Below are 243,793 nucleotides of genomic sequence, written 5' to 3'. Positions count from 1 at the left end.
GCTTTATCAAACTCTGTGTGAGAGGAGAGCGTGCTTCGTTCCAGTGAGCGTAATCGGACTTGGATTAGTTCCACTGAATGTTGTAACTGCTGCCTGCAAACTTCTGGCCTTAGTTCTGCCTGGCCTGGCCTCTATTTCCCATGTTCTCTCTCTGCCAGTGCTTCCTATTACGGTTAAAGGTCTGGAGAGGGAAGTATTGTAAGGGAGGTGAAGAGAAATTTCCATTCCTCACACACCCCCCCCCTCTCTCTCACTCCACCCACAAATGAACTTGATAATAATTTAACAGGGAGATCTGATGGAGGGGGGAGAGAGGGAGGAGAGAGGGAGGGATCTTTTTCCCAATCCCCTTTCTCCCAGAGTTGTAGGCACCTTGACTTGCCTGTTCTTGCATATAATGAGTTGCCTGTTGGCCACCCAGTGACTCAGTGGAACAGTACTGTGCTGCCTGCGGAGACTTGAGGTGGATTCAGGTGAGCTGGGTAATTGTTCTGTCCATGTGTCTGTCTGAGTCTATACGTCATGCTGCCTGTGCTGGGGCCATAGGGAACTCCACAGCCCCTTACTGTCGCTTAGGCAGTGACCCTGCAGGCTTCATGAACATTTCAACAGAACTGCTTACTGGAGTCCAGGGGTGCATGGAGTATTTTGATGGGCGGGCAAAGGAGTCTGTGAGAGGGAGAAGCCCCCACTGCTGTTAGGCTAGGAAGAGGGACCTGAAGAAAGTAAAGGAATTCATTTTGAGGGACCAACTGAAGGGAACTTTCCTTATTGATTTCCAGAGGGGGAAATGGGTGTGAGGGGACTTGGCAGCAAGGGATGCTAGAGAGATTGGCAGAGAGGTGGATGGATAGCAAAGGGAATGGGCACCGAGGGATTGCTAGTGGGGTGGAGAGCACAGGGCTGTGGGAGGGACAGGCAATAGGTACCATTATGGTTAGGGAGTGCATGGGCCAGGTAGCAAAAGGGATGGGCAGAGACAGTTACGGGCTGTGAGAAGGACACGCACTGAGGGGAGCAGGCAGTGACTGGTTTGTAAAGCAGGGATGGGTTGAGAGCGTGTATGGGGAGTGGGAGGGAGGACTCAGTGGGACAGCTGCAGGAATTTCATTTGGTGTAAGCAAAGTATAGAAATTCCTTCTCTTCAAACACCATCTGCCCGGGGAGAACAGTGTCCTGACATGTACTTGGGCGCCTGCAGGCTGCTGCTCTGTGAAAAGAACTTTACTGGTTCCTGGGGTGTGTGTTTGCTGGGGAATGTCCTGATCCAAGGATTCTGTGGAGGGGCGGGGGAAGCGCTGTGAATAGGGTAGTGTGAAGAACTGCACTTTTTTTTGGTTTGCTGGTACTGGAAAAAATATTGGTTTTTGTTGACCCGGATCTGAACATTATGAAAAATATCAGTGAGTTGAAGAAGTCTGTGCTGGGTTGAATCAAGGTGGTGGCCCACTTGTAACTTTTAGGCCATGTCTGCAGTAGAGACCTTACTGCAGCACAGTTGTACCGATGCTGGTGCGCTGCTGTAAGATCTCCTGTGTAGCTGCTCTATGCTGATGGAAGAGAGCTCTCCACTTGGCACAATTAAACCACCCCCAACAAGTGGCATTAGGTATGTTGGTGGGAGAATCTCTCCCACCGAAATAGCACTGTCCACGCTGACGCTTCTGTCACTGTAACTTATGTCGGTCAGGGATGTGTCTTTTCACCCCCCTGACTGACAAAAGTTTTATTGACAAAACTGCTGGTGTAGACATAGTCTTAGACCGGTGTTTAGGGCATTACATGTTCATTGGCATGGGGACTTGAAGTTGGATCTGCCACATTCCAGGGGAGTGCCCTAATCTCCAGACTATAGAGTTACTCTCATTGTGTCTCACTCTCCAGCCCAATGACTATTCAAGTATTTTATACAAAGCACAACAATTTCAACAGGAGAGATGGAGAGAGAGCCTCACCCCAGAAGAGCTAAGAGTCCCCTGGTTAGGGCAGAGCTGGGGTGAAATCCCTGTTCCAGAACTTGGGGGACCCATGGGTTTAAGTCCCTGCTCCAGAGCAGGAATTCAGACCTAGATCTCCCACATCCCTGCTGAGTGCACTGGGCTAAAAGCTATAAAGTCCCCAACCTCTGCCTCCTCTGGCTGTTTTGTGAATCTAGCCTGGAAATTTCTCTCTGGCTGAAATTATTCAGCAAATTTGTATTAGGTTCAGGAATAGTTCCAGGTTGACTGAATAGTGTTCATCAGAAAAACTCTTCACCTGAAAAAATGTGCCAAGCTCTAATTGTGAATCCCTTGCTGAGAGTGAGAGAGAATATGTGGCGCTAAGATGTCTTTAGGAAGAAGGAGTTTTGTCTGCACACTGGTGAGAGTGGTCAAGTAACATGCCTATGCACCAACAGGCATATCTGTGGGCCAGATCCTCAGCTGGTCCAACTCCAGAGACTTCACAAGAGTTGCTCCCATTTATAGGTGGCGTGGTCGTGGAGGTCACTGGTCTGTGTGTCTGTGCCTGTATGCTAGTCTGTCTGCAAGTACACATCTACGCACACATGAACATTCGTGTGGATCACTATGTTCGCACAGGGCTGTTGGATGAGTGTACATGCAACAGGTCATATAAAAGTTCATGAAAGATATTCCATATCTCCTTTGAATGAGCAGAGTTTTCAGTGTAGTCCTTGATGGTCACTGCCAATCCCATTGGAAATATCTTTGCTCCAATTCTCCAGTCAGCAGCTGCTGACACCGGATGAGTAAGCTTTGGACTTTAGCATAACCTTGGATGTAACAGCCAGATTTCCCTGAACTGGCAGGGACGCAGTCCGAACCTGATGGTTGGGTGCAGGCTAAAGAGATGATCTGGGGGAAAGCTTGCAAATGAAAGCTGCTGTTGGTTTGTGTGCGTCTGTACTTGGGAAGGGAATTTCAGTGCTTTGTGAGAGTGAATGGAGCTGTAACCTTGGCAGAGCTGAGCACAGCTTCGACAAGTGCCATGCTGGCTTCCCCTATGTAGCTCCGCCAACTGCGACTGTCTGACCCCTTGATATTCCAGTCCTGGGCCACACACATCTCTGCCAATGCTCCTCTGTCGTGGCCTGTAGGACCCTCTTCTGTTCCAGTCGTGGGACCCACAGAGACTGAGAGCACGGCTGCTCTGTTCTCGCAGTATGTCTGTCCTACCTGCCAACAGAAGATGGGACTGTCTGTCAGCAGGGAAGGCAGCTCCTGACAGCGCTGCACCTGACCAGGAGTTCAGGGTCAGTGCACTCGCTGTGGTTAGAGTGACAAGGTTAATGACTTCCTGGAGACAGCAGGCAGTGCTCACTCTGTACTGCTGGATGTATTGCCCGGACTGTCCAGGGACACTGCCTGAGGTGCCAGGAGTCCTGCAGAAGGCCCCTAGAGCACCGTTTCAGCTGTAGAGAGCAGGGGTGACCCTCGGTGGCTGCCAAGTGTGCACTTGCATAGGATAATATATTTGCTAGGTGTAAAGGAATAAGACAGGGACCCAATTCTTCCTCTAGCTGGCAAACCCTTTCCCTGGCTTATGAAAATCTTGCCTAATTCTTCCTTGCCCACACTGCCCCTAACAATCTTTGCACAGGGCCTCACAGGACATAGGGCTGGCTCTGACCATGTGTGTCCTGCTCTGTAGCCTCAGGAGAGATTAGACTCCATAAAGCACAGGCAAGTTTCGGGGGGTTTGGTAGAAACGTGTCTAGAACAGTATGGAACCAGAGGCTCTGGCACCACCTATCAAGCACACCTTTTGGCCCAGATTCAGAGGCGGGCTCCCCCACACCAAGGTGCTATCCCTGTGACCCTATCTTGGAGACTAGGTCTCCCCTGAACCTTGCTAAAAAACTTTAGGAGTCACTGGTCTCATTTTACAGAACTGGAGCACTGGCTCCTTTAGCCACCAGTGACCTCTGAGGCTCTGAGTCTCCCCCCAAAGCAGTGGCCTCACATGTGAGACTTTGGAAGAGGAGATCGGCCTCAGCGGCAAAATTCAGATCCAGATTTCCAATATTCCAAAATGCAGACGTGTTGGGATCTGGGAAATTTTGGTTTGGGCCCATCTCTGTCTTGGCAGGATAGTTCCTCTAATCCCCAGCCAGGCTTTAAGAACCCATTCAACAATGTGTATAGTGGGGGGTGGGGTGCTGAGAGCCATTGAATCAAACTGTAAACATTGTATCTGATGAACACCACTTCAAGCCAGGGGGTGCGGCAGCACCACCATTATGCCTAGTTTAAGCACCTATCTGTGCAGCCCCGTGTTAGATGCTGGCCTGGATCAGTGCAAAGCAGCCAGGTTGTTGTGGTTCCAGGCAGGAGTCCTCTCCCCATTGTCACTCATTGGCCTTCCTCTCCCATCCTGGTATATTTGAGATGGGGTCTGGGATTGAGTGGCTGGTGAGTCACAAGTATATATTTATTCCAGCTCTGGGAGGTAAGGTTCTTGCTATTCACCTTCTTGTTTCTCTTGAAGTCTCCATGTCTACACTAGCAAGCTTACAGCGGCACAGCTGTACTGATACAGCTGTGCTGCTGTAAGATGTCTCATGTGGCTGCTCTATGCCGACAGGAGAGAGCTCTCCCATTGACATAATAAAACCACCTAACAAGCAGCAGTAGCTATGTTGGTGGGAAAGCATCTCCCACTAACATAATGCTGTGCACACAGGCGCTTATGCCAGCGAAATGTATGTTGCTCAGGGGTATTTGTGTGACGTGTATCTGGAAGAATGTGAGCCGGGGTGTTTCTGTGAGGTGCAGCTCCCTGTTACTTTGGAATGTGCTGGGAGCTCTTTGCTCTCTGGTAGCAGGTAGAACCAGCCTGGGAGTTGAGCAGTAATTGTTTCTTTAACTTACTTGGATTAAAGCAGTTACTTTCTTTAATACAAAGGCAGAGGGAGCTGATTCTGCTCTTGCTTATGTAAGCAGAGTCAGGATGAGCTCTACCCTGACATCTGGTGGTGAATTATGGTGAGTGTGGAAAAGAACTCCAGGGGCTGATCTTGTTTGCATAGGCACACCCACTCGCCTGGCATGAAACAACAGCAACTCAAAGTGGTTACTTTGGCTGGTGTGGGATCCCCAGTCTTCTCTGTTATTGGGGCAGGAAGAATAAAGTTTTGTTACCCTGATTCTGTGAATCAAGGGCAGTGAAACTGTTGTATGACAGAAGGACTGAGTGAGTCCTTCACCATTACCTTAGTAGCACTTGCTTGACAAGGGGCATGGGTTACAAAACCCAGTGAATGGAGAGAGGATGGGGATAGGTATTTGTACCTGATGGTATGGGCCTTCTCTGAGGAGTTGAAACACCAATTGCACTACCTTCTCTCTCTACTGTTGAATATCAGCGCTAACTTTGATTCTATTAGAAGTCTAGTTACAGACTACTGAGCTGAATTCACTCTGGGCCAATGGTGCACTAGCACTGGGGCTCCCCTACTATGAGCTGAAATTGCTAAGAGCTGAAATCACAAAAGAGCTGAGATCACTGAGGCTGTGTTAACTAGTGGGGGAGCCTGAAGCTATATTGCTAAGCGGCTGGCGGAGCAGCTAGCAGAGTGGAGCCTTGTGGGACGGTTGGAGTGGAGCTGAGCGACTCACAGGTCGTTGAGTGGAGCGGAGTGGCTGGAGGAGCAGCTAGCAGAGCGGAGCCTTGTGGGAGCGGCCCAAGGGACGGCTGAAGTGGAGCAGAGCTGAGCGGCTCACAGGTCGGTGAGCAGAGTGGAGCAGCTGCCAGAGCAGTTCGTGGGACGGCGGGAGCAGCTCACGGGACAGCTGGTGGAGTGGAGCGGCTCGTGGTAAAGGCTGCAGCGGAACCCCGTCGGCCTCGGATCACGTAAGGTGCCCTTTAACACCCTGCGTGCCCCCCCCCCAAACTCTGGGGCTGCACTGACCAGGGACAGAGACTTTGGGGGGTTGTTGGACTTTTGGGACTTTGGTGATCCTTGGGTTGCTAGTTTCAAGAACCCAAAGGAAAGGACACAGCCCAACTTGCTGGGGTGGGTTTTTTGCTCATGGTTTGTGTTATGAATCCTGTTTGTGGTGTTTTTCCAATTTAATGCTGATGTCGTTTACCTCATGTTATTAAACATTTTCTGTTACACTCAGACTCCGTGCTTGCGAGAGGGGAAGTATTGCCTCTTAGAGGCACCCAGGGGGTGGTATGTAATTGTCCCAGGTCACTGGGTGGGGGCTCGAGCCTGTTTTGCATTGCGTTATTGAAACGGAACCCCTAGATACAGAGCCCGGCCCTTGTTGCTGCCAACTTAGATGGGCAGAAGGGTTACACTTACACCACTGTAATGCTGGTGACTTCACCAGTTCCTCCTGATTTACCCTGGTCTATGTGAGAGCAGAATCTGGCTTTCTCTCTGTACAGTAGATACAATGTGAACCTTGTCTGACCAGTGTGCAATAATGAAGCAAAAGGGGCCGGGCAGAAGAAGTTCCTTTCTGAACTCAGCAGGGTGCTTGTTCCCTGAAGCGTGAGGATCAATAATCCTTGTAATTAAAATCCTAGTTACTGTGTTTGCAGATGCAGAGTCAGATTTTGATCTCACCCACACGTGTGTAAATCCAGAACCACTAAACTGATTTCAGTAGAGTTACTCTGTTTAACACTGGTGACTATGAGAGCAGCATCTGGTCCATTGGTCAACTTCTCATTCCTGCCACTGGCCTCCATGAATCTCACTGAGCACACACCTTGAAAATACCCTGCAGCAGCAAGTATCACGAGTATAAGAGGAGTAAAAGAAAAAAAATTCCCCTTTTCAGTTTCAAATGAGCAGCTCTTTAATTTTGAGTGCTGTCTTGTAGGCCAGGGTAAATAGGTATGTTGAGCGCATGCTCTTCCCTCCTTCCCGCCCCCCATCCCCAGCCTCTTTGCCATTCTCCTTCCTACACTGAGAGCTGGTCTGCACACAGTTTGGTACTGCTCGTAATACATTGCTTTAGGAACAGATATAATTAAGGCAGTACAACCCCCTAATGTGGATGTAGTTATATGGGTACAAAGACACTTCCATTGCTATAGCTTTCCTGTAAATTTACAGGCATAAACAGTACCAGTAGAGGCACTTTTGTACTGCTTTAACTATACCTCTTTCTAAACTAATACAGTACTAGTACAGGTGCAAAATCTGTGTGTCAGCCAGCACTAAATAATCCTGGCTTTTAATATTTCCTTCTATGGATTTCCTTCCCCCAGTATCTCTCCCCATTGTTGTTGCCCTTGTGATGCTGGCCAATCAGGTGCCAGCTTATGCTAAGGACCCCATGCCTCAGTGGAACACTGACAAATCCATAGGTGGAACCAGTCTGGCTAACCTGGGTATTACTATTGGTCGAATTGGTGTTAGATTAATAAAAATGTGCTTTGCGTTTCGGCTGTATTGAATGCTTGTAAATTCCTGCAGGCATCAATCTCACATCTAACATCTCTATCCCATATCGTAAGGTGATAATTGAACATTTGCATTTTAAGCCTAATAATAATACCTAGATTTTATATAGTATTGTTCACCAGCTGATCTCAAAACACTTTACAAAGGAGGTCAGTGTCATTATCTACATTTCACAGATGGGGAAACTGAGGTACAGGGCAGGAAGTGACTTACCCAAGATCACCCAGCAGGTCAATGGCCTGGAGTGGAAACCAGGTCTCCTGGGTCCCAGTCTAGTGCTCTGTCCACTAGGCAGCACTGTTCTATAGAAATGTGGGGCTGGATCCTATATGTTGCTAGGCATATGAGCCCCAATCCAGCATAGCACATAAACCATGGGAACGCTCACAAGCTTAAAGTTAAGCACATGCTTAAGTGCTGCACTCAATACCTTGCAGGATCAAGCCCTTAATAGACGTCTACAGAAATTCTAGATTACTCTAGAATTCAACAGGGAGTGAGAGCCACATGAAGGGTTTTTTTAAGCCATCCTAAAGAATTCTACGGTAGGGTAAAATTCTCTTAAGCTCTTCTACCACCCATGCTTTTACTCTTGTTGCTACAATCTCTCTTAGAAAAGACAGAATCAACTGCTTTACTCAGGCCCCAGTCCTATTTGGATTTAAGTCAATGAGGGTTTTGCATACTGTTGTCAAAGAGAGCAGGTCAGGATGGGGCCTTTTAGCCTCCAGTCCTTGCTTTGCTATGCATGCCCATAGGAGAAAGCACATTGCCCCACAATTTATGCTGTGATTTCTTTATTTGATTGAAATGTAGCGAAAAGATGCATTATCCCAAGTACTGAGAGCTTTGTTATGAAACTTAGATAAAAGTTGCCTTCTCAGCTGTCTGCTCCTTTCTTTGCCCTGGGCCTATTATGTACAGAGAGTTAGGGTTTATCAGATCATTTTATTTGCATTGTGCAACCTGCAGACGCAAACAAGACACAGTGATGATAATGTTCTCTACTGTACAGTACTGTGTCAGCTTCCCCTCTTCCCCTGCCCATTTCCCACCTCCCTTCCCTCTCCAAGCAAAATTCTGTTTCATCTTCACCCTGGGTGTGCATTTCACCATTAAAATGCATGGAGAATGATTGATGTTTGTAGCATACCAGGTTAACACACTATTAAGACGTCACCCGTTAGAGCAGCCAAAAATAAATAAATAATGAAGTTCATAGTTATCCAGTTTCACTGTGCTCTATAATTAGTCTTGCTGGGATAATGAAGACCCTGGGTGAAATTCAGCCTTGCTGTAAGCAAGAACTTACACCGGGGCTTGATCTGGCTCAGAAAGTAGGAACAGAGTAGAGAGGGCCCCTCACCAGAGCCTCTCTTACCTTTGGGGATGTTGGGATCCAGTTGTAGGTCTGAGATTTCTGGCTCAGGCCTGTCTCTAGTGGGCTGAACCATGACACATGTTTTCTAACCCCCCATGATTTTCTCATGAGTCTCATGATATTTGTTGTTTTCTGACTGCCGCTGGAGGCCTTGTGATTGTAAAAAATAAATACATAATTAAGAGAGCGAGAAAGAAAGAGAGAAAGAAAGAGCGAGCTTAATTCTCACATAATTCTCTAATTCTCATAGTTGTGGAGAAAAGCTTGAAAATGTGACCTGAGTGCACCCTAAAGACTCACAAACCAAAAAGTAAATACAAAAAATCCCCAAATGTATTTTTAAAAACTCATGTTTTTTATGCTAATATCACGAGTGTTTGCCTTGGCCGGACTCCTGATTTTTGGGCCCCTGGGGTTGGCAATGGTGGAAACCCCAGAGCTGATTCCTGATCCTCACTTTGCAACTTGGACCCGTCTCTGGTGCTGAGAGACCAGGACTCTGGGCAAAGTCTGTTTCATGGTTCCACAAATGAGCTTTAGCCATGACTAGGATTTCACTGGGATAATTAATTAGCTGACACTTTTCCCATGAGCCAGTTGCAGGTGAATCTCCTTCTAGAAATCTGCACTTAACGTAAATCATGGAAGGATCCCCCTGCCCCTGGGGCCATCCTTAGGATTTATGGGGCCCTATACAGTATTATTAAACTGGTGCCTCTATGCCCGACTTGGGGCACAGCCACCATCCCCGCCCGTGGACCCCCAGAAGAACCCCCCCGCCATTGCTAACACACACCGAAAGGCAACCCAGAGTCGCAGCCCGGGGGGGGGGGGGCGGCAGGGAGGGACAAGGGAGCAAAGAGGCTACTGAGCTGCCCGGCGGAGAGTCACAGTTCCCTGCAAAGACCTGACCCCCGTACCTCCTCCCTCACACACAATGTGCCGCGCCGGCACATTCAGCTCTGTGAATACGGCCCCTGCCTTCTGCCTAGTAAGGAGACTGCAGCACACGCTGGGTGTGCAGGAGCCGACCTGCTCTTAGCTGCTGTCCTGGTCATAGGTCCGGACTCTGTGGGTGAGTGTTCTGGGGCCAGAGCTGCCACAGGGAAAATTTAGTGGGTGCAGAGCACACACGGGCGCCAAGCTCCCCCTCTCCATCCACGCCTCTCTCGCGTGGGTGGCCCCGCGCTTACCAACTCCTCTCCCTCCCTCCCAGTGCTTCCGGAGTACCGTGAAAAGCTGATTTGCAGTGTTCAAGCTCTGGAAGGGAGGGAGAAGAGTGGGGATGGGGCATGCTTGGGGGACGGGGTGGAGCAGGGACAGGAAGAGGCGGGGCGGGTGCTTGAGGGAAGGGGTGGAGTGGGGGCGGGACCTGGAGCAGAAGGGGTGGGTCGAGCACCCCCCTGCAAGATGAGAAGTTGGCGCCTATGGTCTGGCGGTGCCCCAAATGTTCAGGTGCCCTACACAGCTGCATATGCTATGTATGCCTAAGGACAGCCCTGCCCTCCTCCTCCTGGGCATTCTTCTGTGCATAAGTTAAGATGGCACCTTCAGCTGAATCATGGCTTTCTGCCTTAGCCCTGACTTTTCTTTACCACTCTCAAATATCAGCTACCAATGTGAAGGTGTTGATGTTAATGGGGACCCATACATGTGGGTTTCGGCTAGGTTTAAACTCATTAGCCAATCACAAAGACCACGTGTATGCTGAGGAAATGCATCACGTGAGTGTTCTCTAATACTTTTTAATGAATATGATGTTAAATGCAATTTAGGACGTACTGTAGGAAGAGAGAAGTCATGGTTAGCTGGTCATTATTTGTAGAGCTGGATGAAATTTTTTTCAGCAAATAGTAAATTTGCTGAAAAATGCATTTGTGGGGGACACTGAAACTATTCATGAAATTGGGTCAAATCTGGCAAATAGTTTTGGCCAAAAAAAAAGAAATGGAAAATTTTTGAACAAATCAAAACAGTTCTTTTGCCATTTCAAAATGAAACGGTTCAACTTTTTGTTTCAAAATGAAACATTTTGACCATTTTGAAATGTTTTGTATTTGACTTTTCATTTTAAGAGGCTATTTCTTTTAGAAGTTTAGCTAAATAAAAAACACACAAAAAAAGGATAAAGAGCACCTGGAAATCACCTGAAATGAACTCCCTCCTCCAAATAATTTCAAGCTGAAACTCTTTTTTTTTTTCCATTTCAGCAGGGGAAAAAATTGTTTCAGTTGGAACCAAACCAAAGATTTTTGCCTTAGTGGTACCTGTAGTGCTGGCTGTAGTTAGGGTCCCAGTGGGACTTTGCCCCAGGCAGGGCATGCCCTGGTCTCCTGGATTCAAGTCCTGCTCTGATTGCAGGAGGCCTATGCCTGTGAGTGACCCCCACAGCAGCTGCCTTAAGTGCCTGGGGGAGTCACGTGTTAAGGAGCAGTGCTGGATATGCAAAAACTTTCGACCCTGCACCCAGAAGAAGCGGGACGTCCTCCTCAGGGCTCTCCTGATGGAGTCCGCCCTCCACCCAGCTTCCAAGCCATCTGGACAGGTCGCACCAAGTGCCTTGGCCTCTGTGCACAGCACACCACCAGCACCCGACTCCTCTCGGCACCGTTCACCATCGCCGGTGCCGAAGAAGAAGACCAGGAAGTGCTCCCCGGCACCGAGCAAGAAGGCCAGGGGTCATCTATCAAGGGACTCGGACCTGCCCACCAGACTGCTCCAGAGCCACATGATTGTCCCTCCCCGACTGGGGCGCCTAGCCCCCTGAAAGGTCCATCACTGACTCTTGGGAGTGGTATGGGACCCGCACTCCTGCTTGCACCTTGGTCAGCTCAGGCTCCCACGGCATAGAGATCGCCCAGGTCTCCATCTGCTCCGCTGACTACCCTGGTGCTGCAGGACCCGGCTCAGGCTCCCCGAGAGGGCAAACCCACCGTTAAGACCCCTCAGGGAACACGGGACCAAAGTTGGTCGCAGGACAGAAGGTGTCGATCTTCGCTGCTGTGTCAGGAGTCCCGAGGCAGATCCCAATCGTGTCGCTGGTCGCCCAGGCGAGCTTCCAGATCCCCGCGACGCTACTTTCCGGCATGGGGCCGACACTCTCTTTACTTTTCCCACCACCGTTCACTGTCTTGACAGTTGTCCTCTAGGCGTCGATCCTGATCACTGGCATGGTGGGAACGTTCCCCATCCTGGCACCAGTTCCCCTCTCCACGCTGCAGTTACTGTTCAGTTACGCCCACGTAACGGTCACCAGTAGGCACAACCAGCAAACAAACTCAGGCATTGACGGCTCCTCCCTGGTCGCTGGAAGGTGGTTCCTCTGGTACGGAGGGCCAGTTCAGCCCATTGCCACGGTCTCATCAATGTGGCTGGGCACAGGAGCCCGCTCCCTCGTCGGCAGCACCGCAATGGCAGCATGGCCAGTGGCAAGCGCAGTGGCCGTATTGGAGCAGGTGGTGCGTACAGGGCGTGACGATGCCTTCTTCACATCACTCCTCGGTGGCTGCCACAGAACAGTGGGTGGCAGCCCCACTGGCACTGGACCCAGTACCGAAAGGTCGTTCTGAGGTCGGGGCAGATGAACCTGTGCTCACCCCAAAGCCTCTTTCTCAGACGGCGGTTGAGACCCCAGTACCCCCACTGGCAGTCCAGTCTTCTTTATTGTCCCCAGACCAGGTGGTGGTGGGACTTTCTAGAGCTAGCTTGCCAAATGATTTTCGGGAGCATCAATCCCTTCTCCGCCATATGGCCAAGAACTTGAGGCTTGAGATGCAAGAGATGGTGGAACAGGATGACACCCTCTTCTACGTCCTCTTGGCCTCTACGCCCAGCCGAGTCGCACTGCCTGTGCATGAGGGGGTCCTCAAGATAGCCAAGGCTTTGTGGCAGACCCTCTCCTCCATCCTATCCACCTTGAAATGAACCGGGAAAAAATATTTTGTGCTGGCCAAAGGTTTTGAATACCTTTATTCCCCTCCGCCCCTTGGCTCGCTGGTTGTTTTCCAATGAAAAGTACAAGGAGGTCCCCTCCACCCCCCGATTCCCAAAAATAAGGACACTAAAAACTTGATTTATTTGGGAGAAAGATTTATTCTACTGCCAGCCTGCAATTTTGGGTGGCGAATCATCAGGCTGATACAATTTTAATATCTGGGATGGTCTCAAAAAGTTCCAGGAATCCCTCCCTCAGGGGTTGGCCCAAGAATTTGGCACTCTGGTGGAGGAGGGCACCGTGGTGGCCGATGCTCCCTGAAAATGGCCTGGAACGCGGTGGCAAGGGTGGTCGCATCGACAGAGGTCATGTCACGTAGTTCCTGGCTCCAGATGGCAGGCCTCTCCCAGGAGATGCAGGCCGCGATCCAGGACCTCCCCTTTGATGGAGTTGGTCTTTTCTCAGATCAGACAGACACCAGACTGCACAGGTTGAAGGATGCCAGGGCTACCCTTCGCTCGTTGGGCATGCACACACCTCAATTAGCCAGGAAGCCCTCAGACCGCCAGCGCTGCCAAGAACCGGGCAGCCTCCTCAGGGACCTACGAGGAGAAGGGATGCTAGTTTTAGTCATTGTCGCCCTTCATCCTCCCGTGCCCCCCTAGGGCAGCCAAACACGTAGGGAACCAGAAGCGATTGTTTTGGGGGTGTGCACGAGAGCAACACCCCAGTCAATCAGCCAGATACTACCCACCCTTTCCTCAACTGCCTTTCCCCCTACCGTTTGGCCTGGGCACGGGTTACATTGGACCTCTGGGTCCTGGACATAGTTGCTCAGGGCAATACCCTGCAGTTCATGGCCGCCCTCGCTTCCCGCGCTCCCCTCCCCATTTTCTCATCCCTCTTCAGGGACCCTTCTCGTGAGCAGCTCCTCATTCAGGAAGTAGAGAAGCTCCTAGGCTTGGGGGCTGTGGAGGAGTTCCTCGGGACATGGAAGGAAGAGGTTTCTACTTCTGCTACTTCCTAATCCCGAAGGCCAAAGGAGGCCTCAGGCCTATCCTGGATCTGCATGGCCTCAACACGTCTCTCAAGAAGTTGAAGTTCCGTATGGTCTCCCTGGCCTCCATCATCTCCTCCCTGGATCCAGGGGACTGGTACGCTGCTCTCGACTTACTTTCATGTCTCCATATTCCTGGGCCACAGGCACTTCCCATGCGTCACAGTGGCTGGGTGTCACTTCCAGTTCATGGTGTTACCCTTTGGCCTATCCTTAGCCCCCTGGGTGTTCATGAAATGTGTGGTGCCGGTAGCAGCTTACCTGAGACTTCAGGGGGTCCAGATCTTCCTGTATCTCGACAACTGGCTCATCAAGAGCAGGTCTCTGGGGTAGGTCTAACGGAGCCTCAAACTGGTGCAAGCCGTCTGCGATGATCTGGGCTTGTTAATAAACACAGAAAAGTCCACGTTAATGCTAGTCCAACACATATTGTTTATCGGAGCAGTTCTTGACTCCATGCGAGCCCGGGCCTTCTGTCCGTAGGCATGCTTCCGGGCCATATTGGACTTGATTGCCCACGTAAAGAGCCATCTGCTTACCACAGCTCACATGTGCCTGCAACTGATGGGCCACATGGACGTGTGCACATGCATGGTCCACCATGCCTGTCTTCATCTACGACCTCTGCAGGCATGGCTGGCCTCAGTCTATATTTCCAGCACGCACGCCCTGAACCGAGTGATCACGGTGCCGAGCCATGTCCTTTTGTCCTTGGACTGGTGGCTGGATCGGGAGTTGGTGTTGCAGAGGGTTCCCATCTCCGTCGCTTACCTTGGTTTCAGACGCGTCAGACCTGGGCTGGAGAGCCCAACTGGGTGAGCTCAACACCCAGGGCTGCTGGCTTCACAGTGATCTGGCCCTTCATATCAATGTGAGGGAGCTCAAAGTGATTTGCCTGGCCTGCCAGGCATTCTTGCCCCACCTGAAGGGCAGGGTGATGCAGGTCCTGAAGGACAATACAGTCGTGATGTACTACATCAACAGGATGGGTTTTCAGTATACCCCTGAGGGAGCGTGGTCCATGTGTACTGCTGCCCCTTGTAAGAAAAGGCAAACAGATACTGGGAGTCAGGGTGAACCGGTACAGAAAAGAAAGCTGAGCACAAATCAACAACAGTAAAATGAGTTGCACCTGGTGGGATAGAAGCCAGAATCATTGCTGGGTTAGGGACAACAGGAAAGGCGGGTATAACAATGCAATTAATGGCTTGAAAATCCTGAACAAACCGCCATGATTTACCATCAGCTTTTCAAACTGGGAGGATAGGAGTGTTACAGGATCTGGAGCAGGGGACAATAATGCCTTGTTCCCGCAGGGCGGTCATGACCAGAGCAATGCCAGCCTCTGTTTCGGGGTTTAAAAGGTATTGAGACAGGCGAGGCAGGGGTTTGGAGGAGTCAACAGTAATGCAGACGGGGTCAGTATTTAAGCGGCCCACTTCAGATGGGTGAGTTGGCCACAGAGAGGATGGGACCTGTGAAATTAGGTGTTCAAGGGACAGGATCAATGGGTAATGGGACTGGAGTGGAAAGGGGAATTTCAGACAGCAGGGAGGCCACAGAATCACTCAGAGAGGACTGGGGAATTACTGCCCGTTGCTTGCACTCTAGCTTTAAAACTGTCCAGGCTCCCCTCCGAATCCTGCGTACTGGGGGCCAAGAAGGGGGTCCTACTTGGAGCCATAAACCCTGGACTCGCATAGAGCTCCATTCAATTGTAAGAGGCTTTCCAAAGCCCCTGGAAAATCCTACCAAATTCGCAGAGGAATTTTTGTTAGTATGCGATACCTATGAACCCTCTGAGGCAGACCTCCTGCAGCTGTGTAAGCTACTTGTAACCCCTAGCGAACATGAAAAATGGTTCACAGCAGCAAATTGGCCCGTTAGTGAGCGCCACTCTAATTTGCCAGACCCCCTTCTTGCCCCCCAGTACGCAGGATTCGGAGGGGAGCCTGGACAGTTTTAGAGCTAGAGCGCAAGCAACGGGCCCAATCCTTATCCAGGCTATCTTTGCATGTATAAGAAAAAGCAGAGGAGTCAGGCAGACTGGAGAGTTTTGGGGGAACAAGGGATTTTTCTTGACAGGCCTGAGCGGTACCGGAGGAATGGGCCTGGGCGGCATTGGACAGTCCGAACTGGTCTGAACTGGTGACCTCTGAGAATTGTTCCTGAACTGGGGAGGCTGGTGATCATCTATTGTTCCGACACAAGGCTGCCAAGCCAATTAATGCGTCTTCCTCATCGTCGTCCCCAGACTTTAACAAGGGGTTTTCTTCGTCCTCTTCCACTTGAGATGGGAGTATGAAGGGGGTTGGGATTGATCTGAGTCTGCTCGGAGAACAGAGTAAAGGGGAGCACTTGGTCTGGTGGTGGGAGAGGAGGCTTCCAATAAAGCTTTTAACTTATCATTTGAGAGAGACGAGTTTTGATTCTGTCCACCTACAATTTGCTTCTTCCCACCACTGCATGAAACAATCAATCTCTCCTCTGGCCAATTTAGCTTTAGGTTGGCTGAGTTTGTCTTTTAAGACGTCCACTCGGTCTTTGTCCCATGATCCTAATGGTGGCCACTGAGTTATGGGATCCCCCTGAGTTAACCTAGACCATTTTTCCAGAAATTTACAGGAGTCCGGACCCTTCCTAAAATACATAAAATGAGCTGGCGTTCCTTTAGGGAACTGTCCCGACTTAGATGTCTGATTATCCATACAGGAGGACTTTACACACACCAATCACACAAGAAGGAAATTCAGGGTCGTCAGAGTGATGCCCGGTGCAACACACAAAAGGAGCCCACAGGCTACTGCCTCAATCGCCCTTGCTTTCACACCAAGGGTTTTACCCAAGGTGCAGTGCGGCTGCGATTGTGCAGATTTCACTCACTCAGACTGCAGGGACAGGAACCCCTTGGTCGGCCGATCCCTGAACGGAGACGGCACCCAGACTCAAACACTCCACAGGGAGGATGGATAGACACAGAGACAGGACAGTTCTCAGTCTGGACAAAACACAGAAATAATTACCTGATCAGATTCCTGATGTCTGATCCTGGGATCCCTACCAGAACAGAGTGGGAACCAACAGGTTCGATGGCGTAGACTTCACTGTGGTCGTGCGCCTTTCCGTTCAGATGGAGGACCGCCCAGCCCAGATGCCCAGGTGCCGGCTGCCACGGTCGTCCTACAAAAACGGTCAGGAATCACACGGACCCAGTGAAGATGGTTGCCGTCTCGGTGGAACCTCCAAATTGTCAAAGTCAGATTCAGGTCTCACAATTTGTTAGACCACTCTGTTTATTAGCACAGCGCTCTGCTAATACACCCAGATAATGTGAGCACCATGCAAGACCCACACTACCTTATTTTATACAGATAAAAAGGGCGCGAACTTAACAAGAGGACAAAGAAAGCAGAACTGAAACGTTTACCTGAGGCTAGACATACATATTTAATTTCCTTACTAACTTTTACCGATCTCCATTTAATGTTCCACCATTAGCTTAAGTGGACTCATTGTTCATGCCAGGGGTAGGCAACCTTTCAGAAGTGGTGTGCCGAGTCTTCATTTATTCACTCTAATTTAAGGTTTCGCGTGCCAGTAATACAGTTTAACGTTTTTAGAAGGTCTCTTTCTATAAGTCTATATTATATAACTAAACTATTGTATGTAAAGTAAACAAGGTTTTCAAAATGTTTAAGAAGCGTCATTTAAAATTAAATTTAAATGCTGATCTTATGCCACCAGCCTGCTCAGCTCGCTGCCAGCCTGGGGTTCTGTTCACCTAGGCCAGCAGTGGGCTGAGTAGGGCCTATGGCTGGGACCGCAGACCTGGGGGGCGGGGGGTATTTCAGGGGTCAGGGCAGAGGGCTGGGGGTTCAGGGCAGAAGGTTGGTGTGTGTGTGGGCGTTCAGGGATCAGGGCAGAAGGCTGTGGTGTGTGGGGGGTGTAGGGCAGAAGGCTGGATGTGGGGGGGTTTAAGGGTCAGGGCAGTGGGCTGGGGGTGTGGGAGGGGTGCAGGGCAGAAGGCTGTGCGTGGGGGGGGTTCAAGGGTCAGGGTAGAAGGCTGGAGGTGTGTGTGGGATGCAGGACAGAAGGTTGAGGGTGTGGGGGGTTCAAGGGTCAGGCCAGAGGGCTGGGGGCTGTGGGGGTGCAGGGCAGAAGGCTGGGTGTGTGTTGGGGTGTGGGGGGTTCAGATCAGAAGGCTGGGTGTGTGGGGGGTGCAGGGCAGAGGGATGGGGCTGTGGGGGTGCAGGGCAGAAGGATAGGTGTGTGTTGGGGGGTTTAGGGCAGAGGGCTGGGGCTGTGGGGGTGCAGGGCAGAAGGCTAGGTGTGTGTTGGGGGGTTTAGGGCAGAGGGCTGGGGCTGTGGGTGTGCAGGGTAGAGGGCTGGGTGTGTGTGGGGGGTTCAGGGTAGAGGGATGGGGCTGTGGGTGTGCAGGGCAGAGGGCTGAGGGGTGTGGGGGGTGCAGGGCAGAGGGCTGGGTGTGCGTGGGGGGTGCAGGGCAGAGGGCTGGGTGTGCGTGGGGGGTTCAGGGCAGAGGGATGGGGCTCTGGGGGTGCAGAGCAGAAGGCTGGGTGTGTGTTGGGGTGGGGGTGCAGGGCAGAAGGCTGGGGTGCTCGGCTCATGGGGTTGCTCCCAACCCCCTGCCCTGAGCGGCTCATGGCAGGGGGCTGGAAGGGATATGCCTTCCATGAGCCGCTCAGGGCAGGGGGCTGGAAGGGATATGCCCTGTTCCACCCCCTTCCCCCAGGCTCTGTCCCTACCTCTCTCTGCCTCCTCTACAGAGCTGTGTGCACACTGCTGCTCTTCCCCCTCCCCCTCGCTAGGGCCATCAGCTGATTGGCCGGGGAAGGAGAGGAGGAGGGGCAGGAAAGCACCATGCTGGGAGAAGAAGCAGGGGAGGGGGGAAGCTTGGCTGCCGCAGAACCAAGCTTCTGCCTCCTGCCCCCGCAGAGGAGAGCGGTGGGTGGGGCGCTGAGTGGGGCTGGGGGCCGGGACCGCGGTAGGGAGCTGCGTGCCACTCAGAATTGGCTTGCGTGCCATCTTTGGCACGCGTGCCGTAGGTTGCCGACCCCTGGTTTATGCCTTAATGTTTCTTTTCCTGACACCTGTATTTCAACATTCCTTATTTCTGCTTAAAGGTACATACAGCATTTCTTTAATCCATTCTATTTTTACAATATAATTCATTCTAGTTTCACAAGACTAAGGTGGTTATTTTTTAATAAGCCCAATATGAAACAACAGGCTTTCAGCAAAGCCATTGTTAGCAAAAACAGCCTCTGTGATCAGAGATAAGAAGGCCAGACCATAACAAGAAAGCCCTAGGCCTGCTTTTAAAACAAAATTGTACCAAAGACTTGTTAAACTAAACCTTTTCTTTTTGTTATGTAACGAAGGCATCGCTTTGTAAGTAATCTTATTTACAAGGTAAAATAAAAAAAGAAATTACCTTAGGGTTAAAGCCACAGCCGGCTAGTTTATAAAAGCAATTTGTTAACAAATAGAGGTGAAAGTTTTGCAAAGGCCTTGATAAACACTTGAAAAGACAAACCTATATGAAGACACAGCCTTTTATTTAACACTTTTGTATGTGTTGTAAGAAAAAAAAGCATGCAAAAGCACCCCAGGGTTAAACCCTGACTAAGAAAAGGATAAGAGTGGGAGGGATAGCTCGGTGGTTTGAGCATTGGCCTGCTAAACCCAGGGTGGTGAGTTTAATCCTTGAGGGGGCCACTTTGGGATCTGGGGCAGAAATCAGTACTTGGTCCTGCTAGTGAAGGCAGGAGGCTGGACTTGATGACCTTTCAGGGTCCCTTCCAGTTCTATGAGATAGGTATATCTCCATATTTATTTATAAGAAAAAGTTTCCCCCCAAGGTCTTTAGTAAGAACAACTTGAAACAGCCTTTTGAAGGTATCAGGGTAGCAGCCGTGTTAGTCTGTATCCTCAAAAAGAACAGGAGTACTTGTGGCACCTTAGAGACTAACAAATTTATTAGAGCATAAGCTTTCGTGGGCTACAACCCACTTCATATGCATCTGAAGCCCACGAAAGCTTATGCTCTAATAAATTTGTTAGTCTCTAAGGTGCCACAAGTACTCCTGTTCCTTTTGAAGGTAGTGGACTAGAAAAGAAGACCCCTTTGAAAAACAAGACTATCTGAAGACACATTCCTTTATTTAACTCCTTTGGCATAAGTGTTTTAATAAAATGTAAGCCTGAAAAATTAGTTCAGGGTTATAAAAATAATGTATAGTGACAAAGTTTTAGACTAGCACTGGTCATTTTTTAGTAAGCACAATTTAAAACAGCAGCAAAGCCACTGTTAGCAAAAGGAGCTTCTGTGATTAGAGAGAAGAAGGCCAGAACATAACAAGAAAGCCGTAGGCCTGCTTTTAAAACAAAATTGTACCAAAGACTTGTACTAAAAAGAATAGTAACTTTAACTGTAAATAAGCTTACTATATAAAATAAAAACTTTTTACAATAAAAGTTTAAAAAAGCTAAAGTATGTAGCCAGAGGCCCTTCACGTTTTTTTTTTTTCAGGAAAAGGGTCCCTGCTCTTATCTAAACAACCAGGACCCTGTAACAAAAGCTGACCAACACATACTATAAACCATTTTAAAATGTGTTTTTTTAAAATAATGTCTAAACCCCTCTCTTTTTAACTTATTAAATAAACACATGAAAAAACAAACCTATCTGAAGACACATTCCTTTTGCATATATTTTAATGAAAAAGAGCAGGCAGAAGCACCCCAGACCAAAACCCACAAAACCCTTACTAAGAAAAAGTTTTCCCCCAAGGTTTTTAGTGAGAACCATTTGAAACAGCCTTTTGAAGGTAGTGGATTAGAAAAGAAGACCCCTTTGAAAAACAGGCTGCCTGAAGACACTTTTTTTTATTTAGCCCCATTGGCATAAGTGTTTCAATAAAATGCAGAAACAATCCAGGGTTAAAAACACAGAAAACCTGTTTATAAAAGTAATGTTTAGTGATAAAAAAAGTTTTCCTCTAGGTTTTAGGCTCGCACTGGTCATTTTTTTTAGTAAGGACAGTTTGAAACAGCAGGCTTTTGCAGCAAAGCAGCTGTCAGCAAAAACAGCCTCTGTAAACCAGTAGATTAGAGATAAAAAGGCTGCTTCTTTGCCTGCTTTTTAACAAATTAGGGTTACCATACGTCCGGATTTTCCTGGACATGTCCGGCTTTTTGGGCCTCAAATCCCCGTCCGGGGGGAAATCCCCAAAAGCCGAACATGTCCGGGAAAATAGGGAGGGGCCGGCGCCACTGGGTGCTGGGCCGGGGGCTGGGCTGGTGCCGGGGGTGCTTGGCCGGGGGCCGGCGGTGCGGGGCCAGGAGTGCGGGGCCGGGGGTGCTGGGCCGGGGGCCGGGGCCGGGGGTGCTGGGCCGGGGGCTGGGACCGGGCTGGGGGCCGGCAGTGCTGGGCCGGGGGCTGGCCCGGGGGTGCTCGGCCGGGGGCTGGCACGGGGCCGGCACCCCAGGGCCCGAGCCGAGCCAGGCTGGAGACGCTGGGGCTGGGGCCGGCCGCTGGAGGGAGCCGCTCGGTTGGGGGAGCCAGACTGGGCCGCGCCTCCTCCCCCCCCCGCCCCAGCTTACCTGCTGCCTGCTTCAGGCTTCCCGCGAATCAAATGTTCGCAGGAAGCAGGGGAGGGGGCGGAGTTGGAGCGGGGACTTTGGGGAAGGGGTGGAGTTGGGGCGGGGCTGGGGCCCCGTGGAGTGTCCTCTTTTTGGACACTCAAAATATGGTAACCCTAAACAAATACAAGTGAAAATTATTATATTAAGTTTTGTAAAGAAATAAACACTTTAAAAGACAAGCCTATATGAAGACATAGCCCTTTATTTAACATTTTTACAAGTGTGTTTCAATTAAAAAAAATGAGCATGCAGAAAACACCCCAGAGTGAAAACCACAGAACCTTAGTAACAGCTAGTTCATATTCCCCTTATTCTGTAATCCAGTGGATTAGAGAGAAATTTATTTTCCTCCTCACTTTTTAACAAATTCATGTGAAAGTTATAGTAAGCTGTTATTTTCCTAGGGCTTTTAGATTTAAGTATGAATTTTTTTGTTGCATTATCAGAATGTTTTTGTTTTTAAATGTTTGCAGCCTGTGTGCTGAGACACCGGTACAAGCTCCTGTGTTTGTTTTGGGTCCATAGATTTTATTAAAATAATACAACACAGGCTGGAGCTGGAGCTTTCTCTACATTTTAAAAACAGATAAGACTAATTAGGCTAGCCAGTGCTCCATGCGCTATCGGCTGCCTTACCAAGGCTCTAGGGGTCACTCCTTCAGTTTGCTTGGTTTTTTACACAGACTGATTTTCCTTTTTAAATGCTGTTAAAGTTTTAACAAAATGTGAGATTGCATTGAAAGATACTTTATGAAAGTTATAACACATTTTATTCCATTTACTGATGGTAAAAGACAAAAACCACTGCTTTGTGACTGCATGAAGCTTAGAGATAGCCTATCTGAAGAATACCCTCACCCCTTGACTCTTCCCCCCAGACTTTTAACACTTGCTAAACATGCAGTGTTTTATTATATAAAGGTTTTTTAACATTTAACATGAAAATACAGAATTGACTGAGATGCAACAAAGCATGACCTTTTTAGAGGATATTTTGTATGCAGTGAGGGCTATTTGAAGCGTTTAAATAGAGGAGCTCCTCCTTACTTAGGGAGGGAGGGCTCATGGTATTCTTAGCCAATAGTTTAGGGCTGCCATTTTAAGGAGGAGCTCCTCTATTTAAACGGGTCTGCGCCTCGAAGGCCCTGGCCAACACCGGCAGTCAAGCTTCTCATGAAGAGACGTTATACGGTCGCTGCTATGGGACCTGAAGAAACAAACACACCATTGTGGCAAACAGTGTTTGAGACGGGTCATGGGAGCGGGGAGACAGGGATAGCTAACGATGCCAGTACCCGCAGGAACAACACGGTGGAGAAACATGAGGCCAGACCGCTGGGCCATGATTTGTTTGAGACTCCGGCCCCCAGCCAGGAGGAATCAAATGAAGGTCTGTACGGAGACAAGGCACAGGTACGTTGTATGTAAGAACATTCAAAGGGATGGTTTGGCACTGACCGATGCTCAGTTGGCTAGAGCCTTTTGGATCAAGCCTGCATGGAGACATATTTCAGTTGTTGTTTGTTGTTTTTAAAAGCTGCATGCAAAAGGGGTCTCTTGATACATGGTGTAAAAGGGTTTAAAATCATGTTATGAAAAAGTACAAAGATGCCTTACACACATTTCTTACTGTCAATTTTTCAGCTGAGCGATGGTTCTTCAGAGGACTTGGAGGTTTTGGACACTGACAGCTCCGAAGAACCAAGCGGTTTGGGCCCAATCTGTTTTTGCCCAGACACAAAACCAGATGCTCCACAGAATGCCAAAACAGCAGGGGACGCTTATTCTATAGGCCTGTACTATCTAAAGTTGAGGGAGTGCGTGCAATTGTGCGAGCGGCTGTGCACAGAATCATCAAGCACTGCCTGAGAGAAAAACAAAATGAGGATTGTCCTGGATGCGCCATAGATGGCCCAAGTCAGAGGCATCATGCCTACATGTACTGGTCTTTAAATGATGTGAATTGTAAAATTAAAGAAATTAGCGGTAGTTTGTGTATGGAGAGTGTGTTAAATATCATCATCATGCTGGGATACATACTGCAGTGCCTCTGTTTAACCCAGGAACATTTAGCTCTAGGGGCAGAATTGGTGCACAAAGTGACAGAGGCCGAGGACCCAAATAGCGTTTTAGATGAAATCATCAAACTGACAGATAAATATTTAATGCAAAATGTTGAACGTCTTCTTCATTCAGCAAATTACAAAATCTTGCTAAGAAAAAACACTAACAGTTAGAGCATGTTTTGGGAACAAAACGGGGTGTGTTGTAAAATAAAATGTCAGTTAAAAATAACTCCAATAAATATGGAGATATACCTATCTCCTAGAACTGGAAGGGACCCTGAAAGGTCATCGAGTCCAACCCCCTGCCTTCACTAGCAGGACCAAGTACTGATTTCTGCCCCAGATCCCAAAGTGGCCCCTTCAAGGATTAAACTTACCACGCTGGGTTTAGCAGGCCGATGCTCAAACCACCGAGCTATCCCTCCCAATCTTATCCTTTTCTTAGTCAGGGTTTAACCCTGGGTGCTTTTGCATGCTTTTTTTTATTACAACATATACAAAAGTGTTAAATAAAGGTAATTTCTTTTTTTATTTTACCTTGTAAATAAGATTACTTACAAAGCGATGCCTTCGTTACATAACAAAAAGAAAAGGTTTAGTTTAACAAGTCTTTGGTACAATTTTGTTTTAAAAGCAGGCCTAGGGCTTTCTTGTTATGTTCTGGCCTTCTTATCTCTGATCACAGAGGCTGTTTTTGGTAACAATGGCTTTGCTGAAAGCCTGTTGTTTCATATTGGGCTTATTAAAAAATAACTACCTTAGTCTAGAACCTAGGGAAAAACTTTTTTATGACTATACATTACTTTTATAAACAAGCTTTCTGTTTTTAACCCTGGACTGTTTCTGCAAACTCACATGTTATTAAAACACCTATAACAAAGGAATGTGTCTTCAGATAGGCTTGTCTTTCCAAGTGTTTATTCCTTTCCAAAACTTTCAACTCTATTTGTTAAAAAGGGGCGGGGGGAGGGGGGGGACAACGACAAACTTCTTCTCTCTGATCCAGTGTTTTACAAAATAAGGAAAAGATAAACTGTCTGTCACTAAAAACCTGTGGTTTTAAACCTGGGGTGCTTCTGCACGATTTTTTATTGAAACACATGGAAAAAGGATGTGTCTTCGGATAGATTTCTCTTTTCAAGTAATTATACCTTTGCAAAACTTAATGTAACTTTTACTTGTGTTTGTTAAAAAGCAGGTGAAGAAGCAAACTCCTTCTTCTCACTGACTCACAGATACTGTTTTGCTAACAGGAGCTTTGCTGCAGCTTCACATGGTTTTTATTTAAAAAATAACCCCCGTTAGTTTAAAACCTAGGGGAAAACTTTTAAAAATTGTTTGTTACTAAAAGCTTATGGTTTTTACTTTTATAAAAACCCCTATGTAAAAGAGCTACATGGCGAAAAAAATGCTGGGGGTCTGTTTCTTTAGATAAGAATAAGACAGTTACAAGGCAGGGGGAGAAAGGAGGGGAGGGAGGAGAGAAGGGAGTTGGCTCTTGTTTAAAATCTTGGGACTATAGGATTGGTTCAGGAAAATGAATTCTATGACGCTGCTGTAGAAGAAACTCTGATTGGTCCGATACGAAGGCGCTGATAACAAATCTGAAAGTTTCTGAACTGAGTAGTTGCCTTATTCTACAAAAAGACAGGAAAGGTAAAGATTCTGTCTCTCTCTGATTCAACCATGTGCTCTCTATCTTTGCCTTTTGCAAAGGGGGTTTTCTTTTCCCTTTTCTTGCCCTGTTCTTTCTCTTTTTCTCTCTGACCTCTTTTTTTTTTAAACCTACACTGGTATTGAATGCTTTTTTAGCCACTTTTTACCACATGCTTACTAAACAGGTTTTGCCTTAGTACATTCCCTTTTTAACCCTACTTTTCAATATTATTTAACATTTTTCTTAACCCACCCACACCTTTTACATTTATCTCAAAATTTTCTATTCTTTAATAGCATACCAAACTAGGCCTTTACCATCATCTCTCTTTTCTTGAATAACTTACCTCTCTTCTTTTAAATTTCCTTTTTTTCTCTAAACCTTACCCAAACTTTCTTTTTTCATCTTTAAACTCTCTCACTCTAGTCTTTCAACCTTTTTCTCTCAATGTATCCAAGCTCAAACACACACAACACTTCCCGTATTCAAACACACATACAAAATTTTTTCAAAATGGCCAACGGTGCCAAACTTAGGCGCCAATGGAAAAGGGGTGGGAAGGCAGGACAAAAGCCCCAAATGGGGCATGGAAACCTGTCAAAAATGCATGGTGATGAATACTATTGAGGGATATACTACTCCTGTGTGTCCTGTAACAGCTTCTTACTGTCTGTGCTCTATTTCCCCTCCCAGTTTCCCTTGCTGCATTGGACCACAGAGAGTAAAGCAGCTGTGGAGGCTGAGCCCAATGGGGACATGGTGCTGCTCAAAAAGGAGAAGCTGGAAATGGAGCCAAGAGGCCAGTGGAGTAATAAAATGGAGTTTATGCTCTCTGTGGCTGGGGAGATCATCGGCCTGGGCAATGTGTGGAGATTCCCTTATCTTTGTTACAAAAATGGAGGTGGTAAGTCCGTAAAAGCCCAGGCTGTGTGAGATGTTGGCCCAAGAATATGAGCACCAGAGCAGGCACTTTCATCTGTTCATTTATACATGCCCATACATAGAGACCACGCCCACCCCCTGTACCTCCAGTGAAGCAATCACACAGCGAGGTGGATGCTCAGAGTAGCTCTGCCAGATGGAGAGGAGCAATCCAGCTTTCAGTAGGCTCCCCGTTTTAATAATGGATGAACCTTTAGGTTTGCCATTTGTAGAGGCAGCCAACAGGTGAGATGCTTATCTAAAACACAGCTGAATTATCAGAACCTTTGGGGGCTCCATCCACCAGGGAACCCACCCTCTCAGTTCCCCCACCCAACAGTCCCTGGAACCCTTCCTTCCCAGGACCCATGCATTCCCCCTCCTCCCAGCTATTCCCAAGTGCTTTCTGATCATAGCTGATCTTCTGTCGGGGAAAACACTTTTTTGCTTTTATTAACAAGGACAAGTGCAGAGTCCTGCACTTAGGACAGAAGAATCCCATGCATTGCTACATACTAGGGACTGAACAGCTGGGCAGCAGTTCTGCAGAAAAGGACCTAGGGGTTACAGTGGACGAGAAGCTGGATATAAGTCAACTGTGTGCCCTTGTTGCCAAGAAGGCTAATGGCATTTTGGACTGTATAAGTAGGGGCAATGCCAGCAGATCAAGGGACGTGATCATTCCCCTCTATTCGACATTGGTGAGGCCTCATCTGGAGTAGTGTGTCCAGTTTTGGGTCCCACACTACAAGAAGGATGTGAAAAAATTGGAAAGAGTCCAGCGGAGGGCAACAAAAATGATTAGGGGGCTGGAGCACATGACTTATGAGGAGAGACTGAGGGAACTGGGATTATTTAGTGTGCAGAAGAGAAGAATGAGGGGGGATTTGATAGCTGCTTTCAACTACCTGAAAGGGGGTTCCAAAGAGGATGGATCTAGACTTTTCTCAGTGGTACCAGATGACAGAACAAGGAGTAATGGTCTCAAGTTGCAGTGGGGGAGGTTTAGTTGGATAGTAGGAAACACTTTTTCACTAGGAGGGTGGTGAAGCACTGGAATGGGTTACCTAGGGAGGTGGTGGAATCTCCTTCCTTAGAGGTTTTTAAGGTTAGGCTTGACAAAGCCCTGGCTGGGATGATTTAGTTGGGATTCGTCCAGCTTTGAGCAGGGTGTTGGACTAGATGACCTCCTGAGGTCCCTTCCAACCCTGATATTCTATGATTCCATGATCTCCTTCAGGGCCTGGGTTTCTCCTCAAGGGCACCTGGACAACTGCCCCCCTATTCTGTATGTTTTGTGACCCAGGTGATGCTCCTGTCCCCACTAAACTCACCCTTCAGGCCTGACTGGCCCATGATTGTAGCCTTTCTCCCAGTACTTTGGTATTTCTGGTAATCAGGGATCAGGAAAAACACTATCCAAACAGAGGTGTGTTGTGAATGAATTCTAAAGCTGAGTAAGGTCAGCGGATTTTCAAAGCTAAAGGGCAAGGCACTTGTCCTGGGGGTAAAGCTGAATTTGAGGAGCTTCAGGAGGGTGTGCCTGTGAGGATGAGAAAGGAAAGGACACCTCTACCTCTTCCCCAGTAATAGATCTATAAGTAGCCAACCCCTGGCCAGAGGAAACATTCCCACAGAAAAAAGAATGAGGAGTACTTGTGGCACCTTAGAGACTAACACATTTATTTGAGCATAAGATTTCGTGGTCTAAAACCCACTTCATCGGATAAGCTTATGCTCAAATAAATGTGTTAGTCTCTAAGGTGTCACAAGTACGTCTCGTTCTTTTTGCTGATACAGACTAACGCGGTTTCCACTCTGAAACCTATTCCCACAGAAAGAGTCCATTCCCCTTCACTGCTGCTTCTTGTGTGACTTGCTTACTTCCTTATTCCAGTAAAACTGCAGTAAGATCTTTTACATGGTTAAAAATGAGATTTTCTAGTGACCATAAAATGAAACAGAGTGAGGGGGAGATAACTGAACATCACCAGTTTGTTTATAAAAATGGTTGGACTTTGGTTTATAGATCTCTCAAACTGACCACAGCTAGGTCTGGGCAAAACTTGGCTGGGAGACTACCACAGAAAATTTAAGATGCTGCAGAAAGTGGTTTTCATGTTCTAATACAAAGCACTCTTCCCATTGAGAACCAATGGCTCAGAACTGTGTTGGGGGGTCGGCTGACCACTTGTACAGTCATGAAAACTTCCATGTCATTTTTTGCAAAAATAGATGTTAACCCTGGTATCCTGGCTAGCACTTTGGGAACTTCAGAATGGAAAGAAGCTTTATAAATGTAAGGTGGCACTCTTGTAAATGATTATTGATTACATTGATCAGCCACTAGGACGATCAGAATCAGAAAAAAGGGTATGGGATCTCCCTAAGGATTCATCTAATCAAGTACTGGATAATACTGTTGTCTCAGAAGAACTCTGACTGAAGGTCTTTTATGTGGCTGTGAAAGGAGTAGCTGCCTTTAGCTGAATACGTACAGGATCTATGTTTCCTACTTCATGAACTTGGACTGATCCCGTCTAGATGTGAAGGGTCTGCTGGCCCTATGTCCCCTGCAACTATAATACATCCGTGTTTAGGGAACATTTTGATGTTGCTCTTTATTTTAACATTATTGGCATAAGAACAAGGAGAAATGTTCTTTATTTAGACCCAATTGTTAATTATCCTTCATGGGAAGGAATGTGGGTCTGCATGACTGATTCTGGCAAGGGAGAAACAGATCTAAGAAGAACCAGATTTGCTTTTGAGAGAAGGAGCCCAAATCTTTCTTCCAAACATCTGTGTTTTTATCAGAGGACTGGGGCAAAGGATGGGAATATATTCACTTATCATTTGTTCCTTGTGTCTGATGAGGCCCTGAGGGCTGTTGTTTCAACCAGGAGGAGAATGGCATTTGCCTGCCTTATGTCTGCCGTTACACTGGGGTGGGTGGGTTCAGGGCCGGCTCTAGCATTTTTGCCGCCCCAAGCAGCGCAAAAAAAAAAAAAAAAAAAAGCCGCGATCGCAGCGGCAGCTCTACCACTGCTTCATTCTACGGTGGGAATTCGGCGGCAGGTCCTTTGCTCCCAAAGGGAGTGATGGCCCCGCTGCCGAAAGGGCCGGACGTGCCGCCCCCCGCTTCATTGGCCGCCCCAGGCACCTGCTTGCTAGGCTGGTGCCTGGAGCTGGCCCTGGGTGGGTTCTGAAGTGTGGAGTCCAGCTGCTCTCTTTGGAAAGGCAAATTAGGAGATGGGAGAAGGAAAGGCTGGGACTAAACCAAGATCCTGGCAGCAGATTAGAAGCAACTGGAGAGAGCTGTCCTGTGACTGCTGGGTAAGGAGGATCCAGTTTGGATACAATAAGATTTCCTCTGACCTTCCCAAACTTTTGCTCAAACTGGTTTTAAGGGCTGAAAAGTGTAGTCAACGTTTATTTTCTGTGGCTTTTTTTGTCTTCTTGCCATTCTGCTCTTCCAGGTTTTGGCCAGGACCAGATGCAAAAGTGCTGAAATAGCATGAGGACGGGGGGTGCTTGTGGTATTTCCAGGACAAGAAGAAGAAATCCGAGAGGCTGTTCTCTTGCAAGATCTGCACAGTTTTGCAGGCCCACCAGGTCCATTTAGTTCAGATAGGCATTTACATTCAAGGGTGTTTACCTGAGCCTTGATGGTACATCTCGCTTATTCGTGTAACTGGTAATAGGTGATTATGATAATGTCGAGTAGTAAAGATTCCTCCATTTGCTACCCACTCTCTCTCTCTCTCTCTCTCTCTCTCTCTCTCTCTGCAGGTGCTTTCTTTATCCCCTACCTCATCTTCCTCTTCACCTGTGGGATCCCAGTGTTCTTCCTGGAGACAGCGCTAGGACAGTACACCAGCCAGGGAGGGATCACCGCATGGAGGAAGATCTGCCCTCTCTTTGAAGGTGAGTCAATGAATGGGTTTCTCGGGTCCACGATGGAATTTCTGGGTCTCATGGTTTTTGTGTGAAAAATTTGAAAAGGTCTAGTTCTTGTTCCGAAGCAGAACAAAAACAAATGATAAATCCTGGACTTTTTTTGTGAAATGGAATTCTTGTTTTCTGGACAGCTCTACTTTAAAACCACAGAGAATTAACCTCACAACTATCCTGAAGTTTTATGATCCGCATTTTACAGATGAGGAAACTGAGGCACAGAACGATTAAGTGATTTGCTCAGATTGGCATTTGCTGATATTGGCAGAACCAGGATTAGAAGCTCCCGCCTAGAATCATAGAAGATTAGGGTTGGAAGAGACCTCAGGAGGTCATCTAGTCCAACCCCCTGCTCAAAGCAGGACCAACCACAACTAAATCATCCCAGCCAGGGCTTTGTCAAGCTGGGCTTTAATAACCAGTAAGGATGGAGATTCCACCACCTTCCTGAGCCTATGCTTTTGCTCTGGCTCCATTCTTTGGATGTGGGATGTAGTTAGCAGTGAAAACCCTTTTTATTTCTGATTTCTCCACCGTGATGCACCACATCTGGCTCTCCCACCCTCAACCTGAGTCTTACAGGATTCTTTGGTGAACCAAATTGCTCATTAATCTGCCCTGCCCGCAGCTCCAGTGCGATGTGGCCTATGGCACTATTTGAAGCAAAAGTCTGATATATTTGGGGCTTGCCTGGGGGGCCATTTCCTAACCCCTGTCACTTTCCCTCTTAGGAATTGGATACGCCTCACAAGTCATCGAATCCTATCTGAATATCTACTACATCGTCATCCTATCTTGGGCTATCTTCTACCTGTTCAGCTCCTTTACTGCTGTGCTTCCCTGGGCCACCTGTAATAATCCTTGGAACTCAGGTACAACTTCAGCTAGTCTGCTTCTGGAAAGAGGATCTGGGTTTGAAAACTTTCCATCAAAACTGCTTTTTGACAGAAAATTGGGTATTTGATTAAACACATTTTTCTTTGCACTGTTTGCTTTATGTGGAAAATTTTGAATTTTCATTGAAATATTCAGCTGAAAACTAAAATATTTTGATTTCGAAATGCAGTTGTGGGCCAAATGGGTGGTGTTTGGTTTTCTCATGTGCAGGGCTGGATTTTCACCTTGCATACCCCTAGGAAGAGTCCGCACACCTTCCATGGTGTCTGGGCAGCTGCGGGGCCTCCTGGCTCCGAGCTCTGCCCCCTCCCCTACAGGGGCTCGGAGCTCCAAAGTCTCCTGCCACCCGTGACTTGGCGCTCCGGGGCCCCCCACTGCCTATGGAGGCTGGGATCAGTGGGGCTCTCCCCCCACGGCAGCCAGGAGCAGCAGGGTCCCCCCACCATTTGTGGCAGCTTGGAGATCTGGGGCCCCCGTAGCCAGGCAGCATCCGGGAGCTGTGGGGTGATCCCCAGCCACTGGCAGCAGTTGGGAGCTGTGGCAGAGTAGCCACTGGGCTAATGGGGCTGATGCCCAGGGGTCCTAGTCAACTGGGGGTCCCTGGAAAAATGGGCTCTCCGGTGTCCTGACCTATTCTGCTGGTCGCCATGGTGCTCCTGCCCGGGAGCTGGGTCAGGGTGTAGTGGGCTTATCCCACTTACCCCACCCACCCGGCGCTCTTGAGGGGGAGTGAGAGAAGCCCCCCGCACATTGACCCCTCTCCCCAGGGGGAGGGACTGCAGGTGTAAGGGGTGGGGAGTGTCCCCCACTTGCTCTGGCCCAGAGCCCCACAAACCCCTTATCCGCCTCTGGCTGGTAGCTCCAGGGGTCTCCACTGCCTGGCGGCAGACAAAAACTGTGTGGTACCCCCACAATGGCTCGGAGCTCCAAACCATTGTGGGCAGTGTGGGTACTGCCACTTTTACTTTTAGGCATCCCGCCACCCAACCCCCTCCACCACAGACCCCGCACTGCCCCAACACACTCAGACCTCCTGCACCCCTCACTGCCCAGCGCCCCTCCACAAACCCCCCACTACCCAGAGCCTCTCCACAACCCCCCCGAGACCTGCTCTGCCCCCCGTCTGCACTCACCAGCCCCACTGGGAGGTGGCTGTGTCTGCTGGGCTGAGCAAGGAGCGATCCAGGAGGGCTGCATGGGGCCGTCTCTCGCTCAGCCGACTCTGGCCCCACCCCTGCTGGGACCTGGGAGTGACAAAAAATTTTTAGGTGCCCCTAGTCACATGCCTACTGTGCCTAATGGGAAATCCAGCCTTGCTCATGTGCCCATTCTTCTCTATAGCCTGGGCTCCCCAGCTAGACTACTTCTCCCATGATGCACCATGGCCAGGATGCAACAGCCTCCTGACACCATGAGGTGAGACCATGATGCACCATGGGTTAAGTAGTCTGACCAGGGAACTGAGCTCATAGCGGGAGCATGTGACAGCCAAACTACAACTCTATGGCAGCATTTCTAATCAAGATGTTTTGGTTTTCGATTTTTCACGGGAAATTCAAAATTTTCAGCAGCAAAAAAAGCCCATTTTCAGACCAGCTTTAGTCTGGAGTCCTCACCCCACTCTAAGCCATGGAAGGAGCTTTTCACTGGAGCTGGCACTGCCCTGACCTAGTGTGACGGGGTACAGTACAACCCGCTCACTGCACCTTAGACCCTCAAGCATCTGGGCCAGCCTCTGTCACAGCAGAGAACTGTTTGAGTCTTTGGCTCTCTCAGGCCAGGTCTCTGCTAGGAGTGCACTGTCGAGATAGCTGCACCATGTACTGTACAGGCAAAGCACGTCTCATGTGGTTGCAGCTTATACTGGCAAAATTGTGCTTTTTCCAATATAGCTTATTTCAGCCCCCTCCCTCAGTAAAAGAAGCTTTCCTGGCAAAAATCTTATGCCTCAAATCAAGGTTGGATGTTTTTTCTGAAAGAAGAAGAACAGGAGGACTTGTGGCACCTTAGAGACTAACAAATTTATTAGAGCATAAGCTTTCGTGGACTATATATGCATCCGAAGAAGTGGGCTGTAGTCCACGAAAGCTTATGCTCTAATAAATTTGTTAGTCTCTAAGGTGCCACAAGTCCTCCTGTTCTTCTTTTTGCGGATACAGACTAACACGGCTGCTACTCTGAAACTTTTCTGAAAGATTTACTCTGGGGATTATTTTGGGGAAGGTCTATGGCCTGTGTCATCCAGGAAGCCAGACTGGCTGGTCGCAGTGGTCCCTTCTGGCCATGGAATCTGCGGATCTATGAAAGTTCCCCTCTCCATGTTCAGTCGACTCACAGTCCTTCCCTGGCCATACCCCTGACAGGGGTCACTGCCTTCCCCAAAGGGGGATCCAACTCCTCCAGCTCCAGAAGCAGAGCTTTATTTGTGGGGAAAGCCAGGGAAATTCCTCTCTGAGCGATCTCTTAACATTAAGTAACTTCCCAGCCTGGGTAACCATAGTCGCTGCCCTACAGTACCCTGCATTCCACAGCCATCTGGGTTCTATTCAGTATGGAGCCTCCACTTCTCCCATCCTTCTGGCTTTTCCTGGACTAGGATTCTGGCAGGGGTGGGGGGAGAGTGATGTTTTACAGGGCAGCGTGAAGTGTTTGTGTGCAGGTGGAGTGAACAGGTTGGAGGCAGGAGAGAACACAAATGCTCTCATGAGAATTCTCCAGGCTCACCGACTTGCTTTCTGCTTTGTAGATCGCTGCGTGGACTTTCTGAATCACTCTAACGTGGAGAACTGGACAGCGCCTGCTAATGCCACCTCCCCAGTTACTGAGTTCTGGGAGTACGTACCCCGGTTTCACACTCTTCTCTCCTCAAGCGGTCACAGCAGTGTGAATACTCCAAATGGAGTCTCTGTAAAGCCAAAAAAGATGGGCAAGTGCCACATCTCGGAGCCCAGACCTATGGCACATCGCACATCATGGGGCACATGAGCACACTCACCGCACATGCAAACTTGCATACTGACTGGGCACACTGACTGACAGAAAGCCATGGGGCACATGGGCACTCCCAAGACACACGCTGTCTCACCCCATGCACCACACAGCCCCAGAGGTCAGATATTGACCCTTACCGAGAACGCATGCACATACGCACACGGACATATTCTTTCTGACATGGCAGATGCACTCAGCACCCGCAGGTTGTGGATACACAGGGCCTGACCACATGTTGGTAGGGCCGCCCTGACAGACACCCAGCGGGCACGCATGTACGCACACCAAGTGTGATGATCTATCTAGAGTAGGTGACCAGATAGAAAGTGTGAAAAATCGGATCAGGGGATGGGGGGTATTAGGCACCTACATAAGAAAAAGCCCCGAATATCGGGACTGTCCCTATAAAATCAGGACATCTGGTCACCCTTATCTAGAGCAGGAGGCCAGGTGGGAGGGGGCTGGAAGAGATTCTGCAAAGATGCTCTGCGGTGAAGCAGGAAGAGACAATGTAGCTTTCCCCCTTATTCTAATTGAGTTCCTTGTTCAGTGTTAGAGGAAAGCAACTTTTTCTGTGATTCTTTACTGCTGGGTACCTAATGCACCCCGTGAAAACACCCAGAGGGCAAACAGACGTAGCACCCGAGAGGAGTCCTGAAAGGAGAAATGCTGCAGAATACACTGTAGGGAATCATCCAGCACTGGCCCTCAGGGGGTGTGAACAATATGGAAGTTGTAATTCTAAGGACTCACACTCACAACTGTGCCCCCTCCCAATCTAGGGAAGTCACGGGAAGCAAGTGGGAATCAGGGGCTCAATCACAATAGCACGTTTTCATCCATTGCTTTCAAAGTGCTTTGCAAAGGTGATCAGTATCCATTATCCCACTTAGCCTGTCTGGATATGTCTACACAGCAACTAGACACTCACGGCTGGCCTGTGCCAGGCGACTCAGGCTTGCGGGGCTGTTTGATTGCTGTGTAGACGTCCAGGCTTGGGCTGGAGCCTGGGTTCTAGAACCCTGCCGGGTGGGAGGGTCCCTGATTCTGGGCTCCAGCCCGAGCTCAGGAATCTACATTGCAGTGAAACAGCCCCACAGCCCATCCCCCACGAGCCTGGGTCAGCTGGCATGGGCCAGCTGCGGGTTTTTCTTTGCTGTGTCTCAGCTTCCCCATTGGTGAAGTGACTTGTCGAATGCCACAGGATGAGCCAGAGGAAGAGTTGGAACTTCAGTGTCAGGCTCCTGTGCCCTGAGACCATCCACCAATAGCTCCAAAAACCATTGTGATTTCAGTACAACGTTGCCGGCTACAAGGGAGCCCCTAGAGTTTGGGGGTGAGGGGGTGTTTGGCCGGGAGGACATAGAGTTGTCATAGATATTAGGGTAGTGAGAGGCTGCAGGGGAAGTGTCTGGACATGGTGGTCAGTTCTCACATGGTCCCTGTTACGCTATGTCTACACTATGACTGTGTGGTCCCAGCTCTTCTAGATATACTGATGTCAGCACTCATCTGAGCTAGCGTGCGTAAAATAGTAGAAATAGTAGTGTAGCCATGGTAACATGGGGAGAGACAGCACCGTGCTAGATGCCCTGAGTACAACCCTCCTGAACGCCATGGGTACATAGTGGGGGCTGCTAGCACAAGCAACCCCTGCCCATGCTACCACGGCTACACTGCTATTGTCAGTGTGCTAACTCAGGTGAGTGTGAGGGCGAGTATGGCTGGGTGAAGTGGGACTCCCCTCCTCCCCCGGCTCATCAAGTAGACATAGCTTTAGGGACCCTGGGTGCTGAGGGGAACCTGTAGGGATGAATGAGGGCCATAACCATAAGGGTTCCTGGAGAGAGCCATAGAACATGGGATGTTTGGAGGAAACAAAGTAGCCAGCAGGTGATTAGGAGCCATTGATGATACCAGGAGGCTGCAGGGGAGGCTGCTGATGGAGTGTGGCCTGCGAGGCAGCCAAAGGGATGGCAGTGATATGAGATCGGGAGTGACTGTGCTGTGAATGGTTGGGGGCTGAAGTGGGGCTATTGAGGGCTTTGGGAGAGTTGGAGAGCCCAGGCTGACTAAAGGGTGAGGTGGAACTGCAGGGGCCAGGCTGCAAGGGGATCCCAGAGACACCTAAGGCATTGTGGTGACCAAGAATACAGTATTGCTGTCAGGGCTAGGGTGACTGGAAGGAGGAGTGATGGGGGAGATTGGGCAGCTGCGCTATGGGATGTATATGAAAACTCTGGGCGGGAGGCTGCTGGAAGAGTCAAGTCTGGGATGTTAACCTTTCTCTCTCCTCCTGCACTGGCAGGAAGCGAGCCCTGGGGCTCACAGACGGTATTCACAATCTGGGCACTGTGCGCTGGGAGCTGGCTCTCTGCCTCCTGCTCGCCTGGGTCATCTGCTACTTCTGCATCTGGAAAGGAGTCAAGTCCACAGGCAAAGTAAGAGCAAAGTCTGTCCCCTTAGTCCCTAAACCTCCTCCTAGCTGCCATTATATCTCTTTCCCCCCTTCTTAGCCTTCTCCAGGATACCGAGAGAGAAGAAAGGAGGCAGGGAACACACAAGACATAGGGCCATACTCAGATTGGCATGCGTGGGTGCAACTGCATTGAAGTCACAGCTGCTTATGCTGGGTCTGAATTTAGTCCATTATGAGAAGAGCAAAGAAAGTCAGTCAATCAGAGGGGAGACAAGAGAAAGATCTTAGAAGAAATGGTGAAATCCTAGCCCAGCATGGTCCACTGTAACGGGGAAACCTTGTGAAAGACGCTGCTTCACCATTAGCAACACACAATCATCCAGTTGCTGCTGATGCACAGTCCCCACGTGGTCTGGTGGCTTTTGCAACATTAGCCTGTTTTAGTGTCAAATCTCCAGTCACCAATAAGAATTAAACACCAGAGCAGAGTGAATATCCCACTAGAAATAATCTCCTTAGGGGTTCATTGCGGTTACCTCCCACTTTCTCATTATTTGTAATTGCTCAGTTTGGGGGTTTTTCTGTCTTTTTTCTTTAACTCAATGGATTGTTCACAAACAGGGCGCTGCTGTGAGCATTCCACACTTGATCCTGACAATTTGAGCTGGGCTGGCTGGTTGTGATTGCATAAGTCACAGGTTATTGTTTCTATTCCTGGATTGGATGAGCATAACATATTTCACATGGGAGGCTTAAAGAAGCCACTCAGGCTTCAATGGTGCAGGGCTGAAGTATAACCCCCTGAGCAGCGGTGAGGGTGGGTTATACTACTCAGGGTTGGTCTTGCACATTTCTAGAGGACCTGTGACAATCGCTGAGGGGTGAGTGGCCAGTTTCTTCAATCCCCTTCTTCCATAAAAGATGTTTCCCACTATTTGCTCTCTCTCCATCCATGAAGCTCCCATCACTCTCACCTTTTCCTGGTACAGGTATTGGGACGCATCCTTCACAATAGACACATCTCTTTAGTTCTGCGTCAGTGAGCTGCTGAGTCCACAGGGCTGTCTTCATCTCCCATATTTACAACCTTTTTACCACTGTGCTCCTTGGCTCAACTCTCAGATGGGACGGTGTGGAGCCTGCAAGACTCTTTGCCTTTAATGGAAATGTACTGAGTTGCTCTCTCCTGCTTGCTGCATATGTGTGGAGACACAGGGGACTCAATTAATATCCATGTCTCCTCCCCACTCTTCTCTCTTTGCACTTCAGAAAACAATCAAATACTGAAGGGTAAACATGCGGATTTAAAAAGATACTTTAAAATGATGTTGAAAAATTGGAAAGGATTTAGAAGAGCTACAAGAATGATCGGATGCCTGGAAAATCTGTCTTGCAGTTAAAGCCAACCTGGAAACGGTTTTCCTGTCCTGTGGAAACTTTTGAGATTTCAAAAACCGTTTCCCATTCTGAATCAGGACAAAAGGTCAAAATATTAAAAATTTTCACAAACTGAAAATAAAAATAAACAAATAAATAAATAAATAAATTCAATTTGGGTCAATGTTTCATTTCTATTACAAGTTTTCAACTTTGTTTTTTTACTTCCTTTAGTTTAGTTTTCTAAACCTAAAATTGTTTTGAACTGGTAAGCCAGAATTTGTCACGTTGGCAATTTTGAAACTTTATATACAAAACATTTTGAGTACCGATTTGTGGAAACCGAACGTGTTCCATGAAAAGTTTTGGTTTTGACAAATCTGCATATTTTGATGGGCAAAAATAGTTTGATCAAAATTTTTCCAACCATATCTACTGACAGCGAGAGACTAAAGAAAGTTCAATCTATTTATCTTAACAAAGAAAATGTTAAGAGGTGACTTGATCAGTCATAAGTATTTACATGGGCAGAATATTTCTGACAATAGATGGCTCCTTAATCTAGCAAAGTCCCACAGTTGGCAGCTGAAGTTTGACCAATTCAGGCTAGAAATAAGGTGCAAATGTTTAACAGTGAGAGTAATTAACCATAGGAGCAATTTACCTAGGAATGTGGTGGATTCTCCATCATTCCAAGTCTTTAAATCAAGCCTAGATGTTTTTCTACAATAAATGTTCAAGCTCAGTCAGAAGTTATGGGCTTAATGCAGAAATTGCTGTGTGAAATTCTATGGACTGTGCTACCCATGAGGTCAGATTAGATGATCATAATGGTCCTTTCTGCCTTAAAATCTAATAATCTGATAGGATGCTGTCAAGTAATTTAACTGTTCTGCTCTGTTTCTTACCGCCAGAAAAAGTTGTGCTTTGACATATTATGAACAAGCAGTAGAGAGATCACAGAACCTCTTAAGAAGAACATACCTTGGTTTAATATTTGCAGTGGTGTAAGATTATTTTCAGAGATCAACTACAGAACTTTGTAGTCAATGGGAAGTCAACTCTTGACTGAAAGTTAATTTTTAATAGTCGACACTAAAAGGCCTGGTACTAGATCCTAGAGCTGGGAGAATAATTCATATGAAAAGTCTGAATGAGTAGTTTTTTAAAACCAGTTCACTTTGGCCACCTTTGTGTTTTCCTTTTGTGTTTACTTTCCTCATACTTCAAATAAATCTGGTTTACTAGCATAAATGTTCACAAAAAGTGAATTTCAGAGACAAATTTCAGTACCAGCAGTGCTTGTGTGCTCCTCCAATCGGGGAACAGAAACAGTACGATCTGACTTATTTGACCAATCACAGTCAAATAACACAGTTTGATGTTTGAATATTTGCGATCAATCAATAGTGTGAACAAAGATTCAAAAGGATATTATTTGAGTGAATCTGAATAATGAATACATTTAGGGAAATTGCAGCTTGCTCACTGATATTCAATTGCATAAGCAGAAAAATGGGCTTGACGAATGATTCATTCTGCTCAAACCGTTCCCTAAACCAATGCATTTCATTTCCCACACAAAAGAGAGGACAGGAGGGCTTTACAAAACTGTGGTCAAGGCTTTCAAAAAATATGTCAAGATTTTGGGGGCTCTCAAATTCAAGTTGAGATGCCTTAAAGAGGCTGAATTTTTCAGTGTGGTGAACAATCACGCTTTGAAAATCAGGCCTCTGCCGGGTGTCTCAAATTGCTGCCTTGTCCTCCTCAAATTCACTGCTCACTTTTTGGAAATAGAAATATTTTCATGGCCTTTAATTAGAATTCAGTGAAAGCAGAGGCTTTGGGGATTTAAAGACTCAGGTGTTGTTAATAATAGAGTTAGGGGATTTGCTTTGGATGTATGATCTATAGGAGGCCTGCACAACATGCGGCCCGGGGGCTGCATGCGGCCCGCATGGGCTCACTGTGCGGCCCGCAGGGGTTGAGTAGGTGGGCTCACTGTGCAGCCCGCAGTGGGGTGAGTAGGCAAGCGGTGGGTGAAGGGGGGGGGGCTGAGTAGGCGAGCAGGCGGGGAGTGAGTAGGTGAGCCAGGGGAGGGGGGCTGAGGAGACAAGCGGTGAATCAGTGGCTGACCTGTTCTACTGATCTGGTCTGGCTCCCATCCCCTCTCCCAGGGCCAGCTCCAGGCACCAGCAAAACAAGCAGGTGCTTGGGGCGGCATATTTCTAGGGGCCGCATTCTGGCGCCGGCCATCATAGGCGCCAACTCCGAGGCATGGGGAAAAAGTGCCCCCGCCGCCCCAGCTCGCCTCCGCTCGCTCCCCTGAGCGCGCCGCCGCCACTCCGCTTCTCCCCCTTCCCTCCCAGGCTTGCCGCACGCGAAACAGCTGTTTCACGCAGCAAGGCTGGGAGGGAGGACAAGCCGAGCAGCAGGGCGCTCGGGGGAGGCGGCGGTGGTGGAGCGGAGGTGAGCTGGAGCGGGGAGCGGTTCCTCTACCCCCCGTTACTTCCTGCGCCCCCCCACTCTAGCTCACTTCTGCTCCGCTTGCTCCCCTGAACGCGCCGCTGCTCCGCTTCTCTGCCCTCCCTCGTCTGAGAGGGAGGGGGGAGAAGCAGAGTGGCAGCACACCCGTGGGAGCAGGCGGAGCGGAGGTGAGCTAGGGCGGGAGGTCGCGGGGGGCCTGCAGGAAGCAATGGTGGGGGGGAAATGCGGCATGCCGGAGGAGGAGGCGGGGCTGGGGATTTGGAGAAGGGGTTCGGAAGGGGTGGAGTTGGGGCGGGGCCAGGGGCAGAGGGGCACGAAAAAAAGGGGGGGGCGGCCAAAAATTTTTTTGCTTGGGGTGGCAAAAATCCTAGAGCCGGCCCTGCCCTCTCCAAGAGTTGCTGCTGTCTGGAGGTGCCTGCCTTCCATGCCTTCCTCATTCACACCTCATTCATTCAACAGGGCAATTGATTACAAAGTGGGGGGGAAGATCTTCTTCTACTTCTAGCAAAAAGACATTTTTCTTTTACCTTAATTATACTACCTTAGGAGCCCGCTATAACAAATTACCGAGGTTCAATACTGCCTTTTCGGTGGGGTGGCACTGGGGAAGGAGGGTTTGTTTCCGCGGGGCAGGTGGCGCTGGGGGGGTAGTGTTTCGGCAGTGCTGGGGGGGTTGTTTCCGTGTGGTGTGTGGTGCCGGGGGGGTGTTGTGTTTCGGGGGGGGGTGGGCTGGGTGGCGCTGGGGAGGGGGGTTTGGCAGCGCTTGGGGGGTTTCGGCCCTCAGCTGTTTTCTTTGGAGTAATATGGCCATCGCCGCTTTACGAGTTGTGCAGGCCTGATCTATAGGGTGACAACATCCCCTTTTTATCCTTCTCTCTGCTTCCAGGTTGTTTACTTCACTGCCACATTTCCCTACGTGATGCTTTTTGTCTTGCTGATTCGAGGGGTCACCCTGCCTGGTGCTGCTGAGGGGATCATGTTCTACCTGAGACCAGACATTTCCAGGCTTGCAGATGCACAGGTGAGTGAATACAGCCTGATACTGTGAGGTGTGGAGAGACTCCAACAAAGTGGTGATGGGAAAAGCAGGGGTTCAGCACCTCACAGGATCAGGCCTTAATTGGCTGCTATCTAGATCAGGTTGGACTTCCCTCCCCTAAGAGACCGACAAAATGCTGAGGCCTCTTTAAAAGGGTTGATGGGGGAATCTCAGCCCAGCACAAATATCGCCTTTTTGTCAGGGTATTTTAAACATATGGATGTGTTAGGTCATTGCCATTTAGGGGCTTGGCAAATGCAGAAGCATCTATGAAATATTCAGTGTACGACAGGTGGTTTTGTTGAGCCTTAAGTGAAATGATGTTGAACAAAAGGAGAAAAAATCCCTCTCGCTTCATGCTCTCTGGCCCAGCTTGAGCTTTTCTTGGAAGAGGCTGGAGCTTTCTCAGGGAGACGAGCTTCCTAGTATAAGACAAACTGAGTAGGTGTGTAGGTAACTATTGCAGCTACAAATGGTCAGTTTTTATAAACAAGAGCCCCTTTATTCTGAGATTCGGCATTTCTGGCATTTGCTGTGAAATCAGCACCTTCTTGCAGAATTGTGCTCCAGAATCTCGGCTTTAATTTAAAAAACATTATGTTTCTAGCCCTTATCCGTATGGGGGGAAAAAGCTTGAAACTGTGTAACTTGCATTCAGCGTTAGTTCCCTGAGTTTGCAGATCTCCAAACTATTGTTCCCTGCATCCCAATGGAGTGTTAATTCTGAGACCTAACGGAGAGTATCTAAACGTTAATTATTTCACTGCTGATTATTGTAGCAGAAGCAATCAGCTAATGTGCTTTTCCCACAATCTCAAACTGTCTCCCGCATCTTCCCAGATGGCAAAAGGCCCAACTGCTCCCTACCCAGCTGCTAACACCTCCAGCTTCCCCCGATGACTTTCAGATGTAGTTATGTCTTGTCAACACAAAAATCGGTGACATGCTGAAAACATGGAGACAGCTTAAGTTAAATGGAATTTTAATATGAAAATAAACAACACAGGGGCTGAGTGTCTTATTCGTGTTCAGTTAATTCATTAAAAGCCTCCATTTTCTAATCTAAATGAAGTTGATATGGAATTTCTGATCTGCCACGTGGGAGAGCTGCAGGAGCCAGACACCTTGCTGCAGAATTTGAGTCCAGTTTGTTGTGGAGAAGGTTGGACCTTGATTATAATGGTTTGGGGGAGGTTCCTGGGTGAATCTGCAGGTCTGGATCCATGAGGGATCTCAGTTAATTCAAACAGCAGTGGCTGGCTGCGTGTATTTGAAGGCCTGCCACTTTGCAGCCACTTGGAAGCCTGCTGGGCACCGTTTAGGGGACAGCAAGGATACTGGACAAGGTGTTCCTTCCTGACTGTTAACTTGCTGCTAATATCCTTCCCTGGCTGTGTGGAAGATTCTGAGCACTGCAGCCCATCTTTTGTGGCTCTGTATACTAGCATCACACGGTGTGAGAGAAAGTGCTATCAATACAGTGAAGTGGAGGAGGAGCCAGCAGCTGAAGGCTGAAATAAACAACAAACTCTGCTGCTCTGGATGGGTGCCGGGATGAGTTAATGGTGGTGATGAGATACTATGAACCCAACATCTCCTGGCTGCTCCCGTTGTCCTGATCTTCATCCACCCTCATGTGTAGGGAATACCAGGTGGTGTGGTGTCATATAAAGGTTTTATTGGCACTTGTTTGGGATGGCTTTGTGAGATACTCATGGTTTTTTCACTCCCAAGCAGCTAAGTGATCTCCAACTTGTGCTGGCACAGTCTTTATACCATGCCACATCCCCATGCACCCTCTCTGTACATTCTCCGGGCACTTTAGCTTAGAAAAAATGAATGGTATTTGGGATTGATCTAGCCCCCTGAATCACTGCCTTGGAGGAACGATGATGACAGCCCTCTTGGAATATGCCCTCCATCAGGGTAGCTGGTGAAGGACAGATTATGCAACTGACACCCTAGGGCAGGGATAGTCAATTATTTTTTGTCAAGGTCCAAATTTCTTGGTCAAGGTATAGTCCAGGTCCAGACTCCGAGAAATATTTTCACACCTCAATAACAATAATGATGATAATAAGCAAATACAAAGATTTTGTGGTCCGTTCGAAAGTGTCTGGCAGTCCAGATTTGGCCCACAGTCTGCCTATTGACTGCCCCTGTCTGAGGGCTTAAAAATCACTCTCCCTTCCCCACTCAGATCCATTCTTCCTTGGATTATTTGAGAGAAGCCATTGGGGTCCAGAAGGAAAATCCTCCCTTTTCATGGTGGACTCTTCACTCCAGTCCTCCAAGCTGGGACAATCAATCCAGAGACATGTCACACCCTGTATGGATTCTTCCCTTCTCTGCCTGATGTGGATTTCTCCATGTCTGACAGACTGCTGCTCTGAAGTGTGTGTACCCTGACAGGACTTTACCATTTATTTCCTTAGCCGTGGCTGGAAATCACTGTCCTTTTCTGTTCTAGGTGTGGATGGATGCAGGCACTCAGATCTTCTTCTCTTATGCGATCTGCCAGGGGTGCCTGACAGCCTTGGGCAGCTACAACAAATACAATAACAACTGTTACAGGTAGGAGCAGCCTGTGCCTCTCTCTCCCTCTCACATCCGGCTGATGGCCATGTGGGCAGCTGAGCAGAATATAGTTGGAGCTGTGGCACTCACTGCCTCGAAATCACGTGTGGGGCCCATGCCATTTCGTCCTGTGCTCTTGTCAGCTCTTGCAAGCTAAGTAGGGCTCAGCGACTGGGTAGGAGACTGCCCAGGAAAACCCAGGGGCTACAAGAAATGCCTTTGGTGACTCTGCTGGTGGCACTCTTCCATCTGGGCAGGGAGAGGGGGCACGGGAGTCCTGGAGGTGCCATTGTTGAGTTGATATGGGTATTGTAAAATGTTATCTGATGTGGAAATAAGATTTAGTAATGCATGTGGCCAAATTCAGTTCAGTTACCTGGGTCTGATCTCGGGGGAATTACACCAGATTCCCAGTGGTCTAAAGAAGAGGGGAATCTGCCCCATGGCATCAAATGACTTATTAAAATCCCAGCCCCTTTAGTGCACCCTGTGTGTGTTTTAATTCGATCAGAAAGAGCAACAGAAAGGTTTGTCTGGCATGACAGGTTCTTTTTCATCCAGTGCTTATTGCTTCTAGTTCCCTTTTCCTCTCAGGCCTGATCCCCAGCCCATTCGAGTCAATGGGAGTCTTTCTATTGGTTTCAGAGGGCTTTGGATCAGGTCCCTTGTTATTTAAGGATCCTTTTTCTCTCAATATTTGTTCCATTGTTCTACCCGTATATGGTGATTCCTGTTGCCCCTTGTTGTGCCAAGTCCCTAGTGACTTCACTGGGGCATCCTGCTTACAATATATGGCTGCAGCCCTCCGTCATTTTTATTGCCAAGTATAATCAGGTAGTTCTTGTAGTGCCATGGGTCAAGGCTGTAGGCTGCCGAGTTCTGTTTTGGGCTGCTGGCCTCTGGAGGAGTCTCAGGCTAGTGTTAGTGTAAGGAAGTGCATGGATTCATGTCCCATTCAGAAAGCTGAGCACAAAAGCAATTGCCCAAAGTGGTAAATTTGCAGAGGAAAACAATGCCCTCTCTCTCTCTCTCTCTCTCTCTCTCTCCTTGGTTCTGCCCCAACAGGGACTGCTTCATGCTATGTTTCCTGAATAGTGCCACCAGCTTTGTGGCCGGCTTTGCTATCTTCTCTGTGCTGGGCTTCATGGCACAAGAACAGGGCGTGCCCATTTCAGAAGTGGCCGAGTCAGGTAGGTGCTTTCTAAATGTGGCAGGGCCAAAAGGAAAACTTAAAACATGGGTGGACTTTTTAGGAACCAATCCTACATCCTCTGTAATTGCTAGAGTCCCCAGTCCAGTTTTCCCAGAACAGCCTCTGCCTATTCTGCGGACTCAGAGGCCCTGTCATCCAGAACCACTGCTTTATTCTCTGCTATCCTGATGCACTTAGTGCCACTGTCCAGAAGCAGAGCTGCATTCTCTGTTGTTTTGAAATCCCTGATTCTTCTTTCCAAAACCAGCCACTCAGCCCATGTCAGCAATTATTATCCCGTGTGTCAGTGACCATTGCACGATACATTCTGGGGAAGTGAGGTTTTGGCAGGTTAAGTTTTTTAAACAGCACATCAAACTGCTCTCTGTATTGCTGGGTCGTGTTGTTGGGGAAACCTAATCCTTACTCAGCTATCTGATTGGCAGGTCCAGGCCTAGCATTCATTGCGTATCCAAAGGCTGTAACGATGATGCCTGTGTCTCCGCTCTGGTCCTGCCTATTCTTCCTTATGCTGATCTTCCTGGGACTGGACAGCCAGGTACAGTAAATACCTTGGAGTTAGCGGGAAAGAGGAGGGTTGTCTGTTACATGTTTGAGAGCCTCATGTAGATCATAACTCGTGGGTGGGAAATGGTGATGTGTCTCTCAGCCACCTGGAACACCTGTCGCACATCCATGTAACTACTTCAGAATGATAATACTTAGAGCTGGCCAGTACATCCCAGCTGTCAGCTGGTGTTAGGTGTTACTCCTTAACAGTGACCTGCAGCATCTGTACCTTCCAGCATAAGTCTCTGACAATCCAGTGACAACCAGCAGCCACACTTTTGTCCTTCCCACCAAGTCTGCCCTTAGGGGCTAGTAAACATCTCTCAGGAACCAGGCACTTTACTACACATTTTGTGTCAATCTCCTCTAAGTTCACTAGGACTCCCTTTGTATTGTGACAAGCCCCATCTGTAACTGTAGTTTGATGGCAGCTCCAACTGTACTACGAGTGTTCTTGATTCCAGGTGTGACTTGTGACCTGCAGTACCCTCACTGTCTCCTGGCTCCAGAGTAGCTGCTTCCTGGCAGTAACTTTTTTTATACCACAGTGGTTCCTTGTGAAACACAATTTATTTCTTGATAATCCTTTGTGGTGAGGTGCAATTCCCTTATTGTCTCCATGTTCTGTGTGTCATTTCTGTTGTACCTGAACATCTTCCCTACTCCAGGTGGAAGGCTTGTGATAATCTCACTCAGTTCCAGATGTGGTTCCAGTCACTCCTCCAGGGTGCTCAATTCCTGATGTTACACCAGTGCTAACTCCACTTCCTTTGGGACTCAGATGCAGCTATACCTCCTTGTTTCCAAGCAGTTCATGCTTTAGGTGTAGGAAAAAGGAGAGAGACTACCTGAGTGGAAGAATGGAAGTGGGAAAGAGGATGGGTAGTGAAAGAGAGACATTAGGTCCTTGGTTTCTTGACATGAATTCTTCTGCAGTTTGTCTGTGTTGAGAGCCTGGTGACGGCCATTGTCGACATGTACCCAGAAGTTCTCCAGAAGAAAGGGCACCGGGAGCTGCTGATCCTGGCCGTTGCAGTCATATGCTACCTGCTTGGCCTGATGCTAGTCACTGAGGTAAGAAGGGAAGTACATGGTGGGGGAGAGGGATATGGACTTGTTTGGAGCAGTATTATCTGCAGCAAGTTTGTATCTCACACTGTTAGTTATTCTCTCTCTCTTTAGCTTAGTTTATTAGCTGGTGCATATCAGAACCAGTAGTTCTTCTTTCTTATATAGTGCCAGTTGAGATGCTGTCGTACTGTATAGCTGAGCCTTCCTCTGGGGTATGTCTCAGAGATAACCTAGCACAGGGGTCAGCAACCTTTCATAAGTGGTTTGCTGAGTCTTCACTCTGATTTAAGGTTTCGTGTGCCAGTAATACAATTTAACTTTTTTAGAAGGTCTCTTTCTATAAGTCTATAATATATAACTAAACTATTGTTGTATGTAAAGTAAATAAGGTTTTTAAAATGTTTAAGAAGCTTCATTTAAAATTAAATTAAAATGCAGAGCCCCCCAGACCAGAAGCCAGGAACCAGGCAGTGTGAATGCCACTGAAAATCAGCTTGCGTGCCGCCTTTGACACGCGTGCTATAGGTTGCCTATCCCTGAACCTAGCACCAGGGAAGGGCCACCTGAAAGGAACTTTATATCCAAACTCCAGTCCTGATGGCTCTCAGGTCAAAGTAGAGGAGCTACACGTGAGATGTGAATGCTGCCAGTCTTTGTCTGTATGAAATTTTAGTTTGTACTGACTTCACTAGTGCTTTTTATGTAGCCTGTTGTAAAACTAGGCAAATATCGAGATGAGTTGATGTAGCCCCAAGGTATGTGTACCCCTGGTTGAGAACCACTGATTTAGAGGAAAGAAGTCATTGATAGCTGCTCCCCACGCTCTGGAGACAGCAGGATCTTGCTATCTGATACAGCCTCTCTTAGATGGCATTCCTGCAGTCATCTGAAAAGTCAGAGGTCCTTGCTGAGATTTTACTTGGGAGAATTCCCGCAGAAGGCAATAGGAGTTTTGCCTGAGTAAGGACTGGGTGAAAACTGCATCAGGACTTCAGGACGTATCTAACTTCCCTGGGGCTTTTACATATTTCCCATCACTGCGGGATAATCTAAACACTGCACAAAGCTGGCTCAGTGTTTGGTGGGATTAATAGGAAAGCTTTTCTTCTGTCTCTGTGGCCATTCAAGGGGTTGAATAATTTTCCAATGTATCTGCTCCACTTTTTTCTTTTCTTGGAGGTGCTATTTTCTTGTCAAGACCAGTTGTGAGAACACAAGAGAGAGTCAGATTGTACAAATAGCTCTCCTGAGAGTAGAACAAATGCTCAGTCCATTGTACTGTCATTGCACAATAGAGAGCCAAAGGCCGTTGCTTCCATAGGGCTTCCAACTATGCTTGGGACCCTTGCAACATGTAGAGATGGGCTTGAACTAGAAACTCGACATCTAAACATACTGAACTTCAGGGTAGCTCACACCTAGATCTAAACTTTATGGCTTATGCCCAAAGCTCAACATAGCCAAGGACCACATTCAAAAACAGTGCGAGAAACTTGCCAGGGAGAATGATCTATAGCAGCGTTTAAAAAAAACCCAAATCCCTGTTCTCTGTGGATACTGAAGTCATGCTATGAAATTATTGTGAAACATCATCCTGGCCCCATGCCTGACCATCATTTTGGTGCCTGGTGGTACCTAGTATAATTTCCTAGTGTGGACAGGCCTAGAGAGAGATCTCTCCTCCTATGTACCTTTGCTCTATGTGCAGTTCCCCGTCCCTCAGCCTTGTTTTGTATTTGTCCAAATTCCATTTTCTCTTGCACATACCCTTCTGCTGAGCCCTCCACGTCTCCCCTTTCTCTGCTTGACACAGGGTGGAATGTACATCTTCCAGCTGTTTGATTATTATGCTGCCAGCGGTACGTGCCTACTGTTCCTGGCCATTTTTGAAGTCATCTGTGTTGGCTGGGTGTATGGTAAGTGGAACACAAGGACCCAGGCTGCTATGGGAGGGATGGGAATAGCCGTGTCAGCCCCATGGAAAAGCAGGAATGCCTCGTGCTTCCCATTTAATCTGTTCACCCATGGGATTCCTCAGTCCCCATACACTTAGTGTAGGAATGATTCTTATCTCTGCTTTGAAAGGGATTTTCCCAGGAAGAGAAGTGAATTCAGTCTTCCTGCTCATTCAGGCATAGGTTGTGTCTCCCACACACTGTGCCGTTCTGCCAGGGGACCTCTAGCCCTTTCTGGCTGACAGAGACTACACTCATTTAGAGCAGAAGAGGATTCTCCACGTAGGAGTGGCACTGGCTGCCATTTTATGGCTGACCTGTCATGCGATCTCCCTCTGTCTTTCTGTTAATTCAATCCTGACAATTTATTTAACCTGAAATTCCATATACATACACACTGTGAATTAGCATGCATAAAACTCATTTGCATAGTGTCTGGCCACAGTTACAAATGAAATTAAAGGTCTGATCTAGCGCCCAGTGAAATCAATAGAAAACTCCCAATGACTTCAAGAGGAGCAAGGTTGCCAAAAGCTTGTGCCTGCTCCCTCTGTGTGTGCATGTGTCTGTGTGTGAGAGATTTATACAAATACAAAAACCAGAGCATGGATTCATTGCAGGACCACCCAAAATGCTGCCTTAGGGCATCACTTCACCTCGTATCTGCTCTGGTTATCTAAAACAGTCCTCATGGTTTCAATCTCAGCTCTGATGCAGCAAGAGGACTGTATGGGTATGTCTACACTATGAAATTAGGTCGAATTTACAGAAGCCGGTTTTATAGATATCAGTTTTATACAGTCGATTGCATGTGTCCCCACATAAAATGCTCTAAGTGCATTAAGTCGGCAGACTGCGTCCACAGTACCGAGGCTAGCGTCGACTTCTGGAGTGTTGCACTGTGGGTAGCTATCCCACAGTTCCCGCAGTCTCCGCCGCCCATTGGAATTCTGGGTTGAGATCCCAATGCCTGATCATGCAAAACAGTGTCGCTGGGGGTTCTGGGTACATGTCGTCAGGCCCCTCCCCCGCCGTCAGAGCAACGGCAGACAATCGATTCGCGCCTTTTTACCTGGGTTACCTGTGCAGACAACATACCACGGCAAGCATGGAGCCCGCTCAGCTCAGTGTCACCATATGTCATCTGGGTGCCGGCAGACGTGGTACTGCATTGCTACACAGCAGCAGCTAATTGCCTTTTGGCAGTAGACGGTGCAGTATGACTGGTAGCCTTCATCGGCTATCTGGGTGCTGGCAGACGTGGGACTGCATTGCTACACAGCAGCAGTTCCTTGCCTTTTGGTAGTGGATGGTGTATTAAGATTGATATCCGTCATCATCATATTCCAGTTCAATCAGAGGCACCTGGGCAGACATGCTTTGTCTCCTGGAGACTCAGTCCTGCTGGCAGTCCTATTGAACCGTCTTGACGATGATGGCTAGCAATCGTAATACAGTATCTTCTGCCAAGCTCCCAGAAGATGCCGAGGGCTATCAGTCATGCTGCACCATCTGCTGCCAGCTTAAGATGTAAAAAATAGATGTATTCATTTGCTTCCCCCTCCCTCCGTGAAATCAACGGCCTGCGAAACCCAGGGTTTTGAGTTCAACCTTTGGAGGGGCCATTCTGTGTGACAGTTGTTTGTGTTTCTCCCTGATGCACAGCCACCTTTGTTGATTTTAATTCCCTGTACCTGTACGCCATGTCGTCAGTCGCCCCTCCCTCCCTCCGTCAGTTTCGCGCCTTTTTTCAGACCAGACGCCATAGCACTGGGATCATGGAGCCCGCTCAGATCACCACGGCAATTATGAGCACTATGAACACCACGCACATTGTCCTGGAGTATATGCAGAACCAGGACATGCCAAAGCAAAACCAGGACCAGCCGATGAGGCGACTGCAGCGCGGCGACGAGAGTGATGAGGAAATTGACATGGACACAGCCCTCACACAAGGTACGGGCCCCAGTAATGTGCAAATCATGGTGTTATTGGGGCAGGTTCATGGCGTGGAACGCTGATTCTGGGCCTGGGAAACAAGCACAGACTGGTGGGACCGCATCGTGTTGCAGGTGTGGGACGATTCCCTGTGGCTGCGAAACTTTCGCATGTGTAAGGGCACTTTCATGGAACTTTGTGACTTGCTTTCGCCTGCCCTGAAGCTCCAGAATACCAGGATGAGAGCAGCCCTCACAGTTGAGAAGCGAGTGGCGATAGCCCTGTGGAAGCTTGCAACGCCAGACAGCTACCGGTCAGTCCGGAATCAATTTGGAGTGGGCAAATCTACTGTGGGGGCTGCTGTGATCCAAGTTGCCAGCGCAATCAAAGACCTGCTGATATCAAGGGTAGTGACTCGGGGAAATGTGCAGGTCATAGTGGATGGCTTTGCTGCAATGGGATTCCCAAACTGTGGTGGGGCGACAGACGGAACCCATATCCCTATCTTGGCACCGGAGCACCAAGCCACCGAGTACATAAACTGCAAGGGGTACTTTTCAATGCTGCTGCAAGCCCTGGTGGATCACAAGGGACGTTTCACCAACATCAACATGGGATGGCCGGGAAAGATACATGATGCTCGCGTCTTCAGGCACTCTGGTCTGTTTCGAAAGCTGGAGGAAGGGACTTTCTTCCTGGACCAGAAAATAACCGTTGGGGATGTTGAAATGCCTCTAGTTAGCCTTGGGGACCCAGCCTACCCCTTAATGCCATGGCTCATGAAGCCGTACACAGGCAGCCTGGACAGTAGTCAAGATCTGTTCAACTATAGGCTGAGCAAGTGCCGAATGGTGGTGGAATGTGCATTTGGACGTTTAAAAGCGCGCTGGCGCAGCTTACTGACTCAGATAGACCTCAGCGAAAAGAATATCCCCATTGTTATTGCTGCTTGCTGTGCGCTCCACAATATCTGTGAGAGTAAGGGGGAGACATTTATGGCGGGGTGGGAGATTGAGGCAAATTGCCACTGATTACACGCAGCGAGACACCAGGGCGGTTAGAAGAGTACAGCAGGGCATGGTGTGCATCAGAGAAGCTTTGAAAACCAGTTTTGTGACTGGCCAGGCTACGGTGTGAAACTTCTGTTTGTTTCTCCTTGATGAACCCTCCGTCCTGCCCCCCCAGTTCACTCTACTTCCCTGTAAACCAACCACCCCACCCTCCCCTCTCCCCTTCAAGCACCGCTTGCAGAGGCAATAAAGTCATTGTTACTTCTCATTCATGCATTCTTTATTAATTCATCACACAACTAGGGGGATAATTGCCAAGGTAATTGCCGGGATGGGTGGGGGAGGAGGGAAGGAAAAGGACACACTGCAGTTTAAAACTTTAAAACTTTAACACTTATTAAAGGCCAGCCTTCCGATTCTCGGGCAATCATCTGGGGTGAAGTCACTGGGTGGCCGGAGGCCCCCCCACCGTGTTCTTGGGTGTCTGGGTGAGGAGGCAATGGGACTTGGGGAGGAGGGCTGTTGGTTACACAGGGGCTGTAGCGGCGGTCTCTGCTCCTGCTGCCTTTCCTGCAGCTCAACCATACGCTGGAGGATATCAGTTTGATGCTCCAGCAGCCGGAGCATCGACTCTTGCCTTCTGTCTGCAAGCTGACGCCACCTATCATCTTCAGCCCGCCACTTGCTCTGTTCAGCCCGCGACTCATCCCGCCACCTCTCCTCTCCTTCATATTGTGCTTTTTTGCACTCTGAAACTGACTGCCTCCACACATTCTGCTGTGCTCTTTCAGTGTGGGAGGACATCTGGAGCTCTGTGAACATATCATCCCGAGTTCGCCGTTTTCTCCTTCTAATCTTCGCTAGCCTCTGCAAAGGAGAAACATTTGCAGCTGGTGGAGGAGAAGGGAGAGGTGGTTAAAAAAGACACATTTTAGAGAACAATGGGTACACTCTTTCACGTTAAATTTTGCTGTTCACATTACACAGCACATGTGCTTTCGTTACAAGGTCGCATTTTTCCTCTTATATTGAGGGCCTGCCCGTTTGGTGTGTGAGATCACTCACGCAGTGCCAGGCAACAGAATTCAGCTTGCAGGCAGCCACGGTAAGCCACAGTCTTTTGGCTTTTTTAACCTTCATAACATGTGGCAATGGTTTCAAACAGCAGCGCCCTCACTTCCCATACCAAGCACCCATTGGGTTGGCCATTTAAAATGGGTTTGCAATGTAAAAGGAGGGGCTGCGGTTTCCGGGTTAACATGCAGCACAAATCCAACTAACCCCCCTCCCTGCCCCCACACCCAATTATCTGGGATGATCACTTCACCCCTCCCCCCACCACGTGGCTAACAGCAGGGAAAATTTCTGTTCAGCAGAGCAGGAATGGGGACCTCTGAATGTGCCCTTAATAAAATCACCCCATTTCAACCAGGTGACTGTGAATGATATCACTCTCCTGAGGATAACAAACAGAGATAAGGAATGGATGTTGTCTGTATGCCAGCAAACACCGGGACCATAAGCTGCCATGCTTTGTTATGCAATGATTCCAGACTGTGCGCTATTGGCCTGGCATGGTAAAGTGCCCTACCATGGCGGATGGGATAAGGCAGCCCTCCCCAGAAACCTTTTGCAAAGGCTTTGGGAGTACATGAAGGAGAGCTTTCTGGAGATGTCCCTGGAGGATTTCCGCTCCATCCCCATACACGTTAACAGACTTTTCCAGTAGCTGTACTGTTCGCAATTGCCAGGGCAAATTAATCATTAATCATTAAACACGCTTGCTTTTAAACTATGTGTAATATTTACAAAGGTACACTCACCAGAGGGGTCTTGTGTGCCCTCAAGGTCTGGGAGCACGCCTTGGGTGAGTTCGGGGGTTACTGGTTCCAGATCCAGGGTAATAAACATATCCTGGCTGTTGGGGAAACCGGTTTCTCCGCTTCCTTGCTGTGAGCTATCTTCATTGTCTTCATCATCATCATCTTCCGCGTACCCCAAACCCCACTTCTCTGTTGCGTCTTTCTCCATTGATGGAGTCAAAGCACACGGTTGGGGTAGTTGTGGTTGCACCTCCTAGAATGGCATGCAGCTCCGCCTAGAAGCGGCACGTTGCGGCTCTGCCCCAGACCTTCCTTTTGCCTCTCTGGCTTTGTGGTAGGCTTGCCTTAGCTCCTTAATTTTCACGCGGCACTGCTGTGCATCCCTGTTATGGCCTCTGTCCTTCATGGCCTTTGAGACTTTTTCTAATATTTTGCCATTTCGTTTACTGCTACAGAGTTCAGCTAGCACTGATTCGTCTCCCCATATGGCGAGCAGATCCCGTACCTCCCGTTCTGTCCATGCTGGAGCTCTTTTGCGATCCTGGGACTCCATCATGGTTACCTGTGCTGATGAGCTCTGCGTGGTCACCTGTGCTCTCCACACTGGGCAAACAGGAAATGAAATTCAAAAGTTCATGGGGCTTTTCCTGTCTACCTGGTCAGTGCATCTGAGTTGAGAGTGCTGTCCAGAGCGGTCACAATGAAGCACTGTGAGATAGCTCCCGGAGGCCAATAACGTCGAAAAAAAGGGCTTCGTCGTGTGGACATGTCCAGACTTAATTCGATTTAACACTGCTAAAGTCGACCTAAACTCGTAGTGTAGACCAGGCCTATGTGAGCTCTCTTCTGGAACAGTTAATCCCAGTGTGTACACTGTTGTTTGGAGAATGCTCCCTGCAGCATGTTATTGGGGCATCAGCCTTCAAATCCAGAGCTCCAAAAACGTATCAACTTATTCTACGCTCGGTTTTCAGAGCTGGGCAAATGCCATCAGTGGGTTTGACTCAGCCTGCTCTGTTTACAGGACTAAAGCTGTGCACCTGAAATCTCAAATCCTTGTAACAATGCCTTGCTGACAGGAGGAAGCCACCTAGTGGTGGATGGCATCATAATCCCTGGCAATAGGGAAGCTTGGAATGAGTGTTTGTGTTAGCACCACTGCTATAGTACTTTGCAGTGTAGGCCAGAGAATCGGTGCTGCCGACCCATAGGCAGGGAAAACCCATTAACTGGCATTAGTCACTTTTTTTTTAAACCAACTCCCCCATTTTTTTCTGTTGACTCCATTTCAACACTCTTAGAAATGAAGCCAGCAAGTGCAAATTAGAATAAAGCCATTACAATCACAACATGTATTGTCCTGACCTGACCTATGAGGAAATGTTAAAAAAAACAAAACATGGGCATGTTTAGTCTTAAGAAAAGAAGACGGGGCAGGGGTGGGGGGGAGCTGAGAACAGTCTTCAAATATAGTAAGGGCTGTTCTAAGGAAGTTGGGGATCAATTGTTCTCCAGGTCCACTGAAGGTCGGACAAGACGTAATTGGCTTAATGTAAAATAAGGGAGATTTAGGTTAGATATGAGGAAAAACTTTCTAACTATAAACAGTAGTTAAGCACTGGAACAGGCTTCCAAGGGAGGTTGTGGAATCCCCATCATTGGAGGTTTTTAAGAACAGGTTAGACAAACACCTGTCAGGGATGGTCTAGGTTCACTTGGTTCTGCCTCTGAGCAGGGGCTGGACTTGATGCCCTCTTGAGGTCCCTTCCTGCCCCACATATCTATGATTCTGTGAATACGCAGCATGCTAACACTCGGCAGGATAGCGGCTCCCAACAGGTCTGGCTTTCTTCTTCGTTCCCAGCTGCTATGTCCCATTACAGACTGCTAAGAGTGCCCTGACTTCATTGCTAGTAAGGTTGTCACCAGCGTGTTATATGATCACAGCTGGGAAGGGATGTGGCCTGTGCAATTGTGAACAGGGCGGCGTGATGCTCAGGAGGCCGTCTGTCTGTAAATGTGGTCCACGCCCTGGCAGTGTTTGAGAAGCCTTGCAATAGGGGGAATGAAATCTCATTGCCATAGAATGAATGGAATCCCCCCCCCCTAGAATTTAAACACAGCCCAGGTTTTCTTCCACAAGATCACCTGAGGAGCTTCACCTTTAGGATGCATCCCTCAAACAGACCTTCTCCTGGTGGAGATACAGAGTCACACAGGGATTGGGCCCCAGGATCTGTTCCCTTTTTAGTAAGAGGGAGGGAGGAGAGTAGCTCCCTTTATGGGACTCTTTCACTAATTTCTGTAATGTGTGTCCAGCTACGACAGCTCTGGGCTCCTTCCTGCATATAAAGATTTACGAAGAACAAGGGATCCCCCTCGCCATCCTCATGGAGCATTACTCCTCTGGCTAACTGCATGGGTTATCCCTTTCTCTGGAGCACTAGCACTGACCATCAGATACCGGACATAATGATCCACCTGGTCTGATCAATCCTGTGCTCCTAGTCAGATATGATTCTAAGAGGTGCTGACTGCCTGCAGCTCTCACTAAAGTCAAGGAGGGATGTGGGTGCTCAGCACGGCTCAGTATTAGACCCCAGGCCTGGAAATGTCTGATCTCTAAGCAGCAACACTCGAGTTATAACTTGAGTGAAACTTTGCAATGAAGATAAGCCCATAATCAGTTCCTGCAGGAATTAAGCTCTTTTGGACGGGTGGGTGGGGAGGAGAAGAGGTTTCTAGCTCCTATGATTGTGGAGAGAACCTTCCAAAGGGAAGCTGAGGCAGAGCTGTCAGAGTGAGTTTGGAGAGAGAGAAGCCATTGTTTCTCTATTGTGACTGCACCCGGGATACCTTACACTGCTCCTTTGGCAAGCAGTGAAGCCAGCCACTGGAGGATTCCACCTGCATAGGAGAACCTCAGGAGGGGTAGTTGCTGTAGTGACTTTATGCCAACCCCTCTCCCCGTAGTCTGTGCAGGAGATAAGGCCGGAGGAAGGGAGCATAGCCCCAGTGACCCCTGGCTGCCACACAGGGCCGGCTCTAGGTTTTTTGCCGCCCCAAGCAAAAAAAATGTTGGCTGCCCCCCGGCCCAGCCCTGGGCTTCTCGCCGCACCCCCCTGCTGCCCCAGCCCTGGGCTCTCCCCCCCCGACCCACACCCCCCTGCTGCCCCAGCCCTGGGCTCTCACCCCCCCACCCGCACCCCCCCTGCTGCCCCAGCCCTGGGCTCACCTCCCTACCTGCACCCTCCTTCCGCCGCAGCCCTGGGTCACTGGTAACTCGCTCCCAGGGCAGGTCACTCAGCAGGAATTTTAGATGTGCACAGAACACAGACAGGATTGGTTCCCATAAGGTTACAGAACTGCAGTAAAGGGGAACAATTTTCAGCTTCTGTGATTGGAGGATATCTGGATGCATATTATAAGACTGTCCTACATAAATGAGGAAAAGTTGAGGTGCCGTTATTATTCTTTTGTTCCACTCTTTCTTTCTATGGGGAATTTGCCAATGCAATATCACTGTCTTCCTTTTAAACAAACAAACAAAAAGGCAATGGCTGTTGAAAATAGCAATTCCAGTCCTAATAACCACTGGGAAGCATTTCTTGCTCAATTTTATCCTACTTTTTCTACAGCAAGTTACAGTGGATCAGTATATTTGATTTGGGAGAAATGAAGTAACAGCTGCCCAAACTGAGCTTGAGCACTCTTGAATTTTGAGGTGTTCAAATCTGGAAGGCAGCTGCTGGGTGGCTCTGTGGGGGAGCATGACAGCATGTATGCAGCAGCGTGTCTGGCGCTGCGCGAAGCCAGACACGCTGGTCTGAGTGGCATGGTAAGGAGGATGGGGGGTTGGAGAAGGGGTAGGGGGTTCCATGGGGGCAGTCAAGGGACAGGGAGCAGGGGGGCTTGGATGGGGCGAAGGTTCAGGGGGGGCAGTCGGGGGCAGGGAGAAGGGGGGGTTAGATAGGTGGGGGGTTAGATGGGTCGGGGGTTCGGAGGGGGGCAGTCAGGGGACAGGCAGCAGTTGGATAGGCATGGGAGTCCCAGGGGTTTGTCAGGGGACAGGTAGGGGGTGAGGTTCTAGGGAGGAAGTTGTGGGGGGGGGTCTCAGGAGGGGGCAGTTGGGGACAACGAGAAGGGAGGCTTAGATAGGGGGTGGGGTCCCGGGAGGGGACAATCAGGGGACAAGGACCAGTGGGGCTTAGATAGGGGGTGGGATCCTGGGGGGCAGTTGGGGCAGAGGTCCCGGGAGGGGGTGATCAGGGGACAGGGAGCAGGAGGGGTTGGATGGGTTGGGGTTTCTGTGGGGGGCAGTCGGAGGGAGTGGATGGTGGCAGGGTGGGGCTACCCTCCCTCCCTGTGGAGTGTCCTATTTTTTGAATGTTAAAATATGGTATCCCTACTCACAGTGCAGCTCTCCATTCATAGCAGGCTGCAGCATGAGGTCTCAGCTTCCTCACTCCCTACCCCTCTTTCCTGTTGGTAGTGGCCAAGGGAATGCTGGGAAATGTAGTTCTTTCTCTGCTCCAGGGCTGGCTCTATCGCCAGGGAGCTAACCAAGGAACTACAGCTCCCAGGGCCCCCTGTTGGTTCTCAGCTCCCATGCTGGATCCCTGCCGCCCCTGCAAATTGGCTGCCCCAAGCAAGTGCTTGCTTTGCTGGTGCCTAGAGCCGCCCCTGCACTGCCACAACACCCCCTTGGGACCATTAGTAGTTAGTGTCTAGTAGAGAATCCACCAGACTTGTCTAATTTATGCCAGGAACAGGCCCTGTGTTTGCACAGTCTAGGACTGAGGAGCTACAGGGGGCTGTGCTGTGCCCTAGCCCCAGCTGCACCAAGCCCATCGAGAGGCGTTAGAGTTCTTCCTGCCTCCCTGGGGTGCTGTGTTTCAGGAGCTCTGCTGCCATTGTGATTGTGTGCGCCATTGTAAACTCGCAGGGCAGGGACTCGGTGTCTTCCTGTGTGTTTGTGCAACACCCAGCAGAATGAAGCCCTGATCCTGATTGGGTGCTACAGCAATGTAATTAACAGATAAAAATGAATTACACTTTTTTTGGCCCTCCTCCCATCTTCAGCGTGGATTCCTGGACAACTAATCTTTGCCATCGCCTCTTCTCCTTCATAACATGATCCCTGGCTGGTGCTCTTTCCTTCCCCTCTCATGCCTCCACTCACCCTTCTGCTTTCCTTTCCCTTCTGCAGCTTCAGCCTGCTGAACTGGTACTTGTGCTTTCCCTGCCATCCAATGGGTGCGTTGCTTAGAGGGCTCTGCTGCCTCTTTGCCAGACTGCCATATTTCAGCTTCTCTCTGGTTATACTTTGCAAATTCATGTCTCTAATGCCTCCTCATCAGTCTCCCTCTATTTTGGGCAAGGTGAAGGCCTCTGGGGACTTTATTCTGGTCTAAATATTGCCACATAAGGTTTGCATTGGAGACTGCTAGTGTCTTTCCATTTGTTCACCTCCGATGAATTGTCTTTGCCTGTGCCTTGTGCTGGTTTCCAGTTCTCCCACCTCATGACACAGCTCACTCTTGCCTATGACTATAGCATTTTCATGGTCAGTAAACTGTCCCTTGGTTTCTTCCCACTCATACATGCACCACGCACCGTCTCTCTGCTTCGTTCTTCATCACTTTCCTTAGAGCCCATGTTTTTGTTCCATGGAAGGTTGTTAAGTGTCAACCTGATCTTCTCAAACCGAGAGGCCTCTTACTCTTCGTGATGTTGTTCAGCTTCCCCAGTGGCTTCTTGTCCATCCTGGAGTCTTCTCCTCAGCTCTGCCTTCTGCTTTGGAATAACAGGGAATGGTTTTCTGAGGCAAGCATCCACTTTAGCAGCTTCCCTGTCCACTATGATCTATTCTTGTTCAACATTTGCATGTGACATTTTAGAGCTCTGTCTCTGCCTACTGTGCAGATTGCTTATAATTTAATCTGCAGACTCCCAAGTCCCGGTAGCTCACACTTCTACTCCCCCGCTCCCCTCTTTCCCATCCTGAACTGAGATGACTTTGAGCCGCTTTTGAAATGAACCAACACCATGGCTGATGAATTCCAGTGTAGACAAGTGCAAAGCAATGCATGCTGGGAGGAATAATTTAAAATACACACCTCCACTGATGGCTTCTGAATTTGTTTCATCCTCTCAGAAAAGAGATCCAGGCATCACTATGGTCATGTCAGTGAAGATGTCTGCTCAGTGTGTGGTGCTAGTTGAAGATGTGATTGAGGCTGCATTAAGAAAAGAGAGAATAAAACAGACAACACTGCTGTTCAGTGGATAGCTCAGAGAACAGAGAGTCTGAAGAACTTGGGCCAGATCCTCAACTGGAGCTATGCCAGTGTGCATCAGCTAAGGATTTGGGCCGTGGTTTCCATTCTGGGCTTTCCTATTGCTTAGCTGGGCAGATCTTGGACAAGTCATTTGGCTTCTCTGGGCCTCAGCTTGCTCCTCGGTAGAATAGGGGCAATAATATCTACTTTTGTAAAGTGCTTTGAGATCCTCAAATGAAAGGTTCTATAGGACTGCAAATGATGATTATGCTACCCTATGAATGGGTTGTATAGTTGAATTCTGCTTTCGGCTTTGGTGAGTTCATCTCAAAATAGAGAAAGAAGGGCAATCAAACTGAGGATGGTAGTTACTGTATGAGTAGACCAATTGCACCTTTTAATCTTTTCTCATAATACAAGAACAAGGAGAGACAGAGAGCAAGAAATTTAAAATGGATTGAAGGAAATCTTTTTTTTCCTTAATGCATTGTATAATTAACCTGAGGAACTCACCATTGCTGGATAGTCTTGAGAAAACCAAAATGTAATAACTTCAAAAATGGATTAGACACATTTCAACTTGAACGGCATCTGTGGTTCTTATAGGCTAGAGAAAACATTATAAGGGCTCTGCATCAGGACGTAAACAGATCACCAGCTGGGTTCAGAAAGAAACTTCCCCTCTGGATATAGGTTTGCAAAATTAGGGGAACTGTCAATGGGTTTTTTATGTCTTCTAAAACATCCAAGACTGGTCACTTGCAGAGGAGATATTGGGGTTCATAGACTATTGCTTTGTTCCAGTTTGGCAACTCTTAGGATGCGCAGGATAAAAGCAGACACGTCTGTTCCTTCCAGCGAAGATCGCTCTGGGGAGATCTTTAGGGCATTCCCTCCCATAATGCATATAATCCTTCCAAATCTGTACTGGGGAGAAAGGGCAACACATGCTGTGCCTCCAGCTTCTTCTTAGCTAGAAAGCTATGTTGAGTGGGTGAACTGATAAATTCTTCAGCCTGATTACTTTGTCATCTGCTTGTGAAAGGTAGATCATGCAAAACTCGTGTTCAAGGGCACTCCGAATCCATTCATGTCAGGTCCCAAGGTGTACCACTACATCATCCACTGCTTGCAATCGGCGCGCTGGAACCACAGAAAATGGTGTTTATCTGGAATACATTTGGAAAAGGAAACATTAACGATACTACTACTAAATATAATTAGTAGAATATGGATTCCTGTGCAGAGGTGTCTTCTGTGTTCTCCTTGCTATTGTTTGGTATATTTGTATTTGAAAAAGAGCTCTTTCTCCAGTCATCCAGGATTTCCCTTCCACTTGATCCTGTAGAGAAATCCAGGATGAAAGTTTTTCTTCACACAATGCACAGCGAGTGGAACTGTTTGCCAGAAGATGTTGTGAGGGCCAAGACTATAACAGGGTTCAAAAAAGAACTAGATCAATTCATGGAAGATAGGTCCATCAGTGGCTATTAGCCAGGATGTGCAGGGAAGGTGTCCCTAGCCTCTGTTTGCCAGAAGCTGGGAATGGGTGACAGGATGGATCCACTTGATGATTACCTGTTCTGTTCGTTCCTCTGGGTCACATGGCATTGGTCACTGTCAGAAGACAGGATACTGGACTAGATGGAACTTTGGTCTGACCTCGTATCGTTGTTCTTATGTTATCCTATCCTATCTCCTAGAACTAGAAGGGACCCTGAAACATCGAGTCCAGTCCCCTGCCTTCACTAGCAGGACCAAGTACTGATTTTGCCCCAGATCCCTAAGTGGCCCCCTCAAGGATTGAACTCACAACCCTGGGTTTAGCAGGCCAATGCTCAAACCACTAAGCTATCCCTCCCCCTATGTTGATACTCTATTGACTTCAGCAGATTTACCCCAGGGATGAATTTGCCCAGGCTGTATTTAACATCACAATGTGTTCCTGTGGAAAGATTGTGCAATGTCACACAGACTATTCCATGGTCCTGTTTGAACCTGGAAAGTGATATCAGTAAAGCTGGTCCAAAAAAAGCTTTTCCCTCCGTATGGAAATTTTCAACTTTTCAGGAGAAAAAAGAAACCCACCACACTGAATATTTTTGGCCAAAATCAGCAATTCAGAAATGCTGCCTCATTGGAGTTTTCTGGTGCCTCATGTCCAAATTCCTCTAGGGGTGGACAGTGGGCTCCCTGGCCAGACTATCTATCCCTTGATATGCCCCAATCTCCCCTCTTTACTGAGCCACTGCAGTGCATCATGGGAATCACATGGATGTGGTGCACCATGGAAGATGTAATACAGCTGGGGAACCCAGCCACAGACAATGAGGGCATGAGCCATCCACTTCAACTCCCATTAAGCACCATGTCAACCTTTGCAAATAGATTTTTTTTAATTATTTCAGCAAAAAGTTTTCAGATTTTAAACAAAAGGTCAAAATTTTCTATGGAAAGTTGACACCTCACGGAAAATTTTGCTTTGTCAAAATCCCAATTTGCCTTAAACATTTTGAGGGGAAAATATTGGACCAGCCCTAGAAACCAGCTAGGACAATTAAGCTGAAAGCCCCAGATGTATCCATCTGGTTACTAGGGCAGAATATTCTTCAGAGAGCCCCTCCACCCACAGCCACACAGTTAATCTAACAGAACTGTCTCTTGTTGACCTATGGGGCACATTACAAAGCCTGTGTATACCCCCAGGTTTATTCTGAGGGGGAGGGGGTTCAGCTAGGTTAAGGAGTTCTTTTAGGCCCAAATTGTTAAGAGGGGGTGCCTAAAGTGAGACATCTAGCCATAGGGGTCACTTCAGAAAAATTCAGGCAGGCAAAATTTGCTTTCCTGACGACTACATCCCAAGGAGGGGAGAGGGGAGGAGGAGAGAAGGGGAGGGCAAAAAGTGGAATTCCTAATGGAGCATGGGTGAGGGTGAAAACCAAGGTCTAACAAGGGACAACTGCCCCTCTTGCCCCATAGCAAATAATGCCCCTGCACCTATCTCCATATTTAGGCAACTAAATAAGTGGCCTGAATTCCAGAAATTCTGAACACCTGGAGGACCAAATACATCCCTGCTATATGGAATTAGAGCTTCCATTTTAGTAAAGCATAACTAAACCTGGACTTGGCATGAGTAATTTCTGAAGAACAAAAATTCTCACCCCCCTTACCTCTGTCTTTCTCTGTCCTTTCCTCTGGTGGTCAAGGTGCGGACCGTTTCTATGACAACATTGAGGACATGATTGGTTATCGGCCGTGGCCACTGATTAAGATGTGCTGGCAGGTTGTCACCCCTGGTGTTTGCCTGGTAGGTATAAACTATGGTGAGGCATGTTTGTACAGGGATCTTAGAATCTGAGTGAAGAAGAGAATTTGAGGGGGCATTATTGTTTCATAGAATTGCTGTGGAGGATCAGTAGCTTCTCCGTAGTTGAAGCTGGAATCAATTTCCATTGTAAAGCCTTGTCTTAGGTCTGGAAATTTCATTTAGCCTGAAAATTGGCATATTTATTCTGCAGGCTAAGGAGAATGTATCTGCAAAGCCTGAAGGGAATTGATCAAATCATTTTTGAATTTCAGCCCATTAAAGAATTATCTTGTTCTGAAATGTTCTCTTCTGTCTACATTTCTATGACTCCCGCTAGTTCAAAAACATCTTGTTCCTGCACCTTGCTTTCCATAAAGTCAAATCACCTTGAAAATGCACCCACGGACTATGTTTGAAGAAAACAGTTTATAATTAAGGAAAGATATTAACTATTTTTGTCTCGTGCCCAGTTCTGTTTCCATTGATTTCAGCAGATGGTATGGGCTTAATCCTGCTCCCGTGAACGTCATGACATTTGTTTGCCATTGACCTCAATGGGATCAGGATCAGGCACTATGGCCAAAATCTTCAACAGCTTGGATGGGCACAAATAGCTGTTGGAGCTGCCACCTGAGGGCTCCAATGGGAGTTGAAAACAATGAGGGAGTTTTCAGAGCTGCTGCTTGGTCATGCATGAGTTGCTGAGAGTTCACTGGTTTGAGTGCTCTATAGGGCTGGGTACGGGCTGAGAGATCATCTTTCAACGAGTATTTTCAGAGAGGGCCTTGGGTGCCTCATGGCTGTTCTCAGAGCTCAAAAGTCAGTCCTGTCAGAGGTCTGACTAAGTCAGGAGTCACCAGAGAAGGTGCCCAAACTGCAGCCCCTGATTGGCTGCTCCAGAGTTTCTGCACCCTGACTGCAGAGAGCTTACAAATAAGGACCTTCCTCCTACACATACATTGGAGAGAGAGGGAATTTCCTGGAGGTTTAGGGGATCCATGCTGGAGAGGGCAAGGCAAGGTAAGGATTTGGGTAGGGGCTGGAAAGGTGGGGGATAGGAGGTAGAAGAGCACAGAGACTCACATCCCAAAGGTTCAGGGGAGGGGAGGGTTGGTGAATGGAAAACTGCACAGGGAGGAGGGAAAATTCCAAAACCAAAAAAATGTTTCAAAACTCAGTTAAGGCTGGTAAGTAACAGCAGTGTACATACCCATGACATTATTTCCAACTCCCAAACACTTAGGAACAAGGATATAACAACGTAAGGAGATCACAAATTTATACTACTTATACATCCCTTGTCAGGAACCGTCTCTCACCACCTGTTTCTGACTCACCATGTACCCACCTGCTATTCTGATTTTATGTTCTTCATTCCTCAGGCGACTTTCCTATTTTCACTGATCAAGTACACCCCCCTCAAATACAACAACTGGTACGTGTACCCTCCGTGGGGCTACGCTCTGGGCTGGTTGATGGCTCTCTCTTCCATGATCTGCATTCCACTCTACTTCATTTTCATCCTGCTGAAAACCAGGGGATCACTAAAGAAGGTAAAAGAAGGTCCAGAACTTCTAGGTCCCAGATTCAAATCCAACCCAGGTCATCGGTGACTAAAGACTGTGTGAGTGCTTCCCATTGGCTTGTGTGAAACGAATAGATGGTCTCCATCCAGTACAATAGAACCTCAGAGTTATGAACCCTTGGGAATGGAGGTTGTTCGTAACTCTGAAACGTTCGTAACTCTGAACAAAATATTATGGTTGTTCTTTCAAAAGATTAGAATTGAACATTGACTTAATACAGCTTTGAAACTTTACTATGAATAAGAATGCTGCTTTCCCTTTATTTTTTTAGTAGTTTACATTTAGCACAGAACTGCACTGTATTTGGCTTTTGGTTTTTTTTGTCTCTGCTTCTGCCTGGTTGCATACTTCCAGTTCCAAATGAGGTGTGTGGTTGACCGGTCAGTTCATAACTCTGATGTCCGTAACACTGAGGTTCTACTGTACTAGTATAAAACCATCTTGGCAAGTGGCCCTAATTGAACCTCTAAGAGGCTTAGAAGAGAGGCCACAGATGAATAGAGGTGTGGGGAATAAAGTACCCTCCTGCTTCCAGAGGTGGTCACTGTGGATCACATTTGAGACACATGAGTGGGACAGTGGGGATGAAGATAGTCCTTATGCTGCCCATGCTGTCCTTGATCTGTGGCACTGTCAGTACAGCAGTTTTCACGATCATGAATGTCATTCAGACAATTCAGTGAGTAGCTTTTCTTTAAAGGGATAGACATAGAGGAGGGCGTGGTTCACTGAGGCCTGTCACCGTATTCGTTGGCTACATCTGTGTAAAGTTGGCATAAGTTAGAATGGGAGCAATTTGCACTAGTGTAAAATGATGACACGAGATGCAGGGAAATGGAGAATCTGGCCCAAACTGTTTGGAAGTGCTTCAAAAAGAATATAGTGAATCAATGAGGTGACCAAATAGAAATGTCTCCTATCATCTACCTCTCCTCTATAGGCATTTGACCATATCTGTCAGTTCTTTCCAATGCATCCCTTTTCCTGTCAGCCCTTTGATTCTCTAGCTGAGTGTTGTAATGTGGTGAGAATGGGTCTTATCGGCCTTCCTGGAGCGGGCCAGATTCACAGTTATATGTGCAACCGATATGCACGACTATGATGATGCAAGGCAACCATAATGCTGACTTATCCGGCTAGTGGAGGATTCCCCCAGTGTGGCACAGAGCTGTCATAGCAGCATCTATCTCTACTCCTCCCACTCTCTTGTGCAAAGAGTTTCAATGGAAAAGGGAGTTTGACTGAGGCAACGCTATACTCCATCAATTCCTGGACTTCAAGGTGCAGAGAATCTTCCAGCAAGTGACCCATGCCCCACGCTGCAGCGGAAGGCGAAACCCTCCCAGGGCCTCTGTCAATCTGCCCTGGAGGAAAATTCCTTCCCGACCCCAAATATGGCGATCAGCTAAACCTTGAGCATGTGGGCAAGACTCACCAGCCAGACACCCAGGAAAGAATTCTCTGTAGTAACTCAGATCCCACCCCATGTAACATCCCATTACAGGCCATTGGGCATATTTACTGCTAATAGTCAAAGACGAATCTCATTATACCACCCCCTTCATAAGCTTATCAAGCTTAGTCTTGAAGCCAGATATGTCTTTTGCCCCCCCTACTCCCCTTGGGAGGCTGTTCCAGAACTTCACTCCTCTGATGGTTAGAAACCTTTATCTAATTTCAAGTCTAAACTTCCTGATGGCCAGTTTATATCCATTTGTTCTTGTGTCCACATTGGTACTGAGCTTAAATAATTCCTCTCCCTCCCTGGTATTTATTCCTCTGTTATATTTGTAGAGAGCAATCATATTTCCCCTCAGACTTCTTTTGGTTAGGCTAATAAAAAGATTAAATAAGATTTAAACCGATCCCTGAGGAACTCCACTAGTAATCTCCCTCCAGCCTGACAGTTCACCTTTCAGTACGACTCATTGTAGTCTCCCCTTTAACCAGGTCCTTATCCACCTTTCAATTTTCATATTGATCCCCATCATTTCCAATTTAGCTAATAATTCCCCATGTGGAACCGTATCAAATGCCTTACTGAAATCCAGGTAAATTAGATCCACTGTGTTTCCTTTATCTAAAATATCTGTTACCTTCTCAAAGAAGGAGATCAGGTTGGTTTGGCACGATCTACCTTTTGTAAAACTATGTTGTAATTTGTCCCAATTACCGTTGACCTCAATGTCCTTAACTACTTTCTCCTTCAAATTTTTTTACAAGACCTTGCATACTACAGATGTCAAACTAACAGGCCTGTAGTTGCCCGGATCACTTTTTTCCCCTTTCTTAAAGATAGGAACTATGTTAGCAATTCTCCAGTCATATGGTACAACCCCAAAGATTACAGATTCATTAAAAATTCTTGCTAATGGGTTTTCAATTTCATATGCCAGTTCCTTTAATATTCTTGGATGAAGATTATCAGGGCCCCCCGATTTAGTCCTATTAAGCTGTTCGAGTTTGACTTCTACCTAGGATGTGGTAATAACTACCTCCATATCCTTGTTCCCATTTGTCATCCTACCATTATCCCTAAGCTCCTCATTAGCCTCATTAAAGACTGAGGCAAAGTATTTGTTTAGATATTGGGCCATGCCTAGATTATCCTTAACCTCCATTCCATCCTCAGTGTTTAGCGGTCCCACTTCTTCTTTCTTGGTTTTCTTCTTATTTATATGGCTATAGAACCTTTTACTATTGGTTTTAATTCCCTTTTCAAGGTCCAACTTTACATGGCTTTTGGCCTTTCTCACTTGTCCCTACATGTTCTGACCTCAATAACATAGCTTTCCTTGCTGATCACTCCCATCTTCCACTCCTTGTAGGCTTTCTGCTTTTTCTTAATCACCTCTCTGAGATGCTTGCACATCCAGTTTGGTCTACAACTCCTGCCTATGCATTTTTTTTCTCTTTCTTGGGATGCAGGCTTCTGATAGTTTCTACAACTTTGACTTGAAGTAATTCCAGGCCTCCTCTGCCTTTAAATCCCCAAGTTCTTCAGTCCAATCCACTTCCCTAACTAATTTCCTTAATTTTTTAAAGTTAGCCCTTTTGAAATCAAAAACCCTAGTCACAGATCTATTTTTGTTTATCCTTCCATTTAGTTTAAACTGAATTAGCTCATGATCGCTCGAACCAAGGTTGTCCCCTACAACCATTTCTTCTATGAGGTCCTCACTACTCACCAAAACCAAATTTAAAATGGCATCCCCTCTTGTTGGTTCAGCAACTACTTGGTGAAGGAATCCATCAGCTATCGCATCTAGGAAAATCTGAGCCCTATTATTATTACTAGCACTTGTCCTCCAGTCTATATCTGAGAAGTTAGTCTGCTGTGATCACACAATTCCTATTAGTATTTACTTCATTAAAAACATTAAAAAGGTCTCTATCCATATCCAAATCATATTCCAGTGGTCTGTAGCACACCCCAAGCACTCTCTCAGGGGAGGCTCTAGTAGCTTTTTTCCTCAATGTGATTTTTGCCCAGACAGACTCTGTCTTATCCATTCCATCCCTTCTTATTTCTTTACAGTCTACCTCATCACTGATATACAATGCTACTCCACCACCTTTGCCTTTATTTCTGTCTTTCCTAAAAAGCACATACCCTTCAATACCTGTACTCCAGCCATGACTACTATTCCACCATGTTTCTGTTATCCGTATAATATCCGGTTTCACTTCCTGCACCAGTAACTCTAGTTCCTCCATTTTGTTACTTAGGCTCCTTGCGTTGGTGTACAAACATCTTAATTCTTGATGTTTGGCTTCGCTCACATTCTTTACCCGATTAGGCCCACACATTCTACCACCAGTAACACCTATTAGAATGGTATCTACACTACCCTTCCTCCGTATGTCCATTCTCCTACCCATGGCTGTATCCTTTCTTTCTTCATTTTCTTCCCTCTCAATGTTAAAATCCGGCGTGGAGATTACCTGGACATCTCCCAGTTCCTAGTTTAAAGCTTTCTTAATCAGTTGTGCCAGCCTCCATCCTAGAAGTCTATTTCCCTCCTTACTCAGGTGAAGTCCATCCTGAGAGAACAGTCCTGCCCATGAATGCCTCCCAGTGGCCATACATCCCAAAGCCCTCCTTATAGCACCACGGCCTGAGCCATCTGTTGATCATCGTAATTTTGTCACACATTTGTTGCCCTTCTCTAGGAACAGGCAGAATCCCACTGAAGATCACCCGAGCCTCGATTTCCTTAAGCATCTTCCCCAGCCTGGCATAGTCTCCCTTGATACATTCCAGTGAGAATCTAGCTGTATCATTTGTTCCCACATGAAGGACAATCAGCGGATTCTTTCCCGCTCCCATTAGGATTCTCTTCAGCCTCAGGTCCACATCCCGTATCTTAGCACCCGGCAGACAGCACACCCTTCTGTTCTCTAGGTCAGCTCTGGTTACAGGCCTGTCTATTCTTCTCAGTAAGGAGTCTCCAATCACGTAGACCTGCCTTTCCTGGTGACGGTGCGATTCTTCAGTCTATCCCCTGTTCCCTCTGGCTGCAAGTCCTCTCGATTCCTATTCACCCTTGCAATCCTCCACAACCCATCCCGTATCCTCCTAGGGCTCATGTTAGGTGTTATCATCTCCATTAACTCTTTCCTTATTCTTATAGGACTAGCTGCTCTTCTCTTCTTCCTTGCCTTCTCACCTTCAGCGGCCACCTGCTGTGCCCCTTCTTCATCATTTTGCAACTCCGCAAATGTGTTCCTGAGCTCTATTTCTCCTTCACTAGCCCGTCTTTTCCTCTGCCTGGTTCTCTTAGTCACATGCTTCCACTGTCCACTTTCCTCACCCAGCAGTCTCCACTCAGAGTTCTTTGGTCCTGTTTCCATCTGCAAGTCTGAGCTTTTCCATTCAGACTCCTCATGTCTTTGCTCCATCATCCGCTCGAACCCTCTTCTAAACTCAACGAGAGTTTCCACCTGCATCTCCAATCCTCGGATCTTTTCTTCCATCAGCTCTATCAGGCGGCACTTCATGCAGATGAAACTCTTATCAGGTACCTCCTCCGGGATCATGTACATGCCTCAGCTTCCACATCCGGTCATCTTCATTGTGTCTTCCACTGCTTGGGTCACTACCACTGCTGCCTCTGTATCTGTCATAGCTTTCTCACCTGTAAACCTGGGAAACACAAACCAAACCAAAACCTCACCACCCACAGCAAAAGAAACCCCCCAACAAGCACCAAAACACTGCTAGAACACTGCACACTCCCTTCACTAGCCTGTCTGATCCTCTGCCTGCCTCTCTTAGTCTTGCCCCAAACTCCCCCTGCAAACTCCCCTGTTTACAGCTCTGTTTGCTGGCTCCTGTGCCACTGCAGCTCTCCCCCTGTTTGTCCCAGTTTGAATGACAGCTCAGGCTGATGGAAATGTAAATGAATTGGGGAGGATGGAATGTAACTCTGGGGAGCTGGGGGGAGTTATTCAAATCTCGCTACATGAGATGAGTGGAGAGGAGAACCCTGCAGTACTATTGCATCAGGGGGAAAACTGGGCTCACAATGTCCTTTCCAGCTCTGTCAGCTCAGGGAAGGTGAATCTGTGTCCACGAGGCTCTTATTTCCTGGCTAGGAACTCTAACTTAATTAGAAGTGACAGGCTGTGTGGCAGTGCTGATTAGTGCCCACCTCAGGTGCCTAATGAGTTACAAGGCAAAGCCCCATTAAGAGGAGAAGGGGAGAAAAGCCTTGAGCAAATGGGGAAGGGAGGAAGGCAGAGAAGACAGTCAAGGAATGCAGCCTCCTGGATTGGAAACAGCACTGGGAGTCAGGAGACCTGCCTTCTAGTATTGACTACATCTGTGCTCTTAGGCAAGTGGCTTGGCTTTACTGGCCCTCTCTGCACAGGGGAAAGGTTGCTTTTATCAGCTGAACCAGCTTTATGCAGTTGGAAAGGCCCTTAACATCTGGGCCTAGTCTACACTGATTTTGTAGCAGTATTGCTATTTCAGGTAGGGGGGCTGTTTTTAACTGTAATGGTTATACTGGTACAACCCTTAATGTGGATGCAGTTATATTGGTATAAAGGTGCCTTTTGTGGCTATACCTTAATCCCCTTCCCACACTGGAATAAGCTAGACTGGTATAAGCACTTTTATACTAGTGGGACTGTTCTTAGCTTTTAGCTGTGGAATCTCCTGAGCCTAGTGGCGCATGAAGCAGCCCATTTCCCCCACTGCTGTCTGTCCAGAGCAAGATGTTTGACTCAATAATATCTAGTCTCCATGATGGCAACATCATTTTCAGTCATCCTGCAATAAGTCATTCATTGTCCTTCAATGCCTTCTTTTCCCCCCCAGGAAGAATCCAATTTAAGACATACCTTGTGCTTCTGCTACGGGTAACCTGATGGTATGGCCAAACCATCGTAGCAGTGTCTGTCTGATCACAAAGGTCCTGGTGGATTCTCCATCATTGACCATTTTTAATTCAAGGTTGGATGTTTTTCTAAAATATAAGTTCTATGGCCTGTGTTATACAGGTAAGAAGTCAGACTAGATGATTACAATGGTCCCTTCTGCCCTTGGCATCTATGAATCACTGAGTCCTCAGTCTGCTGACCCATGTGATGCAACTTTCTCAATGAGTCTTGTCAAGGTGAAAATCTGTTCCGAACATGACCTACCAGATTGAAATCCAGCCTGTTCTTCCCTGAGTACTTTATCAATAGCAGTTGTCATCCCATTCAAAATGATAATACAAAACACTTTCCCAGGTACAGCTAGGAGTATCACCCTTCTCTACTTATCACAAATAAGCTGTTCTACCTTTTCAGGGATTTTGCAGATAACACCTCTTCTCCAATCTTTGGACGGGTGTCCCTTCTCCAGACCACTCTTCAACTGCCTGCACATGTAATTGACCATCTCTTCCTCCCCAGCATTTAACATTTCAGCATTTGTTTTATCCTAGCCTGGTGCTTTAACACTCTTCAGCTGGTTTATAGCCTTAGGGCTGGTCCACACTAACCCCCCAGTTCGAACTAAGATACGCAACTTCAGCCACGTGAATAACGTAGCTAAAGTCGAAGTACCTTAGTTCGAACTACAAAGTACTTACCACGGGTCCACACGCGGCAGGCAGGCTCCCCCATCGACTCCACGTACTCCTCTCACGGAGCAGGAGTACTGGGGTCGACGGCGAGCACTTCCGGGATCGAATTATCACGTCTAGACAAGATGCGATAAATCGATCCCAGAAGATCGATTGCTTACCACCGAACCCGGAGGTAAGTATAGACGTACCCTTAATTCCTTCCTCCAAGGCGATTACTTGTAGTGATATAGATAAGACCGTTATGTCTTCACATTTCTCAGTATGTGTTAACGGTTCTGGCTGGTTTAGAACAGCCTGGAAATGTACCATCCAACGGGCACTCTGTCCATCCTTTGTGGTTGAAATCGTACAGTCTTGAGCTTTTCTACACAATTCTACAAAGGTTAGAGCATTGTGATGTCAGTTGTTTAGATACTAGAGAAAACTTTGTAGAATCCTCTCTCCTATGTGCCTCCGCAGTGTCTCTTGCTTTATTTTTCATCCATTCTCTATGATCTCTTCTGGCTAATCTTTTCACTTCCTTGTCTCTGTCTGCATATTCTTGTTGCAGAATAGTTCTTTTACTGCTGTCTCTTCTTTAATTCTTGTTGCTTTCTCTTCTTTAATTCTTTCCTCTATTCCACTAGCTTCCATGTATTTGGTTGGAGCTATTCTTCTTTCTTAGATAGTCTCATCTCACATGGTAGTCCTGGATGCATCCTCACTTGCTTCTTTGAAAAACTCCCATTGTTTTTCTGTCATCCCTCTGTGTCTTTAACTCTTCAAATCTATTGCTAAATTGCATCTTGAAATGTGCCTTCACTGTTGGATCTACTAACCTTCTAGTATCATACATACCTTCTGTCTTAAGTGTTGTTATTTTTTTTTTGTTTTATTTTGATTGTCCCAATAACAACATGGTGGTCACTTCTAATACTAGCACTACTATACAGCCTGGTGTTCAACTGTGATCTTCTCTAGCACCTACTAAAGGCAACATGATCAAGCTGTTTCTGGGTGAAGCCATCATTTCATCCCCACGTCAGTTTGTCTTTCCTTGTGTGAAAATGCATAGATTGCATCGGACACAGAATTATAAAAACATTTTCCATTGTCAGTTTGTTCTAATATGCCATTTCTGCCCATAATGTGCTCAGATCCAGTATTATCATGACCAACCTGTGTATTTAGATCTCCCACAGAGATAACAATATCATATTTATTGATCTTGCCAAGGACGCTCTGCAACCTTTCATAGAACCAATCTTTGCCTTGTTCATCGTAGTCATTTTCTAGGTGCATAACACTGAACAAGTGTGACTTTTGCTTGGTTTGTTATAAAGCAAGCGGTCAGTATTTTTGAGTGTGCAGGTACCCATTCCTTCAATGTTGTAGTTGCTTCCTTGCTAAACTTAACCTTTCCAATGTTTATCATCTTCTCTTCAACCATGCCTTTCAATGATAATTAGATGGGTCCAGTCCACCTCATCTCAGTCAGTCCAAGTATACTTAGGACAAAGATTTTCATTTCTCTGATAACTTGTGTCAGTCTACCTGTGATCTTGTCACAACCCAGTGGCCCCCTCCCTGAAGGGGTCCCCTGTGGAGGCAGATCAGCATTGTATGTTGCTAATGCTGTTGTAAGCATTGCAAGGCATTTTGGGAAGGGTTAAAGGTGTGAGTGTGGAGTGGAAGATTCCTTTGCAGGTTGCGAGAGGCCGAAGGGGGAGGAAGGGAGAAGAGAACGGGTTAACACAACGCCTCCACTCTCAGCTCAGCCCGAAGATAAGACGCTGGCTGCAGTCCAAGGTCACGGCACTCAAGCAGACTCTATGGAGCCAAAAAACCTGCTGCCACATCTGCTTCTTACCCAACTCCAGCCAACCATGGGAAAGGGGGTCAGCTGGGCAGGGGATCTAACATTCCAACTCCCAATTCTTGACTTACTTTTAGCTGTGAAGATACCCCATTTCACTTTAAAAACTTCCTTGTGGATTTGATTCTCCAGCATCAGAACATCAGCTGGATTTGCTGGTTGATCAGTACTATCTTGTCTTACATCCAGTACATCATGGTTCTCCACAGTTGATATTTGTATTTGCAAATCTGTGACAGATTCGTCTTGTCTCCGGGATGTTTCTGTAACAGAGATCATTTTTGTAAGACTTGTGGACTGCCTTTAGTTTGGCTCCTACCTTTTGACCTTTCTGTCTTGGGTGACCCTACCAGGAGTTCTACACCTGCCAACATAGCTCTCAGGGTACCTGGAGCACACAAGCATACGCACCACATCAAGGTGCAGTCCCTGAGGAAACTATAACTGTCCTCACACTGGAGGGGTGGTTATTGCATTAATGAGACCGATAGAAGTAAAGTGGTAAAACTTGTGTGTAGACAAGACTTCAGCTACCTAGTCTACAACACAACCAGCTTACACAGCTAAAAGATGTTAAACTGTCTAATATTAAAGGTAGATAGGGGCCTTTGTGACTTAATTTTCAGAGTAACAGCCGTGTTAGTCTGTATCCGCAAAAAGAAGAACAGGAGTACTTGTGGCACCTTAGAGACTAACAAATGTATTAGAGCATAAGCTTTCGTGGACTACGAAAGCTTATGCATATATATGCATCCGAAGAAGTGGACTGTAGTCCACGAAAGCTTATGCTCTAATACATTTGTTAGTCTCTAAGGTGCCACAAGTACTCCTGTTCTTCTTTTTGTGACTTAACTTTCCCAGCTGTAATATGGGAATGATAAGTATCAGGGGGTAGCCGTGTTAGTCTGTATCTACAAAAACAACAAGGAGTCTGGTGGCACCTTAAAGACTAACAGATTTATTTGGGCATAAGCTTTCGTGAGTTAAAACCTCACTTCTGAGATCTACAGCCAAAAAGTTCCTGTAGGTGCCAAATATTTTATTATGATGCGTTAGTGCTAATTTATAAGTGTGCTCAAGTGACTGATTTAGTCAAGTTACAGATAAGAGATATTTTTCGTTTACCTCTCACTTTATATTATGTCAGATATAACTTCCATGGACTTTTTAACTGTCTCTTTATAAAGAAGCTTCTGAGGACATGGATTAGAAATGCAGGAAGGAATCTGTCCACCTCCTTCTCCCCCTACCCCCCACCCCCCAAAAAAGAAAAATCCTCAATGAATATTTGTTCTGATTTTGAAACAGCGTCTCCCTGACTGTGCTTGTGCCCCTCTTTCATTCACTGCCTATGAATATTTCAAGAAATGCATGTACTGGCAGCAAAGCTCCAAGGACCAGCATACTGTATTTCAAGTGACTATTGCAGTATATTCATGGAAAGCACATTTCTAATTGGTAATTGTGACTATTCACACCAGCAAGCTGACTCCCAGAGTTCCACTGGGCCAATCAGGAAACACAAACATTGTTACCTTATGTGACCAGCTAAAAACAGCTCAAATTCCAAACATGGAATCACAAACAAGCTACAGGCCAAGAACTATGCCAGAAATTACTGGATGAATATTTTTGAATAAATTAGAGAAAATAACAATCTGTTGGCAGGCAATTCACAAACAGAGAGAGTGTGTCAAAATTAGTTATATAAATGAGTTAATTGCTCAGCCCTGTTTGTGATATGGTCTGTAAGCATGTGATCAGATGAGTGATGTGTGCTGAACCAGACAGTCCGAGTAGAAAGACACATGTAGCTATGAATATAAATGTCTGTTAGAGAAGTGTTTTGATGCTCAGTGAGTCTGAAAACCACTGAGAAACACTTCTTTGTGGTAGTCCCAGACAGTGCAGGGTCTCAGGAGGGTATAGGGTATGAGACGAATGCTAGAAACATGGAGCGGGGGGAGATCTATAGCTAAAAGCATCTCTCTCTATGGCACTGCTCTGTGGGTAGGTGTGTGCAGTGGGATGATAATATTACCTAGCGTTTTCCATCCAATGATCGCAAAGCATGGCACAGCCCCTAATGAAAGCCTCCCAGGACCCCTGTAAGAAGGGCAGTATTAGTAACCCTGTATTACAGTTGATGACACGGGTACAAAGAGCTGAAGATGCTGATTTTTCTATTGATGTGAACTGGATCTGTAACTGAGCATCACTTCTTTATTATCAGCCCTTCGAATCGGATGAGCTCAGAGGAGCCACAACTCCCATTGAAGTCAGCAGTGTTACACTAATAAAATAATACCAACAGGATCTTCTAAGAGAGACGAGGCAAAACGCCAGGTTTATTGTAAATACAGAGAGAGAGCGAGAAATCAGGATATGCAATTCAATATTATTTCACTACCATTCCTTATTCATTCACACACTCATTCATACAAGTTCTGCAGAGTCGTATAGTTACGAGCCTAGAGGTTGCTCGTGGCAGAGTACTGGCCAGGTAGCCTGCACACGAGGGTGGAGCTGAGTCCTTGTCAGATGCGCATCCGATGCTCCTGGAGGGTGGTTGCAGAACCAGATTCAAAGTTTTCAGTCTTTAGAGCCTGTTATTATAGGATGTTGTCCTTATACAAGTCTATGGGAATTGCTTCATCATGCTGAGGTTTGTTTGCAGTGATTATCAATCAGCAGGTGGCACCTCCCCGATGGCTGAGTGTCTGAGTGTTATCTTGTTCTTCGGAGTCTTCAGCCCTCCATCCGGGGGCGGGGGGGGGGGGGGAGGGGGCACTTGAGTGGATTTCGGCTTGCCCTCCGGGGGTCATCCAGTTATCTCCATTCTACGCATTCTTCGGCCATGGGAGATCACAGTTATAACTCTTAGGCTGGCACCTTTGATTTGCTACTTATTTATTTGCATCACACACATTCATTCAAGTTCATCTTTATCTTTAAGTCACATCTTACACTTCTGTTTTATTACCTCCTCTTCCTTGAAATCCTTATTTTACAATTCTATTTTCCAGCTGTGACAGACTTTAATCAGCCTATTTAACCTTTTTGATACAATAGTAGAAGACAAGCAGGATAATAAAGGGAGTAAGGGATTTCTGCAAGACCAATTTCAGAGCACAGTTGTTTTTACAACAACTCTTATCACCTCCCCGAACAGACTCTTTGTCTGTGGATGTGTAACTTTTCACATAGAGATACAGGGAGGATAGTTTTAATTAGCTTGTCCTTGGTGCTTGAGCTTCTATATTCCTTTCTGTTGGCTTCGTTTGGTTTGGGGCCTAAAAGGGGATATATCTATAGCTATGAAATCACAAAACCATCTATATATATATAAAACTATCAATATATCAACAGCAGAAGTTGTGACTACTCAGCACCACAGAAAAATTAAGTCACAAGGGGCTTGTCTGAGGCCACTGGAGATGTGAGTCAGAACCAGGAATAGAACCCTTGTGTACTGATTCCCACTCCTGTGCCTTAAACAGAAAACCGTCCCTCCTCCTATAAATACACCTCTAGTGCGCCTTGTGATACAGGTGTCCCAAAATGTAAACAAATAGCAACATTGTAAGCCTGGAGGTTGAATAATCATGGATGAGAACTGGCTAAAGATCAGAAAAGTAAAGTGTGTGTGTGTGTGTGTGTGTGTGTGTGTGTGTGTGAGAGAGGAATAGAAAGTGGAGAGGATTAGCTCTCTGAAATGCCTTTGCCCACAGCAATTACTGTGGATTGCTATTGGGTGTCAGTTTGTTTACCAGTTTAATTAACAGAGATTCCCTCTGTCTGCCTGTCTCTCTGCAGAGGCTAAAGCAACTCACTTCCCCAGCGGAGGACTTGCCTCAGCCAAAGAAGCACCGGGCTAGCGTGTCTGAACCATTGGAGAGCTCCAAAGCAGAATACAGGATCTCATCCCCATCAGCCAAGGAAGTGCTCATAACCACAGAGAAGGAAACTCACTTGTAAAGCATATGGGAAAGGATTTCGCCTTTGCATTCTGGAGTGATTCCCCCTCTTGTTCCTGAGGTGGCTTCTCTTCACACCTGGGACCATGCACTTTTCATTTCTCCTCTGCGCACCTGAGGCAGAGCCATCCTAGTCAGTGACTCTGGGATATCCTTCTCCCTCCCCAAGTTTATCAGGTAGTTAACTATGCAGACTTGGGACGGCAGTTCTTTTGACACCGCTGGGACAGCTCTCTCCTTCTGCACCTGGGAAAGAGCAAAGTGACCTCACCAGAGGTGCTTTAGAGCCCTGACACTGGAAAAAGGAACAGTAGATATAAAATAATGGGGAAAGGAAATTGCAAAGAGTAGAGAGGTTCAGAAGTAAAGTCAGGAAGGCAAAGGCACAAAATGAGGGGGTGTGAGCAAAAGGAACAAGTTAAATGGTTTATAAGTACATAAAAAGCAGGAGGCTGACAAAGGAAAGTGCACAGGTAGGTCACCTACATACCAGGGAGAGAGAGCCAATCACACACTAAAGACGCTGCAGTGCTGAGTAGCTATTTGGCTTCAGCTGTCACTCAAAGGGTGAGTGACAGGATACTTAACATAATCCTAATTAATGAGGAAAGGGAGAGACCACAAGACAGACTCAGGATGGAACAGGCTGAAGGATATCTGGGTAACTTGCGCTAATTCAAATCAACATGGGCCAGTGAAATTCATGCTAAAGAGCATGAAGCTAGCAGAGAGCTGGCGATTCTTTTGGGGAGAGCCTGGAGTGCAGGGGAGGTCCCACAATACTGGTTAAGAGTAAACATAGCGCATAGGGGTCAAAAAGGGCTCCAGGAATTACACATGAGAAAGCTTAACTGCATTGCCTGCAGCTGGCTAGAAGAATTATTAGAGACGTCGATAGGCCTGTTTCCCTGCTACACTGCACTTTGTGGCATCATTTACACCAGGGCAAGTGATAGCAGATCAGAATGGGAGCTTTTTACACCACTTTGCCCTGGTGTAAATGTCCAAGCGTGGCTGGCTAGCCTGAGTCTCTACCCGGGCAGCAACATCCACACTGCTATTTTTAATGCTGTACCTTGAGTCCCACTAGCTTGAGGTCTGTCTGGGAGGTTCACTCATAGGGTTACCATACGTCCTCTTTTTCCCGGACATGTCCGGCTTTTCGACACTCAAACCCCCGTCTGGGGGGAATTGCCAAAAAGCCGAACATGTCCGGGAAAATGGCGGCTCTGCTCCTCCCCGACTCTGTTTAAGAGCCGGGCTGCCCGAGCGCTACCAGCTTCGGGCAGCCCCCGTGCCTCCAGACCCTGTGCCCCCAGCCGGGCACTTCCCCGCCTGGGCTCCGGCAGCGCAGGGTCTGGAGGCACGGGGGCTGCCGGAAGCCGGTAGCGCTCGGGCAGCCCGGCTCTTAAACAGAGCCGAAGAGGAGCAGAGCCTCCAGCCGCAGCTCTGCTCCTCTTGGGCTCTGTGTAACTGACACCGTGTCAGTTACACAGAGCCACCGCGCCATGAGGCTCTGCTCCTCTTCGGCTCTGTTTAAGAGCCGGGCTGCCCGAGCGCTACCGGCTTCGGGCAGCCCCCATGCCTCCGGACCCTGCGCCCCCGGAACCCGGGAGGGCAAGTGCCCGGCTGGGGGCGCAGGGTCCGGAGGCATAGGGGCTGCCCAAAGCCCGAGCGCTACCGGCTTCACGGTTTGCTGGGCAGCCTCCAGACCCTGCGCCCCCGGCTGGGCGCTTCCCCTCCCGGGCTCCAGCTGCGCTGGGGAAGCGCCGGCTGGGGGCGCAGGGTCTGGGGGCTGCCCGGCAAACCCTGAAGCCGGTAGCACTGGGGCAGCCCTTTCCCCCTGGCTGGGAGTGGAAGGGAGGAGGGGGCGGAGTTAGGGTGGGGAAGGGGCGGGGTTGGGGCGTGGCTAGGGGGTGGGGAATGGGCGGGGCCAGGGCCCGTGGAGGGTCCTCTTTTTTTTATTTTTGAGATATGGTAACACTATTCACTCACAGCAACAATGCAGACATAACCTGTGTGGTCATTGACACCTGTGCTGAGTGGGAGTAAAATACTAACACTGATGGATGTGATTGGAAAATCCATGCCTCTTGTGTGCAATGCAGTAGCATTTATATTGCTATTGGGGCCTTAGCTTTTGCTCTTCTTGTGAATGTCAATGTGCAGCCTTATTGCTGAATTAGCACAGTTCTTTGTATTTAGTTTCCTTTCCTTTAAAAAAAAACAATAAAAAAAGAAAGAAAGATTGCTGGTGCAAGGAATATTTCAATGGCCCCAGTTAAGTGTCAACATTCACACTTCATGGAGGGGAATGGTTGGAAGATGTGGAAATTTGGTTGGAGATAATTTTTGGTGAGTCCGGGTGGATAGCAGGCCAGCATCGCATCTGGTTCATTGTGATGGGTGTATTTTTGCAATGAAAACAGGGTATTTTAAAAAAAGAAACTTTAGAATGTGCAGACAGCAGGAACGTTGTGGAATGGCCTGAAAATTATGAGATCAATTGTTTCCTGTGTTCATTATTTTCTCCTTCCATTGTGTTAATACTGATGTGGCTTTTACTTGGAGGGTTGCTATATGAGTTTCAATAAGACAAATGTTGCCTCACACAATGTTCCTCATACAGCTTGCCCTAGCAACAGTCTGAGTGCAGCAGCTGTGGCCAGCCTGGAAAACTGTGCAAATGTGCAATAAGACTGCTAAAATTTGAGCAGATGCCCACTGAGCATGCTCAGAAGTAAACTTTTCAATTGCTTATAACTGCTCTATTGTTATTTCACTACCACCTCTTCCCTCCCCCGCCCCCCAGCAAGTGGAGCACAAGTGCTCGCAGGATTATGCCTAGGCCAATTTTGTTTTGTTTTTTAATTCCAAGTTTTAGGCTTCAGCAGTTTTTCTTGAAAAAGTGTGGTACAGTATTAGAGGGGGAGTGTGTATTTTAATCTCTCTCCAGTAATTCAAGTGGCAGAAGGAGAAGGTTGGTTTTGTGGCTCAGGCACTGGAGTGAGATTCAGGCTATTGGAGTTCACTTCCAGGCTGTGACACAGATTCCTTCTGTGTCCCGGGGCAAGTCACTTAACGTCTCTGTGCTTCATTTTGTAAAATACGAGGGATAATAATACTTACAACCTCCCTGATCTGGTGGGAGGATAAATTCATTCATGTGTGTGAGGTGCTCAGATCTGATGGTGAGGAGGCTGTGGAAACACTTGATAAATGATCATCTTTGCACAGAGACCAAGGGTCAGATTCTTATCTGAGACTTGTTGGCTTAAGTGTGTGGAGTTGTATTAACAGAAATATCACCAACGAGGAAATGATTCTCCTCTACTCACCAGTAGGCAGACCTTGGTTCGCCACTTTCACGTTCGGGCAGCTCCAGTTTAAGAAGTCAGAGGGTGAAATGAAAATCGTGAAAATGATCTCTTTTGTGTTTAAATAAAATTTTGATTTTTTTAATTAAAACCAGAAAGTGTTCAGTTTTTCCTTTTCTTCCTTTTTCACCCTTTGTTTCTTTTCCCCTCCTTCCTTTCCATTGGGAAAATGGAAAAGAGGGAGGAAAGGAGGTGAAAAAGGGGGTTAAAAGAGAGAAACTGAGAAGCCAAACCCCACAAATTTTTGCTTAAAGAAATTCACCAACATTTCTACTAAATAAATAAATAAACAAACCACACCAAACCAAAACAGTTCTTCTAAAAACCAAACCAACTCCACAAACACGCCCAACTTCTAAACTAAAATTTTAGTGAAATTTTCAAAAGTGTTGTAGGTTTTGTGTGTGTGTGTGTGTGTGTGTGTGTGACCAGATGTACTTTGTGGCAGTGCTGGAAGGAGTTAACACCCCAATTCCTCTGCTCCACCCCCTGCATTAGTACTGAATTAGAAAAGGAGATGGGCTTTTATAGGATTGGAAAAACTTTCCTCAGCCAGCATCCTCGCACACTCATCTGTTCATGGGAGATCTGTTATGAGGTTACACCCGGGATCTTGTCTTCACCACGAGAAAAAGGTGTGTTCTTAACTTGAGTGAACTAAGTCAAGGTAAAATCCTAGTGTGGACAAAGAAGTCTGTGGTATTCCCATGAGCTAGCAGGTTAAGTTAAAAGCTAACCTCCCCCATAGCCTTTACCTAGACCTGCTGGCTCATGTGAAAACTGCCAACTGGCTTGCGTTCACTAGGCTATTACCGTGTGTTAGTTATCAGCTGTTAGCTAACTAGAGTTAACACCCCTTTCTTCCTACTGTAAAGGTGGAGCCTGTAAGTCTAAGGACCCAGCTAACAGAGTATTCTGCAGCAGAAGGCAAGAATCCATTGGCAGGGGAAGCAGAGGGAGAAGTGAGCATTGCTATACATTTGACTTGTCCTTTGCTGAATGTAGGGAGTTCTGGGTCCATCAGCACAAATTACCAGGCTCTACTGTCAGAGGGAACCATGGGAAGAGAGGAACCCAGTGACAGAGCAGGCTGTTTGGTAGGGATCCACCTGTCAGGAGGCTGGCTACTCCTCATTTCCATCCAGTTACTCCAGAAGTGCTGGAGAAAGGGCCCTAATTTCGGAGTTTGGGGGGAGGGGTGTTTGTTAGCAGTAAGTTCCCGCCTTAAAAGTTGGTTTACAGCACGTGTATGCACAGAATATGCCCCCATGTGCAATATTTGTTCTTGTTTTTCATAGACTTGTGTATATTTTGGAAGACTTTGTACTGAACAATACTCTTAACAATAAAGGTGTTTCGTCAGACTGTTCTTGTCTGTGCAAATGGGTAGGTGAGTGGGAGGGTTTAATCTCCAGCTAGTGGCGCTCCTGTTCAGTAACCCAGCTGGATGCCCTGCTGATAGAACTGGATGGAGATGGGTAGAGAGCTGACTTTAGTCCTTAGGTCTGGGCTCAATACCCGTAGTATTGAAACCCCTGAGTGACAATCCGAGAGGTTAAGGTTAATCAGGTGAAATGCCTGATTGGTTGAGTTTTAAGTTAGTTTTTATTAGCCACTCTTCACTGGCCATAGGACACAACCTATAGATGAGACTTCTCTCCTCAGCCTATGAAGAAAACTGCAGTTCATTGTTTTGGGCACTGGAAGGAGGTGTGACCTTCTACTAATTCCTTTTACTGGTTTCCTACTGAACTTTGCTGTCATTTTATGCTTCATTTGCCATAGTGCCAGTTGTGAAGGAAGCAGAAATTCACCCTCGGGAGAAGGGGGCAGCAGGACCGATTCTTGCAACACTTAAAAAAAAAAAAATTCTAATAGATCCTAAACCCTCAATTGCTTTGGAGTACCAGCACCATTCTGTATTGCCTACCCTGTGAGCCTTTTCTGCAAATGAGGACATTTATTTTTCGAACTGTCTGTTCTGTTTTGTCAAGCCTCAGCATGGAGAGTCATGTAGAAAAGAAAGGAATTCCCCCAGAGAAATGGATGCAGTTCCCATGCAAAGTCAGCCATGGGCTGTTCAGTGTTATCCTCCCTTGTGACATGCTGTAGAACAGTGGTCTCCAACCTTTCTACGCACAAGATCACTTTTTGAATGTAAGTGCAACCCAGGATCTACCCCACCCCTTCCCTGAGGGCCCATCCCGTTCACTCAATTCTCCCACCTCCATCGCTCGCTCGTCTCCCTCACTCACTTTCACTGGGCTGGGGCAAGGGGTTGGGGTTTGGGAGGGGGTGCAGGCTCAGGGCTTGGGCTGAGGGGGTTGGAGTGGGGGAGGGGGCTCTGGGCTGAGCCTGGGGTTGGAGTGCAGGAGTGGCTGAGGGGTGCAAGCTCTGGGAGGGAGTTTGGGTGCAGGAGGGGGCTCCGGGCTGGGGCAGAGTTTTGGGATGAAGGAGGGAGTACAGGATGCGGGGTCTGGGAGGGGGCTCAGGGCTGGGGCAGGGGGTTGGGGTGCAGGAAGGGTGTGGGCTCCCGCTGGGCGGCACTTACCTCGGGTGGCTCCCAGTCAGGGGTGCAGTGGGGCTAAGGCAGGCTCCCTGCTTGTCCTAGCCCCACACCGCTCCTGAAAGTGGCCAGCATGCCCCTGCGGCCCCTGGGATGGGGGCATGTAGATCAGTGCCTTACTCCTGCCTGCAAGCACCACCCCCACAGCTCCCATTGGCCGCAGTTCCCCCTTCCCTGCACTGCTGGACTTTTAGTGGTCAGAGATCACGATCGACTGCAGAGGCTCCAGGATCGACGAGTTGATAGCATTGGTGACCACTGTTGTAGAAGCTGTGAGCGTGGTTATGAAACGCAGACACTGTACTTTCCCCTCCTGCAGATTCTCACAACTACAGTAGTTTCCATTATAAGGCCTGGTTGCATCCAATGCAGGTGGGAGGGGGGCTACCACCTTTTAGGAACAGAGAAATTCGCAGGCTGGAGCGGAACAGTGGTCAATCTATTCCATGAGCCAGTCTCTGCCAGTGACCAGCACCAGATGCTACAGAGAAGACGTATTGCAGTACGTGAGAGCGTGGCGTGCCACTGGCTGCAATGGGTCAGCGAGCTACTGAGTAGATTGAGTTTGGTCGAGTTCACAAGCTCACGCTTTATTAGTAGCTGACACAAAGTTTTAGCTCTCGCAGAAATGTCCAAAAATCCTAACTGCCATGCTTTGTTGAAGGTGCCAGTTATGCTCTTGTTGGTCTCTTCTGAGGCTACCTCTCCTTTCTGTGTTCCAGGCCTGGTCTGTATTGGACACAAGGTAGGTAAGGTAATATCTTTTATTGGACCATCATCTGTTGATGGAAAGTTCAAGTATTCAAGCTACATAGAGGTGTTCTTAAGGTTTGGGGAAGGAAATTAGAGTACTGAGCTAAATACAAGTTGGAACAGATTGTTAAGTAAAAGGGGTAATGCAAGTTGTAGGAGGCCACTTGAAAAGAAGTAGGCAATTGAGGGTTACATTGTATGCATAAGGTGTTTATAGTAGGCAATGAAAGGTTAGCATGCAGTGGAGTGTGTTACAAATTGTTGTAATGAGCCATAAAACTGGTGTCCCTGTTGAGTCCAGGGTTTTAAGTGTAGAGCAAAGTTATGAATTTAATTCCCAGGCTAGCCTTTTGAGGGTGTTGCGCAGATTTCCTTTGAGGAAGCAAAGAGTACTTGTAAACGTACAGCAAGCACCACACAATTCATAGGATCACTAAAATACCCAGTCCTATTTATAAAAGTACAGCAAACACCAGACAGTTCCTAACAGCACCCTAATATTCAGACCAGAGAACACTCCAAGAGAGAACATTGCTGTGAATGACCTTAAAGTGCTCATGCACAGCTTCATGTTGGGCTCTTGTAATGGCCCTTGTGCCTGGCTGTTCAGAATCAGCCAATAGCCTCCCCACAGGAAGCAACTTTCCCCCCTTTGCCCCACAGCTATTATGCAGGACACAATAGGCAGCTATAACCATGGGAATATTGTGACATTGTATAAAAGATGGGTGACCATTTATAATATTATTGATCCCATTATTATATAATTGCAAGAAATCTTGTACAAAGTACATCATATAAGGTATCAATGGAAAAGTTAGTCTGTCAAGTATGATTATCCTGGTTAAATCCATGTATCATCACAGTATCTGACGTTCTGACTATTGGTGATGTATTTGTATCTCAGATGTGTTTGTTCTTGGGGTGACACCCACAGGGTAGTTTACATCCAGTCTCTCCAGTCCATTGTGAATGGACTAGTCAAGCTTGATGGGCCACTGAGAAGAATCAACTCTCCAGATAGCAATTTCTGAGGATGTCTCAGACAACAAGGAGCCAATGGCCACCCCTGTGATTTAACGAAACATATTGGGGCATTTGATGCGGACATGTGACTTCAGACTCCCTCTTTGTCAGTAACTTTCCATACACAGGGGCTATGGGCTTTGTTTGGTATAGGTAAATTTCCATGCACATGGCAGAGAATATAAAAGACACCTGAGATATCTCCATTTTGCTTCTTTCCTGCTACAGTTCTCTGGACTGGATTAACCACTGAAAGGAGTGTTTTGAACTATGGACTGAGGAAGTTAGCAGTGTTATCTTTTGGAAGTTACCAGTGGGACTTTTGCAAACCAGCAGACTATTCCTTCACTGCTACAAACCTGATTCAAGGACTTCCCAAGCATTGGTGAGTATATGATCTTTTAACCATTGTGACAAAGTTCTGTCCTTGACTCCGTGGGTCCTGCGTTTCCTGACGGATTTTGCTAGCCTCAGAGGCTCTCACTGTCACCCTCCACATAGCCCTTCTCTCTCTAGAGGCAAGGGTCACAGTCTACTGAGCCATTTTCATCATACACCAACAAGGGAGGTGAGGAGAAACAACCCTCCCTTGCACAGTCTATGTTGTCTCACAGTATCCGTGATTAATCAGGGAGGGGAGGGGGGAGCCCGGGCCCGCCCTCTACTCCGGGCTCCAGCCCAGGGACCCTAAAATTAGCAGCTATGGAAACTGACTTTTTGGAAATAGGACGTGTACAGTTCCCTGGGCTACTTCCCCACAGCAGACCCCACTCAATATCTTCTTCACAATTACCTCAGGGCCTCCTTCCTTGCACCTGATATGGATTCGTACTACTTCGTTCCTCCAACAGCACAGCTCCCTCCTATAGGTCCTGACACCAACACCGCACTGACTAACTGGGAGGCTTTTAACTAGTTCCAGCCAGTCCTTGATTGGCTTCAGGAGTCCCAATCAATCAAGCTAGCTCCACTGCCTTCTAGAAGGATCTTAATTGGCGCCAGGAGTCTTGATTAACCTGGAGCAACTGCCATTTGGTTACCATGGTACCAGGGATTTGTTTAGCCTGGGGCTAACATGCCTGTTCCTCACTACTTTACTGTAGCCATCTGGCCTTGCCCCATCACTCCATATATAACTCTATTCTTTTCTTTTATTAATTAGTTCTTAGCAGGGTGGATTTGATTGAAAACAAATTGATTTAAATCACTAGTCAGGAAGACTCAATTTAATCATGCTTTTCTACATAAAAGTGCATTCTTGTTGGTTGTTATAACTGTACAGGAGTTGGCCGGGGCTCGACCCACTCTGGGGTGGCGGGGAGCCACACCGACTCACTACCTGCTGGGGCTTGAGTGCTTTGTCTCGCTGCAGGGTCTCGCCCGGCAGCCCTTGCAGTTCTGAAAGGTACAGGAAGCCCGGCTCAGGGCGGGCACCACTGAATTTCTCACTGAAATCCCATCTGGTAACTAAACATTGCCAGCGTCCCTTCAATCTACCAAAATCACATCAATCTGTCATTCTGCACCTGCTGAGCCGGTAGTTGAATCTTCCCTTGGTGCTAGTGAGGTGGCCAAAGTATGACTGGATGAGGCAGGGGATTCTGGGTTCCACAGAATCACTATTGGCATTTCAATGTTGCTGTTGGTAAGCCACCGGTCAATAAAGAATGTCCCTGCTTGCAGCTTTCTAAATAGTCCTGTGTTGTTAATAATGTAGGCATCGAGCAACTTCCCCGCCCAGCCCACATTGATATTGATGAAGAATCTCCCGGGATCCATCAACATTTGCATAACCATAGAAAAATAGGCTTTTTGCTATACTCTGTGGCAAGGTGGGCTAGTGCCAATCTAGGGCCGTGTGTGTCATCTATACATGTGCATGACAATAGCTCCCATTTTGGATTTTCCAGCTCCAGAATGATTTCCCACTGTCCAGTAGCAATCTGGCATTGCAAGCTTCTAGAGTGTGATCATCACTCGCTTCTCCACTGTCAGTGCAGCTCACATTCTGGTGTCCCTGAGTGGGGCCTACACGGCACACAGATCCAGGAATGTGACCTTTTGCATCCAGAAGTTCTGTGGCCATTGCTCATCATCTCAAACCTGCATTACAGTGCAATTCCACTAGTCAGTGCTCATTTCTGGGCCCCAAAGCAGCGCTCTACCATCTACAGCTGCTCCATGAACGCTACCAACAACCTTGAATTGCTTTTCGCTATGTCCCTTAGCAAACTGTATTTGAAGAAATTATCATGTCCCCCTTTGTGGTTCTTTCTGTGGCTCTGAAAATATCAGCGGATATTTGTCCTGTGTTTGCCAAGGTCATGACAATACTACATAGCTTCTGTCAGAGATGGCGGACAGCAAAAAAGTACCACATGGGTTTGTTGGACTAAAAAAAAAAGCTCAAAAATTATGGGATCTGGATGACATTATGGAATGGAGAAAATTGCATAAGGGTAACTTGACCTGTTGCTTCTAGTCACCCCTGCGCAACTTGTTTCTATCTCATGATGCATTGAAAAAATTTCCCAAAAGACGGTGCACCAGACGGTGGCACATGGCACATTGGGATACCTACCTATGGTATACTGGCCTGTGCATCAACACAAGCTCTCTTGTTGAGTGCACACAGTGCTGACACACACAGCCTGAGCAATATACTAACTGTGATGGCTTTGTAGAGTAGGCATGGCCTCAGTCCCCCATCCGTAAAATGGGAAAACAATACTTATCCTTACAGGTGGTGTTTATATAATGCTTTGAATAGCTGTTTGTGGGCTTGATCTTACTCCATTGACTTCAATGGTGCAAGAAAGTAGCAATGGCCGTACGGATCAGACCCAAGGTCACCCAGTCCAGTATCCTGTCTCCAACAGTGGCCAGCATCAGATGATTTGTGGATAGTTATGAAAGAACCTGCTCATAAGCCCTTGTTTCTTCTTAAATCCTTGAGTTAGTGGTTGGTTTAGTTCCTGAAGCATGAAGGTTTATATCCCTGCTCAGCTTTTTTAAAAAGCTCTTTTACATCCATAAATGATGTTACCATGACTGTTCTCATTATCTAAATGTCTCAGCTTGTTCTGAAACCCGTTATACTCTCAACCCCTTAGATCTTGTGGTAGTGAGTTCCATAGGATAAAAATGCATTATGTAAAAAGTGTTTCCTTTTATCAGTTTTAAATTTGCTCTTGAATGTCCCCTTGTTCCTGTTTATGAGATGTTAAGAAGGAGTGCCCAGTTTACCTTCTCTATAACTTCATTGTTTAGCTATGTCTGTGCTACAGAACCTTTGCCAGCATGGCCCCCTAGTGTTCTGCCAGTGCAGGAACACTCCCTTCCCTGAATGACATTAGCTATGCCAACAGAAGTACTCTTCTGTCAGCATAGCTGTGACTACACGGGGGGGTTTGCTGGCATTGCTATTTTGCTAGCGTGTGTGGTTTTTTTCACACACCAGACCAACATAGCTATGCCCGTATACATTCTGAGTGTAGACCAGGCCTATTTATTCACCATCATATCCCTTCTTGTTTGTCTCTTGTCTACACTGAAGAGTTACGTCAGTGTAGCTCTGTCTCTCTGGGGTGTGAAAAATCCACACCCTTGAGCAGCGTAGTTAAGCTGACCTAACCCCTGGTGTAGACAGCGTTAGGTCAAGGGAAGAATTCTGTCGACCTAGCTACCGCCTCTCAGGGAAATGGATTACCTACAGCAAAAGGAGAACCCCTCCCATCGCTGTAGTGTCTACGCTGAAGTGCTGCAACTGCACTAGTGTAACGTTTTAAGTGTAGACACTTAGTAGTGCCAATCTTTTCAGTCTCTCTCTCTCTATATGTACATTTGCTGTGCACTTTTGTTGCTGACAGTCCCTGTATTATTATTTTCCAAGTTTTTTGGTCTCCCTTAAACCCGTGAACATGTGCCACATTCATTACTTATTGGAGATGATGAATATAATGTATTCTGCATAGAGCTTGCAATTAGTTTTTTTGGTATGGGGCAGTTTGCATCTGTGTAGGATCAGAAGTCAAAGATACTAAATGTTCAGTATAAATCCCACTCGTAATTACTAATTGGAAAGATTGACATTAATTTGTAAGTCACCGTTCACATAAAGATCGCCAAAGTGCTTGGCTAACTTTACCCTGGGGCCACTTGAACCACTGCTCGGGTAGAGTGCAGCAGGTGTTCAGTAACATGCAGCCATACCGCACGGTGGTTCAGAGAATGAAGGGGGGCTTATCGTTTCCAGCTGATCTTGCAAGGGGAATCCAGGGAGAGAGAGAATCTAATTTCCTAATTGGAATCTGACCAGATCCCTGGGGTACAGCCCCTGCACTCTTGAAAAAGGTTTTCTATTCTGCTGCATCATTCAAAAGATAGCACCCCAAACACTGTGCCAGGGCATTGGTGTAGTATTGTCTCCGAGGGAACTGCTGCTGGGGAAAAAAAAAAACTGCTCATAAGTAGCAGCACAAAAAACCTGCAAATAATAAATACAGCTGGTCAGCAAACAAGCTACTCTAAAAGACTCAAATTATGGCCCTCCAGAAAAGGGAGGTAAAAAAACAAATCAAGCCTAAAAATAAGGGAAACCCTAAGGGAGGAAGGGGTGTGTGTGTGCGTGTGTGTGCGCAAAGAACAAATCTAAAGCTGTCTCTCAGCTATTACTTAACAATAAACTTAAAGCTTGGTACAGCAAAAAAACTATTAAAAACCTAGTCTGTTGTACAAAAGAAAAAACCAAGGCACACCACCTCATAGATTTCATAAATGACCAGTAAGTGGGGCAATTGTGAATTGGAGTATCAGAAATAGGATGAAATTTAATAGTGAAAAGTGTAAGGTGATGCATTTAGGGATGACTAACAACAATTTTAGTTACAAGCTGGGGACGCATTGGTTAGAAGTAACGGAAAAGGAGAAGGACCTAGGGGTCCTTGTAGACAGCAGGATGACTGAGTCGACAATGTGACGTGGCGGTGAAAAAAGCCAATGCTGTCTTGGGATACATTAGGCGAGGTATATCTAGTAGGGATAAGGAGGTGCTGCTTCCGTTGTATAAGGCGCTGGTGAGACCTCATTTGGAGTACTGTGTGCAGTTCTGGTCTCCCATGTTTAAAAAAGACGAACTCAAACTGGAACGGGTGCAGAGAAGGGCCACTAGGATGATCAGAGGAATGGAAAACCTGTCGTATGAAAGGAGACTAGAGGAGCTCGGGTTGTTTAGTCTGACAAAACAAAGGCTGAGGGGGGATATGATTGCTCTCTTTAAATATATCAGAGGGATAAATACAAGGGAGGGAGAGGAATTATTCCAGCTTAGTACTAATGTGGACACGAGAACGAATGGATATAAACTGGCCGTGGGGAAGTTCAGGCTTGAAATTAGACGAAGGTTTCTGACCGTCAGAGGGGTGAAATATTGGAACGGCCTTCTGAGGGAAACGGTGGGGTCGAGGGACCTGTCTGGTTTTAAGATTAAGTTAGATAAGTTTATGGAGGGAATGGTTTAATGGTAAAACATATTAGCCAAGGAATACCAAGCAATGGCAGGTAAATAGTATAATGGCTAACGGGTCAGGCTGGAGACTCTTGCCTACATGCTCGGGGTCTTACTGATCGCCACATTTGGGGTCAGGAAGGAATTTTCCTCCAGGGTAGATTGGCTGAGGCCCTGGAGGTTTTTTGCCTTCCTCCGCAGCATGGGGCAGGGATCGCTAGCAGGAGGGTTCTCTGCCAATTGAAGTCACTAAAACACAGGATTTGGGGACTTCAACAGCAGAGTCAAGGGAAGGGGTAGGGACGGTTTTGTGGCCTGCAGCATGCAGGGGGTCAGACCAGATGATCATAATGGTCCCTTCTGACCTTAAAGTCTATGAGTCTATGAGTCTAATTCACTAGCCTGACTATAAAACAAAATAAAAACAGCCTAAAGGTAATTCTTCTGTTTTTCCTGCAATTAGCAAGAAAATTTGTAAAAAACATTGGTATTATTATTAAGTAATACTCTATCCCCACTAGGGGGGTGGAAATTGTTTCTTTTGTTTTTTAGACACTCTACAAGCATGCTGGCGCCAGCCAAAAAAATAACCCAAAATACCATAAATCTATGTTTTGTGTTGTTTATTTGTAGTGTTTGTCTTGTTGCTAGCATAACATGGGTGGGAAATGGCTTCAAAAGGCTGACCGGGGGCGGGAGGGGGAGATGTGTATGGGAATGCAAAATGCTCAGCTAAAAGGCCAGCACCTGTGTAATAGCTACCATAGTGCCTAAAAATAAAATGGCAATTAAGGTGGGCTCCACAAGCCCTATAAAAATAATGAGAAGGGGAGGAGCTCACTAAAAATCAATAAAGGGGTGTGTAAAATGGTGTAAATCGAAAAAGATGTTTGGCTGTGCCCCTCTCCTATGACTATGGAGGAGCAGAATCAATGGCCTATGGCAAGAGGGAGACAATTGGGTGTACTGTGTATAAGGTGTTTTGCTGAAAATGTACATATTACTTAGGAAGCACAATTACACCAGCCCCTAACCAAACTACACACATCTACACGCTGCTATCTAAACTTTGGTGCACAAATAAATCTGTAAATCTTATTGCTGTAAATAATCAAACCAGGGCATACTGCCTAATTCCAAAGCTCTCCCAACCCCACAGTGTGCAAAACAACCCGTACCCAACCTTCTCGGGCCCACTATAATAAAAAGTCTGAAACACTAATTAAAATAGGTGTGGTATGCCCGTACAAGAGAAGGTGCAGGGCACTGTGCTACACAAGGGGCAGTGGAACAAATAAAATATCAACACCTTCCACCTTGATGCCTGGCCCTATCAAAAAATGTGTCGCCATCTGTCCTATGCTTTTCCAGGAATACCTGGGCAGGAGGATCCCAAAAGAAAAAGAAAAAGAAAAAAAAGGGGTGGAGTGTTAGGATATAGATATTCAGGCCTGTCTGCAAAGGCCTATACTTTAAGGATTTAGGTGTATTCTTATCACTTAGCTAGTTATAGAGGTATAGAAGAAAGAATCAAAATCACTGTCTGCCGGTGTAAGGGCCTTCTCTTACTGTGACAGTCTGAGGCCTGGTTCTTAGGCTAAGGCCTTCAGCTAAGCAGCAGAGGCAGCCATAAACTGGGAAGTGTATGGTCACATCCTCACATTCCAAACTAGTCACATTGAAATAAGGTGCTATTGGGCTGTTAGGAACACAATCCTGTCCTGATATTCCTATCACCTCCAGAGAAAGGGAAGAGCCTAGAAGATCTAAAAGGAAACTTCGTTTGATAGCATCCTGTCTGGCAAGAACTCACTTACCAATAGCTGGGATGTGAAATCCTCATTTCAGTATTGTTCTATCACTGTAGTCTCCACTTCCCTATTGTTTGTCTGTATAATCTCTGTCTGGTTCTGTAATTGTTTCTGTCTGCTGTATAATTAATTTTGTTGGGTGTAAACCAATTAAGGTAGTGGGATATAATTGGTTAAATAACCATGTTACAGTATGTTAGGATTGGTTAGTTAAATTTCAGTAAAATGATTGGTTAAGGTATAGCTAAGCAGAACTCAAGTTTTACTATATAGTCTGCAGTCAATCAGGAAGTAAGAGGGAATGCGGATGGGGGAATTGGGATCATGTTTTGCTAAGGGGGGGAATGGGAACAAGGGCACAGGCAAGGCTCTGTGGTGTCAGAGCTGGGAAGGGGGACGCTAAGGAAGGAAACTGGAATCATGCTTGCTGGAAGTTCACCCCAATAAACATTGAATTGTTTGCACCGTCGGACCTCGGGTATTGTTGCTCTCTGTTCATGCGAGAAGGACCAGGGACGTGAGAGAGTGAAGGAATAAGCCCCCTAACAGAGCTCCTATTGGCGCACTCATCATGCTCACACCTGCTCAACTTGCAAGGTCTGACACAACCTCAGCTCAAAGTGACACAGCAGCTAGTCGAGTGAAACGACAGCACATGTTTGAGTTGTTACTCAGATGAGTGGTGGAGGATTGTCCTTCCTCATAAACACTAACATCCAAGAGGACTGGGTTTGTTCCAAGGAGCCGTGATGTCCACAGATAGCAGGGTGTGTGTGTGTATGTGTGTTTGTGTGTGTGTGTGTGAGAGAGCGAGAGGGGGTTCTTTTTTATAAGGGGCTCTGAGCTCCATGTGTGGATGCCAGGCGCTTGGCAGGGTATTCAGAAGGTGCTTTGGAACAGCATTTGCATTGGAATTTGTATTTATGAAGCAAGGAGGTGGGGACATCTCTGTGGGATTCCTTTCCCTTTTTGCTGAGTCATTCAGCAGCTGCTTGAAAGTGAGGTGGACTCTTAGAGAGACAGATGGGTGCTGATGGCAGGTGAGATGGCTGCAGTCAGACCTACCCATACAGAAAAATAGTGAAGCCCAAGAAAATTCTCTGTGATTTCTCAGCCAGCCCTATTCTCCCCCGTCTCCAGATTACACTTATCAAGTTTGAAAAAAATCAACATCACATCAATGAAATTTTAAAAAATAAACCAGAAAAATAATATCCCCATTTTGTGGTGAATCTAGATAATGGGAGGGATTCAAGAGCTATTTTTAATGGTACACATTGGGAATTTGCTGGAAGCAAGTCTAATTTACACTGTGACTGCCCCCCCCCCCCCCAGTGCACCATTGCTGTCCCTTGTGTGTGGACATGAGCTGCGTTACAGATGTTCAAAGTCACATAATGATCGATGCACCAAATATCTCTAGAGTAGATAAGGCCTGAGTCTTAGAGGAGGAAATGGGATCTCTGTGGTCCAGGCAGGCAATGTTGTTATTTTAATCACCTTTATTAAAGTTGTGCTTAAGGCCTAACTAATAAAGAACTGCAAAGCAAGAATGAAATGTGAGCTAAGCATACACATCTATGCTGAACACTTCCTTGTCCAGGCTGCCGGCAGAATCCAACACACAAATTTGCACTTTAACAAACCTATTATTATATTTTTAAAAATACAAGTGTGATGTTATTGACATAAACTGGGACCATATAGATCATTGTTGCAACCAAGGTCCTGTAGTGGCACCCAAATCTTGTATAAAGGGGGTCAAATGGGGTGTCTAGGACAAGGTTATGGTTTACTGGTTATGATTATGCTGTCTATATGTGTGTATCAGTTTTGTAGTTTGAAGTTATGAATATGGGCTCTATACTGTCTGTATGGCAAATTTATGCTATGCTTCTGGGTGACATCCCAGACAAGCTGGGATTAGCTCTGCCTAGCCTGCTTGATGGCCCATTAAGGACCATCAGCTATACAATGGACCCGTTGAGAGAAGGCAAATATGCCTTCAGACTCAGCAAAGTATGCAGGGACTGGCCCATGTGACTCCAGGCTCCATTTTGCTGTAATTTTCTACAGTAAGAACAAAGAGTTGTCCTTACACCTGGAAAAGACTATATAAGGCTGATGCCTCATCTCCATTTAGTCTTCAATCCTGGAGATACAGGTGAGCAATCGTTTCCATGTTCTCTCTACAGGTACTAATGCGGAGAGTGGACTAGATGACCCATCTGAGGGAAGGGAGCAGAAGGAGACTCCACCGATTGGAAGGCAAAAGATGCATTGTCCTGGGGATGGGGGTTCCACGACCACCACTCCCAAGAGGAGGAGGAGGATGGTGGTGGTTGGGGACTCCCTCCTCAGAGGGACTGAGTCATCTATTTGCCGCCCTGACTGGGAAAACCGAGAGGTCTGCTGCTTGCCTGGAGCTAGGATACACGATGTGACGGAGAGACTGCCGAGACTCATCAAGCCCTCGGATCGCTACCCCTTCCTGCTTCTCCACGTGGGCACCAATGATACTGCCAAGAATGACCTTGAATGGATCACTGCAGACTACGTGGCTCTGTGAAGAAGGATAAAGGAGTTTGAGGCACAAGTGGTGTTCTCGTCCATCCTCCCGGTGCAAGGAAAAGGCCTGGGTAGAGACCGTCAAATCGTGGAAGTCAACGAATGGCTACGCAGGTGGTGTCGAAGAGAAGGCTTTGGATTCTTCGACCATAGGACGGTGTTCCAAGAAGGAGGAGTGCTAGGCAGAGACGGGCTCCACCTAACGAAGAGAGGGAAGAGCATCTTTGCCAGCAGGCTGGCTAACCTAGTGAGGAGGGCTTTAAACTAGGTTCACCGGGGGAAGGAGACCAAAGCCCTGAGGTAAGTGGGGAAGTGGGATGCTGGGAGGAAGCACAAGCAGGAGAGCGCAAGAGGGGAGGACTCCTGTCTCATGCTGAGAAAGAGGGATGATCAATGAGTTATCTTAAGTGCCTATACACAAATGCAAGAAGCCTGGGAAACAAGCAGGGAGAACTGGAAGTCCTGGCACAGTCAGGGAACTATGATGCGATTGGAATAACAGAGACTTGGTGGGATAACTCACATGACTGGAGTACTGTCATGGATGGATATAAACTGTTCAGGAAGGACAGGCAGGGCAGAAAAGGTGGGGGAGTTGCATTGTATGTAAGAGAGGAGTATGACTGCTCAGAGCTCCCATATGAAACTGCAGAAAAACCTGAGAGTCTCTGGATAAAGTTGAGAAGTGTGAGCAACAAGGGTGATGTCGTGGTTGGAGTCTGCTATAGACCACCAGACCAGGGGGATGAGGTGGATGAGGCTTTCTTCTGGCAACTAGCAGAAGTTGCTAGATCGCAGGCCCTGGTTCTCATGGGAGACTTTAATCACCCTGATATCTGCTGGGAGAGCAATACAGCGGTGCACAGACAATCCAGGAAGTTTTTGGAAAGTGTAGGGGACAATTTCCTGGTGCAAGTGCTGGAGGAACCAACTAGGGGCAGAGCTTTTCTTGACCTATTGCTCACAAACAGGGAAGAATTAGTAGGGGAAGCAAAAGTGGATGGGAACCTGGGAGGCAGTGACCATGAGATGGCTGAGTTCAGGATTCTGACACAAGGAAGAAAGGAGAGCAGCAGAATACGGACCCTGGACTTCAGAAAAGCAGACTTTGACTCCCTCAGGGAACAGATGGGCAGGATCCCCTGGGAGAATAACATGAAGGACAAAGGGGTCCAGGAGAGCTGGCTGTGTTTTAAAGAATCCTTATTGCGGTTGCAGGAACAAACCATCCCGATGTGTAGAAAGAATAGTAAATATGGCAGGCGACCAGCTTGGCTAAACGGTGAAATCCTTGCTGATCTTAAACGCAAAAAAGAAGCTTACAAGAAGTGGAAGATTCGACAAATGACCAGGGACGAGTATAAAAGTATTGCTCAGGCATGCAGGAGTGAAATCAGGAAGGCCAAATCACACTTGGAGTTGCAGCTAGCAAGAGATGTTAAGAGTAACAAGAAGGGTTTCTTCAGGTATGTTAGCAACAAGAAGAAAATCAAGGAAAGTGTGGGCCCCTTACTGAATGAGGGAGGCAACCTAGTGACCGAGGATGTGGAAAAAGCTAATGTACTCAATGCTTTTTTTGCCTCTGTCTTCACGAACAAGGTCAGCTCCCAGACTGCTGCACTGGGCAGCACAATATGGGGAGAAGGTGACCAGCCCTCTGTGGAGAAAGAAGTGGTTCAGGACTATTTAGAAAAACTGGACGAGCACAAGTCCATGGGGCCGGATGCGCTGCATCTGAGGGTGCTAAAGGAGTTGGCGGATGAGATTGCAGAGCCATTAGCCATTATTTTTGAAAACTCATGGCGATCGGGGGAGGTCCCGGATGACTGGAAAAAGGCTAATGTAGTGCCCATCTTTAAAAAAGGGAAGAAGGAGGATCCAGGGAACTACAGGCCAGTCAGCCTCACCTCAGTCCCTGGAAAAATTATGGAGCAGGTCCTCAAGGAATCAATTATGAAACACTTAGAGGAGAGGAAAGTGATCAGGAACTGTCAGCATGGATTCACCAAGGGGAAGTCGTGCCTGACTAACCTAATTGCCTTCTATGATGAGATAACTGGCTCTGTGGATGAGGGGAAAGCAGTGGATGTGTTATTTCTTGACTTTAGCAAAGCTTTTGATACGGTCTTCCACAGTATTCTTGCCGCCAAGTTAAAGAAGTATGGGCTGGATGAATTGACTGTAAGGTGGATAGAAAGCTGGCTAGATCGTTGGGCTCAACGGGTAGTGATCAATGGCTCCATGTCTAGTTGGCAGCCGGTTTCAAGCGGAGTGCCCCAAGGGTCGGTCCTGGGGCCGGTTTTGTTTAATATCTTTATTAATGATCTGGAGGATGGTGTGGACTGCACTCTCAGCAAGTTTGCAGATGACACTAAACTGGGAGGCGTGGTAGATACACTAGAGGGTAGGGATCAGATACAGAGGGACCTAGACAAATTAGAGGATTGGGCCAAAAAAACCCTGATGAGGTTCAACAAGGACAAGTGCAGAGTCCTGCACTTAGGATGGAAGAATCCCATGCACTGCTACAGACTAGGGACTGAATGGCTAGGTAGCAGTTCTGCAGAAAAGGACCTAGGGGTCACAGTGGACAAGAAGCTGGATATGAGTCAACAGTGTGCTCTTGTTGCCAAGAAGGCTAATGGCATTTTGGGCTGTACAAGTAGGGGCATTGCCAGCAGATCGAGGAACGTGATCGTTCCCCTTTATTCGACATTGGTGAGGCCTCATCTGGAATACTGTGTCCAGTTTTGGGCCCCACACTACAAGAAGGATGTGGAAAAATTGGAAAGAGTCCAGCGGAGGGCAACAAAAATTATTAGGGGTCTGGAGCACATGACTTATGAGGAGAGGCTGAGGGAACTGGGATTGTTTAGTCTCCATAAGAGAAGAATGAGGGGGGATTTGATAGCAGCCTTCAACTACCTGAAGGGGGGTTCCAAAGAGGATGGAGCTCGGCTGTTCTCAGTGGTGGCAGATGACCGAACAAGGAGCAATGGTCTCAAGTTGCAGTGGGGGAGGTCTAGGTTGGATATTAGGAAACACTATTTCACTAGGAGGGTAGTGAAGCACTGGAATGCGTTACCTAGGGAGGTGGTGGAGTCTCCTTCCTTGGAGGTTTTTAAGGCCCAGCTTGACAAAGCCCTGGCTGGGATGATTTAGTTGGGAATTGGTCCTGCTTTGAGCAGGGGGTTGGACTAGATGACCTCTTGAGGTCCCTTCCAGCCCTGATATTCTATGATTCTATGATTCTTACCTCTGGAAGGACTTTGCTACAAACTGAAGCTTTGAACAAAGGACTGAATGACCCATCCCAGCGGGGGATGTATTCCAGAGACTTGATTTGAACCTGCAGTTTATTCTATCACTGCTACAAACCTGAACCAAGAACTTTGCCATTACTATATGTAATTGATACCATGTAACCAATTCTAACTCTCATCTCTATCTTTTTTCTTTTATCAATAAATCTTTAGATTTTAGATTCTAAAGGATTGGCAACAGTGTGATTTGTGGGTAAGATCTGATTTGTATATTGACCTGGGTCTGGGGTTTGGTCCTTTGGGATCGAGAGAATCTTTTTTCTTTTATTGGGGTATTGTTTTTCATAACCATTTGTCCCCATAACGAGTGGCACTGGTGGTGATACTGGGAAACTGGAGTGTCTAAGGAAATTGCTTGTGAGACTTGTGGTTAGCCAGTGGGGGGTGAGACCGAAGTCCTCTTAGTCTGACTCGTTTGGTTTGCCTTAGAGGTGGAAAAACCCCAGCCTTTGGCTGTAACTGCCCTGTTCAAGCAATTTGTCCTGAGTTGGCACTCTCAGTTGGGTCCCACCAGAACCGCGTCATCACAACAAGTCTCCCTCTGAAAACACGTTGCGTGTCATAGTTTTCAGGTCATTACAGATATCCCTAGAAATGCCATTACAAACCATGTTATTTGTAATGTCATGGAATGATGGATGCTGGGATACCTTTAGCAGATCAGAAAGTAAGAAGATTTCATAGATGAGGGGGAAACTATTTTAAAATGGTTACTTCTAACATTTCTGTGCTGACCACCTCCAAAGCCTAATCAGTAGGGGCCTGCAAAAATGACCCTTTTAATAGGCACTGGGCCTTTTCACACATGGGCGATTGAGAAGCTGGGAACTAAATTGAACCTGCATTTACAGCATTGCCATTACAAAAGTCATGTATTCCTCCCCCCAAAAGCATGATTTTTAAAAAAAATAACACAGTGGGATTCTTTTTCTTTGTTTCTGGTTTGTGAGTGTTTGGGGTGCAACCTCTGAATGTTTTCAAGCATTTCTCTGCAACCAGGATGGTTAGAATCTCGCTTTTTTTTAAATGGAAGCTGAGATTTCATGCGGTCTCTTGATTCATACAACTGGGGCATCAATAATAACTCCAAATATCATGAGATGCAACAAAATCACAAGAGGTGGCAACCCTGTTGAGGCAGACTTTCACTGCTATATGCTGAGGCCCAGGGAGCCTGTACGGTGGCAGAAAGGACCAGATTTTAAAAGGTATTTAGGTGCCTAAAGATTTTCAGAAGCACGTAAGGTGCTTTTAAAAGTTCCATTAGGCACCTCTGAGCATCTTTAGTGTTTAAATGCCTGTATAAATCTGATGCAAAGTCTCCAGGGGGTGGGGCAGGGCATTCTGACTGCAACGTCCCTTTCAATTGCGAGTCAGGGCATAAGACTCCAGAGCAGACCAAAAACAGAGGGTGATGCTGCCCAGGAAGGGAGTGTGGCTAAGTGATGAGCTCATTCAGCACAGCACCCGGGCAGCCGCCACTAGTGGGGCTCCTGTTCACTGATTTTTAAGGCCAGAAGGGACCACTGTGATTGTTTTGTCTGATCCCCTGGATAACACAGGCCACAGGATGTCCGTGAATTAATTCCTGCTTTAAGTCCAATAGCTGTGGTTGAACTAGAGCAGAGGTCTGCCATGGGGTACGTCAACTCAGCTGGATATTTACCTAGATGTACAACAGGCTACATAAAAAGCACTAGCGAAGTCAGTACGAACTAAAACTTCATATATACCATGACTTGTTTATACTGCTCTATGTACTATACACTGAAATGTAAGTACAATATTTATATTCCAATTGATTTCTTTTATAATTATGTAACCCTTCTGCCCAGCTAAGTTGGCAGCAACAAGGGCCGGGTTCTGTATCTAGGGGTTCCGTTTCAATAACACAATGCAAAACCGGCTCGAGCCCCCACCCAGTGACTTGGGACAATTACATACCACCCCCTGGGCGCCTCTAAGAGGCAGTACTTCCCCTCTCGCAAGCACAGAATCTGAGTGTAACAGAAAATGTTTAATAACATGAGGTAAACAACATCAGCATTAAATTGGAAAAACACCACAAACAGGCTTCATGAGCAAAAAAACCCACCCCAGCAAATTGGGCTGTGTCCTTTCCCTTTGGTTTTTGAAACCCAAAAGTCCAACAACCCCAAAGTCTCTTGGGTCCAGCAACCCAAGGATCACCAAAGTCCCAAAAGTCCAACAACCCCCCAAAGTCTCTGTCCCTGGTCAGTGCAGCCCCAGAGTTCAAGTCGGGGGGGGGGGAGGGGCACCTTACGTGATCCGAGGCCGACCGGCTGCCTCTCCGTGGGGTTCCGCCGCAGCCTTCTCCACGAGCCACTCCACTCCACCAGCTGTCCCGTGAGCCGCTCCCGCCGTCCACGAAATGCTCTTGCAGCTGCTCATCAACCTGTGAGCCGCTCAGCTCTGCTCCACTTCAGCCGTTCCTTGGGCCGCTCCCACAAGGCTCTGCTCGCTGCTTCTCCAGCCACTCCACCCTGCTCACCGACCTGTGAGTCGCTCAGCTCCAACCGTCCCGTGAGGCTCCACTCTGCTAGCGGCTCCGCCAGCCGCTTAGCAATATAGCTTCAGGCTCCCCCACTAGTTAACACAGTCTTAGGCCTTGGCTACACTTACCAGCTAGTTCGACGGCTGGAAATCGAAGTTCTGGGTTCAACTTATCGCGTCTAGTCTGGACGCGATAAGTCGAACCCGGAAGTGCTTGCTGTCGACTGCGGTACTCCAGCTCGGTGAGAGGAGTACCGCGGAGTCGACGGGGGAGCCTGCCTGCCGAGTGTGGACCAAGGTAAGTTCGAACTAAGGTACTTCGACTTCAGCTACGTTATTCACGTAGCTGAAGTTGCGTACCTTAGTTCGAATTAGGGGGGTAGTGTAGACCAAGCCTCAGTGATCTCAGCTCTTAATAACTTTAGCTCTTTTGTGATTTCAGCTCTTAGCAATTTCAGCTCATAGTAGGGGAGTCCCAGTGCTAGTGCACCATTGGCCCAAAGTGAATTCAGCTCAGCAGCCTGTAAATAGACTCCTAATGGAATCAAAGTTAGTTCTGACATTCAACAGTGGAGAGAGGAAGTAGTGCAATTGGTGTTTCAAACCCTCAAAGAGGGCCCATACCATCAGATATAAATTAGAGAATTTTTTCACTTCAAGGTCCCAAAAGCAAAGGCAAGGTTTTCATCCCGAGGCCAAAAGACCAAAAACATCAAGACACTTGACCACGGCCTTGGATAGACCAAGAGACTACTAACACTTGGACCACAGCTCAAAGAGCCTACCTATTCACATCCTCTCTCCGTTCACTGGGTTTTGTAACCCATGCCCCTTGTCAAGCAAGTGCTACTTAGGTAATGGTGAAGGACTCCCTCAGTCCTTCTGTCATACAACAGTTCCACTGGCCTTGATTCACAGAATCAGGGTAACAAAACTTTATTCTTCCTGCCCCAATAACAGAGAAACTGGGGATCCCACACCAGCCAAAGTAACCACTTTGAGTTGCTGTTGTTTCATGCCAGGCGAGTGGGTGTGCCTATGCAAACCAGATCAGCCCCTGGAGTTCTTTTCCACACTCGCCATAATTCACCACCAGATGTCAGGGTAGAGCTCATCCTGACTCTGCTTACATCTATATGGTAAAAATGAGAACATAAGCAATTTTTCAGTAATAGTGTGGCTGTGACACTTGTATTTTTATGTCTGATTTTGTAAGCAAGTAGTTTTTATGTGAGGTAAAACTTGGGGAATACAACACAAGTCAGATTCCTGAAAGGGGTACAGGAGTCTGGAATGGTTGAGAGCCAATGAATTAGGGCATATCTTATAGAAACACTTCCAAACTGGCTTTAAAAAAGGTCAGTGATGGAAAATCCACCACCCTTGGTAAGTTGTTCCGATGGTTAAGTGCCTTCACTGTTAAAAATTAGGACATTAATTCTAGTCTGAATTCATCTAGCTTCAGCTTCCAGACATGGCTGCTGAGCTATAAACAATGTGCATTGTTTGTAACAGAATTGTCTCTTGCTTTTGCCCAGGATTTTTGTGCCTCTCTCTTTCACTGACGGTTATTAAACATGTAGAGTTGACACCTATTTAGTTAGTTATGTGTGTTCAAAATTCTGTGTATCCACCTCTCTGGTGAGTTTTAGCTTTCGCTCGTGTCTGTGTGTAAGTCAGATAGCCTGAGAGAGGATTATTCCCTTGTATTTTCAATTTTTTAAATGCGCCAATCTGATGTACGTGTACTGACAGAATCCTGTTGAATAAATACATCACTGCTGTGATTCTAGTATGTGAGACTGGTTCACAGCTATAAATAGAGGTGGTTTATAACCTTGGCAAACCTTTCTGAAGTCTCCCTCCGTGTTTGGAGGAGCGGGAGGCTGTTTATGCCACATTTACCCTGGGCAGACTTGTCAGCAGCACTTTCAGGTCATTCTGGCAAGAGTCCTGCCAATGGGCTGATGTATGGCCCATCGAAGGACTGTAAAACAATTTCAAACTGTCCAATTCTATTGACAGCAGCAACTCCCCCACCGGGGACGAAACCCTATTAATGAAACCAAGAGCTCATTTCCTGCCAGCATGTCACATGAGCAAACAGTAGCAGGACACATTTTCTCTCTCACACACAGTTTGTCTTTCTCTCATGCACAGACACAAACAAATCTATCTAATCTATCTATCTATCTATCCATCCATCCCACCACTGCAGTGTCCAAGCAATAAACTGGTAAGATGCGTCTGCCTGGCACTGTCCTATCGAATGTAGATTTGAAAGCAGATTCAGGTCTTTGCCCTTCCTGGGTTCTGAGGTAGCTCTGGTTTTCTTCTTTTCTCACTTGCTCACTCACAACTTGCACTAAGGCCATCTCCAAAGGCCATACCCTTAGGAAGCCTTTAGCTGAAGATACCAGCCTCTCAAAGGCAATATTAGTAGTAGTAGCAGAAGTAGTATCACTCTTTCAAGGATATAATTTTTCTGGGGAACTAGACTTTTTGCCACAGTCACTTGATGTAAAAACAGCCAAAAATGTGTGCCGGTGGGGGAGTGCCCTCCCAATAACAAAAAGTAAGGTTAAAAAAATTTAAAAATGAGGGTCAGGCCCCATTATTTTTCCTCCTTTACATCAAAAGGTTTGGATCTTCCTTGTCGCTCTTCCCTCAGGAGGAGGCAGTGTGTCTGATCTGTGATTGACAGGCATCATGTGTCCAATGTGTTACATTTTGATCTCTTTTGCTGTGTCTCTTCTTTGTTCTTCAGGTTCTGATACCACCATCATCACTGTGGCAGCTCAGATGGATTATTATTCCTCCTGTAATGTCTCTCCTCTCCACGTTGCATGGCCATTGTCCTCCTCATGTTTCCTCCCCAAATCTGCTATTCTTTCCCCCCCCCCCACAACTCCCCTCTCCCATCCTCTTTTCCCACACCCAAGTGCTCACGAGGTTCGATTCCAACAGCCAGTGTTTCACATTCAGGCCTTCTCTACACTAGGAGGGTTTTGCCAATGTGGTTATACCCAGGGAACCAACACAAGTTATATCAGTGGTTCTCAAACTTTTGTACTGGTGACCCCTTTCATATAGCAACCCTCTGAGTGTGACCCCCCTTATTAATTACATATACTTTATCTATTTAACACCATTATAAATGCTGGAGGCAAAGAAGGGTTTGGGGTGGAGGCTGACAGTTCGCGACCCCCCAATGTAATAATCTCACGACTCCCTGAGGGGTCCTGACCTGCAGATTGAGAACACCTGAATTATACCGATATAACCATGCTTCTACCAGTAAAACAGCATCTTTACTAGAGTTTTTATCAGCATAGTTACATTGGTAACAAAAATCACACCCCATCCTGGCATAGCTGCCATGGCAAAACTTTTAAGTGCAGACAAGTGTAGGGCAGTTCGGCCGGGGTTCGTCCCTCTCCGGGGCAGCAGGGAGCCAGACCGCCTCGCTACTCGGGTCAGGTGTGTCGGGGAATTAGCTTGGCTGTGCGGCAAACAGTCAGCAGCTCCGGCCCTCTGGCAGGGGCTGAGCAACCAGTTCAATAATACCAAGCCCAGGCCCTGGGTCAGGATGGGACAACAAACAGTCAGTAGCTCAGGCCCTCAGGCAGGAGCTGAGCAAGCAGGTTCAATATTAGCAAGCCCAGGCCCTGGGTCAGGGCGGGGCGACAAACAATCAGTAGCTCAGGCCCTCAGGCAGGGGCTGAGCAAACAGGTTCAAGAGCAAATTCCCAGACTCCTGGCTTTGAGCAGCTAGGGAGAGGGGGAGACTGCCACCCGCGAGTTGGGTGGCAGGGGGGATGTAGGCCCTCCCCCTCCACTGTGTCCCAACCCAGGGGCCTAGCAGCTGCAGAAGACCCTGACAATGCGGCTGCTGTGTCAGTGGGGATCCTGACCACAACACACTGACATTGGCTCTGGCAGTGTTGCAGCCAGACTCGGGTGGGCTGCCCCTGGGCTACTTCCCACCACCCCCTCTAGAGGTACCTGGGTCCGGACGGCGTCCTCCACGGGGTCACACAGCATGGGCTCCTCGGGGTAGCTGGCGAGTGTTTGGTTTGGCAGTTCCTCAGGGTAATGGGCGAGCGGTAGGCTTGGTAGCGTCTCTGGGCTCGGGTTAGCATCAGGCGTTGGCTGGTCTGGCCAGTCTGCCGTTCGGCCGCCAATCGCCGTGGTCTCTCCACTGGGAGCTATACCACAGGCGACTGGTCTCTCCGGTGGCTGAGCTTCAAGTGAGCTCTGGGCTTTTATACTTCCTGTCCTGCGCCTTGACCTCTGAGGGACGGGCGCAGGGTTTGCTGGCTCCGCCCACTTTGGTGTCCAGGGAGGCTCATCCGCCTCCGGGGCGGCGGGGAGCTCAGACCGCCTTGCTACACACACACACCCTTAAGTCTGTCTCCCGCTCGTCGGGACCAGACTCTTCCATACCTCCCAGGCGGGACAGGAAGTCAGCATTAGTGTGGTCCTTGCCTGCCCTATGGCAAACTGTAAAGGCATAGGGCTGGAGCGCTAGGTACCACCACTGTATTCTCATATTATTGTCTTTCATTTTATTCATCCACTGAACCGGGGCGTAGACGGTGAGAAGGGTGAACGGGGCTCCAAGAAGGTAGTAATGTAGGGCATCACAAGCCCATTTCACTGCCAGGGCCTCCTTCTCCACCAGCGCATAGTTCTTCTCCTGCGGAAACTATTTCCAGCTGATATATAAGACCGGATGGTCTTCCCCATCAATCTCTTGGGACATGACAGTGCCCAGTCCTACCTCCGAGGCATCAGTTTGGAGGATGATGTCTCTGTTGAAATTTGGGCTGTAGAGGAGCGGTTCACGGCAGAGACTCTTTTTGAGTTCCTGAAAAGCATCTTTGCATTCCGGGGTCCAAACCACATGCCGAGGGCTGTCCTTGGTTAAAAGGCTGGTCAAAGGAGCCGCGATAGATGCAAAATGGGGAATAAAACACCAATAATAGCCGGCGAGGCCCAAGAACTGTCGCACCTGACGCTTTGTGGTGGGAGGCAGGCAGGCAGGCCGCCAGGGCCTGGACTTTCCCACGAGGGGCTTCACTTGTCCGTTCCCTATGGTGTAGCCCAGATAAGTAGTCTCTTGCCATCCAATGTGGCATTTTTTGGGTGGGCTGTCAACCCGGAAGCCCGCAGGGATCTCAGGACTGCCGCTACCCATACCAAATGATCCTCCCAGTGGCGGCTGCAGATGACCACATCGTCCAGGTAGGTGGCTGCTTAGTCTCAATGGGGTTGGAGGACACGGTCCATCAGCCACTGAAATGTGGCTGGGGCCCCATGGAGGCCGAAGGGCATCTGGGTGAATTGATACAGATCTGCTGAGGTGGCAAACTCGGTCTTCTCCCTCGAAGCGGGGTCAAGGGGGATCTGCCAGTAGCCCTTGCTGAGGTCAAGTGTGGTGAGGAAACAAGCCTCCCCTAACCAGCCAAGCAGCTCATCTACGCCCGGCATAGGATATGCGTCAAATTTGGAAATGGCGTTGATGCGTCGGAAGTTGATGCAGAAGCCCCGCGTCCCATCGGGCTTGGGTACTAGCACTATCGGACTACGCCATTCACTCTGTGAGAGTTCAATTATGCCTGGCTCTAGCATGGCTTGTACCTCTTCCTCGACAATCTGCTGCATGCGGTGTGGCAAGGGCCTGGTCGTTTCTTGGATCACTACCACAGGTTCTGTCTGAATGGTATGATAAATCAGGGTTGTGTAACCCGGCTGGCCGGTGAAGGTTCGTGGGAATGCCTGTAGGAGGCACCGGGCTTGCTTGCGTTGTTCGTCCGTGAGGGTCTCCATGAGCTGGGGCCCCTCGTTGTCTTGGGTTAGGGCGGCATGGGGGTCCAGTTCTGGCTCCGGCGGGTAAGGGTTAATTAATAAGCCCTCGCGTTCCTGCCAGGGCTTCAGGAGGTTGACATGGTACCGCTAGGTTTTCTTACGTCGGTCTGGTTGGTTAACCTCATAGGTGCGGGTCCCACCTTCCGGACCACCTCATAGGGGCCCTGCCAGCTTGGACTCGCTCGAGGGCAGGAGAAGCAGGACCCGGTCCCCAGGTTTAAAGTCGTGGCTCTGTGTGTCTCTGTTATAGGTTTGTGCTTGAGCCTCCTGGGCAACCCTTAAGTTTTCCCGGGCGAGCGCCCTGGCCTGAGTGAGGCATTCCTGGAGCTGGAGGACATATTTCAAGAGGCTCTGGGTTGGTGATGGAGATTGTTCCCAGTTTTTGCGCTTCAGGTCAAGCCACCCCCGTGGGTGGCGGCCATACAACAACTCAAAAGGGGAAAACTTCGTAGAGGCCTGGGGCACCTCCCGGATCGCCAGGAGCAAAGGCGGGAGTAGCTGGTCCCATTGGCGTAGTTCTTCTGGGGGAAATTTGCGCAACATGTCTTTTAGAGTACGGTTAAACCGTTCAAACAAACCGTCAGCTTGTGGATGTACAATAGAGGTGCACAACTGCTTGATCCCCAGGAGCCTACACACCTGCCGCAGCAGTTGGAAGGTAAAGTTGGTGCCCTGGTCAGTGAGGATCTCCCGTGGCAGGCCTACATGAGCAAAGACCTTTACGAGCTCGCCCGCAAAGGTTTGGGCGGTGATGCTCCGCAGCGGTACTGCCTCCAGGAAACGGGTAGCATAATCTAGTAGGACCAACACATACTGAAACCCTGCTGTGCTTTTCGGGAGGGGCCCCACCCGGTCCATGGCCATGCGTTCAAAGGACTACGGGCATGGGGACCAACAGGGCCTTGGGTATCCGCGGGGGTGTGGCTGGCTGGCACTCTGGGCAGGAGTTACAATAGCTCCTTACTTCCTGATGCACGCCGGGCCAGAAGAAGCGTGTCAGTATCCGGGCTAGAGTCTTCTCATGGTCCAAGTGCCCGGCAGCAGGGATGTCGTGAGTGAGTTTCATTACTGCCCACCGGTGACAACGAGGCATGAGTAGTTGGCTCTGGTGTTCTCCAGTGTGCGGGTCCCGTTCTACCCGATAGAGCCGGTCCTGTCACAGTTTGAAGTGTGGCCACTGCTTCGCCCGGTGCGGGTCAATTATGGCCCCATCAACCATGGCTAGTTGCTCGTAAGCATGACTGAGGGTGGGATCTGCCCTTTGGTCATGACAAAAGTCAGTGTGAAGCAGGGGTTCAGCAGCAGCTTCTGGAGGGGAGTCCTCGGGCTCTTCCTCCGGTCCGTTGGGGTCTGGTGCCTCCTCCCCCTCTGACTGGGTCTCAGGGAGGCTCCCTTCCAGTACTGGGGTAGTGGTGGGCCTCTCGTCGGCATTGAAGTGGAGGACTTCTGGAAAGTCTGGCCAGTCCCGCCCCAGGATCAACAGGTAGGCGAGCAGAGGAGCCAGGCTGACCACTATCGATCATGTGACCCCATCCATGGTCAGTCGGACTTGGGCACTGGGGTAGGTTTGTACGTCACCGTGAATGCATTCTAGACAGATCGTCCCCAGGCGTGGGGCAGCCTGGAGGCCTAGGCTTTGGTGAACCAGCGTCTGGCTGCAGCCTGAATCAATGAGGGCCAAGGTTGGGCAATCCCCGACAACCACTGTCACCATAATCTTGGCGGCTTGTGGGCGTCGGGTGGGGGCTTCTCCCGTGCAGACCTGGCCGAAGCTGCAATCCATCTCGACACAGTCACGCTGTAAATGGCCATATTTCCCACAGGAAAAACAGGGTCCAATATCCGAGCGCCCAGGCCGGGACAGTGTTCCCACCTGGCCCCTGGGAGGGCTTCGGTTGGACCCTCGGCAGGTCGGGGTCAGGTCTCCAGGCCCCATGACAGATTTCGTGGCTCGCTCCGGGTGGCCCCCTTTTCTCTGGGTTTGGGCGCCCCGGTCCTGGTGGGGCAGCTCGAGTGATCGGTCCCACTGTTTCTTCGGCAGCGAGGAAATCCTCCATCAGTGTGATGGCAGCAGTTAAGGTCATAGGCTGATGGCGGAGGACCCAGGCCCTCCCTCGTGATGGGAGTATATGGACGAATTGCTCCAGAATAATCTGTTTAACGAGCTCATCTGGGGATCACGTTTCAGGTTGTAGCCACTGCTTGCAGGCTTCCCTTAACTCTTGGGCTACCATCCGGGATCGGGCCCCCGTAGGGTAGACCAAGCTCCGGAACCGCTGTCGGAAGATCTCCGGGTTAATGTCCAAGGCATCTAAGATTGCCGCCTTTACCCGGGTGTAGTCCCAAACTGCGTCCATGGAGAGGCCCCGATATACGGTTTGGGCGGCCCGGTCAGATATGGGGCCAAAATAGTAGGCCATTGGTCTTGGGCCCAGCCTACAACTAATGCCACCCTTTCAAAAGTTACCAGAAAAGCTTCTGGGTCATCGTGGGGGCCCATCTTTGTCAACCGGATGGGAGGGGCTAGGTTGGGTGGTCCAGTGGCACCCGCAGGCTGGGGCTCCGCAGGATGGTGCAGAAAAGTCGCCAACTGCTGTAGGCATTGCTGCTGGTGGTCCCGGTTCTAGTGTCCGGCTCCAAAATCAGCTGTTGCTGTTGGGTCCTGAGCTGCTGGACCAGCTGCTGCTGGAGCTGGGCGGTGGCCTGCTGCTGTTGTTGGCTTTCAGCTAAGAACTTAATAAGCTTGTCCATATCCGTGGTCACTCAGGCACGCTCCACCGCAGATCCTTGCTCAAAAGGATCGGGGGATCAGGGCCCCCATTCTCCACCACGTGTAGTGTGGTTCGGCCAGGGCTTGTCCCCCTCTAGGGCGGCAGGGAGCCAGACCGCCTCGCTACTTGGGTCAGGTGTGTTGGGGAATTAGCTTGGCTGTGCGGAAACAGTCAGCAGCTCCGGCCCTCTGGCAGGGGCTGAGCAACCAGTTCCATAATACCAAGCCTTGGCCCTGGGTCAGGGCGGGACAACAAACAGTCAGTAGCTCAGGCCCTCAGGCAGGGTTTGAGCAAACAGGTTCAAGAGCAAATCCCCAGGCTCCTGGGTTTGAGCAGCTGGGGAGAGGGGGAGACTGCCACCCGGGTGGTGGGTGGCAGGAGGGACGTAGGCCCTCACACTCCACTGTGTCCCAGCCCGGGGCCCTAACAGCGGCAGAAGACCCGCTCCTGTGTCAGTGGGGATCCTGACCGCAACACACTGACATTGGCTCTGGCAGTGTTGCAGCCAGACTCGGGTGGGCTGCCCCTGGGCTACTTCCCACCTCCTCCTCTAGAGGTACCTGGGTCCGGACGGCGTCCTCCAAAAGGTCACACACCATGGGCTCTTCGGGGTAGCTGGCGAGCGTTTGGTTTGGCAGTTCCTCAGGGTAATGGGCGAGCGGTAGGCTTGGTAGCATCTCTGGGCTCGGGCTAGCATCAGGCGTTGGCTGGTCTGGCCAGTCCGCCGTTTGGCCGCCGATCGCCGTGGTCTCTCCACTGGGAGCTACACCACAGGCATCTGGTCTCTCTGGTGGCTGAGCTTCAAATGAGCTCTGGCTTTTATACTTCCTGTCCTGCGCCTTGACCTCTGAGGGGCAGGTGCAGAGTTTGTTGGCTCCGGCCACTTTGGTGTCCAGGGAGGCTCGTCCCCCTCTGGGGTGGTGGGGAGCCAGACCGCCTCTCTACAACAAGGCATAAGGGTTTAATCTAACCAGAGAGTTACACTGGGTTAACATTAAGGGCATGGCTACACTTGCAGATTTAGAGTGCTGGGAGTTAAACCAGCCTTTGGAGACCGCAGCAGGGAAAACGCTGCTGTGTGTTTACACTGTCAGATTCAAGCACACTAGCATGGCCACATTAGCAGCTCTTGAACGCCACAGAGAGCAGTGCATTGTGGTAGCTGTCCCAGTGTGCAAGTGGCTGCAACATGCTTTTCAAATGGGGGATGGTGGAGTGTGACAAGGAGTGTGTTGTGTGTATGTGGGGGGAGATACCGTGTGTTTTGGGGGGCTGAGAGTGTGTCAGCATGCCGTCTTGTAAGTTCAGACAGCAGCAGACCCCACTTCCCCCCCGCCTCTCTCTCTCACACTCACTCACAGCAACAGCATTCCACGGTAATGGTGGCTTTGTCCCAGAGCAGATAAGCATGCCGGCTGTCAGAAAAGGAGCTTTGAAGGGGGATATTCGGATTCCTACAGCCGATTCCAAAACAATGACAAGAGTGGCCACTTGACTTCAGGGGATTATGGGACATTTCCAGAGGCCAATCACAGCGCAGTAATGCAACACCTCATTCACACTGACGTCCGGGCGTTTCAGCCGGGGCGCAGCAAGCGTTATGCTTCTCGTGGAGGTGGATTACCAGGAGCGCTCCAGCTGCCGAGTCCGGGCGCGCTACGTGCCTTGCCAGTGTGGACGTGTCAGGAGTTAGGGCGCCTGGGGCTGCTTTAATGCACTCTAACTTGCAAGTGTAGCCAAGCCCTAAGTGTAATTTTAAAGAGGTCTAGTTAAGTGGCTGCAGAAAGGTGTGTGGTCACTCTTATTTTGGTTTAAACCAGGCTAATTTCAGTTTAATTTAGGTTGATTAGGATCAGATTTAAGACAAACTGAATTTCGGGCTGGTATACAAATGGTTTTTACATGAATTAAAAGCGATACAGTTCAGTTGGCACAACCTCTATTGTATCCCACTAAAGGTATCACAGCTTCCGTCGGTCCATGGCATTACAGACAGCATGGTTTGCAATGGGATGCTGGTATTTCTGGGGAATTCTTGATTGAACAAAAACCTATCCCACCAAGGTGTTTCAGGGGGAGACTTCTTTTAAAAAAAAGGTTAGTTAAAGTTAATATAAATAAACAGATGTTCCAAATCTTTAACTAAATTTACCACAACAAGCCATTCTGATAGCAACTTCTTTATATTGATATAATTGCACCCACGCTAGGGATTGCACTGATTTAATTATATTGCTATAAATCGATGCACAGATGGTGTGTGGACCATCCCTGAAATAGTCTTAAAGCAGAATAAAAGTGTCTACACCAGGGGTTTGTACTATGTAAACTAATCTGATTTAACACAAGATTGTGAGTAATGTAATCCACTGGTGAGTGTGTGTTACAGGTCCACCTCTGTGCCCAATCCACAGAGGATGTGAGTCTGTTATAGCCTCTACTAGGGAACCTTGCCTCTTTAGCTCAAGCTGTAGCAGTTTGTGCTTTTAGCTCTGGAGGCACCTGATTCAATCCCCGGTGATTCAGCCAAGATGGCAGCCATCACAGCAGTACAATTAGAGATACCCAATACTCCAATGTCCCAAGTCATGCACAGCTGTGACAGGCACTAGGGACGGATGGCGGGGGGAGGTGGGGGATACACAGGGGTTACACAGAAAGCGTATCTGCAGGCTCCCTGTACTCTAGGTAGTAGGATGCTAAGTGCAGTATTCTCCATAGGGATGCTAAGACCTCAGTGTATCCCAGACACACACGCTCTTGTGGCTGCTGCATTAACAAACAGCCTTCTTGGCACAAGTTAAATTCTCACACTCGGGTGGCCTGCAGCTGCCAGCTCTTACTTGGGATTAACCAAGTGACACTTACAAAGCTTTCTGGCAGCTCATGGAGGGCAGGCATCGATAATTAAATCTCACACTTTGCTGGCTGCAACTATTTGGCTTTGCTGCTTTTGAAAAGCAACATGGGTCCTTCCTCGGTCAGCATGAAACCAACGCATCTGACAGTGCTCTTATGGCAAACTGGACAAGTAGCCTCTCAGTCACTAACTATATTGTACCAATAGCTTGGGACATCCTTCCTTTAGTGCCATCCTCATGTGCAACTCTGCCAGGTTATGCTCCCGTTTGCAAAAGGACATTGTCTCAGTCCTCCTGATGTCCGTGTTTTCCTCCTCCATCAACAGTTAATAGAGTCCATAGGCTGCAAGTTGTTAGTTTTGTATCATGTATCAATGTCTGTTTTCCTCCTTTCAGAGTGTTCCACCCATATCGTCAACAGCAATGAGTAAGGGCAGAAGAACTCACCTCATATCCAGAAGTATCATGCCAAAGGATGGGGATGGGGCTTTCATTCAAAGAAAAGAAAGATAGAGTTCTGCAAAGAAAGGGAAAAACGGTCTCCCCTCTTCCCCACATCTAGAAATATCAGGAATGTCAAGTCTAGTTTTCTTCTCTAGTTTTGCTGGAGAAGTCTTAGAGGTCTCAGATGTGGATTAGGAACATTCTCGGTCTTTACCTAAAGGGGAAAGATATTGAATCTTCAGCAAAGATCTCTCTTCTCCCAAGTGTTTCTCAGGCACACAAGTTAAATTGGTGTTAATGAAAAAGAAACAAAACACACCAAAAAACCCACCAAGTTTTAAACAATCTGACTTTCTTTCAGCTGATGAAATTCCACTTGCACAGTGTCTCTGATGTAATTAACTTAGTGGTTCTCCAGTGTGATAAAGTTCCTCCTCTATCTTGGTGGGTCCTGCGCTTATTGGTGGATTTTCTTGCCTCAGAGATTCACCATGTGGGTTGGGGAACAGCCCAGAGACCTTTCCCTCCAGAAGAACCCACAGTCCAGGTCAATTGAGAGGTTTCGGGGGAACCCGGGCCCGCCCTCTACTCCGGGTTCCAGCCCAGGGCCCTGTGGACCGCAGCTGTCGATAGTGCCTCCTATAACAGCTGCATGACAGCTACAAATCCCTAGGCTACTTCCCCATGGCCTCCTCCAAACACCTTCCATAGTCTCACCACAGAACCTTCCTCCTGGTGTCTGATAACGCTTGTGCTGGCAGCACAGCACAGCCTCTCTCTTGCTTGCTTGCTTGCTCGCTCTCTCTCTCTCTCTCTCTCTCTCTCTCTCAGCTCCTTGCACCTCTTGCTCCCAGCTCCTCACACTCACACCACAAACTGAAGTGAGCTCCTTTTAAAACCCAGGTGCCCTGATTAGCCTGCCTTAATTGATTCTAGTGCTTCTTAATTGGCTTCAGGTGTCCTAATTAGCCTGCCTGTCTTAACTGGTTCTAGCACGTTCCTGATTACTCTAGTGCAGCCCCTGCTCTGGTCACTCAGGGAACAGAAAACTACTCATCCAGTGACCAGTATATTTGCCCTCTACCAGACTCCTGTACCCCACTGGTCAGGGTCTGTCACACCAGTCACCCCTAGAGTCCTTCAGGATAAATAGAGTAGACAAGCCCTGAATTTCTGATGTAAAAAACAAGCAGGGAAAAAACTTTAATTGAGTAAAAACCTTTCAGACTTCCTTTCTACATCACAAAAGGAGCAATCAAAGGGCACCAGCCCTATCTTTTTTCTTTTGTGGGTCACATTTACCCTTGATCCAGGTTGGAAGCTTCTCTCACACGCGTGTTCTTAAGTCTCTGTCTCTCTTTTGTTATTGGCCTGTCTTTTCTTTCCTTGCCTTTCACTTTGCTCTGCTCTGTTTGTGCTGCTGGCAGTGGTGTGAAGGTGCTTAAGAACTCCCACTCTTTGACACAGATAATTTCCTGGGAGAATTGTTCCCCAGGGCTCAGAGGAGCTGTGGGGGCAAAGAGCATCAATTGTGTGTTGAGAGTAGTGGGTGACTGAAGATAAAATTGCTGGGTGCTGATCTTTTTGACGGGCTTTTGTTTGAAAGCTCTGTGTGGGGCCTTGCAGTGTGGCTGGGAATTTGTGAGTGACTGAAAATGAGAGGGCAAAACCTGGCTATGAGCTGTATTAACCCCTGAGGCCAAGTACATAGGTGAAGATTATAGGAGATGTCCTGTGGTAGGGATAGGAAGGAATCAGACTCCGAGAGTCTCTGAAGAGAAGAGAGCAGCAGGGTCCAGTGGAAATTAGGAGCCTGACAGTAGCTTACTGTGTGACTTCGGGCAAGACTATCTCTGTGCCTAAATGTTCCTGTCTGTAGACTGGTATTAATGATACTTCTCCACCTTTGTGAAGTGCTTTAAGATATATGGACAAAATAAGCACTGAGTGTTAGTAGAGCTGAGACCCAGATTCCTGTCGACTGCCAACGACTGCACAGCACAGCTCAGGAGAGCAGAGGCAAGGAGGCACAAGAAGCTGAAGCCTGGTTTACACCTAAAACTAAGGTTGCTTTAGCTATATCGCTCGGGTGTGAAAAAAACCCCTGCTGAGAGACGCAGTTCCGGTGACCTAACCCCCAGTTTAGTCACTGCTAAGTTGAGGGAAGAATTCTTCCATTGATCTTGCTACCGCCCATAGATGTGGATTCTGTGGGTGCTCAGGGGCTCAAGCACCCACAGATTAAAAATAGGGGTGCTCAGCACCCCCAGGGCTGTATGGAGCTGCTAATCTGGCGGCCCTGGAGCTGGCCACCAATCAGCTATTCAGAAGCTGGCCCTGCGCCCCCATCAGCTCTTCAGTGGCTGCCCCACCCATCAGGTGTTGAGCAGGGCCGCCCCGCTACTCGCTCCTCACTGCCCCTTCCTCCCCTCACTGCCCTTAAGGCAGGATGGGGCAGAAAGGAGTGAGCTGCGGGTGGGAGGTGCTCGGGGAGAGGGAGGGAGGTCTTGGGGAAGTGTGCAGAGCTGGGGCGGGAAGAGGTGGAGTGGGAGAGTGGCAAAGCTGGTGTGGGGCATCCACCCGCAAAACCAGAAGTCAGCACCTATGCTACTGCCTCTTGAGGGAGTGGACTAACTACAGCTCTGGAAAACCCCCTTCTGTCACTGTAGCAACAATGGCGTAGCTAGGGTTGCAGCCGAGGAGGAGCAGCAGAGAAAAAGGTGCCAGTCCTTCGGTGGCATTTCTGCGGCCCTGCGCATGCGCTGAAATGCCGCCAAAAGACGGAGCGGCACATGCGCAGGGCCACCCCGCTTTCCCATCCGGAGCGCTGTCCGGGGCACCGAGACCCCTGGCCACGTTCTCAGGGCCAGAGTCCCGGCCGGAGCGCCGGGATCCCACGGCCCCGCTGCGCTGGCTGGAGCACCGGGAGCCCGTGGCTCTGTTCCGCCGGCCACGCAGAGCGCCAGGAGCCAGCAGGCCAGCCCGTGGCCCCGTTTGTGGCCGCCCGGCGTGGCGGTAGCCAGCCCGTGGCCCCGTTACACTGGACGCCTGGAGCGCCGGGAGGCAGGAGCCAGCAGGCCAGCGCACGAAAAAAAGAAAAGAAAAACCTGGAAGCAGCCGAGGAGGGGGGGCGTGCCCAGGTGGGCGGGGGGTCAGTGCACCGCTGCTGTTGCTACTCACTTCATCAACAACAAAAGAAGTCTCCTCCCCCGACTGGAACTCGTCCATCTTTCCTCCGGCTCGGACCGCAGCCGCTCACGCCGAACGCCCCGTCCCCGTCCCTGTCCCTGTCCCTGTCCCCTGATAATGGCGGAGGAGTTATCAGGGGACGGGGATGGGGCATTCGGTACAGGCTGGCGGCGTGAGTGGCTGCGGTCCGAGCCGGAGGAAAGATGGACGAGTTCCAGTCGGGGGAGGAGACTTCTTTTGTTGTTGATTAAGTGAGTAGCAAGAGGGAGGAGACAGCGGAAGGGCCCAGAAGCGGCGCCGCGTAAGTATGAAAATTAAAAAGGCGCCACTTTTGGGGAATGTGTTCAGGGGAAGCAGCCGCTTCACTTGAACCCCGCTAGCCACGTTACTGTGTAGCAAGTGTCTATGCTACAGCAGTGCAGGTGCAGTGCTTGTAGAGGAGGCATACGCTGATAGCTCTGAGACGTCTCTAATTTATGCGTATGGCTGGGCAAACTCCAAGAACGGGAGAAACACACAGGTTGGCACAAACCCACCCTGGGCCCCCACCTCCATTCTTGTGCTGAGCAGAGCTTGGGATGAGCTGATAATCAAGCCCAGCTGGTCTAAGCATGGTGAAAAATATAGGCAGCTTGGCTCAGAACTGAGCTGAAAACCTTAGAAAGTCTTTTGTCTGAGGCAACTGCTGCCAGGTGTGTGGTGCTTAGTGCCCCAGTCTCTGAAGTTTGTGGGATATGTCTGCACTTAAAATGCTACAGCGACACAGCTGCAGCGCTTCAGTGTCGATACTTCCTATGCTGATGGGAGGGATTCTCCTGCCGACGTAGGCAATCCCCTCTCACCTCCCCGAGAGGCAGTAGCTTGGTGGATAGAAGAATTCTTCCATTGACCTAGCACAGTGTATTCGGGGATTTACATCGGGTTAATTTAGTCACTCAGGGGTGTGGGTTCTACATACCCCTGAGTTGACATAGTTATGCTGACCTAATTTTCTAGTGTAGACCAGGCCTTGGGGTGTGTGGATTTTTCACACCCCTGAGAGATGTAGCTGTGTAAATAAGCTCTAGAGTTGGTCATGCTAACAGCAGCAGCAAACAATTCATTCAAGGCACATGACCCTTTCTGTTGTTCACAAATTATCCATGACGAGGCTTAAGTTTGTAGCCTTTTTATTATTTTAAAATCATTTAACTAATTGTTTATGCAAATCAGTTTCAAACTAATAGGTTGCTCACAAACTCTTTTACCATTATTACTGCATCGAATGTCGATTTATTCATAACTTGCTCTCTGCAGTGTGTGATTGTTCACCCAGGTCATGTGGTATGTTATTGCTCCCTGGTTGGGTAACTTCCCAATCCTCAAAGAGCTTTGCAGGTGGCTACCTGAGCATGTCTGTTGCAAATACACGCTTGCATAAGTATTTGAAACACTTTTGGCAAGTGCCTTAGTGAATGAAAATTCACTCACATGAATGTCTGTGGAAGGCAACCAATAAAGGGGTTCCAAAAGCCATCCATCAAAGTAAATTCTCAAGTCTTACTCTCAGGTATGTTCCCAAATGCATTCTGTATTATTGGTGCTGGCCTAGTCAGAACCAGGCACGGCACATTCCTCCCCTGCCCTCTTCTCTTCTCGATCCACTTTCCTTTGGGTTGGACAATATAGATTTACCCAGTTTGACACCATGTTGTGGAGAGTCCTTGCTGCCCTGGAATCCAGTGTCCTGGACATCCACAGTGTGTTAATTTTTGTTATAACACAGGTGTTCCTCTCAAGCTCCTTTCTCATTCCTTCAGCAAGAGCAGCTGCTTTGTGCTCTGCTTTCTCTGCACATCTGTGAAGAATATCACTTGGGCAGATGCCTGTGCCGTTCCCAATAAAGGGACTGCCTCTCGCATGAAATTTGCACAGCGCACATGTCATTGCCATTTCTGTTACCGTTATTTAATATTTATATTGCGGTAGCACCTAGAGGCCCCAATCAGGACTGTGCAAGGAGCTGTACAAATACATAGAAAGACGTAGGCCATGCCCCAAAGCGTTTACAATCTACAGCCTCAGTTCTCCAAGGTACTTAAGCACCTGCCTACCTTGAAACATGTGAATACTCACATTGACTTCAGTTGGACTACCTGTGTGCTTAAAGTTAGACACATGCTTAAATACCTTGCTGAACTAGGGCTTGAGAGGGCAAGTGACATGGGTCAGGAGAGAGGGGGCCAATAAATACATACAGTTTATATATGCCTGGATACATTTGCTTTCTGGACATTATTATAACTAGATAAAGTCAATGGAGGCTATTCCCATCTGCCCCTCATGACAGCCACCACTGACTATCTGATTTCATTGTTGCAGGGGTCATGTCAGAGATGGGTCTTGAGGAGGGATCTGAAGACCCAGAGGGAACTGCAATGAACTGTCCCAACGAATGGAGTATTCATGAAGTCGGTGAGCCTGAAGCCTCGCTGCAGAACTGGCTTTATGTTAATTTTTGATTTGAGAGCTGGAGGATTAGGGGCTGGGTACAGGCTTCCCACCAAACATGCTATTTGCACACACTGTGAACTGCCACCATTGGCCACTTCTCTTCCAACCTGGTTTTGCCCATGGAAGTAAACCTTGCCTACCTAGCACAGTATCACCTCCCAGGCGACTAGAGATCTCCTTAAATCAAGACACTGAGACTCGACAGCAAGGTGTATAAGTGATGAGATTCAAAGGTAATAACAGCAGCTAGCTCTTACATCAAGCTTTTCAGCCCTAAGTCCCTGTAGTGAGGCTGAGTGGCCTCCCTCCGAGCAGGAGAGCGAGGCACTATTACACGCCCCTTGGAGGGCGGGGCTTAGATCACCCTGCCCCCCTCGTCGGAAGGACCGGGGCGGGTCCGGAAGTATAAAAGGCCGGCCCTACAGTTCAGTTGTGGGAGAGCCTGCTCCGGAGGAGGACGCTCGGCCTGTTCTCCAGAGGCCCCAAGAGGAACAGGTGCGTGGCTGTTCCCGATCCCCAGACGTGGTCGACAATTGGCCCGGAGTACCTGCTGCGGTTTACCCTGAAGAGCCGGAAGAGGCCTGGAGGCCGCAGGTACCAAACACCGGAGAGGCAGAAAGTAGCCCAGGGGCAGCCACGGAGCAGCTGGCTGTGGAGCCCGGCGTGGCTCAGTCGGCTTGTTGTGGCTGGATCCCCGCCGACACAGGTGCAGCCAATCCTGCCCCTGGCAGGGCCCTGGGCTGGGAGGCGGTGGAGTAGGGTGCGCCCGCATCCCCCTGCCACCCAACCCCGGGTGTTTGACCCCCTACACGGTGCAAGGAGGCTCTAGCCCAGGACCGGAGCTCCCTTACCACCAGGGCCGGCTTTAGGAAGTGCGGGGCCCAATTCGAACAGTTTCGACAGGGCCCCGACAGGGATGACTAAAAAAAAAAACCCACATAAAAAAACCACGCGGGGCTTGTACTCACCCGGCCGCGCTCCTAGTCTTTGGCGGTGGGTCCTTCACTCACTCCGGGTCTTCGGCGGCACTGAAGGACCCACCGCCAAAGTGCCGCAAAGACCCGGAGTGCCTCCAGGTGAGTAAAAATTAAAAAGGTGCCTCTAGCCAGGAAAGGGATTCTCTGTCACTTGCCCCCCACTCTGGGCGACCCTGCCACTGGGCGCGGGGCCCTCTTAGGCGCGGGGCCCGATTCGGGGGAATTGGTGGAATTGGCCTAAAGCCGGCCCTGCTTACCACTCTCCTTTAAAGACTGATTGTTTGCTGGCAGCCTGAGCTCCACTCAGGCTAAAGCCAGCCCCTTAGAGACTGTTTGTTTGCTGGCTGCCTGAGCCCCACCCAGGCCAAAGCCAACCCCTTAGAGACTGTGTTTCAGGGCTGCCTACTTGAGCTTCTTAAGCCCAGGCTAAAACCTGGTAGGGACTGTTAATCACGCAGCCCTATTGGGAAGCTCTTGCAGGTCTGACAAACTCTGGCCCCGACCCGACAGGACGAGCCTAAGTGGCCTCCCTCCGACCAGGAGAGCGGGGCACCATTACAGTCCCCAAGCACTTTACAAATGGGATTAGTCTTATTATCACCATTTTACAGATGGGGAAATCGAGGTACAGGGAACGATGTGACTTGCTCAAAGTCACTCAGCAGAGCCGGGACTAGAACCCAGGTGTCCTGAGTCCTAGTCTAGTGGGGCCAAATTCCGATCTCCCCTATGCCAGTACAAACTAGGAATAATTCCAGCGGAGTTATCCCAGTGTGAGAGAAGAACTATTCCCCTTTTCTGCTCTGCTTGTATCCACACTGTACTAACTAAACGCCCACAGTTCAGAGCCAGCCTGCACTGGGCTCACTCTAAAACTTGGGATGGATTCCTTTGACGGTAGGGAACACAGACTCCTTGTTGGTTGTTTCTAAGTCCTTGTTGGAGTACAGAGGAGAGATCTCCAGGACATTATGTGTAGTATTCTTTTCCTTTAATCTTATCAAGTGCCAATCTAATTAAGGGGTTGGTATGTCCCATCCCAAACCAACATAGGACTATTGGCAGGTCTTGTAGAGCAAACTCTCAAGTGCATGTGTGTGTGTGTGTCTGTGTTTTAAAGAGTCCTCTCTGAAATAACTGCTTACATTTTAGATTGGCTTTCTGCAGTGCTGGTCCATCTCCATTTCCTGGCTGAAAGGAAGAGTTGATGTCACTCCTCTGATCACACCACCAGCAGGACAGAGCAGACAGTATCCCTGTTGCTCGGCTGGGACACCCTGCACCCTTCCCCTATCCCTATAAAGAGGCCAGGAGGGTGGATGAGTGACTGATGCAGAGACTCCATGCCAGAGGGAGAGGAGTTGTGTGTCTGGGGTAGCCAGAGCAGGTGGCTGAGGGAATTGCTTAGGCAAAGCAGGAAGAGTCGATGAGGGAAGGACGAGGACGACTGGTTGGGCAACTGCTTTTAGAGCCGCTCAAACCAGGGAGATGGCGTCTAATCCCCCGAATGACCCTGGGATGGGCTGATTGGCAGGAGCCTGTCAGCAGAGCAGTTTGCCCTCATACCCGCTCCATCTCTCTCCTTACGTGTGAGGCTGGTGGTTGGAGAGGAGCTGGTAAGGAGGCATGATGCTGCTCCCAGGTGGGGAAAGGAAATGATCAGCATCCAGGGAGAGAACCAGGCAGTGCCCTAAGGGAGGCCAGGCTGGCGAGCAGAGACATGACGCTCACCTGCCTACTCCTGGCGGGAAGCCCTGGCGAACTCCTACTGGTTTGTGAGTGTTTGGGGAGAGAGCCGGAGGAGTGGGGCCAGTGAGTCTCTGACAGGCTGCACAGCTCGGAGTCTCACCCTCTCAGGGCCTACCTCAGCTCAGATCAAGTGCCATTCCCTCAGATGCCCTGCGGGGGAGCCAGGGCCTCAGATCCAGCCTTCTGCTTCAACAGCAAATGCTGCACATTAAGATTTAGCATTTGGCTGGCAGAGGCCGGGCCTTACCAGCACATCTGTGGGCTCTTCTCCCCTTTCCCATTCTCCGCACAGGCAGGCAGAGGGTTCCCTATCTTCAGCCTGGCCAGCTCCTTATATCAGCTCTGGCACTGGCATCTGTCTCCTTTGCCCAGTGGCCAAGAATGGCCTGTTGTCTCTCCTGCACTCCCCTGACCCCACGTAGTCTCTCATCTGATTTAATAAAACACTTATTTATATAGATGGGCCCTTCTGGGCATGAATTGTCCTTCAACATAGCTCAGTAGAAAGGGACTAGCACAGCTCTCCTTTAAAGAAGGAGGCGCTAAGGAGGTTCTCATACACTTTGACATTCTCCTCTCAGTTATGTAGTGGTGTGTGTTCCAGTGTGGTTCGGTTCTGAAAATAGCACTTAAAACAGCATCCTGGGGCTCCATGTTTGTGTCTTAGTGACTCCAGATCAGAGGGGCTGCGCTCACCTGGGGAAATATTTTTCCCCCTTGCTATCAGCTCTGCAAACTCAACCTGAGATCTTAGTGCGAAGCCCAGTTCTTTCCTTCTTGGGTATCATCAGCAGTTATAAAGTGTCTCAAAGCCCTGCTATGTCCTCAGCAGCACCAGTCCAGTCCCATTGCCTCCAGTGGGTTTACACAGGTGTAACTGATTGGAACTAAGCCAACCATTCTGTTGACGATGCACCAGAAAGAATCGAATCCAGGTTAATTTTGGCCGTGTCTATTGCAGGGCAAGAGCTGTTAAGTGTATTTTTGTCACTAATTTGAGCCCATACAGCTCTGCATTCACACAAGGAGCAGTTCTGCTAAGTAAGAAGATGTCCTTTTTACAGGCATTTTCTGAGTAGAATCATATGTTCACTCCCTTGAGTGCATCTGTGTCTCTGAAAATACCATCCCTAATGAGGAGGAGGCACTTGCTTACAATTCCTTTGAGAGACATCCCAGCATTCCCAGTAGATGCCAATTGTTGCAGGTGATGAAAAAGGAAAAACCAGGACTTCTGGCTATCCCCACTGGGAGAAACATTGGATTTGTAATATCAGACAACTGGTTCTTTACATCCACCAGTCCTGCCTCTGGCAGTGGTCAATACATGATGCTTCAGTGAAAAGCAATTCTCTCCCTCTCCTCCCCCAATACAAAATCAAACCAACAGCCAACAATGCCATTGGCTACCTGCAATGCTGTACATTGGGGCACACTCCTTCTCAACCCCTGCAGTGATCAGTTTATGTCCCAAAGCCCGAGATGTGTCCACTGCCAGAAAACAGGAGTGACAATCCAGAGCAGGGGAAGGCTACTGAGCAGAGAACTGCCCTCTTGTGTGCTCCATGCTGGGCGTTGCATCGTCCACAAGACCACGAGAACTACACCCACCTTGTGCGCCACATCCTCTGAGGGCCCCTGGGACCTGGAGAGCACCACTCCAACCATGGGGCATGCAAGTGCCTAGAGCCAGCACTAGCTACAGTGCCTGCATTGTTGACCTCACCCCCACCTCCTCTCCGGCTATGCTACAGCGAGCCCAACGGGACTGCCCCAGCCCCAGTGTCTTTGGGGAACTCTTTGCATCCCATTCACCCACCCCCATTCTTATCATGGACCTGCCTGCTCCCTGCCTGTTAGAACGATGAGCCCTGGCTTGCTCTCCCTCCCCACCCCCATCCCATTTGTCCATGTCCTTGAATCCTTTTCTCTCCAGGCTACTTCCATAGAACATGTGTTTTTCCAGCGGAGTCCGAGCCCCCCGACATGATGAGCGTTGATTTGATCAGATGTGAGCTCAAAGCTCATTAGCAACTTGTCAATATTGGTAATGAGAAACTGTATGGGGCAAGTCATAGGGAGGAGGCCATGTGGCAGGAGGGGCTCAAAGCTCTCCTGTCAGAGCCAGGGCTTTCCAGTATGTGCTCCTCTGGCCCGGAGTTCCCTTGAGCTGCTCTGAGGGTCGCAGCCATCGTTAAGGACCTTGAGCTAGAAGCTCCATGAGGTAGGTTTCTCTTCTGGTATGTGAGTGTGAGTCCCAGAGACCTCCTGGTGTGGTGATGGCCTATAGCAGGGGTGCAAACCTCTGGGATCTGGCAGCAAAGAGGGCATTTTAGCAGAGAAGAGGGAACAGCTACCTGTCCAAGATGAACTAAAGAGCAGTAAAATAAATCTGGGCTGGGGCCATGTGGGCCCAGTGCTGCTGGGTACCGAGCAGCCTAAAGTCTTGTTGAACTTGATGGGAGCTGAAAGCGCTCTGCACCCACGGGACCAGGAAGGAAGGGACGGACTCTGGTTTCCAACAGTGTTCAGTCGACTTTTCCTCACCCATTTGCCATTCTGACTGTGAGTGTTCCCTGGGGAAAGGGAGGAGGCAACCAGCTGGTCTCACTGGAAAGAAAGCACTCTCCCAACTGATATCACCCCGTCGCCCCAATCGTCCTCGGCAAACGGCAGCTGAAGGCAGTGAGAAAAAAAATCCCTGCTGTAGAGAAGAACTATAATGAAACGGATACCTGGCAAGAAGTGGGATAATACAGCAGAAGGGTTGGGAGGGGGGAGCTGGGCGGATAGCAGGGGCAAATATTTGGAAAGGTTTGGTGGGAGATCTAGGGTCCTTATTCAGGGATTAGGGTCCAGGCCTTTCCTCAGCTGTTTCTCAACTGTAGCATTTCTCTTTGGGCCTTGGCTACGTTCTGCCCTTTGAGAAAGCCCGTGACACACTCAGAACCCATCCTTGGGATCGTCTTGTCACAGGAGCTCACTCAGCAGGGGGCTCAGACCATGACCTGTCACTTCCTGCCAATGCTGCAGCATCGATGACCAGTGGGCGCTTGGGGTCCCAGATCCCCGCCCTCCTGTGCCTTTTCCTCAACTGCCTTTACCACTACCGCTTGGTCTGGTCACGGGTTTCATTGGATCTCTGGGTCCTGGACATAGTGACTCGGGGCAATACCCTGCAGTTCATGGCCGCCCTCCCTTCCCGCGCGCCCCCCCCCCATTTTCTCGTCCCTCTTCCGGGACCCTTCTCACAAGCAACTCCTCATTCAGGAAGTAGAGAAGCTCCTAGGCTTGGGGGCTGTGGAGGAGTTCCTCGGGACATGGACGGAAGATGATTCTACTTCCGCTACTTCCTAATCCCGAAGGTCAAAGTAGGCCTCGGGCCCATCCTGGACCTGTGTGGCCTCAACAAGTCTTTCAAGAAGTTGAAGTTCCGTATGGGCTCCCTGGCCTCCATCATCCCCTCCCTGGATCCGGGGGACTGGTATGCCGCTCTCGACTTAAAGGACGCTTACTTTCATGTCTCCATATTCCCAGGCCACAGGCACTTCCCGCGCTTCATAGTGGCCGGTGTTACTTCCAGTTCATGGTGTTACCCTTTGGCCTGTCCTTAGCCCTCCGGGTGTTCCTGAAATGTGTGGTGCCGGTAGCAGCTTACCTGAGACTTCAGGGGGTTCAGATCTTCCTGTATCTCGACAACTGGCTCATCAAGGGCAGGTCTCTGGGGTAGGTCCAATGGAGCCTCGACCTGGTGCGATCCATCTCCGACGATCTGGGCTTGTTAATAAACATAGAAAAGTCCATGTTAATGCCAGTCCAACACATATTGTTTATCGGAGCAGTTCTCGAGTCCACGCGAGCCAGGTCCTTCCTTCCAGAGGTATGCTTCCAGACCATGTTGGACTTGATTGCCCACATTTAGAGCCATCCGCTTACCACAGCCCACATGTGCCTGAAACTGATGGGCCACATGGACATGGGCATGTGCACATGCATGGTCCACCACGCCCATCTTCATCTACAACCTCTGCAGGCATGGCTGGCCTCACTCTATATTCCCAGCACACACGCCCTGGACCAAGTGGTCATGGTGCCGAGCCATGTCCTTTCGTCCTTGGACTGGTGGCTGGATCAGGAGTTGGTGTTGCAGAGGGTTCCCTTTGTGTCCCCATCTCCGTCGCTTACCTTGGTTTCAGACACGTCAGACCTGAGCTGGGGAGCCCATCTGGGTGAGCTCAGCACCCAGGGCCGCTGGCTTCACAGCGATCTAGTCCTTCATATCAGCATCAGGGAGCTGAAAGTGGTTTGCCTGGCCTGCCAGGCATTCTTGCCCTACCTGAAGGGCAGGGTGATGCAGATCCTGACGGACAATACAGCCGCAATGTACTACAGGCAGGGCGGAGCCAGGTCTTCGGCCCTTTGTCAGGAAGCTCTCAGCCTTTGGAACTTGTCTGCGACATGCCATTCATCTGGTAGCCACCCACCTGCCTGGAGCCAAGAACTTCCTGGCAGATCACCTCAGCAGGACCTTCTTGTCTCGCCACGAATGGTCGCTTCATCCAGAGGTGGTCAGTCTGATCTTCTGCAGGTGGGAGACTCTCCAGGTGGACCTGTTCACATTCAGACAGAACTGGAAGTGCCACGTGTTCTGTTCTGTGCAGGGCAGGGACAAGGGCTCTCTGTCGGACATCTTCGACCGGATCTGCTTCACAGAACTACGGCAACCTGCTGCACCCAAACCTGGAGTCGCTGCACTTGATGGCTTGGCTGCTGCATGGCTAAGTGTGGATGAATGGAGGTGTTCCGCTGGTGTCCAGCAGGTCTTGCTGGGCAGCAGAAAACTATCCACCAGGGCTAAATATGTGGCAAAGTGGAAGCGGTTCACGTGTTGGGCCATGGACCAACACATTCGTGCAGATGAGGCCCCACTGCAGGACATCCTGGACTATTTACTGCACCAGAGACTGTCGCTACTTCGATCAAGGTACACTTGGCGACCATTTTGGCTTTCCACCCTCTGCTTCGAGGCGGGTCAGTCTTCACCCATCCCATGACGGGGAGCTTCCTGAAGGGGTTGTAGCGCCTTTACCCGCATGTACGAGACCCGGTTCCCCCCTTGGGACCTGAATCTTGTGCTGTCCAGGCTCATGTGCCCCCATCTTCGAACTCTTGGCTTCCTGCCCCCTCCTGCTTCTCTCCTGGAAGGTCTCTTTCTTGGTTATTATAACATTGGAGCCGCCCTAGACGCATAGGTGCCACTTTTCCTATCGCCGGTGGGTGCTCGGCCGCCTCCGGCCCCGTCCTGAGTCCACCCCTGCCCCGCCCCCATTCCATCCCCCATTGGACTCCTTCCCCAAATCCCCTCCCGGGCTCTACAGGTACCGCTAAGGCAAAAATCGCTGACGTCCGCGCACATGGGCACATGCACACCTAGAATGGGATGGACATGAGCAACACATCTTGAAGAACAACAGTTATGAAAGGTAGGTAATCATTTTTTTCTCTTGTTATTGAGGGAGACTTAGGTCAAAGGAGTGTGTTTACATTCTGCTCCCATGACATGCTATGATGTAAAAAGCTTTGTTGGCTAGTGGGTCAAAAATAGTAATTCAGGACTCCTGGCAATGTCTGGAAATAGGACAATAGGATTTTCCATACTTGTTTAGACACTTGATCCATGAAATTCACTATCCTGCCTCTGACAGTGGCCAGTATCAGATATGTTACTCGAGAGGAAGGCAAACACCCTGTAATTCACCTGGTCAATTGTACAATATTGCGCACTCTGAGGGAATTCTTCCTGATCACCATAGATGTTTTGATCAATGTATCTCCCCGCAGCATTTACTTTGATTGCTTTTCCCTTTCCTGGAATTATTGGTCATAAAATTATATCCGGACATTTTAAAAAGGTTTTGTCATCAACGACAGGGAGGCTATTGGGAATAAGAGGATGGGGATGAGGTGGGTCTAGTCAAAGGGAGGTGGTGATGAAGGTGGGGCCAGGATTCCGTTTCAGCTGATGAATCAATTTGCTTCCATCTTTTAAGAAACAGCCCTTCCATGGTGCAGCTAGTTCTCAGATGGAGTTTCCCTGGACTACGCTGGGAATTGCCCTGAGCTGAGGCTTCTGCCACAACAATACGAATGTGTCCAGTTGGGTGGCTGAGTCCCTTCCAGGCTCATTTCACCTGTGTGTCCTGTAACAGCTTCTTACAGTCTGTGTTCTATTTTCCCTCCCAGTTTCCCGTGCTCTGCTGGCCCTTGGAAAGTAAAGCAGCTGTGGATGCTGAGCCCCATGGGGGCATGGTGCTGCTCGAAAAGGAGAAGCCAGAAATGCAGCCAAGAAACCAGTGGAATAATAAAATGGAGTTTATGCTCTCCATGGCTGGGAAGATCATCGGCCTGGGCAACGTCTGGAGATTCCCTTATATCTGTTACAAAAATGGAGGTGGTAAGTCCATAAAAGCTCAGTCTGTGTGAAATGTTGGCCCAGGAGGACCCAGTTTGGACACAATAAGATTTCCTCTTACCTTCCCAAACCTTTGCTCAAACTGGTTTTAAGGGCTGAAAAGTATAGTCAACGTTTATTTTCTGTGTCTTTTTTTGTCTTCTTGCCATTCTGCTCTTCCAGATTCTGGCCAGGACCAGACGCGGCAGTGCTGAAATAGCATGAGGACAGGGGTGCTTGTGGTATTTCCAGGACAAGCAGAAGAAAGCCGAGAGGCTGTTCACTTGCAAGATCCAGGGCCGCCCAGAGGGGCAATTTGCCCCAAGCCCTGGGCCCCGCAGGGGCCCCCACAAGAATATAGTATTCTATAGTATTGCAACTTTTTTTTATGGAAGGGGCCCCCGAAATTGCTTTGCCCCAGGCCCCCGAATCCTCTGGGCGGCCCTGGCAAGATCTGCACAGTTTTGCAGGCCCACCGGGTCCATTTAGTTCAGATAGACATTTACATTCAAGGGTGTTTACCTGAGCCTTGATGGTACATCTCGCTTGTTAGTGTAGCTGGTAATGGGTGATTATGATAATGTTGAGTAGTAAAGATTCCTCCATTTGCTACCCACTCTCTCTCTCTCTCTCTCTGCAGGTGCCTTCTTTATCCCCTACCTCATCTTCGCCTTCACCTGTGGGATCCCAATGTTCTTCCTGGAGACAGCACTAGGACAGTACACCAGCCAGGGAGTGGTCACTGCCTGGAGGAAGATCTGCCCTCTCTTTGAAGGTGAGTCAATGAATGGGTTTCTCGGGTCCACGATGGAATTTCTGGGTCTCATGGGTTTTTGTGTGAAAAGTTTCAAAAGATCTAGTTCTTGTTCTGAAGCAGAACAAAAACAAATGATAAAATCTGGACTTTTTTGTGAAATGGAATTCTTGTTTTCTGGACAGCTCTACTTTAAAACCGCAGAGAATTAACCTCACAACTATCCTGAAGTTTTATGATCCCCATTTTACAGAGGTGGAAACTGAGACACAGAATGATTAAGTGATTTGCTCAGATTAGCATTTGCTGATATTGGCAGAGCCAGGATTAGAAGGTACCTCCTAGAATCATAGAAGATTAGGGTTGGAAGAGACCTCAGGAGGTCATCTAGTTCAAGCCCCTGCTCAAAGCAGGACCAACCACAACTAAATCATCCCAGCCAGGGCTTTGTCAAGCTGAGCTTTAAAAACCAATAAGGATGGAGATTCCTGACCCTGTGCTTTTGCTCTGGCCCCATTCTTTGGGCGTGGGATGTAGTTAGCAGTGAAAACCCTTTTTATTTCTGATTTCTCCACCATGATGAACCACATCTGGATCTCCCACCCTCAACCTGAGTCTTACAGGATTCTTTGGTGAACCAAATGCTCATTAATCTGCCCTGCCCGCAGCTCCAGTGGGATGTGGCCTATAGCACTATTTGAAGCTAAAGTCTGATATATTTGGGGCTCGCCTGGGGGTCCATTTCCTATCCCCTGTCACTTTCCCTCTTAGGAATTGGATACGCCTCACAAGTCATCGACTCCTATCTGAATATCTACTACATCGTCATCCTATCTTGGGCTATCTTCTACCTGTTCAGCTCCTTTACTGCTGTGCTTCCCTGGGCCACCTGTAATAATCCTTGGAACTCAGGTACAACTTCAGCTAGTCTGCTTCTGGAAAGAGGATCTGGGTTTGAAAACTTTCCATCAAAACTGCTTTTTGACAGAAAATTGGGTATTTGATTAAACACATTTTTCTTTGCACTGTTTGCTTTATGTGGAAAATTTTGAATTTTCATTGAAATATTCAGCTGAAAACTAAAATATTTTGATTTCAAAATGCAGTTGTGGGCCAAATGGGTGTTGTTGGTTTCCTCATGTGCAGGGCTGGATTTACACCTTGCATGCCCCTAGGCAGAGTCCGCACACCTTCCCTGGTGTCTGGGCAGCTGCGGGGCCCTCTGGCTCCGAGCTCCCCACCCCCGCCCGCAGGGGCTCGGAGTTCCAGAGTCTCCTGCCACCTGTGACTTGGCGCTCCGGGGCCCCCCACTGCCTACGGAGTCTGGGATCAGTGGGGGCCTCCCCCCATGGCAGCCAGGAGCAGCAGGGTCCCCCCACCATTTGTGGCAGCTCGGATCCGGGGCCCCCGTTGCCAGGCAGCACCTAGGAGGTGTGGAGTGATCCCCAACCACCCGCAGCAGCTGGGAGCTGTAGCAGATTAGCCACTGGGCCAACAGGTGCCCTGACCTATTCCACTTCCCACCCCGGTGCTCCTGCCCGGGAGTGGGGTCAGGGCGTGGGGGCTTGTCCCACTCCCCCCACCCACCCGGCGCTCTTGATGGGGAGCGAGAGAAGCCCCCCGCACCCTGACCCCTCTCCCCAGCATGAGTAGCAGAGTGAGGGGGGAGGCGGAGCAAGCCCCTGTGCTCTGACCCCATTTCCCCAGCAGGAGTGCAGGAGTGGGGGTGGGAGGGACTGCAGGTGTAAGGGGTGGGGATTGTCCCCCACTTGCTCTGGACCAGAGCCCCACAAACTCCTTATCCGCCCCTGGCCGGGAGCTCCAGGGATCCCCGCTGCCTGGCAGAGACGGGAACTGTGGGGTACCCCCACAGTGGCTTGGAGCACCTAACCATTGCGGGCAGTGGGGGTACTGCCACTTTTAACTTTTAGGCATCCCGCCACCCAACCCCCTCCACCACAGACAGGGCCGGCTCCAGGGTTTTTGCCGCCCCAAGCGGTGGAAAAAAAAAGAAGCCGCGATCGAGAATGGCGGCACTTGGGCAGCAGCTCCACCGCGCCGCTTTCTTCTTTGGGGGCACTTCGGTGGCAGGTCCTTCCCTCTGAGTGGGACCGAGGGACCCACTGCCAAATTGCCGCCGAAGAGCTGGACGTGCCGCCCCTTTCCCTTAGCCGCCCCAAGCACGTGCTTGCTGCGCTGGTGCCTGGAGCCGGCCCTGACCACAGACCCCGCACTGTCCCAACACAAACATATCTCCCACCCGCCCCCCCACTGCCCAGCGCCCTCCACAACCCCCCACCACCCAAAGCCTCTCCACAACCCCACCAGAAACTTGCTCTGCCCCCTGACTGCACTCATCAGTCCCACTGGGAGGTGACTGTGTCTGCTGGGCTGAGCGAGGAGCGATCCAGCAGGGCTGCATGGGGCCATCTCTCGCTCAGCTGACTCTGCCCCACCCCTGCTGGGACCCGGCAAAAATTGAATTTTTAGATGCCCCTAGTCACATGCCTACTGTGCCTAATGGGAAATCCAGCTCTGCTCATGTGTCCATTCTTCGATATGGGCTGGGCTCCCCAGCTAGACTACTTCTCCCATGATCCACCATGGTCAGGATGCAACAGCCTCCTGACACCATGAGGAGAGACCATGGTGCATCATGGGCTAGGTAGTCTGACCAGGGAACTCAGCTCATAGCGGGAGCATACGACATCCAAACTACAACTCTATGGCAGCATTTCTGAATCAAAATGTTTGATTCAGAAACATTTTTCACGGGAAATTCAAAATTTTCAGCAGCAAAAAAAGCCCATTTTCAGACCAGCTTTAGTCTGGAGTCCTCACTCCACTCTAAGCCATGGAAGGAGCTTTTCACTGGAGCTGGCATTGCCCTTATCTAGTGTGACGAGGTACAGCACAACCCACTCACTGCACCTCAGACCCTCAAGCATCTGGGCCAGCCTCTGTCACAGCAGAGAACTGTTTGAGTCTTTGGCTGTCTCAGGCCAGGTCTCTGCTAGGAGTGCACTGTCGGGATAGCTGCACCAGTGTACTGTACAGGCAAAGCACGTCTCGTGTGGTTACAGCTTATACTTTCAAAATTGTGCTTTTTCCAATATAGCTCACCCTCTCCCGTCCCCCCCCCCCCCTTCTCATTCCCTGAGTAAAAGAAGCTTTCCTGGCAGAACTCTTAAAGTCTCAAATCAAGGTTGGATGTTTTTCAGAAAGATTTGCTCTGGGGATTATTTTGGGGAAGGTCTATGGCCTGTGTCATCCAGGAGGCCAGACTGGCTGGTCGCAGTGGTCCCTTCTGGCTGTGGAATCTGTGGATCTATGAAAGTTCCCCTCTCCATGTTCAGTCGACTCACAGTCCTTCCCTGGCCATACCCCTGACAGGGGTCACTGCCTTCCCCAAAGGGAGATCCAACTCCTGCAGCTCCAGAAGCAGAGCTTTATTTGTGGGGAAAGCCAGGGAAATTCCTCTCTGAGCTATCTCTTAACATTCAGTAACTTCCCAGCCTGGGTAACCGTAGTCGCTGCCCCACAGTACCCTGCATTCCACAGCCATCTGGGTTCTATTCAGTAGGGAGCCTCCACTTCCCCCATCCCTCTGGCTGTTCCTGGACTAGGATTCTGGCAGGGGTCGGGGGAGAGTGATGTTTTACAGGGCAGCGTGAAGTGTGTTTGTGCAGCTGCAGTGAACAGGGAGGAGGCGGGAGGAAGCACAAAGGCTAAGAAACATGAGAATTCTCTGGGCTCACTGACTTGCTTCCTCCTTTGTAGATCGCTGCGTAGACTTTCTGAATCACTCTAACGTGGAGAACTGGACAGCGCCTGCTAATGCCACCTCCTCAGTAACTGAGTTCTGGGAGTACGTACCCCGGTTTCACACTCTTCTCTCCTCAAGCTGTCACAGCAATGTGAATACTCCAAATGGAGTCTCTGTAAGGCCAAAAAAGATGTGCAAGTGCCACATCTTGGAGCCCAGACCTATGGCACATCGCACATCATGGGGCACATGAGCACACTCACTGCACATGCAAACTTGCATACTGACTGGGCACACTGACTGACAGAAATCCATGGGCACTCCCAAGACACACGCTGTCTCACCCCATGCACCACACAGCCCCAGAGGTCAGACATTGACCCTTACCGAGAACACATGCATGTACGCACATGGGCACATTCTTTCTGACATGGCAGATGCACTCAGCACCCTCAGGTTGTGGATACACAGGGCCTAAACACATGTTGGCAGGGCTGCCCTGACAGACACCCAGCGGGCACGCATGTACGCACACCAAGTGTGATGATTTATCTAGAGCAGGAGGCCAGGTGGGAGGGGGCTGGAAGAGATTCTGCAAAGATGCTCTGTGGTGAAGCAGGAAGAGACAAAGTAGCTTTTCCCCTTATTCTAATTGAGTTCCTTGTTCAGTGTTAGAGGAAAGCAACTTTTTCTGTGATTCTTTACTGCTGGGTACCTAATGCACCCCGTGAAAACACCCAGAGGGCAAACTGAAAGGAGAAATGCTGCAGAATACACTGTAGGGAATCATCCAGCACTGGCCCTCAGGGGGCGTGAACAATATGGGAGTTGTAATTCTAAGGACTCGCACTCACAGCCGTGCCCCCTCCCAATCTAGGGAAATCACGGGAAGCAAGTGGGAATCAGGGGCTCAATCACAATAGCACGTTTTCATCCATCTCTTTCAAAGTACTTTGCAAAGGTGATCAGTATCCATTATCCCACTTAGCCTGTCTGGGTATGTCTACACAGCAACTAGACACTCACGGCTGGCCTCTGCCAGGCGACTCGGGCTTGTGGGGCTGTTTCATTGCTGTGTAGACGTCCAGGCTTGGGCTGGAGCCTGGGTTCTAGAACCCTGCTGGGTGGGAGGGTCCCTGATTCTGGGCTCCAGCCTGAGCTCAGGAATCTACATTGCAGTGAAACAGCCCCACAGCCCAACCCCCACGAGCCTGGGTCAGCTGGCACGGGCCAGCTGCGGGTTTTTCTTTGCTGTGTCTCAGCTTCCCAATTGGTGAAGTGACTTGTCGAATGCCACAGGATGAGCCAGAGGAAGAGTTGGAACTTCAGTGTCAGGCTCCTGTGCCCTGAGACCATCCACCAATAGCTACAAAAACCATTGTGATTTCAGTACAATGTTGCTGGCTACAAGGGAGCCCCTAGAGTTCGGGGGTGAGGGGGTGTTTGGCCGGGAGGACATAGAGTTGTCATAGATATTAGGTCAGTTCTCACATGGTCCCTGTTACGCTATGTCTACACTATGACTTTGTGGTCCCAGCTCTTCTAGATATACTGAAGTCAGCTCTCATCTGAGCTAGCGTGTGTAAAATAGTAGAAATAGTAGTGTAGCCATGGTAGCATGGGCAGAGACAGCACCGTGCTAGATGCCCTGAGTACAACCCTCCTGAACGCCATGGGTAGATAGTGGGGGCTGCTAGCACAAGCAACCCCTGCCCATGCTACCACGACTACACTGCTATTGTCAGTGTGCTAACTCAGGTGAGTGTGAGGGCGAGTATGGCTGGGTGAAGTGGGAATCACCCCGCTCCCCTGCTCATCGTGTAGACATAGCCTTAGGGACCCTGGGTGCTGAGGGGAAACTGTAGGGATGAGTGAGGGCCATAACCATAAGAGTTCCTGGAGAGAGCCATAGAACATGGGTTGGTTGGAGGAAAGAAAGTAGCCAGCAGGTGATTAGGAGCCATGGATGATACCAGGGGGCTGCAGGAGAGGCTGCTGATGGAGTGTGGACTGCGAGGCAGCCAAAGGGATGGCAGTGATGTGAGATCGTGAGTAACTGCTGTGAATGGTTGGGGGCTGCAGTGGGGCTATTGAGGGCTTTGGGAGAGTTGGAGAGCCCAGGCTGACTAAAGGGTGAGGTGGAACTGCAGGGGCCAGGCTGCGAGGGGATCCCAAAGACACCTAAGGCATTGTGGTGACCAAGAATACTGTACTGCTGTCAGGGCTAGTGTTATTGGAAGGAGTGATGGGGGAGATTGGGTAGCTGTGCTATGGGATGTGTATGAAAACTCTGGGCGGGGGGCTGCTGGAAGAGTCAAGTCTGGGATGTTAACCTTTCTCTCTCCTCCTGCACTGGCAGGAAGCGAGCCCTGGGGCTCACAGACGGTATTCACAATCTGGGCACTGTGCGCTGGGAGCTGGCTCTCTGCCTCCTGCTCGCCTGGGTCATCTGCTACTTCTGCATCTGGAAAGGAGTCAAGTCCACAGGCAAAGTAAGAGCAAACTCTGTCCCCTTAGTCCCTAAACCTCCTCCTAACTGCCATTATATCTCTTTCCCCCTCTTCTTAGCCTTCTCCAGGATACAGAGAGAGAAGAAAGGAGGCAGGGAACACACAAGACATAGGGCCATACTCTGATTGGCATGGGTGAGAGCAACTGCATTGAAGTCACAGCTGCTTAGGCTGGGTCTGAATTTAGTCCATTATGAGAAGAGCAAAGAAAGTCAGTCAATCAGAGGGGAGACAAGGGAAAGATCTTAGAAGAAATGGTGAAGTCCTAGTCCAGCATGGTCCACTGTAACAGGGAAACCTGGTGAAAGACGCTGCTTCACCATTAGCAACACACAATCATCCAGTTGCTGCTGATGCACAGTTCCCAAGTGGTCTGGTGGCTTTTGCACCATTAACCTGTTTTAATGTCAAATCTCCAGTCACCAATAATAATTAAACACCAGAGCAGAGTGACTACCCCACTAGAAATAATCTCCTTGGGGGTTCATTGCGGTTACCTCCCACTTCCTCATTATTTGTAATTGCTCAGTTTGGGGGTTTTCTGTCTTTTTTCTTTAACTCAATGAATTGCTCACAAACAGGGCGCTGCTGTGAGCATTCCACACTCGATACTGAAAATTTCAGCTGGGCTGGCTGGTTGTGATTGTATAAGTCACAGGTTATTGTTTCTATTCCTGGATTGGATGAGCATAACATATTTCACATGGGAGGCTTAAAGAAGCCACTCAGGCTTCAATGGTGCAGGGCTGAAGTATAACCCCCTGAGCAGCGGTGAGGGTGGGTTATACTACTCAGGGTTGGTCTTGCACATTTCTAGAGGACCTGTGACAATCGCTGAGGGGTGAGTGGCCAGTTTCTTCAATCCCCTTCTTCCATAAAAGACGTTTCCCACTATTTGCTCTCTCTCCATCCATGAAGCTCCCATCACTCTCACCTTTTCCTGGTACAGGTATTGGGACGCATCCTTCACAGTAGACACATCCCTTTAGTTCTGCGTCAATATGCTGCTGAGTCCACAGGGCTGTCTTCATCTCCCATATTTACAACCTTTTTACCACTGTGTTCCTTGGCTCAACTCTCAGATGGGAATGTGTGGAGCCTGCAAGACTCTTCGCCTTTAATGGAAATGTACTGAGTTGCTCTCTCCTGCTTGCTGCATATGTGTGGAGACACAGGGGACTCAATTCAAATCCATGTCTCCTCCCCACTCTTCTCTCTTTGCACTTCAGAAAACAATCAAATACTGAAGTGTAAACATGCGGATTTAAAAAGATACTTTAAAATGATGTTGAAAAATTGGAAAGGTTTCAGAAGAGATACAAGATAGACCTGATGCCTGGAAAATCTGTTTTACGGTTAAAGCCAACCTGGAAACGGTTTTCCTGTCCTGTGGAAACTTTTGAGATTTCAAAAAACTTTTCCCATCCTGAATCAGGACAAAAGGTCAAAATATTAAAAATTTTCACAAACTGAAAATAAAAAAAAATCAATTTGGGTGAATTGAAACGTCTAGTTTAAATAATTTTGCAATGTTTCATTTCTATTATAAGATTTCAACTTTTTTTTTTTTACTTCCGTTAATTTAGTTTTCTAAACCTAAAATTGTTTTGAACTGGTAACCCAGAATTTGACATGTTGGCAATTTTAAAACTTTATATACAAAACATTTTGAGTACCAATTTGTGGAAACTGACCCTTTTCCATTAAAAATTTTGGTTTTGACAAATCTGCATATTTTGATGGGAAAAAATAGTTTGATCAAAATTTTCCAACCATAATTACTGACAGTGAGAGACTAAAGAAAGTTCAATCTATTTATCTTAACAAAGAGAATGTTAAGAGGTGACTTAATCAGTCATAAGTATTTACATGGGCAGAATATTTCTGACAGTAGATTGCTCCTTAATCTAGCAAAGTCCCACAGTTGGCAGCTGAAGTTTGACCAATTCAGGCTAGAAATAAGGTGCAAATGTTTAACAGTGAGAGTAATTAACCATTGGAGCAATTTACCTAGGAATGTGGATTCTCCATCATTCCAAGTCTTTAAATCAAGCCTAGATATTTTTCTACAATAAATGTTCTAGCCCAGTTAGAAGTTATGGGCTTAATGCAGAAATTGCTGTGTGAAATTCTATGGCCTGTGCTACCCAGGAGGTCAGAGTAGATGATCATAATGGTCCTTTCTGCCTTAAAATCTAATAATCTGATGGGATGCTGTCACGTAATTTAACTGTTTGCTCTGTTTCTTACTGCCAGAAAAAGTTGTGCTTTGACATATTATGAACAAGCAGTACAGAGTTCACAGAATCTCTTAAGAAGTACATATCTTGGTTTAATATTTGCAGTGGTGTAAGATTATTTCCAGAGATCATCTACAGAACTTTGTAGTCAACTCTTGACTGAAAGTTAATTTTTAATAGTCAATACTTAAAGGCCTGGTACCAGATACTAGAGCTGGGAGAATAATTCATATGAAAAGTCTGAATGAGTAGTTTTTTAAAACCAGTTCACTTTGGCCACATTTGTGTTCCTTTTGTGTTTACTTTCCTCATACTTCGAATAAATCTGGTTTATAGCATAAATGTTCACAAAATGTGAATTTCAGAGACCAATTTCAGTGTCATGCTTGTGTGCTCCTCCAATCAGGGAACAGAAACAATACCATCTGAGTTATTTGACCAATCACAGTCAATAACACAGTTTGACGTTTGAATATTTGCAATCAATCCATAGTGTGAACAAAAATTCAAAAGGATATTATTTGAATGAATCTGAATAATGAATACATTTAGGGAAATTGCAGCTTGCTCACTGATATTCAATTCCATAAGCAGAAAAAGGGGCTTGACGAATGATTCATTCTGCTCAAACCGTTCCCTAAACCAATGCATTTCATTTCCCACACAAAAGAGAGGACAGGAGGGCTTTACAAAACTGTGGTCAAGGCTTTCAAAAATATGTCAAGATTTTGGGGGCTCTCAGATTAAAGTTGAGATGCTTTAAGGAGGCTAAATTTTTCCATGTGGTCAGCAATCACGCTTTGAAAACACTGCTCTACAGCCAAAATGCTTCTATAATAAATCTATAATAAGTCAAACTTTACTAATTCTGGGTCACTGAGAATGAAAATGATGCTTAAAATTGTTGATTGGCTCTAGTTTTCAAGATATGCTATTGGGTCCGTATATATGACCCTTGACTTGGGAATGGCAGAGGATAAGTGAGTTATAAAGGGAAGGGATCTCAATTTAAACCAGAAATGACTAAAATACATCTTTGACTGGATCTATGAATAAATCTATGACTGGGTTTGGACAGGCAAAACAATGAATGATGTAATCTGAAGCTGGTATTGCGTCATACATGATATGAATTGCATCATGTTATTCCTATTACTCATGGATGATGCAATCATAACAAAGCTTACATCACTCTGCAGAACAAATTACCCTATATCAGCTCTAGAAATCATACGGTGTCATGCTCTCTTATTTGTCAGTGTTTGATTTTGCAAAGGGACACATTTCTGTTTAGCCAAAGTGAGCAGAGATGCCTCGTACTTGTGTGAACAGTGCAGATAACTTCTGCTATGTTTGTGGTGAAGTGACTTTTGTATCACAAAAGCGCAGTATAACCACTATGGTTAAGAAAGCCTATCACCTTTATTTTGGCTGCAAAATTGACGATCAGGACAAGAGGTGGGCCCCACACATATGCTGCAACACTTGTGCAACAAATCTTCGCCAGTGGTTGAACAGGAAAAGGAAATCTATGCCTTTTGCAGTGCCAATGATTTGGAGAGAGCCAATAGATCATACCAGCAATTGTTACTTCTGCATGGTGCCTCCAGTTGGGAAAGGTGTGTCAAAGAAGAAAAAGTGGACTGTGTATTATCCAAACATTCCATCAGCTATACGCCCAGTACCCCATGGAGAAGGACTGACGGTTCCTGATGCACCAGAATCATTCTCACTTGAGTCAGACGAGGAAAAGGAAGAGGGTGAAACTTCTGGTCCTGAACCATCAATGTCACAGGACCCACATTTTCTCCCATCCTCCTCCTCTGAACCACACCTCATAACACAAGGTGAACTGAATCCTTTGTCAGGGATTTGGAACTACCCAAGAGTAAGGCAGAGCTATTGGGCTCCAGACTACAACAGTGGAATCTCCTGGCAGGTGATGTTATGGTTTCCATGTTCCGTGACCGTCAAAAGGATCTTGTCCCATTCTTCTTCACGGAAGGTGATCTTGTAGCCTGCAACAACATCGATGATGTGATGGCAGCCCTCAACATTGTTCACGATCCAGATGAGTGGAGACTGTTCATTGATTCATCGAAGACGAGTCTTAAAGCTGTTTTACTGCATAATGGCAATGTTTTGCCATCAATTCCAGTTGGTCATGCAGTCCATATGAAGGAAACCTATGACAACATGAAACAACTTTTGAGGTGCATAAACTATGACCAACATCAGTGGCGGCTTTGCGGCGATTTGAAGGTTGTTGCTCTCTTGCTTGGTCTGCAGACTGGATACACAAAGTACTGCTGTTTTCTCTGCGAATGGGATAGTCGTGCAAGAGATTCCCACTACATCAAGAAAGATTGGCCACTCCGACAATCATTGGAGCCTGGGAGGAAAAGTGTTCAGCATCCACCACTTGTTGAATCAAGGAAGATTTTGTTACCACCCTTACACATCAAGCTGGGTGTGATGAAGAACTTTGTCAAGGTCATTGACAAAACACAAGCAGCTTTCAAGTACCTCCGTGGAAAATTTCCAAGCTTAAGTGAAGCTAAGACAAAGGAAGGTGTCTTTGTTGGTCCTCAGATTCGTGAACTTCTTCAAGATGATGCATTTGACCATGCACTGCGTAGCAAGGAAAAGACGGCATGGAAAGCCTTCCAGTTAGTGGCAATAAATTTTCTCGGAAACAACAAGGCAGACAACTACAGGTTGTTGGTGGAAAACCTCCTCAAGGCATACAAAAGCCTTGGTTGCAACATGACACTAAAGATACATTTTTTGCACTCTCATCTAGATTTTTTTCCACCGAACTGCGGAGCAGTGAGCAACGAGCACCGCGAGCGATTTCACCAGAACATTGCAACAATGGAGAAACCCTATCAGGGCAAATGGAGACCATCAGTGCTTGCAGACTATTGCTGGACAGTGACAAGAGATGCTCCATTTAATGAATACAAGAGACAAGCCAAGAAGCGCCAAGTAGACACTGAATAGGACTAAACTATGTACATAATAGTTTTTTGCCTTTTGTTTCATAATAAATTTTATTTATATAACCCTTTTGCTGATTTTTAAAGTGTTACATAAACAGGACAGGTGAAATATTATCATGTAAAGCAACCATAAAGACATGAAAAGACCTAGGTTTACAATTTATGATTAAAACTCTATCTACACAATATACATAGACATAAAATGTAAAAACTTAAATATCTTAGAAACAGAAGCCAATCAGTTGTTTTAATTGTCATATTTGAATTCAGCACATCAAAATACATAATAAATAGCACATTTTATCTCTGAAGCAGACGACTTTTCAAAAATTGTAGACCAATGAAATTGCTGCCTTGTCCCCCTCAAATTCACTGCTCACTTTTGGAAATCTTGGCCGTGAATAGAAATATTTTCATGACCTTTAATTAGAATTCAGTGAAAACAGAGGCTTTGGGGATTTAAAGACTCAGGTGTTGTTAATAATAGAGTTAGGGGATTTGCTTTGGATGTATAATCTGTAGCGTGACAACATCCCCTTTTTATCCTTCTCTCTGCTTCCAGGTTGTTTACTTCACTGCCACATTTCCCTACTTGATGCTTTTTGTCTTGCTGATTCGAGGGGTCACCCTGCCTGGTGCTGCTGAGGGGATCATGTTCTACCTGAAGCCAGACATTTCTAGGCTTGCAGACCCACAGGCGAGTGAATACAGCCTGATACTGTGAGGTGTGGAGAGACTCCAACAAAGTGGTGATGGGAAAAGCAGGGGTTCAGCACCTCGCAGGATCAGGCCTTAATTGGCTGCTATCTAGATCAGGTTGGACTTCCCTCCCCTAAGAGACCGACAAAATACTGAGGCCTCTTTAAAAGGGTTGATGGGGGAATCTCAGCCCAGCACAAATATAGCCTTTTTGTCAGGGTATTTTAAACATATGGATGTGTTAGGTCATTGCCATTTAGGGGCTTGGCAAATGCAGAAGCATCTATGAAATATTCAGTGTACGACAGATGGTTTTGTTGAGCCTTAAGTGAAATGATGTTGAACAAAAGGAGAAAAAAACCCTCTCGCTTCATGCTCTCTGGCCCAGCTTGAGCTTTTCTTGGAAGAGGCTGGAGCTTCCTCAGGGAGACGAGCTTCCTAGTATAAGACAAACTGCAGTAGGTGTGTAGGTAACTATTGGAGCTACAAATGGTCAGTTTTTGTAAACAGGAGCCCCTTTATTCTGAGATTCGGCATTTCTGGCATTTGCTGTGAAATCAGCACCTTCTTGCAGAATTGTGCTCCAGAATCTCGGCTTTAATTTAAAAAACATTGTTTCTAGCCCTTATCTGTATCGGGGGAAAAGCTTGAAACTCTGTAACTTGCATCAGTGTTAGTTCCCTGAGTTTGCAGATCTCCAAACTATTGTTCCATGCATCCCAATGGGGTGTTAATTCTGAGACCTAACGGAGAGTATCTAAACGTTAATTATTTCACTGCTGATTATTGTAGCAGAAGCAATCAGCTAATGTGTTTTTCCCACATCTCAAACTGTCTCCCGCATCTTCCCAGATGGCAAAAGGCCCAACTGCTCCCTACCCAGTTGCTAACACCTCCAGCTTCCCCCGATGACTTTCAGATGCAGTTATGTCTTGTCAACACAAAAATCGGTGACATGTTGAAAACATGGAGAGAGCCTAAATTAAATGGAATTTTAATATGAAAATAAACAACACGGGTTGCGTGTTCTTTCATGTTCAGTTAATTCATTAAAAACCTCCATTTTCTAATCTAAATGAAGTTGATATTAAATTTCTGGTCTGCCACATGGGAGAGCTGCAGGAGCCAGACACCTTGCTGCAGAATTTGAGTCCAGTTTGCTGTGGATTAGGTTGGACCTTGATTATAATGGGGGTAGGAGTGACAAGAGGGGGAAGGTTCCTGGGTGAATCTGTAGGTCTGAATCCATGAGGGATCTCCATTAACTCAAAACAGCAGTGGCTGGCTGCCTATATTTGAAGGCCTGCCAATTTGCAGCCACTTGGAAGCCTGCTGGGCACCGTTTAGGGGACAGCAAGGATACTGGACAAGGTGTTCCTTCCTGGCTGTTAACTTGCTGCTAATATCCTTCCCTGGCTGTGTAGAAGATTCTGAGCACTGCAGCCCATCTTTTTTGGTTCTGTATACTAGCATCACACTGTGTGAGAGAAAGTGCTATCAATACAGTGAAGTGGAGGAGGAGGCAGCGGCTGAAGGCTGAAATAAACAACAAACTCTGCTGCTCTGGATGGGTGCCGGGATGAGTTAATGGTGGTGATGAGATACTATGAACCCAACATCTCCTGGCTGCTCCTGTTGTCCTGATCTTCCTCCACCCTCATGTGTAAGGAATACCAGGTGGTGTGGTGTCACATAAAGGTTTTATTGGCACTTGTTTGGGATGGCTTTGTGAGATACTCATGTTTTTTTCACTCCCAAGCAGCTAAGTGATCTCCAACTTGTGCTGGTACAGTCTTTATACCATGCCACATCCCCATGCACCCTCTCTGTACATTCTGCGGGCACTTTAACTTAGAAAAAATGAATGGTGTTTGGGATTGATCTAGCCCCCTGAATCACTGCCTCGGGGGAACTGATGATGACAGCCCTCTTGGAATATGCCCTCCATCAGGGTAGCTGGTGAAGGACAGATTATGCAACAGACACCCTAGGGCAGGGATAGTCAATTATTTTTTGTCAAGGTCCAAATATCGTGGTCAAGGTATAGTCCAGGTCCAGACTCCAGAGAAATATTTTCACACCCCAATAACAATAATGATGATAATAAGCAAATACAAAGATTTTTGCGGTCCGTTCAGAGGTATCTGGCAGTCCAGATTTGGCTCACAGTCTGCCTATTGACTGCCCCTGTCTGAGGGCTAAAAATCACTCTCCCTTCCCCACTCAGATCCATTCTTCCTTGGATTATTTGAGAGAAGCCATTGGGGTCCAGAAGGAAAATCCTCCCTTTTCATGGTGGAATCTTCAGTCCAGTCCCCCAAGCTGGGACAATCAATCCAGAGACACGTCACACCCTGTATGGATTCTTCCCTTCTCTGCCTGATGTGGATTTCTCCATGTCTGACAGACTGCTGCCCTGAAATGTGTGTACCCTGACAGGACTTTACCATTTATTTCCTTAGCCATGGCTGGAAATCACTGTCCTTTTCTGTTCTAGGTGTGGATGGATGCAGGCACTCAGATCTTCTTCTCTTATGCTATTTGCCAGGGGTGCCTGACAGCCGTGGGCAGCTACAACAAGTACAATAACAACTGTTACAGGTAGGAGCAGCCTGTGCCTCTCTCTTCCTCTCACATCCGGCTGAGGGCTGTGTGAGCAGCTGAGCAGAATGTAGTTGGAGCTGTGGCACTCACTGCCTCAAAATCACACGTGGGGCCCATGCCATTTCGTCCTATGCTCTTGTCAGCTCTTACAAGCTAATCAGGGCTCAGCGACTGGATAGGAGACTACCCAGGAAAACCCAGGGGCTACAAGAAATGCCTTTGGTGACTCTGCCGGTGGCACTCTTCCATCTGGGCAGGGAGAGGAGGCACGGGAGTCCTGGAGGTGCCACTGTTGAGTTGATATGGGTATTGTAAAATGTTATATGATGTAGAAATAAGATTTAGTAATGCATGTGGCCAAATTCATTCAGTTCAGTTACCTGGGTCTGATCTCGGGGGAATTACGCCAGATTCCCAGTGGTCTAAAGAAGAGGAGAATCTGCCCCATGGCATCAAATGCCTTATTAAAATCCCAGCCCCTTTAGTGCCCCCTGTGTGTGTTTTAATTCGATCAGAAAGAGCAACAGAAAGGTTTGTCTGGCATGTCAGGTTCTTTTTCATCCAGTGCTTATTGCTTCTAGTTCCCTTTTCCTCTCAGGCCTGATCCCCAGCCCATTCAAGTCAATGGGAGTCTTTCTATTGGTTTCAGAGGGCTTTGGATCAGGTCCCTTGTTATTTAAGGATCCTTTTTCTCTCAATATTTGTTCCATTGCTCTACCCTCATATGGTGATTCCTGCTGCCCCTTGTTGTGCCAAGTCCCTAGTGACTTCACTGGGGCATCCTGCTTACAATATATGGCTGCAGCCCTCCGTCATTTTTATTGCCAAGTATAATCAGGTAGTTCTTGTAGTGCCATGGGTCAAGGCCGTAGGCTGCCGAGTTCTGTTTTGGGCTGCTGGCCTCTGGAGGAGTCTCAGGCTAGTGTTAGTGTAAGCAAGTGCATGGATTCATGTCCCATTCAGAAAGCTGAGCACAAAAGCAATTGCCCAAAGTGGTAAATTTGCAGAGGAAAACAATGCCGTCTCTCTCTCTCTCTCTCTCTCTCTCTCTCTCTCTTTGGTTCTGCCCCAACAGGGACTGCTTCATGCTATGTTTCCTGGATATTGCCACCAGCTTTCTGGCCGGCTTTGCTATCTTCTCTGTGCTGGGCTTCATGGCACAAGAACAGGGCGTGCCCATTTCAGAAGTGGCCGAGTCAGGTAGGTGCTTTCTAAATGTGGCAGGGCCAAAAGGAAAACTTAAAAGATGGGTGGACTTTTTAGGAATTGACACCTTTGAATATGAAGCCAACCCATGAGGTTTGCAGTGCTGCTACCTTGAACCAAAGTACATCCTCTGTAATTGCTAGTGTCCCCAGTCCAGTTGCCCAGAACAGCCTCTGCCTATTCTGCGGACTCAGAGGCCCTGTCATCCAGAGCCACTGCTTTATTCTCTGCTTTCCTAATGCACTTAGTGCCACTGTCCAGAAGCAGAGCTGCATTCCCTGTTGTTTTGAAATCCCTCATTCTTCTTTCCAAAACCAGCTGCTCAGCCCATGTCAGCAGTTATTATCCCGTGTGTCAGTGACCATTGCACGATGCATTCTGGGGAAGTGAGGTTTTGGCAGGCTATGTTTTTTAAACAGTACATCAAACTGGTCTCTGTGTTGCTGGGTCGTGTTGTTGGGGAAACCTCATCCTTACTCAGCTCTCTGATTGGCAGGTCCGGGCCTAGCATTCATTGCGTATCCAAAGGCTGTAATGATGATGCCTCTGTCTCCGCTCTGGTCCTGCCTATTCTTCCTTATGCTGATCTTCCTGGGACTGGACAGCCAGGTACAGTAAATAACCCTCCTCTTTCCCTCTAACTCCAAGGTGTCTGTCACATGTTTGAGAGCCTCATGTAGATCATAACTCGTGGGTGGGAAATGATGATGTGTCTCTCAGCCACCAGTCACACATCCATGTTACTACTTCAGAATGATAATACTTAGAGCTGGCCAGTACATCCCAGCAGTCAGCTGGTGTTAGGTGTTACTCTGTAACAGTGACCTGCAGCATCTGTACCTTCCAGCATAAGTCTCTGACAATCCAGTGACAACCAGCAGCCACACTTCTTTGTCCTTCCCACCAAGTCTGCCCTTAGGGGCTAGCAGTCATCCCTCATGAAACAGGCACTTTACTACACATTTTGTGTCAATCTCCTCTAAGTTCACTAGGACTCCCTTTGTATTGTGACAAGCCCCATCTGTAACTGTAGTTTGATGGCAGCTCCAACTGTACTATGAGTGTTCTTGATTCCAGATGTGACTTGTGACCTGCAGTACCCTCACTGTCTCCTGGCTCCAGAGTAGCTGCTTCCTGGCAGTAATTTCCTTTATACCACAGTGGTTCCTTGTGACACACAATTTATTTCTTGATAATTCTTTGTGGTGAAGTGCAATTCCCTTATTGTCTCCATGTTCCGTGTGTCATTTCTGTTGTACCTGAACATCCTCCCTACTCCAGGTGGAAGGCTTGGGATAATCTCACTCAGTTCCAGATGTGGTTCCAGTCACTCCTCTGGGACGCTCAATTCCTGATGTTGCACCAGTAGTAACTCCACTTCCTTTGGGACTCAGATGCAGCTATACCTCCCTGTTTCCAAGCCGTGGAAGAATGGAAGTGGGAAAGAGGATGGGTAGGGAAAGAGAGACATTAGGTCCTTGGTTTCTTTACATGAATTCTTCTGCAGTTCGTCTCTGTTGAGAGCGTGGTGACGGCTATTGTTGACATGTACCCAAAAGTTCTCCAGAAGAAAGGGCACCGGGAGCTCCTGATCCTGGCCATTGCAGTCATATGCTACCTGCTTGGCCTGATGCTAGTCACTGAGGTAAGAAGGGAAGTACATGGTGGGGGAGAGGGATATGGACTTGTTTGGAGCAGTATTATCTGCAGCAAGTTTGTATCTCACACTGTTAGTTATTCTCGCTCTCGTTAGCTTAGTTTATTAGCTGGTGCATATCAGAACCAGTAGTTTTTCTTTCTTATATAGTGCCAGTTGAGATGTTGTCATACTGTATAGCTGAGCCTTCCTTTGGGGTATGTCTCAGAGATAACCTAGCACAGGGGTCAGCAACCTTTCAGAAGTGATGTGCCGAGTCTTCATGTATTCACTCTAATTTAAGGTTTCGCATGCCAGTAATACAATTTAATGTTTTTAGAAGGTCTCTTTCTACAAGTCTATAATATATAACTAAACTATTGCTATATGTAAAGTAAATAAGATTTTTAAAATATTTAAGAAGCTTCATTTAAAATTAAATTAAAATGCAGAGCCCCCCAGATCAGTGGCCAGGACCCGGGCAGTCTGAGTGCCACTGAAAATCAGCTCGATTGCTGCCTTTGGCACACGTGCCATAGGTTGCCTACCTTTGAACCTAGCATCAGGGAAGGGCCACCTGAAAGGAACTTTATATCCAAACTCCAGTCCTGATGGCTCTCAAGTCAAAAATAGAGGAGCTACACGTGAGATGTGAATGCTGCCACTCTTTGCCGTGGTGGAGACCTTCCAAGGGAAGGCACAGTTGGGTGGCTGTCATGGAAAACAGGACTGGGGGTATGAAGGCTGTTCATAGCAGGTCCTAGACTAAGTTAGAGCAGTGGCTTTCAACTTTTCCAGACTACTGTACCCTTTTCAGGAATCTGATTTGTCTTGTGTACCCCCAAGTTTCACCTCATTTAAAAACTACTTGCTTACAAAATCAGACCTAAAAATACACAAGTGTCACAGCACACTGTTACTGAAAAATGGCTTACATTCTTATTTTTACCATATAATTATAAAAGAAATCAATTGGAATATAAATATTGTATTTACATTTCAGTGTATAGTACATAGAGCAGAAAAGACAAGTCATTTGTCTGTATGAAATTTTAGTTTGTACTGACTTCACTAGTGCTTTTTATGTAGCCTGTTGTAAAACTAGGCAAATATCTAGATGAGTTGATGTACCCCCTGGAAAACCTCAGAGTATCCCCAGAGGTACGTGTACCCTTGGTTGAGAACCACTGATTTAGAGGAAAGAAGTCATTGATAGCTGCTCCCCACACTCTGGAGACAGCAGGATCTTGCTATCTGATACAACCCTTAACCTCCAGATGGCATTCCTGCAGTCTTCTGAAAAGTCAGAGGTCCTTGCTGAGATTTTACTTGGGAGAATTCTCACAGAAGGCAATAGGAGTTTTGCCTGAGTAAGGACTGGGTGAAAACTGCATCAGGACTTCAGGACCTATCTAACTTCCCTGGGGCTTTTACACATTGCCCATCACTGCTGGATAATCTAAACACTCCACAAAGCTGGCTCAGTGTTTGGTGGGATTAATAGGAAAGCTTTCGTTCTGTCTCAGTGGCCATTCAAGGAGTTGAATAATTTTCCAGTGTATCTACTCCACTTTTTTCTTTTCTTGGAGGTGCTATTTTCTTGTCAAGACAAGTTGTGAGAACACAAGAGAGAGTCAGATTGTACAAATAGCTCTCCTGAGAGTAGAACAAATGCTCAGTCCATTGTATTCACACAACAGAGAGCCAAAGGCTGTTGCCTCCATAGGGCTTCCAACTATGCTTGGGACCCTTGCAACATGTAGAGATGGGCTTGAACTAGAAACCCGGCATCTAAACATACTGAATTTCAGGGTAGTTCACACCTAGATCTAAACTTTACGGCTTATGCCCAAAGCGCAACATAGCCAAGGACCACATTCAGAAACAGTGTGAGAAACTTGCCAGGGAGAATGGTCTGTAGCAGCGTTTAAAAAAAACCCAAATCCTGTTCTCTGTGGACACTGAAATCATGCTATGAAATGATTGTGAAACATTATCCTGGCCCCATGCCTGACCATCATTTTAGTGCCTGGTGGTACCTAGTATAATTTCCTAGTGTGGACAGGCCTAGAGAGAGATCCCTCCTCCTATGCCCCTTTGCTCTGTGTGCAGTTCCCCTGTCCCTCAGCCTTGTTTTGTATTTGTCCAAATTCCATTTTCTCTTGCACATACCTTTCTGCTGAGCCCTCCACGTCTCCCCTTTCTCTGCTTGACACAGGGTGGAATGTACATCTTCCAGCTGTTTGATTATTATGCTGCCAGCGGTATGTGCCTACTGTTCCTGGCCATTTTTGAAGTCATCTGTGTTGGCTGGGTGTATGGTAAGTGGAACACAAGGACCCAGGCTGCTATGGGAGGGATGGGAATAGCCGTGTCAGCCCCATGGAAAAGCAGGAATGCCTCGTGCTTCCCATTTAAACTGTTCACCCATGGGATTCCTCAGTCCCCATACACTTAGTGTAGGAATGATTCTTATCTCTGCTTTGAAAGGGATTTTCCCAGGAAGAGAAGTGAATTCAGTCTTCCTGCTCATTCAGGCATAGGTTGTGTCTCCCACGCACTGTGCCGTTCTGCCAGGGGACCTCTAGCCCTTTCTGGCTGACAGAGACTACACTCATTTAGAGCAGAAGAGGATTCTCCATGTAGGAGTGACACTGGCTGCCGTTTTATGGCTGACCTGTCATGCGATCTCCCTCTGTCTTTCTGTTAATTTAATCCTGACAATTTATTTAACCTGAAATTCCATATACATACACACTGTGAATTAGCATGCATAAAACTCATTTGCATAGTGTCTGGCCACAGTTACAAATGAAATTAAAGGTCTGATCTAGCGCCCAGTGAAATCAATAGAAAACTCCCAATGACTTCAAGAGGAGCAAGGTTGGACCCCAAAAGCTTGTGCCTGCTCCCTCTGTGTGTGCATGTTTCTTGTGAGAGAGATTTATACAAATGCAAAAACCAGGGCATGGATTCATTGCAGGACCACCCAAAATGCTGCCTTAGGGCATCACTTCACCTCGTATCTGCTCTGGTTATCTAAAACAGTCCTCATGGTTTCAATCTCAGCTCTGATGCAGTGAGAGGACTGTATGTGAGCTCTCTTCTGGAACAGTTAATCCCAGTGTGTACACTGTTGTTTGGAGAATGCTCCCTGCAGCATGTTATTGGGGCATCAGCCTTCAAATCCAGAGCTCTGAAAACGTATCAACTTATTCTACGCTCGGTTTTCAGAGCTGGGAAAAAATTACATTAGTGCTTCCCCTTTGGCAAAGGCCATCAGTGGGTTTGACTCAGTCTGGTCTGTTTACAGGACTAAAGCTGTGCACCAGAAATCTCAAATCCTTGTAACAATGCCTTGCTGACAGGCAGGAGGAAGCTACCTAGTGGTGGATGGCATCATAATCCCTGGCAATAGGGAAGCTTGGAATGAGTGTTTGTGTTAGCGCCACTGCTGTAATACTTTGCAGTGTAAGCCAGAGAATCGGTGCTGCCAACCCATAGGCAGGGGAAAACCCATTAACTGGCATTAGTCACTTTTTTTTAACTAACTCCCCCATTTTTTCTACTGACTCCATTTCAACACTCTTAGAAATGAAGCCAGCAAATGCAAATTAGGGTAAAGCCATTACAATCACAACATGTATTGTCCTGACCTGACCTATGAGGAAATGTTAAAAAAACAAAACAAAACTGGGCATGTTTAGTCTTAAGAAAATAAGACTGGGCAGGGGTGGGGGGCTGAGAACAGTCTTCAGATATATTAAGGGCTGTTCTAAAGAAGTCCCGGGGATCAATCATTCTCCAGGTTCACTGAAGGTCGGACAAGACGTAATTGGCTTAATGTAAAATAAGGGAGATTTAGGTTAGATATGAGGAAAAACTTTCTAACTATAAATACTAGTTAAGCACTGGAACAGGCTTCCAAGGGAGGTTGTGGAATCCCCATCATTGGAGGTTTTTAAGAACAGGTTAGACAAACACCTGTCAGGGATGGTCACTTGGTTCTGCCTCTGAGCAGGGGCTGGACTTGATGCCCTCTTGAGGTCCCTTCTGCCCCACATATCTATGATTCTATGAATACGCAGCATGCTAACACTCAGCAGGATAGCGGCTCCCAACAGGGCTGGCTTTCTTCTTTCCCAGCTGCTATGTCCCATTACAGACTGCTAAGAGTGCCCTGACTTCATTGCTAGTCATTCTTTTCTACATGAGCAATTGGTGAGGTTGTCACCAGCGTGTTATATAAAGATTTACGAAGAACAAGGGATCCCCCTCACCACCCTCATGGAGCATTACTCCTCTGGCTAACTGCATGGGTTATCCCTTTCTCCGGAGCACTAGCACTGACCATCAGATACCGGACATAATGATCCATCTGGTCTGAGCAATCCTGTGCTCCTAGTCAGATATGATTCTAAGAGGTGCTGACTTCGTGCAGCTCCCACTAAAGTCTAGGAGGGATGTGGGTGCTCAGCACGGCTCAGTATTAGACCCCAGGCCTGGAAATGTCTGATCTCTAAGCAGCAACACATGTTATAGCTTGAGTGAAACTTTGCAATGAAGATAATCAGTTCCTGCAGGAATTAAGCTCTTTTGGAGGGGTGGGTGGGGAGGAGAAGAGGTTTCTAGCTCCTATGATTGTGGAGACAACCTTCCAAAGGGAAGCTGAGGCAGTGCTGTCAGACTGAGTTTGGAGAGAGAGAAGCCATTGTTTCTCTATTGTGACTGCACCCGGGATACCTTACACTGCTCCTTTGGCAAGCAGTGAAGCCAGCCACTGGGGGATTCCACCTGCATAGGAGAACCTCAGGAGGGGTAGTTGCTGTAGTGACTTTATGCCAACCCCTCTCCCCGTAGTCTGTGCAGGAGATAAGGCCGGAGGAAGGGACCATAGCCCCAGTGACCCCTGGCTGCCACAGCACCCTCTTGGGACCATTAGTAGTTAGTGTCTAGTAGAGAATCCACCAGACTTGTCGAATTTATGCCAGGAACAGGCCCTGTGTTCGCACAGTCTAGGACTGAGGAGCTACAGGGGGCTGTGCTGTGCCCTAGCCCTAGCTGCACCAAGCCCATCGAGAGGCGTGAGAGTTCTTCCCGCCTCCCTGGGGTGCTGTGTTTCAGGCGCTCTGCTGTCATTGTGATTGTAAACTCGCAGGGCAGGGACTCGATGTCTTCCTGTGTGTTTGTGCAACACCCAGCAGAATGGGGCCCTGATCCTGATTGGGTGCTACAGTAGTGTAATTAACACATAAGAATGAGTTACACTTTTTTTTGGCCCTCCTCCCATCTTCAGCGTGGATTCCTGGACAACTAATCTTTGCCGTCGCCTCTTCTCCTTCATAACATGATCCCTGGCTGGTGCTCTTTCCTTCCCCTCTCATGCCTCCACTCACTCTTCTGCTTTCCTTTCCCTTCTGCAGCTTCAGCCTGCTGAACTGGTACTTGTGCTTTCCCTGCCATCCAATGGGTGCGTTGCTTAGAGGGCTCTGCTGCCTCTTTGCCAGACTGCCATATTTCAGCTTCTCTCTGGTTATGCTTTGCAAACTCATGTCTTTAATGCCTCCTCATCAGTCTCCCTCTATTTCAGGCATGGTGAAGGCCTCTGGGGACTTTATCCTGGTCTAAATATTACCACATAAGGTTTGCATTGGAGACTGCCAGGGTCTTTCCATTTGTTCACCTTCGATGAATTGTGTTTGCCCGTGCCTTGTGCTGGTTTCCAGTTCTCCCACCTCATGACACAGCTCACTCTTGCCCATGACTATGGCATTTTCATGGTCAGTAAACTGTTCCTTGGTTTCTTCCCCCTCACACATGCACCAAGCACCGTCTCTCTGCTTCGTTCTTCATCACTTTCCTTAGAGCCCATGTTTCTGTTCATCTCAAATTAGAGAAAGAAGGGCAATCAAACTGAGGATGGTAGTTACTGTATGAGCAATTGCACCTTTTAATCTTTTCTCATAATACAAGAACAAGGGGAGACAGACAGCCACAAATGTAAAATGGATTGAAGGAAATCTTTTTTTCCCTAATGCACCATATAATTAACCTGAGGAACTCACCATTGCTGGATAGTCTTGAGAACCAAAATTTAATAACTTCAGAAATGGATTAGACACATTTGAACTTGAACAGCATCTGCGGTTCTTATAGGCTAGAGAAAACATTATAAGGGCTCTGCATCCTGATGCTTCAGGGCATAAACAGATCACCAGCTGGGTTCAGAAAGAAACTTCCCCTCTGGATATAGGTTTGCAAAATTAGGGGAACTGTCAATGGGGTTTTTATGTCTTCTAAAACATCCAACACTGGTCACTTGCAGAAGAGATATTGGGGTTCATGGACTATTGCTTTGTTCCAGTCTGGAAACTCTTAGGATGCGCAGGATAAAAGCAGACACGTCTGTTCTTTCCAGCAAAGATCGCTCTGGGGAGATTTTTAGGGCATTCCCTCCCGTAATGCATATAATCCTTCTTCAGCCTGATTACTTTGTCATTTGCTTGTGAAAGGTAGATCATACAAACCTCATGTTCAAGGGCACTCCAAATCCATTCATGTCAGGTGCCAGTGTGTTCCACTACATCATCCACTGCTTGCAATGGGCGCACTGGAACCAGAGAAAATGGTGTTTATCTGGAACACATTTGGAAAAGGAAACATTAACGATACTACTACTAAATATAATTAGTAGAATATGGATTCCTGTGCAAAGATGTCTTCTGTGTTCTCCTTGCTATTGTTTGGTATATTTGCTTTTGAAAAAGAGCTCTTTCTCCAGTCATCCAGGATTTCCCTTCCACTTGATCCTGTAGAGAAATCCAGGATGAAAGTGTTTCTTCACACAATGCACAGCGTGTGGAACTCTTTGCCAGAAGATGTTGTGAAGGTCAAGACTATAACAAGGTTCAAAAAAGAACTAGATCAATTCATGGAGGATAGGTCCATCAGTGGCTATTAACCAAGATGTGCAGGGAAGGTGTCCCTAGCCTCTGTTTGCCAGAAGCTGGGAATGGGTGATGGGATGGATCCACTTGATGATTACCTGTTCTGTTCGTTCCCTCTGGGTCACATGGCATTGGCCACTGTCAGAAGACAGGATACTGGACTAGATGGACCTTTGGTCTGACCCAGTATGGCTGTTCTTATGTTATGTTCATGATACTCTATTGACTTCAGCAGATTTACACCAGGGATGAATTTGCCCAGGCTGTATTTAACATCACAATGTGTTCCTGTGGAAAGATTGTGCAATGTCACACAGAATATTCCATGGTCCTGTTTGAATCTGGAAAGTGATATCAGTAAAGCTGGTCCAAAAAAAGCTTTTCCCCCCGTATGGAAAATTTCAACTTTTCAGGAGAAAAAAGAAACCCACCACACTGAATATTTTTGGCCAAAGTCAGAAATTCAGAAATGCTGCCTCATGGCCAGACTATCTATGCCTTGATATGCCCCAATCTCCCCTCTTTACTGAGCCACTGCAGTGCATCATGGGAATTACATGGATGTGGTGCACCACGGAAGATGTAATACAGCTGGGGAACCCAGCCACAGACAATGAGGGCATGAGCCATCCACTTCAACTCCCATTAAGCACCATGTCAACATTTGCAAATTGAAATTTTTTTTGATTTCAGCCAAAAGTGTTGATTTCCAAGTTTTCAGATTTTAAACAAAAAAGGTCAAAATTTTCTATGGAAAGTTGACACTTCATGGAAAATTTTGCTTTGTCAAAAACCCAATTTGCCTTAAAAAACATTTTGAGGGAAAATATTGGACCAGCCCTAGAAACCAGCTAGGACAATTAAGCCGAAAGCCCCAGATGTATCCATCTGGTTACTAGGGCAGAATATTCTTCAGAGAGCCCCATCACCCACAGCCACACAGTTAATCTAACAAAACTGTCTCTTGTTGACCTACGGGGCACATTACAAAGCCTGTGTATACCCCCAGGTTTATTCTGAGGGGGAGGGGGTTCAGCTAGGTTAAGGAGTTCTTTTAGGCCCAAATTGTTAAGAGGGGGTGCCTAAAGTGAGACACCTAGCCATAGGGCTCATTTCAGAAAAATTCAGGTGGGCAAAATTTGCTTTCCTGATGACCACATCCTAAGGGGGGGAGGGGGCAGAGAAGGGGAGGGCAAAAAGTGCAAGACCTAATGGAGCATGAGTGAGGGTGAAAACCAAGGTCTAGCAAGGGACAACTGCCCCTCTTGCCCCATAGCAAATAACGCCCCTGCACCTATTTCCATATTTAGGCATCTAAATAAGTGGCCTGAATTCCAGAAATTCTGAACACCTGGGGGGCCAAATACATCCCTGCTGTATGGAATTAAAGCTTTCATGTTAGTAAAGCATAACTAAACCTGGACTTGGCATGAGTAATTTCTGAAGAACAAAAATTCTCACCCCCCTTACCTCTCTCTTTCTCTGTCCTTTCCTCTGGTGGTCAAGGTGCAGACCGTTTCTATGACAACATCGAGGACATGATTGGTTATCGGCCGTGGCCGATGATTAAGATGTGCTGGCAGGTTGTCACCCCTGGTGTTTGCCTGGTAGGTACAAACTATGGTGAGGCATGTTTGTACAGGGACCCTAGAATCTGAGTGAAGAGGAGAATTTGAGGGGGCACTATTGTTTCATAGAATTGCTGTGGAGGAGCAGTAGCTTCTCCGTAGTTGAAGCTGGAATCAATTTCCATTGTAAAGCCTTGTCTTAGGTCTGGAAATTTCATTTAGCCTGAAAATTGGCTTATTTATTCTGCAGGCAAAGGAGAATGTATCTGCAAAGCCTGAAGGGAATTGATCAAATCATTTTTGAATTTCAGCCCATTAAAGAATTACCTTGTTCTGAAATGTTCTCTTCTGTCTACATTTCTATGACTCCCGCTAGTTCAAAAACATCTTGTTCCTGCCCCTTGCTTTCCATAAAGTCAAATCACCTTGAAAATGCACCCACGGACTATGTTTGAAGAAAACAGTTTATAATTAAGGAAAGATATTAACTATTTTTGTCTCATGCCCAGTTCTGTTTCCATTGATTTCAGCAGGTGGTATGGGCCTAATCCTGCTCCCATGAACGTCATGACATTTGTTTGCCATTGACCTCAATGGGATCAGGATCAGGCACTATGGCCAAAATCTTCAACAGCTTGGATAGGCACAAATAGCTTTTGGAGCTGCCACCTGAGGGCTCCAATGGGAGTTGAAAACAATGAGGGAGTTTTCAGAGCTGCTGCTTGGTCGTGCATGAGTTGCTGAGAGCTCAGTGGTTTGAGTGCTCTATAGGGCTGGGTGCTGGCTGAGAGATCATCTTTCAACGAGTATTTTCAGAAAGGGCCTTGGGTGCCCCAGGGCTGTTCTCGGAGCTCAAAAGTCAGTCCTGTCAGAGGCATGACTAAGCCAGGAGTCACCAGAGACAGTACCCAAACTGCAGCCCCTGATTGGCTGCTCCAGAGTTTCTGCACCCTGACTACAGAGAGCTTACAAATAAGGACCTTCCTCGTACACATACATTGGAGAGAGAGGGAATTTCCTGGATGTTTAGAGGATCCATGTTGGAGAGGGCAAGGCGAGATAAGGATTTGGGTAGGGGCTGGAATGGTGGGAAATAGGAGGTAGAAGAGCACTGAGACTCACATCCCAAAGGTTCAGGGGAGGGGAGGGGTTGGTGAATGGAAAACAGCACAGAGGGGACGGAAAATTAAAAAACCCAAAAAAGTTTCAAAACTCAGTTAAGGCTGGTAAGTAACAGCAGTGTACATACCCATCAAATTATTTCCAACTCCCAAACACTTAGGAACAAGGATATAACTAGATAAGGAGATCACAAATCTTCTAATGCTTATACATCCCTTGTCAGGAACCATCTCTCACCACCTGTTTCGGACTCACCATGTACCCACCTGCTATTCTGACTTTTATGTTCTTCATTGCTCAGGCGACCTTCCTATTTTCACTGATCAAGTACACCCCGCTCAAATACAACAACTGGTACGTGTACCCTCCGTGGGGCTACGCTCTGGGCTGGTTGGTGGCTCTCTCTTCCGTGTTCTGCATTCCACTCTACGTCATTTTCATCCTGCTGAAAACCAGGGGATCACTAAAGAAGGTAAAAGAAGGTCTAGGGCTTCTAGGTCCCAGATTCAAATTTAGTCCAGGTCATCAGTGACAAAAGTCTGTGTGAGTGTTTCCCATTGGCTTGTGTGAAATGAATAGATGGTCTCCATCCAGTACAATAGAACCTCAGAGCTATGAACCCTTGGAAATGGAGGTTGTTCATAACTCTGAAACGTTCGTAACTCTGAACAAAACATTATGGTTGTTCTTTCAAAAGATTAGAATTGAACATTGACTTAATACAGCTTTGAAACTTTACTATGAAGAAGAATGCTGCTTTCCCTTTATTTTTTTAGTAGTTTACATTTAGCACAGAACTTCACTGTATTTGGCTTTTGTTTTTTTTGTCTCTGCTGCTGCCTGGTTGCATACTTCCAGTTCCAAATGAGGTGTGTGGTTGACCGGTCAGTTCATAACTCTGATGTCCGTAACGCTGAGGTTCTACTGTACTAGTATGAAACCATCTTGGCAACTGGCCCTAATTGAACCTCTAAGAGGTTTCGAAGAGAGGCCACAGATGAATAGAGGTGTGGTGAATAAAGTACCCTCCTGCTCCCAGAGGTAGTCATTGTGGATCACATTTGAGACACACGAGTGGGACAGTGGGGGTGAAGATAGTCCTTATGCTGCCCATGCTGTCCTTGATCTGTGGCACTGTCAGTACAGCAGTTTTCACGATCGTGAATGTCATTCAGACAATTCAGTGCGTAACATTTCTTTAAAGGGATAGACCTAGAGGAGGATCTGGTTCACTGAGGCCTGGCACCGTGTTCGTTGATTACATCTGTGTAAAGTTGGCATAAGTTAGAATGGGAGCAATTTGCACTAGTGTAAAATGATGACACGAGATGCAGGGAAATGGAGAATCTGGCCCGAACTGTTTGGAAGTGCTTCAAAAAGAATATAATATAGTGAATCAATGGGGTGACCAAGTAGAAATGTCTCCTATCATCTACCTCTCCTCTCCTCTCATCTACTTCTGACCATATCTATCAGTTCTTTCCAATGCATCCCTTTTCCTGTCAGCCCTTTGATTCTCTAGCTGAGAGTTGTAATGTGATGAGAATGGAAGGAGCTGTGTAAGAGAAGGCTCTCTTGCCAATATCATTTGAGACCATGAAAGGATAGGGAAGAGGCCAGTGTAGATGAATGGAGGGATTTGGAAGGAGGGCAGAGAGAAACCAGAATTGTGCATTTGGCTGGAACAAGTCCATGGAGAGTTTTAAAAAGAAAGAGGAATATTTTGGACTGGATGCTGTAGAAAATGGGGAAGCAGCAGGGTCATTTGAAGCTGAGGCTGAAGGTGATGTGGTGAGGCTTTGTGGGACAAAGGTACTTTCATTTGGTAGCTGCCAGTTTATAGGAGCCCAAATCCTGAAGCCCTTACTCAGGCAATACTCCCAGTGACTTCATTGGAAGATTTGCCTGTATTAGGAGTTATGGGTCAATGGGCGATACACAAAACAGTGGTCAGGATCGCCTCCTATGATAAAACTCACAGGATGGGGCTCAGAGGAGGACATCTCAGTGAGGATCTCCTTGGCTAAGTCCTCCCCTGATCATTTGATCTGGGTGGCCTGCCGTTTGTCTACTGCAGAATGACCTGCAGCAGCCGTTGCTACACTGGGAAGGTTCCCATGAATTTACTCAGCTCCCAGGGGACCAACAAGCACCTCAGCCTTCCTGGAGAGGGCCAGATCCGCAGTTCTATATGCAACCGATATGTATGACTATGATGATGCAAGGGAACCATAATGCTGACTTAACCGGCTAGTGGAGGATTCCCCCAGTGTGGCACAGAGCTGTCATAGCAGCATCTATCTCTACCCCTCCCACTCCCTGGTGCAAAGAGTGTCAATGGAAAAGGGAGTTTGACTGAGGCAACTCTATACTCCGTCAATCCCTGGCTCCCAGAAAGGCGCCCTGAGGACACAGGCTTCTGGGCTTAATTTCCACTGGAGATCAGCTGCCCCCAGGATCAGGGGAGTGAAGGTGGCATAGAGCACCCTCCTGAGTTGCGCCAAGTGCAAGTCCTGGATCAGACACTGGCTCTTTTCCTCTGATCTCCCCCTTACTCCTTACCAGTGTCTCCCCTGGCCAGGGCTGCCCAAGATAACTCTTCACAAGGTGTATTACCTAACCCTGCCCTGGCCCAGGCAATCTCTCCAGGGTCAGTATGGGCAGGACATATGACTTTCTCCAAGTCTATACAAAGCTGCCTTTTCCCTGCCCAATCCCCTCTTCTTCCATCACAGGGATCCTGAACCCGTGGAGAGCCTTGTACACGGTCCTAAGATGTGTGTGTGTGTGTGGGGGAAATGGGGCCATGGAGGTGGCCACCCCCTATTCCAAGGTCCATACACACTGGGTTACTTCCTTGTGAAGACCTGGGGAAACAGAATCTCTCCCCCTGTTTGTCCCAGTTTGAATGACAGATCAGGCTGATGGAAATGTAAATGAATTGGGGAGGAAGGCATGTAACTCTGGGGAGCTGGGGGGAGTTATTCAAATCTCACTACATGAGATGAGTGCAGAGGAAAACCCTGCAAGTACTATTGCATCAGGGAAAAAACTGGGCTCACAATGTCCTTTCCAACTCCGTCATCTCAGGGAAGGTGAATCTGTGCCCACGAGGCTCTTATTTCCTGGCTAGGAACTCTAACTTAATTAGAAGTGACAGGCTGTGTGGCAGTGCTGATTAGTGCCCACCTCAGGTGCCTGAGTTACAAGGCAAAGCCCCATTCAGAGGAGATGGGGAGAAAAAGCCTTCAGCAAATGGGGAAGGGAGGAAGGCAGAGAAGACAGTCAAGGAATGCAGCCTCCTGGATTGGAAACAGCACTGGGAGTCAGGAGACCTGCCTTCTAGTATTGACTACATCTGTGCTCTTAGGCAAGTGACTTGGCTTTACTGGCCCTCTCTGCACAGGGGAAAGGTTGCTTTTATCAGCTGAACCAGCTTTACGCAGTTGGAAAGGCCCTTAACACCTGGGCCTAGTCTACACTGATTTTGTAGCAGTATTGCTATTTCGGTTAGGGTTGTTGTTTTTAACTGTAATGTTTATACTGGTACAACCCTTAATGTGGATGCAGTTATATTGGTATAAAGGTGCCTTTTGTGGGTATACCTTAATCCCCTTCCCACACTGGAATAAGGTAGACTGGTATAAGCACTTTTATACTAGTGGAACTGTTCTTAGCTTTTAGCTGTGGAATCTCCTGAGCCTAGAGGCACATGAAGCAACCCATTTCCCCCACTGCTGTCTGTCCAGAGCAAGATGTTTGACTCAATAATATCTAGTCTCCATGATGGCAACATCATTTTCAGTCATCCTGCAATAAGTCATTCAACATCCTCCATGCCTTCTTTTCTCCCCAGGAAGAATCCAATTTAAGACTTATCGTGTGCTTATGCCATGGGGTTACCTGATGGTATGGCCAAACCACCGTAGCAGTCTCTGTCTGATCACAAAGGTCCTGGTGGATTCTCCATCATTGGCCATTTTTAATTCAAGATTGGATGTTTTTCTAAAATATAAATTCTATGGCCTGTGTTATACAGGTAAGAAGTCAGACTAGATGATCACAATGGTCCCTTTTGCCCTTGGCATCTGTGAATCACTGAGTCCTCAGTCTGCTGACCCATGTGATGCAACTTTCTCAATGAATCTTCTCAAGGTGAAAATCTGTTCCGAACATGACCTACCAGATTGAAATCCAGCCTGTTCTTCCCTGAGTACTTTATCAATAGCAGTTTTCATCCCATTCAAAATGATAATACAAAACACTTTCCCAGGTACAGCTAGGAGTATCACCCTTCTCTACTTATCACAAATAAGCTGTTCTACCTTTTCAGGGATTTTGGAGATAACACCTCTTCTCCAATCTTTGGACGGGTGTCCCTTCTCCAGACCACTCTTCAACTGCCTGCACATGTAATTGACCATCTCTTCCTCCCCAGTGTTTAACATTTCAGCATTTGTTTTATCCTAGCCTGGTGCTTTAACACTCTTCAGCTGGTTTATAGCCTTAGTTCCTTCCTCCAAGGCGATTACTTGTAGTGATATAGATAAGACCGCTATGTCTTCACATTTCTCAGTATGTGTTAATGGTTCTGGCTGGTTTAGCACAGCCTGGAAATGTACCATCCAACGGGCACTCTGTCCACTTGAGCTTTTCTACACAATTCTACAAAGGTTAGAGCATTGTGATGTCAGTTGTTTAAATACTAGAGAAAACTTTTTAGAATCCTCTCTTCTATGTGCCTCCACAGTGTCTCTTGCTTTATTTTTCATCCATTCTCTATGATCTCTTCTGGCTAATCTTTTAACTTCCTTGTCTGTATCCGCATATTCTCGTTGCAGAATAGTTCTTTTACTGCTGTCTCATTCTTGTTGCTTTCTCTTCTTTAATTCTTTCCTCTATTCCACTAGCTTCCATGTATTTGGTTGGAGCCATTCTTCTTTCTTAGATAGTCTCATCCCACATGGTAGTCCTGGATGCATCCTAACTTGCTTCTTTGAAAAACTTCCATTGTTTTTCTGTCATCCATCTGTGTCTTTAACTCTTCAAATCTATTGGTAAATTGCATCTTGAAATGTGCCTTCACTGTTGGATCTACTAACTTTCTAGTATCATACATACCTTCTGCCTTGAGTGTTGTGATTTTTTTGTTTGTTTTATTTTGATTGTCCCAATAACAACATGGTGGTCACTTCTAATACTAGCACTCCTATACAGCCTGGTGTTCAACTGTGATCTTCTCTAGCACCTACTAAAGGCAACATGATCAAGCTGTTTCTGTGTGAAGCCATCATTTCATCTCCACGTCAGTTTGTCTTTCCTTGTGTGAAAATGCAATAGATTGCATAGGACACAGAATTATAAAAACATTTTCCATTGTCAGTCTGTTCTAATATGCCATTTCTGCCCATCATGTGCTCAGATCCAGTATTATCCAGTATTATCATCGCCAACCTGTGTATTTATATCTCCCATAGAGATAACAATATCATATTTATTGATCTTGCCAAGGACGCTCTGCAACCTTTCATAGAACCAATCTTTGCCTTGTTCATCGCAATCATTTTCTAGGTGCATAACACTGAACAAGTGTGACTTTTGCTTGGTTTGTTATAAAGCGAGCGGTCAGTATTCTTGAGTGTTCAGGTACCCATTCCTTCAGTGCTGTAGTTGCTTCCTTGCTAAACTTAACCTTTCCAATGTTTATCATCTTCTCTTCAACCATGCCTTCCAATGATAATTAGATGGGCCCAGTCCACCTCATCTCAGTCAGTCCAAGTATACTTAGGACAAAGATTTTCATTTCTCTGATAACTTGTGTCAGTCTACCTGTGCTCTTGTCACAACCCAGTGGCCCCCTCCCTGAAGGGGTCCCCTGTTGCAAGCATTGCAAGGCATTTTGGGAAGGGTTAAAGGGTTAAAGGTGAGAGTGTGGAGTGGAAGATTCCTTTTCAGGTTGCGAGAGGCCGAAGGGGGAGGAAGGGAGAAGAGAACGGGTTAACTAAACGCCTCCACTCTCAGCTCAGCCCGAAGATAAGACGCTGGCTGCAGTCCAAGGTCACGGCACTCGAGCAGACTCTATGGAGCCAAAAAACCTGCTGCCACATCTGCTTCTTACCCAACTCCAGCCAACCGTGGGAAAGGGGGTCAGCTGGGCAGGGGATCTAACATTCCAACTCCCAATTCTTGACTTACTTTTAGCTGTGAAGATACCCCATTTCACATTAAAAACTTCCTGTGGATTTGATTCTCCAGCATCAGAACGTCAGCTGGATTTGCTGGTTGATACTATCTTGTCTTACATCCAGCACATCATGGTTCTGCACAGTTGTTATTTGTATTTGCAAATCTGTGATAGATTCAACTTGTTGCCGGGATGTTTCTGTAACAGAGAGCATTTTTGTAAGACTCGTGGACTGTCTTTAGTTTGGCTCCTACCCTTTGACCTTTCTGTCATGGGTGACCCTACCAGGAGTTCTACACCTGCCAACATAGCTCTCAGGGTACCTGGAGCACACAAGCATATGCACCACATCAAGGTGCAGTCCCTGGGGAAACTATAACTGTCCTCACACTGGAGGGGTGGTTATTGCATTAATGAGACCGATAGAAGTAAAGTGGTAAAACTTGTGTGTAGACAAGACTTCAGCTACCTAGTCTACAACACAACCAGCTTACACAGCTGAAAGATGTTAAACTGTCTAATATTAAAGGTAGATGGGGGCCTTTGTTACTTAACTTTCCCAGCTGTAAAATGGGAATGATACTTATCCACCTTTAATAAGCATTTTGAGATCTACAGCCAAAAAGTTCCTGTAGGTGCCAAATATTTTATTATGATGCGTTAGTGCTAATTTATAAGTGTGCTCAAGTGACTGATTTAGTCAAGTTACAGATAAGAGATATTTTTCGTTTACCTCTCACTTTATATTATGTCAGATATAACGTCCATGGACTTTTTAACAGAAATGCAGGAAGGGGTCTGTCTACCTCCTGCCCCCCCCTCCAAAAAAATCCTCAATGAATATTTGTTCTGATTTTGAAACGGCGTCTCCCTGACTGTGCTCGTGCCCCTCTTTCATTCACTGCCTATGAATATTTTAAGCAATGCATGTACTGGCAGCAAAGCTCCAAGGAACAGCACACTGTATTTCAAGTGACTATTGCAGTATATTCATGGAAAGCACATTTCTAATTGATAATTGTGACTATTCACACCAGCAAGCTGACTCCCAGAGTTCCACTGGGCCAATCAGGAAACACAAACATTGTTACCTTATGTGTCCAGCTAAAAACAGCTCAAATTCCAAACATGAAATCACAAACAAGCTATAGGCCAAGAACTATACCAGAAATTACTGGATGAATATTTTTGAATAAATTAGAGAAAATAACAATCTGTTGGCAGGCAATTCACAAACAGAGAGAGTGTGTCAAAATTAGTTATATAAATGAGTTAATTGCTCAGCCCTGTTTGTGATATGGTCTGTAAGCATGTGATCAGATGAGTGGTGTGTGCTGAACCAGACAGTCCGAGTAGAAAGATACATGTAGCTATGAATATCAATGTCTGTTAGAGAAGTGTTTTGATGCTCAGTGAGTCTGAAAACCACTGAGAAACACTTCTTTGTGGTATTCCCAGGGAGTGCAGGGTCTCAGGAGGGTATAGGGTGTGAGACGAATGCTAGAAACATGTACGGGGAGATCTATAGCTAAAAGCATCTCTCTCTATGGTACTGCTCTGTGGGTAGGTGTGTGCAGTGGGATAATAATATTACCTAGCGTTTTCCATCCAATGAACACAAAGCATGGCACAGCCTCTAATGAAAGCCTCCAAGGACCCCTGTAAGAAGGGCAGTATTAGTAACCCTGTATTACAGTTGATGACATGGATACAAAGAGCTGAAGATGCTGATTTTTCTATTGATGTGAACTGGATCTGTAACTGAGCATCACTTCTTTATTATCAGCCTTTCGAATCGGATGAGTTCAGAGGAGCCACAACTCCCATTGAAGTCAGTGGTGTTACACTCATAAAATAAATCCAACAGGATCTTTTAAGAGAGATGAGGCAAAATGCCAGGTTTATTGTAAATACAGAGAGAGAGAGCGAGAAATCAGGATATGCAATTCAATATTATTTCACTACCATTCCTTATTCATTCACACACTCATTCATACAAGTTCTGCATAGTTGTTATAGTTACGAGCCTAGAGGTTGCTCGTGGCAGAGTACTGGCCAGGTAGCCTGCACACGAGGGTGGAGCCGAGTCCTTGTCAGATGCGCATCCGATGCTCCTGGACGGTGGTTGCAGAACCAGATTCAAAGTTTTCAGTCTTTAGAGTCTGTTCTTATAGGACGTTGTCCTTATACAAGTCTATGGGAATTGCTTCATCATTCTGAGGTTTGTTTGCAGTGATTATCAATCAGCAGGTGGCACCTCCCTGATGGCTGAGTGTCTGAGTGTTATCTTGTTCTTCGGAGTCTTCAGCCCTCCATGGAGGGGCGGGTACTTGGGTGGATTTCGGCTTGCCCTCCGGGGGTCATCCGGTTATCTCCATTCTACGCATTCTTCGGCCATAGGAGATCACAGTTATAACTCTTAGGCTGGCACCTTTGATTTGCTACTTATTTATTTGCATCACACACATTCATTCACATTCATCTTTATCTTTAAGTCACATCTTACACTTTTGTTTTACTACCTCCTCTTCCTTGACATCCTTATTTTATAATTCTATTTTCCAGCTGGGACAGACTTTAATCAGTCTATTTAACCTTTTTGATACAATAGTAGAAGACAACCAGGATAATAAACAAAGGGGGTACGGGATTTCTGCAAGACCGATTTCAGAGCACAGTTGTTTTTACAACAACTCTTATCACCTCCTCGAACAGACTCTTTGTCTGTGGATGTGTAACTTTTCACATAGAGATACAGGGAGGATAGTTTTAATTAGCTTGTCCTTGGTGCTCCAGCTTCTATATTCCTTTCTGTTGTCTTCATTTGGTTTGGGGCCTAAAACGGGCTATATCTATACCTATGAAATCACAAAACCATCTATATATATATACAACTATCAATATATCAACAGCAGAAGTTGTGACTACTCAGCACCACAGAAAAATGAAGTCACAAGGGGCTTGTCTGAGGCCACTGGAGATGTGAGTCAGAACCAGGAATAGAACCCTTGTGTACTGATTCCCACTCCTGTGCCTTAAACAGAAAACCGTCCCTCCTCCCATAAATACATCTCTAGTGCGCCTTGTGATACATGTGTCCCAAAATGCAAACAAATAGCAACATTGTAAGCCTGGAGGTTGAATAATCATGGATGAGAACTGGCTAAAGATCAGAAAAGTAAAGTGTGTGTGTGTGTGTGTGTGTGTGTGTGTGTGAGAGAGAGAGAGAGAGAGAAGACGGAGGAAAGGAATGGAAAGTGGAGAGGATTAGCTCTCTGAAATGCCTTTGCCCACAGCAATTACTGTGGATTGCTATTGGGTGTCAGTTTGTTTACCAGTTTAATTAACAGAGATTCCCTCTGTCTGCCTGTCTCTCTGCAGAGGCTAAAGCAACTCACTTCCCCAGCGGAGGACTTGCCTCAGCCAAAGAAGCACCAGACTAGCGTGTCTGAACCATTGGAGAGCTCCAAAGCAGAATACAGGATCTCATCCCCATCAGCCAAGGAAGTGCTCATAACCACAGAGAAGGAAACTCACTTGTAAAGCATATGGGAAAGGATTTTGCCTTTGCATTCTGGAGTGATTCCCCCTCTTGTTCCTGAGGTGGCTTCTCTTCACATCTGGGACCATGCACTTTTCATTTCTCCTCTGCGCACCTGAGGCAGAGCCATCCTAGTCAGTGACTCTGGGACATCCTTCTCCCTCCCCAAGTTTATCAGGTAGTTAACTATGCAGACTTGGGACGGCAGTTCTTTTGACACCGCTGGGACAGCTCTCTCCTTCTGCACCTGGGAAAGAGCAAAGTGACCTCACCAGAGGTGCTTTAGAGCCCTGACACTGAAAAAAGGAACAGTAGATATAAAATAATGGGGAAAGGAAATTGCAAAGAGTAGAGAGGTTCAGAAGTAAATTCAGGAAGGCAAAGGCACAAAATGAGGGGGTGTGAGCAAAAGGAACATGTTAAATGGTTTATAAGTACATAAAAAGCAGGAGGCTGACAAAGGAAAGTGCACAGGTAGGTCACCGACATACCAGGGAGAGACAGCCAATCACACACTAAAGACGCTGCAATGCTGAGTAGCTATTTGGCTTCAGCTGTCACTCAAAGGGTGAGTGACAGGATACTTAACATAATCCTAGTTAATGAGGAACGGGAGAGACCACAAGACAGACTCAGGATGGAACAGGCTGAAGGATATCTGGGTAACTTGCGCTAATTCAAATCAACATGGGCCAGTGAAATTCATCCTAAAGAGCATGAGGCTAGCAGAGAGCTGGCGATTCTTTTGGGGAGAGCCTGGAGTGCAGGGGAGGTCCCACAATACTGGTCGAGAGTAAACATAGCACATAGGGGGCAAAAGGGGCTCCAGGAATTACACACGAGAAAGCTTAACTGCATTGCCGGCAGCTGTCTAGAAGAATTAATAGAGACATCGATAGGCCTGTTTTCCTGCTACACTGCACTTTGTGGTGTCATTTACACCAGGGCAAGTGATACCACATCCGAATGGCAGCTTTTTACACCACTTTGCCCTGGTGTAAATGTCCAAGTGCAGATAGTAGGAAAGTTGTGGAATGGCCTGAAAATATGAGATCAATTGTTTCCTGTGTTCATTATTTTCTCTTTCCCTTGTGTTAATACTGATGTGGCTTTTACTTGGAGGGTTGCTATATGAGTTTCAATAAGACAAATGTTGCCTCACACAATGTTCCTCGTACAGCTTGCCCTAGCAACAGTCTGAGTGCAGCAGCTGTGGCCAGCCTGGAAAACTGTGCAAATGTGCAATAAGACTGCTAAAATTTGAGCAGATGCCCACCGAGCATGCTCAGAAGTAAACTTTTCAATTGCTTATAACTGCTTTATTGTTATTTCACTACCACCTCTTCCCTCCCCCCCCCCCCCCCCCCAAGCAAGCAGAGCACAAGTGCTCACAGGATTATGCCTAGGCCAATTTTGTTTTTTAATTCCAAGTTTTAGGCTTCAGCAGTTTTTCTTGAAAAAGTGTGGTACAGTATTAGAGGGGGAGTGTGTATTTTAATCTCTCTCCAATAATTCAAGTGGCAGAAGGAGAAGGTTGGTTTTGTAGCTCAGGCACTGGAGTGAGACTCAGGCTATTGGAGTTCACTTCCAGGCTGTGACACAGATTCCTTCTGTGTCCAGGGGCAAGTCACTTAAAGTCTCTGTGATTCATTTTGTAAAATACGAGAGATAATAATACTTACAACCTCCCTGATATGTTGGGAGGATAAATTCATTCATGTTTGTGGGGTGCTCAGATCTGATGGTGAGGAGGCTGTGGAAACACTGGATAAATGATCGTCTTTGCACAGAGACCAAGGGTCAGATTCTGATCTGAGACTTGTTGGCTTAAGTGTGTGGAGTTGTATTAACAGAAATATCACCAACGAGGAAATGATTCTCCTCTACTCACCAGTAGGCAGACCTTGGTTCGCCACTTTCACGTTCGGGCAGCTCCAGTTTAAGAAGTCAGAGGGTGAAATGAAAATCGTGAAAATGATCTCTTTTGTGTTTAAATAAAATTTTGATTTTTTTAATTAAAACCCAGAAAGTGTTCAGTTTTTCCTTTTCTTCCTTTTTCACCCTTTGTTTCTTTTCCCTTCCTCCCATTCCATTGGCAAAATGGAAAAGAGGGAGGAAAGGAGGTGAAAAAGGGGGTTAAAAGAGAGAAACTGAGAAGCCAAACCCCACAAATTTTTGCTTAAAGAAATTCACCAACATTTCTACTAAATAAATAAATAAACAAACCACACCAAACCAAAACAGTTCTTCTAAAAACCAAACCAACCCCACAAACAACACGCCCAACTTCTAAACTAAAATGTTAGTGAAATTTTCAAAAGTGTTGTAGGTTTGTTTTGTGTGTGTGTGTGTGACACCAGATGTACTTTCTGGCAGTGCTGGAAGGAGTTAATACCCCATTTCCCCTGCCCCCCCCCCTGCATTAGCACTGAATCAGAAAAGGAGATGGGCTTTTATAGGATTGGAAAAACTTTCCTCAGCCAGCATCCTCGCACACTCATCTGTTCATGGGAGATCTGTTATGAGGTTACATCTGGGATCTTGTCTTCATCACGAGAAAAAGGTGTGTTCTTAACTTGAGTGAACTAAGTCAAGGTAAAATCCTAGTGTGGACAAAGAAGTCTGTGGTATTCCCATGAGCTAGCATGTTAAGTTAAAAGCTAACCTCCCCCATAGTCTTTACCTAGACCTGCTGGCTCGTGTGAAAACTGCCAACTGGCTTGTGTTCACTAGGCTATTACCGTGTGTTAGTTAGCTGTTAGCTAACTTGAGTTAACACCCCTTTCTTCCTACTGTAAAGATGGAGCCTGTAAGTCTAAGGACCCAGCTAACACAGTATTCTGCAGCAGAAGGCAAGAATCCATTGGGAGGGGAAGCAGACGGAGAAGTGGGCATTGCTATACATTTGACATGTCCTCTGCTGAATGTAGGGAGTTCTGGGTTCATCAGCACAAATTACCAGGCTCTACTGTTAGAGGGGACCATGGGAAGCGAGGAACCCAGTGACAGAGCAGGCTGTTTGGTAGGGATCCACCTGTCAGGAGGCTGGTTATGCCTCATTTCCACCCAGTTACTCCAGAAGTGCTGGGGAAAGGGCCCTAATTTCGGAGTTTGGGGGGAGGGGTGTTTGTTAGCAGTAAGTTCCCGCCTTAAAAGTTGGTTTACAGCACTTGTATGCACAGAATATGCCCCCATATGCAATATTTGTACTTGTTTTTCATAGACTTGTGTATATTTTGGAAGACTTTGTACTGAACAATACTCTTAAAAATAAAGGTGTTTCGTCAGACTGTTCTTGTCTGTGCAAATAGGTAGGTGAGTGGGAGGGTTTAATCTCCAGCTAGTGGCGCTCCTGTTCAGTAACCCAGCTGGATGCCCTGCTGATAGAACTGGATGGAGATGGGTGGAGAGCTGAGTTCAGTCCCTAGCTAGTCAGGCACCAGGATAGAGCCAGAAGGCCTGGGCTCAATATCCATAGTTGGTGAAACCCCTGAGTGACAATCCGAGGGGTTAATCTCTAGTTGATGAAATGCCTGGTTGGTTGAGTTTTAAGTTAGTTTTTATTAGCCACTCTTCAATGACCATAGGACACAACCTATAGATGAGACTTCTCTCCTCAGCCTATGAAGAAAACTGCAGTTCATTGTGCTGGGCACTGGAAGGAGGTGTGACTTTTTACTAATTCCTGTTCCTGGTTTCCAACTGAATTTTGCTGTCATTTTATGCTTCATTTGCCATAGTGCCAGTTGTCAAGGAAGCAGAATTCACCCTGGGGAGAAGGGAGCAGCAGGATCGATTCTTGCAACACTTAAAAAAAAAAAGTCCAATAGATCCTAACCCCTCAATTGCTTTGGAGTACCAGCACCATTCTGTATCGCCTACCCTGTGAGCCTTTTCTGCAAATGAGGACATTTATTTTTCGAACTGTCCGTTCTGGTTTGTCAAGCCTCAGCATGGAGAGTCATGTAGAAAGGAAAGGAATTCCCCCAGAGAAACGGATGCAGTTCCCATGCAAAGTCAGCCATGGGCTGTTCGGTGTTACCCTCCCTTGTGACATGCTGTAGAACAGTGGTCTCCAACCTTTTTACGCACAAGATCACTTTTTGAATGTAAGTGCAACCCAGTATCTACCCCACCCCTTCCCTGAGGCTCGCCCCTTCCCCGAGGGCCCATCCCGTTCACTCAATTCTCCCACCTCCATCGCTCGCTCATCTCCCTCACTCACTTTCACTGGGCTGGGGCAAGGGGTTGGGGTTTGGGAGGGGGTGCAGGCTCAGGGCTTGGGCTGAGGGGGTTGGAGTGTGGGAGGGGGCTCTGGGCTGAGCCTGGGGTTGGAGTGCAGGAGTGTCTGAGGGGTGCAAGCTCTGGGAGGGAGTTTGGGTGCAGGAGGGGGCTCCGGGCTGGGGCAGAGTTTTGGGATGAAGGAGGGAGTACAGGATGCGGGGTCTGGGAAGGGGCTCAGGGCTGGAGCAGGGGGTTGGGGTGCAGGAAGGGTGTGGGCTCCCGCTGGGCGGTACTTACCTCGGGTGGCTCCCGGTCAGGGATGCAGTGGGGCTAAGGCAGGCTCCCTACTTGTCCTAGCCCCACACCGCTCCTGGAAGTGGCCAGCATGCCCCTGCGGCCCCTGGGATGGGGGCATGTAGATCAGTGCCTTACTCCTGCCTGCAAGCACCACTCCCACAGCTCCCATTGGCCGCAGTTCCCCCTTCCCTGCACTGCTGGACTTTTAGTGGTCAGAGATCATGATCGACTGCAGAGGCTCCAGGATCGACGAGTTGATAGCATTGGTGACCACTGTTGTAGAAGCTGTGAGCGTGGTTATGAAACGCAGACACTGTACTTTCCCCTCCTGCAGACTCTCAGAACTACAGTAGTTTCCATTATAAGGCCTGGTTGCATCCAATGCAGGTGGGAGGGGGGCTACCACCTTTTAGGAACAGAGAAATTCGCAGGCTGGAGCGGAACAGTGGTCAATCGATTCCATGAGCCAGTCTCTGCCAGTGACCAGCACCAGATGCTACAGAGAAGACATATTGAGGTACGTGAGAGCGTGGCGTGCCACTGGCTGCAATGGGTCAGCGAGCTACTGAGTAGATTGAGTTTGGTCGAGTACACAAGCTCACGCTTTATTAGTAGCTGACACAAAGTTTTAGCTCTCGCACTGAAATGTCCAAAAATCCTAACTGCCATGCTTTGTTGAAGGTGCCAGTTATGCTCTTGTTGGTCTCTTCTGAGGCTACCTGTCCTTTCTGTGTTCCAGGCCTGGTCTGTATTACAAAGACCGGTTGATGTAAGTTGTCTTGTATTGACCACTTTGTACATGTGTCTATGCTCAAATTTGTCTCTGGTCGATATAAGTGTCTCCTGATGGTGATGCAGTAAAACCACCTCCCCACACAGCGTGCAGCCATGGTTGACCTGCTGAGGTCAATGCAGTGCAAGTGTAAATACTGTGTGATCTGTGTCAACCCTAACAGTCCCCCAGCAACCATCCCACAATGCCCCACTGTGACAGTGGCCATTCTGATCACAATTTTAAACTCCAATGCTCCCCACCTGAAAGTCCCCTGTGTGTTTTTGAAATGCCTTTTCCTGCTTGCCCACCTTGGTGAACACACCAAGCAGCTCCCCCTCGTTGCATGCAATGGCACAGCCAATCATGCTGGCTCCAGACACTAGACGCAATCCTCCCTGGAGTAGACAGGAGATGGTGGATCTCCTGGGCCTGTAGGAAGAAGAGGCTGTGCAAGCACAGCCATAGCACCATGGACCTCTACAAGCAGATAGCACAGGGGATGAAGGTGTATAACAGGGATCAGCAGCAGTGCCACATGAGAACAAAGGAACTTCGCCAGGAATACCAAAAGGCCAGGGAGGCCTCTAATAGATCTGGTGGTGCCCTGCAGATCTGCTACTTTTTTATTGAACTGCCTGTCATACTTGGAATAGACCCCACCAGAAACCCATAGGCCACTGTGGATACCTCGGAGGACCCTGAGCTAGAGACCCCGGCCATGAAAAGTGAGGAGAAGGAGCAGAGAGACTTAGCGAGGAACTCCAGCGAGGCTGTGAGCCAGGACCTGTTCGAGACTCCATCACAGAAGACAGTCCTGCCAAGTAATCACGAATGAGCCTGAGAACAGGGAAGAGAATTTGAGTGTGTGTGTACATGCATTTTCCCTTACAGTCTTTATACTTAATGATGGCACCCAGCTCATCCGCAAGTTAACAAAACACAGCTATTGGAGACACAAGGTAGATAAGGTAATATCTTTTATTGGACCATCATCTGTTGATGGAAAGATCAAGTATTCACGCTACTCAGAGGTGTTCTTAAGGTTTGGGGAAGGAAATTAGAGTGCCTGAGCCAAATACAAGTTGGAACAGATTATTAAGTAAAAGGGGTAATGCAAGTTGTAGGAGGCCACTTGAAAAGAAGTAGGCAATTGAGGGTTACATTGTTATGCATAAGAGGTTTGAAGTAGGCAATTAAAGGTTAGCAAGCAGTGGGGTTTGTTACAAATTGTTGTAATGAGCCATATAACTATTGTCCCTGTTGAGTCCAGGGTTTTAAGTGTCTAGCAAAGTTATGAATTTAATTCCCAGGCTAGCCTTTTGAGGGTGTTGCGCAGATTTCCTTTGAGGAAGCAAAGAGTACTTGTAAACGTACAGCAAGCACCACACAATTCATAGGATCACTAAAATACCCAGTCCTATTTATAAAAGTACAGCAAACACCAGACAGTTCCTAACAGCACCCTATAAGTAATGTAGTAAGCCCTCCCCACCCCGCAGTGTGCAAAACAACCCGGACCCAACCTTCTCGGGCCCACTATAATAAAAAGTCTGAAACACTAATTAAAATAGGTTTCAGAGTAGCAGCCGTGTTAGTCTGTATCCGCAAAAAGAAGAACAGGAGTACTTGTGGCACCTTAGAGACTAACAAATTTATTAGAGCATAAGCTTTCGTGGACTACAGCCCACTTCTTCGGATGCATATAGAATGGAACATATATTGAGGAGATATATATACGCACATACAGAGAGCATAAACAGGTGGGAGTTGTCTTACCAACTCTGAGAGGCCAATTAATTAAGAGAAAAAAAAAAAAACCTTTTGAAGTGATAATCAAGATAGCCCAGTAGAGACAGTTTGATAAGAAGTGTGAGCATACTTACAAGGGGAGATAGAATCAATGTTTGTAATGGCTCAGCCATTCCCAGTCCTTATTCAAACCGGAGTTGATTGTGTCTAGTTTGCATATCAATTCTAGCTCAGCAGTCTCTCGTTGGAGTCTGTTTTTGAAGTTTTTCTGTTGTAATATAGGTTTGTTATGCCCGTACGAGAGAAGGTGCAGGGCACTATATTACACAAGGGGCAGTGGAACATATAAAAGATCAACACCTTCCACCTTGATGCCTGGCCCTATCAAAAAATGTGTCGCCATCTGTCCTATGCTTTTCCAGGAATACTTGGCAGGAGGATCCCAAAAGAAAAAGAAAAAGAAAAAAAAGGGGTGGAGTGTTAGGATATAGATTAAATTAATGGAGATATCCTATCTCCTAGAGCTGGAAGAGACCTTGAAAGGTCATCAGGTCCAGCCCCCTGCCTTCACTAGTAGGACCAAATACTGATTTTGCCCCAGATTCCTCCTTAAGAATTGAGCTCATAACCCTGGGTTTAGCAGGCCAATGCTCAAACCACTGAGCTATCCCTCCCACGGATAGTCAGATCTGTCTGCAAAGGCCTATACTTTAAGGATTTAGGTGTATTCTTATCACTTAGCTAGTTATAGAGGTATAAAAGAAAGAATCAAAATCACTGTCTGCCGGTGTAAGGGCCTTCTCTTACTGTGACAGTCTGAGGCCTGGTTCTTAGGCTAAGGCCTTCAGCTAAGCAGCAGAGGCAGCCATAAACTGGGAAGTGTATGGTCACATCCTCACATTCCAAACTAGTCACATTGAAATAAGGTGCTATTGGGCTGTTAGGAATATCAGGACAGGATTGTGTTCCTATCACCTCCAGAGAAAGGGAAGAGTCTAGAAGATCTAAAAGGAAACTTAGTTTGATAGCATCCTGTCTGGCAAGAACTCACTTACCAATAGCTGGGATGTGAAATCCTCATTTCTGTATTGTTCTATCACTGTAGTCTCCACTTCCCTATTGTTTGTCTGTATAATCTCTGTCTGGTTCTGTAGTTGTTTCTGTCTGCTGTATAATTAATTTTGTTGGGTGTAAACCAATTAAGGGAGTGGGATATAATTGGTTAAATAACCATGTTACAATATGTTAGGATTGATTAGTTAAATTTCAGTAAAATGATTGGTTAAGGTATAGCTAAGCAAAACTCAAGTTTTACTATATAGTCTGCAGTCAATCAAGAAGTAAGGGGGAATGGGAACAGGGAATGGGAACAGGGGCACAGGCAAGGCTCTGTGGTGTCAGAGCTGGGAATGGGGACGCTAAGAAAGGAAACTGGAATCATGCTTGCTGGAAGTTCACCCCAATACACATTGAATTGTTTGCACCGTCGGACTTTGGGTATTGTTGCTCTCTGTTCATGCGAGAAGGACCAGGGACGTGAGAGGGTGAAGGAATAAGCCCCCTAACATAGCTCCTATTGGCACACTCAGGCTCACACCTGCTCAGCTTGCAAGGTCTGACACAACCTCAGCTCAAAGTGACACAGCAGCTAGTCGAGTGAAACGACAGCACATGTTTGAGTTGTTACTCAGATGAGTGGTGGGGGATTGTCCTTCCTCATAAACACTAACATCCAAGAGGACTGGGTTTGTTCCAAGGAGCCGTGATGTCCACAGTTGGGAGGGTAAGGGGTGTGTGTGTGTGTGTGTGTTCAGAAGGTGCTTTGGAACAGCATTTGCATTGGAATTTGTATTTATGAAGCAAGGAGGGGGGGACATCTCTGTGGGATTCCTTTCTCTTTTTGCTGAGTCATTCAGCAGCTGCTTGAAACTGAGGTGGACTCTTAGGGTACATCTACACTACAGGGGGGAGTCGATTTAAGATACGCAAATTCAGCTACGTGAATAGCGTAGCTGAATTCGACGTATCGCAGCTGACGTACCCCGCTGTGAGGACGGCGGCAAAATCGACTTCTGCGGCTTTCTGTCGACGGCGCTTACTCCCACCTCCGCTGCGATAAATCGATCCCCGAGAGGTCGATTTCTACCCGCCGATTCAGGCGGGTAGTGTAGACCTAGCCTCTGAGAGACAGATGGGTGCTGATGGCAGGTGAGATGGCTGCAGTCAGACCTACCCATACAGCAAAATAGTGAAGCCCAAGAAAATTCTCAACCAGCCTTATTCTCCCCCGTCTCCAGATTGCTCTTATCAGGTTTGAAAAAAATCAACATCACATCAATGAAATTTTAAAAAATAAACCAGAAAAATAATATCCCCATTTTGTGGTGAATCTAGATAATGGGAGGGATTCAAGAGCTGTTTTTAATGGTACACGTTGGGAATTTGCTGGAAGCAAGTCTAATTTACACTGTGACTGCCCCCCCCCCTCCCCAGCCCCCGTGCACCATTGCTGTCCCTTGTGTGTGGACATGAGCTGCGTTACAGGTGTTCAAAGTCACATGATGATCGATGCACCAAATATCTCTAGAGTAGATGAGGCCTGAGTATTAGAGGAGGAAATGGGATCTCTGTGGTCCAGACAGGCAATGTTGTTATTTTAATCACCTTTATTACAGTTGTGCTTAAGGCCTAACTAATAAAGAACTGCAAAGCAAGAATGAAAAGTGAGCTAAGCATACACATCTATGCTGAACACTTCCTTGTCCAGGCTACCGGCAAAATCCAACACACAAATTTGCACTTTAACAAACCTATTATTATATTTTTAAAAATACAAGTCTCCCTCTGAAAACGCGTTGTGTGTCATAGTTTTCGGGTCATTACAGATATCCCTAGAAATGCCATTACAAACCATGTTATTTGTAATGTCATGGAATGATGGATGCTGGGATACCTTTAGCAGATCAGAAAGTAAGAAGATTTCATAGATGAGGGGGAAACTATTTTAAAATGGTTACTTCTAACAGTTCTGTGCTGACCACCTCCAAAGCCTAATCAGTAGGGGCCTGCAAAAATGACCCTTTTAATAGGCACTGGGCCTTTTCACACATGGGCGAATGAGAAGCTGGGAACTAAATTGAACCTGCATTTACAGCATTGCCATTACAAAAGTCATGTATTCCTCCCCCCAAAAGCATGATTTAAAAAAAAACAACACCACACTGGGATTCTTTTTCTTTGTTTCTGGTTTGTGAGTGTTTGGGTGCAACCTCTGAATGTTTTCAAGCTTTTCTCTGCAACCAGGAGGGTTAGACTCTCGCTCTATTTTTTTTAAATGGAAGCTGAGATTTCATGCGGTCTCTTGATTCATACAGCTGGGACATCACTAATAACTCCAAATATCATAAGATGCAACAAAATCACAAGAGGTGGCAACTCTGTCGAGGCAGGCTTTCACTGCTATATGCTGAGGCCCAGGGAGCCTGTATGGTGGCAGAAAGGGCCACATTTTAAAAGGTATTTAGGTGCCTAAATATTTTCAGAAGCACGTAAGGTGCTTTTAAAAGTTCCATTAGGCACCTCTGAACATCTTCAGTGTTTAAATGCCTCTATAAATCTGATGCAAAGTCTCCAGGGGCGTGGGGCAGGGCATTCTGACTGCAATGTCCCTTTCAATTGTGAGTCGGGGCATAAGACTCCAGAGCAGACCAAAAACAGAGGGTGATGCTGCCCAGGAAGGGAGTGTGGCTAAGTGATGAGCTCATTCAGCACAGCACCCCGGCAGCCTCCACTAGTGGGGCTCCTGTTCACTGATTTTTAAGGCCAGAAGGGACCATTGTGATTGTTTTGTCTGATCCCCTGGATAACACAGGCCACAGGATGTCCGTGAATTAATTCCTGCTTTAAGTCCAATAGCTGTGGTTGAACTAGAGCAGAGGTCTGCCATGGGGTACGTCAACTCATCTGGATATTTACCTAGATGTACAATAGGCTACATAAAAAGCACTAGCGAAGTCAGTAGAAACTAAAACTTCATATATACCATGACTTGTTTATACTGCTCTATGTACTATACACTGAAATGTAAGTACAATATTTATGTTCCAATTGATTTCTTTTATAATTATATGGTAAAAATGAGAACATAAGCAATTTTTCAGTAATAGTGTGGCTGTGACACTTGCATTTTTATGTCTGATTTTGTAAGCAAGTAGTTTTTAAGTGAGGTGAAACTCAGGGTATACAACATAAGTCAGACTCCTGAAAGGGGTACAGTAGTCTGGAATGGTTGAGAGCCAATGAATCAGGGCATATCTTATAGAAACACTTCCAAACTGGCTTTAAAAATGGTCAGTGATGGAGAATCCACCACCCTTGGTAAGTTGTTCCGATGGTTAAGTGCCTTCACTGTTAAAAATTAGGACATTAATTCTAGTCTGAATTTATCTAGCTTCAGCTTCCAGACATGGCAGCTGAGCTATAAACAATGTGCATTGTTTGTAACAGAATTGTCTCTTGCTTTTGCCCAGGATTTTTGATGTAAAGGAGGATCTTCCTTGTCACTCTTCCCTCAGGAGGAGGCAGTGGCTGATCTGAGATTGACAGGCATCATGTGTCCAATGTGTTACATTTTGATCTCTTTTGCTGTGTCTCTGTCTCTTCTTTGTTCTTCAGGTTCTGATACCACCATCATCACTGTGGCAGCTCAGATGGATTATTATTCCTCCTGTAATGTCTCTCCTCTCCACATTGCATGGCCATTGTCCTCCTCATGTTTCCTCCCCAAATCTGCTGTTCCTCCCCGCACCCACTACTCCCCTCTCCCATCCTCTTTTCCCACACCCAAGTGCTCGTGAGGTTCGATTCCAACAGCCAGTGTTTCACATTCAGGCGTTCTCTACACTAGGAGGGTTTTGCCAGTGTGGTTATACCCAGGGAACCAACACAAGTTATACCAGTGGTTCTCAAACTTTTGTACTGGTGACCCCTTTCATATAGCTACCCTCTGAGTGCGACCCCCCTTATTAATTAAAAAAACTTTATCTATTTAACACCATTATAAATGCTGGAGGCAAAGAAGGGTTTGGGGTGGAGGCTGACAGTTCGTGACCCCCCATGTAATAACCTCATGACCCCCTGAGGAGTCCTGACCTGCAGATTGAGAACCCCTGAATTATACCGATATAACCATGCTTCTACCAGTAAAACAGCATCTTTGCTAGAACTTTTATCAGCATAGTTACATTGGTAACAAAAATCACACCCTATCCTGGTATAGCTGCCATGGCAAAACTTTTAAGGGCAGACAAGTGTAGGGCGGTTCGGCCGGGGCTCGTCCCCCTCCGGGTAGCTAGACCGCCTCGCTACTTGGGTCAGGTGTGTCAGGGAATTAGCTTGGCTGTGCGGCCCTCCGGCAGGGGCTGAGCAAACAGGTTCAATATTAGCAAGCCCAGGCCCTGGGTCAGGATGGGACAACAAACAGTCAGTAGCTCAGGCCCTCAGGCAGGGGCTGAGCAAGCAGGTTCAATATTAGCAAGCCCAGGCCCTGGGTCAGAGCAGGGCAACAAACAATCAGTAGCTCAGGCCCTCAGGCAGGGTTTGAGCAAACAGGTTCAAGAGCAAATCCCCAGGCTCCTGGCTTTGATCAGCCAGAGAGAGGGGGAGATTACTACCCGCTCGGTGGGTGGCAGGGGGGACGCAGGCCCACACACTCCACTGCGTCCAAGCCCGGGGTCCAAGCAGTGGCAGAAAACCCACTGCTGTGTCAGTGGGGATCCTGACCGCAACAGACTGACATTGACTCTGGCAGCGTTGCAGCCAGACTTGGGTCGGCTGCCCCCGGGGTACTTCCCAATTCCCCCTCTAGAGGTACCTGGGTCCAGACGGCATCCTCCATGGGGTCACACAGCATGGGCTCATCGGGGTAGCTGGCGAGCATTTGGTTTGGCAGTTCCTCAGGGTAATGGGTGAGCGGTAGGCTTGGTAGTGTCTCTGGGCTCGGGCTAGCATCAGGCATTGGCTGGTCTGGCCAGTCTGCCGTTCAGCCGCTGTGGTCTCCCCCCTGGGAGCTACACCACAGGCATCTGGTCTCTCCGGTGACTGAGCTTCAAGTGAGCTCTGGGGTTTTATACTTCCTGTCCTGCACCTTGACCTCTGAGGGGCAGGCGCAGGGTTTGCTGGCTATGCCCACTTTGGTGTCCAGGGAGGCTTGTCCCCCTCTGGAGCAGCGGGGAGCCAGACCGCCTCTCTACAACAAGGCATAAGGGTTTAATCTAACCAGAGAGTTACACTGGGTTAACATTAAGGGCATGCCTGCACTTGCAGATTTAGAGCGCTGGGAGTTAAACCAGCCTTTGGAGACCGCAGCAGGGAAAACGCTGCTGTGTGTTTACACTGTCAGATTCAAGCGCACTAGCATGGCCACATTAACAGCTCTTGAACGCCACAGAGAGCAGTGCATTGTGGTAGCTGTCCCAGTGTGCAAGTGGCTGCAACATGCTTTTCAAATGGGGGAGGGTGGATTGTGACAAGTAGTGTGTTGTGTGTATGTGGGGGGGGGGAGATACAGTGTGTTTTGGGGGGCTGAGAGTGTGTCAGCATTCTGTCTTGTAAGTTCAGACAGCAGCAGACTCCCCTTCCCCCCCCCCCCCAACCTCTCTTTCTCACACACACTCACAGCAACAGCATTCCACAGTAATGGTGGCTTTGTCCTGGAGCAGATAAGCATGCCGGCTGTCAGAAAAGGAGTTTTGAAGGGGGATATTCGGATTCCTACAGCCGATTCCAAAACAATGACAAGAGTGGCCACTTGACTTCAGGGGATTATGGGACATTTCCAGAGGCCAATCACAGCGCAGTAATGCAATACCTCGTTCACACTGATGCCTGGGCATTTCGGCCGGGGCGCAGCAAGCGTTATGCTTCTCGTGGAGGTGGATTACCAGGAGCGCTCCAGCTGCAGAGTCCGGGCGCTCTACGTGCCTTGCCAGTGTGGACGTGTTGGGAGTTAGGGCGCCTGGGGCTGCTTTAACGTGCTCTAACTTGCAAGTGTAGCCAAGCCATAAGTGTAATTTTAAAGAGGTCTAGTTAAGCGGCTGCAGAAGGGTGTGTGGTCACTCTTATTTTGGTTTAAACTGGGCTAATTTCAGTTTAATTTAGGTTGATCAGGATCAGATTTAAGCTAAACTGATTTTCGGGCTGGTATACAAATGTTTTTTACATGAATTAAAAGCGATACAGTTCAGTTGGCACAATCTCTATTGTATCCCACTAAAGGTATCACAGCTTCCATCGGTCCATGGCATTACAGACAGCACGGTTTGCAATGGGATGCTGGTATTTCTGGGGAATTCTTGATTGAACAAAAACCTATCCCATCAAGGTGTTTCAGAGGGAGACTTCTTTAAAAAAAAGGTTAGTTAAAGTTAATATCAATAAACAGATGTTCCAAATCTTTAACTAAATTTACCACAACAAGTCATTCTGATAGGAACTTCTTTATATTGATATAACTGCACCCATGCTAGGGATTGCACTGATTTAATTATATTGCTATAAATCGATGCACAGATGGTGTGTGCACCATCCCTGAAATAGTCTTAAAGCAGAGTAAAAGTGTCTACACCAGGGGTTTGTACTGTGTTAACTAATCTGGTTTAACACAAGATTGTGAGTAATGTAATCCACTCGTGAGTGTGTGTTACAGGTCCACCTCTGTGCCCAATCCACAGAGGATGTGAGTCTGTTATAGTCTCTACTAGGGAACCTTGCCTCTTTAGCTCAAGATGTAGCAGTTTGTGCTTTTAGCTCTGGAGGCACCTGATTCAATCCCCCGTGATTCAGCCAAGATGGCAGCCATCACAGCAGTACAATTAGAGATACCCAATACTCCAATGTCCCAAGTCATGCACAGCTGTGACAGGCACTAGGGACGGATGGCGGGGGGAGGTGGGGGATATACAGGGGTTACACAGAAAGCGTATCTGCAGGCTCCCTGTACTCTAGGTAGTAGGATGCTAAGTGCAGTATTCTCCACGGGGACGCTAAAACCTCAATCTATCCCAGACACACACGCTCTTGTGGCTGCTGCATTAACAAACAGCCTTCTTGGCACAAGTTAAATTCTCACACTCGGGTGGCCTGCAGCTGCCAGCTCTTACTTGGGATTAACGAAGTGACACTTACAAAGCTTTCTGGCAGCTCATGGAGGGCAGGCATCGATAATTAAATCTCACACTTTGCTGGCTGCAGCTATTTGGCTTTGCTGCTTTTGAAATGCAACATGGGTCCTTCCTCGGTCAGCATGAAACCAACGCATCTGACAGTGCTCTTATGGCAAACTGGGCAAGTAGCCTCTCAGTCACTAACTACATTGTACCAATAGCTTGGGACATCCTTCCTTTAGTGCCATCCTCATATGCAACTCTGCCAGGTTATGCTGCCGTTAGCAAAAGGACATTGTCTCGGTCCTCCTGATGTCCATATTTTCCTCCTCCATCAACAGTTAATAGAGTCCATAGGCTGCAAGTTGTTACTTTTGTATCATGTATCAATGTCTGTTTTCCTCCTTTCAGAGTGTCCCACCCATATCGTCAACAGCAATGAATAAGGGTAGACGAACTCACCTCATATCCAGAAGTATCATGCCAAAGGATGGGGATGGGGCTTTCATTCAAAAAAAAGAAAGATAGAGTTCTGCAAAGAAAGGGAAAAACGGTCTCCCCTCTCCCCCACATCTAGAAATATCAGGAATGTCAAGTCTAGTTTTCTTCTCTAGTTTTGCTGGAGAAGTCTTAGAGGTCTCAGATGTGGATTAGGAACATTCTCGGTCTTTACCTAAAGGGGAAAGATATTGAATCTTCAGCAAAGATCTCTCTTCTCCCAAGTGTTTCTCAGGCACACAAGTTAAATTGGTGTTAATGAAAAAGAAACAAAACACACCAAAAAACCCACCAAGTTTTAAACAATCTGACTTTCTTTCAGCTGATGAAATTTCACTTGCACAGTGTCTCTGATGTAATTAACTTAGTGGTTCTCCAGTGTGATAAAGTTCCTCCTCTATCTTGGTGGGTCCTGCGCTTATTGGTGGATTTTCTTGCCTCAGAGATTCACCATGTGGGTTGGGGAACAGCCCAGAGACCTTCCCCTCCGGAAGAACCCACAGTCCAAGTCAATTGAGAGGTTTGGGGGAAACCCGGGCCCACCCTCTACTCCGGGTTCCAGCCCAGGGCCCTGTGGACCGCAGCTGTCGATAGTGCCTCCTGTAACAGCTGCATGACAGCTACAAATCCCTAGGCTACTTCCCCATGGCCTCCTCCAAACACCTTCCTGAGGGTACGTCTTCACTTACCGGAGGGTCTGGCGGCAGGCAATCGATGTTCTGGGATCGATTTATCGCGTCTGGTTAAGACGCGATAAATCAATCCCGGATCGATCACGGAAGTGCTCTCCGTCAATGCCGGTACTCCAGCTCGCCGAGAGGAGTACACGGCATCGACGGGGGAGCCTTCCTGCCGCATCTGGACCCGCGGTAAGTTCGGACTAAGGTACTTCGAATTCAGCTACGTTATTAACGTAGCTGAATTTGCGTACCTTAGTCCGAAGTGGGGGCTTAGTGGGGACCAGGTTTGAGTCTCACCACAGGACCTTCCTCTTGGTGTCTGATAACGCTTGTGCTGGCAGCGCAGCGCAGTGCAGCGCCTGCCTGCCTGCCTGCCTGCCCCTCTCTCTCTCTCTCTCTCTCTCTCTCAGCTCCTTGCTCCTCACACTCACACCACAAACTGAAGTGAGCTCCTTTTAAAACCCAGGTGCCCTGAATAGCTTGTCTTAATTGATTCTAGCAGCTTCTTAATTGGCTCCAGGTGTCCTAATTAGCCTGCCAGCCTTAACTGGTTCTAGCAGGTTCCTGATTACTCTAGTGCAGCCCCTGCTCTGGTCACTCAGGGAACAGAAAACTACTCATCCAGTGACCAGTATATTTGCCCTCTACCAGACTCCTGTACCCCACTGGTCTGGGTCTGTCACACCAGTCACCCCTAGAGTCCTTCAGGATAAGTAGAGTAGACAAGCCTTGAATTTCTGATGTAAAAAACAAGCAGGGAAAAAACTTTAATTGAGTAAAAACCTTTCAGACTTCCTTTCTACATCACAAAAGGAGCAATCAAAGGGCACCAGCCCTATCTTTTTTCTTTTGCGGGTCACATTTAGCCTTGATCCAGGTTGGAAGCTTCTCTTGCCCGCGTGTTCTTAAGTCTCTGTCTCTCTTTTGTTGTTGGCCTGTCTTTTCTTTCCTTGCCTTTCACTTTGCTCATCTCTGTTTGTGCTGCTGGCAGTGGTGTGAAGATGCTTAAGAACTCCCACTCTTTGACACAGATAATTTCCTGGGAGAATTGTTCCCCGGGGCTCAGAGGAGCTGCGGGGGCAAATAGCAGAGTAGTGGGTGCTGGCTGCTGATCTTTTTGACGGGCTTTTGTTTGAAAGCTCTGTGTGGGGCCTTGCAGTGTGGCTGGGAATTTGTGAGTGACTGAAAATGAGGGGGCAGAACCTGGCCATGAGCTGTATTAACACCTGAGGCCAAGTACATAGGTGAAGATTATAGGAGATGGTAGGCATAGGAAGGAATCAGTCTCCGAGAGTCTCTGAAAAGAGAAGAGGACAGCAGGGTCCAGTGGAAATTAGGAGCCTGACAGTAGCTTACTGTGTGACTTCAGGTAAGACCGTCTCTGTGCCTAAATGTTCCTGTCTGTAAACTGGTATTAATGATTCTTGTCCACCTTTGTGAAGTGCTTTAAGATCTATGGACAAAATAAGCACTAAGTGTTAGTAGAGCTGAGACCCAGATTCCTGTCGACTGCCAATGACTGCACTGCACAGCACAGCTCAGGAGAACAGAGGCAAGGAGGCACAAGAAGCTGAAGCCTGGTTTACACCTAAAACTAAGGTTGCTTTAGCTATGTCGCTCGGGTGTGAAAAATCCCCCTGCTGAGAGGCGCAGTTCCGGTGACCTAACCCCTAGTTTAGTCACTGCTAGATTGAGGGAAGAATTCTTCCACTGACCTTGCTACCGCCCATAGATGTGGATTCTGTGGATGCTCAGGGGCTCAGGCACCCACAAATTAAAAATAGGGGTGCTCAGCACCCCCAGGGCTGTATGGAGCTGCTAATCTGGCGGCCCTGGAGCTGGCCACCAATCAGCTGTTCAGAAGCTGGCCCTGCGCCCCCATCAGCTCTTCAGTGGCTGCCCCACCCATCAGGTGTTGAGCAGGGCTGCCCCACTACTCGCTCCTCACTGCCCTTAAGGCAGGATGGGGCAGAAAGGAGTGAGCTGCGGGGAGGAGGAGAGAGGTCTTGGGGAAGTGTGCAGAGCTGGGGCGGGAAGAGGTGGAGTGGGGGTCTTGGGGGAGGGGGCAGAGCTGGTGTGGAGCATCCACCGGCAAAACCAGAAGTCAGCACCTATGCTACTGCCTCTTGAGGGGGTGCAATAACTACAGCTCTGGAAAAACCCCTTCTGTCACTGTAGCAAGTGTCTATGCTACAGCAGTGCAGCTGCAGTGCTTGTAGAGGAGGCATACTCTGATAGCTCTGAGACTTCTCTAATTTATGCGTATGGCTGGGCAAACTCCAAGAACGGGAAAAACACACAGGTTGGCACAAACCCACCCTGGGCCCCCACCTCCATTCTTGTGCTGAGCAGAGCTTGGGATGAGCTGATAATCAAGCCCAGCTGGTCTAATCATGGTGAAAATGTAGCCAGCTTGGCTCAGAGCTGAGCTGAAAACCTTAGAAAGTCTTTTGTCTGAGACAATTGCTGCCAGGTGTGTGGTGCTTAGTGCCCCAGCCTCTGAAGTTGTGGGACTGCTCTCATCCTGGTATTCTGCCGCTTCAGGGCACGGGAAAGCAAGTCACAAAGTTCTATGAAAGTGCCTTTACGCATGCGAAAGTTTCGCAGCCACTGGGAATCATCCCACACCTGCAACATGATGCGGTCCCACCAGTCTGTGCTTGTTTCTCGGGCCCAGAATCGGCGTTCCACGGCATGAACCTGCCCCAGTAACACCATGATTTGCACATTGCTGGGGCCTGTACTTTGTGAGAGGTCTATGTCTATGTCAATTTCCTCATCGCTCTCGTCGCCGCGCTGCAATCGCCTCCTCGCCTGGTTTTGCTTTGGCATGTTCTGGCTCCGCATATACGCCAGGACAATGCGCGTGGCGTTCATAGTGCTCATAATTGCTGCGGTGAGCTGCAATCAAGACGGTTCAATAGGACTGCCGGCAGGACTGAGTCTCCAGGAGACAAAACATGTCTGCCCAGGTGCCTCTGACCGAACTCACTGAGGAGAACGACGACGACGGATACCAGTCGTAATACACCATCCACTGCCAAAAGGCAAGGAGCTGCTGCTGTGTAGCAGTGCAGCCCCATGTCTGCCAGCACCCAGATAGCTGATGACGGCTACCAGTCATATTGCACCGTCTACTGCCAAAAGGCAATTAGCTGCTGCTGTGTAGCAATGCAGTACCATGTCTGCCGGCACCCAGAGGCCATATGGTGACGCTGAGCTGAGCTGAGCGGGCTCCATGCTTGCTGTGGTATGTTGTCTGCACAGGTAACCCAGGTAAAAAGGCGTGAATCGATTGTCTGCCATTGCTCTGATGGAGGGGGAGGGGCCTGACGACATGTACACAGAACCCACCGCTACACTGTTTTTGCATCATCAGGCATTGGGATCTCAACCCAGAATTCCAATGGGCGGCGGAGACTGCGGGAACTGTGGGATAGCTACCCACAGTGCAACACTCTGGAAGTCGACGCTAGCCTCGGTACTGTGGACGCAGTCCACCGACTTAATGCACTTAGAGCATTTTATGTGGGGACACACACAATCGACTGTATAAAACCGATTTCTATAAAACAGTCTTCTATAAATTCGAACTAATTTCGTAGTGTAGACATACCCTCTGACAGGCTGCACAGCTCGGAGTCTCACCCTCTCAGGGCCTACCTCAGCTCAGATCAAGTGCCGTTCCCTCAGGATGCCCTGCAGGGGAGCCAGGGCCTCAGATCCAGCCTTCTGCTTCAACAGCAAATGCTGCACATTAAGGTTTAGCATTTGGCTGGCAGAGGCTGGGCCTTACCAGCACATCTGTGGGCTCTTGTCCCCTTTCCCATTCTCTGCACAGGCAGGCAGAGGGTTCCCTAACTTCAGCCTGGCCAGCTCCTTATATCAGCTCTGGCACTGGCATCTGTCTCCTTTGCCCAGTGGCCAAGAATGGCCTGTTATCTCTCCTGCACATCCCTGACCCCACTTTGTCTCTGATCTGATTTAATAAAACGCGTATTTATATGGATGGGCCCTTCTGGGCATGAATTGTCCTTCAACATAGCTCAGTGGAACGGGGCTAGCACAGCTCTCCTTTAAAGAAGGAGGTGCTAAGGAGGTTCTCATAGGCTTTGACATTCTCCTCTCAGTTGTGTAGTAGTGTGTGTTCCAGTGTGGTTCGGCTCTGAAAATAGCACTTAAAACAGCATCCTGGAGCTCCATGTTTGTGTCTCAGTGACTCCAGATCAGAGGTGTTGCGCTCACCTGGGGAAAGATTTTCCCCCCTTGCTATCAGCTCTGCAAACTCAACCTGAGATCTTAGTGTGAAGCCCAGTTCTTTCCTTCTCAGGTATCATCAGCAGTTATAAAGTGTCTCAAAGCCCTGGTATGCCCTCAGCAGCACCAGTGCAGTCCCATTGCCTCCAGTGGGTTTGCCCAGGTGTAACTGATTGGAACTAAACCAACCATTCTGTTGACGATGCACCAGAAAGAATCAAATCCAGGTCAATTTTGGCCATGTCTATTGCAGGGCAAGAGCTGTATTTTTGTCACTAATTTGAGCCCATACAGCTCTGCATTCACATTCAAAGGAGCAGTTTTGCTAAGTAAGAAGGTGTCATTTTTACAGGCATTTTCTGAGTAGAATCATATGTTCACTCCCTTGAGTGCATCTGTGTCTCTGAAAATACCATCCCTAATGAGGAGGAGGCACTTGCTTACAATTCCTTTGAGAGACATCCCAGCATTCCCAGTAGATGCCAATTGTTGCAGGTCCTGAAAAAGATAAAATCAGGACTTCTGGCTATCCCCACTGGGAGAAACGTTGGATTTGTAAGATAGGACAACTGGTCCTTTACATCCACCAGTCCTGCCTCTGGCACTGGCCAATACATGATGCTTCAGTGAAAAGCAATTCTCTCCCTCTCCTCCCCCAATACAAAATCAAACCAACAGCCAACAATGCCATTGGCTACCTGCAATGTTGTACATTGGAGCACACTCCTTCTCAACCCCTGCAGTGATCAGTTTATGTCCCAAAGCCCGAGATGTGTCCACTGTCACAAAACAGGAGTGACAATCCAGAGCAGGGGAAGGCTACTGAGCAGAGAACTGCCCTCTTGTGTGCTCCGTGCTGGGCGTTGCATCATCCACAAGACCACGAGAACCTGCTGTCATAACTATAAAGGGAAGGGTAACAGCTCTCCTGTGTACAGTACTATAAAATCCCTCCTGGCCAGAAACTCCAAAATCCTTTTACCTGTAAAGGGTTAAGAAGCTCGGGTAACCTGGCTGACACCTGACCCAAAGGACCAATAAGGAGACAAGATACTTTCAAATCTTGGGGGGCGGGGGGAAGGCTTTTGTTTGTGCTCTTTGTTTGGGAAGTTGTCCGCTCTTGGGACTGAGAGGGACCAGACATCAATCCAGGTTCTCCCTATCTTTCTAAACAAGTCTCTCCTAATTCAAACTTGTAAGTAAATAGCCAGGCAAGGCGTGTTAGTTTTCCTTTGTTTTCTCAACTTGTAAATGTATCTTTTACTAGAGTGTTTATCTCTGTTTGCTATACTTTGAACCTGAGGCTAGAGGGAGGTCCTCTGAGCTCTTTAAGTTTGATTACCCTGTAAAGTTATTTTCCATACTGATTTTACAGAGATGATTTTTACCTTTTTCTTTAATTAAAAGCCTTCTTTTTAAGAACCTGATTGATTTCTCCCTGCTTTAAGATCCAAGGGGTTTGGATCTGTATTCACCAGGGAATTGGTGAAGAGTTTAACAAGGCTTCCCAGGGAAGGGAATCCACTTGGGAATGGTGGCAGCGGACCAGATCTAAGCTGGTAGTTAAGCTTAGAAGTTTTCATGCAGGCCCCCACATTTGTACTCTAAAGTTCAGAGTGGGGAAGCAGCCTTGACACCTGCCTTGAGTGCCACATCCTCTGAGGGCCCCTGGGATCTGGAGAGCACCACTCCAACCACGGGGCATGCAAGTGCCTAGAGCCAGCACTAGCTACAGTGCCCGCATTGTTGACCTCACCCCCACCTCCTCTTCGGCTATGCTACAGCGAGCCCAACGGGACTGCCCCAGTCCCAGTGTCTTTGGGGAACCCTTTGCATCCCATTCACCCACCCACCCCTTCTTATCATGGACCTGCCTGCTCCCTGCCTGTTAGAACGATGAACACTGGCTTGCTCTCCCTCCCCACCCCCATCCCATGTGTCCATGTCCTTGAATCCTTTTCTCTCCAGGCTACTTCCATAGGAACATGTGTTTTTCCTGCGGAGTCTGAGCCCCCCGACGTGCGGAGCGTTGATTTGATCAGATGTGAGCTCAAAGCTCATTAGCCACTTGTCAATACTGGTAATGAGAAACTGTATGGGGTAAGTCATAGGGAGGAGGGCATGTGGCAGGAGGGGCTCAAAGCTCTCCTGTCAGAGCCAGGGCTTTCCAGTATGTGCTCCTCTGTCCCGGAGTTCCCTTGAGCTGCTCCGAGGGTCACAGCCATTGTTAAGGACCTTGAGCTAGAAGCTCCATGAGGTAGTTTTCTCTTCTTGTATGTGAGTGTGAGTCCCAGAGACCTCCTGGTGTGGTGATGGCCTATAGCAGGGATGCAAACCTCTGGGATCTGGCAGCAAAGAGGGCATTTTAGCAGAGAAGAGGGAACAGCTACCTGTCCAAGATGAACTAAAGAGCAGTAAAATAAATCTGGGCTGGGGCCATGTGGGCCCAGTGCTGCCGGGTACCGAGCAGCCTAAACTCTTGTTGAACTTGATGGGAGCCGAAAGTGCTCTGCACCCACGGGACCAGGAAGGAAGGGATGGACTCTGGTTTCCAACAGTGTTCAGTCGACTTTTCCTCACCCATTTGTCATTCTGACTGTGAGTGTTCCCTGGGGAAAGGAAGGAGGCAGCCAGCTGGTCTCACTGGAAAGAAAGCACTCTCCCAAACTGATATCACCCCGTCGCCCCAATCGTCCTCGGCAAACGGCAGCTGAAGGCAGTGAGAAAAAAAATCCCTGCTGTAGAGAACTGTAATGAAACGGATACCTGGCGAGAAGTGGGATAATACAGCAGAAGGGTTGGGAGGGGGGAGCTGGGCAGAGAGCAGGGGCAAATATTTGGAAAGGTTTGGTGGGAAATCTAGGGTCCTTATTCAGGGATTAGGGTCCAGGCTTTTCCTCAGCTGTTTCTCAACTGTAGCATTTCTCTTTGGGCCTTGGCTACGTTCTGCCCTCTAAGAAAGCCCGTGACACACTCAGAACCCATCCTTGGGATCGTCTTGTCACAGGAACTCACTCAGCAGGGGGCTCAGGCCATGGTCTGTCACTTCCTGCCAATGCTGCAGCATCAATGGCCAGTGGGCGCTCGGGGTCCCGGATCCCTGCCCCTCCTGTGCTCAGTAACTGAGTTACTGCTATTCCCCTCAGGAACCTGATCATTATAAGAGAGTGAGAGGAAAAGGGGTAGAGGAGACAGGGAGTAGAAACAAAGGTGTCTGTCCTTCTTTGGACCCCCGGTGATGCTGCAAAGGTCTGGTACACTTTCAGACTCCATTTATCATGGAGCCAGGGGCAAACATCACCACTCTCATCTACCTGCAAATACATTTATTCTTGTGCAATTTAATGGCTACCAGGAGCAAATGACTGATTCACATTACGGAGTGCCAACCTGCGCACCCCTCTCATCATCTCACAGAGCCAGGAGGGGCCCATTCATTGGAGAAGCAGGGAGCCAGTGATTCAAGGTCTGCAGCTACTGCTGTGGCTGTAGAACTCCAAGGCCTGTCAGTGACACCCCCGCGGGAGATGATCTCCTGGGGAAGGCCCTGGACTTAGACTCCCGAGATCGGGATGCAGTTCCTGGCTCTGTTACAGACTGCTTGTGTGGCCTTGGGCACATCTCTCTGTGTCTCTCTTCCCCAGCGGTGAACTGGGAATGATAATCCTTCCTTTTCCCCACTTTTTGCCTGTCTTATCTGGTTAGATTGTAAACTCTTTGGAGCAGGTGCTGTTTCTCACTGTGTGTGTACAGGGCCTAGCAAAAAAAAGGGCTCTTTCTCAGTGGAAGCCTCTTGGTGCTACAGGAATAGAAATAATAATTCATTTAATATCCAGACACTTACAGTCAAGTCCCAGACTGTGCGAAATGTTGCCCTTTCAGATGTGTGCAAATGAAAGCTTTTCCTGAGACAGTCAAGGGAAATCTCTGTCCAAGGGATCCCTCTCTCTGGCTTGCACATAACAGAGGCACCACTAGCTAGCACTGTTGGCTTGTGATTCCTGCAGAGGAACTGTGATTTGTGCTGGGGCATTTTGTTTTTCCAAAGAGCTTTAAAAACAGGAGTAAATGAAGCCTCACAGCACCTTGAAGAGGGAGGAGAATTAGCATCACCTCCATTTCACAGAGGAGGAGAATGAAGCAGTTTGTGGCTGAAAGGAGAATACAAGTCCCCTCGCTGCCTGACCAGTGCTATAGCTACAGACGGTTGTTCCCCTCCAATTCAGTGGGCTTCACTTAAACTCAGTACTGAACCAATGCACTCATATGGAATAAGTCGGTTTTGTCATTTGAATGAGATCCTGGTCCTATGTGTGGTTATTAAAAATTCTATTGCCCTTTTTGTGAGAGACGGAATATTAGCCCAAATTCCAATGAGGTGATTACATTCTGCCTCCCTAAATTCCACCTTGCCGTTTCAGTGGTTAGGCGTTTCAAGGCAGTGCAGGAGATACAGCCACACATCTTCCATGGAAAGAGACGGACGTAGTGAGGCTAAATTAATTGTGCTGCTTTGCAAACCTCATCCAGTGTTCTTCCCTATCCATCCTGAACAGTGGTGCAGCGTTGCTATATACTGCTAAATAATAGCCTCACCCCAGCAGTGGGCAAAGTGATCCCTGTATGTAAAGCTTTATGGAACCCTGTGGGAGATAAATATCAGCCATTACTTTTATTCTTGTGCCATGTAAGGGAAGAAGAACTCACTTCCTTGAGGCTTTAACCATCATGGATCAATCTTTGGATTGTCACCTCCCATTTTTCCAGCCTTTCTTTCTTCTGGTTGTCATTTTTCCCATGAAGTCTCTGATCCTTTGCTGTTCCATTATAAAACCACAACAGTTAAGGTTGTAATTTTCCACTACAATCCCAATTTTGATCTGCCACCTATCCTGTAGCTTCCTCAAAAAAGATCTTTCTGCCTAAAATTTCTCTGTGTAATCTCTGGCGAGATGAGGGTTTTGTTGGTGTGTTTGTTTTAGTGGGTAGGTGAACCTGAGGCAATCTGGACAGGTTGTTCACAGATATGAGTATCTCCCTTAATTAAAGACCTTAAGAGTAGACCCGGCTACAGACCTTGACTGGACCTTTCTCTTCTATAGATAACATGGGGGGCGGGATAGCTCAGTGGTTTGAGCGTTGGCCTGCTAAACCAAGGGTTGTGAGTTCAATCCTTGAGGGGGCCAGTTGGGGATTGATCCTGCTTTGAGCAGGGGGTTGGACTAGATGATCTCCAGAGGTCCCTTCCAACCCTAATAATCTATGATTCTATGATTACCAAAAGGTTGTGGTCCATGCCATGACCTTAGCCACAGCCTCACTATGGTCTGGATACCCTCTGCATCCCATTCACCCTTCCAGCATTTAACAGACACTTCCATTCTCTAGATACAAGGTACAGATCAATTTTCCCTATTTCAGCCCTAAGCATACAGGCCTCTAAAGCTAGAGGCACACACTACCCTACAAACCATAGTAGGATAGACTTAAGGCACCCCCCCACTTACTTTTTACATAGACTGGAATCAAGGGTGCAGATTCTGATGAGGCAACAAGACTATACTATTTAGTTCCAATATACACCAGGGAATGCCTGTGTTACATTCAACTGACAACTTCAACATTCTCCCACTAGCATGGAAAGATTAAGTAAGGTCAAGGGGGCAGAGTTAAGGTTGGAGTTGGAAGCTTAGCTATTCCCAGCCTTTTAATGTCTACAAGCTTCTAATTTCCTGTCAAACATTTATATTTCAAAAATCTTACTGTTCAGTTTCTTCATTTACCTCTATTTTTTTTAAGAAAGTCAACATTCTGGTAATGTTGTTTTACAGCGAGAGATGCTGTTACCAGATGTGTCCGTTACTTTGGGGTATGCTCATTTATTAGGGTTACTCTTCAAGGGGGTTCTGTAATTCTATTAATGTACTGCTTATGTCACTTGTATGTTCATATGGAGCTCTGCTTCTCCCTGCTGCAAGTCCCCTCCCAATGGAGCTATCCTGCAGGACCTAGGTTCCCTGGGGCTGGGTTCCTCCAGTCCCAGAATCAGATGAACACACACATACACACACACACACACACTAACAGAGCAAGTCTGAGTGGACCAGGTCAATCAGCACTCTCAAGCTGACCCTCTTATCTGTCCCTGTACTCAGTGGGCTGTGTCAAGCAGCACTTTTAGCTGCCACCCTTATATGCCACAGGTTCAGCACATCCCTATCACATTACAATTGTACTGGTAGTAACCCACTTGATGAGCAAACCCCACAGTATTTTTGGGCACTGCAGGGATCTTTAGCTTAGGTAAAAGAAGCATTGCTACAGAGTAAATGGGGAAGCTAGAAACACAAAAGAGTAAAGTTCAGAGAGAGATGCAACCAGCTTAACCATAAAAGTTCTTTATTGAATAATAGTGATAACTACACAAGGAGGACTAAAGAAACATAACAGTTACATTATTAAAGGTAAATACCTGAGGTAGAAAAGAAAACAGAGAGAGAGAGGGAGGGATCTCACCCACTCCATGAGGCTTGAACTGGTCGGGGTTCCCAGGTGATGGTGGTAGCTCAGGGTCCTGAGTACTGGAGACAGGCAGAGCCCCCAGCACGATCAGTCAGGAGATGGAGTCCCAGTGGAACTGATGCAGAGTTTGGGTCCGTGCATCAGAGCACTTACTTGGGCATCGGTAGGAAGGGGTTTTTGTAGAGAAAATACAATGGTTCAAGGGAGAACACTAGACTTGTTTACGGGTAAACAGATGACTCAGGGTTTTCTTTAGGCTAGACAATAGGAGCTGATCACTCTTGGCTGTGGGCGGTGTTTTCTTCTAGGGAGCTCACAATGAAATTAGGCTGCTTCAGTATTTGGATATCAATCAAGGATTCATTACTAGAATTGGTCTGGTAACTGCTGAGCTGGGTGTGTGCAGGCGTAGGTTCATTAACATCTGGAGCAGAGATCCCCCATGATGCAGTGCTTCCCTGCTTTTTCTGGTCCCAGTGTTCAGTGCGTTTCTCTGTTCTCCATTCTGTATGCTAATGGCGATGTCTTAATCTTGTCACCCTTGTCAGGAGGGGTCTAGGTGTGTCTCTCAGCGCCCTTCACTGCTCTCTGCAAGGCTTTTCTCTGATCGGTTTTGGTTCAAGCAGAGGCTGGGGAGGGGGTGTGTCGTTCATGAGTCAGACAGGCTAGATACTGCGCCCTGGTTTCCCAGGAGAGCTGACTGGTATCAATGTTTCGTACATTGCCTGAAAGGTCTTTTATATTCCTAGTGCAGCTGTGCCTACCACATACTACTGTCGCCATTGGGAGTCTTTGCAAGTATGCGGTGAGTGATCCTTCCCTGTGAATGACCAGGCCCTGCCAGTGATTGTCCTGAACGCTGATGCTTGAGTAATAAGGTGTATGTTTACCAACTCTGGTGCATTCCCCTATAGAAAGGCGAGGTAACGCCCTCGGGAATGGTAGCCTCCACATCTCCTGTCTGCCACTGGATTCTGAACCTGACGATTCTCTGAAGGAAAAAGATGTAGGAATCATCATGGATCAATGAAGGTGTCTGCCCAGGGTGAACAGAGTGCATTGAGTGCACTGAAAAGAATATAGAACATGTAATGTGAATGCAGCATTCTAGTGCAGAAACTCAGCTGAAATGTGGCCTGTGTCCATTTTCAGCTGCCTCTGTCCTGATTATGTTTCTACTGAAGTCACTGGGAGTTTTGGCATAAAGTTCATTGGGAGCACTGAACCATTATCTCTTATAGTGGACTAAGTAAGAACAGAAAAAGCCCATTGATGAGCAATGGGCATTAGTACAGGACAGTGTGTATGAGAAAGAGATGTGGTATGGGCGAGAGGGCAGCTTCTGTACTAGGAGAGAAGAAATATGACAGGGCTAATTTAGCCTGGCAAAGTGAAGAGTATGCCAGGAGTGTATAAAATATTGGCATTGAGATGATCATCTGGGCATTTCTGTGTACCCAGTTGTATTGTATAAGAATAAGGGAGCATTGGATTAATGTTACGGAGACATTGTCGAGGATTATCCAGCCCTCTGACTACTACCCCATGCTACTCATCCATGTGGGCACAAATGATACTGCGAGGTGTGACACTGAGCGGATCAAGAGTGACTACAGGGCTCTGGGAGTACGAGTGAAGGAGTTTGGAGTGCAGGTGGTATTCTCTTCGATTCTTCCTGTCAAAGGTAAGGGCCCAGGCAGAGACAGATGCATCATGGAGGTGAATGCCTGGCTGTGAAGATGGTGTCGCCAGGAGGGCTTTGGCTCCCTCGACCACGGGATGCTATTCGAGGAAGGACTGCTAGGCAGGGATGGCATTCACCTTTTGAGGAGGGGAAAGACCCTATTTGGACACAGACTGGCTAACCTACTGAGGAGGGCTTTAAAGTAGGTTCAACGGGGACAGGTGAGTAAAGCCCACAGGTAAGTGGGGAACATAGAGACCTGGGAAATGGGTCAGAAACAAGAGGGAGTGTGGGCTATAATGGCAGAGAGAAAGGAGGGTCAGGGCAAAACTGGGAGGCAAGATCAAACCAGTATCTTAGATGCCTATATACAAATGCGAGAAGTATGGGTAATAAGCAGGAAGAACTGGAAGCGCTAAAAATAAATACAACTATGACATTGTTGGCATCACTGAAACTTGGTGGGATAATACACATGATTGGAATGTTGGTGTGGATGGGTACAGCTTGCTCAGGAAGGATAGACAGGGGGAAAAGGGAGGAGGTGTTGCCTTGTATATTAAAAATGTATACACTTGGACTGAGGCGGAGATGGACATAGGAGACGGAAGTGTTGAGAGTCTCTGGGTTAGGCTAAAAGGGTTAAAAACAAGGGTGATGTCATGCTAGGAGTCTACTACAGGCCGCCTAACCAGGTGGAAGAGGTGGATGAGGCTTTTTTTAAACAACTAACAAAATCATCCAAAGCCCAAGATTTGGTGGTTATGGGGGACTTCAACTATTCAGATATATGTTGGGAAAATAACACAGCGGGGCACAGAACCAATAAGTTCTTGGACTGCATGGCAGACAACTTTTTATTTCAGAAGGTTGAAAAAGCTACTAGGGGGGAAGCTGTTCTAGACTTGATTTTAACAATTAGGGAGGAACTTGTTGAGAATTTGAAAGTAGAAGGCAGCTTGGGTGAAAGTGATCATGAAATCATAGAGGTTGCAATTCTAAGGAAGGGTAGAAGGGAGTACAGCAAAATAGAGACAATGGATTTCAGGAAGGTGGATTTTGGTAAGCTCAGAGAGCTGATAGGTAAAGTCCCATGGGAATCATGACTGAGGGGGAAAACAACTGAGGAGAGTTGGCAGTTTTTCAAAGGGACACTATTAAGGGCCCAAAAGCAAGCTATTCCGCTGGGTAGGAAAGATAGAAAATGTGGCAAAAGACCACCTTGGCTTAACCATGAGATCTTGCATGATCTAAAAACTAAAAAGGAGTCCTATAAAAAATGGAAACTAGAACAGATTACGGAGGATGAATATAGGCAAACAACACAGGAATGCAGGGGCAAGATTAGAAAGGCAAAGGCACAAAATGAGCTCAAACTAGCTACAGGAATAAAGGGAAACAAGAAGACTTTTTATCAATACATTAGAAGCAAGAGGAAGACCAAGGACAGGGTAGGCCCACTGCTCAGTGAGGAGGGAGAAACAGTAACAGGAAACTTGGAAATGGCAGAGATGCTTAATGACTTCTTTGTTTTGGTCTTCACCGAGAAGTCTGAAGGAATGCCTAATATAGTGAATGCTAATGGGAAGGGGGTAGGTTTAGCAGATAAAATAAAAAAAGAACAAGTTAAAAATCACTTAGAAAAGTTAGATGCCTGCAAGGCACCAGGGCCTGATGAAATGCATCCTAGAATACTCAAGGAGCTAATAGAGGAGGTATCTGAGCCTCTAGCTATTATCTTTGGAAAATCATGGGAGACAGGAGAGATTCCAGAAGACTGGAAAAGGGCAAATATAGTGCCCATCTATAAAAAGGGAAATAAAAACAACCCAGGAAACTACAGACCAGTTAGTTTAACTTCTGTGCCAGGGAAGATAATGGAGCAAGTAATTAAGGAAATCATCTGCAAACACTTGGAAGGTGGTAAGGTGATAGGGAATAGCCAGCATGGATTTGTAAAGAACAAATCGTGTCAAACCAATCTGAAAGCTTTCTTTGATAGGATAACGAGCCTTGTGGATAAGGGAGAAGCTGTGGATGTGGTATACCTAGACTTTAGTAAGGCATTTGATACGGTCTTGCATGATATTCTTATCGATAAACCAGGCAAATATAATTTAGATGGGGCTACTATAAGGTGGGTGCATAAGTGGCTGGATAACTGTACTCAGAGAGTTGTTATGAATGGTTCCCAATCCTGCTGGAAAGGTATAACGAGTGGGGTTCCGCAGGGGTCTGTTTTGGGACCAGCTCTGTTCAATATCTTCATCAACAACTTAGATATTGACATAGGAAGTACGCTTATCAAGTTTGCAGATGATACCAAACTGGGAGGGATTGCAACTGCTTTGGAGGACAGGGTCATAATTCAAAATGATCTGGACAAATTGGAGAAATGGTCTGAGGTAAACAGGATGAAGTTTAACAAAGACAAATGCAAAGTGCTCCACTTAGGAAGGAAAAATCAGTTTCACACATACAGAATGGGAAGAGACTGTCTAGGAAGGAGTATGGCAGAAAGGGATCTAGGGGTTATAGTGGACCACAAGCTAAATATGAGTCAACAGTGTGATGCTGTTGCAAAAAAAAAGAAAACATGATTCTGGGATGCATTAACAGGTGTGTTCTGAGCAAGACACGAGAAGTCATTCTTCTGCTCTACTCTGCACTCGTTAGGCCTCAACTGGAGTATTGTGTCCAGTTCTGGGCACCGCATTTCAAGAAAGATGTGGAGAAATTGGAGAGGGTCCAGAGAAGAGCAACAAGAATGATTAAAGGTCTTGAGAACATGACCTATGAAGGAAGGCTGAAAGAATTGGGTTTGTTTAGTTTGGAAAAGAGAAGACTGAGAGGGGACATGATAGCAGTTTTCAGGTATCTAAAAGGGTGTCATGAGGAGGAAGGAGAAAACTTGTTCACCTTAGCCTCTAAGGATAGAACAAGAAGCAATGGGCTTAAACTGAAGCAAGGGAGGTTTAGGTTGGACGTTAGGAAAAAGTTCCTAACTGTCAGGGTGGTTAAACACTGGAATAAATTGCCTAGGGAGGTTGTGGAATCTCCATCGCTGGAGATATTTAAGAGTAGGTTAGATAAATGTCTATCAGAGATGGTCTAGACAGTATTTGGTCCTGCCACAAGGGCAGGGGACTGGACTCGATGATCTCTTGAGGTCCCTTCCAGTCCTAGAATCTATGAATCTATGAAATTTAAAAAGCAAATGTGAAATGAATGAAGTTATACCCTTTTTTAATGCAATGGCGCTGCTGAGAAGGAGGGAGGCCGCCACCCTTATGCCTCGTCTAGTCCTGGAACCAGCTGCAGGTTGAAACAACCCCAGTGCAAGTTAGAGCAGTACAAGAGCAGCTCTAACATATGCCGGCTTGTAATGGCTGCCTAGAGGCCATTACGCTGGCATGGCTGGCTGGGGTGCAGTGTGTTCTGTCCTTGCCTCCTACACTGAAGGGATGGGGCCGGAGGGGCCAGGAGAAGCAGACATAGAGCTGTCCATGACAGCTTTACAACAGCTGAGGATTCCCCCACTAAAGCAATCTTCATCTGCCCTTTTCCGTCAGGTTTAAGGCCCCTTTGCACTATATTGGAGGTGCTAAGAGAACTCAGCAAGGCCAAGGGTTTGGACCGACGCACACAGGTATCCTCTGGAACTCACAGCTTCAAGCTGTTATTTTAATGAGATGTATGAACAGGTGAGACACTTCCAAGAATAAGAACAGAGGCTGCCAGGAAACACTCACGTGGGGGTGAGAAACAAACATCCCCTTCCCCTGGGTAGAATATTAAAGTTAAAGTTCTGGAGATTACAGAGGGGGATCACTTTCCTCTGAAGCATCTGAGACCAGCAACTGATCGCGGCTGGGTACTGGACTAGACAGACCAGTGTCGGTGTTGGTATTTGATTTTGCTTTCAAGCATAGCAGTGTCAGCCCTGAGTAAGTCCATTGATTTTGCCACCCCAAGCCAAAAAAAACCTGCGGGGCGGCCGGAGCCAGGGTGCAGGGGGACTCCCTGCGCTGCAGACGTGCCCGGGCAGTGGAGTGCGTGGCCTGGCTAGCGGGGGGGAGGGGGATGGAGCGGGGTGGGGGGACAGAGAGAGAAGGGGGGCGGCCAGGGCTTCCTTCAGCAGGGCGCTTGCCACTCGGCCCCTCCCGCTGCGCCGCTCCAGTCGGCGGGGAGGGAAGGAGGCGGGCTTCCCTGCTGGGCTTGCTGCAGACCTGGCACCAGCTGGTGCAGACAGAGCGCACAGCCCACTCTCAGCAGGGCGCTCCCCTCCTCCGTGCCGCCGCCCCCTACAGGGCGGCCGGACCAGCGAACCAAAAAAAGAATCAGGGACATCTGGTCACCCTAGTTGGCTGTGTTGCAGGTTTGAGCTGGTTGGGGGAAGGGGAGGGGCAATTCTGGTAGAAAATTGTGACTAATAGATTCCCACCCACTTTGTTTTGGTCAAAAAAAATTGAGAGGAGATTTTTGCTTTTCCATCAAAGCAATCAACCCCTGAAACACAGTAATTTTCACCTGAAAACTGCTGGAAACAAACAAACAAAAAATCCAGTTTCTGGTTTCTCAGCAAAAAGCCCCAAAATTTCCAAAGCAAGAGGGCACTTTCTGTGAAAATTTTGTTGTCGAAGACCCAGCTTTCCTTTGGAAAAAAGTTTTGAGGGGAAACTTTTGAGCAGCCCTATTTGCAGCCTCACTGCTCTGCTACGGGTGCCAGTAACATTAATGATCACAGATGCAAAAGACTTAAACATATGCTGCTTCTGCAAAGAGCAGAAAATCAGCAGAGACTCTGTTGCGGCCTGATCAGCTGGTCACAGTTCTAAACAAGAAGTTACTGCATGGGGGAGGACTGGGAGCAGGGCTGCTTGGCTGTCATTAAAATGGTGTGGATGGAAGGAGCAGGCTAATTGATTGAACAACAGCCTGGGCCATGTAATTAAATTAATTGCAACTCTACCTGTGATATTCATTTTTGTGGTTAGCAGAGCTCTGCCAAATGGGAAGGGGTGTGAAAATATCTTTCACAAACATTGCTGCGGGTATTTTTGCTGGTTAGTTTCAGGCAATTTTGTACCCCTGAAATTTTGTTTTTCTGTGAAATTTGAGGAGTCGGTTAATATTTCATGTTGAAGGATGTGAAAACACAAAAGGTCGCTGCTGATCTCAATTTCAGCTTGCCACATTTGAAGCAGAGGTTGTGCATTTTCAGTGGGATTTTAAGTGGAATTCTCCCAAAATTAAGGCTTCCAGAAAGAGAGGCTTGATCCAACATGGATCAACATGGGAATGTGGGCACTGGATCACGCCCCAGCAGGTACCAAAAGTTAGGGCCCTAATGGCTCAGTGCTTAGCACTTTTGAAACTCAGGTCACTTATTTAGCTGCCACAGATTTAGGACCCTAACTTTTGCCAAGTGCTTTTGAAAATCTTAGCTTGAGTTTACAATGTGTGCAAAGCAGGCTGCATGCAGAAATCCACCACTGCATCACATTTAAGCTCTCTGGCCTTGTTTTCAAGGCTCTGCAGAGCACAGCCTAATTCCTGCTTGTAGCTCTGCTCTCATTAATTAGGATTCCATGGGGTTTATGGTGCCCCAAAGTGTGCTAGGCACTTTACAGGACAATTAACATGACATGACGGAGAAGCTGAAAAGTACTCTGCTCTCACCAGGGAGCCAATGTAGGGCCTGGAGCTGAGGAGTTGGTCTTTATGAAGACCTGTGTTCCTGAGGTAGAAGGGCTGTTGCGTTTTGTACCAGTCAGACCTTTTGCGTGGTGTGCGGTTACATTCCTAGACAGGACTGCAGAAATCAAACTGGGAGGCAACTAATGCATGGGTCACTGGCCCGGGCGGTGTCTGATAGGAAGGGGTACAATCTCCTGGCCAGTCACATATGGAAGTGGGTGGTTTTTGCTGCCAAGGCTATTTGGGTATCAAGGAGCTTGAAACATCCCCAGGGCTGCAGATCAGCACAAGCGTCTGAGCGCAGATGCCTTCAAAAGTGATGGATTTTGTGGAGTAATCGTTGTTCAATGTGCTCCTCTCTTCTAAGCAGCACCGACTCAGCTCTGCCTAGGTTCAGTTTTAACCAGCTGGTGATTTTGGCTAGCCACTGAGAAAGCTGGGAGCGGGTGCTGTTCACATCTGATGTATAGGAGATGTAGAGCTGGGTGTCACCTGCAGGCTACTCGCATTTCAGCCCATGTGGCCTTTCCCAACACACTGCATTTTTCCGCCACTGATGCCCATTTTCTTCCACCTTCAGTTTCTGTCGCACAATCATCCTACAATGCTAGTGATGTGTGAAAACAGTGGGGAATGCGAGGGCACTGTTAGTTAGTGTCTATAGCAGTAGTCCGAGCATAGTTGTGATGCCTCACTGATTCTTCCTCTCCTTGGCCTCTTGGTTGGGTTGAGTTTCCTATAAATCAGTTTTGGCAGGGGTCAAAAGTTTAGCCACCTCCAGGTGGAGATAAAACAATTTCCTCATTGCAAGCAAAGACAAAACCTCCAGTACAGTCCAATTTCTCTCCATCCCCACCCTAAATATAGAACATGTGACATACCATCATTTCTTTAAGCGGTCTGACTGTAGAAGCTTGGGAAAGGAGCAATGGGAGAATGGGTGTTATTTTTTTAGACATCAGCCTACATACAGCTTCTGTCTCTGAGCAAAAGAGTCAAAATGGCTTTGGCTGATCCTTGGTTACTCTAATTTGTTATGTCTCCAGGCAAAGCTAATTGTAGGGATAGCCCACCACTGAGTCTACCCATAGGGTTTTTGGTGCTGCCTCTTCTGTGTTGTTTTGTAAATAGTCCTTTAGTCCCTTTTATTTCCTGACACATTTTCTACAATCTTTTTGCTCTAAAAGTGAATAATTTAAATACCAGGATTGGGTGGGTTGTTGGTTTGGATCGGGTTAGCAGATTGAATAGGACAGAGAGATGATCTGATAATTCAAACTTTCATTTCAAATGTCAGGAAATGGGCTATTCTGGCATTTGTGTCATGGGCTATTGAAAAGTGTCTCTTTCTTGTGTCTCAATGTATCAGCTGAGTCCTAGTTCTGAAGTGATAGTTAACAATTTGTTGGAGAAAGGAGTTACATTGATCAAAATTGGCCTTGTAGCGTGCAGGAAAGTGGTTTGAGTCTCTATTCTGTGTAGGGTGAGTGGGAAACAGAAGCTTTTGTGACTCCTTGTTTATAGTATAAGAATTACAGTTATTTTCTTGTCCCTCCCATTCCCTTTTATCATCACCATACTTTTTCTACCTTCCTTGCCAGATTATACGTCAGAAGAAAATCTATCTATTGTATTTAATAGGCTGCCAATCACTGTAGTTGCTAGGACCCGATAATACCACTTAGCATGTTTGTGGTAGTTACATTATGTTCAAAGCACTTTGGAATCATTCACTAATGAATACTCACAGTGAGGCAAATGTGTATTATTATCTCTATAAACTGAGACTGAGAGGTTAAATGACTTGTCCCAGGCTAGCCTTAGCCACTAGACACCGCTGTCTCTTCACTACATTATTTTGTATTCTAATACTTGCCCTATTATTTTTTGAATTTGCAAATGTTGTTGCCCCAACAAATCTCTCTGGAAGATTGTAAGGACGGTATCATTGAGTATAATACAAGCTCCCCTTAGTGGGGGGTTAAATTTACCTGGTGCAGGGTGCCAACACGAGGCCAGTGCATGGCTTATGTCCTCTGCTTAGGGCCTCAGGTCAATGGGCATCTTCAGTGGGCCTTATGTTGAGGGCTGCAAAGGGACTGAGCACAGGGGTGAATTTCATCTGGAGAGATTACCAGTAGAAAATGATGATTAGATACATTCGCACACCAATATTGCGCAACAAAAGAGACTCAAACGTCACAACAAAATGCAGGCGGGTATGCCATAGCACGGGAAGCCATCTTCATGTTGTGACCCCCTTTGATCCGAGCAGTTAGCCAAATGCAGCATGTTGCAGATTGTTCCAGTTAGCAGTAGAAATTGGTGATAGGTATTTCTTTGATGCAGTCCTGTTTATTTACAAAGTCCTGTTTCCATGAGCACAGGAAGAGCCAAAGAGGAGACAGTGTCCTTTCTTACAGGACCAACCCTCGTTTAGTCAGCACCCTGACCCCAAACCTCTCTCTTGGCTTCTCCTGGGGGCCACACCCTGTGCTTGCAGGCAGTGTCTGCTTGGCTTTCTTTCTGCTTCTCTCTCTCTCTGTGTCCTGTGTCTTCTGCTTCTCTTACACACAGTCCCTTATCCCCAGAGGCCACTCAAGCCAATCTGCTGCCCTAAGCTAAACTTCATTGTGCCATCCCCCTCCTACCTCCTTAGAAGTTTGCAGCAGGAACCCACTCCCCATCCGCCCCCTGGAACTCTCCTCTGGCCTCCTCCAGCCCCTGGAGCCAGAACCTTCCAGCCCCCTGCAACCTTTCCCCTGGAGCTGCACAGCTCAACTACAACCTTCCCTCGTCCAGCCCTCTGCACCATCCTAGCCTGCCCCCCCAGCCCTGCCCCCTGCACACTCCATCCCCAACCCTCACCCCCTGCCTGGCCCCCAGCACCTTCTGCACCTCCCACCTGCCCCCCCGGCCCTGCACCTTTCCATATTAGCTCTTCGCTGTTGGGTTTGTAATATGGGGCAGGTGGGGAACAGGTGCGGAGAAGTTTGCATGACTTGCTGAAGGCTGCACAACGAGTCCGTCTATGAGCGCTCAGGAGGACGTGGCTCATAGTCCTATGTCCCTATCCCACTGTTTTGGGCAAAGAGCAACTTCTCCCTCTACTTTCTCCTCAGAGGTACCAGCAGGAGCTTTGTCCAACCCACCGGTCCCATTTAATCTGAGATCAGCTGGGACTGAGAGTGTCATTCCCGTCCCTCCAACCCATGCAGTAACTGTGAGCAGCGATGAGGAAGATTGACAACACGTCTGTGGAGCTGAATTCACCCTCCGAGGTGAAGCAGGCAGCCATTGAGGAATTTGAGCTAATCGCCCAAGGAGATGGAAGCACCAAGAAGATGAAGGACCTCCCAGACAGAGGTTCTTGGAAGGGCAAATTTGACTTCTTGCTGTCCTGTGTGGGCTACGCCATTGGGCTAGGAAATGTCTGGCGGTTTCCATATCTCTGTGGCAAGAATGGAGGAGGTGAGCATAGAATGCTAAACACATGTTTTCCTTTATATCAGCCTGTAACAATGCGATTCTGGCAGGACCCAACTGAGAGTACCAATTCAGTACAAATCGCTTTAAACAGGGCAGTTACAGCCCTAGGCTGGGGTTTTTCCACCTCTAAGGCAAACCAAACCAGCCAGACAAAGAGGACTTTGGTTTCACCCCACTGGCTAACCACAAGTCACACAAGCAATTCCCTTAGACACTCCAGTTTCCCAGTATCACCACCAGTGCCACTTGTTATGGGGACAAATGGTTATGAAAACCAATACCCCATTAAAAAAAAAGGATTCTCATGATCCCAAAGGATCAAGCCCCAGACCCAGGTCAATATACAAATCAGATCTTACCCACAAATCACACTGTTGCCAATCCTTTAGAATCTAAAATCTAAAGGTTTATTCATAAAAGGAAAAAGATATAGATGAGAGCTAGAATTGGTTAAATGGAATCAATTACAGTAATGGCCAAGTTCTTGGTTCAGGCTTGTAGCAGTGATGAAATAAACTGCAGGTTTAAAATCAAGTCTTTGGAGTACATCCACAGCTGGGATGGGTCATCAGTCCTTTGTGTAGAGCTTCCATTCATAGCGAAGTCCTTTGTGTAGAGCTTCTTACCTCCAGAGGTAAGAAGCAGGATTGAAGACAAGATGGAGACAAGGCATCAGCCTTTTATAGTCTTTTCCAGGTGTAAGAACACCTCTTTTTACAAGATTTGGTGCCACTACAGGACTTTGGTTGCAACCAACCAAATAACGTCACACAGCCTCCACCCAAGGGTGTAGTTAGTGCTTTGAAATTTGTCTGCACACTGACTGATTCTTTTCCCTCCCGTCCTGCCCTCAGTGAACCCACAATTCACCATGTCAGATATACTGGGGCAGCATAAGCCAATTGCCAGTTGAGATCAGGAAGAAATCATAGTAATGCTTTGCATTTCCATACAGCAGAGCCTTTCAGCCACGGATGGATCATAGGGGCATGAATGAGTTAAGCCTCACAACAGGGCTGTGAGAGAAGTTAGTATTACTATCCCCATTTTACAGGTGAAGAAACTGAGGTACAGAGAGGTTAAGTGACTTAACAATGATCGCTGAGGAATTCTGTGGCATAGAGCCCTTCTCTTCATGTATCCAGTGTCTTGCTAAGTGCTATCACTTTTTACTCTTCAATTCCACTAAAATCCCGCTTTTCCTCACTGCCCCCTTGGCTAAATCCCTTGGCATCACCTTGGTCATCTCTTAAAGTGTGTGAGAGTGATGGTCTGATGGAAGCAGGGCACTGGACTAGGAATCAAGGGAACTGGATTCAATTCCCCGCTCAGCCACAGACTCCTGTGACTTTGGCAAGTCACTTAATCTACCCTCCATTCTGTCTCTATAAACTGGGGCTATTTGTACTAGCTGGGCTCACAGGGATAAAATCCATCAGTGATTGAGGCACTAAGATATTCCAGTGATGGTGGTCATAGAAGTACCCAGATGGCCTCGATTTTCTGTAGTCCTCTCCTCCCTCCCCACCATTTTGTCAAAGCTCTGCTGCTAACATCACCTTCCTCTCTCGCTGCTTCATCCGTGTCACTCACTTTCTCCACTTGTCTCACTGGCTTCCAATCCCTTACCATGTCCAGGTCAAACTACTCCTCCTCACCTCCAACTCTACCAATAATCTCAGCTCCAGCTGTCACTAGTTTCACATTTCCTCCTACTTCCTTCCTCACCCTCTTCACTTCCCCCACTCCATCTTCTTTTCCCAGTCTTGATTTCCCCACTCCAGTCATGCTGCCCCCTGTGCTTGAAAAGCCTTCCCTTCCTAGGCCACCAGTCTTCTTTTCCCTCTCCTTTAAATTCCTCCTAAAAACTCACTTCCTCTCTGACCTGCTTGTCCTTCTCATGAGCTCTCTCTCCCACCCCTTCCTTACTGTACTGTTGTCCCAGGTCTGATATTGCCTTTGTGTTTCATCTAGTTTGCATGTTGGGTAAAGAGACCTGTCCAACTCATCACAGGTGTCCTGACTCCCTGGCCCCTACACTAACCACTAGACAATACTCTGCCCATGAAATTCCACCACAGCACATTATCGAATCATAGAAATGTAGGGCTGGAAGGGACCTCAAGAGGTCATCTAGTGCAGGGGTTCTCAACCTTTTTCTTTCTGAGGCGCCTCCCAACATGCTATCAAAATTCCATGGCCCAGCTGTGCCACAACTGTTTTTCTGCATATAAAAGCCAGGGCTGGCATCAAGGGATAGCAAGTGGGGCAATTGCCCGGAGCCCCACACCACAGTGGAGACCACAAAGCTAAGTTGCTCAGGCTTTGGCTTCAGCCCCTGGTGGTGGGGCTCAGGGCCCCTGGCTGCAGTCCTGAACAGCGGGGCTTTGGCTTTCTGCCCTGGGCCCTAGGAAGTCTACCACCAGCCATGCTTGGCAGACCCCCTGAAACCTGTCTGTGGCCCCCCCAGGTGGCCCCGGACCCCTGGTTGAGAACCAATGGTCTAGTGCAACCCCTTGCACCAAGGCAGAACCAAGTAAACCTAGACCATCCCTGACAGGTCTTTGTCTAACCTGTTCTTAGACAAACTCCAAAGATGGGGATTCCACAACCTCCCCTGGAAGTCTATTCCAGTGCTTAACTACCCTTATAGTTAGAAAGTTTTCCTAATAGCTAACCTAACACAATTAGGTGCGCTATGAGCTTTTACAGCTTCCTCTGAAGTATCAGGCACTGACTACTGTTGGCAACCAGGTGAGGTGGCCCAGGTGTCTCTCCCTTCTGTTCCTATTTTCTTACATCAATTCATAAGGAATAACGGTTTTATGGGGAAGTACTGAGAGACGGGAGAGGTGGCTTTTTTGCTGGCTCTGCCACACGGTAGGTGCATGATCTCAGACAAGTCAGGGCACCTCAGCATGGCTGTTTCTTCATAACTAAATTGGAGATAATAAAAGATACCTCAGGGGTGTTATGAGGCTAAAATAATTCCTCTCTGCAAAACATGCTGAGCCCCGAGGAGGGAAGTGCCAAGTGTTATTGTTAGTGTTACAAATCCAGCACTATATGATCTCTAACACAGCAGGGGCAGGGACGCAGAGCAATCCAGCAGAATGTTCAGAAAATGCTGGATGAGCCTAGCAAATTTGCCAGTTGCCATAAGAACTGTTGCTCTCAGAAAATGTAAAGTTGTGCGCTGTGCCTGCGTACTTTCAAGGCCCCATGCTGCTGGTCCATGCAGGCTGTTCCATTGCTGTCTACATCAGTCACTCCTCTGGTCCTCTTCCAGTCTGGCTGCCAACAAGCAACTGTTTCTGCAGCCTGCCACAGTGAGCAGCAGTGGAGGCTGCTGACGTCTGAAAATAAGCAGGCAAAGGGACACACAAAGCACTGCTCAGAGGATAGGGTTACCATACGTCCTCTTTTTCCCGGACATGTCCGGCTTTTCGGCAGTCAAACCCCCGTCCGGGGGGAATTGCCAAAAAGCCGAACATGTCCGGAAAAATGGCGGCTCTGTTTGAGAGCCGGGCTGCCTGAACGCTACCGGCTTCGGGCAGCCCCGTGCCTCCAGACCGTGCGCCCCCAGCCGGGCACTTCCCCTCCCGGGCTCCGGCGGCGCAGGGTCTGGAGGCACGGGGCTGCCCGAAGCCGGTAGCGTTCAGGCAGCCCGGCTCTTAAATAGAGCCGCGAGGGCTGGAGCCGCCGGGGCTGTGTGTAACTGACACAGTGTCAGTTACACAGAGCCCCAGCCGCTGGAGGCTCTGTTTAAGAGCCTGCTGCCCGAGAGCTACCGGCTTCGGGCAGCCCCGTGCCTGGAGACCCTGCGTCGCCGGAGCCCGGGACGGGAAGTGCCCGGCTGGGGGCGCAGGGTCTGGAGGCATGGGGGCTGCCCGAAGCCGGTAGCGCTTGGGCAGCCCGGCTCTTAAACAGAGCGGGGGCGGCTGGAGCCTCCAGCCGCCGGGGCTCTGTGTAACTGACCCAGTGTCAGTTACACAGAGCCAAAGAGGAGAAAAGCCTCCAGCCTCCGGGGCTCTGTGTAACTGACACAGTGTCAGTTACACAGAGCCGCAGCCGCTGGAGGCTCTGTTTAAGAGCCGGGCTGCCCGAGAGCTACCGGCTTCGGGCAGCCCCCGTGACTCCGGACCCTGCGCCCCCAGCCGGGCACTTCCCCTCCCGGGCTCCGGCGGCGCAGGGTCCGGAGGCACGGGGGCTACCCGAAGCCGGTAGCGCTGGGGCAGCCCTGCTCTTAAACAGAGCCTAAGAGGAGCAGAGCCTCCCGCTGCGGGGGCTCTGCTCCTCTTCGGCTCTGTGTAACTTATACAGTGTAAGTTACGCAGAGCCGCCGGAGCCCCGGAGGGGAAGTGCCCGGCTGGGGGCACAGGGGCTGCCCAAAGCCCGAGTGCTACCGGCTTCACGGTTTGCTGGGCAGCCTCCAGACCCTGCGCCCCCGGCTGGGCGCTTCCCCTCCCGGGCTCCAGCTGCGCTGGGGAAGCCCCGGCCGGGGGCGCAGGGTCTGGGGGCTGCCCGGGAAACCGTGATGCTGGTAGCACTGGGGCAGCCCTTTCCCCCTGGCTGGGAGTGGGAGGGAGGAGGGGGCGGAGTTAGGGTGGGGGAAGGGGCGGAGTTGGGGCGGGGCTAGGGGTGGGGAAAAGGGCGGGGCCATGGCCCGTGGAGGGTCCTCTTTTTTTATTTATGAGATATGGTAACCCTACAATTGAAAGCAGAGAGGAAGGGTCAGGCAGCATCTGACTCAGAACTGGGTAGGCAATGCCTCCCCCGCCGAGGCTGAGGCACCTCCACTGCTGAGCAGACCGTGGGTGGAACTCCAATTATATATCCGCACGTGCAATGTTGAAAGCAAAGTTGTGTGGGCTGCTTCCATTACACACAGGCAAATTGAATGGAATGACAATATTGTCATTTCACTTACTGCTGTCATATCGGATCGACCCCCAGTTGATTTAATCTGTATTGTAATCAGGGATACAGAGAGGGTGAGATTCACCCCAGGTGGACAGACCTTTAGCACTCAATGTAGCTCAGTAGGTCCTAACAATTGTCTGATGAGAAATTTGGACTGTGCATACCTGATAGTGAATGTTTCTTTAACTGCTTATGACTGGCTCTTGACCTTGATTAAGGCTACAAGCAAAAACATATTAGTACTTTTATATCCTGGTAATTAACCAGTGGGCAGTGATGGCCATTTTATTTACTAATTATTAGTAGTATTTGTTTGTATCGCATTAGTGCCTAGAGGCTCCAACCAAGATTGGGGCTGCATTGTGCCAGGTGTGGTACAAACCCGGTCCCTATTCCAAAGAGCTAAATCTAAATAGAGAAGGCAAACAAGGCAAGGGGAGTAAGGAAAGATTATTTTCATCCCCAAGAGACTGACTTGCCCCAGATCACACTGGAACAGAACCCAGATCTCCTGAGTTCTACCCCTGTTTTTGTGCTCAAAATTCAGTGAGCTCATTTTTAGTTCTACCAACATTTCTCCAAATCATTTAAGCCCACGGTGTAATTTTCCTCCCAGAATGTTATAATAGGGTGGCCAATGACGCATCCCCAGAATACAGGATATCGCCTTGTTTGTCTCCACCCCTTCCTGTGTGACCCTGCCCCAGCCTGCGTGACCTCACACACTACAGGGGTGGAGCAGCACACTCTGCACAATGGTGTCCTCTGTGCGTGATACTGGTTTTATATCAGTACCGGACAGGGGAAAAACCATACAAAAACTGGATGGTCCGGCTGAAAACCAAGCAAATGGCCTGCCTGTGTCATAAGCGCCAGATTATAGAGGCCTTCCTCATCTGGTGGCCCCACCATGGCTATGTAATTACAGACAGACCAGTCTGAATTTGAATTTCCCCCCAATACAAGGGGTGTTTGTATCTGCTGATCTAGGTCAGTCCATCACAGAGAGAGGAATGTAAGCCCTGTAGGGCAGGGACCACTTGTTGTTACCTGTGTGTATAGCGCCTTCCCTAGCAGGGCCCTGATCATGGTTGGTGCATGTCTAGGATCTACAACAATATAAATAAATACTAATAGCCTTGGAGATTGGATCGGACCTTTCCCAAAGTTCTTGGAAGGCTCGACTCTGATTTCTGGCTTGCGGGCGTCCATTGCTAGCTAGAATGCTGTACGGGGTGCTGATTGGCACGTTTCTATGACAGCGTTGGAGAATTTTTTTTAAGTCAAGATGTTGAATATAAGCCGGCACTTTTTGCCAGCTGGGAGTTCAAGCTCACAGCCGTCAAGCTGCTTGCCCGCAGCACACTGACCGTGTCCCCCTGCCACCTGCTTCCAACTTATGTTCCTGAATCACTGCCCTAGACCTATGTAAAGGAGCTTGAAGCCAACTTCCCCCTGTGGGGCTCAGCTGTCTATCCAGCTCCCATTGGGCCTCAGCTGTTTTACCCACTGACTCAGCAGTCCTGACTGATGTGATGTGTCTCTGCAGAGCCATCCCTAGTGGTTTGATGGAGCCCAATACTGTCAGAGATGGACCCAGCCACAGTGATCCATGATTTCAGGTTGTCCAGGTTTGATTATTGCAAACCCCTATACCTGAGACTGAAGATGCAAATTCAGGGGAGGGGGGCGGGGGAAACCAGCTAATCCAGGACGCAGCAGCCCTCTGCTGAGTGACCCTGGGAGGTGGGAGTGTATCACTGCAGTGCTCCAGTCATGTCACTCCCTCCTCGTTAAACAGAGTGTCCATTCAAAGTCATGGTGCAAATCTTCAGAGCTCAGGGGGTTGGGTCTGAGGTAGCTAAGCAACCACCACTCTCTCCACAATCAGGACCCTCTGTGACAGCATCCATCCTAAGGGCAATGGAGCTCTCTACAACCTGTGCTAGACCTGCGAAAGCTGGAGTCTGAGCTTTCCCAACAGCCATCCTATGGCTGCAGAACTGCCTTCCTCAAGAAATCCGACTGACCTCAAATCTCGCTGCCGGCGGGTCCAGCTGCAAGACCCAGCGGGTTTGCCCTAGCTTTTCTGCAACAATAACACAATAGCTAACAAATGAACTAATGGCTAATGCCAAAGCCTCCTGTCTGCTGTTGGGCTGGTGGGGAGAGAGAGAACAAATTGCCCATGAACTACCAGTTCCTGTTTCTGTTTTCCGGCTTGGTCTCAGATAACACATTTGATCAGTGTGGTATAAATATCTAGACCGATAAGTCAAATCAGCACATGGGTGATGGGGCAGAGGGTGATGGGGATGTGAGAAGGAAGAAGTGATAGAGAAAGATACAGTCCAAATAGTAATTGAACAGCCACCATGGAACAACCTTTGTTCACTATCAAACAGGGGAATCAAAGTTGGGGTGGCATTGAGAACTGGAGCTGGAGCAGAGCATTGGGACTACAACGTGAGCCTGGGGATTTGTGCAGTAATTGTGAGCTGAGCTTTACATTTCTTGGGGAGAAGAGGTGGCCAGGGCCCCAAAAGTCTTGTGGTGATGAGACCTTGCAGAACCTGCTGCTAACAGCTGTTTGTTCTTTCAGGAGCCTTCCTGATTCCCTATTTTCTGACGCTGGTGTTTGCTGGGATTCCTCTCTTCCTGCTGGAGACAGCTCTCGGCCAGTATACCTCTGTTGGTGGATTGGGGGTCTGGAAATTAGCGCCCATGTTCAAAGGTACTGTACTGTAAGTCCATGATGCTGATGCCATATATCTAGCTTTACAGCTGAAACCATTTACTGGAATGGGAAGCAACACCTCAGGGACTGGGACATAAGCCCTTGGGGAATGGGTGGTGAGTCCCTGGAGACTGTTATATCTGATCTATGGTGTTTGCAGGATCCCATTTGCCATGGTGTCTAGGCATCAGTAACACTCCAGCTCTCTGTTTGAATAACCTTTGATAGTGACAAAACACTCAGGTAGACAACACTGCCTTGATGGAGGCAAACGACTGAACGGAGCCACCTGGCACATCAGGATTGTACTTAAAATGAGATGCAGTAAGTTGGTGGGGAGGACAGTGCTGCTCTGTACCAGCAGAACCCTGTTTACTGTACACTAGAAGGTTGGCTCTCCCCCAGTTGGGTGTAAACCTGTTGTTGTTGTGTTCAGTAACAACATACGAGAGGCTAGTGATGAATTAAAATAAGTGTTTTTATTAAGAGAGACTAATTCAACTACAGGAGCAGGCAGAGACACAGCTGGTTCCCCCTCTTTGGTTTTCATAGAGCTCCACACATACAACTCTGCTAGCAGGGTACTGAAAGACACCATCATTCAATCTTTGAAACATGGGAGAGAGGCATAACATCCGAACAAGCCTTCATTGGCTGATCAGTGAACTTGAGGCACCGTGCATTGTCACATACTGATCTCTGTGAGATGATTCACATTTCCTAGGTGTACAAACCTTCGCCTCTCCTCTGTGCAGTCACTTCTCGACTTGCCGTCCCCACTTCAGCACAGGAGGCTCGTATCCATCTGCTCAATACAACTCCATAGACTTTGGATGGCTTGTGTTGAGCATGCTCTGTTTCTTCTCTCCTAGGAGTGGGCCTGGCCGCTGTGGTTCTCTCGTTCTGGCTGAATGTCTATTACATTGTCATCATTGCCTGGGCACTGTACTATCTCTTCAACTCTTTCACTGCGGTGAGTTTCAGCCATTTCTATAAACCCTTAATTGGCTCTGTGTAATTTTGGCAGTTCCTGTTTCTCTCATGAAATGTGGAGTTTAACATATTCTTTGCTGTTTGTGCCATGAAATATACAACATACAGTTTACAGATTGTGCAAAGGGGCTCGCTTAATGTTGCTGCTGGATCTGTTGCTGAGACAGCCTATGACATCAACTGTTCTGCATTACTGTGTGCTGTGTTCTTTTAGGGGATATGTTCCCATTAGAAATCTTAGAAATCTGTCCCTCTGCCCCACAGCCTTTCACATTCTCCTTTCTGTCTATCATAGTCAGAGAGCACCAGTCACGGTAATAGCAACGTGGTTGTAAAATGGCTTCTTCATGAGATTGTCTCATTACCATGGGCTTGGTTGTGAACTTAATTAGACCCCATTTACGCTGCTCCCACTCCATTGATTCCAATGGAAAAGCACTTAAGCATGTGCTTACATCTATCCCCTAAACAGGACAGCATTTAAGCAAATAACTTCTAGCATAGGCTTAAGTTCCACTGACTGCAACGGGATGCGTTCCTGAATCGGGGCCTTGTGCCAGTGTATACAGGATCAGAATGAAGCCTCGAGTCTGAAGTACATTTCTTCACAACTGAACCATTCTTATCAATCTAAAGGCGGAGAAGAGCTCCCTTAGCAATCCATAGACATAAAGATATCTAATTCCATGGGTCCTGTAGGATTCCATTTCATTTAGACCCGCCTGCTAAAATGCTGTGCATGTACCATCGTTCAGTCCAGCTTCAGTTTTTATTTGATGATGTTTTCCAGCATCTGTGAAGCCATTTGTCAAAATGTTCTTGTGTGTAGTCTCCAATGCCTTCCGAACACCTGCAGTATTTGTTGTTCTCTCTTAACCCCACACTAGCAATTTGTACAAGTGTCAGTTGTTGTGGTCCAGGTAGATCCCCTACATATTCCTGAATAAGACTTTACAACATAGGAGGGCAAACTACGGCCCGCAGGCCAGATCTGGCCCATCAAGGCTTTCGATCTGGCCCGTGGGATTGCCAGCCCAGTGGCGCAGCGGGGCTAAGGCAGGCTCCCTGCCTGCCCTGGCCCCACCCCGCTCCTGGAAGTGGCTGGAACCACGTCCCTGCAGCCCCTGGGGAAGAGGAGGAGCAGAGGGCTCCGAGCGCTGCCCTCGCCTGCAGGCTCCGCCTCTCGCAGCTCCCATTGACTGGGAACGGGGAACCGCGGCCAATGGGAGCTTTGGGGGTGGTACCCTCAGGCAAGGGCAGCGTGTGCCTGCCCCACCCCCAGGAGCCACTGCTGGACATGCTGGCCACTTCCGGGAGTGGCGCAGGGCCAGGGCAGGCAGGGAGCCTGTCTTAGTCCTATCGCACGCTGCTGTCACCCCGGTGGCGTTGGGCTGGAGCTTGCACTCCAAGCCCTTCCTGCATGCCAACCCCCTGCCATGAGGCCCCTAGCTCCCTGCCACACCCCACCTGTACCCCAACCCCTTGCCCTTAGCCCCATTCTGCACACCGCACTCCCTCCCACATCCTGCACTCTCTCCTGCACTACTTTCATGGCCCTGCATACAATTTCCCCACTCAGATGTGACCCTCAGGCCAAAATGTTTGCCCACTCCTGCTTTACAACCACAAAAGAAGAGTCTGCACCCAGAGGATGCGTCCCAGCTTTCATCCTGATCCCACTACACCTTGGAACAGGACTTTGGGAGTTCAGTCAGTGCTGCCTATGCACCCAATAAAGCTGATCATTATGTACCTCAATGTAGAAGATTGGTGATTTGATTCAAGGAGCTCAGTTATCAGAGCTACACCATCAGTTTCTTTAAATTAAGTGGAGATGGGTCTGAATCAAAATCTCAGACTGGAGCATCCCTAAAATTTGGGTCAAGGGGGTGTTAAATCAGATCCCGGTCTGAATTTTGCAGCTTGGGCCCACCTCTAGAGTAAGATAAAGTGGGACAAAAATAAACAAATACCATGCAATCCCCCACCCCTGCCACACCAGAAACTCCTTAATCATAGTCCTACCCGGAGCTATTCCTCCCTGGGATCGCGCCACTGAAGTGAATAGACCAGGGATGAATACGGTCAGTTGCCTCAGGCTCCCAGGGCTCTGGCTGTGGGGCTATAAAATTGCACTGTAGATGTTTGGACTCAGGCTGGAACTTGGGCCCTGAGACCCTCCTGCCTTCTGGGGTCTCAGAGCCCAGGTTCCAGCCCAAGCCCAAATAGCTACACTGCTATTTTTAGCCACACATGAACCTGACTCAACTGAGCGTCAGGGACCTGACTCAATTGACCCAGGCTCTGAGACTCAGTGCTGTGGGTTTTTCATTGCAGTGTAGACATGCCCTAACACACCAAGTCAGTAAAGTACATGCTAAATCAGCCATTATTTGTAATAGGACCTAAGTGGGTGTTTAAGTGCTTTGCTGAATAGGGAGGGACGTGAGCACACACAGAAGTGCTTTGCTGAATTGGGGCCTTAATCCTGACTTTTCAAGTGCAATACAGATTGGTTTTTTAGTCCTATAAATCTAGGTACAAAAAATATTTCAAACTCAAACCATATGTTTATTTTTTGTTCAATAAATCAAACCATTAGTTGCAGGTGAGGCTAACAAATTACATTACTATAAATATGCTATCCCTCAACCTATGAACTTTTGAGATCTAATAATGAAAAGCAACATGAGAGTGCCTGGTTTAATTAATAGCTATTAATTAGTGACAAGCAATTTTAAATACTTAATATTTAAGCAATTAATGTCATTTTATTAAGGTTTTAGTATTGCCCTAATCATAGCCTGACATTATTTCAAGGAGTACTTTGGCTAATACTCTGGAAAGTGACTAGCAAGTCTGGCTGCTGAGCTCCTGGCCTCTGACATTCAGACCCCTTTCAAGTGTCTCAAGATGGGTTCCCAAACATCTGGGCACTAAACATCACTAACTAATCACCATTTCCATTGACTAATTCTACCAAGAAGATAAAGTGTGTGTGTGTGTGTGTGTGCACATATTTCATTTTAATATATATGTATTTATCCAATCTCCAAAAAAGATACTTCTTTTTAAATTGCAGTGAACTTGCTGTTCCTTATCTGGGAGTCATGTAGAGCAAAATGTGAATAAATCACTTTTCAATAGAGCAAACCTCCTTCTGAAAGTAAGATAATTTTACAAGAAGTTTTGTGCCAGTATTCAGATGCATCACAAACATTCCAGACCATATACCTGCCCATATGCTGCACTAGGAACTATGTGCAAAATTACTTTGAGATCCTGTAGGCCTGTCTCAACCATTTGGATCAAAGAATCAGTCCCTGTGACTGAATGCTGGATGCTTTATATGGGCTCAGAATTCTGCTTTTCCTTATATAGGGCCTGATCTAAAGCCTATGAAGTCCTTGGAAAGACTATTGTTGACTACAATGGCCTTGGGATCAGGCCCATTGTACATTTAGTGGCATAGGCTGATATATTTTGGGTAGATAATTTCAATAGAAAACTAGATAAATCATTCCAGAAAAGCCTTCAGATGAAGTTAATAAAATTGGACAAAGTATGGATGTCTCTCTGAAGCCATTGATGTAATATTGTTTGAATAGTATTAAGTTTATAAATAAGCTTTAATCTTTCACGTAAACTTTGATCTTTTGTGGTGATCGGGCATAAATATTTTACCTGGTCCTTAACTTATATTGGCACAGGCTCATATGCCCAACAGCCCTCCTTCCATCATATCTTTGAGATGCCTACAGAGCCCTCTCCATCACATCTTCACATTCTCTGCAGTCCATCCAGCACATCCTTGCCTTCCCAAGCACGACCTCACATTCTTCACAGTTTCCCAGGTATGCCCTGGCATTCCCTCTACACTCCCCACTGGTGCACCCTCATGTTCCCAATGCACAGACATCCGTGCATCCTTGCATTCCCCACAGTCCCACTCAGGTGCTTCTGACTATTCACCCCCAGGACAGCCTTGTCTTCCCTACAGTACATCACAGAGCCTATTCACATTCCCCACAGTTCCTCAGGTATATCCTAGTGTTCTTCCCAGGTTCCCCAGCATGCCCTCATGTTACACATGAGCTCTGGCACGGTCCTCCTTTCCCTACAGTTGTCTGCCCAGTACATCCTCATATTCCCAATGTCCTTGCAATCCCCAACCTCCACAGCATGACCTTGGGATCTCCATTCCTCATGTTCCCCACAGTTCCCCTATCACATCCTTGAGCTCTCCCACCCACTATGTCTACATGTTCCCCACAATCCCCCCAGCATGTCCTGATGCTCCCTGCAGTCCTCATGTTCTATAGGTCCCTTCTACCACTCAATGCATTTTCACATTCCTACAGTGACCCACATTCCCCACACCAATATGGCTTCACAGTCCCACCCCCTACTTCGTACATCTTTGCACTTCTGCAATACCCCTTTGCCATGCCCTCCTGACTTCAGCTACCTATCCCTGTGTTTCCATGATCCCCCCACACACCTCAGATATCTTCATGTTCCAACAGTCCTGCCCACCCTGCCTCACATTCTAGTTTTTCCACCCACCCAGCCTTCTGTTTACACAGCCCCCCAGAACATTCTTACATTCCTGCCTGGCCCCCTACCCTCCTCATGTTTCCACACACCCTGAACACTTCCTACCCTCAAGGAAGTCCTCACATTCCCTCACCACAACCCACAGAATATCCTGTTGTTAGAATGTGATTTTTTAATTCAAATGGAGACAGGAGCAGCTTAACAAACAAGTATGTTCTAAATCATAACAGGGCAATGAAGCAGGGATAAGTGATTGACAGAAGAGAGCATTTCGAGAACAGAACTGAGCCATGCTTCCCTAATTGTATCCTCCCCTTCCTCTTCCCATTAGGATCTGCCATGGCAAAGCTGTGGCAATGCCTGGAACACAGAGAGATGCTTTTCCAACTACTCCCTCAATGATACCACCAACCTGACCAGCGCTGTGACCGAGTTCTGGGAGTACGTCTCCAGCCTAAGTCAGGATTCACCACTGCAGGGACCATCTCATCAATTCATGGGGGCTTCTTGTTCATCCATTTGAGAGTAGCTTTGAAAGACTCTGTTGGAGGCATGAAATTGTTCCTCAGACCGTGCTGAATGGGTGCTCTCTGTCTCCTGAGGGGGCATTCCTGCTAAATGTCCAGTTCGTGTGCAGTTAAACCTTCAGACAGAGCAAGGAGGGTCAAAACACCTCCCATCATCCATCCTTCTTCCTTCAGGCCCTCACACTAGATATCATATTATTTCTGACCTTCATGCCTTTTGCCAATGTTTGGGCTCACACCCACCTTTTGTGCCCTCTGCCTGCATCTGGGCTCACCCCCATCCTTCATTCCTTCTGCCTGTGTCTGGAATCTCAAATCATTCAGTTGCTGTAGATTATACTTTTTTTCTAATTCTGTGTCTTTTGTCTGCAGGAGGAACATGCACCAGATCTCTGGTGGTCTGGGGGAGCCAGGTAACATCCGCTGGCCCCTAGCAGGAACTCTTGCTTTAGCATGGGTTCTGGTCTATTTCTGCATCTGGAAAGGAGTAGAGTGGACTGGAAAGGTACTTTGTAATAATCAAATGATACAGTATTGCCTTTCATTACTGTACTCATCTCTCATGGTGAAATGTCCTCCAGATTCAATTTTGAGTGCCTGTAATTAGGGTTTACTGTGTTTCAAGGAAGAATTGGAGTGTGTGCCATTAAATTCTTTACCTTTCACAGTGGTAAAAATTGTTACGGTATTCTAAGCATAGAGAATACTTCTTAACCGTAGCATATCCAGACTAAGTATTGAACTTTCAGACTTTTAGAAAGATTTAAGCCAAGCTTTTAAAAAAATGACTTTCAAAGCCCAACTTGAAACACCATAAAGGGGTCTTTGCCCCTCCCTGAGCACCCGCTCTCTGAGGTCATTTTAGGGGATCAGAAATTGAGCATCCAGAATCACTGGTCTCTTTTCACCTCATACTTTGAGTTTTGAGGATGACCCTCGAAATAGAAACATATTGCTATTTCCTAGTGTATAACATTACAGACCAGTACCATAAAAAAGAAACACCTGAGAAATTGCTTAGTTTGGTAAAATGGTGCTACTGGGATATATTATGTAGGATGTAACTTGGAGTAATGGGATGACATTAAGAAAAGAGTAATCTAGACTGAATGTCAGAAAAAAAATCTTCACAGTAAACTTTCTTAGGTTGTGAATTAGTCTCCCAAGAAAAGTGGGGGAAGCACCTTCAGGCAAACTCATATTACTTGAATCATTTAAATAAAGAAAGACTAGGCAAATCACTAGAAAATAAGGGCTAGATTACTTAAGTTGGTTACATCTCTGACTTCTTTGGCCCAAATTCATCACTTGTGCAATTCCACTGCTTTCGGTGTAGTTACACCAGGCTCTAATTTCTGTGATCAGTAAAGCCTCTTGTTGTTAGTAGAAGAAACCCCCAATATTCAGAAATATTACTTGAAGAGAAACATAACACAGAATCTGCAAGAAAAGTGTCAACCAGTTTCTTACAAAAGAGCCATTAGCCCTCAATTTTAACTTCATGGAGGCCATGTCCTTCCCTAATTATCAGTCTTGGCAGAAAGTACTAACACACTTAGGGCATGTCTGCACTTACCGTGGATCGACACTGTGGTGATTGATCCACGGGGGGGTTGAGTTAGTGGGTCTAGCGAAGAGCCGCTAAATCGACCATAGATCGCTCTCCCATAGACTCCGGTACTCCACCAGAACAAGAAGCATAAGGAAAGTCTACTGGAGAGTTTCTTCTGTCAACCCAGCGCGGTGTAGACACCGCAATAAGTCGGTCTAAGCTATGTCGACTCCAGCTATGTTATTCACATTGTTGGAGTTGCACAACTTAGGTTAACTTATTCCTGTAGTGTAGACCTGCCCTTAGAGCCCAGTTCGCTTCTCACTTACACCAGTGCAAATCAGGAGTAAACCCACTGAAGCTAGGAGAATCAAATCACTGCTGTAGCTCTGACTGTGAGTGCCTCACTACACAACTAACATCTCCCTTTGTCTCTCTCAGGTTGTGTATTTCTCAGCCACCTACCCTTACTTCATGTTAATTATTCTTTTCTTTCGTGGAGTCACTCTACCAGGAGCCAAGGAGGGAATTCTCTTTTACATCACACCAGACTTCAGTAAACTCTCTAAGTCTGAGGTGGGTCCTGCAATGTTTAAAGCTTCTACACTGCTGTATTCAAGTTCCTTGGCACTTTGAACATTTCAAGTTTCTCTCATAACCAAAAAAACCTCCCAAGAATCCCAGTAGCCACAGTCTTCACAGTCAGAGACAAAACTGGGCCAGATTCACAACTGGTGTAGATCAGTGGCACTCCATGGAAATCCTGTAGTATTATCAATGGAGCGATGCTGATTTACACCAACTGCAGACGTGCCCCTCTGATATGCAGATGCTCCATTACACTGATTATTCTAGGGGTAACTATTTGGGTTGGATAGTGCAGTCCTATGTAGAGGAGGCAATGGAACCCTATATTGCCCATTCCTGCAATGCTAGATGTAGGTACAAGTTCAGCATTAGACATAGCTGTTATTTTAGGTGGAAGTGTTTAAATGGCAAGTGATAGCCATATACTGTTTGCTTTGCTCAATGGGAAGCCCAGTGCAGTAGAGATGCTTGAGAAGGCAAGTTTCTCTCTGTTATAGAGTAACAATTCCTTAGCGGTCTGTGAGGTCGCTGGTCATGCACAAGTGATGTGCAGAATTTAGATCAGAGTTTAGTGCTGAGAGCGAGACGGGAGGTGGGGGAACATGCTAATTAGGGCCCATCTCCAGCACTGATTTTTATTCCTGTTAGTTGCTGTACAAGCCACCTGGGAGTCTCACTGCAGCAGGCTTTTCTGCCCCAGCTAAACAGTGTAGGAGTCAATACTGCACAGCCTGAAGGGAATCGTAGGCCTGTTGATAAGGACATTGACATTCGTTTCTGGAGTATGTCAGTGTAGTCCAGAGGTGGGCAAACTACGGCCCGTGGGCCACATCCGGCCCGTGGGACCGTCCTGCCCGGCCCTTGAGCTCCCGGCCGGGGAGGCTAGCCCCCGGCCCCTCCCCCGCAGCCTCAGCTTGCCGTGCTGCCAGCGCTCTGGGCTGTGAGCTCCTGCCGGACAGCGGGGCTGTGAGACTGCATGGCTGGCTCTGGCCGGGGAGGGGCGGGGGGGAGGGCGGTGTTGCAGCTGCAGGTGTAATGTATTAAACTGCTCTCAGTAAGAATGTGCTGCTGGTAGCAGTTACTGATACATAACATTGTAAGAAACTGCTATTGTATAAAACTGCTACCTGATGTAGCAAATGCCTTCAGGTAGCAGTTTCTTGCACTGTAGTGTGTGTGAAATTGCTACATGTAGAAATGTGCTATCTGTAGCAGTTATTGATATGGATAGATTGTAAGAAACTGCTGTTGTAAAAAACTTTAATTTAATACACTACACCAGTCCTGGTGCTCTGAGCGACATGGTAAGGGGGCTGGGAGTGGGGGGGTTGGATAAGGGACTGGGAGTCTCGGGGGGCAGTCAGGGGACAGGGAGCAGGGGGCGGTTGGATAGGGCGGAGGTTCTGGGGGAGGGGTCAGGGGATGGGGAACAGAGGGGTTGGATAGGCATGGGAATCTCGGGGGGCCTGTCAGGGAGTGGGGATGTGGATAGGGGCTGGGGCAATCAGGGGATAGGGAGCAGGGGGGCTGGATAGGGGGTGGGGTCCCGGGGGGGTGGTTGGGGTGGGTCCTGGAAGGGGGCAAACAGGGGAGAAGGAGCGGGGGGAGGGTTGGTTGGGTCGGAGGTTCTGAGGGACAGTCAGGGGGCAGGAAGTGGGAGGGGGCAGATAGGGGGTGGGAGCCAGCCTGTTTGGGGAGGCACAGCCTTCCCTACCCGGCCCTCCATACAGTTTTGGAACCCCAATTCATCCTTCAGGCCAAAAGGTTTGCCCACCCCGGTGTAGTCTCTTACCTAAAACTTCATCAAAATCAACATTTTCACTGTCCCACCTGCCACACTTCCCCTGCTACATGCTTTAGACATGATAAGTTATTGTTCAAAGAAAATCTAGAGAGCTAGATGGACAGATTGGATTATGCAGAATGTTCCGACAGTGCTACGGAATATTGAGTCATGGCTTGTTCTTCCTTTGCAGGTCTGGATGGATGCAGCCACACAGATCTTTTTCTCCTATGGACTGGGGTTGGGATCTCTGATTGCCCTGGGAAGCTATAACTCCTTCCATAACAATGTATACAAGTCAGTATTCTTCAAATACCTCTACAATCAGAAAGACACACAGAGGCAAACCGTGAACCCCTGTGTGACATTGGAAAGCGTTTAGTCACAGGGGTATTCCCATTGCAGTCACCGAGACTACTCCTGTGAGTAACTACTCACCAGTGTGAGGGGTTCACAATCTGGCCCATAGTACCTGATGCTGTACGGTCTGTAATTCACCAGCATGCAACCCAGGCCTCACCACTGATCCTCATATCTGAAAATCTTCTGGCCACAGGACATCACCAAGTTACCCACCACACCTCTGACCTTCACCTCTCATGGTCACCTGTCCACAGCATGGTAACATGCCTCCTCATGTAACCCTAGGGTGACCAGACAGCAAGTGTGAAAAATCGGGACAGGTGGTGTGTGTGTGTGTGTGTGCGGGGGGGGGGGGGGGTAATAGAAACCTATATAAGAAAAAGACCCAAAAATCGGGACTGTCCCTATAAAATCGGGACATCTGGTCACCCTATGTAACCCGCACACCTTCTGGGTGTGGTGTTCTGTCCCATCTAGTGGCACCGAGGCCACTTAGAGAGAGAGATAAAATGAGTCTGCTGTACAGTCTTAGTTAAGAGCCAGTTGGCTTTTAGCTCATGCGGTAGAGGCTCCAGAGGTTCCGCCCGCCGACGACTGGGGTCTGTCAGTGTTACACTCAGGCCTTATTTTCACCCTCACCTCATCCCCTAACTCCGATCCTGTTCTGATTCGCTGACTGGACCAAAAATGCAGAAGGTTTTCTCACATCTCTGTTTGCTTTTCTAGAGACTCAATCATTGTCTGCTGTATAAATTCCACCACCAGCATATTTGCAGGATTTGTCATTTTCTCCATTGTTGGCTTCATGGGTCACATCACCAAGAAGTCAATTGCTGAGCTGGCATCTTCAGGTAAGCTGACATTGCATGTGTAGTGTTCTGACTAGCAGTGTGATCCAGTGGGTGGGGCACTGGCATGGGGGTCAGGAAAGCTGCGTTTTATTTCCAATTCTGCTACTGACCTATTATGTCACCTTGGACAAGTCACTTCACCTCTCTAGCCTCTGTTTCTCCCCCTACCCTAACAACACTGCGAACTCATACCCTTTGTAATGCCATTGAAGCTCAATGGAGTTACGGGGAGTAAATGAGAGGAGAATAAGGCCAGTTTTGGAGGAGAATTTTTATATATCGTGTACAACTAATTCTATTAAACTTACGAGACCAGAGCCACCACTGCCTTCAATGCAGCAATGCCAGTTTTCACGTCTGAAGATCAGGCCCATGAAGTGAGTGAAAATGACCCCAAAAAAGAAGACAGGTTCCAAATGTTCAGAATGTGACCCTAGTGAATAGCATTTTGTCGATCAGCATGGTGTTCTCACTGAGCCTTCCTGACTGGGGCACAAGTGTGTAATTCAATTTCCTGAGATCGTACAGAGTTGTAGGACTGGATGGCTCAGGAGATTGGGAATGAGCCATTTGGCAAGTTCTTTGCCAAGCTGAACAGATGTGAGGAATGGCCTGGGTCCCAGAGGAATTTGGAAGCCTATTCCTGATAGACTCAGGTGCTCTTTCCTCTCAGGTTCCCAACACAGGAAATTCTGAGGTTTGTTGTACTACACCTGGATTGTCTATTGCTCAGGATTGCTGCACTTAAGGAGGCTCTTTATGGGCGTAGCCCTTTGTTAGAGCTTTCCCACGGAGTAGCTAAGCTCTGATCCGATCAGTATTCTCACAAGAGCGGGCTGAAACTCAATGTTTCCTTTTAGTGGGAAATTCTGACATTTTTGTTCTGAATTCCATTTTCAACCTTATCAAAGAGGGTCTTTTTTTTTCAATTTACCCCCCCTCACCCCCAACTAAATTTTATTGCAATCGACATGTTTCCCCAGAAAGTTTAAATTTTGACTAAATGGCAGTTTGGGACCGAAAAAATCCTGTTGGAAATTGTTTGACAAACCCTAATTCTCAGTAACAAAGTATATGCATTTCCAGGGAAACGTTTGATCTCCCAGTCTGTTCCTGCATCATTGATTATGGTAACAAAATGGCATTGTTGTTTAAATGGGGGAAAAGATGAATGGATTCTCATGTCCCTCACCCCTCCTTTGTGCAGCACAGGCCAAGGGGGCAGATTTTCGTGGAGCCCATACTAAATATTGGCAAGTTTTTGCTGTTGCCATCTCCTGGTTTAATACTCGTACTGAGCTCTGACATGCCTCATTGTTAAAGCGCGTTAGAAATATAAACTATTCAATACGTTTTCATTCTGGTAGGTCCAGGACTGGCTTTCCTCGCCTACCCACAGGTCGTCACGCAGCTGCCCATGTCCCCTCTCTGGTCGATTCTCTTCTTCTCCATGTTAATGATGTTAGGCCTTGACAGCCAGGTGAGACAACACACCAGGGAAAGTGGGGTAAGAAGCAAAGTTGTGGTTAGATGAGAACCGCCACGGATGACAGTTGTCTGTCCTCCTCTGTCAGTCCTGTACAGTGTTCCATCTAATTTTTTCCATCCATGTGCAGAATGAATTTTGTTATGTGCACCATATTGAGGTCATGTGCGGATTTGTGCTACCAATAGAAACCAAAAACCTAGATATAATATATATTTTAAAAAGTTACCATAAGGATAATTACTCCAGCCAGGATAGTTTAGGCATTTTAGAACTCACTATTCAAAGAATTAAATGTAAGTGTAAGAGAGAAATAAAAATTATGAAATGCATAGACCAGTCAAAACACTAAAATAACACTTTGAAAGAAGTATCAAGAAGTAACAACAACAATACAAGTATGTGTTGGGAGGTGAGTGTGAAAGACAGTGCGTGTGTGTGAGAGAGAGAGAGAGACAGATGCACACAGTGTGTGTGTGTGTGTGACAGAGAAGTGTGTTGCCCCTTTAAGTATGCTGCCCTTTTAAATAGATCAGCAAGTTTAGACACAGCAGCAGCTGCCAGCAAGCTCCCTCCGTCCTGAGCCTTATTGTGTGTCTCCGCCCCCCGACCCCGGCTTTGTGGAAATGGTGTACAGGGGCAGGGGGACACCCTGACATCAGCACCCCACCCCCTTGCTCTGCACGGCAAGCAGGAGGCTCCTGGGAGCAGTTCCAGGGCAGGGCCAGCACACAGCAGTGGGGGGAGGGACACCTGAACTCCCCGCACTTGATAGCCTGCTGAGCGGCTTCCCAGCCACACAGCTTACAGGGAACGTAGGTCCTGTATAGAGTGATTTCTCTCACTCAGCAATGAGATCCTCCATTCTGGGCAGATATTCAATGGAGTGATCTCCTGTACTCCTGATGAGCCCTGTCCACATAACCAGTTGTATATGAGGTGACCCCCCTGTCCTGCCTTAATAAGTCCCTTTCCTATCGCAAATCTTTTGTGGCTGATCTCCTATAGACTTCAATCTGTCCCATCCATATAATCAGTTATTTGTGGGGTAATCTCCAATTTGCTGATGGGCAGTGGGTAGTGGGCAGGAACCATCTTTTTATTCTGTCTGTGCACAGTGCCTAGCATGATGGGGCCTGATCACTGCCTGGGGCCTCCAGTCAGTGCCACAGTATAAAGCAATAGTGGTAATAGTAATGATCAATAGTCTGTGTACCTGCAAAACAAGGCAGTCTTAAAAAGTGGCCACCATTTTCCCATCAGTCTCTTTTGAAAGCTCTTTTTCATTCAAGTGAAAAATTCAGAAGGTGAATTTGGCAATAGGAATTGTGAGTATTCACCTGGGAGACCTGATTCCAAGAGATACCACTCAGAGTCAGAGAACACAAGCACCAGGATTTCTTTGTACTGCAGTAGCTCTTGGCCCTATTGTACAGGGTATAGGACAGACACAGGCAAGTTAGCTTACTTTATCAAAGGAAATATCAGCTATTCCTGAGTGACACATCCAAATCACCAGACACTGGCTGATTCCTTGAAAGGCTCACAGAAGCAGTGGGTTTGGAAGGGGAAGATGATAGTGCCCTTCCCAGTTAATTCCAGGAGGGCATTCTGTGCGTATGGGGCAGTGCAGGAGAAAGCCCACACCTTATAGGAAAACTTGTGCCGTGGCCTGGTCTAGTCCCACTCTCTGGAGGGACACCAGCCTGTTGTGATGGGATCTGATTGCTGAATCCTACATGCTTCCTAGTCCCTGGGTCCAGGTAGTGACAGAATAGCCATAGAGCAGATGCTTCCTGCAGAGATGGAAGGGGTTTTTCTGTTGCTGTAGGTAATCCACCTCCCCGAGCAGCAGTAGCTAGGTTGATAAAAGAATTCTTCTGTCAACCTTGTTGCGTCTACATCGGAGGTTAGGTCGACTTAGCTATGGTGCTCAGAGGTGTGGATTTTTTACACTCCTGAGCACTGTAGCTATGTTGATCAAAATTTTAAGTGTAGAGCAAGACTTAGATAAGTTCCTTGTAGAGCCCACCTGGTGGTGGGAGCTCTGGTTTCTAGTTAACCCCTTCAGGGCAATGTGTAGGTAAAACAAGGAAACACAGGCTTAGTAAAGGGATTTCTTAAACATAAACACACACCCCTTACTCTTAAAAAGCACAAGAGAGTTTTGTTTGTGAGTTCTGGGTTTGGTTCAAGGCCTTCGGGGAGGTAGAGTCCTTCCTTCCTCCACTCACTCCAGCTTGCCTTCTGTATCTGGTGATGAAATGGCTTCCTTGGCTTAGAAAGCAACTACCTTGTCAAAAAGATTGGATTAGATGAGGGAGGGGTAGGATTCCAGCTCCTCCTCTCCACAGACAGATTTCTGTGAAGAGAGTCCATTCAAAGCCAAAGGCCCTGCTGACAGAAACCCTATTGTTTGAGCAGGGGAAATTTGCTCAGTGTTGATGGCCCTTGATTGCTCTGTCACATCTTCCTTCCTCCCTCCCTCCCCTCACTCCTACATAACCTCTCCACTTCAAAATGCTGCAAAATGGATGATCTGATCTATAATAACAAACTGGTTGCAATTACAGATAGCGTTCATAAAACCACATGAAATTCATAAATGGACGCAGACATATTCCCCAACTGTCACACCTAATGTCCAATCAAATCTAATCAACCCAGCTGGAGTTTCACATGCTGAATGCTCCCACCGAACAGCTCAGACCAGGACTTACTGCAGATATTATTTGGCAAACAATCTCAAATAAATAGTAAATGTTCCCAAAGTAGCTAAGTTCACTGACAGAACTATTCTCTATGGATCATTCACTCGGCTCTCGTAAATAGTTCGATACATGACAATAAATCTCCTAAACACTGTGTGGAATTATTGATGCCTTTTCTTCTCAAATATCACCTGAAAGTCTTAGAGTCCCATATGACTGTCAGTCTCACAGGCCTGGAGCTCTTAGGGGGCTGTCAGTGCCTGGGGGAGGGGGTGCATGAGGCATCAAAAGCAAAACAAGCATTTAGAAAAACAGATAAATAGATGTTGAGGGTTTCTATCTGCGTACTGGAGATTTCCTCATTCAGTGTATGATTTACACATACAGCGTAGAACCCACGATGCCGGCTTCTGCATGCAAAAAATATGCCTACATTTGCTCATGCAGTAACAACTGTGCATGCAAATAGGTAGGTTAGGTGCCTGGCTAGTCATTAGTACACACAGGCTCCTGATTTGCATGTGTTGCGATAACTGAGCACACAAATGCAAATGTGCAATTGCACAAGTACTTCAGGCCGCCATTTTTGACAATTAGGCCCCACATGTTCTCAGAAAGCCTTGGTTGTGCAGAGGAACATATTCTACAGGACGGTCAGCAGCCCAGTCCATGACTGCTTAGTCCAGGCCCGGTGCAGCAAGGTGGTAAGGCTCTTGTGTCAAACCACACCCTTAACAGGTGCTAGAACCCTTCAGAAGGCAGCTGAAGTTCTGCTGGCTCATTGTAGCAGGTGCAGCTCGTTATTGCACTGGCGCTAGAAGGGAGGTGGGAGTGGTTCCCTGGAGAGAGGGCAGAGTTGGTCCTGGAGGGACACCCAAGCTTGGGAGGGAAGCTAAGGTTGAGGTTTATGTTCTGGTCATGTTTATCAGCTACCAATAAAACCAAATCCCATGGGGGGGGGGGGTGCTTTGGTCAGTAAGATGTTGCTGAGCTCAGTGTTGAACACCTAACTGATTTAGGAGCCTAAATCTCATTTCCTAAGGGGTTTAGGCACTTATAACCCTAAATCCTATCGACTCTCAAGGGGATTTAGACTCCTAAATGAGCTAGGCATTGCAATGCTAAGCAGCGCAACACCTAAATACCTTTAAAAATTGTGCCTCAGGACCCATTTCAGTGAAGCACTTAGGCACATGTTTAACTTTCAACATGCGCTTAAGTCCATCCCGGTTCAACAAAACCCTTAAGCATGTGCTTAAAGTGAAGAATGTGTTTAAGCACTTTGCTGAATCAGGGCCTAACTCCGGGTCTGTGTGCTCTGGGGAGGACAGAGTCGGGACTCAGCCTGGTCACACCTGGGCTTAAGGAGAACACCTGGGCTTCTGGTGACACTAGGCAGCACAGGTTGCTGGAGAGTCAAGGGGAATAACAGGGTCTGTCTGTGTCCAGTAGCATCAGTAAAGAATCCTTTGTGTATTTACTACGCCATGAGGGACATCGCAAATTCTTATTCACAGCTGCAGTGGCATACATTGATATGCCCAGACACACGCACCCGTTTTCACTCGTGGGTTTAGTTCTCTTGCATCTAGACCCTCTTGCATAATATGCTAATGATTCCTTTTAACTACCAGTTTCCAGGTCAGGCATTTGCTCCACCAGGGGAGTTAGTGGCACCTTGTGATTCCAAGCCTGCGTGTGTCCCATGTGATGCCATCTCTTACAGGTTATTCATGAGCATTTCTTGCTGATGGAATCAGAGTCCTGCAGAGCAGAAACACCCACTCACAAGCCTATCTGCTGCACAGCTGTTTTTCTGCAGTTAAACTCCCTTTGGGCCGTCGTCTTCTCCTGCATGATACAAGGAGCTCTCCCGGAAGCAGTGCGAGTTCTTTGTATCCTGTGATGGGGGCTGAATGCCCTTTGGGCTGTGGGAAAACTGTCTTGTCTGCTAATTGATGTGGGTGCCAGCCTGTCAGTGACTCAATATTCTACGGAGTCTCCTGCCCCACCATTGATGGAGTGACCAGACCCCGACAAGGGGGAGGGGGGAAAAGAGTGGGGGAGAATCAGGAATGGAAATAAGAAACAGGAAATAACAGGATCACCAACTCAGGTTTGGGATGGGGGGGGGGCAGACGCCAATAATCGAAAAGCAACAGGAATAATGAAAAGAGACAACAATATACTGAGGAAAGGGAAACATTTCAGAAAACACACCAAAGCCACTGTAAAGAGAAAGAAGGAAGTGAGTACACAGAGTAATAACAATTATTATTTATTATTTGTATTATGCTAGCGCCTGGGAGCCCCAATCACAGACCTCAGACTGCCATTGTGCTAGGTGCTGCACAAACACAAAACAAAAGACTGTCCCTGCCCCAAAGATCTTATACTCTGAGCATACAGCAAGAGATAACAGCTGGAGACAGACAGACCAATGGGAGGGGAGGGGTGAGGACAAGGAAACAATGAGACACTATTGGCCAGCACGATAGGCAGTGGACTCAGCACACCAGCAGCCTAAGCAATGTGAAAGAGGAAACACGGCAATGGCCTGCTCTTCAGAGGTACGGAGCACTCGCAACTCCAGCTGACGTCAGTGAGAACCGCAGGAGCTCAGCACAGCTATAAATCAGGCCATTTTTATTTAGGTGCCTAAATGTTCTATTTGGGTGTCTAACTTTAGGCATCCAGGTTTGAAATCTTTAGCCTTAATGACTTGTCCAAGGTCACATGGCACATCAGTGTCAGGATTAGACCTTGAGGCCGCCTAGTTCCCAGCCAGGTGCATAAGCCACTAGACCATGCTTCTGCTCTGGCATTTAGATCCACTATGTGTCAGTAATCATCATGAAACAAGATACCATGTTACGTGGGGATTGTACTAGGAGCATTGCACAATTTCACCATCTCTTCCTGTGTGTTCCATGTGGTCTAGTTAGGACATGGAGAAGTTTGTATCCTGTTGGTATTTACTGCTTCAGCCTTCCTCTCCCCCTCCACTACTCCTCACACAACTCCCCTAGGACTTCCCCAGGCACATCTGCTCCAGTGACTTCCTGTGCCCACTTCCCTCTCCTCCCATACACCACTCTTAATCTGAAGTAACTTCCAGTTCCCTTGCCGTTTACCCTCTTGCCCATAGCTTTCCACACCCATATCTTTCACCACTTGATGGTCTCCCATATCCATGCCCTTCTCTATTTCCCACTACCTTCTCCCCATGACTTGGCATATCCAGTCCTCCCTCTCAGCCAGCCTCCCCTTCACTTCCACACAAGCCCCTTTCCTTCTCCACAACACCAATCATCATCCAGCTACCTGTGGTAACTCCTGCAGTCAAGTGGAAGGAACGGATTTTGACACACACACACACCAGGCTTCAGCGTGGTGGCCCTTCAGCACCGTCACTACATGCTGGAGCACTTACAGGAAATGAGGTGTAGGTTGAGGTCATTCACCACCTACAGGCAGCAGGGAAGCAGTGGTCGGTTGGACACAGAGATAGAAGAAGTGACACAAATCCAGGCTGAGAGGTGGTGCGTTCTCCAGAGAGGAGGGAGGTGGCACTACCCCGGGGGGTGAGGGAAGGACGAGGAGGAGTGTTTCAAGGGAATGCAGAGGGTGGTGATGTATTTGTGTGTGTGTCTTTCCTCCTGCAGTTCTGCACCATGGAGGGGTTTGTCACAGCCCTGATAGATGAGTATCCCTATCTCCTCAGGGCCAGGAAGAAGCTCTTCATTGCTGTGGTCTGTCTTATCTCCTACATTGTCGGATTCTCCAACATCACCCAGGTACCTCTCCCTGTGCTCACTCCAGCGCCTGTTCCTGGTGCTCTTCCATCCACCTCCTTGTATAACAGCAGCAGAAGAAGCCTGGGGGAAGGGCCATTGTCCGTGAAAGGCACTAGGGCCACTGCTGGTCTGGGATTTGCCCAGCACAGTCATCTGTCCAGCAAACTGCAGTCTCCACATTAAATCTCAGTAAGTTACCATCAGCCTTGTAGTCAGTCTAGCTGGGACTCCTGTTGCTTCCCGGATGGGCCTATGTATGCCCTGTGGGGTGACACATTCTCTACGCAGAAGATTGAGATAAACCAAAAGAGAGCAGGTCTGGTGAGGCTCCGAGGCAGTGACACTAAGGCCCAGGCTCCATGTTTACTAGTGAGTGACCTAATGCAGAGATCTGTATACTGGGTGTATGGCAGTGAGGCCCAGGCTCTGTGTGCGGACTTCGGGACCCGGATCAGTGACATGGAGGCCAGTGTTTGGCTTTCCCACTTTGTGACTTCATGCTGGATGAGTCACAGAACATGGAACATCTGCAGAGACATCTGATGTGCAGCAGGAGGGACAGAATGGATTCATTTTACAAAGTGGCTTCACCTCACACTAGAGGGGGAAGGCAGCCACGCGAGAGTCCTGCTTCTCTCCCCACCCTGAGCCAGGCCTGAACACTCACTCCTTGACCACATTCCAGAGTACGTCTGTTAAAATGGCAGGAATTAGATTATAACAAAATGATGCATCTTTGTTGGCTTCCATGGGCCAAGGAAATTAACATACAAAGGCAAAATGATTAGATAAAAGTATTGATGATATTAATCCTCAGCTCCCCACCCAGGCTGTACTCCGTAACCAGGCCCCCTCCCCTTGGCTTTGTGTCCTCAGGGTGGCATTTATGTCTTCAAGCTGTTTGATTATTATTCAGCCAGCGGCATGTGTCTTCTCTTCCTCGTCTTCTTTGAGACCATCTCAATTTCCTGGTGTTATGGTAAGAGCAACTCACCTTGTTCCTTTGCTGCTTATCTACAGGCATAGAAGATGCCATTTTCAAAAGCCCTCAACACTAGCCATTGAAGTCAGTCGGAGATTGACAATTGACTACAGTGTTGGGCCAAAGCTGAAACCTTTTGAAAAACCCCGGGAGACACTCATCTTGCTTCCTCAGACAGCCACTCAGCTGAGCACACATTCACAAATGGAAATATGCACAGGCCTCTAGATTTCTCGAGGGTATGATATGAACAGGGCTGGCTCCGGCTTTTTTGCCGCCCCAGGCAAAAAAGCCTCCCGCCGCCCCCCGGCGGGGAGCGCGGCAGGGGAGGGCACCGAGCCTGGCTGCGGCCCCGCTCTCCCCAGCCGGCTGGAGCACCGGGGAGAGCGGCCCCGCTCTCCCCGGCTGGCCGGAGCACCCGGGGAAGGCGGCGAGCCCGGCCGCGGCCCCGCTCTCCCCGGCCGGCCAGAGCGCCGGGAGGAGGGCGGCGAGTGCGGCTGCGGCCCTGCTCTCCCCAGCCAGCCGGAGCGCCAGGGGAGGGCAGCAAGCCCGACCGCGGCCCCGCTCTCCCTGGGTGAGCGCCGCCCCCCTCCAGGTGCCGCCCCAAGTACATGCTTGGAGGGCTGGTGCCTGGAGCTGGCCCTAGATATGAATATAGAATTTGTTAGGCCAAATCTGACTGCTGAGCCATCTGCCCTGGTATCCTGGCAGTGTCCAATTCTGATGCTTCAGAGGGAGACCAAAGTCCCCCCTCTTCAGTAACTTGCCCATCCAATTGTGCAGTGCTGGGGTATTGGGGAATTCCTTCTTGACCCCTCCAAGGTCAATCTATAACCTAGTCTAGCTTACGATCTAGACCTTTGTTAGTTGATTACTATCACTGTCTTAGCTTGGGAAGCTGTAGATGTTTTTAGCGGTCATAAAATTATCTAGGTACCTGTTCAGATCCCAGTCCAGTGTTTGTGTCAATGGCCTCTACATTTTATCTGGGGAGTGAGCGTTACACTTCTCCACACTCACCTTAAATGTCTGCTCTCCTCTCTGATCCCACATGTCCTCCTTCTCCTGTTCTGTGTTGGGTCACTGGACAGAGGTGATGAGAATGGTGCTGAGATATCATTGCTGCTGCTAAAACACATTTCTCACTGTAGGTGTGAACAGATTTTACATGAACATTGAAGAGATGATTGGCTACCAACCTTGCAGCTGGTGGAAGCTCTGCTGGGCCTTCTTCACTCCCCTCGTTTGTGTGGTGAGAACAAAGCAACTCTCTTTGGGGAGGTTGATCTAGAAGGGCCACCTCACTGGGATCGTTCTGTGAGTGGGGGAAACACTAAATTTTTAATCTAGGTAACTCTGATCCAAATCCAGATCTGACATTAACCTCAAGTTGGTCCTAAGAAGAGTCAAAGCGACTGGCAGGAAAAGAAATATGCGGAGCCTCTTTTATTCTCCCACTTGAATCCCTGCAACTGACTCTCAGAAGAGAGGGGGGAGCTTGGCCTAGAACATGCAGTTAGTAATATGTCGCTCCTGTGTTTGATATTTCAGAAGCTGAACTGGTGATTTATGACTTTAAAAATCATTGTTGGCTGTGGAGAAAACTTTCAGACACTCTAGCTCCAGCCTCAGCCCCTCTCAAGCCTCTCTCAGCAGGAGGCACTTTCAGATATAATAGAATTGGCACTGATGAGCTCTCAGCTCCTCCGCTCCCCCCTCCAGCCCTTCCTCTCCCAGCAGGAGGTGCTATTGGGATTGCCGCGGGAATGCTGGGTGTGGGAAGTTCTTAGCTCCTGAGAATCAGCTAAGAGGAAGCTGTTTAGGAAATGGTTTGGGAGTGTGGTGTGCAGCAGAAGCTGAAGTAGGGAGGGATGTAAGTGCCCTGGCTTGGGCAGGGGCCTTTAGGAGCACTGACCATGGGGAAAACATTACCATGCATTCTCAGCCTGTCTCAGCCAGAATTGCTGTAGGAAATGGGGTAGAAACAGTCTCTGGTGGAATGAGAAGATTAGAGAGAAAGGTGCAGTTGGTGCAGGAACCCTGGCTGTGGGAGTAGCTGTTGGGACTGGTCTAGGAGCCCTGGCTCTTGGGGGCAGCTCTTGGGAATGGTGCAGGAGTCCTGGCTTGGGGGATGGGGAGCTGTTGGGAATGGTGTGGGAGCCCTGGCTTGCGGGAGGAGCTGTTGGGAATGGTGTGGGAGCTCTGGCTCGGGGGGGAGCTGTTGGGAACGGTGCGGGAGCTCTGGCTCAGGGGGGAGCTGTTGGGAATGGTGCGGGCGCTCTGGCTGCGGGGGAGGGAGGGCTGTTGGGAATGATGCGTGATTATTGACTATAACTCATAGTGAGAATTTAGGGAACTCTCAAAAGGACAAAGTCAGTGAATATTTCTGCTTGTGCCATACTATGCTGTGACTGCTGATCCTGTTCCTTCAGGGTGTTTTCTTCTTCAGTGTGGTTGAAATGATCCCTCTGACTCTGGGGAAATATGTCTATCCCCCATGGGGACAGGGCATCGGCTGGCTCATGGCTCTGTCTTCCATGGTGCTGATTCCGGGCTATATGCTGTACTACTTCTTCACCTCCAAGGGGACCATCAGGCAGGTAAAAGCAACTTTCCAACTTCTGCCTCTGCTCAATTATCTGTCCAGAGGGAATTTTGCACCAGCAACCCACTATAAACTTCATGCAGCCCCTGTGTCATTGTATTGACTCCTGTGGTCTTTGTAAACCAGGACTTCCCAAATACTCCCTCCTCATCCCCCAATACCCTCTGCGCTCTTCTGAGCTGCTCCTTATGCTTTCTACTACGTCCTGCATGACACATTCCATATAAGCCAATAGAAAGCCCTTCCTCATTGAAGCAAATTAATGCCTTAGGGGATTGGGGTAAGGAGATATGTGCCTTTACCTCTTGGCTACAATCCCTCACAGGTCTGTAGTGACCAAAAATTGTTACCTTCTCATTCCTGTTTGGTGTCTTATGTGAAACAAGTCAAGGGACTCTTGGTCCCATTCCTAGCAGACTGCTGTCCACATCAGCACAGCACTGTTACATAGAGAGATGTTTGAAAATCTTCCAACAGAATATTTTCCCATTGGAAAATGCTGTTCTGTCAGAAACACAACTTTCCAAGGGGACATGTTGATTCTGACAAAATTTCGTTTTGAAAAAAGAAATTGAAATGATGCGTTTTGTGAAGATCAGAACATTCTGTCTGGACCATTTCGGAAATGGAACATTTTGATTTTTTCATTTTGAAATGTATTTTATATTATAAAAATGTTTGGTTGTTTTTTTTTCAAAAAAAGTCAAAATCAAAAGGAAATGGTTTTTGACTGTCCTGGAACGAAACCTTTTCATACATCTTGTTTCATGGGAAATGCCTAAATTCTTTTTTGTTCCGATTTGGAATGAAAGCAAATGTTTGAAAAGGTGGAAATTCCAATTCCTGCCCGGTTGTAGCTATGAATGTCACTAACAGGCAATCTCAGCAAAGATGCCGTGTTCTGAATGAGCATGAAGCCTGAAGTAGCTCAGAGCCAAGGTCTATTGGTGAGGGAGGTTTGCACTGGAACTGGCTGTCTCATGGATAAAAAGGGCTGTCAGTCTCCTATCTTTCTCCGGCATTCAATTCACTTTAAAAATGAAAGAAAGACAGAGAGAGGCCTCAGCGCTGCACCAATATAGACCCCACCATAATGTCATTTTCTTTTGGGCCAGAAGAAGAGATTCAGTCAAAGGCTTTCACAGGGCATTACTCTTCTCTCTACTGATAGCAATAGGCTGAGAATCATGTTGAGAAATCAAAGCGAACAATCTCCACTCAGACCCATCTCTGATCCTTACAGATGATCCTTGCTCAGAGCTCCATAGGATGGTATGAACACTCACCACCCCTCCCCGCCACTCACTGGTAATGTGCCATGGGAGGAAATCCCTTCTTGTCTCCTAATTGGGGCATCAGTTCCTCCCTGTGTTTGGTTCCAATTCTATTCCCATTGAAGCTGGGGACAGTATTCTCCTGACTTCACTGGGAGCAGGAGCAGGCTGGGAGGGCCAGATTGTGATGTCCTGACTCACACTGAGTAGCATCAAAACCCTCAAGTACTTCCACTGACTTCAGGAGGGCGACTTGTACTATACCAAGTGATTAAGGATATCGCAGTATGCCCCTAAGTGAGCTGAATCCTTGTAGTTGTGCCTCTGAATCCATCTGTAACCTGAGATCCCACCTGGTGTCCACGTGATTATCCACGTTTCCACTGAATCCCTGTCTTGCAGGCCCATGGAGTGCGGTTATATTCTGTTGCTCCAGGAGCTCTCTCAGCATCTGGTGCATACTGACAGTATCAGTCAATGGGAATTAGAAATAACAACAGCGTGATTGGCTTCTATTTACCTTCCCCTCCCTTTGCTCACTCTATCAGACTCGATATCCCCGAGTGCACTGACCATTCTGCCAGTTCAGTGGAATGTCACTTTTTTCAGAGGCAGCCAACACACACACCCAGGCCCCCGGCCTCAATGATCCATTGCACTAGCAGGTGGCAGTAGGGAGAGAGAGAGAGAGAAAGTGTGTGTGTGAGAGAGAGAGAGAGAGGATTAGCTTGTAACAGAGCTGAGGCTGGAGGGAAATTAGATGTCAATGCAGAATAAAGGGGTTTTGACAGACAGGAAAGATTATAAACCACTTTAATCCTACTGAGCATGAATATAAGAAAAAAGCACATGAATGGCAGGAGAGCCTCACTAAACATTTCAGGGGCTTCACCCAGCAAGAAACACTTCAGATATGTCTGAGTACAGGGGCTCTTCCCTCTCCTAAAGGGGCTCTTCTCCAGGTCAGTGATGTCCATTCACTTCAGGCCCCTTTCCCCTCTGCTTCATGTTCCATAATTTAAAGCACCACTTCCCCTCCTGGAATTTAGCGTCCATGTCCATTCAACCCTAGGCTTCAACCCATACTGCTCAGACAATGAGTGTCCCCCCGCCTGAGGGACTGTTCTCTCCCACATTCCATCTCCCTGGCTGTCTTCCGGACACAGCTCTACCAGTGGACCTCAGTTTCATTTAGACTTTGATCCTGTCAGGTTGATATAAATGGGAACTCATGCTGGCATAAAGAGCCATGCAGGATCAGAGCCATAATCTGTAAATTCCTTGGTGTTCTGTAACCATTGGACAACATTTTTAATGAGAACTTCATGAAAAATGGAATAGAAAATGAAAAGTGGGTCCGTTTTAAATCCTTGTGAAATGGGAAGAACCTTGACATTTTTGGTCATTTAAAAAATGTTTTTGACTAGTTTTAGCGTCTAGGTGCTGCTACAACTGTGCGGTAACTATTGGCTTACTTTGTAATGGTGATCTCTGTTGTTCAGAAGAGAGAACTGTGTATAATAGAAGAGCAAAAGGGAAGTGATTACATTGCCAAATGGAGGTGTATGGTATCTGGAGCAATTGTCCTAATCACCTTCAGTGTTCACTATCCCCTTGGTAGCTCTCTTGCTGTAACTAGGGATGTCTCTTCAATTTGGAAAGAAGGGTTATGACCTGCAGCTTCAGCCACATGCCACGTGTGGAGGTGGTGGTGGTGAAAGGGTCTCCTCGTTTTCCCCTGGGTACTTGTGTCCTTCCTGTAATCTTTCTTTGTTCCTGGACAGCGTTTTCAGCAGATGACTCAGCCCACGCAAGAGGTGAATGTTCAGAACAATGGACTAAAACCGAAGACCTCACTGAATGGGAGAGTCTCCGATGCTGCTGTCTAGGCAGAGGGCAGAACCTCTTCATCCTGCTCTGTAGCTGCTCCCGCCACTGCCCTTTGACCTCCTCTGGCGCTGCTTGTGTGTCCCCAGCTTCACTGGTGGTTTCAGTCAGCGTGGGAAGGATCTAACGGAGGAGCCCTTTCATGGCACTGCCCCCTAGCCCAGCTGTTCAAGACTGTTTTAAATTCCATAAGGACAATGTGCAGTGACTGTCTTTGTAATTTATGATCCTAATCCATACCACAGAAAGGAATGTCCCAGGCCCTAGTTTCCTGCTGACCAGAGGTGGTATTTTCTATAGTAAAATAACGTCTCCTTTTTCATTGTGTTCTTCAGCCCCTCTTCTATACTAAAGTCCACCATGCACCCTCTAATGAACAGCGAGGGTGTCACAGCATAAAACCAGCTGTATTTTGGCTACGGATTCAAATTCCAGATGATTATCAATTAATATAGCATAAAGCACCTTTAATGAATAAATAGTCCTAAATGCTGTACAATGGATGCACCAACCAGGACTACAGAATATTGGTGGCTACTGGATACCCCTCAGCAATCTGGAGGGCTGCTGTGCTGTTGGAGCTGCTGTCCTTCAGCCACAAACACACCATTATTATTAGCAGTCGTTTATACAGAGCCATAGATATAAGATTCTCTTGTACTGGTGGAGGAGACATCCTTTATAATGTGGACATGCTCCATTCCAACACACCCTGGCATGGTGTTACAGCATCATAGGACACCACGTATGTGCCATATCCACTATCTACTCCCTAAAACGCCATCATGGTATCAAGGGAGTTGTCAGGGGGCTTATTCCTTCACCCTCTTACTTCCCTGGTCCTTTTCGCATGAACAGAGAGCAACAATAAGTCCAAAGGTGCAAACAATTTGATGTTTATTGGGGTGAACTTAGGGTTACCATACGTCCGGGTTTCCCCACAGCACACTATTACTGAAAAATGGCTTACGTTCTCATTTTTACCATATAATTACAAAATAAATCAATTGGAATATAAATATTGTACTTGCATTTCTGTGTATAGTATATAGAACAGTATAAACAAGTAATTGTCTGTATGAAATTTTAGTTTGTACTGACTTCACTAGTGCTATTTATTTAGCACGTTGTAAAACTAGGCAAATATCGAGATGAGTTGATGTATCCCCTGGAAAACCTCGGAGTATCCCCAGAGGTACGTTTAGAGGAAAGAAGTCATTGATAGCTGCTCCCCACACTCTGGAGACAGCAGGATCTTGCTATCTGACACAACCTCTCTTAGATGGCATTCCTGCAGTCATCTGAAAAGTCAGAGGTCCTTGCTGAGATTTTACTTGGGAGAATTCCCGCAGAAGGCAATAGGAGTTTTGCCTGAGTAAGGACTGGGTGAAAACTGCATCAGGACTTGAGGACCTATCTAACTTCCCTGGGGCTTTTACACATTGCTCATCACTGCAGGATAATCTAAACACTGCACAAAGCTGGCTCAGTGTTTGGTGAGATTAATAGGAAAGCTTTTCTCTTGTTTCAGTGGCCATTCAAGGGGTTGAATAATTTTTCAATGTATCTGCTCCACTTTTTTCTTTTCTTGGAGGTGCTATTTTCTTGTCAAGACAAGTTGTGAGAACACAAGAGAGAGTCAGATTGTACAAATAGCTCTCCTGAGAGTAGAACAAATGCTCAGTCCATTGTACTGTCATTGCGCAATAGAAAGCCAAAGGACGTTGCCTCCATAAGGCTTCCAACTATGCTTGGGACTCTTGCAACATGTAGAGATGGGCTTGAACTAGAAACCCGGCATCTGAACATACTGAACTTCAGGGTAGTTCACACCTAGATCTAAACTTTACGGCTTATGCCCAAAGCTCAATGTAACCAAGGACCACATTCAGAAACAGTGCAAGAAACTTGCCGGGGAGAATGGTCTGTAGCAGCTTTTAAAAAAACCCAAATCCCTGTTCTCTGTGGACACTGAAATCATGCTATGAAATGATTGTGAAACATCATCCTGGCCCCATGCCTGACCATCATTTTGGTGCATGGTGGTACCTACTATAATTTTCTACTGTGGACAGGCCTAGAGAGAGAGATCCCTCCTCCTATGCCCCTTTGCTATGTGTGCAGTTCCCCTGTCCCTCAGCCTTGTTTTTGTATTTGTCCAAATTCCAGCCGAGCCATTTTCTCTTGCACATAGCTGAGCCCTCCACGTCTCCTCTTTCTCTGCTTGACACAGGGTGGAATGTACATCTTCCAGCTGTTTGATTATTATGCTGCCAGCGGTACGTGCCTACTGTTCCTGGCCATTTTTGAAGTCATCTGTGTTGGCTGGGTGTATGGTAAGTGGAACACAAGGACCCAGGCTGCCATGGGAAGGATGGGAATAGCCCTGTCAGCCCCAGGGAAAAGCATGAGTGCCTCGTGCTTCTGATTTAATCTGTTCACCCATGGGATTCCTCAGTGCCCCTACACTTAGTGTAGGAATGATTCTTATCTCTGCTTTGAAAGGGATTTCCCCAGGCATAGGTTCTAAGATGTCTGTGTGTGTGTGTGTGTGTGTGTGTGAGGGGAACGGGGCCATGGAGGCAGCCACCCCCTATTCCAAGGTCCACACACACCGGGTTACTTCCTTGTGTAGACCTGGGGAAGCACAATCTCTCATAGAATCATAGACTTTAAGGTCAGAAGGGACCATTATGATCATCTAGTCTGACCTCCTGCACAACGCAGGCTACAGAATCTCACCCACCCACTCCTGTATCAAACCTGTGTCTGAGCCAGTGAAGACCTCAAATCATGGTTTAAAGACTTGAAGGTGTAAAGAATCTTCCAGCAAGTGACCCATGCCCCATGCTGCAGAGGAAGGCGAGAAAACCCCAGGGCCTCTGCCAATCTGCCCTGGATGAAAATTCCTTCCCGACCCCAAATATGGGGATCAGCTAAACCCTGAGCACGTGGGCAAGACTCACCAGCCAGACACCCAGGAAAGAATTTGCTGTAGTAACTCAGATCCCACCCCATCTAACATCCCATCACAAGCCATTGGGCATATTTATCGCTAATAGTCAAAGACCAATCTCATTATACCATCCCCTCCATAAGCGTACCAAGCTCAGTCTTGAAGCCAGATATGTCTCCCCCCCCCCTTCAACTCCCCTGGAAAGGCTGTTCCAGAACTTCACTCCTCTGATATATTTGTAGAGAGCAATCATATCTCCTCTCAGCCTTCTTTTGGTTAGGCTAAACAAGCCAAGCTCTTCCTGTCTCTTTTCATAAGACAGGTTTTCCATTCCTCAGATCCTCCTAGTAGCCTTTCTCTGTACCTGTTCCAGTTTGAATTCATCCTTCTTAAACATGGGAGACCAGAACTACACACAGTATTCCAGATGAGGTCTCACCAGTGCCTTGTATAACGGTACTAACCCCTCCTTATCTCTACTGGAAATACCTCGCCTGATGCATCTCAAGACCGCATTAGCTTTTTCCACGGCCATATCACATTGGCAGCTCATAGTCATCCTGTGATCAAACAATACTCCAAGGTCCTTCTCCTCCTCTGTTACTTCCAACTGATGCGTCCCCAGCTTATAACAATAATTCTTGTTATTAATCCCTAAATGCATGACCTTGCACTTTTCACTTTAAATTTCATCCTATTACTATTACTCCAGTTTACGAGGTCATGCAGATCTTCCTGTAGGATATCCCGGTCCTTCTCTGTATTGGCAATACCTCCCAGCTTTGTGTCATCCGCAAACTTTATTAGCATATTCCCACTTTTTTGTGCCAAGGTCAGTAATAAAAAGGTTAAATAAGATTGGTCCCCAAACCGATCCCTGAGGAACTCCACTAGTAACCTCCCTCCAGCCTGACAGTTCACCTTTCAATACGACTCATTGTAGTCTCCCCTTTAACCAGGTCCTTATCCACCTTTCAATTTTCATATTGATCCCCATCTTTTCCAATTTAGCTAATAATTCCCCATGTAGTACTATATCAAATGCCTTACTGAAATCCAGGTAAATTAGATCCACTGTGTTTCCTTTGTCTAAAAAATCTGTTACCTTCTCAAAGAAGGAGATCAGGTTGGTTTGGCACTATCTACCTTTTGTAAAACCATGTTGTAATTTGTCTGAATTACCGTTGACCTCAATGTCCTTAACTACTTTCTCCTTCAAAAAATTTTCTAAGACCTTGCATACTACAGATGTCAAACTAACAGGCCTGTAGTTGCCCGGATCACTTTTTCCCCCTTTTCTTAAAGATAGGAACTATGTTAGCAATTCTCCAGTCATATAGTACAACCCCTGAGTTTACAGATTCATTAAAGTTCTTGCTAATGGGCTTGCAATTTCATGTGCCAGTTCCTTTAATATTCTTGGATGAAGATTATCTGGGCCCCCCATTTAGTCCTATTAAGCTGTCATCCTACCATTATCCCTAAACTCCTCATTAGCCTCATTAAAGACTGAGGCAAAGTATTTGTTTAGATATTGGGCCATACCTAGATTATCCTTAACCTCCACTCCATCCTCAATCCCACTTCTTTCTTTTTTTTCTTCTTATTTATATGGCTATAGAACCTTTTACTGTTGGTTTTAATTCCCTTTGCAAGGTCCAACTCTACATGGTTTTTGGTATTAATAATTTATTATTATAAATTATTTCTCACTTTATCCCTACATGTTCTGACCTCAGTAAGGTAGCTTTCCTTGCTGATCACTCCCATCTTCCACTCCTTGTAGGCTTTCTTTTTTTCTTAATCACCTCTCTGAGATGCTTGCTCATCCAGCTTGGTCTACAACTCCTGCCTATGAATTTTTTCCCCTTTCTTGGGATGTAGGCTTCTGATAGTTTCTGCAACTTTGACTTGAAGTAATTCCAGGCTTCCTCCACCTTTAGATCCCCAAGTTCTTCAGTCCAATCCACTTCCCTAACGAATTTCCTTAATTTTTTAAAGTTAGCCCTTTTGAAATCAAAAGCCCTAGTCACAGATCTGTTTTTGTTTATCCTTCCATTTAGTTTAAACTGAATTAGCTCATGATCGCTCGAACCAAGGTTGTCCCCTACAACCATTTCTTCTATGAGGTCCTCACTACTCACCAAAACCAAATCTAAAATGGCATCCCCTCTTGTTGGTTCAGCAAATTCTTGGTGAAGGAATCCATCAGCTATCGCAGCTAGGAAAATCTGAGCCCTATTATTATTACTAGCACTTGTCCTCCAGTCTATATCTGGGAAGTTAAAGTTTGCTGTGATCACACAATTCCTATTAGTATTTACTTCATTAAAAACATTAAAAAGGTCTCTATCCATATCTAAAGCAGATCCCGGTGGTCTATAGCACACCCCAAGCACTCTCTCAGGGGAGGCTCTAGTAGCTTTCTTCCCCAATGTGATTTTTGCCCAGACAGACTCTGTCTTATCCATTCCATCCCTTCTTATTTCTTTACGGTCTACCTCATCATTGATATACAATGCTACTCCACCAACTTTGCCTTTATTTCTGTCTTTCCTAAAAAGCACATACCCTTCGGGTGCCACAGGACTCTGTGTTCCTTTTTACAGATCCAGACTAACATGGCTACCCCTCTGATACCTTCAATATCTGTACTCCAGTCATGACTACTATTCCACCATGTTTCTGTTATCTCTATAATATCCAGTTTCAGTTCCTGCACCAGTAACTCTAGTTCCTCAATTTTGTTACCTAGGCTCCTCGCATTGGTGTACAGACATCTTAATTCTTGCTGTTTGGCTTTGCTCACATTCTTTACCCAATTAGGCCCAGACATTCTACCACCAGTATCACCTATTAGAATGGTATCTACACTATCCTTCCTCCATATGTCCATTCTCCTACACACGGCTGTATCCTTTCTTTCTTCGTTTTCATCCCTCTCAAAGTTAAAATCTGGTGTGGAGATTACCTGGACATCTCCCAACCTTCTCCCCCCAATTCCTAGTTTAAAGCTCTCTTAATCAGTTATGCCAGCCTCCATTCTAGAAGTCTATTTCCCTCCCTACTCAGGTGAAGTCCATCCCGAGAGAACAGTCCTCTGTCCATGAATGCCACGCAGTGGCCATACATCCCAAAGCCCTCCTTATAGCACCACGGCCTGAGCCATCTGTTGATCATCATAATCTTGTCACACCTTTGTTGCCCTTCTCTAGGAACAGGCAGAATCCTGCTGAAGATCATCTAAGCCTCGATTTCCTTAAGCGTCTTCCCCAGCCTGGCATAGTCTCCCTTGATACGTTCCAGTGAGAATCTAGCCGAATCATTTGTTCCCACATGAAGGACAATCAGCGGATTCTTTCCTGCTTCCGTTAGGATCCTCTTCAGCCTCAGGTCCATATCCTGTATATTAGCACCCGACAGACAGCACACCCTTCTGTTCTCTGGATCAGCTCTGGTTACAGGCCTGTCTATTCTTCTCAGTAAGGAGTCTCCAATCACGTAGACCTGCCTTTTCCTGGTGATGGTGTGATTCTCCGGTCTATCCCCTGTTCCCTCTGGCTGCAAGTCCTCTCGATTCCTATTCACCCTTGCAATCCTCCGCAACCCATCACGTAATCTCCTGGGGCTCATGTTTGGTGTTGTTATCTCCAT

General features: G+C 47.6%; 3 protein-coding genes across 4 annotated transcripts; all 3 read left to right on the top strand.

Annotated features, from left to right (window-relative positions):
* The first annotated feature begins 207 nt into the window (after positions 1-207).
* SLC6A12 (solute carrier family 6 member 12) lies at positions 208-78,796 on the top strand. 2 transcript variants are annotated; one of them, XM_065582140.1, is made up of 15 exons: positions 208-473; positions 25,880-26,090; positions 29,900-30,034; positions 30,796-30,936; positions 33,708-33,795; positions 36,261-36,393; positions 41,122-41,256; positions 43,745-43,848; positions 44,917-45,041; positions 45,490-45,602; positions 46,550-46,687; positions 48,498-48,600; positions 62,901-63,001; positions 64,384-64,625; positions 77,341-77,474. In XM_065582140.1, the coding sequence occupies exons 2-14, from the start codon at positions 25,943-25,945 to the stop codon at positions 64,612-64,614; spliced, it is 1,695 nt and encodes a 564-aa protein (XP_065438212.1). In that variant the 5' UTR covers positions 208-473; positions 25,880-25,942; the 3' UTR covers positions 64,615-64,625; positions 77,341-77,474. The 2 variants fall into 2 exon arrangements, with proteins under 2 accessions (XP_065438212.1, XP_065438208.1); XM_065582136.1 differs by having other exon boundaries at positions 213-473; positions 64,384-64,554; positions 77,341-78,796.
* A 598-nt stretch (positions 78,797-79,394) lies between these two features.
* LOC135981046 (sodium- and chloride-dependent betaine transporter-like) lies at positions 79,395-168,988 on the top strand. The gene is made up of 16 exons (XM_065582158.1): positions 79,395-85,608; positions 118,443-119,168; positions 120,704-127,754; positions 128,392-128,526; positions 129,277-129,417; positions 132,286-132,373; positions 134,631-134,763; positions 140,586-140,720; positions 143,220-143,323; positions 144,402-144,526; positions 145,029-145,141; positions 146,040-146,177; positions 148,387-148,489; positions 154,622-154,722; positions 156,107-156,277; positions 165,371-168,988. Exons 3-16 carry the CDS (start codon positions 127,448-127,450, stop codon positions 165,530-165,532), a joined length of 1,956 nt encoding a protein of 651 aa, XP_065438230.1. The 5' UTR covers positions 79,395-85,608; positions 118,443-119,168; positions 120,704-127,447; the 3' UTR covers positions 165,533-168,988.
* Positions 168,989-203,416: 34,428 nt separating this feature from the next.
* On the top strand, positions 203,417-238,202 carry LOC101942105 (sodium- and chloride-dependent GABA transporter 1-like). Its single transcript, XM_065582153.1, has 14 exons — positions 203,417-203,549; positions 211,093-211,224; positions 212,100-212,200; positions 217,109-217,218; positions 217,677-217,809; positions 219,298-219,432; positions 221,421-221,524; positions 222,317-222,441; positions 223,809-223,921; positions 230,304-230,435; positions 231,312-231,414; positions 232,569-232,669; positions 233,850-234,017; positions 237,081-238,202. The coding sequence occupies exons 1-14, from the start codon at positions 203,423-203,425 to the stop codon at positions 237,183-237,185; spliced, it is 1,689 nt and encodes a 562-aa protein (XP_065438225.1). The 5' UTR covers positions 203,417-203,422; the 3' UTR covers positions 237,186-238,202.
* The last annotated feature ends 5,591 nt before the right edge of the window (positions 238,203-243,793 follow it).

This window comes from Chrysemys picta, chromosome 1 (assembly GCF_011386835.1).
Source record: "Chrysemys picta bellii isolate R12L10 chromosome 1, ASM1138683v2, whole genome shotgun sequence".
NCBI classification, from domain to species: Eukaryota; Metazoa; Chordata; order Testudines; family Emydidae; genus Chrysemys; species Chrysemys picta.
Note: the sequence above shows the minus strand (reverse complement) of the source record. Positions and strands in the feature narration are given on the sequence as shown.

Excerpts from the sequence above, each read along its gene's own strand:
- SLC6A12 (XM_065582136.1), top strand. The coding sequence starts at position 25,943 with ATGGTGCTGCTCAAAAAGGAGAAGCTGGAAATGGAGCCAAGAGGCCAG. Across the intron at positions 43,849-44,916 it reads TACAATAACAACTGTTACAG|GGACTGCTTCATGCTATGTT; the intron begins GTAGGAGCAGCC and ends CTGCCCCAACAG. Across the intron at positions 45,042-45,489 it reads TTCAGAAGTGGCCGAGTCAG|GTCCAGGCCTAGCATTCATT; the intron begins GTAGGTGCTTTC and ends TCTGATTGGCAG.
- LOC135981046 (XM_065582158.1), top strand. The coding sequence starts at position 127,448 with ATGTGTCCAGTTGGGTGGCTGAGTCCCTTCCAGGCTCATTTCACCTGT. Across the intron at positions 128,527-129,276 it reads GATCTGCCCTCTCTTTGAAG|GAATTGGATACGCCTCACAA; the intron begins GTGAGTCAATGA and ends TTTCCCTCTTAG. Across the intron at positions 148,490-154,621 it reads CTGTGTTGGCTGGGTGTATG|GTGCAGACCGTTTCTATGAC; the intron begins GTAAGTGGAACA and ends CTGGTGGTCAAG.
- LOC101942105 (XM_065582153.1), top strand. The coding sequence starts at position 203,423 with ATGAAGGACCTCCCAGACAGAGGTTCTTGGAAGGGCAAATTTGACTTC. Across the intron at positions 217,810-219,297 it reads GAGTAGAGTGGACTGGAAAG|GTTGTGTATTTCTCAGCCAC; the intron begins GTACTTTGTAAT and ends TGTCTCTCTCAG. Across the intron at positions 234,018-237,080 it reads CCAAGGGGACCATCAGGCAG|CGTTTTCAGCAGATGACTCA; the intron begins GTAAAAGCAACT and ends GTTCCTGGACAG.